Consider the following 251,844-nt stretch of genomic DNA (forward strand, 5'->3'; position numbering starts at 1 on the left):
GGGTCATTTTGAAGAGATCTGACCACACTTGTTCCTACTTCCCGTGAAAAAGTCAAGGTCCCCCCAGCCTGGGGTCGTAGGTGCCGGGGACATCTACTGGATCATTTTCCTCCTCTACTACAAACGCTACTCGTGGCTCCCCGTCGCCGGCAACGCATCATTTTCCCAATATGTAAACTGAACTAGATATTTTCTGAGACTCTTCCAATACTAACATTCAGGGTTCTCTATTCTAAGTCCCCCTCAGCTCTGAAATAAAAAGATGAGTTAATAATGATAACAAATGAATGATGGTGATAATGGTAACAGATTCTGGCTGTGGAGCAGGCACTGTGCTAAGTGCCGGTGGTGGAGATACAAATACCAGCAAACATGACAGTCCCTATCCTGAGGGATCTTAAGTTTAATTGGGGAAAACAAATTTGGGGATCACAAAAAAGGGGAAGTGAAAAGAGGGGGGTAGAGGGTGCCAGGTATTAAATGTTCTAAAGATCTTTCCAGCTTTATCATTCTATGTTGTATATCCTAAGGGCATTTTCAATCCTACAATCATAAATTACTTTATTCCTCTAAGGACCAACCCAAACATCTCAGCCTAGCACCTGCCAGTTTCACCTGAAATCTACTTTTCCATCCCTTTCTCCTGTGACTCCCTAACAGGCTCTCTACTAGCTCTAGCCAGATGAGTATTAACAATGACAGTAATAAAGGTTGACATATCTCTCGCACTTTTTCTCCTCATTGTCACCACAGTCTGGGGAAGTAGGTATTTTTCCTAGTTTATGGGTATGGAAATTGAGACTCAAAGAGCCAAGTGACTTGTCCAAGGTCTCCTATCCAGGGCCCTGTTTTTGGGGAAGGGCAACCAACAAAGTGGAATGAGTGCTGATTCTGGAGTCAGAGGTCCTGAAATCAAAGCCTCTCTCTGATGTTTACTGGGCAAGTCATTTAAATGCCCTGGGCCTCAGTTACCTTATCTGTAGACTAAGGTCATGTCTGGTCCTCTATTATTTGTTATTTCTTCTGGTCTATGTCCAGGACTCTTTTTTCCCCCATTTTATCAAGGCTAAACTCTTCTCTGTGATCCCCTGCATACACACACACTATACTTTTGCCTTCCTCCTCATCACTCGACTCTCCTTGGTGATGCCCTCCCAACACCCCCCCCCCCCCATACTTCCTAATCTTTTCTCTGTCAATCCCAACCCTATTTATCTTTCAAAGCCCAGCTGAGAGAGATGGGAGGAGATGAGGAGAGGAGAAGAGATGAGAGGAGTGGAGAGAGAGAGAAGGGAGGAAAGAGAAGAGGAGAGAGAGAGACACAGAGAGAGAGAGACAGAGAGAGAGAGAGAGAGAGAGAGAGAGAGAGAGAGAGAGAGATGGATCAGGAGATGCAGGAGGGAAGGTAGTAAAATCTCTGAAGGATTAGTTCTTCAGCTGAAGGCCCACTGTCTCTAGGAAGCCTTCCCTGACCATGGTAGCCCTACAAGAATCCTTCCCTCTTCTGAGCAATTCTAGAACTTGGGTTGGAAGGAAGAACTAGAGGCAGAGAAAAGGGTCACAAGAAGGATACAAACAAAGTTCTTTGGGGGTTCACACTGTAAATCCCTTGAAGGCATAGACTGGTTTATATACTTCTCTGCTTATGCCTTGGACTCCATCCCCTCCAATTAATCCTTCAGAGATTTTGTTACCTTCCCTCCTGCATCTATTGATCCATCTCTTTCTCTGTCTCTATCTCTGTCTCTGTCTCTCTCTCTCCCTGCCTCCTGCCTCCCTCCTCTCCTTTCCCTTTCCTCCTCCCCTCCTCCTCCTCCTTCCCCTTCCCCTTCCCCTTCTTCTTCTTCTTCTTCTTCTTCTTCTTCTTCTTCTTCTTCTTCTTCTTCTTCTTCTTCTCTCTCTCTCTCCTCCCTTCTCTTCTCTCTCTCTCCCTCCCTCCCACCAAGATTTTTAAATGATTAACCTAAAACTATTGTCCTCACATTCATACTACTAATTCTCCCTCTTCAATGACTCCTCACTCTAATTTTGCATGTTAGCAAGAAGCAAAGTAGTGCAGTAGATAGAGTGCTGGACTTGGAGACAGGAAGACCTGTATTCAAATCTTGCCTTAAGTATTAACTAGCTATGTGACTGTGAGCAACTCACTTAACCAGACTCAGTTTCCCCATCAGTAAAATGGGAATAATAATAACCATCACCCCCCCCCAGGGATATTATAAAGATAAAATGAGATAATAGTTATTCACAAACCTACAGTGCACCACCTAGCTAGCTAGCTGCCTGCCAATTTTCCCTATTTCTTTTGATGGCACCACCATCCTCCCAGGCATACAGGCTGAAAAAGATCATCTTTGATTCTTTCTTTCCCCTCCCCAAGGGAGCTCCATCTCTAAGTCCTTTCACAGAATTGCAAAATTTGAGAGTTGAAAGGATCCTCAGCAGCCAGTCATTTAGCCCACCCCATGAGCAAAAGGAATTCCATTTGTACCCAACAGGTGGTCTCTCCAATCTCTGCCTGAATACCTCCATGAAGGAATGCCCACTCAGCAGCTCTGTAAGGTGTCCCATGATACTTTGGGGTAGCTCTGCTTGTTACAATGGAAGTTCAACAACCATCCTAGCTCTATTTTCAAAACACACCCCTGCTCCCAACTCTGCCCCCGGGACCAAAAGCTACTTCTGCTGATCAGTCATGTCCAACTCTCTGTGAAACCATTTGAGGTTTTCTTGGCAGAGATGCTGGAATGGTTGGCCATTTCCTTCTCCAGTTCGTTTTACAGATGAGGAAACTGAGGCAAACAGGTAATTGATAGTAATTGTCTGAGGTCAGATTTGGACTCAGGAAGATAAGTATTCCTAACTCCAGGCTCAGTCCTCTGTGCATTAGGGCGCCCCCTAGGCTCTAGGGTAATCCCTCTCCCACACCACAGTGCTTTGGGTATTTATTTGAAGATAACTGTTAAGTCTGTTCTGAAGCTTCCCTTCCCCAGGCTAACCCCATGGGCTGGACACAAGGCCCATTACCATCCCACCATCCTCCTTGTACCCTCTCCAGCTTCTCCATGATGCCCTTGGTCATTTCTTCTGCCTCTTGTCTCTGTTTCCTTCACTACTTATCCTGCTACCACTAAAGTTCAACTTCTTATCACTTTTCTACTGTACTATTCATTCAGCAAATATTGACCAAGCACCTGCAAAATGTCACTGGCATCATGTCAGTGTGGTTAAATGCTGGAGATACACAAACAAAACAGAAACAATCCCTTGCCTTCAGGGAGTGTACATTACACTTCAGTACAAGTAAGTAAACATATCATGGCTCACTCCTCTTCTCTCCCCATCCTTCCTCTGACACCAGACAGCAGAGTCACCTTCCCAAAGCCCAGTTCTAATCCTGCCCCTCCCCTGCTCAAGCACCTTCAAAGGCTGCTAATTGCCTATAGGGTGTCCAAGTTGCTTAGCCTGGCCTTAAGAAGCCATCCGATGTCTCCCTTGAATCTTCTCTCTCATAACTTCCCTCTCTGACTTCTCTGTTCCAGGTCACCCAGGCTACTAAGCATCTCCCAAACCAATCTGGTGCTTTCTTTCTTGCCAAACTTTGTTTCTGTTGGGTCTTGGTTCAAATTCTGATTCGGCCAATTATTACCTACCACCAGGAAATGTACTACGAGTGCCTACAAGGCAAGTCTCAACTTGAGCCTTAGCTTTCTCAACTATAAATGAGGAGATTGACCTCAAAGGTTCTTTTCAGCTCTGAATCTATGACCCCATATCCCCTGCTCCTTGAATGCTTTCTATTAATTGAAACCATCATCACAGGACATCTCCAGTGGTCTTGACTTTTTGTCCTGCTGCTGGACTTCAAGGACTCTGGAGGGGAGAGTGAGGCTGCTGACTTTGTGCAGCTCTGCCAGTTCATGAGTAAGTTGAGAAATCTTCCTTGTGATGTTATTGGTCTTCTTCAACATTATAGGAAAAGTCCAACTCAAATGCCATTTCCTCTGGGAAGCCTTCCCGGATTCCCCTTCCCCACCCAGTGCTTCTCCCTTCTTTCTGATCTCTCCCTGGCGAATTCCTTTTTAATCTTTTTTTGAGGCAATTGAAGCTAAATGACTTGCCCAGGGTCACACAGTTAATAAGTGTCTGAGGTTACATTTGAACTCGTCTGCCTGACTCCAGGGCAGGTACTCTATCCATGGCACCACCTAGCTGCCTCCCTCCTGAATTCTTAACTGAGAGTATTTCCTATCCATACCATTCATTCTGTTCCAAGTCCATCCTGTCTCGGGTCCAAAATGCATGGGGCTATGCTTTGTCCTCTTTTTAGAGCATCAGCTCTTTGAAGGGAGAGTGCATCCCAGACAGTTGTTCCCTCCCCCCACCCCAATACAGATCTGGACACATTGGGATGCTTGGTAAATGAATGGGATCAAGTCCATGATCTCATGAGTGAGGGCACCCTGCCAGGACACAGTCCCTTCTCCATTCTACCTTCTTATCCTGTATGATGCCTGTCCTCTCTGGCATCTGGCACAGAAGAAGGGAACAAAAAGTTATTAAGCACCTACTATGTGCCAAGTGCTTTTCAAAAATAATCTCATTTGATCTTTACAGCAATCCTGGGAGGCAGATGCTATTATGATCCCCATTTTACACTTGCAGAAACTGAGGTTAAGAGGCAGGGTCACCCAGCTGGTGTCAGAGGCTGGATATGGGTCCAGAGAGCAGTCCACTGTGCCGCCTAGGGTCTCCCCAACATGCTGGAGTCCTTCCTCCAGTTCTTTCAATATTCTGTCTATAACAGAGGAGCAATAACACAATCCATCTGTTTTTCCTCCCTCTAGCTGTGTGCCTAGCACACCTCCTTTACCCATTTGGATGTATCATGGGCCATATCTTCAACACCATTTCTTGCAAGCAAAGCTCATGCTACAGCCATCGTGCACCTGCTGCATGTCTCTCCATGGCCCTCCCTCGGTCAGTCTTTGGAAGTCTTGGTGTTCCATGATCTGGAACCACAGAGAATCACCCAGAGACTTTATCTATTTCTTTCTTTATTCAGCCTGGACTTAGGAGGGAACTCCTCCTTTGGCAAGTCCCTCCAGTGATACAGATTAGCTACTGTAGCTTCTCCTGTTAGATGGCAGCCTGAGGGCACCCAGAGGTTAAGAGTTTGCCTAGTTAGTTTGTGTCAGAGGCTAGGCTTGAACCCACTTCTCCGAGACTCCTCAGGCTAAAGTCTCCGAGATTTTAGTTGCTGCTTCTCACTCAGGGATGAGTGGTTTCAAAAAAGGGTTCTTTGGAAGCAGTGAGCAGGCAAGAGGCTGGAACACACTTTTTCTCTAACTCAAAAAACTGTAAGAATGGCTTACATTTATTCCAAAAAATTGGTTACAAGAAGTGGGGAGTGAGGAAGGGGAGGAGAGAAAGAGAGAAATCCCAGTACAGGGGATAGAGAATGCGCTTCAAAGATCAGGGGTCAGGTAGAGTCTCCTGGAGAACTTTGTACACAGCAAAAACCACCTTGTTCAAGGAATTTTTCTGGTAGACTTAGTACTTCATTGCAATGCAAGGACTTAAAAAATTCCCAGTGGACTCTTGAGGCAAAATGCCTTCCACATCCAGAGAAAGAACTATGGAATTCAGTTGCAGAATGCAGCAGATCATTTTCTTTTGTATTATGTTTTGTTTTGTTTTATGATTTCTCTCATTCATTTTAATTCTTCTATGCAGCATGACTAAGGTGAAAATGTATTTAATAGGAATGTATGTGTAGAACCTATATAAAATTGTATGCCATCTCAGGGAAGGAGTGGGGAGGGAGGGGGGAAGGAGGAAGAGGAAGGGAAAAAAGTCTAAGATACATGGAAATGATTGTAGAACACTGAAAACAAATAAAATAATTTAATTAAAAGAAAAAGAGTAGAGTCTCCTGGGCTGGGTGACCCAGGTCAAGAATCTTGCCTTTCAATGCTCTCAAGTAGCAGAAGACTGAAGATCTGTTTTGATGGAGGGAGTTTTCTCTCTGGGACTTCCTTCTGAATGAAATCACAGGCCTAGGCCAAAGGAAGTAAACTTCCCATCCCTGGAAGTCTTTAAATGTAGGCTGGATGGGCATACCGGTGAATGTGTGCGTTCCTTTGACCAATTTAGAGAACAGCGAGGGTGAAGAGATGCCCACTCACCCCCAAACCCTTCTTTATTTGTGTAGACTTTTACTTGTGCCCTCCATCATATGAGATAAGTCCCCCTCACTCTTCCCCCTCCTCATTTTCTCCACATTATATCCTTCCCCCTGCCCACCTCCCTCCTTTTCCTTTCTTCCTTCAAGGTCATCAGAATATAACAAAATCATGCCTAGAACCTCCATCTTACTTTACTCTAGGACCCCTAATGATAGGAGGGACCTGAAGGGACCCTTGTATCATCCCCTTTCCCCTTCCCTCATGAGAATGTAAACACTCCTCATAAAGTACTTCCCCTTGTTCATGTGTATTGTTTTGTCAGTCAGTTTTGTCTGACTCTTCCTGACCCTGTTTGGAGTTTTCTTGACAAAGATACTAAAGTGCCTTGTCATTTTCTTCTCCAGCTCATTTTAAAAAAGAGAAAACTGAAGCAACAGGGTAAAGTGACTTGTCCAGGGTCACACAGTTAGGAAGTATCTGAAGTCACATTTGAACTCAGTTCCTCCTGACTCCAGGCCCAGTGCACTATTGCACCACCTAGCTGCATCTTAGCATTTTTTTAGGTTTCCCTTGTCAAAGGATGAACATTTGTAAGGACCTCTGGGATCTTCCTTGGGAGATCCTATGATGATTAATAACAATAATCTATAGCCTTTATATCCAGGGGTGAGGAACCTGCAGCCTCGAGGCCACATGTGGCCCTCTAGGTCCTCAAGTGTGGCCCTTTGACTGAATCCAACCTTCACAGAACAAATCCCCTTAATTAATTTGTTCCTGAAAACTTAACCCTTTAAGGTTTACCAAGAACTTAAAATATATGACCACAGTTGAACCTCACCATGACCCTGTGAGGAAGGGGCTACTGAATACTTTCTACAGATGTAGAAACAGACTGGGAGAGGGCAGAGGCTTTGGCCACCGCTCTCTAGTGTCTAAGGCAAAATTTGAATGTAGCTCTTCCTGATTCCAAGTATTTCACTCCATCCACTACACTACCTAGCTGCCTTTAGCACATTGAGCTTCACAACATGTATACTCCAATTAATGTGCAGCTGGGTAACGCAGTGGATAGAGCACCTGGAGTCCAGAAGACCTGAATTCAAATCTAACCTCAGACACTTAGGAGCTGTGTGAGCCTGGGCAAGTCACTTAGCCCTGTTTGTCTCAATTCCTCATATGCAAAATGAGTTGGAGAAGGAAATGGCAAACCAGTCCAGTATCTCTGCCAAGAAAACCTCACATAGGGTCTGTTTGAGTCAGACATGACTGAACAACAATTAGTGTGTGAGTTCCCTGAGATCAAGGAATATCTTTCTTTTTCCATTTGGATCCCTAGAATCTAGCACAACACAATCTGTACATATTAATTTTTCCCCCTCACTGAGGGATATGTGGTAGATGACATGTCAGACCTGGGCTCAGGAAGACAGCAGTTTAAATCTGACCTCAGATACTTACTAACTGTTTGAGTCTGGGTAAGTCACTTAACTTCTAATTCAGTTTCCTTATCTGTAAAGTGGGGATAATAACAGCACTTTCCTTCCAGAGTGGATGTTGACTTCAAATGAGATAATATTTGCAAAGTACTTTTGTAAATCTTAAAAGTGCTCCATAAGTGCTGGTAATTATTAGTATTATTCATTCATAGTAGGCTGATTGTCCCCACTTTACAGATGAAAAACTGTGGCTCAGATAGGGTAAGAGGCTTGCTTGAGGCCACATTGCTGGTAAAGGGCAGAGTTGTATGAAGGTGGGATGGGGAAGAGATTCATATATTTTTTCCCACTTAACAGTATTTTATTTTTTCCTATTACATGTAAAGATAGTTTTCAACATTCACTTTTAAAAGATTTTGAGTTTCAAATCTTTTTCTCCTTCTCTCTCTCTCTCTCTCTCTCTCTCTCTCTCTCTCTCTCTCTCTCTCTCTCTCTCTCTCCTTCTCCTCTCTCCTCCCCAAGACAGCAAGAAATCTGATATAAGCTCCACATGTACAATCATATCAAACATTTCCACATTAGTCATGTTGTGAGAGAAGACTCAGAACAAAATGAAAAAGCCGTGAGAAAGAAAAGAAGAGAGAAGATCATATGCTTCCATCAGCTTTCAGACTCCATAGCAGGATGTGAATAGCATGTTCCATCATGAGTCTTTTAGAATTGTGGAAGAGATCCATATAATGAAGCTCTAAACTTGGTGCTTGGCCCCAGGGAGCTCGCAGTTTATATGGCAAGTACATTGTGGACTTCATGGGACAGGGGCTGTATCTTATACTTACTTCTCCATATCTCTCACATAGCCTAGCATAAAACCTCTAACAATCAATATTGGATAATGGTTCTATTAATTGGTGGCCAACCAACCTAAACAGTTGCCACATTGGAGAATATGCTAAGGGTCATGGAAAGAAGAATGGTAGGTGGTCTTTTGCCAGTGAGAGTTAGCCATGAGAAGAGGTATGAAGGACGTGCATTCCAGGAATAGGGACAGCTAGAGGAAAGGCACAAAGATTGACATTGTTAAAGCTAGCAAGAAGGCCAGTTTGGGTGGACTATGGGATGCAGGGAGGAGAGTAATGTATATTAAGGCAAGTAAGGTAGATTGGAGTCAAATTATGAAGGACTTTAAATGCCAGAAGGATTTAGATTTGATTCTAGAGTCAGTCAGGAACCACTGGAATTTACTGAGTAGGGAGGTGATAGAGTAAGAGTTATGCTTTAGGAAATTCACTTTGGTATCCTGGGAGAAGGATGGAGCCTAGGTAAATGATGAGGAGAGACTTGAGGCAGGGAGCCCAAATTAGGAGGCAATTGTAATTGTTTAGGCAAGAAGTGACGGAGACCCAGACTGTGGTGGTAGCTATGTGAGTAGAGAGAAGGGAATGGAGGAGAGTGTGATAGAGAGAGAAAAATGACAAGATTTGGCAACTGATATGATTTATGGGATGAGGGAGAATAGACTGGGAAACTAGGTAGTTGGGAGTATGGGTGTAGAGTCTTTAACAGGAAATGGAAATGTTTGCAAGAAGAATGTGTTTGGGGGGAGGGGAAGATAATGAGTTCAGCTTTGGACATGCTGAATTTAATATGGAGGTACAGTGACTAAAGTATCAGTCCTGGAGTCTGGAAGACGAGTTCAAACCTGGCCTCAGACACTCACTACCTATGGGACCCTGGGAAATTAACCCTTTTTACCTCAGTTTCCTCATCATAAAATGAGCTGGAGAAAGAAATGGCAGACCACCCCAGTATCTTTGCCACGAAAACTTCCAAATGGGATCATGAAGAGACAGAAACGACTTAAAAATAACTGAGCAATAACAATGAGACATGCATGTCAGACCATGTGGTGGCCAATGGGAAATGTAGAACTGGTACTCAGGAGAGAGACGATAACCGGATATATGTATATGTGGCACCCTCTAGTGGCACTCCTCTTGAGGGGCATTCAAATCATGCATATAGATGTCCCCTCACCCAGGCTTGGCGTGCCAGCAGATTTTCTCTGCCTGTCTATAGAGGAGTGTGTAGAAACTTGAGCATGGCAGAGATTTCCTCTGCCTGCTCCTGGCTATGTATGATTCATCCCTGAGTTGGGTAGCCCCATTGGTTGCTGAGCTAAAAGAACTGATGACACAGGGTGCCACACCCAGCAAGCAGGAGATGAGGCAGCTTCTGGCTGGCCAGAAAACACATTGTGACTTCAATCAAGAGGTGAGAGAAGGAATGGTCCTTCTCTACCCCAACATAATGGCACCTGCTCCCTACAGAGAGTATGGACTCAACTAACCAAGCTTGTCCTGGAGACCTCTGACAACATCCATTTGATCTACCATGCTTACAAAGCAGAAGCAAGACCAGGCTTGCTACAAGGAAAGTGTTGGCATCAGAGATGGAGATCTCCAGAAAAGATCTGGCTTAGATCCCACTTGGCTTCGGGACAGACAATGGCAACAAAGGTGAAATGGATAATAAGCAGTCAAGCAAACACTTTGTTCCAATGAGGTTGAAATATTAGGCTCCTGAATGATTGTACTGTTAATTACTAGATTCTCTTCTAATCACTCAATTATTCTTTATTGCTTAGCATTCCCTTTTCTGTGTGGGAATAAACCATCTGTTCTATATCTGATTCATATTTGTACCTTGGTTACCTTTTCCCTCCTTTTTTCTCCTTTCCTGGTTCAGTGGAAAGGGAGATGATCTTGGAGTCAGGAAGATTCATCTCCCATCAAATCCCACCTCTGACATCAACTGACCATGTACCCCAGGGCAAGTTGCTCCATTCAACTCTCTAAGGCTTAAAACTGAAAAGCAGGTGCTAATCTGCTATAGTAAAAGGATTTCCTGACTAGGAGTTTCTTAGACTAATTAAATCAAAGATGGAGGAATAAATCATTGGTCAGGCATCATGGCCCAAGCTGCTTGTAATTCCAGTTACTAAGGAGGCTGATAGATGTCTTTAGTGACTTCTGAGTTGTAGTTGGCTCAGCATCGATAATGGGAGCCCTGGGGAGCCTCAGGGAGGGACAATTTGGCCCCAGTGGGAAATAAAGCAGGTCAACACCCCCATACTGATCAGTCATGAGATCAGGCCCATGAGTATCCCCTGTACTTCTAGTCTTGTTGAGATAGAGAAACCTGGTCCTCACCCCACTCCCCAATTTGGTAACTTTGGAGAGACATTTCAAAGGACTCATGAGATCAGAAGCCAGGTTACAAGGCCTTAGGATGAGAGTAAGAAGAAAGAAAATGGAGGTAACAAATGTAAACAGCTATTTCTTGCAGTCTGGTTGGGAAAGGGAGTTTTGACTTAAAACAACTGGGAAAAATGGTAAAGTCTAATGAAGGCTTTGTTTTGATTTGGTTTTTTAAGGGAGAAATTTGGACATATCTGTAGGCAGCAGGGAAGGAGATAATAAAGACTAAAGATTAGAGGAAGGGTGGGTGACTGGGGTGATTGTGGAGGCAATGGAGTAAAATAAGAAAATAGAATCAAGAGCCCATGTCAAGGGAACAGTTGACCTTAGTGAGGAGAAGAGCTACTTTATGAGAGGTCAGAGACATGGGAACATTGGAAAGGTTATTGAGAGGAACAGATCATAGAATCACCAGATCATAAAATCTGAGAGTTGGAAAGGACCTCGCTGGTCCCCCTGAGACACAAAAGGAGTCTTCACTATAATATACCTGACAAGTGACCATGCAGTCTCTGGGCAAAGACCTCCAAGGAGGGGGAGCCCCCCCACACACACCCCTCTTGAAGTAGCTCATGCCATTTTGGGACAGATCTCACTTCTATTCCATTTTTCTTGACATCAAGTTTCAACTGATTCCTTGGCACCTTCTACACAGCATAAACTTACCAGGTCTTCCATCTGATCCTTATAAGACATGGACTCCAGTCCTTTTTCCCTACTGGACACTTTCCACTTTATCAGCGTCCTTTAGGCATCCAGAATTGAACCAGAATTACTGTAGGTAAAGTCTGATGAGGACAGAGGACAATAATGGGCAGCCCAAGATGGTGCTAGATGTTGGTCTCTTCTCTTTGATGCGCTCTTCTCTCTAGGTTTTTCAGAACACCACCCTCGCTGGCTCTCCTCCTACCATTCCCTCTCTGTCTCTTTTGCTGGACCACCATCCAAGTCATGCCATTCCCACTGTAGGTATCCCACAGTGTTCTGTCCTAGACTCTCTTCACGCTCCATACTAGGTGATTTCATCTGCTTCCATGTATTTGACATATCTATGCTAGTGATTCTCAAATCTGCTTGTCCTGCTTTCAATTCTCTCCTCCAATTTCATATTTCTAACTGCCTTTCAGACGTCTTGTTCTGGAGGACCAGGAGACATCTTAAACCCCACATGTCTAAAACTGAACTCATTATCTTTCCCCCTAAACCCTCCCTACCCTTATCTTCCCTGTTACTGTCAAAGGCAGCACCATCCTCCCAGTTTCTCAGGTTGACAACCTAGATCCCAGTCCTGACTCCTCTCTATCTCTCACCCCCAATCCCCCCATATCCAGTTTGTTGCCAGGGTCTGTTGATTTCACCTTTGTACCATCTTTCAAATAGGCCCCCTTTCCAGGACCTCATCACCTCATGCCTGGACTACTGAAACAGCATACTAGTGGATCTGCCTGCCTCAAGTCTCTCCCCATGCAGCCATACTCCAACAGGCATCAAAGTGATTTTTCCTAAAGCATAGGCTCGGAACACATCACCCCCTACTCAATAAACTCCACTGGGCTCCCTATTACCCTTAAGGATCAAATACACAATCTTGTGTGGCATTAGAAGCCCTTCACAGCCTACCCCTACACACACCTATTAGGCAACACTGATCTAGTGACACAGGTCTCTTTGCTATCCTTCCAACAATACTCAATAAATATTTATTAAGCCCCTCCTATGTTCCAGGCACTGGGCTAACCGCTAGGGATACAAATAAGAAAAAGAAAGAGAACCCCAGCCCTCAAGACTCTTGTTGTCTAATGAGGGAAGGCAATACATTAAAGAAAGCTGAAAAGGCACCAGAGGGTACCCAGGTGATGGTGAGGGTGAGAGGAGATGATATTACATGTCCAAATAAAGCAAAGCAGCTGCTAGAAAAGTTGGTTGGAGACTGTGAGCCCTTTATAAAGGGAGAGCTCAAAGTCTGGGAGGAGTTTTTTTTGCTCCACTCTCCAGCCCTCCAATCAGAAGGGAGAGGCAAGTGAGGGCATGAGCCAAAGTTGCAGTAATCTCTGGGATGATGAGATTTCTAGTGGCGAGCTTCTCCTGGAGGAAATATGATGTTCCAGAGATGGGAAACCACGTAGAGAGCAATGGGCTGGAAATGAAGGGACTGACACTTTGTCTCTCGGCTCCAGACGGTTTCTCTGGCTGTCCCTCATACCTGGAATGCTCTATCTCATCTCCACCTACACTTCTTCTGTAGTTCCATCTTCTATAGAAAGCCCCTCCTAAGCCCTCTTCATTCTACTGCCTTCTCTCTTTTCATTATTTCCTATTTATCCTGTATGTAACTTGTTTGTATATATTCACTTGTCATCTCCCCCATTAGATTGTAAACTCCTTGGAGAAATGGGCTGTCTTTTGCTTTTTAATTTTTTGTATCCCTGTTATTTAGTACAGTGCCTGACTCGTTGTTGGCATTTAATGAATGCTTTTTGACTGACTGCTATCGCATTGCTGACTCAGCTAGCTCTAACAGCCCACTCAATCCCCAGGTCTTTTTTTCAGATAAACTGTGATCTAATCATGCCTCCTCATATCATACTTGTGAAGTTTGTGTTATTGTTTTGTTTAACCCAAGTGCAACTGCATCTCTTATATATCTTATTAGATTCAGCCTCAGGCTCTTGCCTGTCAAGATCCTTTTAGACCTGACTCTCTCATTCAGTGTGTTAGATATCTCTCCCAGTTTTGAATCATTAGCCAATTTGATGAGTATACTACCTGTGCCTTTTATGTAAGTCAATGATAAAATATTAAACAACATAGATCCCTGGGGTATTCCACTGGAGACCTCCTACCATGTTGACCCTGAAGAATTAACAACTTCTCTTTGAGAGTGGCCATCCTACCAGTTCTGGGCCTAATTATATTTCTGACTGAGCTATATCTCTCCATCTTTTCTGCAAATACATTATGAGATACTTTATCAAAAGCTTTGATGAAAATCTAGGTAAACTGTGTCTATTATAGCATCCCCCTCATTTCCTGGCTTAGTCATCCAAAGGGCAGGCAAAGCAACCTAGCTGAAGCAGCAAGGCAGCCTGAGAGATAAACATGTGCCAGGCAAGTTAAATCACCACCATCACCACCACCTTGACCGTCATTTTACCACTGGAGACAGCCCAGGATATGAACCCAAAGAGCTTTAGGACAGACAGATCCCAACCCAAACTATCAGATATGCCTGCAGCCCAGCCCCTAGCACCATCAGTGAGGGAAAAAATAATTCTAGCACTTAGCACAGTGCATGGCACATAGTACGCACTTACTAAATATTGATTGACCGGCTAGGGAGAAGAGGCCCACCCTTATTTTAACCCTACACAATAACTGTGACCAACCATCACTAATAGCCAGAATGGCACAGAAGCCCTGAGAATGGTAGCGCCCTGTCCCCCTGAAAAACTGGACCTGCCTCTAGACCACTATTCAAAACTCTCATTGAGAGAAGCAGCTCCCGTGGAAAAGTGACCAACTATTGCCTTCACAGAGCAGGCAAGTCAATCATCCTGAAATAACAGGAGACCCTGAAGAAGACATAGGAGGCAGCAGGTGCCAGGGAAGTCAAACCACCACTGCCACCTTAGCTACTCACCAGACAAAGAAAGTCCAGGACTCTGAGCCCAAGAGTCTTAGGAATCGTAATGCTTACACCTATGCCTGTGTGTGTGTGTGTGTGTGTGTGTGTGTGTCTGTGTCTGTGTCTGTGTCTGTGTATGTGTGCGTATGTGTGTGTGTGCGTATGTGTGTCTGTATGAGAGAGAGAGACTAAGAGACAGAAACAGAGGCAGAAACAGAGAGACAGAGTGGCAGAGATAGAAAGCATGAAAGATACTCAGAGAGAGCACGAGAGAGTTGGAGAGAGAAAGAGGAGCAAGAGAAGGAAAGGAGGGAGGGGGGAGAGAAGGAGACAGACAGAGAGACAAAGATAGAAAGTAGGAGAGACACTCAGAAAGAGCATGAGAGAGATGGAGAGAGGGGAAGGGAGGAAAGAAAGAGGGAGAGAGATGGAGGGGATAAGAGAGGGTGGGAGAGAGAGACTTTCTACCCACTCCACCCCCCACCCCCAAATGGTTCTTCTGTCTTGGGACCTCAGACTTTTCTCCTTTTACCAAGTGATCTCACCTGGCAGCCTCTGTGGGTCTATTATATCATTCTTAGGAAGACAAGCAGCTTCTTCCTCTCCAAATCATCTAGCTTTCTCTTCTTCAGGAAGAGTCTCCAATCCATTTTTAAGTTCTATCAGCATAGCTGCCTTTTCCTTCCTTTTCTCCTCTGCATCACCCTCTTCCATTCTTGATAATCCTTTCACTATACCACCAAGATTTGAAGTTTCATGTCTTTTTCCTTTAGGAATATTGTATCCTCCCCAACAACCTGGGCATTCTTTGGGACTCTTCTCCTTCTCCTCCAGGAGGAAGATCAGCCTATAGTTAGAAAGTTATGGAAGAAATGACATCTACAATCATTGCACAGTTTCCTCTAATCTCCGTAGCGGTTGAGATTTCTAGTCTTGTTTTTGAAAAGTATTTGTGAGTGTTTGTTTACAACTCAATCATAAGCACCAGGTAAAACTTTTACAGCCAATTATCCCTTCCTAATAACTTGACAGCACTGCTGAAATTCTTTTTCTTGGTCCCACCACCTCCATGGACATAGACACACCCACCTCCCCTTCAGTCTCAAACTCCTCTCCGGTCTGTGGCATTGTCTGCCTACCAATCTCCTCCATCAATTTGCTTCATGCTCTCTTGTCCTACTTTTCTTATTTCATTTGCCTTGTCTTGCCAACTACCTTCTCCTTCCCCTTCTTGTATCTACTTCTTCTGGTTCTCCTCTCACATCCTCCTTAATCTTTTTTATATCATCCTTAACTTGAACCTTCTTATTTTTAAACCCAAAATTAGAATCCAGGGTTACTTTGTACACAAACAAGTTGTCTGGTTTCTCAACAGCTTTGTATGGATTGGTTTTTCATTAGTCTGCTAGCAAAGTTTCTCAACAGAACTTTTGTCTCTGTACAGTAGAAGGGAGCATGTGCCGTCACTGTTTTCTCCTTCAGGTGGGAGTTGTACTGGTCACATTTCTATCATTTCCATCCCTCTGAGATTATACCCAGTTTATCCTGTCTATATCTTATTTGTGTGTATTTGTTTGAATGTTGTCTCCCCTAAAAGACTAAGCTCCTGGAGGGCAGGGACTATCTTTTGCCTTTCTTTGTGCTCTCAGAGATTACCACAGTGACCCACAGTAAAGGCTTAATAAATGCTTGTTGTCTGACTAATTGACTGATTCTGAGACTCCAAATCACAAATCACACTTTTTTTAAGTGTAATTCTTATTCAAGAATGAGCAAATATGAAAGAAATGCCTGGGGCATTTCTGGTAGAATTGTACAGGCTAGTGCTAGAAAGGCCATATCTTGACACCATACCCCCTCCCCCAGCTTTTGGTTCTAGTCTCAGGGTTCCTACCACTAACAAAAAGGTATAATCCAAACACTCAGGCTAAGGAAGAGGGAGTAGCTAGGTGGTGCAGTGGACGGAGTACTGGGCCTGGAGTCAGAAAGCCCTGCGTTCAAATCCATTTCCATCTAGCTGTGTGAACCTAGGCAAGTCACTTAATTTCTGTTTGCTTCAGTTTCTTCAACTGTAAAATGGGGTGATAACAGCACCTACCTCTCAGGATTATTATGAGTATTAAATGAGATAATATATGTAAAGTACCTAGCACAGTGCTTGGCACACAGTAGGGGCTATATAAATGTTTATTCCTTCCCCCTTTTCCTGCAGATGAGATTAAGGGGCATCGTTCTAGACTTCTTGATATCTTTCAAACTAACATTTCCTTGGGTCACTTGCTCTTAAAGTCTCTTCCTGGTCAGAATCGATCCTAACAGCGAATCCATGCACTGAAAAATATTTCTACTATACTTTAGTAATTATGGATGCTTTTTGTTATGTCAGTCATTGCATCTTTAAGTGCTATGTTCCAGGCACTGTGTTAAACCCTGAGAATATAAACATAAGTAGAAAGAAAAACAATCCCTGTCCTCAAGGGATGACAATACATAAAAGGAAGTGGAAAAGATGGGGGGAGCAGGAGAGGAGGGAAACAAAGGTATTTAGCATGAGGGTGTGGTAGAGAAAGTCTTGGATTCCTGGCTGACCTAGGATCCCTCCTGTTGTCTAGTCTATGTAAATAATACTAAATAGTAACTGTTTCTCTTTTACCCGGGAACGCTGAGGGTCTTCCTCTCCCAGTTGGACTTTTTTTTTTTTATTAAAGGGACCATTCCTTGAGTAACTACTTAAAGAAACCTATTTATTGAATGGGCATATCTCACTCTAAGTGAGAATGTGGTAAGACCTTAGCCTAAAAGGGCCAGGGTCTCCCATTGCATCCTGGGCCATTTCCAGTCATCCTGATGAATATCTGGTCACTGGACCCAAATGGCTCAGGAGGAGAAAGTGAGGTTGGTGACACTGCACAGCCCTCCCTCACTCAAAGTCAAGAGAAAAGTCATGTCATCATCTTGACAAACACAATAACAATAACAACAAACATCCCTCCTAAAAGGGAGGTTCTGGGAGGAGCCATCCAATTTAAAGAAGATGCTACAAAGGTAAAGGGCACTTCTAATATGTGAATTCCAGGGAGGGAGTGAACTTCCAGGATGAAGATTTTTCTGGGTTATGGGGAGGACGCTTTTAGGATGGTAAAAGGAAGTTTGGAGCAATTCAGAGAGGAATGAGAGTCTGGCTTCTGGTTGGATATGCCTGCACATATTTGGTTAAACGAACAGTCACCGCTAACATGTAATGTTTAAAATTTAAATTAAATTTTCTCTTTTCGATAAACAGAAATCTATTTTCTCTCTTTCCCACCTCACTGGAAAAAAAAGGAAAAAACAAATTCCTTGTAACAAATAAGCTAAATTCCTTCATTGACCCATGTTCCAAAAACGGGTCTCTGTCTCAGATTCACCCTGAATCCATTTCATTCTTTAATCTCTGCCAGAGATCAAAAGTCAATGTAAACAAGTTCCAAAGGCTTGCTAGTGCTTCTGTGCCCCAAATCTGCAGCATGAAGAGGCCCCAAATTTCTTTACACACACACACGCATGCACAAATGCCCATACACATGCACACACGCACACACACACACATTTCACACTTCTTAGTGGTACCTACTGCAATCTCAGACCATTCACTTCCATTACATACTAGCACTGGGATCCTCTCTTGACCCATGTGTCAAAAGTCATCATGTAGTGCTTTCAGGGCTAGAGAGGAATATGCTCTGGTGCTCCATTTATGGGACCAATCATAGTTCAGTGCTGCCCTCCATCAAATTTCCACCATTGTTTCAACAGTAAAGTGCCTTCAAGTCCTTTGTGGTTGTTGAGTTGTTTGAATTATGCCTGTCTCTTCAAGACCCCATTTTGGTGTCTTCTTGGCAAAGATACTGGATTGGTTTGCTATTTCCTTCTTCTGCTCATTTTGCAGATGAGGAAACTGAGGCAAGTGGGGTGAAGTGACTTGCCCAGAGTCACATAGCTAGTAAGGGTCTGAGACCAGATTTGTACTCATGAAGATGTGATTCCAAGTCCAGTGCTCTATCCACTGCACCCCCTAACTGCCCCTTGAGTTCTTTAGCATGGCAATTATTCGCTTCTTGGCTTGTAATGCTGAGGGACCAGTCCCTAATCAACTATCACCTCTTATTCTCAGGCATCTACAGATTAGATGGCAAATAAAGTTTAGTTTCATGAAACAAGGTTCATGTCCCCTGCTGACATGCCACCTGATGGAAATCCCAAACACTCCATGGCGCTTCCACTTGGCAGTGACCTTCTGCTTAAGGATCACATTTAGCTTTGACACTTTCTTTCAATATCACTGTAGCTTTGTTATGGGTTTTAGCATAGGGCGTCTTCTCCAACCTGTAGTTGTATATGGTGAATTCATAACTGGCTAATTCTGGAATGCAACCTCCAACTTGGAAATGGCCAGAATATGTCAGTAGAATTATTGTCAGCCTTCCCTTGATATTGGGCACCATACAAGTAGATTTTGAACTTTTCTGTGTTGGCAATCCACTTCCAAGCTAAGTACTCCTTTTACAGATGAGGAAATTGAGGCAAACAGAGTTAAGTGACTTGCCCAGAGTCACAGGGCTAGTAAGTGTTTGAGGTTGGATTTGAACTCATGAAGATGAGTGTTCTTGATTCCAAACCCCAGTGTTCTATCCACTGTGCCACCTAGCTGCCCATTCCTAATATTAGGAGACTTCTATGGTTTTTAGTATTGACAATGTGAAAGTACATTGAATTCTCTTTAGCCTGCATCTTTTAAAGAGATTTTCCCATGTTTAATGTATTCAAATCAACCAGTAATGCTAACTTAAGCAGTAAACATGCCAAATAATATCACCATTGCACAATAAGCCAGGTTATAGTTCATTAATATGTGGTGCATAAGCAAATGTACAAATTGATATCAATGTAACAGAAGTAAACTCAGGCTCACAAAAATAGCATCAACAAATTTCTTTCATGTGCCAACATATAGCTATTAAACGTGCAAACATCCTGAGGTCAATCAGAACCCTTACTCATCACGCTCAAAGTCATGTGAGCTGGATGCCTTATTAGCACACAATGTCAATAAAACATTTGCTAATTAGCATTTTCATGATGGATAGATTACAGAAGACAGAATTGTCCCTAGAGGAGCTGAGAACAACACCCAACAAAATGGAAAATAAAGTAGAAGTAAAGGACTTTCTGAAAATCAGAAGTCTAAAAATTATAGTTCACAAAAAAAATCACACTTCTATAAAAGGAGATATATATATATATATATACATGCATCCAAAAATGAAAACAAAATGGAAAATGTATTCATAAAGAATTGGCGGGATAACTGGCTCAAAGCAGAGAAAAGACTAAGTGAAATAAAGTTTCCAGAGTGGGGAGGTAAAAATTCCATTGGAGGCCAAACAAAGCAAAACGAAACATAAAGCAAGACAAAGATTAAAATTGGATTTAATGGAAAAAAATCAATGAATAAGCACAAAGATATTTGAAAATTAAACAATGGACACATAAAAGTACAAAAAAAAAGTTAACAAGGCAAAATTTCCTTTAGCCAACATCAACAAAAGCTCAAAACTCAAAACCACCACTAAAATCCCAATCTCAAGAGAGGCTGAAAATAACTCTACAAAAAGGCTAAAATGTAAATTTCACTAGCAGAGGAGAAAGCAGTAGAAAAAAGGAGAAAATAACATTTCAGAAATTAATTCCCAAGGATGAAATCTCCACATGTAGCATGACTACAGATAGTAAAGCATGGGGTGCCCCACCTCTTAGGGGTGTGAGGGGTGACCTCAGTGGAATACAATCACCCGGCAGGATTGGTTCTTTTTGGGTTCAACTTGGGTGTGCCTTAAGAGCTTACCTTGATTAGGTCTGGGGTACAAACATATTCTATGGCTCTGTGCTTATCACTTCTGTTTATTGGAAACTTGCACTATGTCTAGGTGCATGATCTTAATTCATCTCTCTTGTTTTGGGGACTTCCCTAAGGGCTCTGTGTCCACTCTGCCCTCCTCAGCTCAGGCTGAAGCAGGGCTGTGTCTACTGTGTGGTCCTTGGACAACCTGTTTCTGTACTGCTCAGAAGCAAAGAATGATTGTGACAAACTTTATTTAAAAATGTAAAAATCATTCTTAGCTCTTGGATTGAACAAAAATAGGCAGTAGGTCATTTGCCCCTCCCCTAGCCCTACTCAGGAGGTAGTTTGCCAGGCTCTAGAAAAACCTCCTAGGTTTCTACCCGTGGTACCATTAATTGCACCCAATGAGGATTTTCATGGCCGCTGGATTTTCTTTGTTGATAAGGCACAGGACACACATGACCATTGTGGGGTGGGGGGAGGAAGGGCAAGGTGGGCACAGAACAAGATGGGAGAGCAAACATCATGAGTGAAGCTGTAGATGGAGGGGCCATATTTCTGTCCTTTTCTAAGAAAATAGGGTGGGCTTGGTGATGTGTGTTTTGTGATTCTAAGGGTAACTTTCTTCCTGTGACTTGCCACATCCTGATGGAACCCTGAAGTTGGGGGCTGGAGGTGGGGGTGGTAGAGCTGGTATCTAGAAATCAGTCTTGGCTCAATCCTACCAGTAGCTTTTCCTCCCACATTGGACAAGAGAGATAATCGAGCTCCCTTTCCCCAGAAGCCTTCCCAAAAGGTGTCACAAGACACCAGTAAATAATTCTGGGGACTTCCCATATCTATAGCAATGCTATTTGAGCCAGGGACCCAGGTTTGTCTCATTTGAGCCTCAAAACATGATGTGAGGAAAATACTGCAGAGATGACTACTCATTTTGCAGATGAGAAACTGAGATTTAGTAGGTAGAACTGTGTCAGATGCAGGATTCAAATCCTCGTCTCTTTGGTTTTAAGTTCAACACTCTTCTGCTAAGTCAGGTTGCTGAGGATATTAAATGTCAGGTCAAGGAATTTGCATTTTATCCTAGAGGCAATGGGGAGCCAGTGTAGGTTTCAGAGAAGGGAAGGGAAGTCAGGCCTTTGCCTCAAAAAGATGATTTTGGGTAATGAACTGAAGGCATGGGAGACTGAAAGCAAGCAGACTAGGGAGCTCTTACAGCAGTCCTAATGAGAGAGGATGACAGCTTGAGTTAGGGAGGTAGCCATGAAGGAGCTGGGGGATTGTGCTAAGTGTTTTATAAATATTATCTCCTTGGATCATTTCATGAGAGTGAAAACTCAGAAGTGCTAACACAACTTTTAAAAAAAACTAGAGTTCTTACAAACCCAGTATCCATACTATACAATGTTCTCAGTACATACCTGGTTCTGCTTCTGAGGGTATGGTAGGAAAGGAGAAAGTCTACTATTTCTACTACTACTACTTTTATTTCTATTACTATTACTATCACTACTGTTCTGTTGTTTTTCTTTCATTTTAGAAGAGGACCAATGACATCACAGGGTAATGTCTTGACTTGCTCATGAATTAGATTCAAGTAAGACAGAGTTTCACAAAGTCATCAGCCTCACTCTCTGTTCCAGTCATCAAAGTCCAGTGGCAGGACAAAAGTCAAGATGACTGTCGATGGTCCAGTATGGAGATATCTTACCAAACTCTAACACTCCACAGTGCCTGCTTTAGCCGTCTTCATGGCTATTAGAACAAATTGTTCTCATCCACTCATTCCACAAGAAGAAATCCTCACATGCTTGAGGTAGACATTCCCCTAACTCACCAATGGGCTTGAGGCCTGTTGATTATTCTCAACCTGGTTTAGCCTGTCTGCTAAGACAATTTAATGGGGTGTGCTGATGTGCAAACACCAAATGTAGATGGGCAGCTCTGAAAAGGGCTCAATGAGCCCTTATATCAGAAGTGCTAGTCCTTTTTAAATACTCTATACACCCTACTACTACTACTACTACTACTACTACTACTACTACTACCACCACCACCACCACCACCACCATCCAAGAACTCAGGTCTTCTTGATTGGCACTCTATCCATTGTGCCACCTAACTACTAAGGCAGATAGAAGTTAAGTGACCTGCCCAGGATCACAAAGCTGGTGTCTGAGGTCAAATTTGACCTCAGGTCTTCCTGACTCCAGATTCAGCTGTCTATCCAATACTGTCAGGTCTAATTTGTCTATCTTTTTTACTGAGGAGATGAGGAAACAAACTGGATTTGAATACTTGGGGTCTAATCCTAGCCTTTTGGCATATGACTGCTACCTGGAAGGTAGTTATCTTTCTTGTGCTAAAGAGAAGAGGTAACATTTGAACTAATATAGTTACTTTTCCTTCCTTCCTTCCTTCCTTCCTTCCTTCCTTCCTTCCTCCCTTCCTTCCTTCCTTTCTTCCTTCTTTTCTTCCTTCCTCCCTCCTTCTCTGACCCTCTGTCTGTCTCTTTCTTTCTTCATATTTCTCTTTAATTTTTTAATATCAAACATAACAAACATCAAATAAAATGTGCATTTCCATAGAAACCTTTATCATGTTCAGCTTGTTTTTCTTTTAAAATGTATGTTATCATATGATATAATATTATAGTATATTATTTCTATTATTATATTATTAATAGGATATATAATCAGTTAAATAAGTAATTTAACAATGAATTATTATATAATTTAACATGTAACATTCAAAGCTGCCCTGCTTGTTTAGAATTCTTTCTGGCCTTTCTACTGTTTTCTTCTGTGCATTAAAAAAAAAAAACTCTTCAGTAATCCTTTTTTCTTTTTCTTTTGACAACCCTATCAGTAATTCCTTTCTTTCCTAATTTCTCTCTCCCTGCAAGATCAAAGAAACAAACAAATTGTAACAAATATGCAGAATTGAGAAAATCAAATTCTCACATTACCTTTTTCCCAAAATGTATGTCTTATTCTACATTAGTGGATTCCCATAATTTTTACCTTTGTCTCTGCATAATAATTAAATTCAACAAGCATTTAAATGCTTACTAGGTGCCAGGCCCTGGGTTGCCCTCAGTTAGCTTCCATTCTATTGAGGTGAAATAATAGGTATTCAGATAAAAGAAATACAAAATAAATAGATATGAAATATACAAATATGAATTTTTGAAATATGAAGTAAATAAAAACTCATTTGGGAAGGGCACTAAGAACTAGGGAATCAGGAAAGGTCTCTGGTAGGAAAAGAAGCTAGAGCTGAGCCATGAAGGAAGTGTGCAGTCCCAGAAGGCAGGGGCCAGGCTAGAGAGCATTTCTTAGTGTGTGTGTATATTAGATGTATGGATATATTTTATATGTAATATACATTGTAAAAGAAGGCTACAGTTATCCATTATGTATGCACTCTGCTCTAGACATGATTTGCTATTGGTGCCGGTTGGATAATGAAGTAGCACAAACTCCAGTGCCAACAGAATATCTGAACATGTCTGTGGAAGTGAGTATTCAAATATGGAAGTGGGTATTCAAATCATTCTTGAGCTATTAACAGCTACCAGTGAATTCCTCTTGTTTTTCCCCTCGCCTTCTGCTTGGGAGTATTTGTAAAGATGACATCATAATTCAAGGTTATTTGCTTTCTGACCTCTAAAAATCCTTTTAAGAATAATCTGATTGCTCTTGAGGATCTCATTGATGGAAAACATGAAAAGGGAAGAAATGGTCGAATTTTGCCCCCTGTATTCTATAGCTTACTCTATCGCTAGGAATGACTGAAACACACGATCTCACTGTGTTGTCTACAGTAAAACATTGTAAGGCAACCCCTAAACAGACTCTTTGAAATATTATAGGATTGCCTGACATAATGATGATACTAGTATCTCTTTTGCCCTCTTCCTGGGCTGTCCTGAGGATTACATATGGATATAAAATAGAATTGTGTGCTTGTACACAAAGGCTTAGAACCTATGTTGGTCCATTTAAAGCAGGGTTTCTTAAACTTTTTTCACTGGAGGCCCACAGCATTTTATCTCAAAGTGTGGTCTTTGAAGAGAGCAAGCCTAAGGTCAGGAGGCCAACTCAGACCCAGGATGGGTCAGACCACAGGCACAAACATGCTGCTGGATTTGTATCTTGTTCTTTAGAGTTCATTTTGTTTTTAGTTGAATTTACTTTTTTCTGGTCACTTAAATAGACTATAGCTTTGATTTCTTCTTTTGAAGATTGCCTTTTCATATCTTTTGACCATTTATCAATTGGGGAATGGCTTATTATAAATTTTACTCAATTTCCTATATGTTTGAGAAATAAGGCCTTTATCATAGAAACTTGCTGTAAAAATTGCCTCCACTTTCCTGCTTTCCTTCTAGTTTGGGCTACATTAGTTTTGTATATGCAAAACCTTTTTAACATCATGCAATCAAAATTATCCATTACATATCTCATGATCCTCCCTATCCCTTGTTTGGTCATAAATTCTTCCCTTCTTCATAGATCTGATAGCTTTCCTTTCCTTTCCTTTCCTTTCCTCTCCCAAAATCTTCAACCTACTGAACTCTGAAGCTCATACATTGGAGGACGCTAGGCCCCTGCCTAAAGGCTGGCTTTTGAACCCTCCTGGCTGAAGAGTGATTATCAGTAGTAACTGTTGCTGTTTCCCTCCTATCCTGATGTCGGTTTTTTTTTCTATGCCTCACTAAAGGGGCCATCCCCTGGCTAGTTCTTAAAGAAGCCTATTCACTGAATGGGCATTACCTCTCCCTGTGAGTTCCTGAATAGATCTTGGCCTAGAGAGGCCAAGGTCTCCCAGTGCATCCTGGGTCATCTCCAGTCATCCTGATGAATATCTGGTCACTGGATTCAGATGGTTCTGGAGGAGAAGTGAGGCTGGTGACCTTGTACAGCCCTCCCTCACTCAAAACAAAGTGCAAGTCATGTCATCATTTCTGCGATGGCATAGTCTTCTTCAGCAATGAAGGACAAACACAATGTATATCCATATGTAAATGTATATATACATATATACTTTGTTGTATATACAGATGTATATATGTATATATACATATAGTATCTTTGTGTACATTTTATATATAATTGGTATATACATGTATATAGTAAAAATAAAAAGTGACCTGAGAGAGAAGGCATTATTAGTGGCAGAAGTCTAGGAAAGGACTTCTACAGAAGGTGGATTTGCACTGTCTTGAAAGAAGACAGGGAATCCAGGAAGCAGAGCATTCCAGCCATGGAGGAAGGTCAATGCAAATGAACAAAGGTGAGGGAGATGGAGTGTTCCATGTGAGGAGCAGCAATGAGGCCAGCATAGCTGGATCAGAGTAAGAAGTCATGAAAGGTAGGAAGAGGTCAGGTTATGAAAGGCTTTAGATGCTAAACAGAGCATTTCACATTTGATATTGGAAGTATGAGAGAGCCGCTGGTATTTACTAAATAGTGGGGTGGCATGATCAGATCTGTACTTTAGTAAAAATCACTTTGGCAGCTGAGTGGAGGCTGAATTGGATTGGGCAGAAACTTGAAGTGGGGATGCCAACCAGATAACTATTGCAAAGTCCAGGTGTAAGGTGATGAAGACCTGTACCAGGGTGATGGCTATTTGAGTAAAGAGAACAGGAAATATACAAGAGATACTGTGAAAATAGAAATAAGATTTGACAACATATTAAATGTGTGTGGTCAATGTGTGAGTAATCAATAATGATGCTGACATTATAAACCTTTGATGATGCTCTCAACAATAAGAGAAAAGGGAAGGGTTTAGGGAAAAGATAATGAGTTCTATTTCATGTTGAATTTGAAATACCAATTGGACATCCAGTTTGGGATTTCCAAAAAGCAACTGGATATGTAAGACTGGAGCTCAGGAGAGAGATTAAGGCTGGACATATAACTGGACATGATAATCTGCATAGAACCTGAGGGGGATAATGAGATCACTAAGTGAGAGCATAGAAAGACAAGAGGACTTGGGATAGACCCTTGGGAGGACCCATGGGAAGTGGGCAAGACCAGAATGAAGATCCAGTCAAGGAGACTGAGAAAGAGCAGTCAGGCAGGTAGGAGGAGAACCAGGAAAGAGCAACTTCTCAAAACCTAGAGAGGACAGAGATTCACAGCGTTCAGGACTTCCGAGAAGGTAAGAAGGAGGAGGACTGAGAAAAGATCAATGGATTTGGCATTTAAGAGATCACTGGAGAATCTGAAAAAAAACCCCAACAACTAGTTTAAGTTGCATGATGCAGGTGGAAACCAGATTACAGAGGATTTCTAATACAGCAAGACAAGAGGAAGTAGAGACAACTGATATGGATGGTTTTCTCAAGTTTAGCCTCTAAGGGAGAGAGAGATATGTAGAATGATAGTTAACAGGTATAATCAGAGCAAGGGAAGGTTTTGGGTTTGGTTTGGTTTTTTAGGGATAGAGGATAAACGCTCAGCAGAGTTTGTAGGTGGTTGATAAGGAGACAGTAAATTGGGAGAAACTGATGATTAGTGAAACTAGAGATGAAAGTGGGGAAAATCTGCTGGAGAAGATGGGAGATGATGCAGTTCATAGGGTTTGTTTGGACAAGGAGAAAAGCTCTCTCTTCATGCGAGATATGGGCAAAGGAGGAGATACTGGGACATGGTGTCAGAGGAACGTGAGATGAGGAGGAGAGAAGAGGGAGTTCTTGGCAAATGGACTCAGTTTTTTTCTTTTTGGAAGTATGAGGCAAGGTCCTCCTCTGAGAGGGTGGTTGGAGGGGGTGCCATAGGAGGCTTGAAGAGACATAAGACTGTTTGGAACAGCTGTTGTGGTGATCAGGATAGCTAATTGATTAGGGTGGTGTAAAAGGATTTCCTCGCTGCAGTGAGGGCCCAGTGGAGATTATATAATAAATTTGGGGTATGCCCAGTCAGAACAATTTTGTGATTTTCCCCAACTCTATTCATTCAGCATGTGAATTGGAATGAATATGGTGAGATGGTGGGAGTAACCCCAGGGTGGGTTAGGCAAGGAATGATTTGTGGCAGGACAAGGGAACAGAGGATTAAAGTGCAGAAAATTGTGTAAAATTGATCTGATTCACCAAGGTGTGAAAGACAGGGAAGGGAAGAGAGTACAGCTGGTGCAGGGGTGATGATCTATAAATTAACAGAAAGTGGGTGGGACTGGAGATCATCATGTGGATGAGAAACAGGGTTAAGGGACCATAAGGCAGATGGAAAGATGCAGTGAGAAACGATTGTGATCATAGAGAGGAATTTCAGAGTTCATGACTACAGAGATGGAACACATGTGGGTAATAGTTGAGATCAAAGATGAGACCACCTCTCTGTGTATTGAGGTGGAGTGGAGGACTAGGTCATGGGAACTGGGGAAGCTGAAAAACAGGGAAGCTACCAGTAGCTGAGAGAGGATTAATGGATACTTTGAAGGCAGGTATTGAGATGGAGAGAAAGATTGTATGTTCTCTTTATAGAAAAGACTAAGGTCACTGTATTTTGGGTTTTTTAAAGTTCTACTAAATTCATTCTGCATCTGTTTATGGGATAAGGGACTAGACTAAGGTATTATAAGTAAGAGGAAGAGCCAGGATGTTAGCCCTGGTTTTCGGTTCTCTTAGCGCTGCTTCAGCTGAAGGATAGGGCTTTGTAAAGGGTTACTTAGAGGACAGTTGTTATTATTTTTGTTAATAATGGCTATTTGAGGACCTTCTCCCCAATCCTGGTTTGCTAGAAATCGGAGTTGGGGCAGAGAGGAAAAGTGACTGGGAGAGAGGAGGCTGAGAAAGGAATGTGGTAGCAGTGGTGAGAATTGGGAGAGAATTAGACTGTCATTACCTAATCTTCCCTGGCTATTGGGTTTTCTGATCAGGCTGGCAGGGACCTGATCCATTGGATGCTCACTGCTTTCCTAGATCCAGTTTTCTCCTCTCAGTTCTCCTCCCTTTCTATCAGAAGTATGGAATTAGACCTTGGCATCCTGAGCCCCTGTGACTACTTGTCTTCATCATTCTAGTCTTGAAATTCCCACACTCAGGGAGTCCCAACCTCTTAATTCCCATCAGGAGGTTGGTGGGGCTTTGGAGCCCCCTCCTCAAGCTTGGTCTGAGGCTGGGTAGGGCTTGCCAGGGCAGCCCCCTTCCCCCACCATGGCTGGTGCTGCATTTCTCCTTGGTGAGCTCAGCCTCTCTAGGGATCCTGGGCCTAGAGCCAGGACATGAAGCAGCTGCTGTAGTTGAGAACCCTGACCCAGGAACCTGAGAATGGTCTCACTTTACCCCCTTCCTTTGCCTCCCCACAACAAAACAAAAACATAAAATTTGGGAAGGAAGTGAGGCCTATCCAAGGAGAATAGCCCATAAGCCAAGGTTCAGAAGAAGATAGGATTGTCTTGCCTCCTCTGTTCCCACCATGTAGCTAGCTAGTGGCTATAACAGCTGTGCTGAGAACCCTGGATTCTGGTCCTAGAGTGCTAGAGAAACCCTGGGAATCATCCTGCCTGGATTTGGTTCCCTAGGCCAGGGGTGGGGTTGAGGTGGCAAAACTCAGATAGTCAGCTGTGGGTTGAAATGCAGCCAGGCCAGGGCTGAGACTTGGTGACCAGCCACCTCCTGTGATCCTGAGTCCAAGAAACCGCCTGAGTAAGGAGAGAATAGGGAAGACATTTCTGCCTATGATCTTAAAGAGAAACAGGGATGTTTAGCTTGGAGGGCAGAAAACTTACGATATTTATTTTCAAGTCTTCAAAGGGTCATTATATGGAAAGCAGAATTAGTGTCCAGAGCGGCAGGGAGGGGAGGTGGCACAGATGCAACTTGTGGGGAAAATTGCCCCACAGCGAGAGCTGCTGTCTAAAAGTGGATCAAGTTTTCTTTTCTTTTCTATCTTTTTTTGGGGGGAGGGAAAGAAGGCAATTAGGATTATGTGACTTGCCCAAGATCACACAGCAAGTGTCTGAGACAAGTGAGTTTTCTTCAAAGACTGATTAATAGAACCAGGGAAACAATTCATATTACAATTACATAAAGAAAAGCAATTTTGAAAGTGAAGAACTATTGTCCAATTGTGATTCCAGAAGACGGATGATCTACCACTTGGTAGAGGGGTGATGATGTACATTTTTAGGCACTTTCAATGTGTGAATTTGTTTTGCTTGACTAGGTTTGTTACAAGAGAGGGCTTCTATTCAGTAGTGGTGGTGGATAGTGATAGTGAAGTAAAAAGGGAAAGAAAGAAAATGTCAGTAAGAAATTTAATTTTTTTTCTCGGTTACATGTAAACAAAAAACTTTTCACATTCATCTTTTAAAATTTGGAGTTCCAAATTCTCTCCCTCGATCTCTTCTCTACATCTTCTTGAGAAGGTAAGCAATTTGATATAGATCATACATATGCAGTCATGCAAAGCATTTTCATATTAGCCATCTTATCAAAGAAAACAAACAGAAAACAACCCCAAAAATAATAAAGAAAGCTGCTGCTGTGGTGGTCTGCATTGCAGTCCAGGTTCCACCACCAAACAGGTAAGGCAGGTAAGATTCCTGTCAACTTCCTAAGCTGTCTTGGGCTGGAAAATTGTTTCACCCAAACTTTTGTTGGTTCTATCATTCCAAAATTTGATTTGAGGTGTTATTTTAGAGTTGTTTGAAAGGGAATTTGAGAGAGCTCAGCTAAGTGCTTCTCTGCCATCTTGGTTTCAGTGAAACATTAAAAAAAAAAAATACAATGAGATGGATGAGTATTTTAAAAAATACAAATTGCCCAGATTAACAGAAGAGGAAGTTGAATACTTAAAACAACTCCATCTCAGAAAAAGAAATTGAACAAGCCATCAATGAACTCCTTAGGAAAAAATCTCCAGGGCCAGATGGATTTACAAGTGAATTCTATCAAACATTTAAAAAACAGTTAATTCCAATACTACATAGACTATTTTTGAAAATTGGAGAAGTCCTCTCAAATTCTTTTTATAATACAAATATGGTTTTGATACCTAAACCAGGAAGAGACAAAACAGAGAAAGAAAATTATAGACAAATTTCTCTAATGAATACAGATGCAAAAATTTTAAATAAGATTTTGGCAAAACGAATATAGCAACTTATCACAAGAATACTACATTATGATCAGGTAGGAATGCAGGGCTGGTTCAATATTAGGAAAACTATTAGCATTATCAACCACATCAACAACAAAACTAACAGAAATCACATGACTATCTCAATAGACACAGAAAAAGCTTTTGACAAAATACAACACCCATTCCTATTAAAAACATTGGAGAGCATGGGAATAAAGGGAACTTTCCACAAAATAATAAGCAGTATTTACCTAAAACCTTTTGCAAGCATTATATGCAATGGTGATAAGCTAGATGCATTTCCAATAAGATCAGGGGTGAAACAAGGATGTCCATTATCACCACTATTATTCAATATGGTACTAGAAATGTTAACTATAACAACTGGACAAGATAAATAAATTGAAAGAATTAGAATAGGCAAAGAAGAAACTAAGTTATCATCTTTGCAGATGATACGATCATATACTTAGAAAATCCCAGAGATTCAAGTAAAAAACTACTTGAAACAATAAACAACTTTGGTAAAGTTGCAGGTTACAAAATAAACCCACACAAATCTTCTGCATTTCTATATATTAGGAACAAGACCCAACAGCAAAAGATAGAAAAAGAAATCCCATTTAAAGCTAGGGTAGACACTATAAAATATTTGGGAGTTTACCTGCCAAAACAAACCCAGGGACTATGTGAACACAACTACAAGACACTTTTCACACAAATAAAGTCACATCTAAGTAAGTGGAAAAATATCAGTTGCTCATGGGTAGGCTGAGCCAATATAATAAAAATGACAATTCTATCTAAATTAATTTACTTATTTAGTGCCATACCAATTAAACTATCAGATAATTATTTTCTAGAGCTGGAAAAAATAGTATCAAAATTCACCTGGATGAACAAAAGGTCCAGAATATGAAGGGGACTAATGAAAAGAAATGCTAGAGAAAGTGGCCCAGCACTACCAGATCTCAAATTGTATTATAAAGCAGCAATTATCAAAACCACTTGGTACTGGCTAAGAAACAGAAGAGTAGACAAGTGGAATATGCTAGGTACTCAAGACACAGTAGACAATAAATATAGCAATCTACTGTTTGATAAGCCCAAGGACCCCAGCTTCTGGGATAAGAACTCACTGTTCAACAAAAATTGCTGGGAAAACTGGATAAAAGTGTGGTGGAAACTAGGCATAGACCAATGCCTGACACCGTACACAAGAATAAAATCCAAATGGGTACACGATCTAGGTATAAAGATGTATGCTATGGACAAATTGGCGAGGAATAGTGTATTTATCAGATTTATGGAGAAGGGAAGAATTTTTGACTGAAGAAGAGATAGAAAGCATTATGAAGTGCAAGATGGATAATTTTAATTACGTTAAACTGAAAAGTTTTTGCTCAACCAAATCCAATGCAACCAAAATTTGGAGGGATGTAGAAAACTGGGAATTTTTACAGCTAATCTTGGGGATAAAGGCCTCATTTCTAGAATATATAGAGAACCGAGTCAAATGTGCAAAAATACAAGTCATTCCCCAATTGATAAGTGGTCAAAGGATATGAACAGGCAATTTTCAGAGGAAGAAATTAAAGATATCTATAGTCATATGAAAAAATGCTCTAAATCACTTTTGATTAGAGAGATGTAAATCAAAACAACTCTGAGGTACCACATCACACCTATCAGACTGGCAAACATGACAGAACAGGAAGATGATAAGTGTTGGAGAGGATGTGGGAGAGTTGGAACACTAATACATTGTAGGTGGAACTGTGAGCTGATCTAACCATTCTAGAGAGCAATTTGGAACTATGCCCAAAGGGCTACAAAAATATGCATACCCTTTGACCCAGCAATATCGCTTCTTGGACTGTATCCCCAAGAGATCATAAAAATGGGAAAGGGTCCCACATGTACACAAATATTTATAGCAGCACTCTTTGTGGTGGCCAAAAACTGGAAATCAAGGGGATGCCCATTAATTGGGGAATGGCTGAATAAATTATGGTATATGAATGTAATGGAATACTATTGTGCTATAAGAAATGATGAACAGGAAGACTTCAGAGAGGCCTGGAAAGACTTATGTGATCTGATGCTGAGTGAACCAGGAGAACCAGGAGAACTTTGTGCATAGCAACGACCACAGTGTGCGAGAGTTTTTTTTGGTAGACTTGAAACTTCATTGCAATGCAAGTACTTAAAAAAAAAAAAATCCCAATGAACTTCTAAGGCAAAATGCCTTCCACATCCAGAGAAAGAACTACGTAATTCAATCACAGATTATAGCAGATCATTTGTGTGTGTGTGTGTGTGTGTGTGTGTGTGTGTGTATTGCATTTTGGTTTGTTAGATGATTTCTCCCACTCATTTTAATTCTTCAACACTGCATGACTATGGTGAAAATGTATTTAAGAGGAATGAATGTGTAGAACCTATACAAAATTGTATGCCGTCTCAAGGAGGAAGGGGAAAATAATAATCTAAGTTATATGGTAGCTATCGTAGAACACTGAAAATAAATAAAATTAATTAATAAAAAAAATACACAAATAAAACACACAGAAAACACAAGGCAGTCTAGAAAGGGACAGAGACAAGCAAAATAATTTTATTATTACTCTGATACATTTAGTATACACTTTAAAAAGCCCTAAACTAGGTACCAGAAGTTAATTGTTTCTCATACAATCATGTTTCTGTTCTTTGTATATTGAAATGCCCTTGTTTGATAAAATGTCAGCACTCTCTGGGTTGGTGATGAGTACCTTGCTAAATCTTACCTCCTAGTATCTTAATAGTGATACTCTAAATAAACATTTTGGTTTTGCCTTTGAGGAAGAGAGTTTATTATATTTTGTGAATCTACCCTGGAAATATGTATGCATATTTATAACAGCTGATATGGGATTCACATTGGCGTGAAATTTGGTGATGAGGATGGAATCAAAAAATGTAAAACCTCTACTTGGAGACAGGAAGGCTCTAGAGAAGGAAATGAGTATTGCATTGGTATTATAGTAAGTGGTCACCCAGCCTCTGCTTGAAGACCTCCAGTGAAGGTGAGGTAGACCACTTGTTCTGAAGCAACACACTATACTTTTGGATAGTTCTAACTGCTAGGAAGAAAGGCAGTGAGATGCAGTGGATAAAGTCTTGAGAGCCAGAATGCATGTAGGTCCAAGTCTTGCCTCTAATACATACTAGCTGTGTGACCATGGACAAGTCACTTAACCTCTCAATGCCCAAGCAACTTTTAAAAATTTTTTATTTTATTATTCTGAACTTAACAAACATGAAATAAAATGAGCAGTTACATAATACAGAGTAGAACGTAAAAAGAGGGTTATACATAAAATTGAAAGTTTCTGTGACATACAACTTTAAAATATGCAATAAATGAAACATTAACATTCAAAGTTGTCCTGCTTTTCTGTGTTTTCTTCTGTCCTTCCTTTTGTTCTCTTTTGTGCTTTATGAAAAATACAGTGTATTACAAAAGTCTTGGTGCCATCTTAAGCTATTAAAGCTTTTAGGACATCCTTCAATATTCCTCTTTTTAATTTTTTTGACAACCTGTCCTATTTCCCCTCTCCCTTTCCCACCTCACATACTAGTGACCTAAAGAAAAGGAAGGAAGACAAAATCCTTATAACAGATATACACACATACATAATTAAGCAAAACAAATCCTTACATTGGTTGTGTCCAAAAATGTATGTCTTATCCTGTACCTTGAGTCTCTCAGCTCTGTCAGGAACCGGGTGGCTTGTTTCATCAGCAGTCCTGTTGAATCGTGAGTCATTGCACTCATCAAGGTTCTGAAGTCTTCAAAATTGTTTTTATTCATAGCGTTATTGGCAGTTTATAATGGTTCTGCTCGCTTCCCTCTGCATTAGTTTGAGTCTTCAGTTTTTTTGATTCCTCATATTTGTCATTTCTTTTTTGTAAGCATTTTATTCATTTTAAACAAATACAAAATGAAAAAAGAAAAAAGGATATTTCTATGTACACAGCAGAACATGAGAGGTTTCTATCCAAAGCAATACATTTTCATTAAAAAAACTTACACAATAAATGCTATAATTAAAAATATATACACACTTAGATATCTATAAACACACATATATATGTAAAATCACATGCATATTTCTACATGTCATCTCTTTCTCTAGAGGTGGATAGAATCTTCCTTCATAGCTCCAAGTCTTTCCAGGTTTTTCTAAATCAACTAGCTCATCATTTCCTACACCACAGCAGTATTCCAACACAATCACATCCTATCTGAGAGATTGTCTATGAAAGTTTCCCCCATTTTCTGCATTCCTTCTGTTCTTGGCTACATCTGGGTTTTTTATATAAGAAAAATTTTAATTTTAAATAATTAAAATTATCCATTTTATAATTCTACAGTGCTCTTGCTTTATAATATAGTTTATGGTCTGATACTGCTGAATCTTCTGCCTTAACATCTTTTCTCCCTAGTTTCTTTGAAATTCCTGACTTTTTGTTTTTCCAAATGAACTTTTAAAATCACTTTTTCTAACTTCATAAAATATTTTTTAGTCGCTTAATTGGGATGGCATTGAATAAATTTGTTAGGTAAATTGTCATTTCCCCCCCATATTGGCTTTACCTGCCCACAAACAATGGATATTATTCCAATTATTTAAATGACTTTATTTGTATAAAAATGTTTCATGTTCATATAGTTCCTATATCTGTTTCTGGCAAGTATACTCCCAGGTACTTTATACTCTGTAATTATTTTAAATGGTCCAAAACAATATTGAATAATATTGGTGACACATAGTGTAGTTTCCCTATTTTTCTCTTTTAATTAAGTCCATTTTAACTTTAACTTTGATATCATTACTACCACTCCTTTTTCTACATAATAAATTATGCTCCAGGCCTCTATTTTATCTTTGTGTGTATCTATAATTTTTATTGTTTCTTGAAAGCAACATAATGAATTCAGATTTTTAATCTACTGTTTCCATTTTATGGATAAATTCGTCCCATTCACATTCTAAGCTATAATTACTTGTGTATTTCTGTTTCTAATTTTTCCTAGTCTTGTTTGCCTTATCCCTCCCTCATTTCTCTAATTTTACTCAATACTTTGCCGTCCTATTCCTTAACCTACCCACCCCTTGAAGAGTCCCTCCCATATCTTCTCCCTCTACCCTATACCTATACCCTCTTATTTCTTTCTAAATCTAGAAAATTTTATATCCTTCTAGATATATATGTTGTTCCTTCTTTAACCCATTCCTTCTGAGAGCAAGGTTTCAGCACTATTCCCCTTCCCTCCCTCTATCTGTGCTTCTTTTGTATCAGTTGTTCCTTTCATGCCTCATTTGTATGAGATAATTACTCCTTTTTATCTCTCCCAGGTTTTTTTTACTCTCACTCCATCGTACAAAGCTCACCCAAGCCTTTTTTTCAAACTATCCAAATAATGATGACAATCATAATCATACTGATAATATTTTCACATGTAAGAAGTAAACAATTTGTCCTGAGTCCCTTATAACTGGCCTATGTTTACCTTATATTTCTCCTAGATCTTATGTCAAATTTTCCATTAAGTTCTGCTGTTTTTGTCACAAATACCTGCAAGTCTTTCAGTTCGTTAAATGTTCAATTCCCTGCCCGCCAACCCCATCCAGGATTATGCTTAATTTTGTTGGGTAAATTACCCTTCGTCATAACCACAGATTTTTTCTCTATGAAATGCAGTGTTCCAAGACCTATGATCCTTCAAAGTAGTAGCTACTAGGTCTTGTTTAATCTTCATTGTAGCTCCATTTGTTTTTTTCTTGGTGTTTTCAATATTTTCTCTTTAACCTGAGAGCTTTGAAACTTGCCTATGATATTCCTGCAAGTTCCTCCTAGTATCTCTTATAGGTGGTGATTAGTGGATTTTTTTCTGTGTTTTCTATTTCTGCCTTGCCTTCTTGTTCTAGAACTGAAGGGTATTTTTCCTTGATAATTTCCTTGGAATAATATATCAAAATTGTTTTTTTTGATTGTATCTATCAGGTAGTCCAACTATTCTTATAGTCTCTTCTTGGTCTACTCTCCAGATTAGTTGTTTTTCTGATGTTTCAAATTCTCTATTTTTTCATTCTTTTTATTTTCAGTGTCTTATGTCATTACCTTCCTCTTGCACAATTCTAGATTTAAAGAATTATTTTCTCCCTTGTCTTTTATTCTTTATTTCTAGTTGGTTAACTTTATTATCATAATTTTCTTGATTTTCTTAGACTGCTCGTTTTTTTTCTAATTTTTCTTCAATTTTTCTTATTTTTTAGAATTCTTTTTCTTGGGACCATTTGACCTTTCTCACTGAAAAAGGAGTGGCTTTTTTACTCCACTATCTTCCTTTGAATATGAACCCAGATCTTCCCTATGTCCATAATAGCTGTCTATGGTTGGGTTTTTTTCTCCTTTGCTTACTCTTTTTTATTTTGTTTTTAGCAGCTATTATTATAATCAAGTTCTGATCATGAGATGTGGAGAATGATGCCACAAGCCTCAGGTCCTTCTTACTGTTATTTTCTGAGCTGTGTCCCAGGGTCCAACTTTAGGTGCTCCTCTCCACCTCTAAGCCATGGCTAGGACCCCCAGCCATGCTGCCCAGTAAAAGCTGTTACTCCATGTGGTCCTTCTAGTGGCTGCAAACTTTCAATTGTCCTCTCTGACCTGGAACTGAAGCCAGGGACCTGCTCTCTTACAAGGGCCCAAGGTCAGCAGGGTCCCTACCTATTGCACTTGCCAGGTGTATGGTAGTTCCTTCCCCCCCACAACTGAAACCAGGACCGAATCAGGTCAGCACAGCTGTGCTTGCATCCCTCAACAATGCAAAGTCCTTCAATTTTCTCCTACTTAACTTTCTGACACTCACACTGGCCTTGAGGTGAAAGTTCCTGAAGCTGAGGCTGCCTCCCAATCAAGCTGCCCTCAGGGATTGTTCATTAATTCTGCAGTCAGCCAGGTGTTTACACTTCACTCAGGCCAAACCTTCATCCCTGAAGGTTGAGTCTTTCATAGGATCTTCTCAAGTTGTTTAGGAGGACAACTGTTAACCTTGACTCTTGTTTATTTTTGCTGTTCTAAGTTCACTCTGAGGTGTTTTTGTGGAGGAAAATTGGAGAGCCAAGTTTTTTACCTACTCCCCCATGTCCCAGAATCCTCTCTCCATACTTGTTGTTTCTTATGGCACATTAACATTCCATTACATTCATGCGGGCAGCTAGGTGGTGCAGTGGATACACAGCACCAGTGCAGGAGTCAGGAGGACCTGAGTTCAAATCTCACCTCACACACTTGACACTCACTAGCTGTGGGACCTTGGGCAAGTCACTTAACCCCACTTGCCTCATCCTGGGTCATCTCCAGTCATCCTGATGAATATCTGGTCACTGGATTCAGATGGCTCTGGAGGAGAAGTGAGGCTGGTGACCCGCACAGCCCTCCCTCACTCAAAACAAAGTCAAGTGCAAGTCATATCATTATTTCTCTGATGGTATGATCTTCTTCGGCAACAAAGGACTGACACACACATGTTACAATTCATATACCACAATTTGTCCAGTCATAATCAATAAGTATTCACTGTTTTGAGGATTTTTTTTTTATTGCTGCCAAAAAATGTTACCGTTATGTGATCTCCTTGGTTATATACTCAGTGGTGGGACTGCTGGGTCAAAGAGTATGACCTTTACTGTATCATTCCAAACTGTTTTCCAGAAAAGGACAATTCACAGCTCTATCAATATTGTGCATTAGTATGCTTCCCTTTCCACAACCTCTCCAACATTCACATTTTCACCTTTTAGAATATTTGCCAAGTTTTCAGGAATGAAGTGAAAGTTATTTTAATTCATTTAAGGCTAGTGACTGGGAGCATTTTTTCAGATTTTTTTTGATCCTTTGCATTTTTTCCTTTGAAAACTTGAGGCATTCTGGTGGAATAGAAAGAATGCTGGCTTTGGGATCAGGCAACTGAAGTTCAAATCCTAGCTCCATTTATCTGTTTGACAAATCATTTAACCTGGGTAGGTTAAGTCATATAACAATAACAAGAATAATAATAGCAAGCATTTTATATAGTTCTTTTAAGGTTTGCAAAGCACTTTCCACTTATTATCTGGTTTGATCCTCACAACAATACTAAGAGGTAGCACTATTATTATTCCCACTTGACAGATGAGGAAACTGAGGCTTAGAGAAGTTGTGACTTGACTGGAAGTGCTCAACTATTTATCATTTAAGTATATTTAAGCAACATTTAAACTGAGGTCTTCCTGATTCTAGGATTAGCTCTCTTTACACTGTGCCACCTAGCTGTCTACAGTTGACACAATATTCAATATCTGTAGTCTACCATCTCTCTATAATGAGGGAAGAGTGCTTAATTATCAGGTTTCTGAAATCAAAATTAGTCATTAGTCATCAATTAGTCTGAGTTCAGCTACCATTTAGTGCTGCTTTTACTTACATCCTCTATTTTTTGTGGGCCATCCGAAATCCTTTTATAGGGTGCAAGTGGTGCACAGTCCATACGTTGTGCAGGTCTGAATTATATTACTGCGTGTACTGTTCTAGTTCTGTCCTTGCTCTGCATCATAAAAATCTTTGAATGTTTATATGGTCTTTGTTTCTTATGGCACAATAATATTCTATTAATCTATGACATGTTCAGCTCTTTCCCAAAACGTAGGCACCCATTGTTTTCAGGTTTGTTTTCTTTTACATCACAAAAGTGCTGTTAGGAATATTCTGGTACATATGGGACCTTTTTTTAAAAAAAAATCTCATTGGGGTATACATCCAATAGATTATTACTGGGCACTTTTCACTTATTTCCAAAGTGTCTTCCTGAACCACTGGATCAGTTCACAGTACTGGTAAAAAGTGTATCTCCTACAATCTCTCCAACATTGACTATAAGTATCTTTTATTATCTTGGACAACGATATGGGTTTGAGGTGCTAAGTATTTTTTTCATTTATGATTATTTAATTTACTATTAGTAATTCTGAGCATTTTTCATAAGGTTGTTGATTGGTTTAATTAAAGAAAAAATTCCCAGCTTTAATCATTTGTGTACTAGGGGCCAATATCAGTGAGTCAATAAGCTTTATTAAGCACCCACTATGTGTCAAGCACTGTGCTAAACTCTAGATACAAAAAGACACAAGATAGTCCTTGCCTTCAAGGAGCTCATAATCTAATAGCTTACAAAGTCACATCATAAATTGACTCATTTTGAGCCTGTAATCCAGATCCCTACCTACCCCATCTTTTTTTTTCCACATGAATTGTCATGTAACCATGCTACCATAATCTCATACTAAGAATTTGGCTATTTGAATCCAATTTTGTTTCTTATTTTATTCAGTTTATCATTTTAGCTTTTTTTTTTAAACTAGGATAGGTAGCTAACAAGAGTTATTCGTAAATTCATGAGACCTTTTTCTTTAAAATTGTTTTAATCAACAAAATCACCTTTTTTTCTATTCTTTCCCTTTCCTGCCATTGAAAAAGAACAAAACCCATTAACAGTCAAGCAAAACAAATGTCAATACCACTCATGTTCCTCCTCACCAAAAAATTATATCTCATTTTATATATATCACATTTTATGTCTTTCAACCTCTCTATTAGGAAGTTCATAGCATGTTTTCTTATTAGTTCTCTGGAATCATTGCCAGTCATTACACTCATCGGAGTTCCTAAGACTTTCCAAGTTGTTGGTGTTTACAATATTGTTGTCACTGTGAAAACTGTTCTCCTGGTTCTATTCACTTTTTTTTTTTTTGCATTATACATTTTGCATTCAAACAGTCCTTTCCAGGTTTCTCTAAAACCATCCCTTTATCATTTCTTATAGCACAAAAGTTTTCTATCATACTTACATACCATAACTTCTTCAGTCATTCCCCAAATGGTAGGTATCCCATATAATCTCACTCTTTGTCACATCAAAAAGAGCTATATTTTTGTATATTCTTCAACTTCGTTTTGTTTTGGTCTAGTCCCTCCCTTAATTTATTCTCCCTCTAATTCTTCCTCCCCACCTCATATCCCTAGTGAGTGAAACATATTTCTGTACCCCTCTTTGTATACACATGTGTATTTTTCCCTCCTTTGACCAATTCAAATGAGATTCAGCTGCTCTACTTACACTTTCTTCTCATTTATGATTGTGTTTCCTTAATCTTTTTTTCCCTTTCTACCCTCGTGTATTCCTCCTCCCCTTCCTTTCCAAACAGAAGTAAATGACTTTATTAGACAGCAAGAAATATTAAAACAAAGTTGAAAGACTAAAAAGAAAAAAAAAACAGAAGAAAACTTAAGCTCAAGACATAATAGAACCACTCCCAGGTCTTCTAATTAGACAGTGATCCCTAGTGATGAGTTCAAAAGGGACACGTTATCACTCCCCACATTAAAATGTCAGATGCTGGAGATGTGGAAAAATCAACACACTAATACTGTTGGTGGAATTGGAAACTGATCCATCCATTTTGGAGTCAAGTTAGAATCATGCCCAGAATTATAAAACAGTGTCTACCCTTTGACTCAGCAATACTGCAATTAGGTCTGTTTCCCAAAGTGATCAGGAAAAAAGGAAAAGAACCCATGTTCTAAAATGTTTATAGCAGTTCTTTGTGGTGGCAAAGAATTGGAAATTGAGAGGATGCTTATCATTTGAGGAATGGCTGAACAAGTTGTGGTATATGACTCTGATGAAATACTACCGTGCTGTAAGAAATGACAAGCAGCTTGGTTTTAGAAAAATATGGAAAGACTTGGATGAAATATTAAGTGTAACAAGCAGAACCAAGAGAACGTTGTATATAGTAACAGCAATATTGTTCAAAGAACCGTGAATGACTAAACTGTTTTGAGTAATATGATCATTCAAATCATCTATGAAGAACTTATAAATGCTATCCACCTCCAGAGAAAGAACTGATATAGGAAGCATGTATTGTATGGTTCCACATATCTCTATCAAATGCTGGCCTTCTCTAATGAACTTTGGGAGGGAGACTTAGAACTCAAAATGTAACCAAAATATTAAAGAAATAAAGGAAAAAGAAATCAGTGGACTACCTAAAAGCATTTTAGTATTCTTGACTTTTTTATTCTTCCAAATCAATTTTATTATTTTTCTAGTCAATAAAATAATTTTTGGTAGTTTAACTGGGATAGTACTGAATAATTAGTTTAGATAGGACTGGTATTTCTATTATATTGGCATATATATATACACGCATCCAATTATTCAAATCAGATTTTGTCATGGCAGATACTTATATTGCCTACAGTTGTTTTAAATATCATTTTATCTATCTCTTCTTGCAGAGCTTTGTTGGTATTACATAGAAATCCTTGTAATTTATGTGGGTTTATTTTATGCCCTGCTACACTTCTAGGTCAATTATTTGTTCAGTGAGATTTCATATTCTCTTCTATTTTTTCATTTTCTTGATTTATTATTTCTTAATGTCTTATCTTCCCCTTGTCCAATTCTAATTTTTAAGGAATCATTTTCTTCAGTAAGTTTTTGGACCTCTTTTCCCAACAAATTGACTTTCTTTTCATGATTTACTTGCAAATACTCTCTTTTAAATTTTTCCTCTATATTTCTTATTTGATTTTTAAGTTCTTTTTAAGCTCTTTCAAGAATTCTTTTTGGGCTTGTGGCTGTTTTGACTTCATTGTCTTCTAAGTTAGAACTGTGATAGCTCATCATCATATTAACTATCTGTGGTCAGGTTATTTTTCTATTGTTTTCTCATCTTTTCAAACAGTCTATTTCTTGACTGTTAACTTTCTGATTGAATCAGGTTCTGCTCTTGTGGTGTGGGATATATCTCAGGCTTAAGGTTTTTTGCATTGTTGTTTTCCGAAATCTATCTTGAATCTTTGACTTTTTTATTCTTCCATGGTGCTATGATTCAAATCCAGGGATGCTCACTGCTCTTTTGACTTCTGCCTTGGTCTATCAGTGACTTCAAGTACTCCTCTCTTCACTCCTAAGTCACAACTAGGGCTCCACATCACTGCCACCACAACTGTTCTTGCTTCCTGTAGTTTGCAAATGCTGCACCACCAACCTTGTTTCTTCTAGCTGCAAGTTTCAGTTCACCTCTCTGCCTTGAAACCAAAACCAGGGGCTCTGCTCTCCTGCAGGTGTCCACAATCAGTCTTTTCCATTCTGGAACTGTGAACAAGGGGTCTTACCCTTCTGTGACCACACTTGCTTCTCCCTGTAACCACAGCCTGGGACCACATCCTGTTCAGGTCCAGCATCTAGTGCCAGTGGAATGCTCTACAATCTTCCCCTGGACAGCCCACCCCCAATTTGTGGGGTCAAAGTCCCTTAAGCAATAGCCAACACAGATGTCCCCAAGACTTGTTGTTGGTTGATGGGGTGGTATCTGCATTTCATTTCCATTCAGATCACCACCCCAATAACTCAGATCTTTCCTAACACCTTCCTAAGTTGTCTTAGGCTGGACACTGCTTTACCTCAACTTTTTATTATTTTTGCTGCTCAAAAACTCAATTCCAGGCATTTTAATTTGGAGGGATTTGAGAGAGCCAGGTAATTTCTTGCCTTATTCTGCCATCCTCTTAACTAGTCCAATGATTCTTAAATTGTCTCTTCTCCAGGTCAGTTCTTCTTGTTATACCCTTTTTCTTTCTTTTTAATTTTTGCTGTCTCAAAAAATCATTAGCTTATTTTTGGTCCATTTTTATTTTCAAGGAGTTTGGCCAATGTGTTTCGTGTTTGTTTTTTTTTAATCCCTTGTGTCAAACTGTTATTTCCCTTTACAATTCTTTCTTCCATAGCTGATTCCTTTAAAAACAAATCCCCCCAAACTCTCATTTCATTTATAAAAAAACATTTTACACTCTTTAAAAAGAACTGTTGCTTCATCTCTTTCAGGAATTCTAGCTGAATTTGTGCCCAAGCTGTTTTCCTTTGAGGCTTTGCTTGTAAGATGTTTTAGAGTCATTTTCTTCAAGGGTTGTGTTATGTCCCATAATAGGGTGGTGGTGTTTGTTTTTTTTTTAAACAAAAAGATCAGTCTACTTTCTGACTTTCAGATTTGATGTTAGGGCCAGACTTTACACATTTCTGGAGGAAATTCAAGGCTGGTCATACTGTCAAGTCTGAAGGGGTATTGAGCATTGTGTTCCAAGATCTCAAGGAAAGCTCAGGCCAGGGATTTGGAAGCTTTCGATGTTCTCAAACTGGTCTGATCCAGGGGCAAAGTATGATTACTGTTGTCCTGGACTGAGATCTACAAGGTCCTCATTTCAGCTTAGGTCTGAACAATAGGTGAGTGAACTTGCTCCATTTAGAATTTAGTAGACTATTGCTGAACTCAACCACTATCAGTTAGCTGGGAAACTTTTCTGGTTGAGTGATTGAATTGTAGGATTCCTTCCCTGGTTATTTCTCTGTATACTTCAGACTGGGTTGGAACTTGGAATAGAGACATGCCCTCCAATCCCAAGTTATATAACTGCTGCCTGTTTCTGAACTTGTTTCTTGCTCAGTACAGAGACCTGGGTCCACAACTGCCCCATACCCTGGAATGCCACCCCTAGGTGCAACTCCCCTTCTCACACTACCCTAGATCTATGACCAAAAACCAGGTAGTGATCAAAAAAAGCTGCTAATTGGCACTGTTCCAGCATCCTACAGAAGTCCAGGCTTCCAGCTATATTGCTTCTGGGATTTTGACCTGGTGTTCAGCCTCTCCCTGCTCTGCAGTGTGCTCCTGGCTGTGCCCTATTTCCAGTGTCTGCAGAACCATCTCCTTATGCCAACCTAGGTGAGAAATGTTATTTAATTTCCTAATCTGGATTCAAGCTTGTGTTTTCCAGCCCTGGAGTTTTTTTTTTTAAATGAGGTGAGGGTTGTAAGATTCTTGCTTTATACTTTCTGCTGCTCTGCCATCTTGGATCCACTCTTTTCCTGGTATTTAACTGTGTACATGTTGCATTGTCAATTCATTCCCAACAGCAAGGTCCCAGCAAGTAGGGAAAGTTTCACATCACGCATCATCACCACATTTGTACTGGAAAAAATAAGTGGATTTTGTTGTGCCCCAAATCAGTATGAATTATTTAAAATACTGAACAATTTTTCTGAAGTAACAGTCTCTTCATTTAATTTTGAGGCCAACTAATTGTCTTTCTGTAGTGCTTATCTCAGAATCATTTCTAATGTGCTAATCAAAGGATTGACAATCCAAAATGAATGCCCTTCTCTGAACAATAGGTATTTTGACATCAGTAAGAAGATCACTGTATCTTCAAGGCAGTCGGATTGTTTTTGTTAAATGGAAAATGCAAATCCTTTATGCTTCATTTTTCAGGCAATTGTTTACTGTGCAAAGATGTGGTTTGTTGTAGAAAATCATTTACAAACATCTGTCTGCCTCCTCAAATTTATATATTTATAAATTATCATAAAATTGTTATTAGTACAAAAAAAGTCAGCATACAGGTTGGAGAGCTTCTGATCATTTTGCATCTCCATTTATTTATCTTATTTGGATATCAATATCATGAACAACTTTTCCCATACTTTCTTCCCCCTTCCTGGAGGTATCTTATGAAAATGTGTTTCAGTGCTTTCAAGACTGCTTATTTCAGCACAGATTTCTTTGGTGCATACTTAATGGAGTTCAGCTGCTGATTGTGATTTCATTGTCTTAAGTGCTACTTTAACAAACATTCAATTTCCAATGAACTTGAGGACTGACATCTTAGGGTCTAGGTGCAGTGGTTCAGTTGTCTGATGATGAAAACAGGTTATTATAGAAATGGTGACATACCTAAAATAGCTTAAAAATTTTTTTTGGTTGTCTATCATTCATTACAAACCACAGTTCTTTCTAGGGGTTTTCAGCTACTTACAGGTCTGGGCCACTTTTTTTTTTTTTTAATTCAACCTCAGTTACTTGTCCTTGCTTCGATTTTGTGTCTCCTAAAAAATCCAAGTTGGTCAATGAGCTCTGTGGAGTCACATATTCTTTTTACAATGCTTAGCATAGTGCCTTGCACATTACAAGGACTTAATGCTTTTTTCATTCATTTATTCAAATAAAGTTTCTTTTACAGTCCCTCAGTTTCTTTTTCCTCATCAAGAATTCTTTGTCATCACAATTTCCTACCTCAAGCTAAATTCCTTTTTAGAATTTAAGGACATTGGCTCCTATCTTTCCTTTTTCTGAAAACTCACCCTCCATATCATAAACTACAAGATGTTTACTTGCTTCCTCAAGGTCCATTTCCACTTCCAAAAACCTATTCCTTCTTGTTGGCCAGAATTAGCTCTGGAAAAGCAGTTTCTACTTCCTCCACCTTTTCAAGAATTAAATTATCACTATTAAAGCAAGTCAAGAATGTATAACATTCTGCTTTTGGCAGAGAGCTTCAGCAGATGTCCAGACTTGAGGTCTCATATTACTTCATCAGGCTTTACTGCTAGGCTTATGTTTCAAAAACTTTTTCCTTTTGGCCAGGTGGTTTATAATATACTCCCACAATATCAATTTTTCTTTCACTGATTTCCACCCAAATGCATTCCAGTATGATTTACCAACTTGGGTTCCTAGATTCCTTTAAACATATATTCTTAATATTTAATACTATTACTGTTCTGTTGTGCTACATTTTATAAATATTAGTATACCTTTCTAGAGTCACATACTAGTCATGACTCATCAATTCTTAGAGATTGTTATGAAATTAAACTTACCTCTCCCTTCACCCTATGATTTATCTATGCTTTTTACATTTATATAGTCATCAAGGGCCATGGGTCTCATGGCTGCCTTGACATATGCATGAAGTAAATTTTCTTCCTCTTATCTGTTTTTAGTTTAAAGCTATGTTGATGAGATTCACAATACCTTGGCCAAAAATATTTCCTATTAATGTTAGGTGTACTCCCATTGCTGGTGAGTAGACTGGATATCCTTCCTATAGTTTAAGCCATGATCAAGGAATTAAAATTCCATTCTCAGATTTTATTTTTTTTAGTTAACCGTATGCCCCCCTTGGATAAGACTCTTCAGAAGCCCTACACCTTCACTTGGCAATTAAAAACTTTAAAATGCATAGCTGGTTCCTTTCTTCTTGATGGCATCCTTGAACTGACATAGATTAGTTTGCTTTTGAGGGGTGGACACTCAGGGGCCCAGAAGATGAACACCAGGGCCTCTTTTTTACCTTCCTTGGTCTCACAGATGTTATAAAGTACATAATGATAGGTCTTGTTTGGCAGAATCTTGACAAAAGTGGGATTAGTGCAGTTTGACTCACATTAATTACCTACAAGGGTCTTTTGACCCTTCTCCAGCAAAATATTGTTGTCTTCCTTGCATTTTTTTTTTTTTACTTTCTCTGGCATGAGACTCGTGTATCCTCATGTCACTGAACACCTTAATCACTCCATCCGAGACAGTGACAGTGGAATCCATTATTCTGAAAGCAAGCAAGGGATGGTGGAACTCACTTCCAGGTTGCAAGAGACAAGGGAATACCACTGCTACTTTAATACTGATCCCTTGGCAATTGTGATGAAGATACCTGTGCCCCTTCCTGTATGGAACTACATAATATTTAGAAATGCCTTTTAGGTTCACTGTTAAAGCATCATTTATTCCCACATGAACTGCCAGGAGTGGGTACTGGCCATCAGAGCTGCCACATCTCAGAACACTCCTAAATCCATAACCTACGAAGACTATAGACTTCTCTGTTTATGTAAAGAGGACAAATAGTTGCCTTACCCCTCCAAGAAGATATTCATCAGGCACAAGTACTAGAAAATCTTTCTCCAGATGGTATCAATCACCTGGAGCACAAGAAATGGCTTCCTCCTGAGATGGTCCAGCTGTCCCCTCTATGGGAAGGGGTACCAATCAGCACTGTGACCCTTATTCTCTTCTATTGTTCCTCCACCTTGAAACTTCTTGAGGATCATTGGTATTCCTTTGTTTCTTGGAAGTATTTCTTTCATTCTTTCAAGGAAGAATTCATTCTTCGTGAAACTTGAAGAATGGAGATGCTTTCCTCTAGCCTTTTCATCTTCTCTAGGACACAGAAGAACAATTCATATTTTGTGGAAACATCTTCCATACTGGCTTGAAGCAAGGTCTTCAAGTCCTCTGTCACTTCTGCTGGCAGTCTTCAAAGTGCTAATGGCAAACATTCACCACACCTGTTTCCTGTACAACGGTGCCGAAGTGAGGCTAAATTGTGGTAGACTCATTATATGATTTTCACAATGAGAATCTCAGCTGCCCTTCACTGTAAAATAGCATTTTTCTGTCAAGACCTAATAGAAACAAGAGCTGCTCCAAACTCTTTTCTGGGTCAAGTTCTCAAGCAGGAATTTCAGACAACTTAGAAACCTCCCCACTTGATATTTCTTCCCATTGAAGCTCATTTCATTACCTTTTAATCCTGTTCTGTCACCTAATCATCGTTTCAGTGCTCCTCTTTCAGGTGTCTCAGATATCCCCTTTAACTTCTTCCCTCCAATTGGCCCTTGTCATTTCCTAGCCAGAAGAGGGTTGATTTGGGGAAACTCAAATGAGCTCAGTTTTGAACTTTTAAATTGCATGGTATAGGAAATAATCAAGTTGACTAAGGGTCCCAAGGGTTTTCAATTCACTGCTATCTCTGATACTAATTCATCCTTTTCTCTACCCCACTCCATAGTCCCCTCTTCCACATATGGTTTCCTATTATCATTCCAGCTACTTCTGTGGGAAGGGGGAGTTCTTAAAGGCCCTTTCTTCCAATACTCCTGGCCCCTGGTCTGCTTTTCTTGCCCTGCTGAAAAGTAAAAATCCTAAGAAATAGTGACAGGGAAAGGTACTGGGCAGGCCCAGGCAGAATAAAACCTAAGCACCTAGGACAATGGGTACCCCAAAGAAGCTCCAGATATAAACAGGTTTCTGCCTCAAAGAGCAAGGTAGAGGCACTGAAGAGAGCCCCTGCCCCTGATCCCAAACTGTCCTTAAGCTGAGGCCCCAGACAGAAGGAAAAAGGCACAGCAGGGCAGGGAATGGGAGATTTATTTCTGTGCAAACATCACAGCCACAGTGGTCCCATTCTTTCCACAGGGTATCTTTTCTCTGTAGCAGTGAGAAAAGAGCTTCCAGAATTTAATTGGGGCTCAACTAGGGCCAGCCAGGAATTAAGGGACAGAGAGGAAAGGTCAATGTAAATATTGGGGATGGGATGATTAGGTTAGGCATCTCTGGGGAAATGTGAAAAGGAGTATAAATCATAGGAATTAAGAGAAGGAGGATGCTTCCACATTCCAGTCAAAAACTGGCTTGTTTCAAGTATTGCTCCATTTCTTCCCTCGTCCTGAGTGGGCCTTGATGGGAGCAGAAAACCAGAATGTTCATATCTGAAGGATGAGTCATGACTCCACCTTGAACCTCTTTAAAAAGGCCCACATGTACTGGTGCATCTGCTCTGGTTGTGCCTGGGGGATCCAGTGGCCAGCATCAGGCAGGATGCAGGACACCAGGCGGCCTGGCACAAAGTATCTGCTAATACTTTCCACAAGTCCACTCTCCAGGTATGGGTCTTTCTCCCCCCATAACAACAATGTTGGTGTTGTCAGCTCCTGATGCTCTAGCGGAAAGTGACTGTAAGGCAAAGGGATGTATGACATTCATTAGGGTCAATGGCTTCCTCAATCCCTTCTTGGTCCTAAATGTGGCTCTGTCCCTTCTTCTACTCTTTCAAATTTCCCCCTCACTCCATTCTCTTTAAAATCATTCCATCATTCTTCCTACAATCAATCTCTCCTTTTTCTAGTTGCCCCTACTCCTCAAAGACATCACCTGAAAAGATGGCGGTAGTAGTTGAGGGGACCAACGAGGCCATGGTTCTGGGTGAAGCTGAACAGGAAGGCTTCTAGCTCATCATTTGTAAGGCCATGGATTCCAGTCATAGGATGGGTGAAGGTGCTCTTCAGGATCTGCACACATGCATCCCTCTTCATTACAAATACCCTCCAGACACCTCTGAGAATCAGTCTTCCCATCTCAGTACATCCTCTCTCTCCCCACTTCCACAACATCATTACTCTCCCTCTCCCACAACTCCCCACTAGCTTTTGCCCCCTTCCACTAATCAGAAAGAGATGGGACCTGAAAGTCAGAGGCAGAAAGCAGCTTCTCAGGCAACCAGGATAGCTGAAACAGGAACACATAACTGGAGCGAAAAAGCTGGCTGGGATGGTGCAGGGCATACTCTGGGAAGGGGAAAAAGAAAAAGTAAGGGAACCACCCATATCAAAGCCCTTGTAGGGGGTAACATCCCAGTCTCAGAACTCAGTACCCCTTCCCTACCTGTTAAGACTGGCCAATCCACCATTCCTCTAAATGACCTCCCATCTTAGCACCTACCTTGGTAAACAAACATAGGGGGGGCGCTCACCACCACCATCCGCTCTACCAAACTCGGGTAGTAGACAGAGAAATTCCAGGCCAAGATTCCACCCCAGTCGTGAGCCACCAGGACACATTTGGAGTAACCTGTCAATGAGTGGTGTAGGGAATTGGGGTATGAGTAAGGTGGGGAAGGATAGATGTAAAATTAGGAGATGTAATAAAAATGGCACTAGAGTTGGGAAGGGTAAAGAAAAGCAATAACTTGGCACCTCCCTAACCATTAGTGAAAACTCTTACTTTAAGGACCCTGACAAGTAACAGACGCTCAGCCACTAATAATAAATCAACAACTCTATAACCCTCCATTACTACACCAAGCCAAGGTGGGAAAATCGACCATGTTGGAAGGATTAGAGAATAAACAAAGACTCAGGCCTCCATACGAATCAAGTATCTAGACATCCTGGAGGAAAACTCTTAGATTAATTGTCAATAATTAATTGATTAACTTCTTAATTAATTAAAAAACTCCATCAAGGGGCTGAAAATGGAGAGCTCCATTTAGGACTGAGACTATGGGCCTGGGCTAGGGCCATGTCACCTCCAGTATGTCAGCACAGCTGTGACAGTGGGGAAGCAGAGCTGGGGAGAAGAAAGGCCAGTCTGTTCCTGTGCTCCCTCTCAGGCACCCACCCCCATGCTCTGCCTAGACTTTAGTACCTAGGGCCTCAATAGCATCTTTGATGTCTGTGGTCAGGGCATCGATGGTGTAGCAGTTCACGTGGGTAGGTGCATCTGAGCTCCCGTAGCCCCTCAAGTCCAGCGCTACTACATGGAAATCATGGCAGAACTCCATAAGCTGGTGTCGCCAGGAAAACCTGTGGGGCCAGTAAGGGGATGGCCATGATGGCTGAGTCACCTCCCTCTCTACTCCTCCCCCACAACCATTCCGGTGGGACTGGCTCAACGAGAGCAGGACAGGTGGTTTCCATCGAGGATGCCATCTGTTCCTTGGGGCTACGTGGGCCGCAGACATGTAATGAGCACCGGGCGGGGGAGAGGGCGGCTGCTGCTCTGGGCCCTCTTGCTTCTCCCTACCTTGCCACCTACCAGATCTCAGGGAAGCCATGGAGGAGAAGCATCAGCGGCCCTTGGCCCTTGGAGACGCAATGCAGCCGCAGGCCGGAGGTCTGGGAGGAAAGAGGCCGTTGTCAGGACCCGTCTCTCAGCTGGGTTGGCTGGCACAGTCTCTAAGGCGGCAGGGTTGCCCCCCCGTAATTTCTGAGGCCCCACTAGGCGTCACATGTCGGCCCCTGCTCCGGGCCTTCGGGCTCCCCCTCCGCCTCCCCGGGGTGGCGCTCACCTTGAGATGAAGGAAGTGGTGCTGCCCGAAGCAGGGGTCTTGAAGGCACGAAGGGGCCTGGCGTCGGGGCCGGCCGCAGCAGCCTCGCCCCGGGTGCAGCAGCACGTGGCCCAGGGCCTTCCCCAAATACGCGAGGGCAGTCAGGCACGCGCCCCAGTACACCAGAGTCCACATGAAGAAGCGGACCAGCTTCAGCGTGGCCCGGGAGGGCGCCAGCAGCACCGACACCAGGAAGTCGGGCATGGCCGCCCCGCCGGGGTCCGCGGGCTTTGTCTCCCCGGGGAACGGTGTTCGGCTGGGCTCCGGGCCGGGGCAGGGCTAGGCGCCGGAGGCCCGGAAGCGCTGCTCAGCTGCTCAGCTGCTCAGCCTCTGGAGGCTCCAGCGCGTTAGCGGGGCTGGGTGCTCTGCCTCGGGCCGCAGGAGCAAGCCAGGGAGTAAGCGCGGCTGGGCGGCTCGTTCCACAGCCCCGCCTTCCCAGGCCTTTCGTGAAGGCGGGGCAGTCACACTAGTCCTCGCTTAGGCTCCCAAGCTTTTGCTCCCTCCAGATTCCCAGTCCCGCCCTTCGCCTCCCTTCTTGGCTCTGATTGGGTAGTGGAGGCCTGAAAGGTCACATCAAAGGAATGAAAATGGCTTGGGATCGGCTCCAGCAGCCAATCAAACGCCCGCGATCATCGCGGAAGGCGGAGTCTCGGGAAATGCCAGAGTCCAGCGGGAAGCTGCCGGGTGGCCACGCCAGGGGCGCCCCCGCGCAGTGCCAAACGTCCCGGGCCAAGTCCCCCTCCTCCCCTTCTCATCTCCCTAGGGGCGATGGCTTTCTTGGGGGGGGAGGTGTTGGGGGAAGGGCTGGCCTCGCAGTGGGCAAGATGGCAAAGCAATCCCTACAAATTTGGTTTAAAAACAAAGGGAAGCGACCGCCCTCACAGCCAGAGCCCCGGCGGCGTCCTCCTCCCTCCTGGTTTTCGGCTCCTCCACCATCTTCCATGAACCCCTCAAACACGGTTCTCTTCATCCCCCCAAAAAAGCCGCCTCAAGGGTCACTTGATATTCAGTACAAATGTTTATTTTGCAATGAGAACTGCACAAAAAACCTTTAGTATATAAGTGAAAATTCTATTAATTCCCTTCTACAAACGTCTAAAGAGTTTAATACAAGCCTCCAATTCACTGACATAATTATTGGCCAAGCGATCCATCCGTGCATCGAGTACAGTGGGAGGTTGTACCCGGCTCTCTCTCATCCTCCTGTACGTGACTCAGAAGGGGGAAGAACCAGAAGGACATCTGGGGGACTAAATCTCTAGAGGAAGGAAGAGAATCCATACTTTGGGCAGGGTAGGGTGAGGAGAAAAAATTTTAGTAATGGCTCCACCCTGATTGCAACCCAATTATAAGCACACAAGCGAGTCAAACGGAAAGCACTTCCTGGATAGCAATACCTTTGGCAGAACATACAATCATTACTCCAGCACTGTCTGGCCTAGGAAATGCTCCAACAAAACAGAAGAAAAAATGAGAGGAAAATAAGAGATAAAGAAAAAAATAAATCAAAGAGCAAAGATACAGGTCAGTTGAACATGGGAACCTAAATGCCTTCGAAATCATAACCCCTGGAGAGAGATGTGCACCCTGGGCTCAGGGATGATCATGGCCTGCTCCCTAGCTAGAAGCAATTATCCCCAGGCTTTCAGCCTGCACCATTTGGCAAATTGTGAATTCAAGAGAAAAGTTTAAAAGCAGGTTCATTTTTAATTTTGATTGTTAAAAAATAAAACAGGGAAGACTAAACATCACTACTACTAATACATTTGTTTCTTTGCATACATATAAATTATAATATTTGTATTTTACATCCTGGGGCCACTCTCAGTTGGGATTCCCAGCTGGGTGTGCATGTGTATGTGTGTGCAAGCTCCTAAATCAGTGGGGGGCAGGGATGTGGTGGCTTTTATATACAATCTGGAGAAGGGAGATGAAGATCCAGTGTGCTCTGTGTGTGTGTGTGTGTGTGTGTGTGTGTGTCTGTCTGTCTGTCTGTGTGTCTGTCTCAGTCTTTCAGGTTATGTACATTTAAGAGTACCTGGTAAACCCTGAGCTTAAAATTAAAGGAAGGGGGTAGGGGTTGAGGAAAAGGGAGGGAGAAATGTCCAAAGTGCTTTCACAAAAGGGGGCAGGAGAGAGAGAGACGGAATACTGTGTGAAGGTCAGGCCTCCATGGTGCTAAGAAAAGGAAGCGGAGTATAGGGCTCCATGGGGCTTGGGGGAACGAAGAACCCTCCTCCCTACAGCTTTGTCTGGGGACAGCAGAGCCTTTGTTTCTACTTGCTTTGAGGTCCAGAGCCAAGCTGACCTGCAGCTAATCCTCTGGCTAATACCTTGTGACTTGAGCACCCTCTAACAGTCTAGGGAGTCACACTGCCTCATGCAGTGGGGGAAGAAAGCTCCTCCCCACACTATCCCAGAAATGTCAACTTCAAAAGGAGAGCAACTTTTTTGCCTAGTGTCCCACTTGTTCCTGCTGCTTCAGCTGGATCTGAGAGCCATGGCCACCCAGATGAACTCTATGTTTAAGTGGGCTTTGGGTGCTTTGACCCTTTTGCCTCATTCCAGATCACTTCTGCCTGGACTTCCGATACAGTGTTGACTACCTGGGAGTCAGTGGTTTGGGAGGCTGTCCCAGCATTCAAGGAAAGCAGGACTGGTGGAAGGTTGGAGACATCGGTTGGAGAAGCAAGGACCTGGCTGACTGAAGTGTTTCTCTCACCTGCATGGCCATTACCCTAGTGTTCCAGGCCCAGGTCTATCACAAGGAGAGAATTCAAAAGAAATATCAGTAAGACGTCAGCTTTTAAAAAAAAAGAGATGCGTTTATTCCATGATCAGTACAGACCAAATGCATATTCACCGTATTAAAGTCAAACCAGTTAATTACTCCAGAGTTTGGCCAACACTGAGGCACCAGTATTGTACTGTATAGTGGGTACTCATGGCACGTAACCTTGTGAACAGTTCAAATTATAAAATTAAAAAAAGAAAGAAGAAAGAGAAAAACACGCTGGGTCATGGGTGGGGAGTAAGGGTAGGGGCGGGACCACTGATGGTGGAGGGGGGTGCCCACCATCTCTGCTGTGCCACGCAGCCCAGCCCTGGGTCCACTCCCTTCCTGGTATAAAACAACTTGAAACAGATATGACATTTAAAAAAAAAACAAAAACAAAAACACACACCAAAAAAAAAAATTTAAAAAAAAAAAGAGATGCAGCTTTCTGGTTTTACAATTAAAAATATAGACTAATAAAGTTTGAAATCGAGTAAAATATAAGCAGTTTTTTTGTGTTTTGTATTTTGTTTGTTTTTTTGTGTTTGTTTTTTTTACACCAAGTTTGGTGGAGTCACCAACAAACCTCAAACAAATATATGCCAACTCTATTCACTATACAATACAGCCACGGTCACACACTACCCACAGTGCGGCGCCCCCTCCCCCCACCCCCACTGCCACCACTCACAGGAGAGACGATAACACCCATTCCAAGTTAAGCAGTGCCTTTGTGTCTGAAGGAAAATTAAAAAATAAAACTTAAAAAGAACAGAAAGGAAGGAAGGCAGAAAGAAAAAAAAAGGCGGAAAGGAACTGACTTTGGTTGGTAGTCTCGCTCCCAGGCGAGGCCTCCACACACGCGTGCTACGACGACCACCTCACTCCAAATGGCCATGGACACTCACACACCTCCACTGGACTATTCCCTTTTTCACAAGCGAACACTTACAGAGAACGGCTCTCAGTTAAAGGCTCGAAGGGGATGAGGGCAGGGTGGGATTCTGTTCAAGGCAAAGCCAGCGACTAGGGACTTCAGGCAGCTGGGGGCTGGTCCCAACTGTCATTCTCCCTCCTCACCCCACCCCCCCAATCCCAACAACATGGGTGGGCTCCTGCTCTCCATGGGCTACCCTGCAACCCCTGGTCTTACAGTGTGGGGTAGATAGTGATAGGTGATATCAGGGAGGGAGACAGGGCCTCTGATAGGGCTCCTCTCATGGTTAAAAAACTGGTAAAGAACGTGACATCCTGGATATACTGTGAATACGTCTGGCATAGAGGAGGACCTCATTTATGCCTAAGAAACCACCTGGTCCAGCGCTTGCTTGAGGTTGGGTCTGACTTCAGTGTGTGCAGGGGGTGGGGAAGTCCAACGGTAAGGCAGACTCTGCTGATCCTTGGCTGACAGACCCACGACGGGTGGAACATGCACAAGGGCTGGGCCCAAGGGACACCCCCTCCCAGCCGCCAGTAACACTAGGCAGAGTCAGTTTTGCCAGAAAATCAGAGTCAGAAGAAACCCAGGCGCTATCAGAAAAGATTCTCTTCAAATATTGCCAAAAGATCACTCTGAAAATTCATGTCAATGGTAGCTGCCATCTAGAGAGACAGAAAGAGAGAGAGAAAGAGGAGAAAAGGAGAATTAGAAGCCACGTTCTAGCAGCTAGCTACCTCCTCTTCTTGTACCTAAGCTGCTCCCTTAGCCAGGCTGGCATCTCACACCTTTGCTCAACCCAAACACTTCATGAAAAGCTCCTTGACTCTAAACTTTGCTCTTTCAAGGTACAGCAGAAACCCTGCTGCCTCTGACAAACTTCTCTCCCCCACACCACACTGATCTCTATCTCTATTCTCAGAGATGCTTCAGTATGTCACTGTATACACTTGTCCTGTTCTCCAGTTCTGTTCATGGCTTGTCTCCTACTTCCACCCATGGCTCCCAAGTTATCAGCTCAATCATGAATACCATCAGAGAGGTTTTAAAAAGACATAGGGCAACAGTTCTCATTTTAAGGCACTACTATCTGTGAGGACAGACGGCCTAGTAACTAGGACACAGTACTAGAACTACAACACCGTTCTCTAGAACGTATTCCAACTCACCGCCTCCCTGCGCCTTCGCTCTTGTTCCCGTTTCCTGGCCAATTCCCGCTGCTGATCCAGCATGGATTGGGAGGCCTGGGGCTGAGAGCTTTGTGCTTGGGGAGCTGAGGAGGCTGCAGCCACCGGTGGCTGCTGCTGCTCTGATCGCTGCTGCTGCTGCTCCTGACGCCTCCGAACCTCTTCATGAGCCCGCCGAGCCTGCTCCAGGGCATCCTCCTCCTCCCTGCTCCTGCTAGTAACAAAGGACCCTAATGAGATGGAGGGAGGACTTCTCTGGAAAACCCATTCTCTCTCTGGGACAAGAATGGGAGATATTCAAACTCCCCCCCCCCCAACTTTCATTTCTGAGTTAAAATCTAATCTCAGACACTTAGTAGCCATGTGACTTTGGGAAAAGTCACTTAATTTATGCTTGCCTTGGTTTCCTTAACTGTACAAAAAACACCTAACTCACAGGATTGTTCTAAGGACCAAATGAGATAATATTTGCAAAGCATTTAGCACAGTGCCTGGCATATAGCAAGTATTATGTAAATACTGTTTTCCTTCTTCCCTCTCCTTACCTCATTCTCTCCTGTTCCCGTCTTAGCCGCTCTTTTTCCTTCTCAGCATGCTCAGCCTGGGCTTTGAGGGCCTTTTCACGCTCCTCCTTCTCTCGGGCAGCTCGGCGGAACTGTTCGAAGCTGTCACTAGATGACTTGGCTGTGGAGGACGGAGTGGTGGGGTGTTTCTGGACTAGGCTGGCCCAGGAGCCCATGTTTTTGATCTTGAGATCCTAGTCAAATAAGAAGAAGTCTGGTTAGAGACAGGCAGAATAACTTATTTCATATCATCAAACACAGGGCCTGTGAAGTTCCTTCTTTATAATGTTTTGTACAAATGACAGCAACGTAGACATACTACTCAAATGATTTCAATGGTGGCAGTGGTTTAATTCATTCATGAAACCATGAAATATTAAGAGTAGAAACTTAGGAAGTGAACTAGGCTGTAGGCTCTTCTTAGTTCAGATTAAGCAATTCACTACCCCCTATACCTAGGTATCCATTGAGAAGCCACTCCCAATGGTTTGTTCAGGACTAGAAGAAAAAATATGCAAGCTAAGGTTTCATGATTCTTAGGGAGCTTTACCTTTTTGGGAGCAACTGGGGTTTTGGGCTCTTGCTTCTGCTTGTCCTTGTCTTGCCCCACGGGCTGGGGTGCACTCTGTTCAGGAGGTCGAATCACAGGTCTGCCAACATCTAACGGCTTTATTTCAGGCCCTGAGACACAGAGGGGAAGGCTGAAGGGCCAGCATTTAGGATGTGACACTAAACCTGAGTTTCCTTAGAGGGAAGGGGCAGGAAAGAAGTAGCAAACAAACTCACGTTGAGGGATGTGGACAGGGGCCTTGATGTTCTCAGGATGCTTGGGGGGATCCTGTCGAAGGGAGGGGCCAAAGGGCTCATTTCGGATGATAGGTGAGTGGATCTTCTCCTCCTTCACCACCACCAGGGGTTGGGACTGCACTACTGAAGCTGCTCTAAGCTCCTGAAACAGCATTGCCATTTGGAAGATAAGGAACTGTTGCCCCCAACATCAGCTCCCAACGTTGGGCTCTTGACTAGCAACCTGTTACCCACCTGTTTCTTGGGTTGGACGTTTTGCTGTGGCGGAGACTGGTGAGGTAGCCCCTGGAACGGTGGCATTTGAGGAGAAGGCATCATGAGTGGGGAGGGAGCTTCTCGTAGATGGCCTGTAGTAGGGATGCACATCAAAATCAGTAAAGGTAAGCACAGAAATATGACAGTCATGCTGACAGTAGAGGTCAGGACCACATGCTCAAAAGCAACAACTCCCTAAGACAGTCACTTTTTATAGGGAAGCAGAGAAACTAGGAATGGTTAGGCATTAGCTGAATGGCCTAAGCCTGCACTGGTTTGTTCCAGGAGCCACATTTCCCAATAAAATAGACTACTGGGCAGATTGTTGAGCTATCATTTCTGAATTGAACTCTGGGTACAAAACAAGCTCCAATCCCTTGGCAAGGAAAGCTGTTAGGACTGCACATCTGAAAGGATCTGGAGACTACTCAGGGCAGGGAGAAATGAAGATGTGACATACAATTTAAGGAGTCAGTAAAAGTTAAGCTAACTCACATAATGGAGTTTATTAGCCTGCTGCTGAGCTGGTTGGTCATGTGTTATGAGACTGGAAGGACAGACCCAAAGACCTTGATAGCCTCACTGATCCACAAATAGCTGCTACCTCAACTTAAATGTGTCCTTCCTTTGCCCTCATTCACTGTTGTTTCATATGAATTTTATATATATATATATTAGACCCTGCCCCAGAGCTAGATGTCTGTAAGCTCCTTGAAAGGACTGTGCTGATTTTCATTTTGTGTCCTCAGTGCTAAGCACTTACACATGGTAAGTAGACACTTAATAATGCTTGTTAACTAAATGAGTCAAAATCATCCCAGATGAGTCAAAACAGCTGGTCCATCTACTCAATCTGTGTGCTGTTAGAAGGGGTCTAACTTGTTATATGATCTGATGCAGAGCGAAAGGAGCAGAACCAGAACTTTGTGCATAGCAATGACTACAGTGTGACAGAGAGTTTTTTCCGGTAGACTTGGAACTTCATTGCAATGTAAGGACTTATTCCCAATGGTCTTCTAAGGCAAAATGCCTTCCACATCCAGAGAAAGATCTATGGAATTTAATCGTAGAATGTAGCAGATCATTTTTTTGTGTATGTGTGTTGCGTTTTGGTTTGTTAGATGATTTCTTCCATTCATTTTAATTCTCCTACACAGCATGACGATAGTGAAAATGTATTTAATAGGAATGTATGTTTAGAACCTATATAAAATTGTATGCCGTCTCGGGGAGGGAGGGAAAAATAATAATCTAAGTTATATGGTACTGATTGCAGAACAATGAAAGCAAATAAATTAAAAAAAAAAAAAAAGAAGAAGAAGTCTAAGTTCCAGAACAGATGCTTTGTTTCCATTTTTCTTGGGAGATGCTAACAACAAAAAGAGGCTTTTTCAAATAAAGCCACAGAAGAGTTCTAAGGCCTCCCACTCAAAGATTCAATAGGTACATGTCAGAAAAGGCCCAGCATCCTGGTGACGACTGTGGTACCACTGGTCATCAAAACTGGAAGTGGGGCTTTGTGTGTATGACAGTGAAGAGTGCTCCCTGAAGTGCTTGATTTGGGAAGACCTCTTCACTCATGGAGGTAGGGCCAACAATACAATTTGTGGTACATAGCCTTTGGATTTCACACCAATCCTGCCAGACTTGGGTTAAAGGACACAGCATCTTACCACTTCCTACTACTGTTGTGTAGCATTTCTCTATAGAAGCACTGTTGACAATTCATCTCTCATTTTCATTGCATGCAACATCTTGTAGAACCAGTCCTGGAAAATTTACTTGCCATCCCCTGAAACACACCCAGGACTGATTCCAGAGGCCTGATGGGAGGTGATACAGTGTTTATCTCATTCTCTAGTAGTTTCACTGCTAAATGCCTTGCTGCTTCCTATGCTGTTTGACATGTGAGAACTGGAAGTGTAAAAGGCAATGGAGAATGCACATAGGTGGGCCTGCGTTAAAACACCATATCCCCTGAAGGGATAGTGTCATACATGATGAGATACAGAACTGAAATATTTTTGGAAAGTTCTGTTCAAACCCTTATTTTAAAGGCAGGCAAACACGCCCAAAGAGGTTATGCAGTTTGTCCAGGGTCAAACAAATGGTAGAGAGAAGCAGGCTTTACAAGAACCTACGAAGTCTAACTCTGAGATTCACTATTCTGATCATGGTGCCCGTCTCATGTATTAGGGTTAAGCTCACATCTCATTTTTACTAACGTTTTACTAACAAGAGACTAAATGGTCAACAATAAACTAGTGGTGTGCAGGTCATGTGGTGTACTTCCCTAATCCCAGGAGGTTTAACTTTGTCTGTCAGCATCACCCTCCTACAGGGTTAGCTGTTATTTTTCAGTACTAATCAGAAATCCAAAGAGAACAGCGAATGAATAAATGATGGGGTCAATAACAAGTTCTGAATGAGACTAAGAGTTTAGTCAGGTGGTTCCCTAGGTCCTGGGCTACGGCAGTCAGCAGTTTTATCCACGGTGTGACCAATAAAGGCAAAGACGATTTGAATATTTATTGTATTTACAGATGACAGAATGCAGAGATATAGCTAACACACTGGATAACAGAATCTTAAAAAATTACAGCTATCTAGAATATCAGACTAAATCCAATTAATAGACAAATATAATGTTTGACATTAGCTCAACTAATTAACTTCATATGTATAAGACAGGAGAGTAATGGCTAGACAAAAAACAGGATGATCAAATGATATAACATGGTTTCTGGCTGGGTTAGGAAGAGGTTGATATCTAGGCTTCTGCTAGTGTCAGACACTACTTGGAGGATTGTGTTCAAATACTATAGTTATCTTTTTAGAAGATGACTGACAACTAGGATGTCACCCAGGATGTGGTTTCCCAACTATACCACATGAAGACTGAAAGAAGCACTAGGATTGTTTAGGTTAAAAATAATCTTAAGGGGGATAAATTTTCAAAATATTTGGAGGACTGTCATGGGGAAGAAGGACCAGATTTGTCTGGCTTGTATCCACAGAGGGCCAAATTAAAACAAGAATGGTAACTGAAAACTTCCTAGTTTTCAGTGCTATACAAAAGTGGAATGGGCTGCTCCTAGAGACAATGTGGTTTCTTCAAGCCAAGGCTAGAAAGACTGTATGACTATTTGACAGGCATATTTAGTTAAAAGCGGGAGGAGAGGCCACTTCAATCTCTGATACTCTGGGTAGGTCCAGTAACAGAGGCTTTAAGAGAACTCTGTTACAGTGGCCCATTCCAGTAACATGAGTTTCTGCTAGCACCTATCCAGGAGGGAAAAAACAAACAAAACATCTAAGCTGCAACAGTCTACTATGCCTAGAATTCTCAGGAATACTTCTCCCCTCATATCCAGTTACCAAAAGCCAAGAGTTGGTACTATTTACTGTTGGCTATTACTCTGTCTTTTTGAGAGGTGGTTCATTGGCTGTGCTTTGCATCGTCCCCCCACTCCCCTTTCTTGATCTGGTTGATCATGTTTGATCAACCAGACTGGTATATTCTTGTTCTCTTCCTTTCCCCTAATGATAGAATGAATTTCTTCAGGTCCTGGCTAATAGAAACTGATAATACAAGAAGACATAAGCAGGCTCAGTGTACTCAGTGTACCGATCACTTTGTAGACTTGTTTGAAGGTAAAAAGTTAAAATGATTAAGCCATGTAAGGTAGTTGTTCTTAAAGAAGAGATGGCTCTCCCAAAAAGAATAGAGTGTGTTCTTTTGGTGTGAGTCCTTTATATGGCAAAGTAAAGATTCGTTTGGAACTGAGAAACCAAGTGAAGATCTGACCAGCTGCCCTGTGGTCCAGGACAGTTTTACTTGGGGACAACTAACAGGTTTCATACTACACAGACCTTGTGTGAGGTATCAATTATCCACTTTGTGTAAGGAAGCTAAAACTTTATCTTGGTTTTTGTACCATATTGATAAAATCAACCACAGAATCATAAAATCTCTCTCCTTTCAACACACCAACTGATGTCTATTATCATCTTGCCTCTTTGCGGTTTTTTAAGCCATTCAAAGCCCAGCTCTCAAAGGCAGGCAAACTAGATATCTAGACTCCTTTCCATTCCACATTGTACCTTGTATATTTACATATCCATTTAAATTCAGACTTATGATTTTAATGGTGCGGGGGAACTACTGGTGCTGAAATTCCTTCACCAATGTGGATCAGAAACTCACTTGTAATTTACAGTCTTAGACATACCGTTGCCAATTAGACTGGCAAAGGTGACAAAATATGGGAATAGTTAATATGGCAGGAGTTGTGGGAAGACAGCCAAATTAATACATTAGTGATGGAACTATAAAAAAGTCCAAGCATTCTGAAAAACAATTTGGAAATATGTAAACAAAGTGACTAAAATGCAATCCAGAGACTGTATTGCTAGACATATATTTCAAGGAGTTAATCAACAAAGAAATGGAAAAAGAGCACCTACCTATTGACTAGGTTATGGTTACACAAACTGTGATACATGGAATATATAATATTACATGAAATACAGAGGAGCATGAGCAGACTTATATGAACCAATGTAAAGTAAATCAAGCAGAACCAGGAAAACAATATACAATGATTGGAAAAAATAACAAAATATTGGAAATCAAGTGCTTTTAAATCATAATACTAAGCTTGGACCCAAAGAAGACATTTGACAGGATATATCCCTGACTTTTTTAGAGAGGTTGGGAACTAAAGATTTAGCACTCTGTACATGCAAACTTGTTCAATATGTTGTTTAGTTTTGCTAAACTGCCTTATCTCCCCACTTCCCCTTATTCTTTGTTTATAAGAGATGGCTCTCTGGGAGTAGACAGTAGTTGAGATATATTAAGAAATATGTGGTGTACATACAAAAATATTCTCCCAATTAAAAAAAAACAAAACAAAATAACTTATAAGTATTAGAGACTTCCTTGATATTAAGAGGGTACCTTGAATTTGGATTTGACACCAAGGCCACTATAATATCCTGCCTCTCTCATATTCTCTCTCTCACACGCAGACAGGCAATGTCAAGGAGGCAGGAGTATTCATACCAGGCACTGTGCTAGGTGTTCAGCTGGGTTACAAACACAAAAATGAAGACACACTTGCCTTCAAGGACATTACTTTCTACTGGATAAGGCAGTGTCTACGTATGTAAATGTATACTGAATACATACGAAAGAAATGCAAGGTAGCTCAAGAAGAAAGGACATTAGCCATTCAGAATGGCTTCATAAAGAAGATAATATTTGGGCTAAGTCTTCTTAAATAAAATAAATAATTTTTTATTGATATACTTTGATTTTTTACTTTATTGACACAAAATTTTCCCTCATATCCCTTCTCTTCCCCATGCTCTTCTGAAAGAGTCATTCATGACATCTTAAAGAAAAGAGGGAAAGAGGGGAGGGAACAAAAGCAAAATTGATCATTATATTGAAAAAAATCTGAAAGCATATGTAATGTTCTGCACTTCTGCACTAATTCATTTCTGCAAAAAAGTGGGGGAGGGAGGCATCTTCTCCTTATCTCTTCTTTGTCTATGTTTGGGTTTTTGCAATGTTAATTCTCAATTTTTTTTTTTGCCAGTTTGTAGTTTCCATTTACGTTGTTGTCATTTTATATGTTGTTTTCTTGGCAATGCTTCCTTCACTTTGAATCAACTCATCTAAATCTTTCCATGCTTCTTTGTATTCATCATTTCTTATAGTACATGAAGACTGATTGTAATTCAGGTACCACTAATGGGTAACTACTTTGTTTCTAGTTAGCTAATTTTTGTTTCTAGTACAAAAAAAATTATTGCTAGAAATGTTTCAGTGTAAATGGGGATTTTCACTTGTGCTCAGTTTTAAAAAGAAAATAAAAGATTCTGTAAGGTAAAGGAAAAGAAGGTGAGTACTCCAGTCAAAGCTTAGGAGACAAGCAGTACAAAAGTGCAGAGACTGGAGGAGTGCAAGGGACAGTAAACAGACTAATATGGCTAGATGCTGAAAAGTTAGTTAGGGATCAGATGTTTCAGAGCTAGGAGCTTATATTGGATTCTTGAGACAATAAAGAAACCAGGAAATTTACTGAATAAAGGAAGTGAGTCAGATGTGCACTTTAGGCAAATCATTTTAGCAGCAGTGAGATAGACTGGGGAGGGGCAGATGAGGCAAGAGATCCAATAGTTACCAATAAGTTAGCATTCATAACAAAAATCTTGGTGAAAGGTGAAGGAGAAAAGTGAGTACAGAGAAGGGGATAGAGACAGTGGAGAGTGAGGATTTGAAAATGACACAAGAGGCTTGTGAACGTTGGTGATGGAAAAGGTAGAAATGGAAATAGAAAGAAGGGAAGAGAGGAGTAGGGGGAGGAATAGAAGATGAATGTGAGGTTTCTATGGGAATGGTGATAAGGAACTAGAATTTGGGAGAGAGACTAGGGCCAGATATATTGATTTTGGTGTTTTCTGCATAGAAGAAAATTGCATGGAAGCTGATGAGGACACCAAATGCAAGGATAGGAAGAGGGTCTAGGATAGAGGTTTGGCGAATACCCACAGTTAAGGGGTGAGATACAGCTGATGACTAAGCAAAGGGAACCGAGAAGAAATTGTAGGAGAACTAAGGACGCTACCATGAAAAACCAGAGATGAAATATTATCTAGGAAAAGAGGGTGGTCAACAGTATCAAATACTATACTGAAGTTAAGAATGATGGGACTCAAAGAAGTTTTCACATGCAGATTTGGTGTAAGTCTTGACTCTGACATACACTGGTTGTGTGACTCTGAGCCAATTCCTTATCATCTGAGTGTCCTATGGCGACTGTGAGTTAAATTGTAGGGCAGGTGACTAAATTATTAGTAAACATTCCACAAAGTAAGGCTCCAGTCCAACTGAGGTAGAATTACCAGAGATGGAAGAGATTCCAAAGGTTATCTAATCTAACCTATACTTAATAGAGAATCCCCTCTACAAAATCTGAAGACAGGAAGAACTGCGATAAATTACAAAGCTGACAATACAGCCAACTACTCTTAACTTGAAGCTGACCCACGAAAAGCCTCTGAACTTCCCAAAATATATTTTGGTAGCTGAGGGTCCATTCGTAAGAGCTTCTTAAGTTTCAACAGATGTATTTTATTTTGCTGATAAACCAGGAGATTTAACTGAAGTACTGACATAAGCTTAATTTTGCTTTTTTGAAACTGCTGAATATTACCTACAGATTATATGAGGTCAGTAGTACCAAGTGGTCAAATGCACCAATTTTCCCCAGGTGGTTCAATACCTCCTTATGGATTTTACTTTTTTGGGTTGGAATGAGTAGTTGTGTTCATCTAATAAGCCTGAGCTAGCATAAAGCAGCTCACCTTTGGGCCTGGATTTATCAGACATCAGTTAAAAGTTTTGCTTTTCCATGAAGAATACAAAAACCGTAAAGTCAATATACAAAGTTATGCTGCCTAGTAATCATCTCATAGTTCGTATGCCATTAACAAGAATGACCTTTTGGGCCAATTAAAACATTTGGACATACCGCCACACACAAATCTGCTTACAAAAAATAAGAGACTGGGAGGAACTTCTCTCTGCTCATACAGCCACCATACCACCTCATCACCCTTGGCTGGAATATTGCCGTAGCAGACTAATTAGTTTTCCTGTCTTAAAACACAATTCATCCTCCAATTAGCTGACAAAATAATTTTCCTATAAAGTGCAGGTCTAGCAATGTTGGCTTCCTACTCAATAAAATCGAGTGGCTCTCTATTACCCCCACAATCAAATATAAAATGGACTCTTTTGGCATTTAAAACCCTTCCCCCTTCTAACCCCTTCCTATTTTTCTAGTCTTTCTTTCCATATACTGTACATGTACAATTCTAACTTGCTGCTCCTCACAGGAAGAAACCTAACAGGTCCAACAGATGAGCCTGGTAATCCATTTATAACCTGGCATTCAAAGTTCTCCACATTTTGATCTCAATTTAAATTTTTTTTATCCTCATTACTCTTTAATTAGCCATAGAAACCCTATATTTTAACCAAATTTCAAGGCTACTTACTTAAACTGTTTTTGTATTTCCCAACTTGGATAACCTATGCTTACTTTTTTTCACAGAAAAAAATTTTCTACTTTTTCTTCCTGAAATGATTCCCTTCAGATCCAGTCCAAAAAGAGCAGGGACCCAGGATATAAGTCAAACATGAGTCAACAAGCATTTCCCAAGTGCCCATCACATGCAAAGCACTGGGTCTGGAGAACAAAGGTAAGACACTGTCCTTACTCTCATGGATATTATTAAGAGCACATGTACAAATGTTCTAGAATTACTTTTCTAATAAGTAAGACACATGACAGTGTCACAGGGAAAACCCAAATGGAGCTCTGAGAGAAGCCCTTACTCCAAAGAGTCACTGCATATCTCTCACAATGCTTACTCCCCGCAACTTGCCACTTACTGGTTGTATAGGGATCAGACTTATGGTGCCGTGGTGAAGGATGGTGTTGGATGACTTGCTGAGGCTTGGCTGGCTGTGGTGGTGGTGGCTGTTGCCCTGGAGGTGGGTGGGTTGGTTGCTGGGGAGGGGGGGGTGGCTGCTGAATATGAGGAGGAAATTGCATGGGCTGCATGTGCATGGGCCGTGGTGGGGGTTGGTGCTGCTGCTGCTGCAACTGTTGCTGCACAGAAGGATGGGCTGGAGGAGGTAGGGGAGGAGGAGGCTGGGATTGCACCTTCACAGAAGGGAGGAGGGGTGTGGATGGCTGCACCTTCTGTAGCTGTTGTAAGTATATCTGCATCTGCATGGGAGTAAGAGGTGGGGTAGGTGGCTCTTCATCCTCTAACAGGACTTGGGGTGGCTGAGGCATGGGTGGCTGAGGGAGAAGGGGCTGCTGAGAGAGTGCAGGTGACACAGCTGGGGGGCGGGCTGGTTTGGGGGGCAGGGCAGCAGCTCGATTGCTAGGCCTTGATGGCTGCTGGGGCAGAGCATTGTGCAAAGCTGGAAGAAAGAAGGAAAAATTCAATTTCAGACAACACATATCCACTAACATCTCCCATTTTCTACCCTGCTGGTTAACAAACTTTACAGAGGAGTAAGCTGGTTCTATGGGTTGCACCATTATGATAAGACCCCTTGGAAATCTTATTTCATCCTCTCCACACTCATAATCTGCTCCACTGCTTACCTGGAGGAGATACTACTGCATGCTGGTTGAGATGAGGTGGAGTGCTGTGCTCAGGTGGCTGGGGGAGGTGGGGAGGCAGCTCAGTTTGGGAGAGATGTATGATTGGTTGGGCGAAGTGGGTGATGGGATCAAAGACACTCCCTGGGAGTGAGTGCTCAAGGACCGGCACCTGGGCAGGGATGAAGGGAGGTGGGGAGGACTTTATTGGTGGGGCTGTCTGCTGAGGGATTGAGGGAGGGGCTGGGGGTGGTAAAGGTTGCTGCTGTGGTGGTGGCGGCTGCTGAGCTGGAGGCTGCTGTTGTGGCAGCTGGTTCGTTGGTGGGGGAGGCTGCTGCTGGGATGCCTGCTGATGGTGGTGATGGTGGTGCTGAAAAAGATATAATAGGTAAAGAGTTAAAGAAAGAACAGCTTAACTCAACCCAGTCAAGAATGGATTATAAGACCTATCCTTCCTTAAAGGGAAGGAAGCATAACAGCTCTCCTTCCAGAAATCAGAGAAAGGGTTTCTTGTCCACACAGCTGGGCCACCTCCAGTTACTTACCTTCTTTGGTTCCCGCCCAGGATGCCCTTTCTTTTTGGATTTTGGTGCCATCTCTGCAGAGAAGAAAAGAAGGTAAGGCTCTGGCTGAGGTAAAATCTTCCATTATTGGCTGGTGGATGGGGAGGGGCATGTAACTTTAAGATACTAGCCAAAGCATTCAGTAAAAACGTTGGGTCATTGGATGTACTTGAGAGAAAAAACTGTAGGGAAGAGTAAGGCTAAGGGCTTGGACACAGAAGGGACAAGGACCAGTCATTATCCTTACTAGGCCACCTGGAAGAGGGATAGGGTTTGGATCACAGCTTCCAGAAAATCAGATGAGGATTTAACACTGCTGCTACCGATGGGGAAAAAAAAAAAAAAAGGCTCCTCTCCCTTTCCCCACCCTCCTTCAGTTCATGCTCCTCTTTTATTGTTCTTTTTTCTTTCTTCCATTCATTTCAACAAAGGCCCAGTAATCTGCCAAAGTGGGACACAAAGAGAACTAAGAGACTCCCATCTTCTTTGCTCAGGCCCCATTCTTGGGCATAGCCCAGTAATCTCCATACAGTATCTTCAGCCAATGCCTTCTTCCTCACCCCTATCCCTAGTTTCTCTTTTATTTTCTGAAGACTAAAAATCCACGGGGAAGGAAGCCTGTGCAGGATGTGTTAAACCCAATAAAAAGGCCTCCAACTACCTGCCACTGTCATCCAGTTCCTTAGTCATGGAAGTTAGATAACCACTTCTGAGAGAGCCTCATAAATCTAAGTCTGGCAAAGGCAGGAAAGAAGCTGACAAACAGGAATGCTATAAGGCCTCCAAGTAAAAGTAGCCAGTTTCCCAGACCAATAGAGAGAGAGAGATGTGTGAGAGAATGGGGCAGCTGCTGAAACTGGGTAATCATGGGATTTAAAAAAAAAAAAAAAATCTTTGTGAAAGAACATCCTTACCCTCAATCCCAGTCACTGCTTTAGCCTACAGATCAGTTGATCTCAGTGTGCCCAAACTTACACTCTATTTTCTTCAAACCCATCTTCCTTATAAATGTTGGTGACAATCCTAAAAAGCCTACTGATGAGAAGTCTCTTGGCCTACATTAGTAGGCTCAAACTCAAAGAGAAATAAATGGATCCATGTGAGCTGCATATTGACTATGTTATATTACATTTTCATTCATTTTTTAAATGTTTCTCAGTTCTAGTTTAATCAGGTTCACTGGCACTCTAGGCAGGGTATGACACCTCTGGCCTACACTATGAGCAAACTGGTTGGGTCCAGAGGACTCTTGAGTCAGCTTAGCAATCCAGAGAGTCTTCTCTACTCCACACTAGACATGCTGCTGATAGCCAGGAGGTGGGCCTAAGCAATGTTCACTGAATGTACCATGTGTGACATGAGAGGGAAAAGTGATAAAGAACAAAAAAGGAGTAGAACAAGAATGGAAATGATTACACAATTCAGAGAACTCTTAAAATAAAACCTTTCATTTTATGGATGGGGGACCTAAAGCTACCTAAAAGGCTAAGAATACCTTCAGGGCTCGATCTCAAACTATTAAAAGGGCAGCTGTGTGATTCAGTCAGGTTGAAATATCCAGCGAACTAAAGTCAATTTGACAATCCCAGTCAAAGAGACTTAGTTTAACTAGTTTTAAAAAATAAGATGCATTGGAATTCTCATACAACTAAAATAAGTTTATTTTAGCTGACTGACACCACACATTTTAAGTGGTACTATGATTTAGTTTTTAAATGCAAGAGATGCTCATAAAAGTCACTGGGAAGTAACCTTTCTCAAATCCAATAGCTATGCTGTGCATATTCCTACCATATTACATATTAAGTACAGAGCTCAAACAAATAATTTTTGGTTCTCTAGCCAAAGTGTGAAAATGGTGCATTCCTTATTAATATCCATACAGTAAAGGCCTAGAGCTTTTACTGTAACACAACAAAATGAAATATATATAGGATTTAGTTTCTGATATTACAAAAAGTAATATTAAATGTTATCTTGCTGCAGTCAGTATTGCTAGCCTACCTTGCCTACTCCTAGCCCTGGAGCTAACCAAGACACCAGAAATCATGGTCCAATTCTATACTTACACATTTAAATTATTTTAACATATCACAAAGTTAATGTAGTTTTGACATTACTTCAAAATAATAAAACTAATATTTTTATTATTTTGTAATAAATTTTAGGTATAAATATTAAAAGTGATTTTTAAAAATAAGTAAACTACTCCAAACTACCATAAATAACTTGGAAATGGGGTTGAAGGAAGATAGTCAGCCCAGAATGGACTGGTGGTCCTAAAGGATAAAGCATTCTTTCTACTTCTTGGGTTGCCAGTTTGTCAGTCCAGTATTTCAGGGACATGAATACCTTCTCCACCAAAGTATAAAAATCAGTCCTTATGAGTTGCTGTGGCTAAAAAACATTTATCAGCTAGTAGCCAGCAAACTTTCTGTTGTTGGCTATTAAAAAGTCTTTCTTAGCTGGGAAAGGCATGGCATGGCTTTTGCTCTTCTGGCATGGGTTTGGAGAACCCAGGTCACTTGTATGCCAAAGTAAGGCATGGAGGACTTTTATGGAAGATCCCATTACCATCTGAAATTCAGTGCTTCAAATGACACCCACAAAGTCCCAGGGCCAAACCAATAGAAAAGGTCATTCTTATCCTTTCAGTTATTTATACTTATATTTATTTAGGGCCCACTATGGGTAGAACATATGTGCTAGGTATTGAGGATAAAACATGATTGAGTCTAGTAGGGAATAAGACACCAAAAAAAAAAAAAAGGATATAAGACACATTATCTTACAACAAAAAAATCATAAAGTTTGTCTGGGAACTTTATTAATATCTAAGAAAGTCATGGAAGGGTTTGTGGAGCAGGAGGATGTCAGCTGGGCTTCAAAGGATGGGTAAGGATTTAAATGGTAAAACAGAGGGAAAAGGAGCCTCTTAAGTCTAAGGCAAGCCCAGTGTGTTGAACCTTCATCCATACTGAGTGGAGTTGGAAAAGAAAAGAAGTGCCAGGCAGAGAACTAGGCTAGGAACAGAGAGGTAAAAGCAAAATAGAAGAAGTTCTCTGGTCTTTGAAGAGCTTGATGTCTCATTGGATAAGGGTAGTGATACAAAACAAGAAAAACAAAGATAAAGAAGGATGTAACTATGGGGCAAGAGGATAGGTTCAGACCACAGAAACTTCAGAAAAGGGAGACACTAATGATAAGATAGAGCTAAGGTGAGAAAGGCTTCATGAAGGAGGACACGGACACGGACACACACACACACACGTACACATAGCAGACACTGGGGACAAGCATATAAAGAGATGGGAGTATCACGTATGACAGGTAGCTAGACCACAAAATATAGAGTCTTGGGTAGGGAAAAAAAAATCCAAAATATCTTCACAAGTATAAAATGGGACAACCACTCCCAAAAAGAATTAAAGATTTATGTCTTCCCCTTTTCTGAATTCTAGGGTTGTCTGAACTTCTCATCCCTTTGCCCCACAGTGACATCCTGTTTTACTTATATTTATTTTTCTTGTTCTGTGTCACTGCTCTACCCCTCCAATGAGACATTAAGTTCTTAAAGACCAAAGAAATTCTTAATCTAATGTGTTTATCTCCCACAGTTACCAACCCAGTGCTCTGCACAGCCTAGAACTTCCTTTCTTTTCCAACCTTTTCCTCAATTTCCACCCAATCACCAGTCAAAATGGATGGTGATCCAACACTTGGCTTTCATCTAAAATGCTCTTTTTCCTCTTGTCCAACATTTAAAGTCCTACCCATCCTTTGAATGCCACCTGTTCCACAAACCCTTCCATTTTCTCAGGTATTAGTAAGGTTTCCAGGCAGACCTCATGAGGTCAAGTAGAGAGAAGCAAGGAGAAGGAAAGGGACAGAGATGTTGTGGAGGTAGAAATGATGAGATCTGGCAAATGAATGGATACTGAGGGATTTAGAAGAGCATATGGATTAACTGTGGGAATTGAGTGAGAGTCACACTGATTCTATCTTGTTACTCAATTCTGGAGCTAGCTCGGTTTCCTTTCTATTCAATGATGGGTCTTAGCCCAATTTCTGGCTTGTGAGAAAACTTTATTGCATGTTTGAACTGGCTGTGCCTGGTTGGGAAGTTGTACCACCTCTTAAGTGCTGCGTAGACTGACCAAAAACCCAGTTAGTTCCAAAAACTAACGTAAGGAAATTTTCTTACAATTACATTCATCTCAAGCAGCCCATATGTCTTATCTGATAATTGGTCCTGTACTAGTCAATCAGTTTTTGTTTCCTTGTTCCTTGCATTGTATACAGACACTTGGGTGAAGTAGGAAACTCTTTTTTTGATTTCAGGGAACTGCACCTGTTCACTCTCTCCCTCCCAACTTGGAAAGTCCCTAGTCTTTCCTCCAATTAGAAATCAGATTTCTTAATTTTGTTTCCTGGTTAAATAATTGGTCTTATTTGAGTAATTGTTTTTAACGTATAAAAGTATGTCTCTCTCTCTCTGTATTTGAGGGACAGTGCCTAATATGAAGAAGGCCTAGAACCTGTTATGCCATTGGCATGCATTGCTTCATAAACTAAATAAGCTTGGAAGTCCAAACCTTTGATTCTTCAGTCATTTCATCTTTTACCTACCATAACATATGCAGTGTGAGAGAATAATGGTTAAGGATAATGACTAAGTTTCCTAAATGATGGGTGACTAGAAGGAGAGCGATGACCCTGAAAGAAATAGGGTGGGTTTGTGGGAAAACGTTACAGAATTATAGAATGTGAATTGATCAGTGATCAATCATCTAGTTTAAGAGTTCTTAACCTAGGGTTTATGAACTTAAGAAGAAATGTTTTGGGGTTACAATTGTATTTCAAAATAGCTGACTTCCTTTATAATTCTATACATTTGAGGAGACAACAGGTTTTAGACTAACAAAGGGATCAAGAACACAAAAAATGTTAGAACCACTGATCTGGTCCAATCCCCACGTGAAAGAGATCCTAGCAAATGCCTACTTTGTGCCAGGCAACATGCTAAACACTGAGGACACAAAAAAGGCAAAAGTCAGTTCCTGCTCTAAATCAGCTCACAGTCTAACAAGGGAAGAGAGTAGGATGGAAGTGGAGGGAGATAACATGTAAACAAGGTCTATACAGGATAAATGGGGGGGAGGGTAAATTTCAGAGCAAAGGCACTAAGTTTAAGGAGAATTGGGAAAGGTTTCTTACAAAAGATGGGATCCAATAAGTGGCTGTCCAGCATACACTTGAATATGACTACTCCACGTTTGGACAGCTCTTAATTGTTACAAACCTCTTGCTGACATCAAGTCTAAATTGTTCTCTTTGCTATTTCCACCCACCAAACAAATTTAATCTCTCTAAGATAACATTCCTCCAAAGATTTGAGAACAAATTTCATGCTCCTGCTGAGCCTGTTTTTTCTAAGCCAGTCTTGCCCAGTTACTTTAACCTAACATCAAATGTTATGGTCACTCCAAATTATCAATATCCTTCTTCAATCATGATGCCTAGAATTGAATAATACTCCAGATGAGGTTTGACCAGAGCACAGTGGGACTTCCTACTTCTGGGAGTTATGCCCCTTCTAATGAAGCCCAGGACTGAAATAGCTTTTTTGGCTACTACAACCGGCTACTAAGTAATATTAAGCTTGTGGTCATTAAAACCTCCAGGTCTTTTTTAGAATGGCTTTCTCATTTTGTATTTGTCATCCTGTTTATCTTATTAGATTTAGCCCTATACTTTAAGTCAAGACCCTTTTGGATAACGACTCTGTTACCTGTCAGTTTTATATCATCTGAAAATCTGATGTATACATTTTACCCCCATCTTTATCCAAATCAAGCAGAGTCCCTGAGGGAACTCCATTGAAGATTTCCTGTCACAAGAACATTAAACAATTTACAACCACTCTTTGGAGTACAGCTACCCAACAATTCTGAATCTGTCTAAGCAATACTTTTCCATCTTTGCCACAAGAATGGTTTTAGATACTTTACCTAAAGTTTGGCTAAAACCTAGGTACACTATATCCAAGGTACTCCCTTCATCTATTAGTTTAGTAATCCTGTCAAAAAAGAAAATGAGGTTATTCTGTGGTATGACCTGTGATTGAAGAAGTTATGTTGATTAACTGTAATTACTACTTTCATTTCTAGTTACTCACTAACTACCACCTCTTTAATGACTTAAATTTTTTTTCTAGGAATCTAGAGTTAAGTTCACTGGCTTATAGTTTGCAGATTGTTCTCTTCTCTCTTTAAAAACCAGGACTACATTTGCCCTTCTACAATCCTGTGGTACCACTAATGTTTTTCATGACCTTTCAGATAGTACCCACAGTAGTTCAGAAACCACATTTGCCAGTTTTTTCAGAACCTGTGCAGTTCACCTGGGCCAGCTGACCAGACTTCACTGAAGGCAAGTAGGTACTCTCCTATTTATCTGGGGTATCAGTTCCCTATTAGTCATTTTAATTTTTAAATTTCCAGTGTAAATATTATTCTTTTTGGGGGTGAGAAACAGAAACAAAACCACCTTAAGACAAAAACAATTTGTATGGTGTTTGGATATTTATGGAATATCCAATAGGTAGTTGGGGATGTGCAACTGGAGCTAAGCAAAAAAGGGAAGGTTGCACATATAGAAATGGAAATCATCTGCATAGAGATAATTAATCACAGAAGTTTATGAAGTTACCACTGTGAGTGAGTTTAGAGAGAAAACAGGGAACCCAGACAGAGCCTTGGGAGGGACCCACAGTGCGGGAGGTGTAATAATGTATGACACACTAATAAAAGAGCCTAAAGAACAACAGTCTTTCAGGGAAGAGAATTAGGATCAGGAGAGTTGTTTAATGAACACCCAAAGAGAAACTACCTTAGAAGAAGTTCATTAATAATGTCAAATGCTATGGAGTTCAAGAAGAATGAGAACTGAGAAAGAAAAGGACATAAAATTTGGCCACTGAGAAACAGTGAAGGCAATGGTGAAGACTTTCCCTTTTCTGTAAGCAAGGGCACACTTACCAAATCTGTAAACGAAAAAAAGTCAAGGGAATAAAAAAGCCAAGGGAATACATCCCTAATTCACAATCATTTCACTAGGCTGGAAAGATGGGCAGAAACCAACAAAATCATATTTAACCTAAATTTTGCACTTAGGTAAAAAACAAACCAAAAAAACACGAGCAGAGGGGAAATAACCCAATAACAAGGCACATGATAAAAGATTCATGGTTTTAGTTGAGCACAATGTGAATATAAACCAATAGGTTTATATAACCTAGGTACTTAAAAAAGATGCGGTACATTTAAGTAACATTAAGAGAACTAAACGATCTAGAAAAGGCAGTAGTCGAGTGCAAACCTGAAGTTAGTTGTAATGCTTACTTCTGGTTTAAAGAGAGAAAATGAATAAACAAGAACTTGCCCAGGCAAGAGTCACCAATGTCAGAGGAAGGAAGCTGAAGAATAACTGAAGGACAGACATAACAGCTATCATTAAACATATGAAGGGTTGTCATGTGGAATGGAAGAAGACTTTTTTTGTTTTACTCAGCTTTGAAGTTCTATGATTCTCTCCAATAGTCAACAGGGAGGCACCAGAGGTTTCTGGGCTAAAGAAAAAACATGAGGCTTTGCAAACCTGGCATATAAGGCTGTCTACAATCTGGTTCTAATTTACCCTTTTCTGTATCTATTGTTGTTCCCTTATTTAAACTCTTTAGTCTCACCAGTCTAATTTCCAATTTGGTAGGATAGATCAGATATGGAAGAAAAGGCTGTTAGGTTACTCCAGTAATTTAATCTTAAGAAAAGAATTTACTTAGGATACAGTGATGGCAATAGGAAAGGAAAGAACAGCTTAGATGTAAAAGACATTATGAGAGGCAATATAGAAGGATGAAAAGACTAGGGATTTATGACTGGCTTAGGTAGGGAATGCAGAATTGAAAATTACTGATAAGAAAACAAAATGAGTATAATAAATAGCCTATCATCTTTTTCTCCCCTTAAGAGAAGTTACTGAACAATATAATATAATGACTACAACAACACAAATGAGGCAAGATTTCTGTATAGAATATTTTTGCCTATCTTTTTCTGTGTCACAACACAAGGGAAGGCACAGTCTGGAGGGTGGTAGTACTGAGACAGGACTGACATAAAGAAAAAAGACACCATAAACATATTTTTAAAAATATACCAGCTTTTTTGTGATATCTTTTCCTTATTAGAAGGCAAAATGTTTATTCCACCTTAAAACTATTATTCCATGATAATATATTCTTAACTTTAACATTAAAACTTCAGATTACTTCAAAATTCAGGTCTCAACCAGAGTCAGAACAAAGTAGTACTCTGTGAGCTATAAAATTAAGTGGGTAAAAAGAGTACTGCAATGAGATTTAGAAAACATGAGTTCTAGTCTAACTGGACACTAATTAGGTCATTTTGTTAAAGGATGCAGTGTAAAGGGTTATATTATCAGACATGGGATGGTATATGTATAACCTGTGTAGCACCTTCCAATTCATATTATCCTCCAAGGATTTTAGTACTATCACTTTTTAAGTAAGGAGCTGAAGCATATGATTTGGAAAGGACTTATAAAGCTAAACATTTTATTTTTCTAATTATACAAAAATAAGAGGACAGGGCTTCTATTCTGTATCTTAATTTTCCATTTACTGAGATTAACACATATAAGTGATAAACTCTGATTTTAACCCTAATAAAAATAATAATCTCACATTTATATGATGCCTTATGGCATTAAAAATGTCTTTCAACTTGTCAACAGGTGATGACAATATAGGAAACAGAAGAAGCAAAAAAAGATAGTTATTTAAAGGTACCTAAAGCAAGGGTTCTTAACTTTTCTTTTGTGTCATAGAATCTTTTGGCAATCTGATAAAGCCCACTGACCCCTTTTCAGAATAATTTTTAAATATAAAAAATACAAAGGGTTATTAAGAAAAATCAATTAAACTGAAATCGGTTTATTAAACAGTTTATATATTCTAGAGTAAGAACCACTGGCCTATGACCTTACTTAGAATAGAAATCTTTCTGAGTTCTACTATGCATATGATTTATCAGATGAAATGGAGGGACTGAGTGAAATGTAGACTGGTAATGAGAAGGAGCCAATACCTGGGTTGGGATAAATGAGAGACAATTAATTTGATGGTGTTTCTTGCCAAAAAGGGTCAGTAACAGCTTTAGTAGCTACTCAACTGGAACCTGAGTCACAGTTCAGTATAATCTGACTTTATGGTTTATAATTCCTACTTTGCAATTATTCCTCACCCTACATTATTCTCACACAATAAATAGCCTGCCCTCTTTCAGTAATGTATTTCACAACAGCTCTAATTTTCTCTGAAATGTTACCACCTAAATGATGTGGTCACCCATTCTACTGGGCTTACCAGTTATTTGTCTGTACCACTTAACTACACACTGCTATTTAACTCATATTTGCATATCTTAAGTTCTAAAGTATATTGTAAGTTTCTGGAGAATAGGAACATATATTCATCTTCATTTCATGTAAGTACAATTAACATTTATTAAGTGTTTCTCATGTGTAAGACATTGTGCTGAGAGTAATAAAGGTAGCTTACAATACAAGTTCTATTCTGCAGAAACTTACAGTCTAGTGGAGGAGAATGTATGGAAACAACAACTATAATACAAGGGAGGATGGACTAAATGCAAAAGAGAAGCCATTGTCTCACTTTTCTGTGTCCCAGGGCTATGGAAGGCACTCAAATACTTGGTGAATGAATAAAGTCTAAGGTGGCACAAAGAGTACATTAGAAATTTCTCACCCAATAAACCCTTGGCAGAAAAGCTGGGCTTCCCAAATGGTGGGGGAGAGAGTGGAACGCAGATGTAGAACTAAGTTGGATGGGTAGATTATTAGACACTGCAAGAAATGGATGATAACATTTATGAAACAGTATTTCCTAAAAGAAAATGGAAACATAATGGTATTGAAAGTAAACAAATTCACTGGCTACTGTAGCTTCCTATTGCTAGTTCTATGGGAATCTTTAAGGCATAAAACAGAGTTGCAGTAGGAAAATATTCCACCCAGGCAAAAAGGCAAGCTGAAAATAGCCTATTTAGGTAGTTCCATGCTGGGGATAGATAACATAATACCTGAAAGTAGAAAAATTAGCACAAAATTCCTGGGAGAAGCAACATCAAAACCATCGCATTCAGGACATGGGATGAGAGGAGTCAAGTTCCTACTCAACAATCAGATCAGTTTGAGGGGATTCATTACATGCAACACAGGGGAAGAGAGGTTCTCCTACTAGAATTATCTGGGGCATTTACTACTAAGAAGATGAACAAATTCTCCGGTGTGCCATTACTTCAAAGGAAATGGCAGTTTTAATGAAGCACTGGCACTTTGAGAACTTGAAGAATGAGGAAGTGTAGAATGAGGCTTGATTGCAAAAAGATAGGTTACATAAACATGGATTTCTGTAGGGAAGTCTAGTGGATACACTTTGCAAAACAAAAAGAAAAAAAGCTAGGGGGCGGAGCCAAGATGGCGGAGTAGAAAGACGCACATACACATAGCTCCGAACCCACAACCCACAGAACGGCTACAGGGGAGTAATTCACGGCGAATTCTGCACCCAGAGGCCACGGAACATGGGAGCGAGGGAGATTTCTGTTCTGGAGGGACCTGCAAACCTCTCGCGGGGGGTCCTTCGCGCTGTGGACTGGGCGCCAGGACTGGGAGCTGAGTGCAGTCCTGCCACGGCGGCGGCACCGAGAGAAAAAGATCCGAGCGGGCTTCAGGGACGGGATCTCCAGCAGCCGCACAAGTTCCTCCGCCCACAGGTGACGGGGGTCGGTGAGAGAGTCTGTTTGGCGGGTGGAGAGGGGAGTGGGGTGCCCCCATGATTCGCCCTCCCCCCCCCCAGGTAGAAGCTGAGAGGCGGCTGCAGACAGGGGCTTCCCAAGCGGCGGGAGCCTGGATCCATTGTGGAAGGTCTGTGCATAAACCCCCTGAGGGAACTGAGCCCGTGAGGGGGCCCGACCTGAGCACCTAAATTTAATCTCACACTGAATAGCAGCCTTGTCCCCGCAAAAAAGCCCTGAGGCTGGAAGCAGCATTTGAATCTCAGACCCCAAACGCTGGCTGGGAGGATCAGGAGGTGAGGTGGGTGTCAGGAGAATATTCAGAGGTCAAGTCACTGGCTGGGAAAATGCCCAGAAAACGGAAAAGAAATAAAGACAATTGAAGGCTACTTTCTTGGAGAACAGGCAGGAATGGGCTCAGGCCATGGAAGAGCTCAAAAAGAATTTTGAAAATCAAGTTAGAGAGGTGGAGGAAAAACTGGGAAGAGAAATGAGAGAGATGAAAGAAAAGCATGAAAAGCAGATCAGCTCCCTGCTAAAGGAGACCCAAAAAAATGTTGAAGAAATTAACACCTTGAAAACTAGCCTAACTCAATTGGCAAAAGAGGTTCAAAAAGCCAATGAGGAGAAGAATGCTTTCAAAAGCAGAATTAGCCAAATGGAAAAGGAGATTCAAAAGCTCACTGAAGAAAATAGTTCTTTCAAAACTAGAATGGCACAGATAGAGGAGGCTAAGGACTTTGTGAGAAAGCATGATATCACAATACAAAACCAAAAGAATGGAAAAATGGAAGATAATGTGAAAAATCTCATTGGAAAAACAACTGGCCTGGAAAATAGATTCAGGAGAGACAATTTAAAAATTTTGGGACTACCTGAAAGCCATGATCAAAAGAAGAGCCTAGACATCATTTTTCATGAAATTATCAAGGAAAACTGCCATGAGATTCTAGAACCAGAGGGCAAAATAAATATTCAAGGAATCCACAGAACACTGCATGAAAGAGATCCAAAAAGAGAAACTCCTAGGAACATTGTGGCCAAATTCCAGAGTTCCCAGGTCAAGGAGAAAATATTGCAAGCAGCTAGAAAGAAACAATTCAAGTATTGTGGAAATACAATCAGGATAACACGAGATCTAGCAGCCTCTACATTAAGGGATCAAAGGGCATGGAATAGGATATTCCAGAAGTCAAAGGAACTAGGACTAAAACCAAGAATCACCTACCCAGCAAAACTGAGTATAATACTTCAGGGGAAAAAATGGTCTTTCAATGAAATAGAGGATTTTCAAGCATTCCTGATGAAAAGACCAGAGCTGAAAAGAAAATTTGACTTTCAAACACAAGAATGAAGAGAACCAGGAAAAGGTGAACAGCAAAGAGAAGTCATAAGGGACTTACTAAAGTTGAACTGTTTACATTCCTACATGGAAAGACAATATTTGTAACTCTTGAAACATTTCAGTATCTGGGTGCTGGGTGGGATTACACACACACACACATGCACACACGCACACATACATAGAGACAGAGTGCACAGAGTGAATTGAAGAGGATGGGATCATATCTTAAAAAAAAAAAATGAAATCAAGCAGTGAGAGAGAAATATATTGGGAGGAGAAAGGGAGAAATGGAATGGGGCAAATTATGTCTCATAAAAGAGGCAAGCAAAAGACTCATTAGTGGAGGGATAAAGAGGGGAAGTGAGAGAAAAACATGAAGTCTACTCTCATCATATTCCACTAAAGGAAAGAATAAAATGCACACTCATTTTGGTAGGAAAACCTATCTCACAATACAGGAAAGTGGGGGACAAGGGGACAAGCATGGTGGGGGGATGATAGAAGGGAGGGCATGGGGAGGAGAATGCAATCCGAGGTCGACACTCATGGGGAGGGATAGGATCAAAAGAGAATAGAAGTAATGGGGGACAGGATAGGATGGAGGGAAATATAGTTAGTCCTATACAACACAACTATTATGGAAGTCATTTGCAAAACTACACAGATTTGGCCTATATTGAATTGCTTGCCTTCCAAAGGGAAGGGGTGGAGAGGGAGGGAGGTAAAGAAGTTGGAACTCAAAGTGTTAGGATCAACTGTAATGTTCTTACCACTAGGAAATAAGAAACACAGGTAAAGGGGTATAGAAAGCTATCTGGCCCTACAGGACAAAAGAGAAGACGGAGACAAGGGCAGAGAGGGATGATAGAAGAGAGAGCAGATTGGTCACAGGGGCAATTAGAATGCTTGGTGTTTGGGGGGGAGGGGGGGGGGGAGGGGGATAAAAGGGGAGAAAATTTGTAACCCAAAATTTTGTGAAAATGAATGTTAAAAATTAAATTAAAAAAAAAAGAAAAAAAGCTGCTCTTGGCAAATGGGAGACAAGGCTGCATGACAGACCTTTACAGAAATATTTTGTCAGTGCCACTGGGAAATTAGCTTTTTTGATGCTAAAAGAAGGCAATGCTTTAAAATGATGGCAAACTCTAAAGTGCACAGGAAATGGGGCCAAAAACAGGATCCCAAGAGTACTGCAATGCATAATTTAATAACACACATACAAAAACAGACCCTTTCACATGAATGAGGCATTTAAAGTTTTCCCATCAGATGCTAGAGTCAAGACCATAAAAGGGTTGATATTTATTTTTAGAGTAAAAATGTCTTCTTGTGGACTCAAAAGTAGGAAGTACATCCCTTTGGTTGAAAGTGACAGCCTTTCTCCTAAAATAATTCATTTTTAGATGAGAACCAAGAAGAGGAAGTTATTATCCAAATAATTTATCATATTTCAAAGTAAATAAAAGCAACAATAAAATTTATCCATGAAAGTATAAGCATTACAGCATGGCATGAGAGGTGACAAAACATTGGTCTTATAAACTCCAAACATATAGGAGGTACAGGAAAAAAGAGCTATACTTTACCTATTATTTAAGGATTAAAGTTAATGTGGTATAGTAGCAATAAGCACTGAATGATGAGTCAGAAAGTCTGGTTTCTTGTTACCCAACATACCATATAACTTTGGACAAATTACAGATAGAAGAGACCTTAGAGATCATCTCATACAGTGTTAAAGGGAAAGAGCAATGGCTCTGAAGGTAGAAATCATGAGTTCAAATCCTGACTGTGACATTATTTTTGTGACCCTGGAGTAACTTAGCCTCCCTGAGTCTTGGTTTCTTCATCTGGATTCAATGTCTCAGAGATCACTTTCAGATTTATGTCTCATGATCTAGATCAACCCATTTCACTTCTGAAAATTGGCAGATGGAGTTCATAAAGATGAAATTACTTGTTCACAGCACTTGTTAGACACAGAGCTGGCATGCAACTAGTTCAGTATGTTTTCTATCACATACTACAAACAGCAAAGGAACCAGAGACAGTAAAGCTGGATTTGAATCCTCATTGTGACGCTGCAGCAGTTACATCTTCTGAGCCTGTTAAACTGAAAGAATTCTGCTCTAAATCCTCTGAGCCTCTGACTACACTAGACAAGTTACTTCCCTTCCCACAGCTGTGCTGTGCTTGTCTCCCAGGGTGATGGGGGATCCAATGAGAAAGTATCTATTTCATCAAATCCTAAGACTCCAGAAACTAGTCCTACATTGACCATATTCACACACTTGATCCCTGAACAAGAGTGTCTTCTACAACACTAATGCAGAACACTGTTCACAAGCACTGTACAGCTGCAGCTTTAAGATATCTAATAAAAAAGAAACCTGTCAAATGCCCTGAGGCAATCCATTTCACTTCCAAGTAGAGCTCTAATTGTCAGAAGGTCTTCCCTGGCATTGAGCCCAAATCTTTGTTAGGCAGCTTCTCTAGCCATTGCTCCCTAAGACTGTCACCTAGGGAGCAAAGTAAAACAAGTCTAATCTCTCATATAGCAGACCTAATACTTGAAGAAAGGTACTATTCTTAAAATTGTTTTATTTTTTTACACTGAGATTACTTCCCACTGATAATATTACCACCCTACCCTAAGAACCCTCCTTTGTATCAAAATACCACTAAATGAAATCAACAAACTGGCCATAATTCAGCTATTAAAAGTCTTTCCAAGTCTCTTTTCCTTCAACTGATGCTCACATGATCAAGACCAGCTTAATAGCCCTTTTCTTTATCAATGTTGCTCCTTAAAAGTTATATCCAGAACCATCCATGAGACCATCATGCTTCTAAATACCATGCTTCTTCTTTTTTCTGTTTTGTTTTTTAATAGCTTTTTACTAGCACAGTAACAAAGGCAGGCTGAAGTAGCCCACAACATTGAACCAATCCACTGACTCCTATTCCACGACTCACGCTTCAACAGCTTAAGGTATTTCACTACAGGTTTCTGTAAGTCCTGATTAAACCCTCTAATCTTTTACACTAAAGTAGACTGGCATATAAAATACATTAACTACTCCTTTCCTATATGGTGCCATATATCCACTTGTCCATATTATATATCAGGAGATGACAGTCTCTAAAAAACAATCGTTAAATATCAATGTTCCCTCTCATGGGGAAAAACCAACATCTTTTTACCAAAAAAAAAAAAAAGTAGTCTTGGAAGGACTTTCCATAAATGCCATGTGTACCTGTACAAAGTTAAGCTGTTTTTACTCTTTTTACATATTGCAAGCAAAGTGTACATCCTTTTCTGTACTAGATTTGAGCTAATATTGCAGAACAGTCTTAAAAGATGCTATTACCAATTCTAACTGTCTACTGTAACAAGATACCTTAAGTTACAACAACAAAATCTTAGGAAATAAAAGACTGAATAAAATCTGTTATAGAAATACTCTATTCTTTATCAGCTCCCACCCTTTCATAATCATAAGTAGCTCTTTCCATCACAGACAAATAATGTTAATTTGGTGAAAACCCAACTTATGTCACATATCTCCTGGTCCACTGCCTGGCCATTCTGTTGTGTTCTGCTCTGTTGGTCATGTACTGAGTGGCAATACTTCCCACTAAGGGGTCAGCAGGGTTGCAGTCCGTGAGCAAGGAGCAGATGGAAAGAAGTACTTTAGATATGCTGAGGGCCTGGGCTCCAGTTGTCCTTCAGAATATCCAAATAGATCACCCCTCAGCTATTGATGTTACAGAGATAACTTCTTGTCCAGAACATGACCTTTGGGGGCTTGAAGGGATATGCCAGTGTGAAAGTTATGTCAAGAAAGAAGAACACCCCCCCCAGCCCCATAAAATGATCCTGGAGGCCCCAGAATAGTTGATCTCCATTCATAGATGTTATCACCTTTGGGTCCAGCACTGCAGTTGGGAGATGGGTCTAATGTGATGTCCGCCAGTTTCTTCTGAATCCTGCAGACCAAGGAGTAGGTGGGCCATGGCAGGGATCCCCTACGTGGAGGTGGAGGGCTGGGTGTGGGCAACTGCAGAGCCAAGAGCCCCAGAGCCCTGGCCTCATCCAGGGGCAATGGCGGCAGGGCTTGCCAGACTGGCCACATTCACCTGGGCACATGCCCATGCTTCTTTTATAAACAGTCTAGGTAGATCATTATGAACTGAATCTTTTGCCTCCTGGGTAAGCACAGTTAGGTAGGTCAGTGGATAGAGTACTGGGCCTGCAGTCAGGAAGACTCATCTGCCTGAGTTCAAATCTGGCCTCAGACACTATCTGTGTGACTCAGGGCAGGTTATTTAACTCTGTTTACCTCAGTTTCCTATCTGTAAAATTAGCTGGAGAAGGAGATGACAAACCTTTCCAATATCTTTGCCAAGAAAACCCCAAACAGGGTCACTAAGAGTTGGACACAACTCAACAACAAGATTACATTAGCTTTTTTCCCACATTGTACATTTTTTAAAAAATGTACACTACTGACCTGTATTAAATATACAGTCCATTAAAACTCGCCAAATTTTTGTCAAATAAACTGCTACCTAGGACATGGCTTCCAAATCTCTCTCTTGTTTATTTTTTAAACTGCTTCATAAAATTTTATATTAAACATTAAGATAAGCAAATGAACTCGATTTGTATTCAAATGCCTAAAGATATAAATGTCAACCTTTCAGTGTGACCACCATTAAAACCATCAAAATTCTTTGCTCACTGCTAAACTTTTGAGATCTTTTCAGATTTCTTAACATACTTGATACCTGTCAAAGCACCAAAGACTGGAAGCTGGAAGGGACCTCAGAGGAAACTCAGGGCCTAAGGTGGTAAATACTTAAGGTGCACATCTAACTCTAAACTTTGGACACCAAATCTAGCGGGTGTGAGTCAATTTTAATTTGCTTATAATATGCTATTACATTAATGAATGACAAATTAATTATGACTATTTTCAGATACGTTAAAAGCAAAGATGTAAAGACGTAAATTTACATTTGGAAGGAAAAACTTCTTAATGATTAGAATGAGACAAAAGTGGATGGGCTGCCTCAAGAGTTAGTAAGGTCCCCCTCAAAACCAAGGTTAACACTGCAGAAAAGATCCTTGTTTACAAAATGATTAGGCTACCAAAAACTATTAAAGTATGCATATTCTTTGACCTAGCAATAATGCTACTAGATCTATACTCCAAAGAGATCAAAGAAAGAGGAAAAGGATCCATAGAGACAAAAGTACTCATAATAACTTTTCTTGTGGTGGCAAAGAACTGGAAACTGAGGGAATGCCCATCACAGGTGAATGGCTAAACAAGTTATGGTATTAAAATGTGACAGAATACCAATGTGCTATAAGAAATGATGAAAACTCAAGTAAGCAAAACTAGGAGAACAATTTATACAATAACAACAACACACTGGAAGGATAAACAACTTTGAAAGACACAGGAATGCTGATCAACACAATGATCAATCATTATTGCAAAGGACTCATGATGAAACAAACTATCCATCTCCAGGTAAAGAGCTGATAGATTGAAGATGGAAGCTTATTTTCTTGTCTGTCTTTCAGACATTGATAATGTGAAAATTTGTTTTGCATGACTATATATATTTGTAATAGTTCCCTCTCCCCGCTTCTCAATGAGCAAGGGAGAGGGAGAAGTCATAACTAAAAATAAAAGTAAATTAAAAACTAAGTATAAGGGTATAAATCACCTTTATAACTTTTACTGTATTTTGCCAAATTGCCTTCCAACAATATCTTACTAGTTTGCAATTCCATCGGTATTGACTAATGTAGTCTCCAGACTACAATGTAGTAATCTCTCCAGAGTAAATTTTAACAGGACAATGACTTGAAGCATCCCTAAGAATGGGAATCAAGAAGGCAAAGGTAATACAGGAATTTAAGAGATCAGAATTTCGCTGTCTTTTGCCTCCAATTGATGATATCACTGCAAAATATAGGGGGGAATGACTAGAATTCACAGTTTTCCATGCATGAAACTACCTGATCAAGAACCTCCACTGTGAATGTCTGAATATGGGAAGGTCAAATAAGGCCAATTCATCTTCGAATGAGAAAAGAGGTAGGGATAAGTGCTTTTTAAAAGGCACACATAAATCTACAAGCTCACTTCACATTGAAGAACAGGCAGTGAACCTATAATGAAAATTAAGCAAGAGAGAAATGGTATATAAAATTCCATAGGATTGAAAGAATTTCCAGTGCAGGTCAGATCCATGTGTTATATTTGAAAGAAGTAGCAAGTGATATGTAGAACATCAGAGTTACTAGTTGACCTATAAATCATAAGACGTGTGTTTTGATTTCTCCTTAGTAACTGGTCATGGATCCATTATATCATTTCAGTTTTGCTTGAGCATATTTACGTTTTCTGTTTATACAGTCTCAATGAGTTTTTAATGTTTAGCTCTCAATGAAGATACTTATACTTCTTTTTCCTGGTAGCTATCTCTTTTCTTCAACTCTCACCTACTTGATTTATTCCCAAGTTTCTATATCTTTAGCTCTAACCTTTCTCTTAGGATCCAGACTCACATTTCTAACTACTTATTCCTCTGCCAACTATATATTAGCTTAATAAAACATCTTTCTCCACCCCCAATTCCTGTTGCAACTAACCTCATACTGACCACTCTGGGGGATTATTGTCACCAGTATGTCCATGATATGACGGCTACCTTATTAACTTTCTAATAAAGAAAACAAACCACATCATTCCTTTATTCAAGAGACTTCAATTAGAGGCACTGTGGTATAGTGGAAAAGACCTGGGCTACACACCATCTGTGCGATCTTGTTCAAATCTTCATCACTTCTGGAGCTCAGTTTCTTTCTCCATTAAAGGAGAGGTCTTTTGTTCCCTAGACATGGAATATTCTCCCACCTACAAATGCAGTCAGTATGTGTCTGATGAAATCCAACTGATCCTTTGAGGCTCAATGCCATCTTTTCCATGATGGTGTCATCCATATCCTCAGTAAGCAGCGACCTATTCTCCCTTGAATTTTGCATATTAGTTCTCAAACTATCAGCAGAGGATAGTATATTTTATTCCATATCATTCTATGTATGTTTTCCCTATTTGTAAGCTCCATGGAGGCAAAGCACATATTTTAATTAACTTTTATTTCCATTAATATATACCACAGTGCTTTGCATTTAACAAATGGTGGTGAGGCTTTTGGGTCACGGGATCAACCAGATGGCAGATGAAATAGTTCCAGTCCTCATTAACTTTCACCTCCCACGCCTTGGCCACTACTCCTGGGAGAAATTATGGGCCAAATGTTGAGCAATTATAGATGAAGAGGGCAGGGGAGGGTAACAGAGAATGGGAGGGAATGAAGAGGAGAGAATAGATACAGACAGTCAAGAACAAACCATGATAAGGTAAAATCTTCATGAATTTACAATGCAAACTACAAATCCTAAAAGTGCTCATTAAGGATATCTTCCCATCCAGCCTTCCTGTTAATAACAGGAAATATTCCAATCCCTGTGTTCATGCCTGGGGCCTATACTGGACCCCTCTTCTGTTTCAGAGACTTTATCATCACACCCCATTCCCTAACACACCTCAAGTCACAAGCAGACAAATCAACAGAGAGGATGCTAAAATTAAAAGGATGAGTGTGTTAAACCCTGAAAGAGATTACAAAAATTATCAAAAATCTGTATGGCAAAGGAAAGAGAATCAATGACTGCAAAAGCAAAAAATCCTATGGAACCTCAAGATAGCATGGAAGAAGAAATTCCAGAATGGTTCAAAAGAGAAAGAAAATCCATAAAAGAAGAAATGTGTGTTGAAAGTTAAAGTTCTACTATGCCCCAAGACTATAAAATCATGTATACCCTTTGACCAATCAATACCACTACTAGGTCTGTCTTCCAAAGAGATTTAAAAAAAAAAAAGAAAAGAAAAGAAAGAAAAAGGACCTACAAAAATATTTACAGCAGATCTTTTAGTGGAGGCAAAGATTGAAAATTGAGAGCATGTCTACCAATTGGGGAATGGCTGTACAAATTGTTGTATATGATTGTGATGGAATACTATTGTAGGATGCTCTCAGAAAAACCTGGACTTACATGAACTGATGAAAACTGAAAAAAGCAGAACCAGGAGAATAATGTATAGAGTAATAGCAATATTGCAGCGGTGATGAACTGTGAATGATTTAGCTATTCTCAGCAATACAACGATCCCAGACAATTTTGAGGGACTTATGATGAAAAAGGCTACCACATCTCCAGAGAAAGAACTGATGGAGGCTGAATGCAAATTGAAGTATATCTTTTCTTTACTTTGACTTTGATGAGTGAAGGAGGGCTGTGCAAATGACCAACCTCACTTTCTCCTCCAGAGCCATCTGGGTTTAGTGGCCAGATATTCATCAGGACTACTGGAGATGGCCCAGGATGCAATGGGAGACCCTGGCCCTTTTAGGCTAAGGTCTTTTCAGGTTCTCACTTTGAGTGAGGTAACACCCATTCCGTGAATAGGCCTCTTAAAGAAGTGAATCAAAGGATGCCCCGCCTTTAATTAAAAAGATTAAAAAAAAAAATCAAACTGGGAGGGGAAGACCCTCAGGGGTTGCTGGTCAAAAGAGAAACAGTTACAACAGACATTCATTGAGCCAGGAGGGACCAAAATATAGCCATTAAGTGGTGCTTGGGCAGGGACCTACTGTGGTGCAATACATGAGCTATAGAATGAAATGGGTTTAAGGTTTGCTCTTTGAAAAAAAGAGACAGAAAGACAGGAAGAAAGAAAAGAAGGGAGGGAGAGAGGAAGGATCTAGCCAGTAAACCCCATGACTGCACATGTATAACCTATAAGTTGCTTGCCCTTAAAAAAGAGAAAATTTGGAACTCAAAAAAAAAATTTTCTAACATGAATGTTAAAAATTGCTTACACATGTAATTGGGGGTAAAATAAAAATATTAAATTCATTAAAAAAAATTCCCCCTCTTCAAAGTTAATAGTTCTCAATGCAGAAAAACACAAACCCCAAATACCTCAATAGCAGAGCAAGAAAAAAATGAATCCATGACAGAGAGTTTCTCCAAAGAAACAAAAGAAATAAACAGATTTGGAAAGCAAAAATACTGAAGTGAAGGGAAATCTGGCAGAAGACAATGATGTTAAAAAGAATACATGCTTGTTTTCACTCTTCTTTGTAACCTCAGTGCTTCCTACAATTCCTAAAACATACTAAACATTTAAATTCCTACTGAATGACTGGGGAAACAATACGTGCAGAAATAACTGCCCAGGAGAACAGGAGCTCAAGGCAGATTTAAATGTGAAAGATTTATGGGAGACAACCTTCTCTAAGAGAGTACTGTGCCTCCAAGGGCAATATTCTGTCCCAGGAAAGGAGATTTCTGAACTTCTAGGGCAGCAGATACTCAGAAGTTTAAGTATATCTGCAAAAGGGAATGAGGAGTAAGGAGGACAACAGGAATGGTTGATACAGATCCAAAAAGGAAAGTGTGAAATTAATGGGAAGAATAACGATTATGAGAAAAGTAGAACTGGATGGCACAATTTAGAAAAAGGGTATACCTTTGGTCATGAATTGAAAGTTTTTAGAATGTATAGCACAATAGTGAACAGTGACTATGAGGCAAGATCTACCCAGGGAACAACACATAAATGGGTTAGAAGGGGGAGCTCAAATCTATTACTTAAGAAGCTTTAAGTCCATGAAATAAACAAAGATAATAAAAGGGGAATAAACAAAAAATATAAAACTCCAAAATAGAAAGTAAAGAGAAACAAACAAAAAAGAACAAGGAAATTCTTGGGAAAAAAGAGCAGAAAAAAAAAAACACTACGAAAATGAGTGGCAGGAAAGAGAGGATGGGAGATTTTCAACCAACCAATTAACTGAGAAGAAAAAAGGGAGAATATACACAAAGAAAAATGAATAAATAATTTAGATGGCAAAGCACACCCCACCCCCGCACCCCACACCCACACACACGGTAAAGGACTAACAGAAAGCAGTGGGGAGGTAAAGGGAGAGTCTAAGGAACGAGACTACATCATAAAAGCTTGAGCAAAATAAATTTTCGGGACCAAGTACTGACTTTAAAGATGAAGAAGAAAAACTGGAAAATAAGAAATATTAGAGAAATAGAGGAACACATGAATTGAAATGTAAATGTGAGTGGATAACAAAACTCTGTAATTTGTTGCTTACAAGAAATATATGGGAAGAGTAAAGACATACAAGAATCAAAACTGAGAGGCTGGAATAAAATTTACAATAAATCTGGTCACTCTAAAAGAATAAAAAGTATAATCATGCTGTAAAAGAATTTACAATACCAATAAAGACAGACAGGCAAATTATATTATGTTTAAAGGTACCACTGACAATGAACCGATTTCAATATTAAACATATATGCACCAACAGATAGCATCTAAATTTAAAAAGGAAAGATTAATGGAGTTGAAAGAAGAAACAGAAAGTAATACTAAATAATAGGAGGTTTTAATATTCCTCTCTCAGATCTGGACAAATCTAACAAAAGGAAGGATTAAACAAAATGGAAACTACAGAACCAAAAGGTTGGAGGATTTATGGTGTTTTCTGAATGGGATCTACTAAATAACATACAATTTCCCAGCACCACAAGGCACTTCTTACAAAACTAAGACCTTGTATTAAGGAATAGAGAAATTGAAAATAAAAGTAAAAAACTAAAATTCCCAGCACATCTTTTATAGCCCACAGCAGGATAAAAAATATTAATTAAGGGAGCACAAGCAAAAGAAATAAGGCCTAAATGAAGACCTACTAATGACATCCTAAAGAATGTAACACGTCAAAGAGCAAATTATAGAAACAACAACTATGTGAAAGACAAGGATAATGACAAGACAACATACCAAAATTTTTGGGATGCAGCTAAAGCAGTCCTCAGAGGAAAAATTATATCCCTAAAAACATACATTAACAAAATAGAAAAAAGAGAGAATTAATGAATTGAATATTCAATTAAAAATTAGAAAGTAAACAAACCCAAAACAAGCACAAGAGAAAATTTTAAAAATTAAAGAGAAAAAGATAAATTGGAACTCAAAGACTACAGAATTGATAGAACTGAAAGTTTTTTTTCTTTTGACAAGACGGATAAACTTTTAACCAATTCAATTAAAAAGAACAGGGAAAAATGAAATTTAAAAAATAAAAATGGAAAGGGTAAAATCACAACATAATAGAAATAAAATTATTAGCACCTATTAGAACCTACTATATTCAATTATATACTGAAAATTTGAAAGAGGATTACATGGAAAAATAGAAAATACGTGAAATTGATACAATACCAAATGGAGATCTTAAATAATCCTGTTTCAGAAAAGGAACTTGAACTCGTTGTTAAGAACCATGGCAGGGAGAAAGGAATCCTAATCCTGGTGGATTTACAAAGGTTTCTATCAAACTTTTAAAGAATAATTTAGAAATTACTCTCAAAACTGAGGAACAAAACAACAAATATATTCCTAATTCCTCTATTCCAGAGCAAGTTAAAATAATGAAATATAAGGCTAATTTAATAAATGAATTAAAAAGTTTAAAGCAAAACCCTAGCAAAAAGATTGCAGAAACTTATTCAAAAAAGTATTTCCTATGATGAAACTGGATTTACACCAGATTGTAAGGGTGGTTCTGCACCTTATAAAGAAGTAAAAGAACACAATTTAATCATATCCTTAAAAAAAAGGTCTCCCAAACCATATAATCACATTAATAGATGCAGCAAAAACCTTTGACAAGCTGTAACACTCATTTATGGTTTAGAACAACAATAAAAAATCCTACAAAGTATCATGATAAAACTTTTTTTCCTAAAAATGAATGGGTAAAAATAGAAAACTGAAACTAAAAAATTAGCATTTTATGTAATGGGTATAAATACAGAAGTAAACCAAGGATGTCTCCCTTTTCCCACTGTTATTTAACATATTTTTAGAAAAGGCAGCAAAAGCAAAAAGAGTAAGATAATAAAGCAGAGGAAAAAAAACTATTTGTTGATGACATGATGGTTGTCCTAGAGAATGATAAGGAATCAGAAACCAACTGAGACAACTAATATTCAGTAAAGTTTCAGGCAACAAGCTAAGCATTCCTTCCCACCTCCTGAAATAAACTTCAAACAGTATTACTATACAACAAAATAGAGGAAGCAATCACAGAAATTGCTCTTCAGACTAACTACAAAATGCATTAATTATCCAAGAGTCAATCTATTCAGGTACATTTAATTCCTGTATAGACACAATTCCAAAATGCTCCTGAAGAGTACCTATAATTCTAAGAAAAAATTTTATGGTCATATTGGGTAATCCAAAATGCTAATATCATCTGTTAATTTATAGAGTCAATGCTAAATCAAACAACAAAATAACAGAAAAATTAATTTAGAAAAACAAAAATTCTAGAACCTTTAAGAAAAAATGAAAGAAAAGATAGGAATGAAAGGACACTAGAACTTTCCAATCTCAAACTATGTTATAAGAGTAAAGCAAATATATTTGGTACTGATTAAGAAATAGAAATGTATACAATGATAATAACAATAACTTATCAAAGGCTTTCAAAATACTTTGCATTTATCTCATTTGATCCTAACAACCCACTGAGGTAGGTGTTGCTATCTCCAGATCAACAGAAGAGACACTACAAGAATCAGAAATAAATGAATTCAATAACCTAACAGTCGACAAACCTGAAAACATAAAAATACCCAGGAAAGAACTTCCTATTTAACAAGGATTGCTGGGACAATAAGAAAGCAGTCAGGCAGAAATTAGGTTCAGATTTGAAATCTTATATTGTATACCAGAATAAATTTAAAATGACCTGAATATTAAATATCTTATCACATACACACACAAATTTAGAAGAGTAAAGGAGACCTTTCACAGGCTGTGGATGGGTGGTGAATTATTAACCAAACAAGGAATAAAAGAAATTACAAAAATAAATTTGATAACAGGAAAGAGAAAAATTTTTTCACAGTTATGTGATCAAAGGATATGAACAGTTCTCCAAAGAATTGGAAACTACTGACAACCAGGTAAAAGAATGCTTCAAATCACTGATAAGAGAAAAACAAATTAAACAACCCCAAGGTTTCATCTCATACCCAGGAAACTAGCAAAGATAACAAAATATGGGAATAGCTAATGTTGGACGAGAGGAGTTTGTGGAGAGATACTCTAATCATTTTGGTATGCAATTTGGAATTATGAGGCAAGTGTGACTAAAAATAGTATGACTAAAATGCCCATATCCTTTGGCACTGAGATTTCACTACTCGGAAGAAAGGCTCCATATGTTATCAAAATATTTACAGTAGCACTTTTTCTGGTAGCAAATAACAGGACACAAAAAGTAAATGACTTTTGAATGGGGAACGGTTAAACAAATGGTGGTATATGAATGTAATGAAACATTTTGTGCTGTTGCTAAGTGGTGAACAGGAGGAGTACTGAGAAGCATGGAAAGACTAATATGAAATGATGTGATGTAAGTAGATATAGGAAAAAAATACAATGACTACAATAATGCAAATGAAAAGAACAACAACAAAGCAACAGAAGGTGAATCTGAGAAATTACAAACAAGCTTGTAACTAACATCAAGGTTTTAGGGTTTTTTTGGATATGTTTGTTGTGTGGCTTTGCTGAATCTTTTAATTCCTTTATAGGATGGCTCTCTGAGAAATAGGAGGAAGGATGTACTGTGAAATGTAGGCAACATCAAATGAAAAGATCAACAAAAATCTACTTTATTTCACTTTAACTGATTCTTGGGGGGAAGAGGAGAGAGACTTGGGTCTTCCTATCTTGCCCAGGCTGGAAGAGTAGCAGTCACTCATAGGCCAAACCTCAACGCTAATTGGCCCTTTGACAGCTGTGTTTCCAGCCTGGGGTGATTTGGCCCTCCTTGTGCAACTGGTTAGCCCCCTATTCCTGTGGCTGACTACATATGTAGTGTGCTAAACTTAATGTGGACAACTTCTGGGATTTAGCACTCCTGCAGCTCAGAACTCCTATACTCAATAAATCTAGCAGTTTGGGCCTTAGAGGCAGGGACTACAGGTACATGCCACCACACCTAGCAATAAAAATGTATTTTAAAGTTAGCTGCTGCATGAAGGACTCTTCCATCTTCATAAAAACTGTTCCATGCCTATCATCTTGTAAGTCACTCTCTGCTCACAGAAACATGAGGAAAACTCCTTATCATGTCAGATTATACCAGCCTACTCATTCTCCAACAGTATTCTCTGTACCCTTTGGTCCCTTCTGATTGGAGAGCAGGAAGACAGAGAAAAGAACTCCTCCTAAAGCATCTATTTAAAGACGGTTCTGAGGCCAGTCGTTTTTATTTCCCACTGAGCAATATTCGCTTACATTGGATTAGTTTGTCCCACTAAGTGCTGACCTTTCCTTTCCCCATCCTCCCTTTTAGTTTCCTTTTGTGTGCTGTCTTCCCCATTAGATAGCAAGCTCCTTGAGGACAGGGACTATCTTTTATACATTTGTATACTCACTGCTTATTAGCACAGTGCCTGGCACATAGCACTTTCCTTTCTTTACTATGTTCTTCACATTAAAAATGAGATCAGAACTACATGTAGAAGATGCATCAAAAGAAAATGATGTTACTTAGAGCCACAAAAATCAACATCAATCAATCATTCTCTTGAACTTTCACAACTTCACATTCTCAGAATACTCTATTTTGTAACACAGTTATGCCCTTGTTGTATCCCCTAATTGGTAAGGTCCTTTGAAGTCGGAAACAATGGGAATAGTTATGTTTGTGCCATTCCTAGAGGCTAGCATAATACTCTCTACACATTGCAGATGTTTTAATATGTATTTACTAAGCAAATGCATAAATACACATATGCACTCTAAAAAGTCAGGTTCTGTGAATAGGGGCTAAAGATTGGAGGGGAAAATTGTAACAACTTCAAAATTTCATTTCTATTTGAAAGGAATATGAAACTGGAATAAATTCAGCATTTTGCTTAAAAAAAGTTAAGTAGTTTTAAAAAGCAACATTATATTTACTGTTAAAATAGAAACATTTGAAACGTACTATGTAAGTACACTTCGAGCAAGAGTTCTTAGACTAGGTGTGTGAATGTAAAAAAAAGTATTTGGACAACTGTATTTCAACGTCCTTAGTTTCTTTAGCAATCCTATGTAATTGCATTTAGAAGCATTATTCTGAAAAAGGAGTCCATCAGCTTCATCAGACTGCTAAAGGGGTTCTTCACATGAAAAAGTTTAAGAATCCCTATTCTAGAGCAGTGCTGTCAAACACTGGACCAATCCTCCTGAATGAGGCCTCAGCCAGATTAAAATATAATTGGGAAATACTTAACAAAATAAATAAAAATACAACAGAATATACATACTGTTAATATGTGGTTTTCTAAGTCAATATATTGCCCACAAAGATCCCTATGTATGGTTTATTGCTCCCCTCCTTCCCTTTTTATTTGAATCTGACACCACTGGTCCAGAAGATAAATACCAATTTTGGTCACTTTCTAATTCAGAAAAAATAACCTTGGAAAAGAATTCAAGTCACTAGTAGTTTATTATTTGTGACCAGAACTCTGAATAGTTTTCTATGACCATTCTCTATTATGTTATACTCCTTGGTCCTCAAATCTTAAGTAGTGCTTATCACTTTTTTGTCCTATTACTCTATGAGAATATGTAACTCAAGAAAATATTTTAACTTTAGACTTAAAAGCACTTCAAATTCATAAAAAGTCCTCCTTAAACAATACAATGAAGAAACACTATTTCTTGGTCATATTTAATTCCAAAATAATTTACCACTACTGAGATTACCATAGGAGGGCAACATTTTCCTAGGAGAAGATACAGCTCAGGAAAATCAAGCTCTGAAGACAATGTATAGGTATCCTGAGAGGTGAGGTAAATGAGATGATGAAAAAATAAAGGCTTTACAATTTGCTCTGGAAAGGGCTACAGCTCCTCTGGCTCTAAGGACAAAAAGCAACATCAGTCTGATGTAGTTCAGTGGGGGAGGGCCGACTGCCAAACCTCCCACCCCTCACTCTACTCCATGGGCCTCACTCTTTCCCCAAGGGGAAGGGCAAGAATGTTCAGCACAAGTGGGCAAACCTATGCACATGCACACATTGAGAGAGGGCTCAGGAGCAATAGAGGCTTTATAAATCCTTCAGACTGGTGGGGGATTTCAGATGGATTTTTAGTAAGAACCCACCATGTCTTCTTGCTGCACTTTTGGCTGAATCTTTTCAAAACATCAAGAATTCCATTTTTCCCTTGAGCTATTAAACAACCTCCTTTACCACCAGCCCCGCCCAAACCCCCCACTCATTCCCCAGCATTCCTCCCCCCGACTCGTGGGAAAAGGAAAGCAGAAGATGAAAATAGCTGGCCGATACTTGCATCCTACAAACATAATAAAATTCAGTACAAGAAATCAATGTCTCCTCCTCCTCCCTCCACTGCTGGTCAAATCACATCCTAGATGGTAAGACTGAAAAAGCATAGTAGTTTGGGGTAGGAATTCAATTGAGTAAGACAACTTTAGAAACAATTAGAAAAGAAGGTTTTGAATCAAAGGGCCACAGAAAGATTGGTCAAATTATACTTTTCTCCTTGTGTTTATAAAGTACTTTCATCACAATAGGTGGGTGGAATAAGCACTATTATCAACATTTTAAAGATTACTGGCTTTCCCCTCCCAAGGGAATTTTACCCATCTCTGCTAAAGTTTGAATTCAGTGCAGAATAAAAAGACAACTTCACTGAAAAAGTAAGAATATAAGCTCCATGGGGGAAAAAATAGCCCCCTTAGGATCCCCCGAAGAAAAAAAAGCAAATCCAAATTCACAACAGCTACATTTTGTTTCTCCAGCCTTGAATTTATTTAGATTAGGAATGGAATGCCAGGAACATAGATCATTAAGCTGTCAACCCCCTAACTTGACTCATTAAGCAGGAAGCCCCAGTCACCATAGGTTAAGTAACCTTGTCAGGTTGTTACACACCAGAACACCTCAAAGTGTCTAATGGGAAAGTGGAAGACATGGGATGGAATATGTATTTCTAACAACCTGGGCTTCACATCTAGCTGAAGGAACAATCACAACTAAGGTGAAAACTAGGCTCAGAAGGATGTGGTAGAGTTGGCCAATGGACATTTCATGCTGCTAGGAAAAGGAACTGGGATGGGAAAGAAACTGCCCACTGACTGTAGCCTCTGTGTGTGGCTTTCCAAATCACAGACTGAAACTTGGATAGAAATCTCATACTGCCCTGAGTAATCTGACTGCACTCATTCTTGTCTAAATTTGCCAAGAGACATTCAGCTTAGTTTGCCTCACACACCTCATTTTATGCCTCTGCTCCTTTTAATGTTAATGATCTGTCTTTTGGGGGCCTTGTCAGTTGAGCTGACCCATAGCCTAAGAGACAAATATTTGTTTTCAGGAATTTCAGCACCCATCCAGATAGAAACTCTTGAACAAAAAGAGAGCTGTAGAGGAAAAACAATCTAACTAGAACTCTTCATCAACTAGCCACAGATAGAGACAAATTTGCTAGAATTTTTATTCAGAAAGACTACGTATGGGTTTACAGGGAAGCTTAGTTAAAAAGAAGGGATTTTTATTCTTATTAAAGCATGCCATCTTGTGCTATGTGAGGTCCCTATCTGGCTAATATATGTACAATGAGAGTTCCTTTGGGATTAGCAAAGTTAGAAGCTGGGTAGCATAAGTCACATGCAAAGACTAATAGTCAACCAGACAAATAAAGAGATTTGTCACCAGTTTAAGAACTGTACAGATGCTAACAACCAGAATGCACATGTAACAGCCCTCCAAAGATAAGCTAAGTTGGACAAAAGCTACAAAAGCCAGGGAAAAACAAAATGGGAGCAGTATCCCAGGAAAAGGGAAAGAAAATGGGCCTTAAGGCAACCAGTGTGACAGAACTAAAGCTGTTGGAGTTTTAAAGATAACTCAAAGATCATAAATCTCATTCTCTTCCACTAGCCAGGACAGCTGTTCCCAGGATTCTCATATTACTTATTGCACAATCTTTTTTTTCTTTAAAAAAAAAATTGTGCTAACAGCCATAGAGCTCTGGATAAGCTGCCAAATCTCCTCCCCCCTCCCTGCCCTTGATGGAAAGCAAAGGTCTTCATTGGACGAGGAAGGTAGGAAAGATGCACTTGATGCCAACTATCACTGGAAAGGCAGCAGAGACAATTTCATTCCATGGGAAACACTATTTAAGGAGCTTATTAAGAAGCAGTTTGTTCTATAAGACTCTTCAGAGAATACTACAAAGGCAACATTCTAAGAAATGTAATTCAGATGTAACTTTATGACTTGGACAAGGTACCTGGTACAAGCCATTAATACCGACTATCCATAATCTTTAACAGATGCATTTTAGAAAAATGATCGGGTATACTGCTGATTACAAATTCGGGAGTTTTCAGTCATTTGCAGTCCTTCAAGAAGCAAGAAGGTGCCACATAATTCAGGAGTGTAAGACCATTCCTTTGTGTGAGTTACTAGAAACGATATGGGTGATAAAAATGAGAATAAAAGTTCATCTAAGATTTGGCTAGAAATGAGAGTAAAGAGCCAGGTACTACTAAGACTATTAACTGGACCAAAAAATGTAGCTCTTCAATCCCAAAATCTGACTTAAGTGTAGAGAATAATCACTGAGAAAAAAATCACAGCTTTTAAATAGTGAAAATCATTCCAATGCTTGGCAAGGACTCCATCTGCTGGTGAGCCTAGAAAGCCTTTAACTTGTCATGCATAGGGTTAGGTAAATTTAAGAAATAAGACCATAAGGGTATACCTTATGGAGATTAGTTTCACAGAGATAACAAAGAGGTACTCAGTATAGCGCCTGACCCATAAGAATTCAATAAATGCTTATATATGCACAAGCAATGCATTTCACTGAAATATCTAAGCAGAGGACAAGAATTCAGTGGAATCTGATTGGACAATCACAACCACAGAAACCTCTCATTTTTATTGAATGTATTTCTTGATCCATCATTAGGATCCTCAGATGTAAAATATACAACTCCATATGCTTGCCCCTTAGCAGAATGCAGGTACTGATAAATGCTTGTTGACCTGACTTAACGTACACAATTTCCACATTTACTAAAGAGTATTTTGGGACTGATTCCAAAATAATGGTGACATTAAGTATTAAGGATACTGAATTTGCTACCTACTGAGGATAACCCAGAGCTGAGAGATGCTTTTGGTCAGATGTTTATTACTGCTAGCACCAAGGCTGATTACAGTATCTAAATTAAGAAAATAATGATAGATTGATAGAAGAGAGAATGATAATAGATTTACGGAGAAAAAGGGAGGCTAGATGTCACCTATTACATTACTTTCATTTGAAAGATGAGGAAACTGAGGCCCAGAGAAGTTAAGTGATTTGTCCAAGCTGAAACAAGTAAAAGGTAGTAGAGATTTAAACCCAGGAGCCTTGGCTCCAAACCTAGTGTTCTGTCTGTTACCTATCAAGCTGTCTCTCAAGATTATAAACTGGTCACTTGGTTATAGTGTTTAACAATGTTATTGTAAAATGATGTTGGCTAGAGTGAATTTATAATAGAGGAACATCAAGATTTCAAAATAAATTTTAGGAATTAAAAAAAAAAAAAGATATAGGCATAAAAGGTACCTAGAACTAAAAGTCAAATATTAAGGACTGAAATGGTAGAGCTAAAACCTCTTTCTTCTAAAGATGAATAACTAAAGTCCAAAAATTTACAAGACTTGCCCAAGGTTGCACAGATAAATTGGTAGCAAAAAATATAACTCCAAATATAAGGTTGATTTTCTCCACTGTTACTCTCAGTGCCAAAAGATGTTCCCCATCTACACAAAGAGCCACCAGCAAATCCCATTTTTGTAATTAAATACAGTAAGCATTTATTAAGTACCTACTACATACAAGGAACTGTGCTAGGCACAGAAGAAACAAAAACAAAACAAAACAAAAAACAGTCTTTGCTCTCAAGAAACTTAAGGCACATATGACACATAGAAAAACAGGCACATAGAAAGATTTTTAAAAGTTGTTCAAATAAACACAAAGTAATTTCACAGTGGGCGCAAAGAACTCAGAGAACTAACTAGTGAGATCAATCAGGAAAAGCTTTCCTATAAGATACAGTACCTGGCTTGAATTTTAAAGGAAGCTTAGGAACTCTAATGGAAAGGAGATATGGATGAGAGCATTTTAGGAATGGGGAATAGTTTTTGCAAAGGCATGAAGAGAAGAGATGGAATGTCACGTATAGATAACAGTAAGACAACCATTTTGGCTGGAATGTGTGCATGAGGGGAAATAATGGGAAACTGATCTAGAAAGATAAGAGAGTCAGAATACAAAGGAAGAGGATGGAACAAACATTTATTAAGTGTGTATTATGCGCTGGATACTGTGGTACAAATACATCTGATCAGTGGAGATTACATTTTTTTCCCCAGAAAGGCAATAGGGAGCCACTGAAGATTCCTGAGCAGTAGAGCAATGCAATCAAATCTGTGCTTTAGGAGTATCAATCTGGCAGATGTGTAGAAGACGGACTGGAGAGTACTAGATTAATTAGAAGGCAGTTGTTTAGGGAGAAGTGTTGAGGACTTGAAATAAGGTGTACTAGTTGAGAGAAGTGGACAGAAGAAAGGGGAAAAACTGAAGATGACTCTGAAACTACAAGTCTGAATGAAGAATGAAGATTGGATGGCATCCTCAAAAGAAATCAGCAAGAAAAGGAAAGATATGGGTCAAGGTATTAAATTATTTTGGACATGTTGAACTTGAGAAAAGTACAGCACCTGCAGATTAAGATGATTCAATGATGATCAAATAAAGTGAACTAAGAAGTAATGGTTAAAACAGCAGAACCATCAGAAGAGGACACTACCATGAAAATTCATAAAGAGAAATCATCCAGAAGGAGGGGGTGGTCAAGAATGTCAAATGCTACAGAATAATGAAGACTGAGAAAAGACCAATGGATGTGGCAATTAAGAGATTGTGAATAATGTTAGAGAGACTAGTTTTAGTCAAGTGTTGGATCTGGAATCCAAATTACAAGAAGACTAAGAAAGAGGAAATTAAGGAAACAAAAGCAACAGTGAAATTAATTGCTTTTAGAAGTTTAAGTGTAAAATAAAGAGATAAAGAAAAAAAATCTGCCATATATTTTAACATTTTGGAGAAAAGTGCTAAAGATTACTAAAGGTACACTGGGTGAAAGTTCAGGGAAGAAGTCTACTCTCCTTAAAGAAAGAAATGGGCCTCTTACTTAAGAACTTCTTAATTTACTTAAGAGCAATACTCTTCCTGGAGGAGAATAAGAATTATGTTTAGGATGTGGCTATATGGAGCTGGTGAGAGTGAGTGTGAATGTGAGAGTGAATGAGATTGACCAGGTAATGTAAAAAAGAGCAAAGGATTGATGATAGAAACTTGAGAAATACCCATGTTCACGTATTAAGATGATTTGAAGCCAACAGAGATGTGGTGATACAAGAAGCAGGAGAATGTACATAAATGAGTAGAGGATAAGAAGGACTATAGACAAAGAACAAAAAGATGCAAGGGGTATAGAAGTGGAGTATGAGAGAAGTCTTCTCATGATGGCACCCAACAAAGGATCTAAGAGATGGAGATAATGTAGCGTGCAGGCATAGGATATGGCTTGTTCAAATGCAAGAGGTGGAGGATTGAATGTTAAGTTTGGCAACAGCTATCAATACAGTTTGGTTGCAAACAGAGTCTGAGGTGAATGACATGAAATAAGACTGAAAGGTCCTACTGTGAAGGGCCTTAAATGTGAGGCTAAGGAGTTTATATTTTATTTTCAAGAAGAGAAGGTTCTTGAGCAAAGCAATAAATGACATCATTAGAAGTGTGTCATAATTAGATCCATGAGGAGGAAAGAGGAACTCCTGAAAGCAGAGAGTTCCATGACAAGGTTACTGAAACAATCCTAATGATAGATGTTTTGACCTGTTGCTAGTCAGGTATGTGATTAGCTGCAGACAGAGGTCAAAGAGAATGGAGACTTGAAAAGGAAACAAGGGATATTGTCCGAGGGCAGCTTCAGTAGAATGGAAGGGTTAGATTAACACAGAATAGAAGAGGTTGAAAAGAAGGTGAATAATAAGAAATAGAGGCACCAGGTACAGAAGGTTTTGGAAAATCAATTTAGCAGATGGTAAGAAGCCAATGGGGGTAGAAGACACTAAAAATGAAAAAGAAAAAGGGAATAATTACCAGAAATCTTTATGAGAGTCAGAAAGGAACACATCAAAGGAATTAGAATTAGCCTCAGTGAATAGTAAGGATAGCCATGATTGGGGAATATGAAAGATATTTTGAGAAATGTTTGAGAAATGAAAGAATCCACATCTGCTGGCTTCAGCACTGGCAGTGAAGCAGGAAATTAGGTCATTAGTACAGGGAATTGATTAGAGTTGATGAAAATGTTTTGACATAATCTTATCTGAAATATAGAGGTACATGAGAAGGCTTGTCCAACAAGTAATGAGAGTCCCACTGAAGTTGTGTACCAATAATTTATAGCAGCATACTGAATTTATTCTATGTTTAAAAATAAAAGTAAGTTCTACATAAGAGATTCATAGTTTGATGTATAATCCTCTCCTATTCAACGCTAAATAGAAATCCTCTTTTTATATGGTATTTATAATAAAAAAGAAAATAACAGGATAAAAACACTACTAAAAATTAAAAATTTTATAGTAGTGATTACCCAGAATGAAAAATTCACAAGTTGGGGCAGCTATCCTCTTGCCCGAAGGCCACTAAGTTGATCTGCACGTCCAAAGTTAGGCTGAGGACTTCATAAAACACTAACACCTAGAGATAGTGGCAAGGTTTTCTTTTGATGGAGGCTACCTTTTCCCACTTGGCTACAGGCAAAAGTTGAGCTCAGTACAATGTCAGGGTCTGAAAACAACAAATGGGGACAGCTGCTGCCCTACCAAATGCCTAAGAGAATGAAGGCAGAGTTCATATCCAGTTGAATTATAGATTTCTATTTGATCAGAAGCCAGTAGCATGCTGGACCAGCTTGTGAGAGCTGATCTTTAAATTTTTAAGGTTTGATTTTTATTGTTTTGTTGAATGTCTAGACTTAATAAAATGATGGAGAAAATGTTAACCAAGATTAAATTTAAAAGTGTGTATACACATCACCCCTGTGCACCACCCACACCAGAGCTACTTATTAAACATTTCCTCGTATACATATCCTTACTGAAACTACTGACTTTCTCTTGGTCTTAAGTTTATCCACTATAAAATGGAAGGATAGAGGTAGGAGAAAGGATTCAAGGAGGTACAGACAATATTATCTGTAAAGGCCCTTCTAATTTTAAAAAGCATTTTATGATTAGAGTCTCTCCCTTCTCCCTCCTCAACCCAAAGTGCTAGATAGTACCAATGTTTTGTTCTACTTTCCCAGTCACAATGTCACCAAACTTGACAAAATCAGCAGGCATATTTTCATCAAATATGGATCTAATACTTTCAACTAATGATGATGATAATCTCATGTTTATATATAATGTATTGCTGACAAAAGAAATGTTATCATAATGATTCTGTGAGGTAGGCAGAACAGGTATTATTTCCCCCATTTATCTAAGACAGTAATATAGTAAGCTAAAAAAGAACCAGAATCTAGGAACTCTCTAATATGGAGAATGGCATAAACCATGGTGATTAATTGGTTTCTTATTTCTAGATAAAAAATAAAAAAAAAAATCAAAAACCAAAACAGTTGCCAGCTGGGAGAATTAATTTGTCAGGAGGCTGGAGGTTAGACCTCATGTTTCTATGTCCCTGTATAAGAAATAATATATAGGTGAACTGAAATACACAGAGAATTAACAGTTTACTTACTATCCCTGCTCTATTATCATCATCCTCTGAAAAGCAGTTATCAAGTTAGTACTGAAAACCTTTGTATAGAACATAAGCAGGGTTGAAAAGACTGGGAGCCTTTAGATAAGCTGGATCTAACCTGTTTCTGAGTCATCACTGTCCGAAGAGCTGGATTCACTCGTGCTCTCAGACTCTGAAGATGAAAAGCCCTTCATCTTAGAGGACCCCGCAATCATATCCACTTTCTCAGCTGCAACAAGACAATAAAGCAAAATAATGTCCAATGGGGTAGCGGCAATTCAATGTGTATTTATTTATGTGTACATATACTTTTCTAAATAAACTAGTAGGAAGGTGGCAAAGGGGCATATTTCAACCAAGTCATAGGCAACTACTCAGCAAAGAAGGAAGCATGATTCTTTAAAAAATAAACCGTAAGCCCAAAGGCACTATTGCCTTGGAAAAGCCTACAGAACTAAAATTAGGAGCTACTGAAATTTCAGCTAAGGTTATGGTTACTGAATTCATTTGTTACAGTTTGGATTATGATGATTGTTGTTGGGCCCAAGTAGGTAAGTAATATTTCCCCTAATTTTCCAAACTACTTCTCTCTTCATTGAGGATTCAGGAATTTTAAGAGGTTACTGTATAGACAGAGTTTAGTTTTTTGTTTTAGTGATCTCCTACCATCAAATATTTCTGAAAGAGTAGAAGGTGGCTGATTCTATATTGAAAAAAAGTCAGGTATTTTCAAGGGCTGGGAATACCAATGTACTGCTTTCAACAGAGGAAAAATCAGCAAAGACCTTCTCCCTCCCACCCCACCTAATTTAACTGAGTAGATAGAAGGTAAGATTTTGAGAACCATTTTCATTCTTGGGATGTTAATGATACAGATTCTACGTAATGTCAACTTAGAAATCACTGAGCAGGGCCCACAGCTGCTAAGTCAAGTGAGGACATGGCTCTTTATTTGTAAAGAAAATCTAACTTCTCAAATCCAGTCTTTGTGAGTCTTTACCATCATATGAATTTGAACTTTGGAACAAGCTGAAGGTTTCTAGCAAGACACTAAAGGTTATTACAAAGATAATTTGTGTATAATAAACTCAAATCTGAGTCTAAAGAATTTGGGGGGAAAGGGGGAGAAGGTTCATTCTGTTGGCCTTTATTAAAATAAGATCTGAGCTAAGGCAATAAGATATTTACAACAAAATGCTAAAATTTAACATTAAAAACTCAAATAATAACAAAGAACTCCCTTAAGAAATATTTTAAAAGCTTATCACAGCACACTGCTCCTATCTGCCTGGTAACACTTGTTTGTACACAATTTGCTGTGAGTTCTGAGTGCAAGGAATGGCTTTTTTGGGGGGAGTTTTCCTTTGTATCCCCCAGGGCTTAGCACTGTGGCTGCTATATAACGCTGCTGAGTTGTTTTTTGAGTTGTCTGATTCTTTGGTGAACCCATTTGAGGTTTTCTTGGTAAAAATACTTCAGCTCATTTTACAGATGAGGAACTGAGGCAAACAGAGCCCAGGGTCACACAGAAGAGCCTGCAGCCAAATTTGAACTCAGGAAGATGAGTCTTTCTGACTTCAAGTCCAGTGCTTATCCATGTACCACGTACCAGCCTCTAGGTGGCATACGGAAGGCACTTAATAAATGCTTGTTGAAATGACTGGTGCAATATGGGTACAGGATATCAAAACTGCTCATTTACTACTACTTCTACAGTGAGGACAACTTGCATAGGGTGTAGCTCCAATATCATATATTGCCCATCTGCCCACAATACCTGTCCTGGTGCAAGGTATTTTGCAGAACACTTAAAGAAGAAAGGATTATCAGATTACTCAGACCAAAATGAAGCTATAATAATAAGTTCAAACAGAAACTTATTAAGTCCCAGGGAAGTAAACCAACATAGATATGGTTCATAAGGTAGGGCTTGTTTTATAGCTGAATGGTTATCAGATGACTATTTCTTGTGAAAGACATTTATAGCCCAGAAATCAGTGTGAATTTTAAAAATTCTGGGTAGAGGAGAAGAGGTATATTGAAAAAATTAAGTAAGGCTAGCCAACTGATACCCAAATGGCAGAGAATTCTAAAGAGGCTGGAAAGGAAAGAACCACTTGGGAAGGAGACCCCAAAAGAGCAAAAGAAGGAGATGGACATCAAAAAAATGGCATTAGGTTAACCAACAAGATGACATGAAAGTATTATTTTCACCAGTGAACCATCTTTTGGCTGGTAGAGGTAATAAAATTCCAGTTTGTGACCCCACTTATTCTATATCCCTGTTAGCCCAGATAGGAATAGCTGCAGGACTGGAAAAGATACCTTGAGGTTTCCTCTTTTTCCGCAAACATGAGGTGACATAGCGCTCTAGTTCTCGTAAGGTAGAAGGTTTTAACGTCTCAAAGTCGATTTCAATTTCATCTGGGTTGGAGTTCTTCAGAGAGGGCTCTCGGGACTGGATGATATGGACAACTCGGCCTAGCTTCTCACCAGGAAGCTTGTTAATGTCCAAACTCAGTTGTCTTTTCTCTTCATAGGACATTGGCTTACACTTGTCCTCTTCTTCTGACTCATAGGTGGGAGGGGGCTTGTTCTTAACAGGCACAGGTTCCTTCTTGCTACTGAAGAACAAAAAGACACATTGTCAGAGGAAGGTATGGAAGAGAAAAAAGCAGCAGACTCTCTTTAATACAAACTGTTTTCTCACATGCACCATCCAAGAAGGTTTAATCTTAAACTGTCATAGACTTTACGCTGACAACTGACAGGAGGCTTTTGCTTGTTTATCCACCCAGTCAAGTGTACCCTAACCTCTAACTTCTTTCCTTGACTCAAGAGAGGAAGATAGCCCAACTAAAAGCTATTCAGGAGCAGCCTCTTCAAGAGATTAGAAGGACTAGTTAATGAGACCTCCACCTCACTGGTTCAGTTTGTGAACACTGGTTTTTCTGTCCCTCAATTACTATTTCTTAAAAACTATTTTCTCTACTTTTTTTATTATAAAGACAAATAGGAGTGCAAATGAAAAATGCTCAAGTTACAGAATCCTCTCCATATGTAGTAATCATAGAATCAGAGTTGGAAGGAACCTCATAAGACACCTAGTTCAACCAAGACCTTTAAACAAATATTACCCCTAAATGGTCACTCAAACTCATGACTTCCTCTACCTCAAGTCATGGAATAGCTTCTAATTCTCTCTGGATTTCAGAGTTAGAAGGTATTCATAGAGAGAAGGCAGTCAATAGTTAATGAGCTGGTGGGGATTTCCTTAACTATTAACCTTGGTAAGGTTGAATTAGGCCAAGAGACAACTAATAAACTCGCTAAACTTGTCAAAACTAAAAAGAGAGCCTGTAAAATCAACCACCCAGTGTGAGCAATGGCTCTCCTAGTTTGAGGCAGGCCCCTTCTTGCTCCTGCCAGTGGCCCGAGTCACTGACCTGGCATTGTTGTTGCTGCTGTTACTTTTCTTTGCCTTTTTGGGAGGTGGTTCTTTTGCTTTGCCTTTCTTGTTTTCTTCCACTTCCTCCTTCTTTTTGTGCTTTTCTTTCTTCTTCTCTTTCTTGTCTTTCTCTTTTTTCTTTGGTTTGTTCTGCTGAGGTTGGGAGAGGGCAGCAAGTTGCTCATGCACTGCTTTGAGCTAAGAGACAGACAAGAGGCTTATTATAAATATTGTCCTGATATGCTCTTCTCTCTGCCCTGGTCTTGTACATAATCAGTTGGGGAAAAGTCTAGAAATATAAGTGACCATGTTCAACGGCAAGAAATAAGGAATATATGCATGCAAAATGAATAAGACCAAAGGCAATAACTGAGGTTAGTGGCCTATTTAGGAGCTCAATATGCTGTATGTAGTCAAGTGGTAAAAGCCAAAGAGGACAGTGACACTCCCAAGTAGAACTGGCCTGAGGAATGGAGTCTAGGGATCACCACGTTCATTCCCTTCAAGAGAATGGGGCTTTGTTCTAGCAAATCCTCAAAGAGGTCTAAGCTGGTTCACTCTCTCTAGATGGACCACACAGTCAGAGAAAGTTAAGAACATATATATAGATAGGTAATAAAAGGTCAGATGAGTCTCCAATACACAGCCAATGTTGGTGTCAGGCATGACAATTCTCTTAGGCCTCAGCGCTAAAAAGTCTCTACATGCAGAGCACAGTAGATGCAGAGATGGTGTAGCAGGTCAGTCATAGCTTTAAAGGATTAGAAGGTATAAGGGGAGACATGGGTCTTTGCTGCAATAACAGAAATGCCACAGGTAACCAGGGTAAAATGCTTCTTGGTCTTCACTGTACTAGAAATGCTATTATCACTAGAAGTTGTACCCTAAGAGTTCTACTTGAATGCTGCACAACTTGTGAGGAAAAGGTTTTACTTAGGGTATGGCTAAGAAGCACTTATACCTAGTACTAAGGACACTTCTCCATTGATCTCATTTTAATCTTAGAAGGGCTCTCCTAACTTGATCTCAGGGTCGGAATCTACAAAGTACACAAAAGATACAGTGTATGGTAAGACAGAAAAGAAACATTATGGTTACAGTTTCACAGAATAAAAAACTCCCTCTATTTAAAAGGGGCTCACTCTGGTGTCATCCCTACTCAGTGAATTAATCCCAGTTTCAACTAGCAGTTGAATCTTCAGCTGGAACACCAGTACCTGTTCCTGAAGCTCTGCCAACCGCTGAGCTCTCTCCTCCTCAGAGTCATCAGTTGAGCTGTCACTGTCCGAGGAGCTGTCGCTGCTGCTGTCACTAGATGAAGGTGGAGCTACCACCTTGGTGGGCGGTGGTGCCACAGGGGAGGACACAGCAACCACTGGCTCTTCGGGCTCATCAGGCATCTTTGCAAAGCGCATCTCAAACACATCCTGAGTAGAAGAAAAATAGTTATATTAATGGGTTGAGTTTACAGACTCAAGAGCAACAAACTACGAGTACAAATAGCTAGCTACGGTTAGCCCTGCTCTTATCACAAGTACCCACAGAAGAACAAGAAAACTTATGAAATCCTTTTTTAAAATGAAAGGCAAGGCTGAAGACCTGGACAAGAGTAGAATAGATAACAATCACCTGGGAATAGTTTTTTGAAATTCCTCACACCAAAACAAGGATATTAAATAAGAAATGGCTGTAGCCCACAGGCAATCTTTTCTTGTGCTTAATTTTTGTCTTGTATTTCATTCTGGCCTCACTTAAACAAAATGTGCTAATATGCTCTCCTGATATACATGAGGTTACTTACCAGCACTGTATTTGTTTATACCCATCTGTATCAATTAATGAAAACTAAGGAGGATACACTGAACATAACACACAGCAAACTGAATTTTTTCTTTCCTGACAACATGTTCCTATATATCCTGGAACTGCCTCAATTCTTTAAACGTTGGCCCCTATTTCCCACATAGGTGTCCCTGGGTAATGGAAACAAGGAAGAACTGTCAAAAATGTGTGGTAGGAGCTAGTGGGGTATATTGAAAAAGAGCACCAGACCGGGTCAGAACACCTGTGGTTCTAGTTCTAGCTCTGGGGGTAGATCAATGAGGGATCTTGGTTGACACTCCCAGAGTCTCAATGTATTCCTTAGTAAAATGAATCAACAAGCATTTGCCAAGAACTGTGCTAGAAATACAAAGACAAAAATCAAACAGTCCCTCCCCTGAAAGAACTTACATTCACTCAGGGGAGAGAATATATACATATCTAAGTATACACAAAACTACTGAATAGCAGACACACAGTCATCATCAGGTACATACTTAACAGTCCCTCATCATTTAGTAGCATCTGCTATACCATATATACCACTGGGAATGCAGGGTCCAGTGCTGACATTTTACAATAATGATAACAATGGATTATATTATAAAGCAGCAGATTTGAGCTTAATATAAGGAAGCTAGTAGTTAGCAGTTCCCATATCTACAAAGTCTTCATTTAAAAAAAAAAAAATCAACTTATAGTAGTAATTTTATACCCCCACCCCCCACAATATACTATAATGACCACACAAGATAATATATAAAATATTCTATCAGAAGAGTTCTCTTCCTTTAGAGAGATGGTTATATTTTATTACTGGTTCTCAATGAACAATAATGATTTTTACAAGTATTCATCATTCAGCGTCCTTTACAGGAATTTTTATTTACACTGTTGCAGCAACTGTGTACACATACATTATTTTTGTTCATTCTGCTTATTTTACTTTCATCATTTAACTTCCTGAATTTTATGAATTCCACTGCACAATAATATTGTATTATAGCAATGTAACATAGTTTTTATGACTATAATCAAAGAGCAATTACTTTATTTCATTTTCTGGATAATATTTAAGCAACACTGCTTTGAATATTTTGGTAAATGAACCTTTGTATCTTTGAACTCCTGGGGGTGTAAGTCCAGCAGTAGGACCACTGTGTCAAAGGGCACAGAAAATTTAGTAGCTCTTCTTATATAATTCAGCACCTATCAACAACAGGTGATACACTCCTCAGCTGCACCATCTTGTCTTTGCTTAGTTGCACCAACAGTGACAGGTCCTACTTTTTTTCTTGTCTTGTATGACAATCTGCATGGTGTGACATGAAACTGGGAAGTTGTCTTAATTTGTGAGATGGAGTATAATTTCATGAAGACATTTAGAGTTTGCATTTGAAATCTCTTCATCCCCTTGCCCACATATCTACGGGAAATGGTTCATTTATATATGTCAAAAGTCCCTAACAATATAATTTTGATATCAGACTTTTATTATCAATATTTTCTTCATTCTATCACTTCTCATCTAAATTTGACTTCACTGAAATGATGCATGCTAACACTTTATGCAATCAAAATAATTTTTAATAGTAAAATTTAAAATTCTTTAAAATCAATTTAAAATCACTATAATAAGATGCTGATTTAAATCTAATTTCTGCCAAAGGGCTTTTCAAGTGTTCCCAGCAGTTGTTTAAAAAAAATTTTTTTCTAGTAATCTGAAGTTTGTCAAATACTAGGCAACTGTTTTCAGTTTCTTGTTCAGTTAATTGTTTCTTGTTCATCTGGTCTATCCCACTGACCAATGTTCTGTTTTTATTTTTAAAATTAAAGCAGTATTAGTTTTGAAGACTAATTTACATTATAAAGTTTGAAGTCTGGAAATAATATGCCCTCTCCAATCTCATTCATATGTATTAAATTACTCTGTTACTCACATCTTTCCTTTATTCCTATAAAGTATTTTGTAGTTGGTTGTTTTTATATAAATCAAGTATATATCTTTGTATATTAACTACTGCATTTTTTACTTCTTTTGAAGCTAATTTTCTTCTCAATTCTTTCCTAGTTTTTGCTTGTAATGTACAAAAATGTTAAAGAATTTTATGGACCAATAATTTTTTCTCTGGCAAACTTGCTGAAGCTATTTATCACTTCAGTTAGTGATTTTCTAGGGTTTTGTAAATACTCAACGAGCCATGGCCAAACAGAGACAACTGTCTCCCCTTGGTTGCAGTTTATACCTTCAAATTTTGTGTCTTGACTTATAATGCTTTAACATTTTACAAAGTAATTTGCTCACAATGACTCCTTGAGTACAGGCAGTAATCACCATTTGACACAAGGAATCTAGGATTAGGAGAAGTTAGTTATTAACAAGTGTTAGAAATGGAATTTGAACCCAACTGTCCTCCAGGTTCCAAGTCTAGTGCCCTATGTTGTCAAAAATAGAATGGGATGCCTAAAAAGAGAGTGGATTCCCTGCCATTCAGGTATTCAAGCAGATGTTGAATAATAATCATCTATTGGACATTAATGGAAAGTTAAACGAGAAGATTTAACCCTTGCAACTCTGAGATTCTAAGACAAAAATCATACCCGAAAACCCATGTAGATGGTATCTTTAGGTTCTGTATTATTCCTGCTCATTCATATACTCTTAAAAAAAAAAAAATCATACAACACACCTGGAAACTGGAGAGTCAATACCTGAACTGCTAACACTGCTGGGAGCTGAAGAATCCAGCTGTGGTCTGTGCTTACCTCATCCCAGCAATAACAGCTCTGCAAATGGAACCAAGCTGACTTGGCTGATATAAGAGGTAGGCCATAATTCCATCTCTGTAGGGGAACTCTCATAAATCCAGTAAATGACTCAGATAAAGAGTGCAGAGAGGTTGAGAGAAAGGGGTTGATTTTCTGGTCACACTGTCATTTTAGAAGAAGGGCATATCCCCCACTGTAGTCTCAGAATGGGGAGCTGAAAAGCGCATAATGGCAATGGATGGTGACATAGCAAAGGAATGGGATGGCCATACTTTTTATTGAATCAAAGACTCTCAGCTGCTCTCCTGACCAATTCATGAAGCCTGGATCTCCCCAAATAGTGATTGCAAGCCTTCAACGATGGAAAAAACATTATCTGAAACAGTGCACTTCATTTCTAAATGATAATTGATAGGAAGTTCTCAAAATCTGTTTTCCTTGTAACATCTACCTATTGGTCCTAGTTTTTTCCTCTGGAGCTGTGCAGAATAAGTTTAATTCTTCTTCCAAGTGAGAGCCAAACTTGAATGAAGCACAAACTCCATCATCAAAGGTCTGACCTCGATTGTTTGGTTCCTTTTCAGAATAAGTGCCTGTCAGGCCACTCAATTCAGAGAGGTCCTAGTTGCTCCCTATTCAGTCTTGTATGAAAGCATCCAGAAACAGCAATTCTTCTCAGCTTTCTTGCTTGGTTTTCTGCCTGAAATTTTTTTTAAGGAAGCAAAAACATTCATATAAAACTCCAAATGGGTAATGACATTCAGGTGTATTCAGAAAGAGTATGTATAAGAATAAGAAAGAATAATCACATGAAGAATAGTCAAATAGTGTCAATTACTAACCACAAAGAAACATGCAAGTGGTACACTGAAAATTAACAACTTCAAATGAAACGGTATAGATCATATTTATGGGTGTTATCTATTGTTACAAGACTCTATTGTTACAAGAACACCTATCTGAGAATTCCAGCCAAGTCAACTCTGTCTTGGAGAGAGCAAATAATTTTTGCTGGTTCATCTTCCAAGCCTATGAAAGGCAGATAACAGCAGTGGTATCTTTTACAGCTCAAAAGGGGCCAATAACTAACTGGTTGGAGTCAGTCAAGACTACTTAAGACTTTTAGGCTATCAAAGGATGTGAGCATGCTCAACTAGAAGTGCTGCCAGTTCCACAGATGAAAAGGGCTACTAACAAGACAAGACTCTAGTATAAGATGGAAAGCATGTTTTGAGAAAAAGTCAACAGTTTACTTGATTACAGCAGTGAGTGCTGCGACAATCAGCAGTGGAAGAGACAAATAACAAGAATATGAATGCTGAGCCAAAGCAATTACATACTTTGAGAAAAGGCTATTTTCAGGTAAATTTTCCAATCTGATCTTGAATTTGTACAATTATGAATGCTTCTATTCCCTTCCCTTTCTCCAAAAACAGTCAACAAACACCAAGCTGTGCCCAGCAATGGGAATACAAAGACAAATATTAGTTTCTGCCTTCAAGAAGCTCATACTCTCAAGAACAACAACATGTGCATAAACAAATCTCTACCATACTGCGTAGAATCTTTGTGACAAACCTACTGAAGGGGCCTGGACAAAAAGTAGGGGATACCCATATCGATCAAATCACATATCCATTGGTATACAAGCAACTAACTTGTGTGGTCCTTTGTGTGAGCAAGTTTTAATGAAATTGAAATCATTTTAACAAAGTTATCTGCATTCACCTTCATTAAAGCACTATTCTGATGGCTCATAATTTGGCTCTTAAAGATTATGACTAGGGAGCACAATTTCTGGCAAATCTAAAAGGACTTCTGGGCAAAATGGCTTCTTGAACTGAGATCCGATCGGCCAAGCTCTACATATATACCTTCTAGGAAAACCCTGAGTTTGCACTAGATTGAATAGTAACTAAGAAATCCAACAACAACAACAACAAAAACTACATTAAGTGACTTCTACCCCAGAACCACATAAGAAGTCAGAGAGAAGCCTGAGAGTAGTAGGAAAGAAAGGCTATTAGCAAAGCTTTGTGTTCAGAGGCAAAAAGAGCAAAGATGGCCCATGAAAAGGCCCCAGGATGGGGACCTTAGAAGTTCCAGAGAATTGGTGAAAATAGTGGCCAGATCAGGATAGTACAGGTCTAAGGGCTCTGAAATCTCTAACATTCTGTCCTAAGATACCTAACAGGATCTAAAGATCCAGGGGGAGCCTAACCCTAGAAGGTAGAGGTCAGTACAGGAACCTATCAGACCCAGGGCAGAGTTAAACTGAACAGTTCACACAGAAGCACAGCAGGCAATAGGGACAAGCCCTGATACAAGGCTCCAATTTAGCAACTAAAGTTGGAGAAATGAGTAAATCAAAGGTAACACTAATATGAAAAATTATAGCAAATCTATAGATTTAAAAAAAAAGGGGGGGGGGGGGGGATGCCAAGTAATTCTCCAAGAGATGTCAACTAAGTAGTGCAGTCGATAGAACACCAGGACTAGAATCAAAAAGACCTGAATTCGAATCTGACTTCACATACTTACTAGCTGCATGACCCTAGGGGTGGGGTGGTGGTGTCACTTAACCCAGTTTACCTCAGTTTTCTCATCTGTAAAATGAGCTGGAGAAGGAAATGGCAAATCATTCCAGTACCTTTGCCAAGGAAACTCCAAATGAGATCCCAAAGATTCGGACATGACTGAAATGACTGAACAACAATAAAACCCTCCAACAACTGCAAGGAGGCTAAACAGAAAAACAACAACTGGATTTTCAATAAGAACTACATGAATGCCTAGCAGAAATGAAGGGAGAGATTAAAAAAAAGAAAGAAATACAAGTTCTAGAGTAAAGAAATAGGAGAATAAATAGCTTGGAAGAGAAAGTGGTAAACTTTATCCGAGAAGTGGACACCCTGAAAAGTAGAACAGACAAAATAGAATCAAAAGAATGAGGGAAAAAAGCCAACTGCTTTGAAAAACAAAACACGCACACACACCACCACCATCACCACCCCACCCCCAAAAAGCAGATCTGGAAAACAGATCACAGAGAGAATTGTTTTGAAAAAGGCTAAGGGGGAGAAGGAGAGCAGAAAACTGTCCAGATGTTATTAGAACAAGACAGTAAAGATAGGATCACATTGTGAAAGGAAACTCAAAAGGAAAAGTCCCAGGGATATCAGACAAAATTCCGAGTTACCACAAAGAGAAAATACTGAAAAGGAGGAGGAAAAGGGTAGGATGAAGTGGAAAGGAAGAAAAAAGACAAGTTCAAATACAAAAACAAAAACAAAATAAAAATGATACATACACACATACACCCCAACAATAACAACAAAACCCCATAAAGTTAGGGCCACACAAGAACTAGTAATATCTACTATAAACGAGAGGAAATCTTGGAAAACAATATCCCAATAGGCCAAACCAAGAATAACATTCTGAAAAACTGGGTATAATCCTATGGGAGTGGAAGGAAGGGGAGAAGAAATGGATCTTTAAAGGAATTTTCAAACCATTCTAATGAAAAGTTTGAAACAGACAAAAAACTTGGAAATACAAGAGTCTGGAGAAATCTAAAAACAGGTCACGTGGGGCAGATTGGTTCTATTCTGAAGGTTGAAAGGATACAATAAATAGAAAAAGTAGGAAGAAGGGAGTAAAGCTCCCTACTTTTCAAAATTTGGGTGAGAGGAGTATATAAACATGGAAGAAGGTAGGTATCAGATAAACTTCATTTTTATATAAACTGGTCCAAGGTGGATTGAAAACATACACACACACCCCAAGCACCATCAGCACCACCCCCTCGCCCAATAATACTCTACAGGGGACAGACATAAGTATAACAGAATTCCAGTTCCTGACAAGGGGAAAGAAAAGCAAAGACCTAATCTAAGGGAGTATTTCAGACTGTTACACAACTGGGGAATCAATGACCAAAATACGGGATACAAATGTAATAAAAGTGTTATTGTACCATGTATAATAAAAACATTTTAAAGAGAATGCAGGAAAGTACAAACTGAAGCAATTTCAAGTGAGCAGAACAAGGAGAAGATTTTGCAAAAAGACAACTTACTTTAGAAACGAAAGTAAAATAAAAGACTGTAGGAAGACTGATCAATGTACTGACCAACCATGTCTCCAGAAAACCTATAATAAAGCCTATTATTCACACAAGGTACAGAAAGAAATAAACATTTTTGGATGTGGTTACTGTGTGGATTTATTTTGCTTGATTACATTATCTGTAACAAAAGGGTTCTTTTTATTTAATTAGAGAGAATACTGATACCCAAAAAAGGTGGTGCTGTTGCATAATATTTTTGAAAATGCAAAGAGAACAGAAGGAAGCATAGAAAAGCATGACAGCTTGAAAGCAAATCATAGAAATTTCACTTATAATCAAAAACAGGCAATATGAAATGGAGATTCATGGTGTCATAAAGAATTCTCTTCCTGTGGTCTGCTGTGTAAATAAAGTTTAGAACAATAAAGCACATTAAAAAAGGTTCCAAACACACAGACACAACATTGGAATGTATGGATGTCACTAGAGAAACATGTTAAGTTTAGAGATGCTGCTCATTACAGATTGCCCTCTTAGGCTACCAGATGACAATTTTTTTTGATCATACCAACTCTCAACAATTCTCTACTAAAAAGTTGTGATCTCCATTAGTGAAGGGAGTTCCATTCCAAAAGATCATGGGCTCTTGCAACTTGTCCTTAATATTGAGAACTTTCCAGTTAATAATAATAAAGATAGTAAAAATAAATAAAAATATCGATGAGGTGATAACAACTAGCAGTGATATGGCACTTTAACATTTATCCTAACAATAACATGTACCTTATATCATAGGCTAAGAAACATACATTTTTTAGCAGCTGTATCCAGTTAGATCCCATTAAGTACAATTAAATTTCTGGATTGTTCAGGGCAAACTGTTATGTATCCAAGTGTCTCCAATCTTGCACTTGTGAACTTGACTTTGGTTTAAAATTTTACATTTACTTTAATATCATCTTAGATCTAATTCATAATGTAGCCTGTTGGATGCAGACATTCTCATTCAACGTATCAACTATTCACCATAGCTTTTTGAATCGCACATCACTGATTACAAGTTACTGATAAAAATGGTGAAAATCACAAGATTAAGAATAGACTGCCCAGAGCTCTTCAATATAGATTACTTTACAAATATACAACAAATCATCAATAACTATTCTTTGGGTCCTATTACTCAATCATTTATGAACCTACCCAATTATACTATTATCTAGCATATTTTTCCTATTCTACAGAGGTAACATGAAAAATTTGTTAAAAACTTTGCTAAAGTTTATCAAGGCTAAATTTCTCAAACTTATAAGTAACTGAGCCAACATAAAAACAAGAGCTATTCTCTAATTGATAAATGGTCAGTGGATATGAACAGGCAGTTGTCAAGAAGACTAAATCAAAGTTATCAATATTCACATGAAAAGCTGCTGTATTTCACTACTGAATAGAGGAATGCAAATGCAAACAACTCTTAAGTACCATCTCAGTACTATCAGATTAGCTAACATGACAAAATAGGCAAATGACAAATGCAGGGGGGGTGAGGGGTTGGGGCACAGGGGCTGCCAAGCACATGTAAGAGAACATGGAAAAATAGGAATACTAACGGACTATTGGTGGAATTGTAAACTGGCCCAACCATTCTGGAGAACAATTTGGAACTGTGCCTAAAAGGCTATAAATCTGTGGATACCCTTTGATATAGCAATATCACTACTAGGTCTGTATCCCAGAGAGACAAAGTGAAAAGGACCAAAATAATGATATCAAAATACCAGAAATACATTGATAGCAGCTCTTTATGTGGTAGCAATGAATTTGGTAATGGTTTAAAAAAGTTGTGGCATGTGATTGTAATGCAATACTATTGTGCTGTAAGATATGAGCAGGATGGTTTCAGAAAAACCTGGGAAGACTTATATGAACTGATGCTAAGTGAAATGAACAGAATCAGCAGAACAGTATTCACAGTAACAGCAATATTATAGTGATGTTAAACTGTGAAAAACGTAGCTACTCTCATCAATACAACAATCCAAGACAATTTTGAAGGACTCAAAGTGAAAAATGCTATCCACCTCCAAAGAGAACTGATGAATTCCCAAGTGCAGAATGAAGCATATTTTATTTTCACTTTCTTTATTTTGCAATTTGGCTAATATGGAAATGTTGTGCATGGCTTCAGATGTAAAATGAGTAGCATACTGCTTGTCTTACCAATGGGCAGGGGAAGGACTACAAGGAGGAAGAATATTTGGAACACGAAAAATTTTAACGAAGTTTTAATGGCCTTTTTCAAAAAAACAAATCTAAAAAATCTTAAAAATCTAGGAAGACTCTCTATACAGAATTCCACTGATCATCATTCTAATAACACGGTCCAGAATAAAAGGGACATGAAGATAGTCAAGGATGACCAGTTCTTACTTAATCATGATAGTTTTTTGTGATGAGTTTCCTTTTCTAGATGTTCCATTATAGAATTCTGCCAAGAACTCAAGTCAAGCTTCTTTCTCTCATTCTCTCTATTTCAAAGATGACTGACAACAACCGAGTAATCAGACATGTCAGTTCCTTAAATTTTTGGAATTCAATTTATCTGGGCCTACCAAGTGAACTGAATTCATCAAGGGTGGCTAGGTGCTTGCATTTTACTGTATCTATCTTGAATTTCAACTCCCCATTAGTCATCTTTGTTGTCTTTTCAAGCCTAAAGGTCATTGTCCCTTGCAAAAAATTTAAAAAATTAAAGTAAAAGATTTTAGTTGGTCTGCCTTTTCTCTATCTTGCATTATGATGATCTCATTTACAACCTGAATAATGACCTTTTTCAAAATTTCCCCAATACCCCAAGATAACTTAAAAAAAAAAAATCACATAGATCTGTGACTAGCACTGTGGCTATTCCTTCCAACAATGAAGATTATAAGAAGTACTGGTTTTCCAATCAGAGTACCTGCATGTAGTGCCAGATCCTCCTATTTATGTTCTGATGACCCCAAGGACATCACTTCAGCTTTCTGGATTTAGTTATACCACAGGAAGTTGTTGCTCAGCTTCATGGCCTTGTCTGGGTTACCTTTCTCCACACCTGACCTCCAGAATCTAGGACCCCAGGGCCAGAAGACAGTCAATCCCATTACCTTTGGAGCTCCTGCTCTGATGCCTTGATATCTTGACTGGTGATTGAGTGAATGCAAATGAAGCCACTAGCTTTCTCTCATCTAAATGGCTCCAACCTTGTGTGACACTCCACCCCATCCAGCCAGGTCTTCTTGCCACCAGTTTGTCACTAAATACAGATCTTGCCTTCCCTTCTATTGCCCCTCCCCTGCGCTTTCCACATTTTACTTTGGACATGAATAATCAAACTAACAGTACACCACTGCTTCTGGAAAGGGCACCTCAGTTTACTGTCCTATGACTCCACTCACTGTAACTAATTCCTAAGAAGCAAATTCCCTCTGCCATATCACTCTTCTAAATGTGTTGCTTTCCCTAATTAAAAGGTAAGCTTGTTGAGAGTTGGGCCTATCTTTTTTGTTAGTTTTACTCCCAGTGCTTAGTGCAACACCATGCACATAACATGTTAAACTTTTAGTGAAAATGGCATTAATATCCAAAGAAGATCAGGAAAGGCTTCACACAGAAGATGGCATCTATGAAGAGTTTTGAACACAAACAAAAACACTACCCAGACTTTTGGCTGTTTCCAATTTCACAGGGTTATGAGGAAAGTGCTTTCTACATCTTAAAGATGTTCTCATATGTGTGTGTGTATATATGCATATATATCTATATATATGCATACATACACACATACATATATACAGTGAATTACTCTTATAATTTGGGGAAAATTTAAAGAGTAAACTGTGGCCATGGAACTTAGACCCAAAAAGTTAAAATGACATAGTATGCAAGCACTTGTATGCACTGTATCCTCAGATTCCCTGTATCTATCCAAAGAAAATATGTAAAAAGGCTCTTAGAAAATTCTCTTTGTGGAGACATGTCATTGCTCAAAAGCAGGCTTCTTTACCATCACAGCTTTTATACAGTGTAACACATGCTCCTGGAACTACAACAATGATTAAAGAAATTTAGGAATTCTTAGACCCTGTGATCAGCGTGTCTAATCACTTACTAGCCATGTGATCTTGGGCAAGTCACTTAACCTCTTTGTCTCAGTTTCCTCAATTATAAAATGGGGATAATAACAAGGTTGTTGTGTGAATCAAATACCTGTAAACATTTAACAAATACTAATTCATTCCTTCAAAGATCTTTAATAAAAGCCACACGTAGTTCTTCAAAGTCTGCTCACTTCCTAACCCTCATGAGTTTACTGATAATGCTAGAAGTCTTTACTTATGGTAAAGTCTCTGAAAAAAGGTTTGGTCACAGAAGCAGAATAAAGACAAAAGAGTGAAAATACTTTCTATATTTTCTACCCTGGTAACCCACTGGGAGTATAACCAAAATCAGTCCCAAATTAGTTCGTAATTAGTGACCTTTTGCTGATTTTTATGGAGACTTCTGCTTGACGCTAGGAAAAACAATGCTGTGTTTAATAAAAGCACAGAACCTTTTAAAGTGAAGAAATAATTTCCTAATGTATGTATAGAACCTATATAAAATTGTATGCCATCTCGGGGAGGGGGAGTGGGAGGGGAGAGGTAGGGGGAAAAAAAATCTAAGTTATATGGTAGTGAATGTAGAACACTGAAAATAAATAAAATTAATTAAAAAAAGAAATAATTTCCTAATATAAACTGTCAGGCAAATTCAATTTCTTAGAAGGTAGTCTAATTGTAAGCTGCTTAAGACATGAGACTTGATTAATGCTATCATAGACTCTTTTTCATAAATCTACTTAATAAAGGTTGAAGACTTGATAGATCAGATGAAACAATTTTTGTTACTTCTTAGTTTTGAAATAAATTAGGGATTACAACAGTCAGAGGTAAGGAAGTAAAGCATCCCAGGCTTGAGGGACTGCCAGTGCAAAGGCTCTTACATGAAGAGTCTCATATAATAGCAAGTAATCCAGTAAATGTCGTTGAAATAGGAAACAAATCATTTCTATTTTATCATTAAAATATCCTTTATTTTGGGAAATGATAGTTTGAAATGCAGAATAAAATTTATCCCTTTCTTCCTCCAAGGATGAGACTGGACTAAGGTAAAGTGCAATAATACAATGTCATAAGAAGAGAGCAATGGGCTAGGAAATCATAAAATATGGATTCTAGAGCTGCCCTGGTAGCTACATGACCAGTGACATATAAACTAATCTCTAAGGCCTTAAGAAAATTCATTTGAAAAGAGAAGGAGCAGGTTCTGGATTATTATCTGAAAGGTCAGAGGATTTAGAGTTAGAAGGTCCTTTAGAAATCAGACCACAATGAAAAAAAATCTTTCTATAAAAGAAGAGCTAATAAAAACTGGACTAAAACTGTAAGTAGTGTAGGTTTAAAATAAGTCATCTGCAATTGTTGGCAAAGAGAAATCATCTAAGAACTCTGCTAATTGTAAGCTACTATATATAGATTTAAGAAATTTTCAAAAAGCAAGGGGGAAGGGAAATTCTTAATTCCTGGTAAAGCAAACAAAAAAAAGTGGCTAAGTCCTCTGATGAAATAAAGGAGCTAGGTAGGGAATAGGATGGATGATACTGGTCTAAGAAAATAAAAGGTAGATACTGGTTTGTATAGCGAAATTTGGACAAATAAGAAAAGAGATAAGACACTTGGATGCTGAGAGTTTTCCAAACTGTGGGGAGAAGGAATGAAGAAACGTTAAAATTATTTACTATTTTCAAGTATAATTCCTGAATATACCTAATATAAAAGAAATTTAAATCAAAGTCAATAAAAGTAAAACAGCAAAATCAGTGCAACTGGAAAGGCACGAAAGAAAGGAAGCCAGACACGGCTAAATACTTCTCTTCCTTCCCTTATATGCCCAGAGAGGCTTCCTCAGGCTTCTAGGAGAGGGGATGGGGCCAGGAGTAGCTGGGAATATGGTCATACTACTACTAGTACTCCCCGGGTGGTAGAAGGTTCTCAGAACAAGCTAGAAGATAAGGGTAGAGGCAAAAACCTAAAGCCTTTCTCCCACTGGTCCTAGGTACTCAGTGCATTGCTAGGATGGGGTTTCTTGAGGCAGATGACTACCTAGTTCTGTTATACTGTTTTAGAATCAGAAGACCTGGATTTAAACGCTGGTTGTTATGAGCAAATTATTTAACCTCTCTGGGCTCTCCTCACCTGTAAAATGAGTGTATGAACTAGGTGATCTAGAAAGAGCTACTACCTTAAGGAAATTTACCATGGACTCTAAGGATCTGAAACATCCAGGGTGTGTCATTTTTTGCTTTAAAGAGTAAAGAGAGGAGGAATATAAACGATCAATGTAAAAAGTACTAAAGTCTGAGAAAAAATATATAAGTCACAGGAATTCTACCTATAAAAAACAGCCTCAAAGCCTTACTTCCTTTATGTCAACTTCCTCTGAGATAAAGTTCTCTTTTATATGATTAGAACTAGAAGGGACCTTAGAAGACCACTAGGACAATGCCTTATCTAGCACCTTAGAAGAACTGGGATTCCAAATATTCTCTCCATTACACCACACTATCTCTCTGTGTTGTTATAACTAAGCAGGAAATGGTCTGGGGTAGGCTACAGTCAAGAAACTGACATCACTGAAAAGGGTGTATGACATACATGAACTCACTCAACTATAATGAAAAGAGACTGAAAATCAGTGCTTTAAGAATAAAAAGAAATTAAATTACTTTTTTTTTTAAAAAAAATAAAATGGGAAAGGGGTAAAACACTATAATATAGTAGAACTTTTAACGACAGGTAGAAGTTAATTTTTCATTCCTAGTAATTTAAAACATTGAGTATAAATGGCTATAAAGTTTCTCTGCTAAAGACACATTCATACATACATACTCAATTCTTGATTTACATAAGTGGAAGGGAGGGAGGGAGATAGGCAAGAAGGGGTCTGTGGGCCCATGGAGGAGGGATGGAACTGGCACACAGTTCAAGGACTATGGAGGGTAGGGAAAGAGAAATGAGAACAGGAAGAGAATATGTGGGGGCTGGGGCCAGACATGGACAGTGACAAGAAAGGACTAGTGACACGTGGGGGCTGGACATGTAGGCAAATTGGTGGAGAAGGTCAAAAGTATCCTCTCCTGGTGCCAGAGGCCTCAAGCCAAGTCTCCAATCTATCTGTTTTTCTACTTTCACTTTTTTTGGAACTGAGTTGAGGTACAAGTGCAGAGAGAGAGCACAGTATTGTACTTTTAATAAAATTTGGGGGGAAGGGATGGTTTTCTTTCAGAAATCTTTACATAAAGTTGAATTTCTGTAATGTGAATTTACATAAAAGCAAGAACTGTATCTATGTATGTAATATAAAATGCTTTATGATGGCACAAAGTTAACTAAGTCTAAATCAATCTAAGCTTTGGCTGACTGTACTGAGGTACAACAGCTTCTAGGAAAGGCCCAGCAAGACTAGACAGACCAGTGATGTCAAACACACACTGTGACCCAGAACACTTCCCAGACTGCGGCTTATCAAGTGAAAAATGTAACAGTAAATAAAAATTTTAAATAAAATTTTTAAAAAATAAAAAATACAACAGAACATGGATAATATTAATATACAGTTTTCTAAGCCAATATGAGGACCTCTTAGCTCCTCATATGGGACCTGAGTTTTAGGTATACTTTGGTGGCCCATTTCTATTTGAATGTGACACCACTGGAATAGATAATGTCTTAAAGAAGCAATTTAATGAAATGCTAAAGTTCAACACCAAACAGAAGGTTAAGTGCACATGTACCCAAGTGGCAAATCAACCTGGATTCATTTGAGGACTTTAAGAGTGGTTCTCTTTTTTGGTACTTGGGAAGATTTACGTCTAAAGGAAATATGACTATAAGGAAACACTTCACTCAATGTGGAATAGTACTGCTTAGTCTTAGTAAAAATTTCAAATATTCCAGTGCTTCAGCAGGTCCCTCTTCTAGATATTATCCTGAATTGAACATGAACAGAAAAGTCAATAGACAGAAGATAGATATCCAAACTTAAGATAGGATGGACCACTCTTACTTTGTCTTTTTAAAGATCCAATTTGAAGAGATAATTCAATTCTGATTCAAAGTAACAAGTAAACTGTAACAAAGTAACAAATGTACTTCAATCCCACTCTCTCACCCACAAACCCATTAAATACAAGGGAGATCAAGTCTCTTAACAGTTTTGTTAAAATTGTAGCACATACCCATTTGTAGCACATACCCATTTCATAGAATCATGATTTTAAAGAAGGGACCTCAGCGGCCATCCAGCACAACTCTCACAATTAACAAATAGAGAAACACAGGTCCAGAAAAGGTGAAGTGTTCTGTTCAAGATCACACAAGTGTTCAGCAGCTGGGCTTAGATTTGAACCCATGTCCTCAAATTCAATCTCTTTTCCACTACATCATGCTGCCTCTCATTCTCTCTATTCTAAATCAATATGACTAAGAAGAAACATCACTCAAACTCACACGAAGTCTTCTTGATTATGAAAACAGTGATTAAAATTCAGCCTCCAAGTTGTTTAGCTGTTTATTTAAACTAATAGGGAAAATCATGAATGTGGCAATCCCTAAAATCCTCACCTGTAGTTTACGTGCCATGGCTACTACCTCGTGGTCAGGAGGGTTGTATTTGTAACAATTGGAAAACATCAGTCGAACATCTGCAGCAAATTCCTGAGCATCTCTGTATTCCCGGGTCTCCAGTTTAGACTAGAAGGAAATGTTACAATTAATAGTATGCAAACATGCCCAGACAGACAGACATACATGCGCTGCTGAGACCTACTGAGAAGGACAACTGTGAGGGAGTTCCTAATACATATTTAACGTGGATATTAGTAGTCTGCTTTTGCATTTCCACTAGTAAGAGGAAGCATCAACTAAAGAAGACAACTGGATGGGCAACAACCTGCCATACATTTGCTTTGAAATACTGCTCTGAGCTGCTGTTCTGAGTAATGTTTTTGGTTAATTATTTCCTGAACTATGGATGAGAGGAGAGCACCCCACAAGGACAAATGGGTTACAAATCAGGAAATTTGAGTTTTAAGTCTTGGATTGGCTGTTACATAGCGTCCAACTAGAGGCAAGTCTCTTTATCTTGGTGTGCCTGCTTCTCCACCCATAAAATGGAAATAACATTGTTCATTGCAACAAAACCTCCCAGCAAGGATTTAGGAGCATGGGCAAAGTCAAATAAGCCAAAGTATGTGGAAAGGAAATGTACTTTGAAGAGGTTAACACAGTGGAAAGATTCCTAGACTTGGAGTTGCAAGGGACTTGAGTCTGAATCCTGGCTCTGATGCTGAATACTTGCGTGATACAGGGCAAATTAAAATATCTGTTTCCTTAACTGTAAAATGGACATGGCAATAAATATGCAAGGCCAGTTTACTCGGCTTTTTTGAAGAAAGCTCCTTACATGTCTTATAAGTATTAAAGAAATGTGAGCTATCTTATCTGTGACATATTCCTGAAGCATTACCAAAGTCAGTTCATCTCATCAAGAGATGAGAATAAAGAACTGTACCTTTCTCAACATCCAGTGTTCAAAAAAGAGAGGAAAAACCTGACCAAAATATTAACTGATAAATCAGCAAAATAGGGACAATTTATTTTGTCACAGAGGTCAGCTATTTCCAATACCCAGCAGGGGGAGCTGGCAGTTATAATAGTAAAATATAAATGAAACCGGGCCAAACATGATACAAATGTCAAGATGGAAAATTTCATCAACTTTACGCATAAAACTATCCAGGGATTAGAAAATGTCAAGGGTGAACGTTAGTCCCACATTATTGAACTAGGCCAATTTAGAAGGGCTCCTGAGAACAAAATGGTTAAGTAATAGTTAGTAGCAGAAACCATCAAAGGTAAGCATACCTTTAAGTAACAGATCAACATTATTTGTATAACAGCAGCTCTACTAAGAAATAATTCTCAACAGGTAAAAAACTTAATTCTGAAATGCCCTAGCTCCAAGTTCCTAGTTCTCCCCACTCAAATAGTCTACACACTTCAGTAACCTAAAACAATTACTCACTTTGATTGTGCTCAGATCCATTGGGTGCTTGATGATATCACAATAATCATGCAGGCCTAAGGCTTCCACGTCCACAGGTTTATAGAAAGGCCAAGCATAGGCTGCATGTTTCTTGGCAAACATCTCCTTGATGATGCCAGTGCAGTATTTTAATTGCTCTGACACTTTATTACTCTTCTCCACTGCATGCTGCTGGGAATCTGGGACGTCCTTCTTTGGAGGCTTTACTGGGCGGCTACTTTCCCGACGGGGGCCCAGCTTTGTAGATTTGGGTTCCGTGGGCAGTGAAGGTGACTCATGAATGGGGTCAATGGTGGTGGGTGTGGTGGTATCTGCTTTCCTCTTCACCCCTTTTTTTGTCTGTACACAAATGACAATGTTAGAAATTGAGTCAATCCTACCCTAAAGTTAAAAACTCCTTTGCCTCCTAGGTGCTTTCCCATTTCTCTCTCCTACCATATTAAAATATCCTTGATATGCATGAATCCAGATCCTAGCATCTATGGAAAATACAGCAGTCACAGGAAAAAAGGTGGCAATTTACTAATAAAAGGGATGTCTAGAAAACTGGGAACCTAGCCACTTGACAACAGCACTATTTGGTATGATACGTCTCTCGGCATGGTTCTTTCAATGTTAAGATATGAGATTCAGTATATGGGGCATAAAATCAGTTAAATCCCTAATATATACGTGATTTATAAACAAAGCACTGAGTTCAGCTACCTTATAACCTTTCATTTGAAAGTTTTTTAAAAGTGCATCTTTCAAAAAACAAGTTTACAAATTCTTTGGAATTTATAGCAGATTGGGTCTCTCTCTACTAGATTTAGATATCATCTGTAAATTTTCTGAATTATAAAACTTTTAGTAGATAATGTTATCTACTAAATTTGTCCTTATAAACTTCAAGATGGGACTCTGATGGTAAGAGCACAATCTCTAAATTTCCCAATTTCACTTTCCAGTAATCTGAATTTACATTTACCTTCACAGGCTGTGGGGCAGTTGCAATGATGGGTGGGTGTGTCTGAATGGGCTGAGGAGCCTGGGGTGGAGGTGGTGGGGGAGGGGGTGGGGGTGCTGGAGTTTGAAGTGTCTGGGCAGGCACCACGGTCATTCCTGGAGTCTGGATGATAAGATCAGGGGTTACAGCAGGAAAGGAATGAGTCGTTTGTACAGGCGGAAGATTCTGCTGAGGGGTCTGTGTTTGGGGTGGGGTTGATGCTTGAGTTGTGTTTGGTACCACTGAGGCTCCAGGTTTTGACGTTACTGTCAAAGATAAAAGAAAAGAACGGTCATATGCAACTGACAGGACAGATAATTCTGGATCATAGGTGTGGAAATAAGGATAAACAAACAACATACTAAATATAAGCAATACTCAACATGATGTTACTATACAAAAATCACTGAAATGCAGCCCTAAACCTCTAGCTTTTTGAGTATACCCAACACAGCAGCAAAATGTATCATACATGATTTTACAAAAGTTCTTAAACAAGTCTGTGACTGATCCTCAAGGACATTCACTACTTCCCAATGATCTTAAGAAGCTTCCCTACAGTTGTTTCATAGAATTATCCTGTCATGTACTTGAGGTTTAGACTTCAAGAGCAGAGCATACAACCTGCCCAAGAATGTCTGGTTTGTACATAAAGAAATACCCTTCATACTTTCACATAAAGTAGATATTTCAAAAAGCACTCCTGAATCATTAATACGAGGAAAGAGTCCCAAGCAAAAAAGAATCCGTAGCTTTTGCAGGAATTTCTGCAGTCACAATTTTGTAAACCCTGTGCTTCTCTAAAATCTATGGTAAAAAGAATATTTTGGGAGGAATGAATCAACAACCATTTATTAAGTGCTTATTACATGTTTGGCACTGGGCTAATCACAGAGTATAGAAGACAAAAACCAAACAATTCTTGATTTCAAAGACTTAACATTCTAACAGGGGTGACAACCTATATATATATATATGTACGTAAAAAAAAAAATACAAGGTTTGGTTTTTTGTTGGGGGGGGGGGGGAACAGATGGACTTGCAGAGAGGAAAGAAGAGCTGTTCAAACAACTGGGGGGACCAAGAAGGGCATCATATTGGTGGTAACACCTGAGCTATACTTTGAAGGAAATTAGATATGCTAAGGAGAGGTAGAAAGGAAAATTGGTGACTGAAGGTAGTGGCTCTTTTTACTGAGGTTGTTTTGGACAACCTTTCCTTTTTCAATGCTTTTCTATGGTTTAATGTTTTCTGTTCCTCTTCAACGCTGCTCTTGGGTAAGCCTGGGAGTTTTACACTCCCAATTCTGTCTGGCAGAAATGTATTCTTGTAAACCGTACAGGTAAATTCAAAGTTCATTTCAGCTTAGTCTGACAGTTATAACAAAAGAACCCTATTAAGAATAGAGTTTCCTCTGGCAATTTAACTACATAGTTTTCATTATTAAAACTTAATTTGGAGACAGAATACTAACTGGCTTTGTCTATTTGCCAATCTGTACTTATACTTGTCTTTCCTGGTAGGCAGAAGTAAGGTTGATGGTAAGTACTGTTTGTATTTTGTTATATTCAGTACCTTCTACACAATAATTTCCTAATTAAGTTTGTTGAATTCAAAACTTTTAAAGGTAATGTCTCCTTTACTTCCCTAAAAGCTTTTAATTAAGAGCTTTACCTGGGTAAAATGAAAGGAAATGAGTAATATTCACATTTCTATATTAAAGATTTATATCCTAATTTATCTAAACTAGTTCCATAGGTAGACATATGGGAGAAAAAACAACCCATAACTCTCCACCAGTCATTCTAGGGAGAGAAAGCCATCTCTAAAACTCCTGGAAAATCATGGAATGTTTAGTTTATGCTACCCTAGTTTTAGAATTGTACGGTATAGAATCATATGTATAAAAAAGTCAACATACAACACAAAAAGATCCTATTTTTGTCATTCCTGTAAGTTGTTGTTTTTTGATGTTCTAGTTGTAAAAACCATCAGACAGTTCATTCCAAAGAGAAAGAGTTGAATTTAAAAGGGAGAAAAATCTTCAAGTCTTGTTAAATGTACTGTTAAATAAAATACATTCCAACTGCATTTAAAATGTCAAAAATGCTACTTTTTATTGGTTGGGGCTGCTAGTAGGTATAGAAAAGCAACAATTTTAAAAACAATTTTCACATGCAATCAAGAACTGCAATTAACAATTTTAAAATGCTCTTTTCCCTCAGGTCAACTTTCGAGTTTTGAGGTAAGCCAATATGGAAGACTTAAGCAAACAGGGAACAAGGTTAATAAATATAAGTATATTCACATTTCCAAATTAAAAAACAAACAAACATAAAACAAAGCCTAATAAATGAGGGAGTTCCGATCTTATTTTGATCTGCAGCCCATTATCTGGTTTTAGGAGATTCCATCAGTCTATCTGCTTTGGTCAAAAATATCATAATACCAACCAAGGATTAATAAGTACACTAAATGCTAAAAAGTGGAAAGTGCCATAAATTTAGTCAATCTCTCTCAATTTAACACTAATATATTCTGTGAAAAACCTTTGTAGGTGCAATGAGAGAGCACCCCAACCACTGCTCTGTCCCATGGGTTTAAAACGACAGAAAATCTCAAGGGTAATAATTATATGTTTATTTTTGGGTAACAAATTTCCTTTAACTTTTTGGCGTTAAAAATAACACTTCAGAACTCTCTCAAAGAATCCCTCCAATCCCCCAATTTAATTCTGTGTAAAGCACAATAGCAAAAAAAAAAAAAAAAAAGATAAAGAGGAAACAGATAGGCTATTTCTCAAATTTTTATGACTGAAATGGGTCACATTGCCAAAAGCACTAGACTTTCCAGTTTCCCATATAGAACAAGGGGAATTGTTGGAATGACTGTTAGATGTGTAATGTGGGGTCGTTCCTGGAGCAAAGAAGGGAGTGTCTGAGGTGGTCAGCACCAGTTACTCTACCTGCTTCTTTCCTCCCACGTCCTCTTCCTTTTGCCTGGACTATTACGATTTCAGTTTCTTCTGGGGGCAATTCAGAGATTTTCTGCAAGAAGAGCTTCTCTAGAGCTTCTGCCATTAAGACTATGTCATCTCCTGGCTGGATTAACGAGACACATATGGTGAGTGAGTCAGGCAGCACTGTCCACACCATAGCAAACCAAGTGACAGCTCCGTACCCAGCACTCCAATGTGTACAGCCCCAAGATCCAGCACCCTACACTGCTGCTTTTCTAAACACTGTGCAGTAACATTTTTAAAATAGGAACCCCAAGTTAAGAGACTTTTCCTGTTCTTAATTTTCCTAGTAAGGGTACTTACTAAGGCCATCAGCCTTTCATTGCAGTTTATGTCTGTGCCCTTTAACTGTGATTCTGATAAGTAGTTCTAGATGAGAAGATGTTACTAGCTTGGTATAAGTGAACAATGAACTTGGAGCTTCAAGACCTAGGTTCAAGTTCTGCTACTAACATTTACTAGCTGTAGAATCTTGGGAAAGTTACTTCCCTTTTTAGAAGCCTCAGGTTCCTCACCTGTATAATAAGGGATTAGACTAGACAGGCTTTAATATCTCTCAGTTTCAGTAATGAGTGCAAAATAGTAATGTTTCTTTGGTATACATTTACTAGCTTCACACAGATACAAAACTCTATGGTTCTCAATCTGGCTATTCTTTTGCAATTACATAACTTCAAATCAGTATAAGCAGTCCTGAAAAAACTAAGAGGCACTTACTTTACATCTCATACAGTTTTAAAATAATACCTGGGGAGGCAACTATTTATCAATGTAGAGAAAGATTTTCAGCGTGGACTACTTTCAAATATAGTAGATCAAACAAATCCCCCTTCCCATCTCTTCTTGAAAGGAAGACAACCAAAAGTAGAATGCAGGAGTTTTCCCCACTAAACCCTTCAGTGAAATGAAATTTATATGGACAATTTCATTTCTCAGGCAGGAAAGACCTGAGGTTCCTGCTTAGACTACAGTGAATGAAGTTAATTGTTAAAAAGTGGTCAGTTCTGCAGGAACTGTAGGAATCTGTCAGAAAGATTCATCACAGAGATTACTAGAAATCCTGTCCCACTGTACCTGCTCTTCTCTGTTAAGGCAGTCATTGGAAAGAAAGCATTTTAAAGAGCAATTCTTGATACGTTACGTTGTCTGAATGAAATGAATCGCAAGAACATTGGATAGGAAGTCAGAAGGTCTATTCCAATCCTCTCCATGCTATTTACAAGCCTGTGTGACCTTGGGCAAGTCTTCACTTTTCTGAGCCGTATTTTATTAACTTGTTAAATGAAGAACTTGAACTAGGGCATCTCTAAGCTTCCTTCCAGCTCTGAATCTTAAGACTCTATCTTTTTAAGTTTTACCAATGTTACTCTTAGCACCAGTCTAACTGTAAGAGCATGGGGCAGAATCAGAATTGAAAGGGCATCAGAACATAAACACAGACTGTATGTAAAACATCACCAAATCATCAAATAAAACTTATCCTGGAGAACACCTGAAATCAAAGAGCCACATTAAAATTTATTTTAAATACTAAATATCTTTTTGCCTATTGTTCTAAGTAGAACTATTTGAATAATCGTCTGTGAGATCTTAGTAATCCTATCTCTTGATTTAATAAAGAAAATGAACTCACAAAGAAATTTAAGGAACAAATCTGTCTACAGAATGAAATGAAATGACAATGGACCCAGAGGACCCCCATCAGAAAACAGTCATGGAGAACCTACCTTATTGTAGATGTAACAATTTGTAAACATCGTGTTAAAGTCCTGGATACATTCGTGAGCGTTCCAGTAGTAGTTATTCTCCAGGCGCTTCTTGATTGTTCCCATGTCCATAGGTGTTTTAATAATTTTATAATAATCCTGATAAATAAAAAGAGGCCTAAATGTTAATGCAACATAAAGTACAGGTTACTTTGATTATACTTCCCAATCTATAAATGCACACTGTGAGTGGCCTATGCTCAAGTCCCTAGGGAAAGTAGAAAATGCAGGGCCAATACTTAAATGTTTATTTTTGTAACATTTCAGCACATTCAAGAATGGAGAACACATAGATTGTGTTTCTGATAACTTGCTACAGCTACTTTGCAGGTAGTTTAGATTTTTACTGACTCCACTTTGAAAATAATGGCATTACATAATGCTGACTTTCCATAATCATTTTATTCGTCCTAAAGGAACCCTTTAATTATTACGCATGACTCTGGAGGAAAACACATACACCACTCCAAATCAACAGTCAAGTGGAATGAGAAGAGTATGATACCTGAATTCAAAGAGAAACCTAAGTTTGAATTTCACCTTTTTGTGTAACTATGTATGTTAACTTTTTATATGTATACAAAAGTCACTTGAAATCCTAGTTTCCTTATCTATAAAATGAATATAAGGTTTTGCTGAGGCTCCTATGAAATAATGTACACAAAGTGCATTTTCAATCCTAAAACTGGCTATTACATCACCAAGTAACTATTTGATTACTTTGTACTAATTTGTACATATTTTGTACATATATGTGTACACACACACAAATGTACATATTTTCTCATATATATATATATATATATATATATATATATATAATGTTTTCCTTGACAGAATGTAAACTTGAGGACAGGTACTACTTTATGTCATTTTATGCCCGGAAACGGACACTGTACCTGGTACATAACAGATATTTTTTTGAACCCACCCATGTGGAGTCTTCCTGGCAATGACATTGGAGTGATTTGCCATTTCCTACTCCAGATCATTTTACAGATGAAGAAACTGAGGCAAACAGAGTTAAATGACTTCCCCAGGGTCACAGCTCATAAGTGTCTGAGGCCACATTTGAACTCCGGTCTTCCTGACTCTATCCACTGCACCACCTAGCTGCAGACCTGTGTTAATTTGTTTTGCTTGACTATACTTATTACTAGAGACTGGAGAAATGCTCAAAGTTGAAAGTCATTTTTTAATGAAAGTATGAATAAATTTTTTTTTTAAAAAACTGCATACAGAGTATGGTTACACACAGAGATATTTGGAGATAAAAGGGGACAGGAATTTCAAGTAAGGAGATGCAAGGAGTACGCATTTGTAGGATGGTGAGAAACTCTGCTTGATTAAAGCTTATTCTACGTATTAGGTAGCAACAGAAAAGGTTGGATAGGTAATAAAGATTATAGAAAACTATGAAAGTCGGGCTTTATTTCTAATTTGGTTAAGAAAGGAAAGCTAGAGAATGTAACTAATTCCATTAAAATGTCAGTACTCTCCTACTTCTAGAATATATGAAGAACTAGAGCTCAACAATAATTTACTCAGAATGCTTTCTAGAATCTGGCAGAGATCAAAAAGGGAATGGCCACAGAGAACTGAAGATAAACAATTAGAAAAACTGAGTTCTGCCAAAGGCTCACTCAAGGGTGGGGAATCTGAGGCCCTCTAGGTCCTCAAGTGACACTTTAACTGAATCCAAACTTCACAGAACAAAATCCCCTTAATAAAAGGATTTGTTCTGTAATATTTAGACTCAGTCAAAAGGCCAAACCTGACCCCTGAAAGCTCTGCCACTTACTTGCTGAGAGAATTGGAATGCTGCAGGAAGGTTATTCAAATATGGTTTGGAAGTCAACAAGTTCAGTTCTCTAATTTTATTTATATGAAACTGGTGTCCAAAAGAGTAAGACTTCCTCAAGGTATTAAGTAGCAAAGGCAGGATTGAAATCCAAGTCTTCTGATTCCAAAACTAGTGCTCTTTCCATTATATTGTACAGTTTCATGTGTCTATTTTTTCTCACAGAAACCATAAAGTAGGTAGTATGAGCACCATAACATCTTATGGATAATATAACTGAGGCTTAAAGATTGCGAAAGAATGCATGGTTTTAACATGGGTAAAGCTAGAAATGAAAGGAAGGTCTGAGAGTCTAAGACCCCACAATTTCTTAATTCTTTTGGTTTTAGTTTCTGAATCATTTGTCACAGGAATTTTAGTTCTAGCATTCTATGATGATACACGTATGTATATATAAGCACACATACAAATACACATACTTACTTAACATGGATTATATTAGAACCTCACTCCAACAGAATTCCGTTCATAACAGAATTTGGTTAGATCAGATGTCCTATACATTCATTTATTTGGGGAATTTGCCAAGGGATCTCATTTGTGCAAGATGGCATCTGAGTTCCCTTCTAACTAAGAACTAATTCAATTGAAATTAGAGCCTGATCTACAATATGAGAAAGGGAGGGAGGGAGAATAGACAAATAAAATGTGCATATATGAGAAAGGGGAGAAGAGAGGTTAGATAAGGTGGACTAAATAGTAAAGACTGTAACTGTTAAAAAAAATGTGAGAAGCAGAAAGTATTTAACTTTCATAGCCATAGAGAAGGGGAAGGATTCTTAACCCAATAAGGGATAGAGCTAACTATGAAAGATAATTTAATGAAATTCAAGAGCTTTTGTACAACCAAAATGAGCAACTAGGATAAGAAGAAATGAGGTGAAGCAGGAAAAAATTATTTGCATCAAATATCTGTGGTCTAGCATTGAAGATTTAGAATTATATATAAATTATATATTACATATAAACAGAAATATAAAGTCAAAAGCCATTCCCCCAATAGACATGACAAGGATATAAATAATCAGCAAAAGAAGGAGTACATTCTATAATCAGCCATAGGATAGAACACTCCAAAAATCATTAACAATAAGTGAAATACAAATCAAAACAATCCTAAGGTTTCGCCTCATACTTATCTAACTGGTATATAAGCAGTTGGTGCTACAAGGAAATATGAGAAGACAGGCATTTTAGTGGCTGTAAACCGGTACAACTATTCTGGAAAACATTTGTAATTAGAAGTACTTTTTGTGGTAGCAAAGAACTGGAAATAAAAGTTCAACACCCATGTACAAAGCACAGATAGCAATGCTATGGATAATTAAAGTTTTAGTCCCTCCCCCCATCCCAATTCCCCAAAGAAGATATGAAATGTCAAAGTCAGAATTGTTATGTAGATCACTGTTGGTCAATAATAGCTATAGTTCCAATAAAAAGATGGTAGATTAGATAAGTGAAGAAATGTTTAAGATGGTATCTGAAAACTGGTTTTGGATTTCTGGACCATGACTCAAAACACTGGAGAGAGATATGTGGTGTGGAACAGCCCACCTAACTGAAGCCTTACAAATCTAATTAAAAGAGCTTTAAATTGAAAAGGAAGAAGGGAAACTGAAGTATAAGAAATAAAGAAGAGAAAAAGTCTAAATAAAATCCATGGTCTTATACTGTACACAAATGTACATAGTTAGCTATAAAAAATAAGGTGAAATAAATCTTATTACAAAGAGTAGAATTTAATTCCACTGGGTGCTGCTAAAATTTTATGGGATGAGACCCATGAATGCATTTGGCTTTCGAAGGACACACCAAATTTCAAATGGATAGGAAAAAAAAAAAAAGGGGGGGGGGGGGGGGGCGGACCGGAATTGAGGTGGGAAGGGGGAGAGGGAATCATGAGTAGCAGTATATACTAAAGAGCTATGCTCATTTCAGTAAATCCAGAAACAAGAATAGGGAAGCATGACAGAAAACACCAGGGGTGAGACGCAGATGCGGAATGGATGCAGAAACAAATGTTACTGTCTAAACTAGAGATCACACAGACAGAAAAGAGATATAGGAGTTCAGAAAACAGATTACAAACCTGGCATGGAGGCATGTTATAGTAGCGATTATCAAGACATCTGCTGGAACTCTCTATGCCAAAATCAAGGCAGCTACTATTTATTAATATGCCTTAATATCTTGGATCAGATTCTGACCAACAATGAAATGGTTGCTAGGAAGGAAATAATGGGATCCTTGGGGATGAATTACTGACAATTCAATCTTGAAATTTATGATAAGGAGAAAAGTTCTGTAATCTGATATGTACCCTAGATTTTGGGACAGGTTTCACAGAAGACAGCACAAGTAATATCTAATGGTCTAAAATTCAATAATTCTACAGGGAAAGTCGGCCAAGGACAAAATTTTGAAAGATGAAATGATATCTGAAGTCACAAAGAGAAACAATGATGAATCAGGGAAAAAGGGGAAGATGTTGTTGGAGGTACAAAGGGTCAATCTGATGTACAGGGAATTCACTAACCAATTCAGATTTTTAAAAGATAAGTAATGTGAGGTAACTGATTCCAATCCAGCCTCAGACATTTACTAACTATATGACCCTGGGCAAATTATATAGCTTATCAATTAAAATGGGGATAATAACCTACTTACCAGGGTTGTTGTGGTGATAAAATGAGATAATATTTACACTTAGCCTAGTGCTTGGCACAAACTAGGCACTTAATAATTGCTTGTATGTTCATCCCTGCTCTCCAAACTGGATATTTAAACCCTGATATCCCCCCCATGGTGTCTCAAATTCAATATATCAAAAGCGAAATCTTTATATTTCTACCAATATAAATCCATCTTCCAAAATCTGCTCTTTTGGTAAAGGACCACCATCTTTCATTTGCTCTAGTTCCACAACCTTTATGTTATCCTCAGTTCTTCATTCCTACTCACCAGGCATATTTAATTGATTGCTATATTGTTATATTCTACCTCTATTCCCCCTCCCCATCTATTCTTTTTGCTAGTCATGGGGCCGGCACCCTAGTTCAAGCTTTATCACCTCTCAACTAAGTTGAAGAAGGAAAAGATTTAAAACAATAATGTGAAGCTCTTTTGCGTCTTCAATCCATCTTTAGTACAGCTTCCAAAAGTAATTTTATCAAGGCCCAAGTCTGCCCCCACACAAAAACTCCAACACCTCCCTATTATCTTTAGATCCAAATATAAGCTCCAGCCCCAACTCAACTCTTTATATTACTTATCTTCCTATGCTCTTACAGTCTAGCCAAACTGACTTTTTTGCCGTTCCTCACCTGCAATATACTCCATCCCCTCTCCCCATGCCATGCTCCCATGTCTGGAATTTCCCCCCTCATTTTAGAATTCCTTGTTTCTTTCAAAATTCTGCTGAAGAAATACCTTTCCCAGAAGGCCCCAGTTCCTAGTACTATCCTTGCCATATATTTTCCTCGAATTTCTTTCTTTTAAAATGTAATCATCAACAATCACAAACATCTCAGGACATGAAGAACAAGGAAGAACATACAACGATCAGTGAACTTCTTATGAAATAAAGATTTGGGTTGGGGTTCTTTGGGGGGGAGAATGGAGGTTTTATATACAGTTGATTCTCATAATCTTCATTAGTTATACTCTAAAGTCACTGTGAACACTTAATTAGTGAATACTGAACTATTGCTCCTAGGGGAAATAAAGGTTAGGTTCCTGCAAGCCTCTGGTCACCTGTACTTTAGCACACATGTCCTCATGTGTAGATCAATGGATTTCCTCTTCCTTTCTCTGTATGTACTGTTGATTCATTAACAATGAACTCAGAGCCAACAGCACTGTAAGTCATGCCCGAATGAAACTTATCTACCATATGTATTTTATCCATAAGGCACATCACAGCTTGTTTTCAGGAACACTAGAGAACATTTCAGCATTATTCCTAGGGACCATTTTAGACAGTGAAATCACCAACAAACAAAAGGCTTAAAAATGTGGAAAATGTGAAAAAAGACACTTGCTTGCAATATGAAAGAGCTGAAACAAGAAGGTAGAGTGTCATCTTATTTGATCTCAACTAGGAATATGTGTTCACAGTTGAGTTGAATTTTTCCCTGCTCTGTGCATGTCCATTAATGGCCCAAAAATGACATGACTATTTAATTAGGACTGTATATAAAATTTATGCCTATACACATAGTAAGAAATATGCTATTTTTAACCCTTTCTGCAGCTACTTCCCCACTGTGAAACTTTTAAAATGCTTTTATTTTATTCCCCCTACCTATCACTGTTTAATAATCCACTTTCCAAGTAGAAACCATCTCTCCTAAGAAAGAATATTTGTTCTGTATAAAAGAAAAAAATGAACCAATATATTTGGATATATATGATAGTGGTTCTGCATCTGTGTCTGCACTTGACTTTGTCAAGGTGGATGGCATGCTTTATTATTATATTTGCTGAAGTCACACTAGATCTGTGCTGCTCTAGGTCATGAGACCTTTTAGTTGTTCCCTTTATATTATTCTGGTCATCATGGGACATAATCTCCTGCTCTAGTTAATTCACTCTATCAGTTCATATAAATCTGCATATTTCTCTGAATCTATCATAGTCCTCATTTCTCATGGCACTAGAATATATGCTATTAATACATCACAATTTAATTCAGTCATCTACCAATCAATAAGCACCTAATCTGTTTCTAGTTATTCAGGTTAACAAAAAGAGTTGTAAATTTCCTCACCTCTGATCTATTTGGGATATCAAATAGTAAACAAGTCAGATTAACAAGTACCTCCCGTGTGCCTAAATACTAGGGATAAAAAGAAAGGCAAAAAAATAGATTGTACCTTCTAATCATAATGTAAATGAAGGAGGTAACATATAAACAACCATATATAAACAAGATACATAAAGGAAAGTTGGAAATAATAAACAAGAGGGAAGACTATCACAGAACTGCTTATGGATCCCACAGTTAAGAGACATTTCTAATAGGGAAAACTCTTATGCAAAGGATTTAAAGAAATAATAGACCAACAACATGAAAGTCAATGAAAAAACAAATTCCTATACGGAGTGGGAAAAATCCTTTTATCCACTAATGGTTAAAAATACACTCACAATTATTGTCCCACTAGATTTCTCCCAAAGTCATACGTCATATATGCCATATCTTCTTTTACTTAAAGTTTGCCCCCAAAAAGCAATTTCCATCAACTTCTTCTTTCTCCCTTTATACTATCTGATTATTTTCGCTTTTCCTCCTCAATACGAATGGCTCTCAGGGTGAGAAGAGAGATATATTCTTATAGACTTTATGGTGTTATACATTGATACTAGTCAAACCATTCCATAAAATATGGAATTAGGCAAAAAAAAGTGATTAAACTCTTCATACCTTTTAATCAAAGAATCCTACTGCTGGTTATATACTTTGAAGATGTCCATTACAAAAAGTCATTCGTGTGTGTCTGTGTGTCTATGTGCACATGTATGTATGTATGTATGTGTCCGTGCATGTGTTTATGTATAAGCACATTGTGAAATAAATAAGTAGGTGCTTACCAACTGGAGAATGGCAAAACATACTGTAATATATGAATGATGCAATATGCTATAAAAATAAAGAACTCAGAGGAATATATTAAGATTAGTATTCAGTAAGCAGAGCATATTTGCAGTTACTACAACAATATGAAGGAAAATAACTGAATATTGTGTACTATTAATGACCCTGACTTCGAAGAAAAGATGAAGACAGAGTGAAAAGTATTCAGCAATGACTTATATTAAACTAAAAGATTTCAAGACAACCAAAAAAACATTTCTCTCCTCTCTGGGTCCTTAGAGTTGCTTACAGAACATAGGCTTTTATGATCCTGCTTATCTATATCCTGAAAAACCATATCACACAACAACTAGGAAGGAAAAACACCTTGACCTAATTCTCAAAGAAAAGTTTTCCCAGACTTTTTTTTTTTTGCTTCTACTTATCATTGCATGGACATAAATAAGGAAAATATAGTAAAATCATAAGAGTTCTCAGGAAACCACAAAATTTAAACGAAGGCAATAATCACAGCAAAACATAAAAAAGATTATTTATAATTCTAATAAGGCACTGTCTCATTTCTTTTGCTTTTCTATTTTCATCTTCATGACTCAGTGCTATTGATGATAATATTCTCAAACTTTCACTCTCATATTCACCCACTGTCTCCAAGAGACTGGAACCTTAATCTACCCCTTTCCCATATTCCAGTTCTTTTTCTACTACCTTTCAAATATGTCCATAGCTTCTCTACCCTTAAAAACTTTCATTAGATCACAGCATCATATTACATCTCTCCTCCCTTTCTTACCCCTAGAAAAAGCTATCTATAGTTGCTGCTTCCAACTCCCCTCCTTTGAATCCTTACCTCTGAAATTTGGTTTCTGAGCTCAACACTCAACTGAAAATGCTCTCTCTAAAATTACCAATGAGATACCAAATAGCAAAATCTGATAAGTCTTTTCTCAGGCCTCATCATTTTCAATTTATTTGTTTCATGTGATATTGCTGACCACATCTCTTAGATATGACCACTATCTCCTCTATAGGTATACAAGAAAATACTTTTTTCCGTATTCTCCTGTCTACTCCTTCTCTATCCCTTTTTTGGCTCATGTATATATGCCCAGTTGAGGATACTTGCCAAGATTCTGTCCTAAGTTCTCGTCTCTTACTCCTCTATTCTCTCCTTCAGTATACTCATGAGTTTCCATTTAACTATAATCATTATAGAGATGATTCAGAGACCTCAACAGCCAGTTCAAGTCTCTCCTCAAGAATGTCAGTCCTGGACTAACAATTGTCTGTTAGACATTTCAGGATAGATACGTTCAAATGACAAAGAAAATAAAACATGTCCAAAATGGAACTCATTAACTTTCCCAGTAGAGCTTCTCCTTTTCAAAATTTCCCCATTTCTGTCAAAGGCAACACACAATCACTATTCCAATATCCCAGGTTCATAAGCATGGAATCATCTTTGTCTTCTCACCCACCTTCACCTCACATAACTAATTAGTTGATAAATCTTGCTATTTCTACCAACATCTCCTCACATCCATCCCCTTCTCTCAACTCACATAATCACTACTTTAGTTCATATTCTAATCACCTTTTACCCAGATTACTACAGGTCTCCTAATTGTTTTCCTTGTCTTTTGCAATTCTACATATTGCTGCAAAAGTAATTGTTATTGCACACCAACGTGATCAGGTCCACCAACTCTAGTAGCTCCTCCACTGCTTCTACAACAAACTATAAACTCCTTTGTTTATCTGTTAATGCCTTTCATAACCCTGTTTCAACCATCCTTCTAGGTTCACTGAGCATTGGTTGTGTACTCTGTAATCCAGTCAACTGGCCTTCTCACTGTTCCTCACTCACTCAATCTCCCATCTGTGTATTTACACTGGCTGTTACCTATTCCAGGTATGAACTCCCTCTTAACCTGCATTTCATAGAATCCTTCTTTTCATCCAAGATATAGCTCAAATGACAGCTTCTACATGAACTCCTACAATGCTAGTACATTCCCTCCCAAACCTAACTCTTCATTACTTTGTATTTTACTCTGTAAGTACATATACTTTTTGATTCTCCCATTATAATGGAAGTACCTTGTAAGAATAGAATTTAGGTTTCTGTTTCATATCCTCAATACCTATAACAATGTCTGACAAACAGTAAGTAGTAATAAAGGTGTGTTGATTGATATAGCATCACAGAAAAGCCACCCTAAAACCACTCAGATTAATAGAACAGCCAAACCTTTAAACTCCTAGAAAATATCAACTGTTTCTCTGGGAAAGGCCAGAGAAATAAATACAAGAAAAACCATTCCAGTTGTTTTAACTGGCCAAAATGTGGCAAGGCGAAAGCGTTCAGGTCAGGGTACTTACAGGGAGGTTCAGCTTGACTGCATCCACAGGCTGTTGGAAAGGCCACGCAAACTGATGTTTCCATAACGTCTTAAGCACCACTTTGAGCAGATATTGCAGTTGGTTGGTTTGTCTCTTGGGTTTGTTAGGGTTGGAAGTCTCTGGAGGTGGGGGATTACTGCCTGCAGTGCTGCCTTGCTGAGGTTGGGCCTGGGCCTGCGTTGTAGACATTTGTGTAGTTTCTAGTCCATCCCCCATTACTGGTAAATTTCTCAGTCTTGTCCCAGGGCCGCTCTCCACAGACATGCTATTGATCCCATTGCATTCTTCACCAGGAACTCTGTAAAAGAAAGAAGACTTATCACCACATGTAAGCAGCTCCCGATTTTACAACTCTAGTAATTAAAGTTTCACTTGAGTCAGAAGGGACCTGAGAGGTAGGTCCATCTACATTAAGCAGTAATTTTATCATATAGACTGAACAACCCTAAAATCTATAGGACTATTTCAGCCAAGTCCCTAGTGTAATTAGTTTATGGTCTGTGGTCTAGTTTCTTCACATTTAAAATAATGAATGAAGCAAAACAAACAAACAAAAAAAAAAAAACCAAAACCAGAGATGTTCAAGGATTTCTTTTGTGACAGCACTTAACACTTACTGCAGATAGGCAATGAACTAAGAGTAGAAATAACTAGGGCAATAGGCTGAATTACATGTGTGCTGTGCTTTACAGGGAAAGATGTTATATGACTCTACACACCATGACAGCTGAGCAAATTGTAGGTAGCATATAAATGTAATTGTGTGTATTGTGTCATAAAAATGACAACTATGAAGAATGCAGAAAAAATCCAGGACTTTTATGAACTGAGTCACAGAGAAGTAAACACAACGTGGAGAACAAGTTACAAAATATTCACAGTAACAAAGAAAAATGAACAAAGTTCTAAATGCCTTTAGAACACTGATGAATGAAATAACTGATCATAGCTTCAGAAGCTAAACCTTGACCACCACTAGACCTCTTATACAATAAAGAGATCCAAAAAAAGAAGAAAAGTTCCATATATATAACATTTTTTTATAGCAGTGGCTCTTTTTCTTACTGTCAAAAACTGGAAGCTAAAAGGGTATCCACATGTCTGAGGAGTGGCTATACAAATTAGGGTGAATAATTCTAACAGATAACATAATGATATTGAGCAGTAGGAAATTATGATAAAGACAATTTCAGAAAAACCTGGGAAGTTCTATGAACACAGAGATGTGAGCAAAACCCAATCAACAATTTATATAGTAACAACATTTTAAAGAAAGAAAATTTGAAGGAGTTTAGTGCAATGACCAGAGGATTGATAAGGAAACATTCTACCTTCTTTCTGATATAGAGAAAATGAACTCACGGTACAAAATGAGATGTATATTTTTAAATACAGCCAATGTGATGACAAATGAAAAATGCTGCAGTGGTATATAACAAATACTTAAAATAAGAAGAAGAATAAACCTTCCAGTGTGTTGGGAGATCTTTCATGGAGGATTAAGGGAAGCACAAGGATGAGAATCACATAGGATGAGCAGAGGCTGCTCAGTTATAATTTATATGAATGGAAGAAATGTTGACATTGACTCATTATAAATGTGTCATCCATAAAAAAGCCTCATCCACACGTTTTTGTTTTTGTTTTTTTAAAGAATATCTCTAATTCATTTTCTCTTATCAAAAAAATTGGGGAAAAAGTGAGGGGAAGGGGCAGGATAAGGAGAGGGGACATGTATCATTTAAGGAAATATACTAAGTCAGTAAGAGGACAAGTAGCAGAGAATTCTGTGAAAGCTATCAACACTTACTACTGATTATACTTGACTCTTTGGGTCGTATATTCATGCTTCTAGTCTTTATAGTTGTGTGGGGCCAAATCACTATATCACTATTATCTCCTTGTCTTTTGCTCCTTCAAAACAGAAATGTCATATTTAATTCCATATTATTTACTTCAAATCAGTTTAGGATTGAAAGGTATTATACAACCATTTTGTAGATTTTATACCCTTTCAATAGCCCTTCTGAGATACGTTCTGAGATTTTAATTATCCCTTAGAAAAGAAATATAATGCAGTAGGCTATATATCATTAGGGTAAAGTTAAGAGGAATCTTAATTTATTCATATTCTATTATTTAAAATGAATATCTACTGAACACCTTTCCATGGAAGTCACTTTGAGGAATACAAAGATGACCAAGAATTTCTTGGCCTTCTAGAGCATAAATAATCTGTAGGAAAGTTAAAGCATTGTTCTATAAAACAGAATTGTAAAAATAAATGTCAAATGAGGAGGTACTCAGAAGCAGAATAAGATTTATGTATAATTGTATGGTGGTTTATTAACTCATTTGATCCTCACAAATATACCCATGAGATGCCATAGGATATAGCATTATTCTCATTTTACAGATTAGGAAATAGACTCTCAGTGAAGTTGTGACTCACTCAAGCTAATAATTCTGGTATGTGATAGTAATCAAAATACAAAATTAGATCTCATCACTAAGACCAGGGGTGTCCTCCTTTTATCTCCAACTGGCTACCTCTTTGCTCAGAGATAAGTGAGACAACACATAAAATGAGGTTCAACTGTTAAGGTCTAGTAGTTCTCCATCACCTGGGTTCCTCCTTTTGGCAGGTAAATATGTTTTTATAAGAGACTACCTACATATGAAAGGATGAGCTGAACAGGAAGCTGTCTTTCAATTTTTGTATTTGAAAACTAAATATATTTGGAGATATTACATCCACTTAAGGGGGGGAGGCAACAAACAATGAACAGAGCTTACTCCCAGTTCATTATATCACATGGTTAAGTACTTCACTGAAATAGACTCCTTTTTTATTTGTGCTGTTAAAGCTCTAAAACAGGAGATGTCAAAACAGGGGGGCCTGCAAATGCAGAATCAAGATTAAAATGTAACTGGGAAATATATATTCAAACTAATATGACTGAAAGGATTACTGTGAAGAAAGTATTTAGAAAAGTTATACTATGTCATATGTGTATACGTAAATACACACACACATTTTGAACCGTTATTACAGTCAGGACACTCTGAGTAGCAAAAAAATGAGTCAGGAATGTGAATCCAGGCTCTGATGATTTCCATGATGTTCTATGGTATATCCTAAACAGTACCAACTCATTAGCTATATTGGTTTCCAAACTTACCCCACAACAAATTTCTCTATTTTTGCTAAGGACACCACAATCCTATAGTCTCCAAGATTCAAAACTCTGAAGTCATTCTTGACTCTTTTCTCATTCCTCTGTATCAAACCGATTGCCAAATTCTGAAAACATATGCATCACCATGTCACTACCCTATTCAAAAATATTGAACAGTACTACTGTGCCTATCGCTTCTGGGATAGAAAACAAATATATCAGCCTGGCATAGCAAGGCTTTTACAATTTGGCTGCCACCTATCCCATTTCAGTCCAATTATAAATTACTCCCATTTCCACATTCTCTCTTTTAGGCAAAATTGTCTATTACAAGCTACTCCTACCAAGGGCATTTCATCTCCTGCCAATATACTTCTGTAAGAGGGGAGGGGGGGAGCCCCCTGAAATGTACTCTTTCTTTTTTTACAATTACATATATGTTCCACAAATTATTCTTTAAAAATTCCACAAATTATTCTAAAAAATTTAGAAAACACGCTGCTTAACTGCCTTTATGACGCTGAATATAGTTCCAATATTTAAAAAAGGGAAGGATAAAGCAAAGAAAAAGAACTACATAGCAAATAGTTAGTGGAAACAAATTAAATAATGTAAAATAAAATCTTAGTTAAAAGACTATAGAAATGTATTTAAAAAACAATTCACAATAATCACGTTGATTTTTACAAAGGATGAGAGGATAGTTCAATATTAGGGATACATACAACTAATTAAAACATATTAAAGCAAGAGTATTCAAAACCATATGTTTTACACAGTAAGGGCAACATTTTAACAATGATCAATTGTGAAAGACTTAGGTATACTCCAAGATAATTCCAAAGGACTCAGGATAAAAAATGCTATCTACCTCTCTCTAGAGAGAGAATGATGAATTCTGAGTGTAAAACGTAGTGTAATTTTTTTCATTTTATTTTTCTGACTTATTTTTTTGCAACATGGCTAATATGGAAATATGTTTTGCATGATTTCACATGTATAATTGACATCTTATTTCTTGCCTTCTCATTGGGTGGGGATGGGCTGGAGGAAGAAGGAGAAAATTTGGAACTCAAAAAAATTTTTAAAGGATTGTTAAAAATAAGTAACTAATAAAAGTAGAAAAGTGAATGATGTATCAATAAATCAAGAAAAGGCCTTTAACAATGTGCAACATTTATTTATGTTAAAAATTTTTATAAAGCACAGGCAGAAGATCTTTGCCTGTTAATTTGACCTCTTACATAAGGCCACTTTTCTCTCATCTGACAATGCCATAACTCTAATGTAGGGCCCTCATACCTCACACCAGGTCTACTGCATTTGCCAGTGACTGCCAGTCTGCCTCAAGTCTCTCCTGACTCCAATCTATCCTCCATGTAGCCACTAACATGATTTTCCTGTCACACACACCCACACCTCCCTCCACCTCAACCTCTAACTCCCAACCACCCTCAATAAATTCCAGTGGCAACCTGTTCCCTCCAGGGGCAAATAGAAATTCTGTTTGGCATTCAAATCTTTTTGTAATCAAGACCCCACTTCCCTTACACATATTTTTTTCTAGTCTTCTTACACCTCATTTCCCCATCAGGTACTCTTCAAACTAATGACACTGACTATTCCACAAACAAGACAATTCATCTCTCTTGTGCACTTCTCTGGCTATACCCTATGCCTGAAATACTTTCCATCCTCCATTCTGCCTGCTGACTTCCCTGGCTTCCTACAAGTCCAAACTAAATCCTAACTTTTATAGGAAGGCTTTTTAAACTAAATCCCTCTTAATTCTAGTGCCTTCCCTGTGTTGCTATATCCTGTATATACTTGTCAGCACATTGTCTCCCCCATTAGATTGTAAGCTCATTGAGAGGTAGAGACTATAATTTTTAACCATTTTTTTCTTTGGTATCCCTGGAGCTTTAATGCAGTGTCTAGCACCTAGTAGGCACTTAGTAAATATCTACTGATTGTCACCCTCTAATTTTACCTAGGTTAGTCCTAAGAAACATGCAATAAGTCATCATCCTGTAGGTAGAATCTTCCAGAGCCTCTCGGTTATGAATCAGTTAGTTAATAGGCATTTATTAAACACATGTAACATGTGGCAGGCACTAAGAAATGTGCAAAAGAGAGGCCTGATCAAATTCACATCCTGACAGAGAGAAGACATGCAAACTATACACAAATAAAATATACAGGAGTAACTGGAGATAATCAGAGAGCCATGTACAGGAATTAGAGGGGATTGGTAAAGGCTTCTTGAATTAGGTGAGACTTTGGCTAAGATCTTAAAAAGCCAGGAAAGCCAGGAAGCAAAGATGAGATGGGACAGAATTCTAGGTATAAGTCTAGTAGAAATGCCCATCGTGGAGAGAGGAGTGTAATATGAACTAGTGTCACTGCATCACAGAGTACACACAAAGGGGGAGAGGAAGGTGGAAAAAAGCAGGAAAAAGTAGGAATTGGCAAGATTATGAAGGACTTTAAAAGTGAAACCAGATTTTGCATTTGATCCTGGAATCCTAGGGATCTGTTGGAGTTTACTGACAGGAGAAATGGGATTGGTGATATGATCAGACCTTTATTTTAGGAAGGTCAATTTGATAGCCAAGTGAAGGGTGGACAAGAAAGAGACTTGAGGCAAGGAGACCAAAAATAGCCTAGAATTGAGGTGAGGAGGTTCTGCAGAGTTGATGGTAGTCTTAGAGAAGACAAATACAAAAGATGTTATGAGGAAAAAAGATTGACTTTACCACTAATTTTCTATGTGGGATGAGAATAAGGATTTGATGATGACACCCAGTTTTCAAGTCTGTGACTAGAAGGATAGTAGTACCCTCCCTTGATAGTAACAGTACAATTTCAAAGAGGGAGGATTTGAGGGAAAATATATTAAGTTCAGTTTTCAACATAGTGAGTTTAAGATATCTAAGTGACATCTAGCTTGAGATGTCCACTAGGGAGGAAGAGATGCAGGACAAAGGTCAGAAGAGAGGTTAGGGCTGGATAAATAGTTCTGAGAAGTATTTGCATAGAGACAGATGATAATGAAATCTATGAGAGTTGATATCAAGGGAAAGAACGGGGTCAGCAAATGTTTTCTGTAAAAAAAAAAAGTCATTATTTTAGGTTTTGTGGATCACAAGGCAAAAATCAAGGATATTATGTTGACATCTAAATAAAGAGAGAAAACAAATTCCCACAAATCTTTAACAATACAGGTCTACTAATGAGAATGGAATTCTTTTTGTGGGTTACATTTTGCTTAACTGGAATTAAAAATTAGTGTTCCCTATCATCTAAACTGATCATAAACCATAGTAGGAAGGATAGGTGAAAGCACCTCAATTATAGTTAAATGGATTTTGAAATATGAAAATTTCTTTTGCACTTTGCATCAAGGTTAAAAATACACTGCTGGAATTGTAGTTTGAATTGAGAAAAATATTCCTGTAAATTTATGTGGGAATGGAAACTGACTTCTTGTTTTAACTTCTGATGGCACAACAAGTGTATACAGCATTCATATTGTAATTCAAAGAATAGTTGCCGTGGAACTGAGTTTACCACAGTATAAATTTTACATACAAGTGCTATTTTACATTGTAATTTTAAATGTAATAGAAGCTAATTTCCAAAGGCATTCATGTTGGTAATAGTGGGATGATTCTACTCTATTAGAAAATTTTCAATCTTGGCCCTGAGTTAAAAAACTAGTAATAAAAATGTCACATCTTCTATGTTGATATAATGGGAATGTAATTTTAAAAATGTAATTAAAAAAATATCAAACATTGCAGAATAGCAATTCATTTAACTCTGTCAAGTTTTATCTGTATCAGTGAAATCTGCAGTGTAACAAGCTAGTAGTATGTAGAGATGCCAGTGTCACATTCAGTTTCTGTCTCACATAATCAATTCTGACACTGTACTGCAATGGCAGCCATGGAAGTATGTAAATGAAAGAATGTGGCTGTGAAGAGTGTGAATAAAACTTTATTTATGCATATTGAAATTTATATTTCATACAGCATTCACATGTCATGAAATAGTATTTTTGAATTTTTTTCCAACTGTTAAAGATGTAAAAAATACTTGTTTCTTGTGAACTGTACAAAAACAGGCAGCAGGTTAGATTGCTGTTCCCTGGTACAGGAGATGAATTGGACTTATGTTTCCACAGAAAATATGTAATATCTGTAATACCACTGATAATCACTTAATAATGTATCATTTTTAGACCTTAATAACGGCCAGAGCCTAAATTAATCAATCAGAAGAAGAGCCTGGACCTGACAAGGTTTTCGTTCTCAGAGTAAACTCAGAGAACACCTCTTCCTACGTCAACAAGGCCAGATGCGGCAGACTTAAGAGCATTCTTTATGAGACCCTTAACCCAAGACCCTATTTTGAATAACAAGACTTTTTCTTAATATTTTATGGACACAGACTTATGCTATGGCATGTTAATGGTGTGGAAAACACAGATATCCTGGATTGTAATTTCAATCGACATTTTGTCAACTCTCTTAACATACTGTATTTATCATCTGTTCAGTTAAAGTATCACTTAGCCTGTTTATCTCTTTAACCAAACTTTCAGTTCGACACCAGAAAGACTGTACATCACTTAAGGGAATTCCTTAAAAAAAAAAAATTTTATATCATGTCATTCTATAAAGAAAATGAGGAATGTGGCACACATAGGGTGAGGTGAACCCTACAATTCTGGCCAAAGGAGAGCAAGGTGGGAATTTCAAATTGGGCATAACATAAAAAGGCTTGCATTGGTCTGAACAAATGTAGCAGTGAATTAGGAACTATTCTTTCATTCAGGGGGAATGAACGTAAAAATTAATCAAAGCTTTCCTGATTTCACAAGTATTGTTCTGTGTTTAAAGTGAGTATGTTTCTAACACAGGGGAAGAGGAGAATAGGGCCCAGCAAAAAAGCATTGGGGGTAGATAACCAGTCTCAAGTGGCTCTAGCCAAAGAGAATCAAGATAGCAAGAAAAATCAGGGAAGAGCAATCAATAATAGGTAACAATATAGTAGGCATTCAAACATTTGTAGAAAGAAGTCATGTAGTATGCATACACTTTCATTTCCAGATTTTTAATTTACAGAAACAAGGCTAAAACAGTGCAGTTACAATCGAAATGTTTATATGAATGGGGAGGGAGTATTCAAAGCAAGTACAGATCTTTAAAACATCAAAGTAGTGCCTATTGTGACTGTGTGAACTAGGTGATAGGTGGAATGAGAGGCAGCATGACTTACAGAAATAGTCTACAAAGTTAGGTGCCAGGCCTGTTCCCAAAGGATATGCATATTATATGATCAACCAATCACAGTGTGGGGTAAGATGTGTCAAATCCCACCTTCCCTGCAATAGATCGGTTGTAAGGTTTGTCTTCAACACAACCATGTCCTAAACACTCTCATATAACCATCCCCTCCCTCCTTCAGCTGTGTGTATTTCCAGCTCCTGAGTCTGGCTAACAGCACATCAGGTAGGTTGTAACCTACAAGAGCAACAATGTAGGTGCCAATGAGAAAACATATTTCCCTCTCTCACCACTTAATGAGCTGCTAATTCTACTATAGAGCAATGATTTACTATTAAGTTAGAGCTCATCTATATCCTTTTTCATTTAGGGTAACCCAAAGTAACTCACAAAGCTTCGAAGAGAAGGCATGGATGGATCAGAGAATCATAAATTTAGAGGTAAAAGGGTTCTAAGAGACCAGTCCAAAGCTCTCATTTTACAAATGATCAAAGAGGTTCATAGAAGTTAAGGGACATCCCCAGAGTCAAACAGCTTATAAATGTCTAAAGCACAATTCAAACCAAGGTCTCTTGTACATTAAGTCCAACACTAAGACTACTGTACTACAGATCTTGTACCCAGACTCATCTCATTTTCAAACTTTTTGACTGCTGTTGAGGGAATCACCATCCTTCCAGGCACCCAGATTCACCACCTCAGTGTTCTTTTTCATTACTTTCTTCACCACACATATCCAACCATTTGCCAAATCTTGTCATATCTAATTCAACATCACTCTCACATCTGCACTCTTCTTTCTACTCATATAGGCTCCAATGTAATTTTAACCTCATCACTCGTTTGTTACATGAACCATTCCTAAAATCTCCCTGCCTTAAGTCTCTGTCCAATACATCCCTGCCTTTGATTTTTGTAAAGCATAGGTCTGTCATAAACTTATTATTCAACAAACTCTAGAGGTTCCTTATTAACTTTAAGATTGAACAGTTTTTTAATTTTTCTCATTCATATTAACTTCTACTTTAGTATTTTATATTATATATAGTTATGAGCTGCCAGGCATATAATTTATAAATATATACATAGTGAGGCTGCATGCTCAAATATTTTTTGGTAATAGGAGTGTGATCAAAAGTTTGAAGGCCACTCACTGGCTTAAAGGATAGTGTGCTAGAAAATCATAGAGACCTTATTTCTCTGAAATACTGAAATCATCCTACTTACCTCCTTCACCAATAACTAGGAGAACACAGCATAAGGTTGTAATGATAATCAACTGTAAAACTTATGAACTGAGTGCAGAATGAAACATCTTGGCAGGTGTTACATGGTGAATATAGAAATATATTATGCATGACTTGCATGAACATCTTATTTCTCGCCTTCTCAACAAATGGGCGAGGGGGTGGAGAGAGAGAATTAGGAACTAAAAAATAAAAATAAAATTGAATTTTTAAAAAGAATAAGAAAACATAAGGAATTTTATCTTTCCAAATGGAGAAAACAACTCGTTTCAAATTACTTTTATGCAGTCCCTTACTGTAAAGGCATGTGATTACTATGACTCATTGACACCAAAGGTCTGACTCACTCCGTAAAGAAAACCAGCTCTGGGGACTACCCAATGAATAACATGAAACCAACTTAAGAGATCATCTTTTATGCTCAAATGGCTTTTCTCTACAATGATTCAGATCAAAACAAATTTGTACCTGTCCATTCTGTATATGATTTTTGCATCATTTGAAAGCAAACTTACAAGTTTGCCCTAAAGGACCCACCCCACATGATGGGAATATGTTCCTCAAGTTCTCCTGACATTCTGAAACACAAAGTATTCCAATATATGACTAGGCTGTCAATTAGCCCTATTCTACTTCAATATTTACATATCTTGTATATTAGACCTTCACATGCATATGGTGGAATTTTTCTCCCGTTGACACTTTCCCTTCTCATCCTGGTCACACTGACTTTGTTTGTAGAAAAGCACTTTTTGTCTTTAACTCCAAACAAATTCCCCTAGTCTGAACTTCCCTATACTGTTAAAGGGCATGACTGTCATCATAGTCATCCAGTTTTAGTGGCACCCTCAAGTCATCGCTCATCCCACATATCAAATCATGTTCATTTTTTATCTCCACAACATCTCTTGTCTATGTCCGCTTATCTTCAGTAGCATAGTCATCACCCAAGTTCAATTACTCAGCACCTTTCACCTGGACTACTCTAACACCCTTCTAATTGATCTCCTATTCTTTTCTCATCTCAGTCCATCCTTCACGGGCAGCTACAGGTGGTGCAGTGGATAGAGCACCAGTGCAGGAGTCAGGAGGACCTGACTTCAAGTGTCACCTCAGACACTTGACATTCACTAGCTGTGTGACCTTGGGCAAGTCATTTAACCCCACCTCCCTCATCCTGGGTCATCTCCAGTCAGCCTGATGAATATTTGGTCACTGGATTCAGAAGGCTCTGGAGAAGTGAGGCTGGTGACCTGCATAGCCTTCTCTCACTCAAAAGTGACTCAAAGTCAAGTGCAAGCCATGTCATTATTTCTCTGATGACATGGTCTTCTTCGGCAAATGAAGGATAAACACACACACCCCATTCTTCACACAACAAAATGATTTTGCCTGACCACCTGACCCCCACCCATTAAATTCCAGTAGTTCTTCATAACCTGAATTCCTATTTTTTCCAGTTTCTTATACATTACTCAACATCCCTATAATCTATTTAGTCTTCATCACATTACATGCTACATCTCCTATCTGTTCCTTTGAATGCTTATCCTCCACATTCTTACATTTCTTCAAAAATTAAGTTCAAACTTTCAAAGATTTGGGAAATCTAATCAATACGCTAACTAAACACCATTCCTGAGGGTTAATGATTCTGAGAGTTCAGCGTGCAGACAGAGAAATATTTTTGGACATAGTTGTGGGAATGTCTGTATACTATACATATTTATAATGGTTTTATTTTTCTTTTTTATCAACTAGAGGAGAAGGGGAAATAGGAGGGTGAGAAGGTATCTTCATCTGAGGATAAAATTTAACCTAAAAAGAAAAAAAACAACTTTGAAAGACATTCAGAATTCTGATCACTGCAAAGATAAATCATAATATGCTAGAGATGCTACCTACCTTCTGCCAGAGAATTGTTAAGACCTAAAATGCAGAACGAGACATAAATTTTTGCATGTGATGAATGTAGGAATTTGTTTTGCTGAACTATGCAGAGTTGTTGAATGTTTTATTATTCAAATGGATAACATGTTACATATAACACACACACACATGCTATAATAATAACAGAAATAAAGACTAAGCTCAAACACCATCTTCTGGAGGGAAGGATGGAAGGAAAAAGCATTCATCAAGTGCACACATGATGAATATATGCCAGGTGCTTCCATTGTAACTTCCCAAGCAAAGGGTCATGCAGACTCTACTTGAATACCTCCAAGGAGAGGGAATATTCCATGATTAGAGACAGCTCATTTCTTTTCAACAATTGCTTGGAAATTTTTCCTAATAACAAGCTTAAAATGTCCTCATTGCAACTTCTACTGGGTTCTACCTTCTAGGTCTAAACAGAACCAAGTCTAACCTATTTTCCACATAACATCCCTACAAATGTTTGAACACAGATATCATGCCTCCTTTCCCTCTCCTACCCCATCCTCCACCCCCAGGTTTTATGTTCTTCAAGCTAAATGTGCTGAGTCTCATGTCATGAAAAGGGCCTACGTTTTCCACACCTTGTTGTACTCCCTTCTGGACACTACAGTTTATCGATGTTCTTCATGCAACACTAAACAAAACACTGCAAATGAGATCTGATGAAAGCGAAAAACTGTGGAATTAACACCTTCTTCTTCCTGAAAGTTTTGTCTAGAAATGTCATTAGCTATTTGGGCAAAATATATATTATACTGCTGAGTACTGAGCCCATTTTTCCCCCTGAACTACTGACTAGCTGTGCCTCTCTCCAATTATATTTGGAGTTGTTATTTTGTATTCAAGCACAGAATTTACATTTAATCCCATTTCATCTTACCAGATTCAGTTCAATGTCTAGCCTGACTTTTGGGTCCTTACAGTACCAATGAAACAATGGTCTAGCCTCTCTTCCACCTAGTCTTTACACTAAAGGTACCAACTATAAACGTACATGCTAGTTTTATTTAAAGAATGCCACAGGATTGCCATACATCTTTATTAGCTACAAAAGACTGCAGATACAAAAGGTGAAATTATTTTCATGGTGTATCAATAAATACCCCGAAAAACATGGGGAGGAGGAGGAGCCTGTTATCACAGGTTCTTAGATCTGCATTCATAAAAGGCAAAAACTTTTGAGGGGTTAATAATTACTTTAATCAAGCACATGTATCATTTATTTAATTAAGAACATATATCATTCACCTAGTTCAGGGGAGTCAGAACCATGAATTTCAAAGAAAATACAGAGAAATCAAAGATCAACAGACATGGTCCCCTCTGTCTAATCATAATCAATACATAAATCAACAGACAGGTTCAACTATCTGACCATAGTTACCATAGAGGGAAGCACCTACATCTAGGTTTTCAAAGAGGGAAGATGAGGGAGATTTCCCAGAGTGTCTCAGCTGGCACACCAACCTTCTTCCAAAAACTAAGCCCCAAAGTTAAACCACACCTCAGAGTCTTTATACACTTTTTAGAATCAGAGTGATCACATCCCTTGAGAACCAGTTGTTGTTGTGTTTGTCCTTTGTTCTCCAAGAGGACCATGACATCAAGATAATGACATGACTTGCAGCTGACTTTGATTTGAGTGAGGGAGGGCTGTGCAAGATCTTCTTTCTTCTCCAGAACCACCTGGGTCCAGTGGCCTAATATTCATCAGGACGACTGGAGATGGTTCAGGATGCAATGTGAGACCCTGGCCCTTTCAGGCTATTCAACAATATTTTCTGGTTGCCTTTGGATGCAGGAAAAAAAAATCAAACCCTTTTAAATGTTTTGTTTACATCTTCTAAGAGGGCATGTACAAAATTCTTCACTTTTGTTGCAACTTTCTTTTAATTCCATTTACAATGGAAAGCCAAGACTGATATCATTCATTCAGTTACAGGTTTTAACCTTTGGCAGTTTGGTAAAAACTATGGACCTCTTCTCAGGATGTTTTATGAAATAAACACAAATAAAAGAAAACAAAGCCAAAATTATACTATAAGCTATTATAAGCTACTTATAATGAATTAAAACCTAAAGTTGAAGGAAATTTGTATATTATTATGTAATTATTAGAAAAAATAGGTCACTTAGTCAATTATCATTGATTAAGCAGTTAATGTGTGTCAGATAGCGCATTAAACACTGGGAACACAAAGAAAAGCAAGAGGCAGTCCATGCTCTCAAGTACTTACAGTCTAACGACAGACATACAACTAGCAAATGAAAAACAAACAAAATATAAATGGGAGACAATCAGCAGAGAGAAGGCACTAGCATTAAGGAGCACTCCTGCAGAAGCCTTTAGGTGAGACATGAACGAAGTCAGAAAAGGTCAGAGGCAGCGAGGAGGAGGGAGAGAACCCCAGGAATGAAAATGCCCAGAGCAGAAAGATGGAATGACTCATGTGAGGAAGAGGGCCAGAGTCTTGTCTGAGAAACAGCAAGGAGGCCTGTGTCATTGGATTAGCAGTGTATGTGGAGTACTGAGGGGTTAAGAAGGTCAGAATTCGTTTCAGGAAGATCAGTTTCACAGCTAAGGAAAGAATGGGCTGGAGTGGGGATACACCAGGAGACCAAGTAAAGGGCTACTGCAATAGTAGTCCAAACACAAGGTAAATGAGTATTAGCTAAAGAACAGGCTAAATGTGAAAGAAATATGGCAACACAAGATCTGGTAACTGAGGAGGGAAAGAAAGGGAAGAGGGTAATGGAGGGAGAGAAGAGGGAAAGACAGCCAACACCCTATCCACTGAACCATCCAGTGGCAATTTTCTAAACAAACACTTTAATCACTTAGAGACAGTAAATACTGAGTGGGATAGACTTAGTGAAGACTCCTCAGATTGTAATTTTTCTCCCAGGGGTGAGGTAAGGCCTAAAGGCTCAAGGTTACAATATTTTTAGAATAGAATAGTTCCATATAAGGATATAAAACTGTGTAGTGTATTAGGGTCTCAATGATTGGACAAAACTTACATAATTCCTCGATGTCTTCATTTCAAAAGGGATTGGTTAGATTTCGTGTCTAGAATGTAAGACCATATTCTCAGCTAATGAGGATAATGGTCAGTGGGGGGAGGAGGGGCTTGCGTTAGGGTTTGTATAAATCACTGTCCTGTTCTTTGTCTTCGGCTTTCCTACTCCTACAGGTAAGCCCCGCTTCTCGAGAATCGAATAAATCACTTTTCTGTCATCAATTGAGAGGCCTCTGAGTAATTGATTTATGTAGGGACCTGAGCCATCCCACACAATACTAAATAAAAACAGAATGTTATATGAAATGAGAAGTTTGAATAATACTTTTAGGTTGAGACTTAACCTGTACATGCACACAGTTCATGATAAAATTTCAAAGAGACAAATAGTGACTCACAATTCTAATCATGAAGTAATCTAACAAGTCCCTTGCATTCTATAAGTTTATGTTTATCAGATTTCCAATCATGCTGTATTTATGAAACCATGCAGGTTATATAAAATTATATTATCAAGGCTTCTTGGCCATTAATGAAAACAGTCCATATCTAACACAATTTTAAGACTGAATGTAAATACTGCATACAATAATACCATTTAATTCTGTTCTCAAGAAGACAATAAATGAAATTGTTAATGAAGAGTCCGCAGAAATTCTAGTCTCAGTTTTATACAAATTGGCTATGTGACCTTGTTAAGTCTCATTGTCTTACTCTTTAAAATGAGGACAATTAATACTTGGCCTCTTACTAGTTGTGTGACCTTGGGCAAGTCAGGAAGAGTTAGACAGCTAAAAAATGACTAAACAAAAACAAATAATACTTGTGCTATCTCACTTAGTTGTAAGGAAAGCTCTTTCAAAACCAAAAACACTGCATAAACATTAGCTATTATAGTTTGTTGTCATTCAGTCGTTTCAGTCATACTGAACTCTCTGTGACCCCATCAGGGGTTTTCCTGGCAAAGATACTGGAGTAGTTTGCCATCTCCTTCTCCAGTTCATTTTATACATGAGGGAACTAAGACAAAATAGGGTTAAGTGACTTGCCTAGGGTCACACAGTTAATAAGTATCTGAGTCCAGATTTTTACTCAGGAAGATGAGTGTTCCTGACTCCAGGCCCAGTACTCTATCCATCATGCCACCTAACTGCCCTACACCATGTAGCTACTGTAATTATGGCAGGTCAAACTGTCACAATGAAAAAAGAGAGGAAGCCAAAATTGGGAGTCTGGATTCTATTCTATCAACAGCTACCCAAGAATTTTACAATTTCACAATATAACTTTTTGTAAAGAGTTATCCATTCTTTGGGAACTTTAAAGTTTCCAAAAGGAAGTAGCCTTTAGTTCTTGCATATTATATTCAGAGAAACAAAATTTTTGCATAATACATGTACCTATTTGGTTTACTTCATTTAAACAATAAGCTCTAAAATTATACCTTGTAAAATATTTTGGGACAAACAAAACTGAAAGAAAACCAACTATGATAGAACACACTGATCTGATCAGAAAGACTTAACCTGTTAGATTGGAATAGGACTTACACAATCCTAAACTTCCAACCTGAGGCTTAACACACTGTGATATGGGCCTTACTGGTCCCATTTTGCGGATGAGAAAACAAATGTAGCACAGACTTTAGTAAAGCAAAGCATATAATATATGAAACCCAAGTCTACTGAGTCCAAGTTTAAGGGAACTTTCCACTACACTCTACCATACATACATGCATACACACACACACATGCCTATGTCCATGTGTGGGGGTGGGGTGTATAGGTTTCTTCCTACAAGAAAGGTTAGGATCCCCTGGCTCTAGGATTACAAGCTGGTGATTCTTCAATGGCACTGCTACATTGTCAACATGCTTGTTGAAATGCTCAATGCATTGCTTATGATGCCAATTATCCCGAACTATTCTACCCATAGAGTTCAACCAAGCAGGAGCACAAAAACAAACAGCTAATTCATATTCTTAGCAGATCTTCCCTACTTTAATTGTGCAGTCTGTGTCAATAGAGAAGTACAAACAGGATTACTTTTCCATCTGACCGCTTTAGGCAGCTGGTAAGAAAAGTATTCATGTCATCATCCAGACTGCATTGTCTGGATCCAATCCAAAGATCATAATGCAAGATTCTCGAATTAGAACCCTTAATCCTTATTCATGAAGATTGTACATGTTCTGACCTCTACTTTCTCTATTTCCTCTTTTCATAAGAGAGACATGCAAAAGTCACTTCAGTTTTCAGCCAATGATAAAGGTTATACTATTAAGTATTTTCCATAATAGAACTCTAAAAGCAAGTAAGTTTTTTTTTCAGTCAGTTTCATCATACAATGAAGTGCCCCATTTCTCTGGTTTAAATTTGCCATTAAAAAGCATTTTCAACATCTCTTTTGGAGATCTCTAAATACCTAAAATGGTGAGCTTGAAATATCCAGCAGAAATCTGAACTTGATGTTCTTAAATACAACAAACAGAAAGGTCATTATGAAAATATACCTCTAGAACACATCAGACACTTCGAAATAACTGTTACTAAGGTTTCTTTTTTAAAATATTCAACCTACATCTGTCTCTACAAAATCTGAGTCTTACACTCTGGGGCCAAGTTAAATAAGTCTAGTCTCCCTCATCTATAAAATAGCACTTCAAAAGCAACTTCATACCATTCAATCAGTGTATCCCACCCCACTACCAAGTCTTCTTTTCCTGAATCTAAACATCCCCAAATTCCTTCATAGTATTCTCACATGAATTCATGGTCCTGTTCCATCCAAACTATCCTTGATACACTCTCCCAGATTATAGATACTCCTTCTTAAACTGTATTGCCTAGAACTGAACATAATGTTACATGGGGCATGACAAGGACAAAGTACAGTAGGACTAATATCTCCCTACTTCTGAACTAGGTGTCAAGGTAATTTTAGATTGCATTAGTTTTCATGGATGCCATAGCACATTGTTGACTCATCCTGAGTTTATAATCCTCTAAAACCAGATGAACAGTCTATGTATATGTATTTTATATATATATGTATATATATATATATAAATTCAAGCTTAAGACTTTATGCTTATGCTTATTTAATTTCATCTTATTAGATTTGTTCTAACATTCTAGGCTGCCAAGATCTTTTTGGAATTTCTTAACAGCCAAAGTTAATTAATTATCCTTCCCAAAGTAGGGTCCAGCACCTGTTTTATAGGGAAAAATACAACAACAAAAAAACAACAACAAAAACCCAGCACAGGGGGAAGTTCAGATCCCAGGGGTATATCCTTACAAACTGAAACATTAATTATAACTTTGTATGTGGCCATTTAACCACCTTCAATTTCATCTAACTATACTATTATCAAGCCAATAAATTTTACATATGAACAGCATATGCAAAATTTATTGGTTAAATAACAGAATAGTATATGAACAGCGTAAGAGACTATAAAAAAACTTAGCTAAACTAAGCAAATTATTTCTATAGAAATATTGCCTTTTCATTGGTTGTGGAGTTGTGAATTGATCTACTGATTCCAGAGAGCAATGTGTAATTATGCCCAAAGGGCTATAAGACTGAATACCCTTTGACTCAGCACTACCACTTCCAGGTCTGCATCCCAAAGAGATCATAAAAATGGGAAAAGGACCCACATGTACAAAAATATTTATAGCAGCTCTTTTTATATAAACCGATGATGAGTGAAGTGAGAACAACCAGGAGCACACTGTACGCAGTAACAATCACATTGTACAATGACTGACTTTGATAAGACTTTTCTTCTTCTCAGCAATGCAAGGATCTAACACAACTTTGGAAGACTCACAATGGAAAATGCTATCAATATCCAGAGAAAAAACTTGAATTCTGAATATGGATGGAAGCATACTATTAGCTCTCCTCTTCTTGTGTTGTTTTGTTTCTTCTTTCTCATGGTTCCTCTCATTAGTTCAAATTCTTCTTTACATCATTACTAATCAAAAAATGTTTAATATGAAAGCATAAGTAGAGCCTACATCAGATTGAACACGATTGTGGGGAGGGGGAAAGAGAAAATTTGAAACACAGACAAAATCTTATGAAGTGAATGTTGAAAACTAAAAAAAAAAATTTAGTTTTTTAAAAATTAAAAAAATAAAAAGGAAATATTGCGTTTTCTATTTTCACAGAAGCAGCTAGGTGGTGCAGTAGGTATGAGTGTTTTGCATGGAGTCAGGAAGACATGAGTTCAAAGTACACTTACTAGCTGTATACCCTGGACAAGTCATTTAACTTCATCTGCCAAGTTTCCTCATCTGTAAAATAGGAACAATATGAGCATCTACCTCTTAGTAGATTACGACAATCAAATGAGATACTTTTTGTAACAATTTGCAAAGCAAAACTTTGTAAGTATTACAGTGCTACATAAATGGTAGCTACTAGTGCAATAATTTATAACATTCTGGTAGGTTACCAGTGTCATTATCCTATTAAGAATGACATGAGCTTAATTTGGCATGACTTGTTTATGATGAAGGGTATAAATATGATGGAGAGGGAAAAGCAGTGGGTATGTACAAGTGCAGAGGTACGGTTTAGATATGGCTGGGAAATGGCATGGTTGCAGTGAAGTAAGGTAAAAAGGATACCTATCAGTACACAGGGGATAGAGTCCAAATTCCCATAGGTTAAGGATAAGGATGGCTAGAATAGAGGCCCTATAAGTTGGGAATCTGTCTTACAAAACTGTGCTCCAAGGCCAGCACCATGACCTGATTCTTGAACTCATCTATTTTCTGATCCAACTGGAACAAACATGGACAATACTGCTTCCATTTCTGCCTCATCCAAGTCTTCTCCTACTCAGCATCCTAACTTCTGGTTCTGACATTTCTTCTTACTATATGCTAGCATGCACTCCCATTCTTTCACCTGTTTCCTTCTGAACATAATCTCTTTAGAGTAACATTTCTTTTAGGGATGGCATCTTATTTCAATAACAACAGGCATGAGTTTACATTTAACTTCTTCTATTAGGCTCTGTAGTTCACCTTACTTTTCTTCCTTATTTTGTCTATTTTTTTGTTCAGTTGTTTCAGTCATGTCCAACTCTTCATAATTCCATTTGGAGTTTTGTTGGCAAACTGGGGCGCAGGGATTTGAAAGCAGGAGTCAGTGTGGCATTGAAATATTAACAATATTCTAATATTGGGAAGGTAAGAAAGTGAAGTCAGGGTGGAGATGAGAAAGTGTCTGAGAAAGTACTGAAAAGGGGGACTGTAACAGCAAGCAAAGTAGGATCCTTTGCTCTTTTTCTGGATTGAGTTTTAGCCAATCAGATACATACAAGTGGGCTCTGAACAATCAGATGCTAAGTAGAACTGTATATAAAGAGAGCCAGTGTTGAGAAAGCAAATATTAAGAGAGCCAGAGTTGAAGGGGCAAGCCAGCGTTGAGAAGAAGAGAATGCAGAAGGAAGACCTCTGAGAACTGAGAGGAGACCTCTGATGGCAGAGACTTGCTGAAGAAGCCTCTGAACTTCTAAAGTGTAGAGCTGTAGGACAGAAACCTGCCCATGGGAAGGAGGCTTAGCTTAAGGCCCTGTTTAGAACTGTGAAAGTGAACTAAGTTGTTATCACAGAGCCTCTAGACTTTGGAGGTGAACTGAGATGACGGTGTTGGAAGTATTCACCAGTATTGTTGCACTGTTGAGATTTGTTTTCCCAGAGGCATAAGCTGCAAGCAGGAGCTTGGAAGTGGAGCTGAAAAACGGAGCAGGGGAGCTGCCTACGTGTCAATCCAGGGGAGAGTCAGGAGTGGTCAGCCCCCAGAGGAAGAGCCATGGAACTTGGAAGTCAAGCTCTAATTAAGATGAAAGAGGACTTTTCTTGGATACTTGATATTGATGAAGGAGATTGTTCTTACTGTGATCTAGGGGTTGATGGTGTGGTATTTTCTGCTACCTCTTAAGGATGTATCGTTCTAGGGAAGACCCTAGCCTGAGACCCCTGACTGTGTAAACAAGTATTGTGGAGAATGCTACTGACTGCAGTGATATATGCTATGTGCCATGACATACTAAGTGTTATGAGATATGCTTAAGGATGTTGATATGAATGTTATGCTTTACTTTATTGAACAATGTTTAGTTTATTGCTCAATAAACAGAAAGTTCATTATACTATGCGATTAGACTCTAAAGCTTATTCACAGCAGCAATCCTCAAATGTGCTGCTGTGATTGGTGTTACAGGGACTGACAATCTCCATGAAGGTAATGTAAAAGGAGAGACGGGTTTCTGTGGTCAAATAGAGAAATGTCAGTTTCTAATTAAGGAAGTGGAATTAACTGTGGGTAATGATGAGATGTAGTTTGTATAGCTAAAGAGAAGTGAAAGAGTAGGTCATAGATAGGATACAAGGTGATAAATTGGGAGGTCAGTAAATATATGCATTATATTATAAATGTTACACACACACACACACACACACACACACACACACACTTTATATTAAATAGATTTTCTACTGAAAAGAGTACTGGACTAAATGGAAAACTGAGTTCGAAAACCTAGCTCTGACACTTCTTAGGTATGTAACTGCCTTAAAAAGAATAAAGGAAAATAATTTATTCACATCAAATATGGAGGTGAACTTTTTGTTTCTGCTCCTGTAGTCATGTTAACGATAAAGTGGAGCTTTAATTTAGAGAACGTTGCTAGTACAAAAGTAACAAGTTGAAAATGGCTTGGTCAAAACTCAATTTTATCCTTCACTGACAATAATTTATGAAGTAGCAGGTTCTTTAACAAGGGCAATCTGCCCTACACATCTAATAAGGTAAGTCCATGGAAAAATTAAGAGAAACAATACAATACTCACTTCCAAACATGATTTTTGGTAAAATCAAAACTTCAGTTTGGTATAAAAAGTTTAAGATTTGAGAGGCTCCCCGACCCACCTTAATGAAGAACTGACCTTATTTATTTATTTAGTGCTTTTCTTTATTAGTGTGACCCTTGGACCTTAATTTTGAAGCTTTTTTTTTTTTTTAAGAGAATGAGGGAGGCACCTCTGGGGAAGAGGAGTGCATGAAAGTATTCAGACTTCTAAAAAGAACAAAAGTGTGAAGTTAGATTATCTTTCTGGTTTCTACATCAAGCACTTAAATGCAACTTACAACGGAGTTCTTTTGATTTAATATTTACAATTAAACCTTCATTAAGACCCATAAGAAAGCAGAATATGGAATGTTAGACATAAATTAAGTAAAGGTTTAAAATCAAATGAGAAATGCACATGCAGCTTTCATAAAATTTATTCCTTATGGACTTAAAATGTTTGGGTGCTTTGTCCCAGACAAGTTCTAGGAGAGCAAAAGGGGGACAAGGAGTGGGGCATTTCAGATAAAAACAAAAGGGTTTGTTATTGTTGTTGTTAAACTTGGCATCACACTGGTATTAAAGAACAAAGTGAGGCGCAGAGATTAAATGACTTGCCCTGGTTCACACAGCAACGTGGCACAGCCAAAATTTGAACCCAGTTTTTTTATTCCAAAATTTCATTCTCTTGACCTAATTTTAGTAGACAAAAAACCAATTTGGATAGATAGTATATGATGACCAAAAGAACACAGGGTCTATGCAGTCAAAGGACCAAGGTTCTTGACTCCTGGCTAAGCTACTTATTTCCTGAGTATTTGGGACAGGTCACAACCACAATGAGTCTCAGCTTCCTCAACTTTAAAATAGCGGGGTTGACAAGATGACATTAACGGACCCCATTAGTTCTAAAACCTATTATCTTATAAAGTGATGCCATATTGGAGACAACCTTATAATCAATAACCCTTGGTCTTCTGGTATACAGGTTCTTAACCCTTTTTTTGTGTTATGAACACTTTTGGCAAGCTAGTCAAGTTATTGGACCCTTCTCTGAAAAATGTTTTTAAATGCATGAAATAAAAAAACAGAATTGAAAAAGAATGGTTTTTCCAATGAGAATAGTTTTAAGAAAGTTTTTAAAGTTTGATATCTCTACCTTAAGAACCCATGCATTAGAAGATGTGTTCTTCTATCCCAGGGACTATTTTGTATTTGTATGCGTATTCCCTTGGGGCAGCTAGGTGGTACAGTGGATAGAGCACCAGTGCAGGAGTCAGGAGGACCTGAGTTCAAATCTCACCTCACACACTTGACACTCACTAGCTGTGTGACCTTGGGCAAGTCACTTAACCCCACTTGCCTCGTCCTGGGTCATCTCCAGTCATCCTGATGAATATCTGGTCACTGGATTCAGATGGCTCTGGAGGAGAAGTGAGGCTGGTGACCTGCAGAGCCCTCACTCACTCAAAACAAAGTCAAATGCAAGTCATGTCATTATTTCTCTGATGGCATGATCTTTGGTAACAAAGGACGAACACACATGCATATTCCCAGTTTTATCTTCTAAATAAAAGAAACTTAATAAAATCCAAGACTGTTGAATTGAATCTGATACTAATCAGAATAAACTAGGACTGATTTAACTAAAACTACAGACGACCTACTTTACTGCCCACTCCCACACTCAATAATTTATATACCCTGGCCAAGTTCCAATTTATAACAGGCATAAGAAGTCACTAATACAGAGTGGGAAGGGATGTAAGGAGAATATTAGGAGATTAATCAGTCCAAAAATTAATGTTCCTTCCACTAATTTTTTCTTAATTAGCTGTTCCTTCTTTGCTTCAATTATTAAGTTGAGATTAATCTTCCAGTTTTTGGTTTAAACATTGAAAAATAAAATTGGGGTTACTTATTTTGCAAAGATTTTTAAAATGTACATCATATTCATTCAGATAGTGGGGAAAATAAGCTTGATAAATAACTGCTAATTGGTGACTACAGAAAAATTGAAGACTTTGTTAACTCCAGGAAAACTTTTTATGCTGTTCCAAGTAAGAAGTGTTTGTTAAGTAGAAAAATGAACAGAGTTTTCAAATTTGGAAATTTCTTTTCTTATAAAATTGACTTATAGGAAATGGGAATTCTCTAAATTAACTGAGGAGCTAAAGAAGACAGTTTTAGAGCAGGAAAGTTTAGATGCACAGCTAACTAGAATTCAAAAGGCAGGGTGCAGTGGAATGAGTTTCAGAGAATATAATTCTAGTTTCTGTTTTATTAGTAATTAAAAGCAATTATGGATAAGTTATTTTCCCTTATTGTGTCTTCATAATCTATAAAGTAAGGAGTTTGATGCAGATCTCATTATTGTCTCTCATAGCAAATGGTTTAATACTTCTATACTCTAAATCTTATCATTGAACAGATAAGAAAAATGAAACAGCATGGTGAGTGGAAGAAAACTGGCACCTGGGCTCAAATCCTAGCTCTACTACTTATGAGGTTACTGGGTATGTGACTTTGCATAAGTCATTTAACCCGTGAGCTTCAGTTTATTATAAAATTCAGTTACTTATAAAATAAGGTAAACTAAGCCTATGGGGCCCTTTCTCAGAATATTACTTTTTAATGCAGAAATACACAGGTTCGCAAAGGAAACCACTTCTATTAAAATAGTTTACTGAAACATTTTTTTAAAAAACCCAAGTTCATGGACCCTTAAATGAGCTAATTTCAAAGCTCCCCTTCAAACTCTAAATCTGATTAATACCAAAAAGTCCAAAAACGAACACATAAAGTCTAGAGAGGTAAAATGATGTGACCAGCATCACATAATTAAGTTTATTAACGGAAGCAGAGCTAGAACTGGGTTAGAGTGAATGTCTTTTTTTTCAGATGAAGGCACAGCATATCTTTTATTTGGCATAACTCCTAATACACAAAATTAAATAGCTCCAGACAGGATGAAAATGTACTTCTGTTGTCTTAGTGAAAATAGAAACATTTTTGTAGACAAGAGATTTCAACAGAAAATAATGACAGCTAACATGCATTTATATAGTGCTTACTATATGCCAGTAACTGTGGTTAAGTGCTTTATATTATCTCATTTGATCTTTACAACAAACCTAGGGAGGTAGGTGTTACTATTTCCATTTTACAGAGGAGGACAGTGAGGCATTAGTGACTTCCCCAGGCACACAGCCAGCTAGTTAAGTGTATGACAGCAGATTTGAACAAGTCATCCTGACTCCAAACCTAGTGAAAATGATTTTCCTTTCACCAGACAATAGACTACTAATTCACATCATGATGAGCGGGGAGGGTGCTGGGCTGCAGCTGAGTTGAAAGAGAATACTTGGTACTGGGAAAAAAAGTAAAAATATTTTGAAGAATATATCTGAACAATCCTTTTTTGGTAATTTTAGTTTACAACAACATTAGGAACAAGATAATGGAGTAAGGCTAATGTATTATATAAAACTAAACTAAACTCCTAATTAAGCAATGTTTTCTCCTTCAAGAATAATCTATAGATCAAAAAAAAAAGCTAAAAAAAAGAAACGAAATCCAAGATAAACGAACACCTAGTTTCCCTGTTTGAGCTTAAATCAACTACATATTTGATAAACTATAGTAAATAATATCAGAGGAATTATCCAAAACAGAAGAGGTACTGTATAAATTAAGTTTGGCAAAATCATCCAATTTTCAAAAGAGGAAAGAAAGGATTAAATAAAGTATAGATCACTGAACTTGAATGCAGAATAACAGAAGGAATTGCTAACTGTATTCCAAACAAGTCAGATAGCAATTAGAAAAAGATTCTGGTTTAAGGAATAACACTTTTAAGAGGACACTGCCAAACTGGAATACTATATATCCAGGTGAGAGAAGGGTTTCAAAACTACAGAAGAAAATAGATTAGGAGGTTCTAACAACTGTCTTTCATCATTTGAAGGGCTGTTATATGCATAAAAGAGATTAGACTTTTTTCTGCTAAGTGGCAAAGGGGAAGTTCTAAGGAGGCAGATTTAGGCTATGTGGTTTATTAAGTAGTTGTCTTAAAATGGAACAATCTACCTTGTAAGGTAGTGAATTCTGTCATAGGACATATTCAAGCAGGAATTGGAAGGCATTCATCTATATGGCAGTGAGCTCTCCCAGATGAATTCTAATGTCTCTTCTAGCAGCAGAATTGTGATTATAATCCTGGTTCTACATCTAGTATAATTCACAATGGAAGGAAAGGAACGGAGTAGGGTTGAATTGGCAGAGGTATTTATACGGAAGTGATAGGAAATGCTAAAGGAAACAATTCCTTGGCTAAAAGACATGCAAAGATCATTTTCAAAGTCCCATCATTTAACTAAACTCAATCACAGAGGTTTACTAATTTAACAAGATCACGCCAAATGGTCAAAATACCTCAATTTTCCACAGTATTCTCTTTTGTCCTTTCCTGGTTAACAAGCCAAAAATCTAAAATGGGCTACTTGGTTACCTCTAACATGCAGAGGCTTCTGTTCATCTATTTTTGATATCTGAAAAAGTTAACTAAAGGTATAATGAACATAATCAAGAAGGGCTTATGAGAATTCTTATTAAGATGGAAAAGGGCAGAGCTCTCAGAGTGAATGAATAGTACCCTTGATTTAGAAAAGGGAAAAATGAAATAGTACCATCTGCTGGGGGGAAAGAAAGATCCAGGGAACTAACATTAATTCCATAGATTCTCCTTTCAGAGGACCAGAAAACAATTTCCCTCTTAAGTTAGGACAAAGTAGTTTCAATGAAATTAACCACATGCAGAAGTAGAAACAAACCAAATTTTTAAAAGGGACTGAAATACAATTATTATGCTTCTGTAACCAGAAATCCAAAAATAAAAAAATGCTTAATTTCAACTATACCTTTAATTATTTGTTCTCTTTTAACCTAGTGATATGTGGGATAGAAGTCCAAATAAGAATTCTGAGCTGAATAGATAAGGGAAAGATCAATGTCAGATAATTTGAGATAGGTAAGAGCTGGCTCAGCAGAGATGAAAAGAAAGGGCATTCTACTCTCAAAAGCAATGAGCACCCATACAAGTCCAAGGTGTATCTGGTGGTGACAAAAACCAATCTTGCCAATAATAGAAAAATTCCTATAGGGGAGAAGGGGAGATAGATTAGATAGATAGATAGATAGATAGATAATAGTTCTGACTTCTAGCTATACCTAAATGTGCCTAAGTAAAATATACTCTTTTTAAAAATCTGCAGGGCCTGAAAACTAGGTATTGTATTTAGGCTGTGCATAGAAATTGAAAATATGTATATAAAAAAGTATATTAGAGAATAAGTAACAGAATTCCTGACCTGTACAATGTGAAATCTCCTCACCAGTATAAGTAATGACTTACTGAATTTCCTATATTCCTCCACCAATCTTGTTACCAAAGAGAGTCACATGAATATAGGATTTTGGTCTCCCCAGAGTTCACTGGTTGTCATAGAAATGATTGTTATATCAAAACGATTTGCATTTTCAGGTGAGAAATGAATAGATGCTGAAAACAAACAAAAGCCATTATGTCACATATCCAACAAAGATTCAAATATTAAACAAAAAAGAGGATACAGATATTCATTACAACAAGAAAACAGACATGGCTTGTGCCCTAAAACGAATGCCACAAAATAGAGTACAATAAACATCAGAGTAAGCAACGGAACTAACGTACAAGCTTTAGAGGAACACAAAATTTGTTTTCTGTGTTAAAAGAAAAAAAAAATCTCAGCAGAAGACTGGTTTGTGGCTCCTACAATTTTCACTTGGCTATAGGCACTGATTGGACTTCAGTAAACATTAGATCAGCCCGCACATACTGAATCACCTAAATTCCTATAGTCATGTGAATGATGTGCCAACTATGGGGAGCTGGTCTTCAAGATATTTCCATTTTCCATGGGGACTTAAAAGTAAACATTCAGCATTGACATATACTAATTCGCAAATTTTTTTTTTCCTGTTAATTCTGCACAAGGCAATTTTATGTGAAATGTCATTTGCACATAGATGAACAGATAATTATATTGCTTCCTTGGGGCTAACTCTGGATGTTAGGAGGTAACCAAGAAATTCATTATATTTTCTTAGTTTGCTGACCAGGAAAAGACGAGAAAACTGCTGAATACTCAAACATTTTGACTATCCAGAGTCTAAATTCTCTGATGGCATATTTTAATCTTCCTTTTTTTTGGAATCATCTAAACATGCATAGCACATTATGTTCTAGTTTCATTCTGTATGTATTTATTTTTTAGATCTGTTTCTTGTACGCAGCATATTATTGTTTTTTTCTTACTCATTTGGCAATTAACTTGCTTTATTGAACTGCTTGATTAATTCACATTTAAGGGTGCTATTACTGGGTTCCCTAACTTCTTCATTTCCCTATTTTAAAAAATAATCTTAATCTAAAAATGCTTGATATCACCCCCCCCTTCCATTCTCTGGTAATGAGATGGCCCAACTACTTATAAGAGCCAATCTCTCTACAAGCATCCATGATCCACCTCCTCTCCTCCCAGTTTCTCCAGCCGATTGTACCCTTAAATCATTCCCCATCTTATCTCCAACTTTTCACTACCTACAGGTTCTGTCCCTACAGCCCTTAAAGATGCCCTAATTCTTCAGAAAAACAAAAACCAAATGACAAAAGTTTTTTTACACCCTGGTGTCCTGTTAGACCCTACTATTCCATCAAGCTACTATTCTATATCTCAGTTTAATGGGGGGGAGACTTCACCACTCCCTCTCCTCTTACATACTCCTTAAGTGTTTCGCAGTATGGATTCCAACCTGGACTGAAGCTTATTCTCTTTTAAAATTACAATTTAAACTGAACACGTAAAAACTGATGATGACATTCATCCCCAAAGAAGAGATATGAAATAAGTCTCACTTCTTTAAAGAAGTAGTAAATTATGGGTATGAAACAGTGATATCAAATTCAAACAGAAATGGATCCCACAGGCACATGTTGACTTAGAAAATCACAAAGTAACAATCTGTGTTGTACTGTTTTATTTATTTATTGTTAAACATTTGTCAATTATATTTTACTCTGGTTCTGTTGGTTTTACAGGCCAAGTCTGACACTTCCAGTGCAGAACGCTGCATATATTCCAGTGCAGAACGCTGCATATATTCCAGTGCAGAACACTGCATATATTGTCAGACTTTTTTTACTTGATTAGTTTTGTTGAACTGCCTTTTCCCTCTTTTATGCAGGGAATTGTTCTCTTAGAGTTGAATAAAGAGAGAAATACTGGGAAATGTAAATAATTTTATCTTAAGAACTGAATTCCAGGCAACTACAGGCTATGTAAATGTGTTCAACTAATTGTTCTCCTACAGTCTGCATGGTTACTACTAAAACTGGTCTAAGATCATTTTCATGCTGCATGTTATCTCTTCAACTAGCCTATAAACTCCTGAAGGCCAGAAGAACCCTGTCATCTATTTCTTCCACAGAAGTCCACTACAGAGAATGGTATAGTGTTCTACACGTGGAAGATGCTAACAACCTCCTTGCTGACTGAAAAGTAAGGCAGAGATGCACTATGATAGCTTTTAGATAATAGTGACTATCAGTTGTAGTTTTAAAGCACTTTTTTTGGCAAGTGGTAGGGAACCGGAACTATAATTTCAGCCATTTAAGTAATTTCCTGGTGTGAAAATGTCAATGTGCTAAGACAGATCAATTTGTAACTGATACATTTAGAGAGCTGCCTAGAAGCACTGAAGGGCTATAAATTTATCAGAGATAGAGGGTTGGTGTGAGGGAAGCCTACAGCTAACTTTTGTCATTAAGGTATTCCACTAAACTAGAGCCAGAAGTTCTTAGCCTTTTTTGTGTCATGGTTCCATTTGGCAAGGTGTTAAAGCCTACAGATCATCTCCTAGAATAATGTTTTTAAAGAACAGCTAAGTGAAAAGAAAAATGTAATTTTTTTCCCATCAAAGTTTATAGATACCCTGAAATACATTCAGAGATCACAGGTTAAGAATCCCTCTATTAGACAGAAAAATTTGGTCTTACCTCCAAATAATAAAAGATCCACCAATTCACCAAATGTTCATATTCCCAGAAAGCAGTTTTCAAAACAGCCTACCAATAGCTACTCTGGTAAAGCTCCAAACCTAAAATTTGTGAATCAGGATACAGGAGAACTGTATAATGGATATGGGTAAAGGAAAGTGTGATGTCTAATAATATGTCCTCTGCACTGACTTCCTAGGTTTTATGTGGTTTGGATAATAGAGATAGTCAGAAAAGAGTAATCTTGGATAAGGATACTACATTCAGGAGTCTCAGTATAACATCACTCAAATCTCATGCTTTAGAAATGTCTCATATATGAGATTACTTGGTAAATAAAGTGGTTTTGGACAATATGTGGAGTATACATGTTAAGAGAAGACAAAGCACAAATGATTACGTATAACATAAATAGGAAATAATCTGAGAAAAGGCATTAGTGCTTTGAGGGGAACAGAATGATACCTTCTGAATAACATGGTATCTGAGCTGAGATGGTTAAGTTTTCCTTCATTAAGGATGCCAAAAAAGGCAGGAAGTAAACAGGGCAGAAATGAAGAGGAAGAGCATTCCAGACACAGCTAACACAAAGGCATCAGAGACTGGAGATGGAATGTCCTGTGTGAAGAACTGAAAGTAAGCAAGCCAGTGCAGCTGGAATGCAGAATATGCAGAGGGGAATAGGAAAGGTAGGGAGGAGTACATACATATGTATGTATGCATGTATGTCGAAGGAAGGGAGAGACATGGTCAGATCTGTTTTATGAGATCACTTTAGCAGCTGAGTAGAGAGGATGAATTGGAATGGAGATACCTGAAGTAGGGGGAGACAAGACAGCAGAGCAGGCTCCTGCAGGAGTGTGGACATGAGATAAGGGTCTGCACAAAAGGTTGGTGGCAGAGTCAGAGGGGAGAATTGCAATATATAAAAAGAGGTTACAATGGGAGAAGCAACAACACTTATTGGGATAAGTTTGAGTGAAGACTAGAGGATGACAAACTAGGTGATTTAGAAGATGGTGGTACCCACAACAGTAATAGCAAAATTTAAATGAGGGCACAATTTGAGGAAAAAGTTCTATTTTGGACATTTTGGGTTTCATGTTTGGTTGTCCACATAAATTCATCAGTATTGTACATCAATTTCATGATGGCATGTTGGCCCAAGTTCTGGACAGTGGACAACGCTCTCATGCCTTCCCAGTCATCAATGGAATGAAACATGGCTGTGTGCTTGCCCCCATGCATGAAGTTTTTAGCCATGTTGTCAAATGCTTTCAACGAGGATGAACACAGCACCAAGGTCAACTACTGTACTGATGGTAAGTTCTTCAATTTGAAAAGGTTACAAGCCAAGATCAAAGTGGAAGGAGTGTTGGTACATCATTTTCTGTTTGCAGATGACTCTGCACTCAATGCAGCCTCTGAAGGTGAGATGCAATAAAGTATGGATCTCTGCTGCCTGTGCTAATTTTGGCCTAATAATTAACACCAAGAAAACACAGGTGCTCCATTACCGGTGCCACCACCACATCATCCATATATGGAACCATCAGTTACAACAAATGGAGAAGTTCTGAATGCTGTGAATAAGTTCACTTTCCTTGGTAGTGTACTTTCCAGGGATGTACACATTGATAATCAGGTTGACGCACACGCTGCCAGAGCTAGCTCAGTGTTTGGGAGGCTCCAAAGGAAAGTGTCGGAGAGAAGAGATATTGGACTGACTACCAAACTGAAGGTCTACAGAGCCACTGTACTGACCTCATTGTTCTACACCTGTGAAACATTGACAGTCTACCAGCACCATGCCAGGAAACTGAATTGCTTCCATTTGAACTGTCTTAGGAAGATTCTGAGATCCTCAGAAGGCAAGATAAGGTACCAGATACTGAAGCCCTTGCTTGAGCTGAACTATGCTTCAGAGAGCACAACTCCAATGGGCTGGCCACTCTCAAGGTCTCTCTCAAGAAGACTGGATTTGATTATGGGACATGGGAGACACTGGCACAGGACTGCTCAGCATTCCATGCTCAGCATTCCAGAAAGGGTGCTGTGCTCCATGAGCAAAGTAGAATTGAGACAGCACAAAGGAAATGTAGGATGCACAAATTTGGAGCATCCACCCCAAATGTTCACACATTGTCTGTGCCCAATCTGTGGTAGAGCATTCTGAGCTCATGTTAGTCTGATCAACCACAGTCGGACACACTGAAACTTCACTTTATCATGGTGATGTCATTTTGGTCCTCTTAGAGAATGAAGGACAACGACCAGCCTATGGGAAAATCTATTTTGAGATGTCTAAAAAGCAACTGATGATGCTAGATGGAGTTCAGGAGAAAGAACAAGGTTAAAAATGTAAACTGGGAATCATAGATGATGATAACTGAACCCAAGAGAGTTCCAGACATCATCAAATGAGACAGTATAGAGGGATAAGGGGATCACTCCTCCCAAGATGGCTTCTAGGAGTCATACAGGGTCACTAATGGAAATGACTTGGACAAAGTGCCAGAAAAAGAAAATGAAAAGAAAGTCAGACAGGTAGAAGAAAAAGAATATCCAGGAGGGGAGGAAAGGGTGAATGATAAGGTCTGAGGCTGCAGGAAAGTCAAGGATGAGGACTCAGTTAAGGGTAAGTAGATTTAGTAAAGATCATCAACAACTTTGGATGGAGTGATTTCATTTGAATGGTAGGGTTTGAAGCCAGACTGTAAAGTATTTAGAAGTGAGAAATACACAAAGGAGATAGTGGGAGATGATGGAAATAGTTGTGAAAGATGTTTGAAGGATATGAGATGGTAAATGGTATGAATGTTTTTGGCAAAGCATGAGGTTAGATGCTCAGCTGAGAGCTGGAGGGGTTGGGGGTGGAGGGGAAGGGGGAAAGGGGGGAAGGGAGGTGCTGTGGGAGGCTGGAGGAATGATAAAAATGTGTGCAACAGCTGCTGGGGAGAGGGAGATAGAAAATGGCTTAGTGAGATGTAAAAGGTATATGTGATGCAGTGAGGACACAGCTGTTTTGTGATTTTTTTTCCAGCTCTTCTCAGCATCATGTAAATAAGAGTGAAGAAGGAAGACTCTAAACAGGGTAGTTAAAGGGAACAAAGTAGGTTCGGGAAATGGGAAGTTAAGGTATTTGAGGGAGCATCAATATATACACTGAAATCCTCTAGTATGAGTCCAAGAATCTGGTGGAAAAGATGTTTCAGATACTGAACTCTGCAAAGAAGAGAATGTCCTCAGAGGTGGGGGTGGATTGATAGATAATGGCCAACAGGAACTGGTTTGGAAATAAATTTGAATAGTGTGGACTCAAAGTAGGAGAGGTTTTGTTTCCTGATGGTGGTATAATAAGAGTGTGGAAGTGGCCGCCACCACTAATGCCAGTGAGTCAAAAGGTACAATGGGGCATCTCAGTAAAGTAAGTCAGTTTGGTCTGTGGCCTTCACAGCAATGGAGAAGGTCCTGGGCTGAAGAGAGACTCGGGACTTCCTGAGGAAGCCTTCGAGGTAAAGACAGAAGCAGGTGGTTCAATCAGCTAACAGGTCAAGGAAGAACCTGGGGCAGAGCCAGAGTGAACTGGATGAGGAACTGAGAGGTAGATAGTTGAGGAAGTTTAACCATGGCCATAGGACTCAGCTGAATCGTAAAGAACAAGCACAACCTGAAAGACTGCTTCTGTTCACAACACTGGGTTGGGAGGTAGGGACACTTAATGGGAGCTCCAAGTGTTACAGCTATCCTATGCTATTTAATGAACTTCGTAAGTTGTGTGGTACTGCCATCTTATCTTGTTGATTCAGCATTACTTACTCTATATCTACCATATAATTGGTGTTTTTTTAAATCAACTTTTGGGGTTGAGGAGTCTGTAGAAAACCACAATGCTTCTCATGCCTAGCATGTTTTTCCTCCTCATCTCTACCTCCAGGCTTCCCTGGCTCCATCTTGACTCCTTGTATTTTAACTGGCTATCTCCCATGCCAGAAATTGTCACCTTACCCCTGCCCTTCTTCAAGTCCCACATAAAAGCTCATCTTCTCCTATACTTTCACAATCCTTCTTAATTCTAAAGCTCTTCATTTCCCACCTGATTAAGACACCCCCGGACTTCATCATGTCCCCAAGGAAGCGCATTATCCTGCAAGATCATCTCGGCCTTGGTATTCACCTCTCATTTGTACCTTTTACTCCTGGAATCCCTCTAAATGGATGGTAGAAGGAAGAGCTCTTCCCCAAACCTCCATTTTAAGGAGGGCTTCTAAGCTAGTAATCTCTATTTCCCACCAGTTTCACTCCCTTGGCCATTTTCATCATGCACCTGCACCAGGCACATAGCACAATAGTAAGAGTTATCTTATTAAATATTTGCTAATTATCTCTGCCAAAAAGTAGAAAAACCTCTAAGCTAACAAACAGTGATCACTAAATAGTCTTCTAAAATGTAGGTATGGTTATACAGCACAGGTAGCCTTAGTTACAATAACTTTGTTATTAGACGAAGTCTGCCCCTATATCACACACTTTCAGACTTATATTTGTCAAAAAGTTAAAATAACCAAAATTTATCTGTTCTAGTCCTTTAGGAAAATGGATTATTTACAGATTAAGGGCCAAAAGAAATAAAGTTTTTCAAACCATTAGAGCCTTTGGCTCTAAATACAGGGGAGGTAGGAGAGCAAAAAACTACAAACATTTCCCACTAGTTCCAAGTTCTGTTTGTTTTTGGGTGTCAAAGGCCAATGATTTCATTCCAATACATTTCTTTATTTAGTTTATAAGTAAAAGTGACCTTTGTACCATCCTGTCTGATGTTTTTGTGACTTCATCTGGGGTTTTCTTGGCAAAGATGCTGGAATGGTTTTCCATTTCCTTCTCCAGCTCACTTCATAGCTGAAAAAACTGAGGCAAGCAGGGTTAAGTGACTTGTTAGGGTCACAAACCTAGTAAGTGTCTGAGACCACATTTGAACTCAGGAAAAGGACTGTTTCTGACTCCAGGCCAGTACTCTATTCACTGTGCCACCTACCTGCCCTAAAGTGGTCTTAGCCTTATATACATTATTACCACACCTAAAAGAGTTCTAATAACGTTTAACAATTCATTTGGTTTTCAATGGTTCCAAAATGTTTGGTGGTAGTAGTGTTTTTTGCACCAAATCAACCATTTCATTAAACTTCTTCAATTACGTGCAGGACATTGTGCTAATGGTTGAGAAACTAAAGAAAGGCAAAATGCAGACCAGAACAATGGGGGAAAACACTCTAACAACTATGTACAAACAAGACATATATTGAAACTTGAAGGAAACAAGTAAGTCAGGAGGAAAAGATGAGGAGAGAGAATTCCAGACCTGAGGACAGGTAATGAAAATGGGACAGAATTTGGAGATGGGATGTCTGAAAATAGCAATCAGCCATTACCAAGAGTACATGGAAAGAAGTAAGGTATAAGAATACTAGTGAAAGGTGGGAGAGGACCAAGAGAACCATTGGATGGTCTTTGATGAAGGGCTTTGGATGCTAAAGAGAGGATTTTATATTTGATTCTAGAGATGATGAGGAACCACTATAGTTTAACGATAAAAGGTAAGAAGTAACACAGACCAAAACTTTAAGATCAATTTGACAGCTGAATGGAGGATGAGCTGGAAGTGAGGAAAGACTTCAAACAGAGGGACCCAACTATTGGAATAATCCAGATGTGAGACAATGAGGGCCTACAACAGTTAAGCGGGAGTATCAGAAGTCAGAAGGAGATATATACAGGAGATGTTAGGAAGGAAAAATTGTTGTCCTATGCAAAAGACTGAGTATGGGGGTTGAGAGTTATGAGAGTATACACCAGTCAGTCAATACATATTAATGCACTTACCATGTCATGATAACTTATTAAACTAAAAAGGACATATATAGGTTGGCTCCTAAATTACGCTATTTTCTTAGAACAGGAATATATATATATGGAAGTTTCCAGTCACTCAAGTTGATGTTAACAATTAACAAATGGGAATGGAAGTATTTCCTATATTACTGCATAAAAAAATATATATCATGGAATGCAGTAACAATCAATGAGGGCAGGCCATGGACGGATAAAGGAACTTGCAATTATTTAGCCTACCTAAAAGAAGGGGACATTCTTTATGTAGAAGAAGGACTAACTAGACTTCCACACAAAATAGATTTCTTGACGCCAGGGAGTAGATTTAGCCTTAATAATAAGAAATGTGTTCTTAACAATTCAACATATCTAAAAGCTGAAACAGGATATTTTGGAAATTACTGGATTCTCCTGCACACTGACACTTCAAGCAGGGCTCAAGTACCACTTGCCAACATTGTAGATTGGTAGTGTAGAGATACTCTCATTACAATTTTACTCCAGTAAAAAACATTTTAACTGGGGAGTGCGATTATACTCACACAGTCTACCATTCCACCCACCATTCTCAACCACCCAGCATTTCTTCAATCTCATTTTTCAGACTGAAAGAAAATTCATTTCTAAGAAAATTCATTTACAGCCAGTGTAAGTTGCCTAAGCTTGCCTAAACAAAGCAGCATGTGTGAATCACCACCAGCCGTTAAAGTACAACCTTAAACAGGAAAACGATGATCAGAAAGGAATTTTTATTATTCCCAAGTAGATATCACCAGTTTATAGTCAATCTGACTGACTAAATAGATGCGATCAGTTTAGAGAGTGTACAACATATAAACTTACCACAAAGTATTGGGAAATTAAGGAGATTAAGTGGAACTTCTCATGTGCACTGTTGTTCAGCCATTTTTTGGTCATGTCTGATTCTTCCTGCCCCACTAGGGGTTTTCTTGGCAAAGATATTTAAGTGGTTTGCCATTTCCTTCTCTAGTTCATTAAAAAAAAACAAAACCAGATTAGGAAACTGACATACCCAGGGTCACAAAGTTAAGTGTCTGAGGTGGCAAAGAATTGGACATTGATGATTAAACAAGTTGTGGTATATGAATGTACTGGGAAACTACTGTGCTGTAAGAAATAATGAGCTGGTGATTTTAGAAAAACCTGGACTTACATGTCCTGATGTTGAGTAAAGTGTGCAGAACAAGGAGAACGCTGTAAACAGTAATAAGCAACAATGTACAATGATGAACAAGACTTAGCTCTTCTCAGCAATACAATAATCCAAGACAATTCCAAAAAGTGGAAAATGATATCCATATCCAGAGAGAACTACGGATTCTGTATGCAATTTGTTTTCACGTTTCTTTTTCCTTTTACTGTTTCTTTGTTCACAGCATGAACAATAATGTTAAAAGATTAATATGATTGCACATGTACATACCTATACCAGATTGCCTGCTGTATTGGGGAGGGTAAAAGAGAAAAAACTGAAACTCAAGATCTTATTAAAAAAAAAATGCTGAAAACTATCTTAACATGTAATTGGAATAAAATAATGTTTACCAAAAAAAAAATGGAAAAACCATATGCAAAAAGTACAATAGACTCCTGTGCACAGAAATATGGTAGAATTTTGGTTATGTCACTATCATTTCCTCAAAGCAGGCATATCAGAAAATACTTGAAATTGAACTCATTCCTAGCAAAAAGAATCAAAATACTGATATTGGATTGACCAAGAAAATAAGAGGAAGGTATATTAGGGTAGAGTGTTAAATTGGTTGGTTATGTGTCATTTTCTTAGTATTCTAAGGCTTTGCATGATTGGGCAAATAACAGGACCATTTGTATTTGTAGTGGGAAGGGAAGAAAAAGGAGAGAGGGAGAAAAGAAAGGAGAAAGAAGAGGAAGAGGAAGGAAGAAAGAAGGGGGGGAGGGTACCAGTCACTAATTAAAGGAAAAGAGGAAACTGTACATGAAAGGAAGGAAGGAGTGCATCCCAGGCACTGAAGGTCAGTACAAAAGGCATAAACACGAAGAAGGTAAAGCCATGCATGAAAAACAGAGATATGGTCACTCTGGCTGGATCAGAGCAAAGGATGAGAAGTTATATTCATTGAGCTGGAAACATGGATTAGACTGGATTATAAAGACAAATAACTTTGAAAGACATAACAACTCTGATCAATGCAAAGACCAAACATGATTCCAGAGGACTGATGAACTGATTACCCACTTTCTCACAGAGGTGATGGGTTCAAGATACAGAATGAGATTTTTTTGAGGGGAACAGTATGGAAATCTGTTTGGCTTGACCAGGTATACAAGAGCTTTTTCCCCCAGCAGAAGGGAAAGAAAGAAATACAGGATCGGGCTGGAGTAGGACACACCTTATTTTTTTTTTATTATGTGCTTGATAAACTCAACAGAAACATCTGTATTTTATCCTAGAGGCAATAAGATGTCTAATTAAGGTAGTCACATGATTAGATTTAATTATTTTGGCATCAGTACGTGGAATGGACTGGAGTAGGAAAAGATTTGAGGAGACTAATTAGCAGGCTAGACAATAAATGAAAAAGTATTTATCAAAAAAATATTAATCAAACTCCTACTATGTACTGGTCTCTTACAGTAAGCTAAGTGAGAGGCTGTAAGGGCCTAAACCAGGAAAATGCCATGGTTATGAACATGCCTTTGTTTAATGTAACTACTATTCCAAGTATCATGTTCATAATGATAAATAAGTTAGATTGGAAGCTTAGGAAGAAATATCAACTCACTCATTATTAGTTTCCCAATTGGCAGAGCTATAAATGGGTACATTTCTGGGGCTAAATTCGGTCAGCATCCAGGGGAGCTTTATTATTTTAGCATACGGATAAGAATACCTAATTAAACACTCATTCAAATTTTTATTGGTACCTTGTAGAGAATGCTTGAGAAGTGAGGAGGCAGGAGGCATAAAATATTTCATGTTCAAATAGCTCAATATGTATTTTGTTATGTATTAGAGAAAATACAAAAACTATAAATATAAATTATAATGTGATTATGATATAGAAGCAGAGAGTGCTACTAATTCCAGAAGAGATCAGAGAAGACTACAAGAAGTTATAGGTTCATTTAAAACACAGAAATCAGAGCTCAGAACTTTATATAATACCTTAGAGATCCATCCACCCATTCCAGAGATTCTTGTCCTGAGGTTGGTGGATAGATATCTCCACAAAGGAATCCATTAGCTTCAAGAAGGAAAAGAAGATTCTTTTTTTTTTTTCCTGTAAAACTAAACTCTAACTGAAATTTAGCATTTTCTTCAATTATTTAAAAACATTATTCTGAAAACAAGTGGTCCAAGGGTTTCCCCAGATTGCCAGAAAGGTCTGTGACAAAGATTCAGAAGCCCTAGCCCAACCCTAAGAGACACAACTTGATTAATAAGATTTGGAAGGTGAAGTTTTTTAATCTGAACTCCCATGGATTCAATCATCACCTCTCTGCAGATGATTCTCAAAATTAGGCCTAATTCTCTTGACCCTCATCTCCAACAGCCTACTGGACATCTGAAATTGAATGTCTTGTAATTATCCTAAGTTCAAAACTAGATTCACTAGCTATTAAAAGCAACACCATCCTTCTAGTCACCTATGTTCCCAATAACAAGTGTCATAATCAATATATCATTCTCTTTCACCCCTCCTTATCTCTTTTACAGGTGCTCCCTCTTCTAACACTGTCACCACTCTTAGTACAGACTTTCAATGCCTCACGCCTGGACTAATGCAATAGCCTGCTGATTTAGTCTCTACTCCAGTCCATCCTCCACTCATCACACTGATCTTCCTAAAGCTCAGATCTGATCACATCCCATCCTTTTTCTCCTCTCTTCCCCCCAACCAAATAATGTGGCTTCTTGCTTCCAGGATGAAACACAGAATCTAACTTTAGCCCTATGCAACATGTCTCTAAGCCCCTTTCTACATTTCCAATCCTCCTTGAACTCTAGAAGCCAGGAATACTGAGCCTCCTTGCAAAATTTAATCATCCATACCTGGAAAGTCATCCCCCTCTACTCTCCTGCCTTCTGGTTTCCTTCAAGTCTCAGCTAAAATAGCACCTTCTGGGGGGTGGAGCCAAGATGGTGGACTAAAAAGACACTTACGCAGGGTCCTCCCCACAGCCCATAAAATACCTGTAGAGAGGGACTCTCAGCAAATTTTGGAGCAGCAGAAGTGGAGAACAACAGAGCGGAGATTTCCAGCCCACGGTGACCTGAAAGGCCCACGGAAATGTAGGAGAGGAGCCCAGCCCAGCCTTGGCCAAGCAGCGTGGCACGACGAGACTCTGGGAGGAGAACACCTCAGGGGTGGAATCTCCAGTCACAGTAGCGGGTCCTCAGATCATTAGGCCCATAGGTACCAAAGGTCAGTGACGGGGTTTTATCACCTGGCCAGGAAGGGAAAAGGGCCTTCCCACAGCTCTGGCAGCAGGCAGCAGCCACAGAGGGTGCACAGCACCCCAAAACCGCTAGGGGCATTGAAAAGCTGAGTCTTACCTCAGCCCTGGATGGAGGCCCTGGCTGAGCTGGTCTTTGTCTCACACTGAAGGGCGGCCCTGCCCATCCTGCTTATCTGAAAATCAGCTCCCAGTTCAGACTTTATCGGAACTGGAAGCCAAGTGGCTGTGGAGAGGTATCTGCTAAGATTCTGGGCACAAAAATCCCTCTCTGCATCCAGACCAGTACACATTTGATTGTGCCACCTTGGAGGAACTGAGATCTCACAGATTCCCAGAGTATACCCTACTCTTGACAAAGGACCCAAAAGTTAAGTAACTGGTTGGGAAAATGCCCAAAAAAGGGAAAAAAAATAAGACCACAGAAGGTTACTTTCTTGGTGAACAGATATCTCCTCCCTTCCTTTTGGATGAGGAAGAACAATGCTTACCATCAGGGAAAGACATGAGTCAAGGCTTCTGTATCCCAAACATCCATAATAAATATTCAATGGGCTCAGGCCATGGAAGAGCTCAAAAAGGATTTTGAAAATCAAATAACAGAGATGGAGGAAAAACTGGGAAGAGAAATGAGAGAGATGCAAGAAAAGCATGAAAAGTGGGTCAACACCTTGCTAAAGGAGACCCAAAAAACTGCTGAAGAAAATAACACCTTGAAAAATAGGCTAACTCAATTGGCAAAAGAGGTTCAAAAAGCCAAAGAGGAGAAGAATGCTTTCAAAAGCAGAATTAGCCAAATGGAAAAGGAGGTCCAAAAGCTCACTGAAGAAAATAGTTCTTTCAAAATTAGAATGGAACAGAGGGAGGCTAATGACTTTATGAGAAACCAAGAAATCACATAACAAAACCAAAAGAATGAAAAAATGGAAAATAATGGGAAATATCTCATTGGAAAAACAACTGACCTGGAAAATAGATCCAGGAGAGACAATTTAAAAATTATGGGACTACCTAAAAGCCACGATCAAAAAAAGAGCCTGGATATCACCTTTCATGAAATTATCAAGGAAAACTGCCCTGAGATTCTAGAACCAGGAGGCAAAATAAATATTGAAAGAAACCACCGATCACCTCCTGAAAGAGATCCAAAAAGAGAAACTCCTAGGAACACTGTGGCCAAATTCCAGAGGTCCCCTGGTCAAGGAGAAAATATTGCAAGCAGCTAGAAAGAAACAATTCAAGTACTGGGGAAATACAATCAGGATAACACAACATCTAGCAGCTTCTACATTAATGGATAGAAGGGCATGGAATAGGATATTCCAGAAGTCAAAGGAACTAGGACTAAAACCAAGAATCACCTATCCAGCAAAACTGAGTATAATACTTCAGGGTAAAAAATGGTCTTTCAATGAAATAGAGGACTTTCAGGCATTCTTGATGAAAACACCAGAGCTGAAAAGAAAATCTGACCTTGAAACACAAGAATCAAGAGAAGCATGAAAAGGTAAACAGCAAAGAGAAGTCAGAAGGGACTTACTAAAGTCGAACTGTTTACATTCCTACATGGAAAGGCAATATTTGTAACTCTTGAAACTTTTCAGTATCTGGGTAGTTGGTGGGATTATACACATACACATACACATACACACACACACACACACACACACAGCACAGTGAATTGAATAGGATGGGATCATATCTTAAAAAAATGAAATTAAGCGGTGAGAAAGAAATATATTGGGAGGAGAAAGGGAGAAATGGAATGGGGCAAGTTATCTCTCATAAAAGAGGCAAGCAAAAGACTTTTCAGTGGAGGGAAAAAGAGGGGAGGTGAGAGAAAAACATGAAGCTTACTCTCATCACATTCCACTAAAGGAAGGAATAAAATGCACACTCATTTTGGTATGAAAACCTATCTTACAATACAGGAAAGTGGGGGATAAGGGGATAAGCAGGGTGGGGGGGATGATGGAAGGGAGGGCATGGGGAGGAGGGAGCAATTTGAAGTCAACACTCTTGGGAAGGGATAGGATCCAAAGAGAGAACAGAAGCAATGGGGGGAAGGATAGGATGGAGGGAAATATGAGTTAGTCTTACACAACACGACTCTTATGGAAGTCATTTGCAAAACTACACAGATATGGCCTATATTGAATTGCTTGCTTCCCAAAGGGAATGGGTAGGGAGGGAGGGATGAAGAGAAGTTGGAAGTCAAAGTTTTAGGAACAACTGTCAAGTATTGTTCTTACTACTAGGAAATAAGAAATACAGGTAATGGGGTATAGAAAGTTATCTGGCCCTAGAGGACAAAAGAGAAGATGGGGACAAGGGAAGGGAGGGATGTTAGAAGACAGAGCAGATTAGTGAAAGGGGCAATTAGAATGCTTGGCGTTTTGGGGTGGGGGGAGGGGAGAAATGGGGAGAAAATTTGGAACCCAAAATTTTGTGAAAATGAATGTTAAAAGTTAAATAAATTAATTTTAAAAAAAAGAAAAAAGAAAGGAAAATAGCACCTTCTGCAAGAAGCCCCATGCTAATAGCTTGCCCTGAAATTACCTCCAACTTACTTTGTATATATGTATATGCATATGTGTGTACACAGTTGTTTGTATGTTGTCTCCCTTTATTAGACTACATGCTCTTTGTGAGCAAAGCTGTTATTTTCCTTTGTATCTCCAGCACTTAGCAAGTGTCCGGCACACAAAAAGTACTTAATAAATGCTTGCTGGTAATATAATATGGTTGTAAAAACATTGTACAAATACCAAAATAAATGAAGACATAAATAACTTTTTTAAAAAGAATTTTGAATCTTCTGGATGAAATGAAAGTACGGCTAGAGAACTAATAAGCGCTAACGAACCAATGGAGAAGCTTCAAAAGCTCCTAGGAATACACTAACAGAGAAGAGTTCCTAATTCTTGGCACAATTTCATTGTAAATTTAACCACTTTTAAGGACAATTTGGAGGTGCAAAATTATCTTTGGAGTCATTTAATTCAACTTCCTCAACTTAAAAATAAAGAAGCAGGCCTAGAAAAGTTAAGTACGTACTCAGACCATATAGGTAACAAATGGCAGAATAGAGATAGTAACTTAAAAGTCCTAACTCCAAATCTAGCATTCCACTATATCAAACTGAATGTAAAAAACACACAAACACAAACATACCCGCCTACCAGAAATGCACACAGAATCATACTTAATTACCAAATGTCCTGCCCTCTCTAGCCAGTCAAATCCATTCTCAGCTTGGGTATTTAAAAGGGCTTTTACATTTGAAAAGTTTCATTGTATTTAAAAATGTAAAAAAACTAATTCTTAGCTCACAGGTGTACGAAAGACAGGGTGCAGGCTGGATTTGGACCTCACAGGCCATAATAGTTTGCCTAGGCCTGTGATTTCCTCGCTAAAACTGTCATTTAAAGTGCTGGGATGACTTCCACTTATACACTATTAGGCAGATTACTTTTACATATTTATATGATCTCTAAGTAGTACATATAAGGTATTATTCTTCCAAGGGAATTAAGTGATATGTCACTATAACTATATTTAGTTTTGCTTGCTGTTTAGGGTAAGACAAAATAATGAGAAATGAACTAAACTGAATTCAACAATCTGTTGATGACTCTCAGATCTGCCTGTTCAGCTTTAACCTCTCTTCTGACCTCCAGTCTCTCAACTTTAATTCCCTATGGGACACCTTGGCCAGACAACTTAAAGTCAACTGAATTCATTATTTCTCCTCCTAAGGCCTCCCCGCTTCTTCCTTCAGAACATCACTACCTTCCCAAACACCTAGGCTCATAACCTTGGTAACATCCTAGACACCTTTTACATATCCAGTCAGTTTCCTATTGTTTCTACTTTCATACTTTTAATATTATACTTCCTACTCTTCTCTGGAAGTGTCACTACCTCAGTCCAAAGTACCTGTCACTACACACCTGGATTACTGCAATAACTGGCCCCCTTTGATGTTCCTGATACATAACACTCCATCCCCAGACTCCTGGCATTTTCACCGTCTCCATGACTGAAGTGCTCTCCCTCCTCATCTCTACCTTTTGGTTTCAAGACCCAGAGAAAATCTTACCTTTTATGAGAAGCCCTTCCGAATTCTCCTTAATAGTCATCCCTCTGCAACGATCTCCAATTTATCCTGTAAATATCTTTTGTATGTTGTCTGCATGTTGTGTCCCCCATTAAACTGTAGACTTCCTGAGAGGAGGAATTGGTTTTTTTTCTCTATCCCTAGGGTTTAACATAATGCAGGAAGGCACTTAATAAATTTCTGCTAACTACTCTTGGTATGGATTACCCCTTAATTTCTTTCTTTCCCTTTGTTGACTATTGTAAATTTATCCTGTATATATCCTGTTTATATGTAACAATGATTCTATTACACTGTGGACTCCTTGAAAGTCTTAATTATTTTTGCCCTTCTTGTACTCTGCATCGTGTCTGGCACATAGAAAGAACTTAAATATTAATTGACTTATCTGGGAATCAAAACTTTGATTCAAGGACAAAGACCTGAAAAGTATTATAACAACAGTAAATCAAGGTTGCGTTAATGAACATTTTATAGTAGTTTTCCTACAAGAAGCTTTTCCTGATCCTCCTTAGTGCCAGTACCTTTGCTCTGTTCATTATATCAAATTTATCCTCTGCTCATTTATATCAAACTTGTTTGCACAAAGTTATTTATATGTTGTCTTTTCTATTAAGCTGTAACTTCCTTGGGCTCTTTGATTTTTTTTAATTTGTCTGGTATCCACATTAATAGGCACTTACTGTCTACTGACTTCAACTGTGAATTAAGACACCTCTCATCTATGGAAAAAAGCAAAAAAAAAAAAAAAAAAAAAAACCACCCCAGAAAAATCATTAATAATCTTAACCATCAACCTAAGATTAATGTTATATTAATGAACCAATATTTTGTTGGTAATGATAAATAGTTAAAGTACTCATAAGCACAAAATTATTTCAAGTCTTTTTTTGAGGCAATACCAAAAACTAAGAGGATGACCATCAATTAAAGAACGGCTGAACAAATTATCGTATATAAAAGAAAAGAAGTCTATTGTGTGCACCAGAAAAAAAGGATTTGAGAAATTATTTCAGAGAATCCTGGGAAGACTTGTAGAAACTGATGCAGAGGTGAATAAAATAAAGAACATAATTTATGTAGTAACAACACTGTAAAGACATACAACTTTGAAAAGCTTAAAATCTTTGATCAATGCATTAATTACATGATTACAGAGGAACCCAATTACAATACAAGAGGTCTGATGATCCACGCTACCAACCTCCTGATAAGACAAATGATGAATTCAAGATGCAGAATGAAATATAGATTATTGGACATGGAAAGTACAGGAATGTTTTGTTTGACACAGTATAATTTTACAAGGGTTTTTTTTTTTTAATTAGGAATAGGGTAGAAAAGAAAGAAAATAGATGCTTGCTAAGTGAAAATTTAAAAAAAAAAAAAATCAATGGAAGGCAAATTGAAGTATCATTAAAATAAGAACAGTGTAAAAAATGTAGCCTGTATGAAAATTCTGACTACAAAACTGCTGAATACCACACTACCCAGAAAATCTCAATGAGAAGATTTTACATACCCACATACTCCAGTTTATTTAAGAAAAAGGAGAGAACCAGATTCCATCATCTCTAGATTTTGTGTCTTTTCACTGGCCATTTCCATATCCGGAATGCTCTCCCTACTCTTCTCTCTCTTGGTTTTCTTGGCTTCAAGACTCAGCTCAAATTCTACCCTCTGTAGGTTAGTACGAAAAATCAAAACCAAAAAACACAGGTAAAAATTCCTTCCATCTGCTTATGACACCAAGATATGACTTTCAACGACTGGAAGATTGGTGGTGGATAGTTTAGAAGAAAGCTATTCAGAGGGAAAGATAATGAATTTGTGTTGGACATCTTGAGTTTAAGGTCTCCTAAACATTCATTTTGAAATGTTTTATAGGTACCTGATAATGTAATACTGAAACTCAAGGGAGAGAGCTCAGTCATTGGCTAGAGATGATAATTAAAACCAAGGGAGCTGATTTAAGTCACAGAAATCTTAGAGAAAGGATCCAGGATACAAGGTTTAGGAACCTCAGTAAAGGACCTGATAAGGATCATGATGCATCAATGGAGATTGAGAAGGAACAAATATAAGAATCAGGAGAGAGAAGTGTCAAGAAAACCTGAAAGTGGAAGATGAGGGAACAGCAACAGATGCAATAGAGGAATCAAAAAGGATGAGGACAGAGAAAAAGTTTGGAAAGTTGGTAGACTTTAAAGAGAAGATAATGAGTTATTTGGAACCTATTCAGTACGACACAGGTGGAAGGGATCTTAACTACCTTCTCCTTGTACAAATGAGGAAACTGAAACATCCAAGAGTTTCAATGAATGTTTCAAGGTCAGTATCCTTACAATCCTAGGGTACCTAGTAATAGTCCCACTTCACCTTAGAATTCATAATCCCTTCAAAGGTTCTGCTCAACTGTCACCTTCTCCCAAAGTCTTTCCTGATACTGCTGCTAATGCAGTTTCTTAATTTACCTTGCATTAATTTATGTTTACATATCCTAATTCCTCACAGTTATAAAGTGAGCTTCTAGAAAAGAGACTATTTCCTTCTTGTTTTTTTATTTCTAGTGCTTTGAACATTGTAGGCTCTTAATAAGAGCTTGTTGAATGAACCACATTACTCTCCTTCCCCCCCAAAAAATAAGTTCATTCCATTGGGGAAAAAAAAAGGCTGGTGTAGCATAAAAGTTGCTTAGTGTGGGAGTCCTGAGAAGCAGGTTAGAATCCAGTTCAATTAACTGGGACCATGGCCCACTCAGCCTTTCCGCACTTGAGTTACCTTACTGGTAAAAGGTTTTGATACTTGTTTCAATAATAGACGTCATAATATAAGGAATGAAAGTCAACCTCCAAGTCAGGAAAACCTGGATCCAAGTCCTGTCTGACACCCACGGACAAGTGACTCTCTATACGACACTTAAGTCCTTTGGGCAACATTCTAACACTCTTTTACAGAAATCTGCACTGGAAGAGGGCGCTTCCTTATTAAGCAGGAGAGGAGTTTCAAATACAAATGAAATCACATCTACCTGACAAGATTACTCCTTCCATATTTGTGCAGATAAAATGCAATAAAAATACATTATGTATTTTGTAAATCAATGTCAATTATTATTCCAGAGGCAAGAGTTTCTCATAAGATTTCTACCAAAGGTCATTAAAAAATTGTTTTGGACTTCTTATATGCCACACTTCATTTCCTAATGATAGTCAATTAAGGAGATGTTACTGTATCTTTCCTTCCTTCAGAAGATACTTTTACCATCTATCTTATTTTTCTCTTTTCACTTTACTTCAGGCTGTCATTCTCAGACCACCCTGATTTCATCCCAAGTCTGATTCACATTAAAAATATTAATTGTGCATTACAATCACAAAAGGGGATAATGCAAAAGATTATACTCTTTAGTGACCTATTAATGAATATTTGATTCTATGTTTTTTTATTTGGTAGTCTGGGAGACATTTTTATGACTTAAAGTGGAATTTGGGAAAATTTAATTTACTGCGTAAGCTTTACAGGAAAACTACTTGAAAATTTTAAGAGTGAAGGGAAATCAACTGAAATTTCAAAACTTCATGTAGTGATACTTCCCTCCCCACTTTTTTTAATAAAAACTGTCATAGCCCACTATTTTTATTTAAAAAATTAAAAATGCAAATAATTTATTTAGCTCATCTTTTATTCAAATAAAATTATGGATTTATTTCAGCTTAACAAAACTTAGACAAAATGACATACAGGTATTTATAGGAAAAATTCTTTACATAAAAAACTGACACTAATTTTAATTGATTATACCATTTGAGATACTTACATTTTAAAATATTGCAATTTTCATACTGTACTAACCAAAATCAATGATGTTAAGAAATGGGCCATTTTTAACATCCACACAAATACTGCTAAACTTAACAGATTTTACACACTTCAAATTAAAATGCAGCAGAGAATGTGAAAATACAACTTGTCAGTAGCTAGTGCACATTAAGATAACAAATGCTGACTCAAATGTACCTTATTTGCATATTTCATATTAAACAATTGCTGCTTTCACTGGCATTCATTGTCAGCTGGAGAAAATTTACCTTATTAGTCTTTCAGATAATGACTTTAATCTGAGCTTTGACTTCATTAAAAAAATAAAAGTAGATTTATGCAGGTTGTAATTGTGGCCATTGCTTTGCACCCTTTTTCCCCTTTGCTCCATGATCTCCTTCCCTCATCATCCTTACTGTTATCCCCAAATTCACAGGGATTAATCAACTTTCTCCTTGGTGCTAGTATTTTTCTCTCTCCAACCCATTTTATATAGTTATCAAATATAGCCCAGGTATGACTATATTATTTACTCCCCTGCTCAATAAAATTCCAGTAGCTCCATATACTGAAAGGAACAAATACAAATTTTTATTTGGCATTCAAATCCATTTAGAATGTGATTATGACCTATCTTTTGAGCATTATTATGCATTATTCTCATCAATAGGGACTAATAATTAGAGCTCAGTAAATTAATCATTTGTTTATTAACTCTTCAGTTGAGTCAAATTGGCTTTCTGGTTGGTTGTTCCTCTATATAACATTCTATATCTTATGTCTCAGGACCTTTGCACAAGCAAGTTACTTCCCTGGCTAAACTCCCAATTTCATACATAGAAAGCATTCATTTCTAACCTTCACACCTCTCTTTTCATCACCTAGTACAAGATCCTGATCATGCCAGCTGTTGCTGCTCCCACCAAAAATTACCTGGTATTTGTTTTATATATTTTAAAGTGTGTATGTTTTGTTCTATTACAAAATATAAGTGCTTTGTTGGGAGAGACTGCTTTATTTCTTTGTCCCCAAGGAAAGTGCCAGGCACATGTAGATACTTAATCAATTCTTGTTTGTGGATTTAAGTACGTTGCTTATACCACTCAGATCCACTTACAGTCTTATTCCATATTATCACAATTAAATTACTTCCTCTCTCCCAGGGCATAACAGAATACTCAAATACCAAAGAGACTTCACTGACTATAAACAGGCTTTACCCAGTTCCTCACCATGTTGCCCTTTCATTCTTCCTCTCAGTCTTTCCTTTCTTAACTACTAGACTATATTAACAAAGATAATGCTGCCAAGATATGAACCAACAATTTAATGAATCAATAAGCATTTATACAAAGAGAAAAGCAAAAGTAGTCCCTACCTTCAAAGAAGTTCAATTTAATCATAAGCTGGTGGAGTGCAGTGGGGAGAATATGCAAACAACTATCTACAAACATGATATACACAGGTTAAAACCAGGATAATCATAGAAGAAGATACCAGGATTAAAAAAGGTTTGTGAAAGGCTATTTTTAGAGAAGGTGTAAAATTTTAGCTTGAGACTAGATGAAGTCAAAAATGAAGAGAGGAACAGTTCTAGGCATGGATGGCAGCCACTGAAAATGCAATATGGAGTGTGTCTTTTTCAATGAAAAGCAGGGAGGATAGTGTCATTAAATCAATAAAGGAAGGGAGTGTAACATCTAAGAAGGCTGGAAAGCTAAGAAGAACTCAGGGAATGCAAAGCATTAATGACCAAACAGGATTTTATGTTGAGCCTAAAAGCAATAGGAAGTCACTGGAGTTATTTAAATAGGGAGCATAATGAGCAGACACATGCTGTAGAAAGATCACTTTAATAGCCAAGTAGAGGATGGACTACAGTAAGCAAAGACTTGAAACAAAGAAGCCAACCAACAAGCTGTTGCAATATAGGCCAGGCGTTTGGTGATGAGGACCTGCACCAGGGTGGTGTGTTTGTCCTTCATTCTCGAAGAGGACCATGACATCAACATGATGACATGACTTGCAGTTGACTTTAATTTCAGTGAGGGAGGGCTGTGCAAGGTTACCAACCTCACTTTCTTCTCCAGAGTCATCTGGGTCCAGTAGCCTGATATACTCATCAGGATGTTTGGAGATGACCCAGAATGCAATGTGAGACCTTGGCCCTTTCAGGCTAAGGTCTTGCCACATTCTCACTTTGAGTGAGATCACCCATTCAATGAATAGACTTCTTTAAGTAGTTATTCAAGGGATGGCCCATTTAAATAAAATAAAATAAAAAAATCAAACTAGAAGGGGAATACTCTCAGGGGGTTCCTGGGTAAAAAAGAAACAGTTAATATTTATTATTTACATTCACTCTGTGCTAGGTGGGTGGGATTCTGTTGTCCAGTCTAGGAACTCCAGAGTGAATGGGGTTTACGGCTTGGTCTTTGAGTAAGAAATCTGGCCAGTAAGCCCAAGGGAAAAAAGGCAGTTTTTAGCCATGGAAGTTCCCCTGGGAAGAGGAAGAGCAAGAGGGGAGGACAGGACACTATAGGACAGAACATGAGAAGAGAGTGGAAGAGAGGAAAAGAGCTGATACTCACTCACAGGTTGTGTTTGTCCTTCATTCCGGAAGAGGACCATGACATCAAGATGATGACATGACTTGCAGTTGCGTTTGATTTGAGTGAGGGAAGGCTCAGTAGATGACAGTGTCAAAGAGAGATGCTTAACAGATAGTTAAGAGTTTCTAATTAAGGTGCTAGAAGACACTGAAGAAATAGCTCTAAAAACTGGTGTAGCTTGCTTTAAATTCCCTCTACGGGAAAAGCAAAACAAAAAGTGTTTAGCTTGTTTGTTGTTAACTCGACTTGTAAAAAGGCTAAGGGTTTGCAGTAGAATTTTATTCCCTGGTTTCTGTATGCTCATCTGACATTTTTGCTTTAATACAGTTAAAATGTAATACACACAACCCCTCAACCAAGTACAGTTCCTGAATGATAATACTTATTCAAAAACACCTGAGCACTCTACAATTATCTCACATCTCACGTGATTCTCACAACAACCTAGGGATGTAAGCTATTATAGGCAAAGAGGTTAAGTCTACTTGCCCAGGGTCACACATCTTGTGTCTGAGGTCAAATTTGAACTCAGGTCTTCCTTACAACCACTTTATCTGCTGTGCCACCTATGCATAATGTATGATAATGCACAGGATGATCCGTTTCCTGATCAAGTTCTAATAAAAGAGCATTTTCTCCATGAAAGCAAGAAGGGTCAATATTTAGAACTAACTACGGGAAGAATTTAGGTGTATCCTTTACTTTTGGTGTTGGGCTTTCTTTAGAAAGTACCTAAAATACCTGACAGAAACAGTGGAATTTAAATGGAGTTAAAGAATGTGATATGATACAGAAGAAAAATTCCTGTGGAATGGGTATTCTTAAGGGAAATAGTAAGTTAGTCTATAGATCCATAAACTCTTGAGGTTTTATGACCTAAAACTCTCAAAATATTTTATTTTTAAAGGAATTACAATTTTATTGACCTATGAAGACTATTAACCCCTCTAAGATTTACAAGAGGGCCTTTAATAGTGCTATAGCTAAAAAATTAATCATCTTGTAGTTCATGTTATGAGTGGGGGAAACAAGGAAGAAGTTGTTTCCACAATTTTGGGTAATCAGATTATTGACCTAGCACAGTCAGGTTAAAGGTTAAAAACTTGTGCACAGGCTTGGTGAGGTATTCGAGGGAAAGCCTATCAGAGAGAAGAACATAAAGTCACATGGTAATGGACGGGTGGGGTGGGAGGTCCAATATTCAGAACAGTATAAGAAGCTTTCATTATTCTGAACACATTGTAGTCTTCCTATAACCTTACTGGGGAGGCTACCCGTCCATTCAGGGGGAATAGATGTAAAGATTAAAGAAGTTTTTCTGATTTCACAACAGGTATTGTTTTTTAAGATGAGCATGTTTCTCAGTTGGGGGCTTGTTAGTTGGGCTCATTTCTCACAATACTGGGGGCTTGTCTGGGATCTTTAGCATTACAAAGGAAGCGTGCTTGTGGATGGGAGCGTGCCCATAGCTTTTCAAAGGCCCAAACACCGAAAGGCAAGTTTCCCCTCTTCTAACTGCTGACTTCTCCAGGACTGTTTGGAATTGTTGTTGATAATGTTTAATATAAAATTTTGGAATAATCTCTTTGTTCTCTCTGAAGCAAACTCAGAGAGTGCCTCTTCCTATGTCAGCAAAAGCCAGCCAAGGCTGACTCTACATTCCTTAAGGAGACCTTTAACCTAAGACACTATCTTGAATAATGGGACGTTTTCCATATCTTAATATTTGTAGACCTACACTATGTTATGGCATGTTAATGGTAAAGAAAACACAGACATCTTAGGTCGTAATTTCTATTGAACTTTGTTTACCCTTTCCTATGTCAGTTATCTGTTTAGGGCAGGAAGCCTACCACTTACTAGTGGTGGGATTTCTGAGACATATGTTTACCCAGCTTGGAATCCCAAGGCCTGACCAATATTGCTTTGTTAATTGTCCTTGTCTTACTAAATTTATGATTTGTTCAACTAGGAGAGTTCCTTTCTCACGGCAAAATGTATATAAGCCAGAAGATTTCTGCACTGGGTAGCCAGAACATTTCTGGCTCCATAATGCATTATGTTAACGTTGTCTTTAACAGGGAATTGATTAATTAATTAAATCATAAAATGTATGCATTTAGCCTGCTGCCTTTTCTTAACAAAGTTCTTGGTCAACATTGTGAATCCAGAACTGCAACTAAAACAATAGACTGAATGGCCAAAGGCAGTGTAAGTCAGGGACCTGAGTAACTGCTATTGGTGGCTAAGGTACTGCTTGATCTTAGGCAAGACCAGTTCTTCGGGAACTTCAGAGCATAAGTCCTAAAATACAAAGTGAGCCTTCTTAAGATAATGGTATCAGGAAGGAGATAAATAATCCTGAATATTCCTTCTGAAGCCCAGTTGAAGAAATGCTGGTTATATTCCTTCTCCCATATGGGGTGGCGGGAGGAATTCAAATTCTGGGAAGGATCCTTTTAAAATTGGCTAGAAATCAAACTGAATTTTTTGACTGCTATAATGTTTTGTTAAATGTCTTGTCTATGTGTTTGTGAAGTGTTTCATTAAATTGTAAGTGCAACCAGCAAGACTTCCCCATTAGCTTCCCCTTCTCCAACCCCCCCAACCCCACCCCCATACCCTAGAGCAGATGCAGGAGGAGTGAGTGGGGTGGGAAAGAGAGAAAAAAAATTAGTTTGCTGTTTGGTTTGCTCTGGTTGCAGAAATGATGTTGAGCGGAGAGTTTAAAAAAAAGACTTTCTTTCTGCATTCTAAACTTTGGCCAAGTTTTCAAATGTGAAAAGAAAGATGAAGGAAGAGGAAACCTTTTTCCCTCAAAAATACTCTTTGCACAGTATTCAACTTAAAAAGTGGCTCTCTTAATTCTAGGGTGATTTTTTTTTTAGGAACAAACAAGCTGGAAGACATTGATGAATATTTGTTTATTTGAAATATAAAAGAAGGGGAAATATGGGTGGAACAGCAGAGTACACATGTGCTCAGACTATGTGCACAAGGGGAAGTTACTCCCTCCCCCCATCTGATTGAAAACTTCTTTTTTATAGAACTGGGGAGGTCTTTTCCCCTCAGGGGTGGGGCAGGCCATTCCCTACCTCACCAAAAAGAGAATCTCATTTGTAATGGAAATTAGCAGAGTAAAAGAAAGTCCAGAGTGAAAGGTTGAGTTTTTATTTAATGAGATCTCAAAGCTAAAATCTGTACTTTATGTTTAAAATAAGTCAACATATCCAACACCATACAATGTGTTTAAAATTACAAATTCACTTTAGAATTTCAGTGATTTACTTTAGAAGCATTAACTCTCTCCAGAGTCTGAAAGATTAGACAAAGAGAGTGAGTACTTAGGCAATCAACTGTTTGATCTTTTGGGGCTATGGAAGCTTCAGCCTGTCAGCTTCCGTAGGTCTTCTGCCTGGATCAAAAGCCGCATCTTAGAATATTTTAAGCTAACCTGAGAACAGGTGCGATTTCAAACTTTTTGTAGAACTTTATTTGCCTTTCCTAGTACATAGCCTGAAATTCCCAAGGGGAATGAATGGGAAACTGGAATGCTAAGGAAAACTGTTTATACGATGGATGTTTTCTTTTAAGTACTAAGAGTATTTGACTTTAAAAAAAGAGGGTTATGTTTGTCATTAGTGATTATAAATCCAGATTTGATATGATTCGAGTCAAAATCTGTCCTGAAGGAATAAAGAGCAGCCATGTGAGAGTGCTCTTTCTATAAGGATTAAGCAGAAATACCTTTATTGTTATTTGGCATGTATAATTGTAAGATGGGTATACAACATAATGTTATACATTAATCTAATGTAACTGCCACAATTTTAAATTTGGATTTTGTTATATATAGACTAGGGTTTTAAAAGGATGTGACACTGTCAGAGAAAGAACTATGGATTTCATTCGCAGAATGTAACAGATCATGTTTGTGTGTGTATTGTGTTTTGAATTGTTATATGATTTCTTCCATTTATTTTAGTTCATCTACACAGCATGACTATAGTGAAAACGTTTTCAACAGGAAAGTGTATGTAGATCCTATAGAGAATTGTGTGCCGTCTTGGGGAGGGAGAGGGGTGGGGAGGGTAGGTGGGGGGGAATCTAAGTTTTATGGTAGTGATTGTAGAGGAAGGATGGAAGGAAGGAAGGAAAGAAGGAAGGAAGGAAAAGGATGTGACAGAAATTTGATAATTTGAAACTTATATTTGGTTGTGAAACAAGGACATAAATCCATCAGCCTTAAATCTCTCTGCTTTAAGCTGAAATAGTATTCCAGGACAGAAGGTTAAAAAGTAATAACTTATGAGCTGTCTTATTTTATCATTAACTTGATTTAATAGTTAATAGTTCAATCAAATCTGAGATAATTATCCAAGCCAATTATTTATTTCCTATTTAAGACTTTATGGGACTACAATTTACAGTGTCCCTCTTTTTCTTTTATAGCAAATTTCTATAATCAGAAAGTTATATTAAATGATTATCAGGAGATAGAGTGGGTCCATGTGGTGGTAAGGAAAAGAATTTCTGTGCAAGGTGATGTGGAAATGCATTCACCTGAATGGATAATGGGGTGCTTTAAGTTTTAAATATGTAATGAGAGATATTGTTGAAAAAGTAATTTATCTAAATGTTGTTATATCAGGAATTGCACCGTTAAATTATTGATGAATTGGTTAAAAAGCTGTTATGAATTCTGTGTAAGAATTTCTTTGTTGCAGAATTCCTACTGAGAAAATGAGAATACTTGAAGGAATATATATCATACATATATATATATATATATATATATATATATATATATATATATGGGTGTGATTTTCAAGCCTGTTTCATCTAAGGATGTATTAAGTAAGCTAGAAAGTTTATTTTTGCTACTAAAATTGTTCTGGCTATGAATAAAGCATTTACAAAAGTGTGTCTGTGAAAGGAAACTTGGTAAATGTGCAAAGGTCTTGGTTTTAGATCTTTTGTAATTTTTGTCAATTAGATTCAAGAGAATTCTGTGATAAATTGTAAACTGTTTTTAAGAGAGGAAAATATTTGTTGTATGAAGAAATATTTTGTAAAATCTTTAGTATGACTTTCAGTAGGTCTACCAAATTTATATTTGTAAGCTAATTTGTTATAATAACTTGAGGTTTTATGGGGGTTGGAAGATGAGACCAGGAATTTTAAGGCTTCAGGAAGCTCTGTGATAAAATTTAAGACAGCCTCAAGGCGGTCTCTTCATTCACCTTCAAAGTTCAGTCACTATTGCAGAAGGACTTCTTAAGATCTATCTGAACTTGGAGCTGCTCAGAGAAAAGGTGTTAACTCTTTCCTATTGTCTATTGGCGTCAGCCCCACTCTGGGCCTCTAAGGCTGAAAATGCCTGAAAGCATCACACAAGAGGCTATAGCATCTGAGGGCAGCAATCAGTGATGCCTCAGACTTGTGTAAACTTGTTTTGTTAAAGTTGTAGTCTTGATGTGAGGTGTATTAAATTGATTTTAACTGTTTTTATATGGAGTTCCTAAACAAAGAATTTGTTTTGGTGATAAATGATCCCTAGTGATTGGCTTTGGGGACAAATTAAAATTTAATATGTAAGTCCTTGTAAAATTGTTGATTAGCGAAACCTGCCATCTGATGTGAAAGCCTCTGGGACCATTACAAACTGTGTTGTGCTACTCAGAGAAGAATGTGACTGTTATAGGCAAAAATTTGCATCAGGGGACAGTTCTGTCCTCAGCCTGTGATGGGATCCTTCTGGCTCAGTTTTGCCATTGTGTTCCTCTGAAAAGGAATGTTTTCTCACTTGACTATTTCTGAGTCTGGCTAAAAGGTGAAGATGATACCTAATTAGGTCCTTATTTTTCATCTTCATGGCATGTCTCTGTAATCAAAGCAGATAAGTTTAAGATGTAAACACAATGCAAATAGTGGAATCTTGCGGTTTTCAATTAATTGGGTAAATGGGTACTCTGGTATAGTCTTGTGAAACATAAAATCCATGAAATAGAACATTCTTTCTGAATGTTATGGGAATAATTAGATAAAGGAAAAGAAACAAAAAACTATGTAAATGTGATGTTGAATCATTGTTCCATCGAACAAGACTGGGATTTAAAGTTAACTGTAATTGTATGGAATTGTTCAAGTTAGGGGTGCTTGGGACCGAAAAATAGCAACACACTGGATCCTGCTCAAATGAATTCAACCCAAGTCTTCTCTCAACTAAAGAAGGTCAAAGTTTGTTAAGGTTTCTCAATATTGGGAGAACGTATAGGGAATCTGAGCATTTATAATGCTAATGTAAGCGGGCAAGATGGAGTTGAGCACTTTCATGGAGACAAGAAGTATCTCATCTACAGAGGGACTGGGGAAGGAGTTCGAGGGTAACCCCAGGTGGTCTGGAGGTTCCAGGGATGGTCTTGTTGGGAGTGGCCAGCAACCAGGAGATTTGGATTGATAGGATCAAGGGTGGGCAATAAAACAGAGATTTGGGCACAAAGACAGGGAAAAGCTTATGGGCGGGCCTCAAGAGAGCCAATTCAAGTGGGGAGGTTCAGGGAACTTTCAGGGTGGACCTTTTGGATAAATGGGACTAAGGGCTCCTTTGGGGTAAGGGACAAAGGTCCCAACTTGGAAGAAGGTCTTTACATGTCACAAAGTAATGTATTAATACAACAGACTGAATTAGTTACTGAGACTAAATCAGAGACATCCTCAATTTGGGGAAAAGAATTTCAGTGTAGTTTCTTAGAGGAGGGTAACCTTTGGAAATATTTTGCATTGATGTTAGTTAAATGTTTCTGTTTTGATTTGAATTCATCTCATGAATATAAGTTGAAGTTAGTGTTTGAACTTATCATATGTGGAGCTCATTCTTTTAGACTGAGCAGGGTTAGAAAGGTACAGAGAAGCTTGGGAAGCAGATGTGACTATTAGAGCAATAACATGATTTTAATGGTAAATTTGATTTTATGATTGTTATTTAATCAAAAACTAGAACATGTATAGAAAGGTATGCAAGCTACTTCAGACTTGCTTCAAAGATGTTCCCTAGCCAATATGAAATTATAGTCATTTCTAAACTGATTATTGGAGCTTGTTATTTTAGTATTTTATGGGGCTACTGACTATTCCTCTGAGTCTAACTCCAGGTTTGCATAGTAAGAAAGGCTGAGTCACTGATCAATGATGCCAATGAACCTGTGAGACACTGGCATGAACTGCAAAACGGTTCTTATGGTAAGGTTGGGAGAACTAGTGTTCTGCCTGAGTGGAGGTAGGATTCTCCTGATTCAATTTCACCACTGACACCTGGCAGACTTCAAGCCTGGCTAAATGCTAATTGACAATCTACTCCTGCCTGGAACTGACATGAAGTTAGGGGGCTGTTGTTTCCCTGAAAGTCCCTACTCTTAATGGCAATTTCCTATAATCAAAAGTTTTGTAAACATAATACCACATCTATTAAATATTAGATTGTTGGTAGGGGAACATCTGAGGTTAAGTCTAAAATTAAGTTATTAGGGTTAGGACTTTAGACCAACAACAAGTTAAGGTCCTTTAAGTCTTAGCAATAGCATGGAAATAGATTGAGGGCCTGAGAAATTAGCATACATAGCTAATATTACTTTTGTCTCAGTTGATTAACGTTAAAAGAATGGTTTGAGGTCTACCTTGTAAATGCTTTAAAAGAAGCATCACATGACCAGAAACTGAAATGGTTTATGATGTGATTTATTTATGTACTGGAGTCTGTTATTAATTCCTTACTGAAATATCAACCTGCTGGGGGAAATGAACTGTGAATTAATGTAAAATGCAAAAGCTGGGTTCTAATGTGAATTTTTTAAACATGACAATTGGCCAAAGTTCCAATTTTGATTTTGTAAGTGATAAGATTATAAAGATTAGGAATGGTAATCTAAAATTGTATTGAGGTCAGTTTTGTAGGAGAGGGGATATCTGGATTTCTACAAGAAATGTGAATTAGTGGAAAGACTTTAGTGAATGGATTTAAGAGTTAGGCATCTGAAATGGGATCCCAAAGTCTGGTTCTTACTAGTTGTGTGGCCACGGACAAATAATTTAAACATTCCTGACTTGTTTTTAAAAAGGGAGAGAGGAGCAACTCGAGGAGGAAGAGGAGTTGTGTAGGGAAATTAATATACTTATCAGTGTACTTGCAGTACTTATCTTATAGGGTTTGCTGTCAAGAAAGGGCTTTATTAAAACCAGAAAAGCACTATGAAGAAATGTGGGTTGCTATTGTTGGAAGCTAAGATCTGTACTTTGCATTTCAAATTGTTGCAGTAATGAAAATCAAATATCAATTATTTCTCCACCAGAGATAAAAGGAGAACCAATTAGCATCCTTAATCCAGGTCTGTATGAATAGTAAGATTCTTTCAAAGTGTCTAAGGAAAAATAAATGTTTACAAGACAAAACTTCCCCTATTTTATCTTCAGGAGCAGCAAAGTTAGTGCTCTAAATATGCCTTTCAAATTCTTGAAGAACTGGTTCACCTTAATGGAAAAAAAAAGGCCTGTTTAAGATGATCCAGTAAAAGAATGACCAAGAAAGAAGAATGGTACCAAGAAACTCCACAATCTAAAATCAGAGCAAGACTTCAAGTCAATCAATTAGTTAACATTTATCAAGCACCTACTACTGTGTGCCAAGCACTCTGCTAAGGGCTGGAGATTCAAAAGAAGGCAATAGTGTCTGCCTTCAAGAAGCTCAAAAGCTAATGGGGAGAGACAACATGCAAACAAGCTATATAAAGGATAAACAGAAAATAATTTAAAGAGGAAAGACACTAGAATTAAGAGGCTGGGAAAGTCTTCCTGTAGAAGATAGGATTTTAGTCGGGGCTTAAAGGATATAAGGAGGTGGAGATGAGAAAGGAAAGCATTCCAAGAATGAGGTACAAGAGAAGAAAATATCCAGAGCTGAGAGACAGAGTAACTTGTTTGTGGAACAGCCAGGAGGCCAATGTCACTGGAACACCACGTACAATGATGGACAGTAAGGTGTAAGAATATTAGAAGACAGGAGAAATGTTGTGTTAGGCCATTCAAGAAAGTGTCCTCTCTGCCAAACATATCACATAACCAACATTTAGAGGGGAAAAAAATTTTGAAAAGAAATGGGACTTTTTCATTTGCAACTGAAGTAAGCCAACCAGAGAACATCCATCATGAAATATTTAAAATGTTGTTCCAAAGTATCAATTCCATTAACTTACAACCTCAAATGAGTCTTCTTTGTTGCTGTAACTCAGAATTAACACCCAAGTATGATCACACAAAACACTCATCTGAATAGTTAGAAAACACTTCAGAGGTTCTCTAATCCAACTCGTCACAAAAGCCCATTTAAAACATCAGATTTTACTATGTTTATGGCAGTCCTCAATTGCCTAGTTGTAAAAGATAAGCAATATGAAATGACTTTTAGCAATCATTTTCCTGTGCTTAAAAACTGTTATTTTAATAATCAGTCCAAGAGTTTAATAAGAAATAGCTATTAAGCTCCTGGATCCATTTCTAAGGAAGCTTTCTTCTCCTTTCTATATATTACCTCCTTCCTTAAGGGACTAAATGAGTGAAATTTAAAATATTTATGAGACGCTTACTGTTTGCCAAGCCCTGTAATAAGCAGAAATAGAAAAAACATGAAAAGATAGTCTCAACTATCAAGGAAGTAACATGATAGGAAGATAACACACAAATTAGAGGGAATGGTGGGTTACCCTCTTCGTGGTTCTTTTATTTCTCATAGATCAGCAAAGTATATCTTCAAGTTGTTTCAATGCCCAGATATGTAGTTTGAGTGGACCAAGTGACTTAATCATTACAAAGAACTAAGTGGCTCTTTTGCCATCTACTTATCTTTGTTTTCAATTTCTCATTAATCATTTCTGTCATATCCCTCTCAAGCTGAAGATCATTCTCTTAGGTAAACAAAATAAAAATGTGTTGAGTAGTTATGCCTTTTTCCTGTCATCACTCAAGACCCCAATCACTAGCAGTTGTCCTCTACCTTCCTCTTGCCCTAACCACAGTGCCACATCCCCAAGTCTTTTGAAAGGACAGATCTTTTTAAATCAAAACTTCAGCTAATACTAGGCTTTAGGCTTTCTGATAAGATGTCAGATAGGAGCATGTCATTCCTAGTCTGCTCAGTTGATTTTCTCCTGCTTCCACTTCTTGTACATATTCTTTATCTCTTAATTGGCAGATGACTACTCCAAAGAACTAATATTACCTTCAGATATATTAAATATACTGCATCACTAGAATTTCATTACTATGAGTTTCCATCCCATCTTGAGCTGATTCTATCCCTCAAAACTTCAACGTCAATAATTACGCACAGATAATTAAAAGGATATATATATACGTATATAAAGGCGCTATATATATATATATATATATATATATATATATATATATATGTATGTATGTATGTATGTATGTATGTATAAACACACTTTGTAATAGAAAAAAATACCTTTCTGTCCAGCAGGTTTAGAATGTCTAAATAAATTGTGACACAATAATAGAATGGAAGCAAAATGATTTTTCTGAAGCCTGAAGTAAATCACTCCCCTAAATAATAAACTTTAGTGGCCCTCTCTGTCGCTAGGATCAAATATAAATTAAGCTGGCATTTAAAGTCCTTTACAGTCTGGTAAAAACCTAACTTTCTGGCAGGTTCCTCTTTAACCCATTCTGCAATAAAGACACACTAGCCTCTCCAGAGTTTCTACAGCATTTCAAAGACTGTTGCCCTCATGCCTGAAATGGATTCACTCTCTCATCTTAACCTCCACCTCTCATAATATTTTGGTTCCTTCCAAGTTCAACTAAAGGGCCACATTTACTATGAAGACTTTTTCTCTTCACCAGCTTAGTGAATTCCCTTCCCCAAAATATCTTGTGTTTTGTACATACTGAAATATATTCAGACTGTCTTTCCAACACAATGCAAGTTCCAAAAGGGTAAATACTGTCATTTAATAATTGCTTGTTGTCATAAAATATTAAATGAAGCATTCTGATGGAGTTAATTCAGAACCTTGAGCCCAAAAGCCTTAGAAAAAGTACCACATCTCCTTTCCCTGAAACATCTGTTTTCAGATCCAACTAAAGACAGACATCATTGAAAGGAAATCCACTTTCTCCATTACCACCAGCAACAATTACTTACCAACTACCTGAACAGGCAGGTAGGCACAGCGCCCTGGGAGAGGCAGCACCTACAACACCAGTCCTGCTTCCACCAGTCCAGACCTCACAGCGATCACCTGGAAAAGCAACTCCTGTGGAGAAGGGCCCAACCATCTCCACTAACTGACACACACAGGGTAGGAAATTAGTCTACTTCAGAAGTTCCCAAAGTGGGCAATGCTGATTGGGGGCCCAAGGGGGTTGAGTGGGGTGACAGCGGAAGGAGGTATGCACTGGGACAATGTGGGGAAGCAGGGGCTGGTAGTGGCCTAGTGCAATTGGGGGGCACTGAATAAAAATAAGCAGGCCGAGGAAACATAAGGAAAGAGAAGAAAATTTTGAAAAACCCATTCATGTATGTTTCATCTGTGTTTAACAACGTTAAACAGAGTGATTAACTGATTTTCCAAATAAACACACAAAATGCAAGTTATAACTCATCAGTGGTCAAGCATGCCAACAGGTCTTGACAAACAAGCGTTGGTAGGCCAGCTTGCCTGGCACTGTCAGGAAGTGCAGAATGCATCGGCAGAAATGCGTGGGTATAATGACTTGTTTACAATATGATACTATATGGTTACATGAAGCAATATTATGTCATCAAAATTTCAATGCAGGAAAAAATAACAAATTTATAGTAAATTGTTCAATTTAGATGCATTTTTTTCCTAAATTGTATTCTTTAAATGATGCAAATTTTAAAAAACATTAAAGGGTTAAAGATTTCCAGGAGGGCCCTGAGTAATTATTTTTTTAAAAGGGGGACAGTAGGCCAAGTAAGTCTGGCCTACCCTAAGCAAGATATCCTGGGAGAGAGACAGAAGGAAGCATGTGCCAGGCAAGTCAAACCATCACGGCTACCACACCCTGACCACCATTTCCCCTCAGAACCTGAGGGAGAGGGCTGATGAACCCTGAGTTCAATAATTTTGGGAATAGTTATACCCCTAAGTCACTGAACCTGCTTCCAGCCCAACCCCAACAACCATCACTGAAGGAAGAAATCTATGAAGATGGGGGCCTGCTTTCCTAATCACCACCAGGTACTGACTGACCAAGAGTCAGAAACAGAAGCCCTGGGAGTGGCACCACCTCCCAGAACACCAGTCCTGTTTCTAGCCCAAGCACTGCTACTATCATCTGGAGAGGCAGCTCTTGTGGAGATGCCACCTCTACAAAGTGCCAACCAGCTGCTACACATGGTACAGGAAGGCAGCCCTAAACCCAAGATCCTTGGGAGCAGTGGTGCCCTCCCCCACTCCAACCACCAGAAAGACTTGCTTCCAGCCTAGCCCTTTTAAACCATCACTGAAAGGAGAAATAAACTGTTGCAAGTCCAGTGGCAGCTACTGACCAACTTCTACCAAGAAGATGCAGGTGCCCTAGGAATAGAAGCGCCTCGACCAGGGGTTGGGAACCTTCAGCCTAGAGGCTACATGTGGACCCTCTAGGGCAGCCTTTTGACTGGGTTCAAGTTTAACAGAACAAACCTTTTTATTAAGACTACTGGTCTTCTTGCTTCCACAGTCTAATCCATAGATGGCCTGGAAGGTAACTTTTGTAGAGAAAGCCAAGGTAGATGAAGCTAGAGGGAGGAAAAGGAGGCAACATGTACCAGGCAAGTCAAGTTGCCCCCATCTAAGACACCATCTCCTCCTCTCAGATCCCAATGGAGACAACCCAGGCCTCCGAACCTAATAGCTTTGGTAGTACCAGTGCTTCCAGCACAGTGCCCTCATTCATTACCCAGAGAAGCAACTGTCTGGCATCTGCCCCTGCAGGTGCTCCAGTTACTGAAAAAAAAAAAATTGTTGCCATCAACACTTCTAAATGATTGGCACTTTTAAGTGATTCAACATAAAAAACTATGAACATTTTTAATATTTTAAATTAACATTAAAGTAGTATTAACAGCTGCTTCACTCCTCTACTCTATGGACAATGAGATTCTTCTATCTGACTTGGAGCTGAAACCTTCCATATATGTCATCTTCCCCATTAAAATGTGAATTTCTTAAGACCAGGGATTGTTATGATTTTCTATTTGTATCTAAGTGATTAGCACAGTGCTTTGCACAAGTACATTCTTAATAAATCCCTCCACATCCTTCCTTCCTACCTACCTACCTAGCAAGAAATATGGAAAAGACTAGAAATGATGCAAATCAAAATAAGCAGAAGCAGAACCAGAACCATATATTGACTACAATATTTAAAAAACAACATGACAGACACACCAAGAAAAACCAAAGCAAGAGAGAGCAAATCTTAAAGTCAAATCCAGAACATGACACAAGTAAATCAAAAGAGGAATGTTTGTTAATTCATTTGGTTTTGCTTTGTTAAGGATGTGAATACTCTTTTGTGAAGATTTCATTATGATAATAAAGGTTAAAAAAATTAAAATATGCAGTTGGATGGACAACATACATATTTTCTCTTGGGCAGAGATTAAGACGCAATAATACTGACTCGAAATAAAAGCTGGGGAGAATGGGGTTTTTAAGTTTTCAAAGTGAGAACACATTTTCTCTGAAACAAAGGCCTATTTTTGTATACTTAGTCATACAAGTGTGAATTAGATAATATTATAGACCCCAAAGAACTGAGCTAAAGATCATCAAATTTATCAAAAAAAAAAAAAAAACAACAACACTGAAAAAGTAGACTGGTCATATCATAAAGATGAGGGAATTCTCATGGTCTGACTAGAAGGTCCATTAGCAACCTCTTAAGGTTAAGAGATATGGAAGAAACAATATTGTGCAGTTCTAGTCTATCACTCTAATGCCAAGAAGCAGGAAGGCATGATTCATCAATCTTATGGAATTGTGATTGATCAGTGCATTTACTGATCATCTTTCCTAGTCTTTCAAAGCCGTTGTTTTCTTGGTCCCATTCACTTTACATTGTCAATATCTGGATTTGTTTTGTTTAACTATACTTGATACAAAGGAAAGCTAGGTTGGTTTTATTTTTTTTGGCAGCAGCACTTGGGGATAGTGACAGTGGTACCCTCCCTCCAGCCCCAAAGGAATAAAAATGTGTCAATGAAACAATATACATATGAGAGCTAAACAGGAGAAGAGAAATTCAAAAGGAGACAAAATCAAAAAGGCAAAGTTAATACTCTTTATTATCTTTGTCATATATTTTTAAAATATTCTAGATGTATATAAAAGATTCATAGGTACATATTCAATCTTATTTTTGTTATTCTTTATATACAGAAATATTCCTGTTTATGTCTGTAAAGTTCAAAAATTGTTTTAGAAAAATCAAAGAAGCTCACCAGCACTTTGTAACAAGTGACTAAATTTATACGAGGAGCATAGCCTTATTATTGCATAGAGTAGAAAGGTAGGAATCCTTTAAGATCTGCATCCTTAGAAGGAACATCCATACAGATGAATCGCAAATAACAGATTCTTTAAGCCTTTGCTAAAAACTGCACTAAGACTCTTAGGCCACTATGTACAATTATAACATAAAATTAAATACATTTCCTAGCACTACTACCCACTTTCTTATTTCCCCAAGTCACAGAAGAATTAACTCATCATGAAAATTAACTATACCATCCCATGAACTGTAATGTTTCTCTTTATTCTCAAAATCCTATTTCTCCCTCAAATTACTGACAGTGATACAGAAAGACAGGATCCCAAAACAACCCAGGAAAAAGTGATCATGAGTTCCCTAGGTTAGTTTAGAAAATGGATGTCCATTAATTAAGAAACATCATAGAAGGAATGTATACTATATGATCTCTAAGTTACACCAATGAAATAGTAATATGTAAAGAGCTTTGCAAACATCAAGCTTTACATAAAGATGATGGTTGAATTAAGTTTTGGAAATGGGAGTCAGGAAAACCTAGGTTTGAATCCTGCCTCAAAGACTTACTAGGTAAATGACTCTGGTCAAGTCCACTTAATCTCTCAACCTCAGTTTCCTGATCTGTTAAAATTAGAATAATACCTTACCTCACAGGGTGGTTTTAAGGATCAAATGCAGAAACCTTTTTTTGTTTTGCAAACTTTAAAGTCCTTAAATAAATGCTAGCGAGCATTCATTTTTAAAGTTTGATCTTTTAAATGAAAGCATTAGTATTTTCAGTTTACTGTCATTGCTAGATTGGAAAAGATAATTTATGTCCCAATCCTAAAGAAAGGTAGTGCCAAAGAATGTTCAAATTACCAAACAACTGAGTTCATTTCTGAAGCCAGCAAGGTTATGCTTAAGATTCTGTAAACTAGGCTTCAGAAATATGTGAACCAGAATTACCCAAAGAGCAGGCTGGTTTTTGAAGAGGCAGAGGAACTAGAGACCAAGTTGCCAACATTAGCTGGATTATGAAGAAAGCATGGGAGTTCCAGAAAAACATCTATTTCTGCTTTACTGACTACATTAAAGCCTTTGACTGTTTGGATCACAACAAAACATAGTAAGTCCTCAAAGAGATGGGAGTACCAGATTATCTTATTTATCTCTGAAGGAATCTGTATGCAAGTCAAGAAGCAACAAGTACAACCAAATATAAAACAAATGATTGGTTTAAGATTGGGAAAGGAGTACAACAAGGCTGCACACTATCGACTTATTTATTTAACTTATATGCAGAATACATCAGGCTGGATGAATCAAAAGCTGGAATTAAGTTTGCAAGGAAAAATATCAACAATGTCAAATATGCAAGATGATAGCACCACTCTGATGGCAAACCAAACAAGAATTAAGAAGCCTTTTGATGAGGGTGAAAAAGGATATTGCAAAAAGCTGGTTTGAAGCTTAACCTCAAAAAACAAAAACAAAACCCAAGATCATGACAATTGTTCCCAATACTTTCTAGCAAATAGGAGAAAAAATGGAAGCAATGTCAGATTTTATATTTTTGGACTCAAAGATCACTGCAGATGGTGACTACAGCCATGAAATTAAACGACATTTGGCTCGCTGGAAGGAAAGCTACGGCAAATCTGGATAGCATACTAAAAAGGAGAGATGTCACTCTGCCAACAAAGGTCCAGATCTATGGTTTTTTCCCCCAATAGCAACGTATGGCTGTGAGAGTTGACCTATAAGGAAAAATGAGGAGTGCAGAATCAACACTCTTCAATTGTGGTGCTAGAGAAGACTTCTGAGAGTCTTTTGGATGGCAAGATCACATCAGTCAATACTTGAAGAAAATAATTCATTGGAAGGACCAATAAGTGAAGCTGAAGCTTATTTGACCACCTAATGAGAAGACAGGACTCACTGGAAAAGACACTGATGTGGAAAACGGAGGGCAAAAGGAGAAATGATAGAGCAGGAGATGAACAGATAGTGTCAAGGAAGCAACGAATATGAACTTGGGACAGACTTTAAGAAACAGTGAAGGATAAAAGGTCCTGGACTGCTACAGTCCTTAAGGTCACAAGTCTGACGAAACTGAATAACAACATCACAGAACTTTTATCTTCTATGAGGCAGGAGAAAAAAAACTTCATTAGTATTGCAAGCTCAATCAAGTCAATGTAATAAACATAAAGGGCAAGGGGAAAACAATCTATCATTTTGAGGTTATAATATGTCATAGTTTTAAATACTATAAAAATAGGAGACAACTATAAAAATAGGAGCCAACTTAAGAGGAAAGAAACAATTATAAAGATGGAAAAACTTTAAGCAAAACGTTTTGGATAATCTTCAGTTCAAGAATTTGAATTTAAAAAATAACAATTTCTGCAAATAGCTGCTGAGACTACAAAACAAAGCCATCTATTTTTTCTTCAGTCTGCATACCATGATACTAATATTCACCAGTAATATAATAGAGGGATAAATATTAGTGACAAGCTTTCAAATGATAGTGATTTGGGATTCCAAGTAGCCCAAATAGATTTATAATTTAATTTAAGCATGCTACTGAATACAATAGGAAGAATTACAGAATTATTAGAGCTGGAGAAATTAGGGAATTAGAGAAAACAGAACATTAGAGAATGATTCTTATTTAACCACCTCATTTCTTTTTTAAAAAAAAATAAACACAAAGGGTTAAGTGACTTTAAAGAGGAATGTATATACAAAAACCTACCTTAAAAGACATAGAAGGTGTTCAACAAATGTTTATTGACTTACTCTGACTCTATCCCTCAATGGAAACTTCTTGTCATTTTGTACTTTAGCCCACTCATTAGCTCTTGGTTCTGAGTAGTTCCATATACAAATTGAAGATTAAACAGAGTGACACCTGTTATTTACGTGGTATTTTAACATTTGCAAAGCACTTTCACATAATTATTTAACCATCTGATTCTCTTAACAATCTTATAAGTAGATGCTTATTACAAGTAATATCTCCATTTTACAGATTAGGAAATATACTCAGATTAAATTTGTCTTCCTAGATACATGAGCATAGCCAAATGTCTGAGGTTAGATTTCCCAATCTAAATCTCTTGATTTGAAGTTCAGCACTCACTCTACTGTATCATATTACTGAGTGGGATGGGTTTAGTGAAGACTTCTCAGATTGTAATTCTTCTCCCAGGGGTGAGGTAAGACCTAGAGGCTCAAGGTTACAATATTTTTTGAATAGAATACTTCCATATAAGGATATAAAACTGTGTAGTGTATTAGGGTCTCAATGATTGGATAAAACTTACATAATTCCTCGATGTCTTCATTTCAAAGGGGATTGGTTAGATTTCGTGTCCAGAATGTAAGATCATATTCTCAGCTAATGAGGATAATGGTCAGTGGGGGGAGCAGGGACTTGCGTTAGGGTCTATATAAATCACTGCCCTTTTCTTTGTCTTTGGCTTTCCTACTCCTACAGGATAGCCCTGCTTCTCGAGAATCGAATAAATCACTTTTCTGTCATCACTTTGAGAGGCCTCTGAATAATTTATTTATGTAGGGACCTGAGCCATCCCACACAGTTTGGGGGCTCGTCTGGGATCTGTGACCTTTCTGAGAGACAGCTGACAGCTCAGTTCAAAGACAGGCGCGCCTGTGGGGGAGGCCTTCCCCCCCCCCCCCCCGCCCCAGTCCTTGAAAAGGGTTGCCGGGCCTCCCTCTCTGCAAGGTAACGACCTGAAGCAGAGGAACTCAGTGAGGACAGAAAAGAATAGAGATAAGGACTCCAAAGACTCCAAAGCTACGAAGTGTGTAAAAATGCCAACCAGTTGGTGTTGAAGTTTGCAGTCAGGCAACTTGTACGTGTATACGACCCAGCGGTAGGTGTGGGGGGGGACCTGGGGGTCAATTCGTTGAGTCTTAGGTAGACTCGCGGAGAAGGTGACGACTCCCAACCAAATTAGTGGACTGCGGGACCCCAGGGTGAAGGGCCCCCCAAAAATGTTTGCTGGGTGACTGCTGGTGGGGGGCAACCCCCACTTGAGAGCTGGAAAGAGAGCCAGCAAGGGGGCTAGCAGGAGAGCTAGCAAGCAAGCTAGCAGGAGAACCAGCAAGAGAGCTAGCAGGGGAGCTAATATAATTCATTGAGTCTTAGACTTGGAGGTGTTGGTGACAACCCTCGTCCAAAATGAGACAGAAGCAGTCCAAGAATCGAGCTTTGGAGTACAGTCAGGAAGAAATACCGGTAAATAGTCCCTTGGGAAACCGATTACAAAATTGGCATGAATTACCAAATTATAGAGAAAAGAACGTAGAAGAAGATGATTTAAGTATTGTTGTTTCATATGGGGTGAAAAGACATGGGAGGAGGAGGCACAATTTGGCCCAAATATGGTTCCTCCGAGGACTGGGTTTGCCAAAAATTTAAACCTATACGTACTATTCTATTCTGTTAAATGTTTTGTCTGTATATGTTGTGTTGGTATTTCTGTGTGAATGAAAGTCTGCATGTCTCTGTTTTTATCTGATAAGGTTGTAAATTTAGCCAGCCAGCCAGCAGGAGCAGAAAGGCTGAGCTGAACTGTCCTTGAAATTCCTGTTACTCCCTTTCTTTAACCCCTCCAGATTAGTTTCAGAGGGGCGGAGGGACAAGGAGGGAGAGAAAGGCAAAAAAAAATAATATTATTTTGCTGTTCAGTTTATATTGTTGGTAACAGCAAGTAAAAGAATGTAGGAGAAGTGTCAGGTTAGGAGTAGAAAGAAATAAGTTATGTGCAATTTCAAAGTGGCTTGAGGGAAAGGCAAGAGAATTTAAGCAGGTAGAGATGATGAGAGGAGCACGGGTACTGTGTAATCAGAAGACTTGAAAAAAGTACAAAAGGGAGGGAATTTATCTTTGTCACTCAGACCAAAGAGGCATGCTAGCAAGCATTTAACCATTTCCTGTCTTACCCAAAAGAAGAAATTTTAGTGTAATGGGAAATAACAGAAAGTTAATTGAATTCATTCTGGTCGTATTTGGAATTGCGAATAGGTGAAATGTGTCATTCTTAATTTAATGTTTAAGATAGGTTAGAATTTACTAAAGTTTGGTGGAAGTAAACAGAAGATTAGAAAGTAAAAAAAAAAAACTCAAGTAAGCTACTTAAAGCTGAGAGTTTTGAATTTAGGTTTAATTAGATCAATATATATTTAATGCCTGACAATGTATTTAAAGTAAAAAAATATATAAGTTTAGGTTTTTCTTTTTCTTTGCAGAGTGGGAGGGCCAGAAAGGAGTGGCCTTGGGAATCCTGGCACAAATAAGAGGAGGGCAGAGACACCCAGTGGCATTTCTGCCAAAAATGTTAGATCCAGTAACAAAAGGATAGGTATTTGTTAGATGCAACATTAATCTAATGTAACTGTTACACAATTTTAAATTTTGTAATTTATTACATGTAGATTGGGGTTTTAAAAAGATGTGACAGAAATTTGATAATCTAAAACTTATATTTGTTATATAAAAAAAGGAGTTGAATAGGTTAATGGCTTATTTTAAGTTTTAAGTAAACTTAAATAAGTTTAAATTTTTAGGTAATTCATCTAAATATTGTATTAGAAATTGCATTGTTAAGTTGATTAATGAATTGGTTAAAAAGGGCTGTTATGAATTTTTTTTTAAGAGTTTCCTTCTTGTAGCATTCTTATTAAGAAAATGAGAATGCTTAAAAAATGTACATATATATACACACACACATATAGGTGTGATTTTCAAGCCTGTTCCATCTGAGGATGTATTATGTTAAAAGTTTATTTCTGCTGTTGAAAAGGAAATTTTAGCTAAAATTGTTTTTGCCATGAATCAAGCATTTACTCTAAAGTTATGTTTGTAAAAGAAAGTTTATGGGCAAATGTGAAAAGGCTTTGGGTTTAGGTCTTTTCTTGTGATTTCTGTCAATTAGTTTCAAGGGGATTGTGATAAATTGTAAACTGTTCATAAGAGAGGAAATATTTGTGGTATTAAGAAATACTTTGTAAAATCTCTTTATGGGTTTTTGGAAGGCCTACCTATCCAATTTGTATTTGTAAGTTACAAAAGTGGGAAGAATTTAGTTTCTCTAATAGGATATGAAAATGCAATTGATGTCATCTGAAATTTATTGTTCAGGTTCATAGCTAAAACAATTTGTTATCACTTGTGAAAATTATGTTTGCCATTTGTAATTCTAATGCTAAAACCTAAAGCTGGTACACTGTGTGTATATGTGGGGGAAAGAAGCAGTCCTCAGGCTAGTCACAAGTACAGCCCCAGCAGCTAAGGAGATTGTATATAGAACTTGCTTGGTGAGAATTTGAAAATGTATAAGAAATGATCTTCAGTGATTGGCTTTTTAGGGCAAATTTAAGATCTAAGAGGTAAATAAAATCCCTGGGAACATTCTTTCTAAATCTAATGGGAATAAATAGATGTTGTATCATTGTTCCATAGAACAAGATTGGGATTTAAAGTTAACTGTAATTGTATTTTATTTACAGAAGGATTCAGGGAAAGGAATCCCTTACAAAAAAAAAAAAAAAGTGGTGGCCCCAGGTGGTCTGGGAGCTCCAGGAATGGTCTTGATGGGAGTGGCCAGTAAACTAGAGATTTGGACTGATAGAATTAAGAGTGGAAGTAGAATAGACTTGGGCATAGTGATAGAGTGGACCTTAGGAGAACCAGTTCACATGGAAAAAACCAAGGAGTTTTCAAGGTGAGGTTTTTCAGGGTCTTTAGACAAATGGGACTAAAACTCTTTTGGGGTAATGGGCAAAGGTCCCAACTTGGAATGAGATCTTTACAGGTTACAAAATGATGTAAAAGCAATTAGTATTAAAACAATTGACTGAATTAATTACTGAGACTAAATCAGAGACATCCTCAGTTTGGGAAAAAGAATTTCAGTCTAATTTTCTTAGAGGTAGGTAGTCTCTGGTAATATTTGGCATTGAAAGTTAAATGATTGTTTTGATTTGAATTCATTACATGAACATAAAAATTCAAGTTAGTGTTTGAACTTATCACATGTGTAGCTCATTCTTTTAGATTGAGCAGGGTGAGAAAGGGATAAAGTAGTTTGGGAAACAGATATAAATCTATTAAAGCAATGACTTATGATTGTTATTCAATCAGGAGCTAGAACATGTATAGAAAGGCATGTAAGCTACTTAAGACTTGCTTCTAAAGATATTCCTTGGCCAATGTGAAATTAGTCATGTTTGAAACTGATTATAAGAGCTTGTTATTTTAAGATTTTTTGTGGGACTATTAACTGACTGTTCTTCTGAGTCTAACTCCAGGTGTGGATAGCAAGAGAGATGGTCTGAGCCACTGATCCATGATGCCAGTAAGCCTGTGAGATGCTGGTATGAACTGCAAAAAGGTGATCTCATGGGAAGGTCGGGAGAGCAGCTGTTCAGCCGGGCCGAGGTAGGATTCTCCTGACTCAATTTCCCCACTGACACCTGGCAGACTTGAAGCCTGGCTGAATGCCAGTTGACAATCTACTCCTGCCTGGAACTGATATGATGTAAGGGAGATGTTGTTTCCCTGCAATGTCCCTACTCTTAGTGGCAAATTCCTAAAATCATAAGTTTTGTAAGTAATAATACCAGATCTGTTGAATAATAGATTGTTGGTAGGGTAACTTCTGAGGTTAAGTCTAAAATTAAGCTAATAGGTTTAGGACTTTAGACCAACAGTAATAAGTTAGGGTCCTTTAATTCTTAGTATTAGTGTGGAGATGATTAGGTCAAGGGCTTGTGAGACTAGCATGCATAGTTATTATTTTGTCTCAGTTGGTTAATGTTAAATGAAAAATGGTTTGTGGACTATATTGTAAATGCTTTAAAAGAAGCATCACATGATCAGAAGTTGGAATTGTTTTATGATGTGATATGCACTGTGTTAAAAATGATTATTTATTGTATTTATATAAGTAATGGAGCCTGGTATTGACTCCTTAGTGAAATCTCATTTTCCTAATGAGGGAATGAATAATGACTCACTGTGTAATGTAGAAGCTGCATTTTAATGTGAATTTTCTTTTCTTAAAAAAAAAAAAGAAAAGAAAATGACAATTTGTCAAAGTTTCAATTTTGATTTTTGTAAGAATGACAGGAATGGTAATCTAAGACGGTATTAAGTTCAGTTCTGTAGGAGAGTGGACATCTGGATTTCTACAAGAAGATAAAGAAAAGAAGATGCTGAGATGCTGTGCTGACAACTGTTTGAAGGAGCATCCAGATCAGAAAATTAAATGAGAGGATATTTCTCCCCAGACTGCTGTATGAGATGGAACCTCTAAATGGACAGTTCATTAATTTAAATCTCTGTATCTGTACTTATAACAAGGGGACTGCCCCCTGCTAATGTGTCAGTCAACTTTGCTTCCTTCCCATATTCATATAAAAGGGAGATAGATGAAGAGAAGGATTAATAAGGGAAAGAATGTGAAGAGGTATTTATTGATTGGATTTAAGTGCGGAAACAGGAATAAATAAGGAGGGGAGGAATATGGGTAAGACTGAACCTTGAACTATCTATTCCCCCATCCCAATTCAGAAAATGTTTAGCATGATTGGGAAGCCAGTAGACAAAGTTATGGAAGGTTATTGCATTTAAAAATTTTAAAGTTGTTTACTGTCATTTATAATTATTACTATTAGTTATTAAACTCCCAAGCCTCATACTTGGGAGACACACTTTGTCAGTATTAAAAGCTCCGTTTGAAGCATGTGTGAGAACACACAGAATTTGGAAAGGGATAGCCAATGAGGTGTATATACATATATATATATAAATTCATTATAAGTTTTGTTATTTGGGGAACTATACTAGGATTATTATTGTTTGTTCTTAACAGGATTCTCTGTTCAGCAATTGTCCTAAGCCATTTATCACAATATCTAAACAGGACTCTTCTATTAAGATTGTGTGGACTTGACAAACCTTGGGAACAATGCAACCAAAATGTAATACATTGGGAATGTCCCTTTTAGGCATGATCCTGCTCCCACTGCTGGGACACCAGGCCCCAGTTATCAACCCACCCCTCTTGAAAATAGTTTCCTGGACCTAATTCAGACCATTGTGGATACCTTTGATGTATCCGATTATTGGATTTGTGGGGGACCTCAGTGGTTAAGTCAATGGCCATGGGTAGCAGTACCGCTGAGTTCAGTTTGGATTTTAAGTAATAGATCTGTAGTACATGACGGAACAAGATTCTGGACAACCCAAGAGAAACACCAACGGTCTTTGTCTGAATCAGTTCCAGGTGAACATTGTTTAAATTAAACAGGACCCGAATTGCAGGAGACGTGGTTGGGAGAAAGTAATTTTAAGTGGACAGACAGCTTATACTCACCTTCGGCTAAACTGGAGAGGTGTTTGTTACATTGGATTGGTAAGACCTAAATTCTTTTTCTTGCCTGAATCAGGGAAACAGAATCTAGGGGTCCCTCTATATGATGATCTAGCCAAAAGGAAGAGGAACATTGACACCTCCCTCACTCAGACTGGAAATGCAAATGGGTGGGGTGACACTTGGCCTCCTGAGAGGATAATTAGAGAGTATGGGCCTGCAACTTGGGCTCAAGATGAGAGTTGGGGTTATAGAATCCCTATATATCTATTAAATAGACTAATCAGACTCCAAGCAGTAGTTGAAATTATAACCAATCAAACAGCAAAGGCTTTGGACTTATTGGCCAATCAAGCCACACAAACTAGGGAAGCAGTACTGCAACATAGGTTGATCTTAGATTATTTACTTGCAGAGAAGGGGGAGTTTGTGGAAAGCTCAATTTATCCACATGTTGCTTGAAAACTTGATGATAATGGAAGAATAGTGAAAGAGATCACCAAAAATATCAGGAAGGTTGCTCATGTTCCTGTACAAACTTGGAACTCCCTTTTCAATACGTCTTGGTGGTCCTGTTTTGAAGGGAGCTGTTGGAAGAGATTACTGTGGTTTGGCATCATAGCAATTAGTGGTATCATATTACTTCCTATTTGTTTACCTTGTTTGATTTCACTTATTACTAAAAGAGTTAGAAATTCTCTACTAAAACTTGCTAGAGTAGAAGAGGGGACCAAAGGAGCCATTCGGTTGATGATACTAAAGAAGGAAGGATGGGCACCTGTGGAGAGAAAAGACAGGAATGATCCTGATTGGGATGAGGACATTAATAGACAGTGTGAGATCATGTTACAGAACTGTGGTTGAAATATCCATGAGAAGTCTTCAGGTTAATAAATAAGAGGAAGGATTGAGTAGGAGAGGTTTAGTGAAGACTTCTCAGATTGTAATTCTTCTCCCAGGGGTGAGGTAAGACCTAGAGGCTCAAGGTTACAATATTTTTTGAATAGAATACTTCCATATAAGGATATAAAACTGTGTAGTGTATTAGGGTCTCAATGATTGGATAAAACTTACATAATTCCTCGATGTCTTCATTTCAAAGGGGATTGGTTAGATTTCGTGTCCAGAATGTAAGATCATATTCTCAGCTAATGAGGATAATGGTCAGTGGGGGGAGCAGGGACTTGCGTTAGGGTCTATATAAATCACTGCCCTTTTCTTTGTCTTTGGCTTTCCTACTCCTACAGGATAGCCCTGCTTCTCGAGAATCGAATAAATCACTTTTCTGTCATCACTTTGAGAGGCCTCTGAGTAATTTATTTATGTAGGGACCTGAGCCATCCCACACATTACCTATCTCTCTCGAGTCAATGTATTTTAGCTAACATCTCCTAGTATTAAGGGAGTACACTAAAAAGTAGCTTTCTACAAAAAACTGTCTTTAAAACACAGAAAATTATTATCAACCCAGAGAGGACATCACTCCACCCCACACCCCCCTCAAAGTAGCCTTGGAAGTGGAACTATGTCTTTTTTCCTTTAAAAAAATATTCTTTGGAAAAAATATATTCTTTGTCACATCGAGATAGTTCTGTGGGAGAGGGGAAGAATACAAGAAAAAAATTAAGTGATGAAATTACAGTAATAGATGAAAAAATTTGGTTCCCTTTACAGCCCCTAAATAACTGGAATCATTAGCCACATTACTCTGCAGACTAAAGAATCAGTTTTTATGGGGGGGAAAAAAAAATCAACTGAAAATTGTCCTTTCCTTCCCAAATTTCTAGACCTCTTCTTTGCAATAATATTTCGTTTTCATAATTTTTTTTTTCCTGTAGCTGTCTTGTCTGCTTTTTAGTCCCTTTTAGGGCAAAGGTTATGTGCTATTTACCTGTGTATCTTTAATACCTATTACCTTTTATATAGCAAGTACGTAAAAGATTTAACGTGGGGGAGGGGGGAGAAGATTCTAAGGAATGGTCTGAACAAAGATATGAACTAGCATGAAGGACTGTCTTAATCTAGTTTGGAATCACTGAACCAAGAGGAGAGTATGATATACACATGGAAGTCATCTAGTTCAAATGCTTCATTTCACAGAGGTGATTTTAGTACTTGCCCAAGGTCACAAAGGTAGTAAAAGGCAAGAGTCAAACAATTTTGAAAGAAATCAGAGTAAATATTGGAAGGAATTTGAACTTTATCCTGTAGACAATAAAGGAAACACGGAAAGGTTCTGAGCTGAAGTAATAAGTCACACTTGTGATAAGGATTCTGACATACATGCTGTGCTATTGGACAGCACTGCCTCAAGTCAAATGTCTTTTTTTTATCCACAAATGCACAAGTATACAAGGATTTACTATTCCTACTATTTCTCCCTGAGTTTTCATATAGTATGTTAGGTGAAAGCTGACTCAAGTACCAAAAAAAGGCTTTGCTCACAGCTAACTAGTGGTATTCTCTGAGGCTTCTAGATTAGAGAAACGTTGTGGCATAGTGGAAAAAGTAATGGATTACGTGATCTTAGGCAAGTAACTTGATCTCAGTTTTTTCATCTATAAAATTAAGGAGTTAGTAGATGATCTCTAATATCTCTTCCAGTTCTAAATCTATGATCCCATCATATCGAACTGTTGAAATTTTCCTTAGTTTAAAAACAAAATAATAGGATATTGGACTGGAGACTTACTAAGTAAGACAATGATGTTTCACGAATGACTCAAGATGCACAGACTAATTCTACTTTCCAATTGACTGTAACTTACATTTCTTCCCACGTAACATGCAAAATGTCTCCCCTGCAGTTGACAGGCAAGACAACCTACCCAGATGAATAATGATCATTGTAGTATTTCTCCCAAATAATACATTTGCTAGTTAGTGATATGCCTACCATTCCAGAGCTTGGAACACAACTGATACATATTTTCTGCTTCTATTGAAAATTCCTTTCTGGCTCCTTCAGGTGACTAATTCTCAGTTTTCTCCCCATGCAAAATATTTGAATTTTTCACTATTATTTCATCAGCTCAGTCTGATTTCCTGCTATAGCTTTTTGTAACTTTCACATTAGGCCTTTCTGTTTTCAACTGTATTCTTCATATCACTTCATTTTTCATCTTCAGTGATTCACTTATTCTGGGTAGAATTTTAGCTTTCTGATGACACTTATCTCCGTAAACTCCTTTCTGTGTTTTCAAGCTGAGTATCCTTCTGGCCCCAGTGCTTCTTTTTGCATGACATAAACTTCTGAGCAGTGTCCCTTTATGCTTTTCCTAGTTGATTTATTTCATAATGTCTAATTACTACTAATTTGTTTTCATCTTACATATTAGAAGTTTAAGGCCCAGGGACGTAAAGTTACTGGCTGAGCACCACATAGCAAGGCAATTGCAACATGTTTTTTTCATTATATTGCATTGCCTTTCAGTGACATACAGTATTGATGTAGGGTTATGCTTGTAAATATGTCGTCTCAAAATGCACTGCATCTACTTTTACCAGAGATATTAAAAGAAACGAAGACAAGCCTCTAATACACTGTGTATCCATTATGGAGGATTTACTGGAAGGCATGTACAAAAACTACACAGGATAAGAAGTCATGGGGGGATGGTCAAAACAGATCAATCATACATCTTAAGCCTGCTTTTCATGGATTTTCTGTAGCCTCATCTTTTATTGCCATCAGAGAGAGAGAGAAAGAATATCCTCAGCAGGTATTGGTTCTTCTTTTCCCATTCTTACTTGCTACTCCTAGCCTGCTGGGAACTTAAAAAATAGAAAAGCAAACTTGCTAGAAATATGTGCAAAATAAGTACTTATGTGCCATGAATAGAAAGCCACAAATGCTGAACTGATGAGTTTCAACAAATGAAAAACTATTTACAGACCTTTTTTCTCTTAGTTCTTAGTTATGTTAGGAGTAAGTTGAAGTTGCTCAATAAGGGAGGTCCAGAAAACGAAGATATAACAATTCCCTCAAATTCTCTCCTTTCAAAACATCTCAGTTTATTTGTATATGTGTCTATCTGTCTAGCTGTGTATCTTTCTTTGTATCAGGATTAATTACTTTTTCCTTTTCTGTTAACTGTTTATTTTTTCAGAATGACTACTAATACAGAAGTTTAAAGTTTTTAAATTGTAATGACATTCTTATAGTGGTAATAACAAAATACTGTTATACAATATTCCATTTAAGATTTGTTGTAAACTCATAGTATGTAACATGTAATGTTTTCAATTAAGACATAAAAGGATAACTTTTCACCAATAGATACACCATCATCTTTACTGTGAGTGGAAAAGATCTTACATCTACTATGCTGTCAATCACAGAATCTTAGAAAGGACTATAGAAGTCATCTAGTCTAAAACCCCTAGTCCAGAGGTGGGGAACTTGTGGCCTTCTATGTCCTTGGGCATGGCCTTTTGACTGAGTCCAAATTTTACAGAACAAATCCTTTTATTAGGGGGATTTGTTTGATGAAGTTTGGATTAAAAGGGCTGCACTTCAGGATCCCAGAGAGTCAGGTGTGTGGCCTCAAAGCCACAGGTTCCCCACCCCTGCCCCAGTCAATTGTTATCCAGTCTGAACCTTACTTATTTTAAAACTAGCTTCAGCTAAATTCTATTGCTCCCTGGTCCACTACTCTACTAGCTGAGTTAACTCACATCTACCTCCACAAACAAAATCAAATCGCTCCAGCTAAGATAAAAGGTGAATTCTCCCACAATCTCCTCTGGAACAGTGGGTCATATTAGCAACATAACCTGTAAAATGACTGCCTATTACAAATTACATTATGTCAAATAATTAATCAAACACTTATTAAATATGTACTATGGGTCAAACAACATTCAATGTGTTAGGAACCTGGTATACAAAAACGAGTCTTTGTCCACAAGGAATTTGCATTCTATCAGAGGAAAAAATTCAGACCCATCAGTACATATAAAACTGTAGTTGCAAATATGCACACCTACACACAAAGTAAATATAAGATAATGGAGATAAGGGGCACTAGCAGTTGAGACTATAAGGAAAAGATATCTTGTAAGAGATCGAAACTTGAACTGAACTTTGAAGGAGGGGTAGCGGTTATAAGAAGCATAGGGGAAGAAAGAGTTTATTCCCGCACAGAAAATAAGCTTTGAAAAGACACTAAGGTATGAGATGAAACTTCCTGTGAGAGTGACAAGGTAGCCAAATTAGGCTGAAACACAAGATTGCATGAAGGGGAGTACTGTGTATTAAGTCTAAAGGTTGGATAGGGTCATATGACTAGAGACTAAAAAGAGGAGTTAATATTTGATCTTAAAGACAATGAAGAAATAAACTACAGGCAGGAAGATCAAAATTGAGTTACTACAAAAATCTAGGCAAAAGACAATGAATTCCTTCTAAATTCTTGATGAAAAGTTGTCAAATTTTAATAATTAACTTAAATTTACAACTAGTTGGGAGCAATATATATTTCCAAAATAATCCATCGAAACTTGTCTAGTTTGACTACATGGCGTGACTATAGCGAAAATGTTCTCAATAGGAAAGAATATGTAGACCCTATACAGAATTGTATGCGGTCTTGGGGGGGAGGGGGGTATTGGGGAGCAGGTGAGGGGGGGATAAAATCTTAATTTTATGGCAGCGATTGTAAACCATTAAAAATAATTTAAAAAAAAAAAAAAGAAACTTGTCTTGGCTTCTGGTCTTTTCAAGATAATAATTTACCATCAGTACAGTAGCTGCCCCTGAAGCCATTTTCATTCTCATTGAAGACATCTGATAACATTGTTGAAGATATAATGCTAAAAAGCATGGGAGCAAGCACACAGCTTTCTTTACTCTTTTAGTGACAGGGAAAGCATGAGAGCATGTTACATTCATTATCCAGGGCCCATGCAACCATGCCATCATGAAAACTGGTGTACGATACTGATGAATTTCTCTGAGCAAATAAATTTTGCCATGGTCTTCCACAAATCCTCACAATGGTCAACAAATGTGTACAGACCTCTGCTGTGCTCCTGGCATTTCTGTTAGAGTTGCTGGGCAGCAAACACCATGTCAACTGCTCCTCAGTCCTTCCTAAAGCCACACTGGCTTTCAGGCATTTGACTATCTTCCCGAGGAGGGAACAGCTGATTAAGGAGGATTCCAGCAAGTACCTTGCTAGCAATGAGACACAAATGTATCATTCCCACCCCACCTCCATCCTCCTCTTCTGATTGTCACAGGATAACCTGTTACCTTTTTCCTTTATGGAGATGGATAAAGGAAGTATCCTTGATCTCCTAGAGGATGACCTCTTTTTGATATATACCCTGTAAGATTTCAGCCAGCTTCTATGAGCAGTAGGCCCCCTGCCTTGTAGAGCTCTCTGCTAGGATGGAATCAGTACCCTGCACTTTGCCACATGAGAGGAGCCTAATGGCATTCAATACTTCTATTTCCATGGACAGTTTAGCTAGAAAGGGACCAACTTCAACCTGATGTATGTGGTCAATGGTTTCAGCCCTGATGATGGTCCGCTGAGAACATTATGCAAGTATTCTGTTCATCTCTCTAGAATCATGTCCTTATCACTGATCATGTGACTCCATGTAATGGTAATTTGAATTGGAAAACCTTTCCTATTCACTAATAGGCCCATTAAGTCACAAGCAAACTGTGGTGGGAGGAGTTTGTTGAATGGGTAGACCAGAAGAAGGCAGAGCTATAGCAGAGCTGAGAGGAAGCTAGTCTTGAGAGCAGCTAGGAAGGATGAAGGCTCTTGGGTAGCAGGTGAGTGACCTTATGATTGTTTGTGATTCTGTTTAAGAGAGCCTGCTTGTGATGAGTGTAATGGACCTGGTTTGTGGGAAACCTGGTTTGTGGGAAGCCTAGTAGGGGGAAGGCTTGGGGATGGTGTTGTTCTGCATTGTTATTGTGTATAGATTTTCACTTCTATGATGGATTTGGGTCTGAATAAATATTTTGTTTCTGACTTCCACAGGGAGATTCTTTGGTATTTGGGGATTCTAAATTGCACCATAATATTCATAGCTGCTGTGGGCACTGTGAATATTGCATTGGCACTACATTTCATCAAAGGCAATCAGTTTAGGTGCACCAGAGGTCTTTGGGTACATAAAGTCTGAATCTCATCTGCCTTCTTTCTGTGCCAACAATCTTGAATCTCTTGCCTTCTTAAGAGATCGACGAACTGTCCTGTTGGTAAACCCCGTGGAGTTCTTATTTTTTGTTTAGCAGCTTCTGAATTTCCACATCATTTTCAACAAACCAATCTGGAGGTTTCTGAGTATTCTGGCACAGATGAGCAAAGGTGGTGCTGCACACCAAGCTGCCCACTCCTTTTCTGCTCTGCTGTTGCTATATGCTGACTCACGTTTCCCCTCTAGACAGCAATAAACTGTTCACATACAAAGTGCTCTAATATGCTGAAGTTGTCAACTGCCTTACCTTAGGGCTGCCCCTTTTGGTAAATGCTAATGTTTAGCTTGGAGAAAATAAGACTTGAGATGGGGTGTCTTGTTTAAGTAACAGTAAGGAGAACAATGCAAACAAAGTATATGGGGAAGGGAGTAAAAGTGGGGGTATTAGAATGTAAGAAGACTGCAAAGGTAGGAAGGAGACATGGTAGGGCTCTAAAATCCTAACAGAGTTAATGAACTGACACAAGGAGAGACTTGAGACAAGGAGACCAAGGAAGATGTTGTAATAGTCCAAGCATGAGATGACAAGGGCTGCACCAGGGTAAACAGCAGTGTTGGAGGAGAAAGGGGGGGTGTACAGAAATGGTCTAAGATAGAACAGACAGGACTTGACAACGAAAGAGTACTGGGGGGAGGGAGGGGCAAATGATGTGCTGACGATGATGCCTTTGGTTGTTATTGGCAACTTTAGAAGATTAGGATGCCCTAGTAATACAGAAGTAAGGAGGGGAGGTTTTTCTGGGGGAGGGAGGGGGGAAGATGGGGAGGTGGGAATTTAACTCAAAGTTTTGGATATGTTAAGATTAAGATATTTAGGAGACATCTAGTTAGAGGTGTCCAAAAGGCAGTTGGATATGTTAGGCTTGATGTCAGAAGAGAGGTTAGGACTGGACAGATAATTCTGAGAATCATCTGTATAGAAATGGCAGTTAAATTCATAGAAGGAAATGAGATCAGAAATAGTTATAAAGTACTTTATTTAATACCAAGTCTGAAACATGGGAGATACTAGCACAGGTCTGCCCAGCATGAGGTTCCTACATCAAAGAAGACATGTGCTCTACTAGTAAAGCAGAATCACAGCAGCACAAAGGAAATATGAGATGTGCATATTTAGAGACACCTCCACTCCACATGTTTAAATGAACTATTTGTTCCCTCCTGTCAGAAGAGCTTTCTGAGCTTTGTATTGGATTAATCAGCCACAGCTGAACCTAATTTTGACTTCAACATCATGCAGCAGCAGCAGAGAAAAAGTACAGAGGGAGAAAAGAAATAAAAGTCTTGGAAAGAAAGATCAGGAGGAGAACCGGGACAAAGCAGTTTCAACCTAGAGGAGAATCTTTGACATCGTCAAAGAGAGGCTCTAGAAGGTGAAGAGGGATGAGGAATGAGAAAGTCTATCAATTTGGTGATTAAGATATCACTGGTTATTTTGGAGAGAGAAGTTTCAATTGAGACAGATGAGGATAGAAAAAGGAAGTATCACCTTCAAGTAACTTAGAGAAGGAAGAAGAGACATAGAACTGACAGTTAGCAAGCATGGATGAATGAAGGGTTTGTGGAGGAGGAGGAGGAGACATAAGTGTATTTGTAGGCATCAGAAAGTATCTTTATCTTGACTGCTGTGGACTTTGAGTGGCCAGAGAGAGAGAGCACCTAAGACTGCCCTTGAAAGCCAGGAAGCCCCCCAGGGCAGGTGCAAGGGCAAGCCTACTGCTGTGTAGCTGACTGTCAAATGGGTATTACAGTAGTGCAGGTAAGAAGTGAGGGGCGGACCTGGATTAGAGTGATGGTCATGTAAATGAAAGGAGAGGGATTGATGTGAAAAATGATATAAAGGTAAAAATTACAAGTTTTGGAAACTTAATGAATATGTAAAGTTTGGAAAGTGAAGAACCATGGATAACACAGGAGTATGGAAACCTGGGATACTAGAAAGATGGTAGTGCACTTGACAGAAACAGGAAACTTCAGTAAAAGAGTGGATTTGGGGAAAAGATAATGAGTTTGGTTTTGGACATGTTAGATTTGACAGATATCTCTAGAACACCTTGTTTGAAATGTTCAATAGGTGTGTATACCTGGAGCTCAGGAGAAAGAGCTGGGTATGTAACATTCAAGGTCCTCTGCACAAAGATAATTAAACCCATGAAAGCTGAAAAAGTCACCAAATGAAATGATATGCAGAAAAAAAAGATCCATAAGAGAGCTTTGGGATATGTTCAAAATTAGGGGGCATGATATAGATGACGATCAGCAAATTAGTCTGTGAATACACAGAGAGAAGGAAAACCATGAGACACTAGCTGAAACAACTAGGTATATACAGTCTACCAAAGACTCAGAGAAGATATGACGGCTATTTTCCAGCACCTGAAGTTCTGCTTGACTTCACATGACAAAATCAGGAATGATTACTGAAATTTACAAAAGTGTAATGTATGGAAAAAAATTTCCTTAATAATTAAAGAGATTATTTGTCTGGCACATTATAATGGGAATTCCTTTCTGGTATAGATTGGATTAGAAATGAACTTGACTAAGGATTCCTTCAAATTCTCTAATTCTGTGATCCATCAAAATACTATCTAGGGTTTCTCCCATTCATTTTAATTCTTATATGCAACATGCATTTAATAGGAATGTACGTGTAGAATCTATATAAGATTGTATGCCGTCTCAGGGAGGGAGGGGGGAATGAGAAGAAGGGAGGGAGGAGTGAGGAGCTGGGAGGGGGGAATTAGGAGGAGGGAGTGGGAAAAAAATCTAAAATACATGGAAGTGATCGTCGAATACTGAAAACAAATAAAATAATTCAATTAAAAAGAAGAAGAAAAAACCAAAATACTATCTAAACCTCAAAGGGGGTTATATCTGCTCAGCAACTGGAGAATGCCTGAAATTAGGATGTATGAACACAATGGAATATTACTATGTCATTAAGAAATGATGAAAAGAAGTTTCAGAGAAACCATGGAAGACTGTATAAATTATGAGAGTGAAGTTGAGAAGAACCAGAACTATACAATAATTTCACTGCAAAGACAAACAGTTTTCAAATACTTGAGAATACTGACCTCAATTCTAGAAGGTCAATGATGAACAGGGGCAGTTAAGTGGCACAAAGGATAGGACAGAGTGCCAGGCCTAGAATCAGGAAGATTCATCTTCCTCAGTTCAAATTTGACTTCAGACACTTAATAGCTGTGTGACCCTGGGAAAGTCACTCAACCCAGTTTGCCTCAGTTTCCTCATCTGAAAAATGAGTTGGAGAAGGAAATGGTAAGCTACTGCAGTATCTTTGGCAAGAAAATCCCAAATCCCAAAGAGTCAGACACGAGTGAAAAACTGAACACACAATGATAAAGTACTCACCTCTTGACAGAGGGGGTAATGGACTCAAAGTGCAAAATGACTTTTTTTGGACTTGACCAACATGAAAATCTGTTTTGCTTTATTTGTTACAAAAATTTCTTCTTCTTTTTCAATGAGGAGGGAGAAGCAAAGATTTTTTGAATTAAAAAAAATGTTAATTTTTAAAAATACAACCTAAAGATGCTCCAAATCACTAACAGCAAAGTAAGAGAAATGCAAATCAAAATAACTCACACCATGCAAACTGGCAAAGATGGGAACTGTTAGTGTTGGAAGGGCTGAAAGCAATGGAACAATGACGTAAAGTTGTGAAGTTGTCCAACTGTTCTAGATTTGAATTTGGAATCATTCATGAAAAGACAACTTTCTAAACCTTTTGATTCCAGTAATTTCACTCTTGAGCATACATCTCAAAGAAGTCAAAGATCCAAAGGTTCATTAAATAGCAACATTCTCTATAGTAGAAAACAAGCAGAAACACAAGTGTATGTATATTGACTGGAAAAGTGCTAAAACAAAAACAAATGAAAAAAACTTTTTTAAAAAGCCTAAAATGTCATATTAGATCCAAGTTCTTTAGAAATGCTAATTCTTGTTTCTGGCAGCTGTTTAAGACAAGAATAACTGCTAATGACAAGAAAGGGAATTTTTTCAACAAAATTTCAAGTTAAACTCCACCCCATTACTTTCTTCATGGTGTTAAAGAAGCAAGATACATGTATCTGTGACAATTACGTTATGTGTGTGGGTCCTATATAGAGAGAAATAAATAATTTTGCATTAAGAGAGGGATCTCATTCCATAATTCCCAGAACCAAATATGGCGGGATGGAAAGGCTAAGAAAGACTTTAAGAAAGCAGAATTATTTAAAAGGACTTCACAAATTATTTGATAGAAGTGAGGAAAGAAACAAAGAGAACACCTTGAATTTCAATTGTCCATGGGATATTAAAGTGGAAATGTCTTTAAAGGGTTGTTCTTTGTGTCATGGACTACTTCAGCAGTCTGGTGAAGGCTGTGAATCCATATTCAGAATTTTTAAAAATGCAAATAATAAAATGCACAGGATGACAAAGGAAACCAACCAAACTGAAATACTTATCAAAAGAACTAAAAAAGAGAAGGTCATATACATGTCTTATAGATGTTTGGAAACGCAGATCAAGAATTCCCAAGTCAGGGGTCAAGCACAGATGTCTGGAAACAAGGGGTAAGTTTTTATTTTCTGGAATAGAAAAGATGATGAATTCAGGTTTGAGTATTTCACCCTAACATATGGTAAGAAATCAGGTATACTTATCAAGCAAGCAATATCTAAGAATGCTTATCAAGCTTTCACTATGGGAAAGATATTAGCAGTTGCAAATGAAGATTTGGAGCCTAGGAAAGAAATTCATGGTTAGAATTATAAATTCTGGAGCCATCTGCCATAGATAAAGCTGTCAAGTGATACAAAGAGATGGGGGAGGAAGGGAGGGAAAGATGGAATATTTAGAAGGTGGTAATAACTTAATAAAGAGGCCATTAGTGGAATCAACTCCTCTCAAGTAGCCTAGTAGTAGCATACATCTGCTTACAGACACATGCCACAACATAAAGAAAATCCACTCAAAATTTAGTAAACTTTCAAAATGAATTCTCATTCAGAATTTGAAAAAGTATGTCTTAACCATTTTGCTTCGGTGAAAAACATTAGTTTCAACATAGGGTATATTCTATTTCTGACTTTAAAAAATCCAGCAATTTTTCTTCTTTAAATGATTTGCAACCAATTTAATTTCAGATACAATGCAGAAATCCAGAAACTGTGCTAAAATAAGCAAACATAATCTGGGATAAAAGCTACAAGTGCCCTTTAAAATGAAGAAAGGAGGGGCATACACAAAATCCTCTTGCCAAAAGAGCCAAACACCACTACTCTCAAGACACACCAAAAAATGGAAATAAAATCCTTAAATTGGAAATACTTTTTGTTTTTGGAATACTAAATAAATTTTTATTTTGTTCTGAAATCCCATATGGCCTCCCATACAAACATCTCTAACTTTACTCTGAAAAGCTGGTGAGAAAATAGTGGGTTCAACAATGCCCTTAGGCTAAAAGTTCAGTTTGAGTCACAAAACCAACAAAATTATTCTACCATTCTATTTTGATGATCTCCATTTAAATGTTTTTAAAAATGGAAAAACCTTCAATGTGTTTTAATCACTTCACTTTTATAGTCTGAGTCTCTCCCCCCAAAAATTGAATGTTCCACAAATTATCTTAATATGGTAATGCTGCACTAAGCTTTGGAAAGTTCCAATTCCAGAAGAAGGTAGAAGTTAACTCAAACACCAACTAGCAACTAACACAAGTGAAAAACACGCAAGTGACACCGTGACAAAGACAAAAATGCAAATCTAAACAGTCATAGAAGTGAGTGGAACTTTTTCGGGACAAACAGTGGTCCTTAACAGATAATCCAAACTAGGCTACAGAATTTGGTGAAGAGAAACATTTTAAACAAATGGAATTACAGGTGCCAAGGTTTTTATTCTAAAGGCCTAATAATCCAATTAATTACCATTCTCAAATGGATTAATGAAGGAAGCAAATTTAATTCCCATTGCAATACATTTTTGCTGTATTTTGTCCCTTTCTCCCGATTTGGGTAATTTGTTCACCTAATTAGTCCTTTTATCCCTTTCAGGCTTCACGTTTTACATAGAGTTCACTAGGAGGATAAGACACAAAAAAAAGCGGACAGGAGGGTATAGCTCAAGATATCTGTCTAGAAGGCACCAACTTAAATTCTTGAAGTGCCCTCAAAGTGCTGTTCCCCTCTTTAATTTCACTGTATACCTTTTTGAGCTTATAAATCTTGATCAAATTCATTTCAATACTTACTATACACAAGGCAACCCAAAAAAAGAAACAGTTCTTTGCTCTCATGGAACTCACCATTCTGCTAGGGGAGACAACTTACAGTAAAGGCAATCTGAGGATGTGGGTGATATCAACAGAATAAATGACTAGGACGGGAGGAGGTAATGCTTACTTGCCTAAACACTTTAAAATGAAAGCACACCTCATCATCAACACTGATTTTTAAAATTCATATCCAAGTTATCTGCAAGGACAGATATGAACTGTAAAAAGCTTGATATAGTCCAATAAAAAGTATCAAGAGCTAAAAGCTCAGAATGCTAACAAAAAGGGATGAATGTTTTATTTAGTTCACGTTAGGGAAGAGGGGCATCACAGAATCCATTGGGCCAGAAGGGTAAGAAAGATGACAGTGGAAAGGTAGAATTAACTCAATTCTTTAATTTTTCAGCTTATTTTCTCTATCAAGGGGGTGATATTTGGACTAGGAAAGACAAAACAAATGACTCGAATTAAGCTCAAAGGTAACTAAAGATTACACTACTTAGCTATTTTTGTTGAGTTCAAGAAGTCACCTGCTCCTAGACATTCTAAAGTACTGGAAGAGCTGGTAGATGGGATTAATGTTGAAACCTAAAGATACTCATGCCCAAGTATTCTTAGAGCAGCACTACTATTGTTCACTTTCTTAAATATTAATAGATCTTTCAAACATTGTGTCCACACTGACATTGTTCCCCTTTTGTTAAATATAAAACTATCACTGAAAATCTTATACTTTGTCCTTTTCTTTGACTATTCCTTGTTTTTCGCAACACAATTACTATAAAAGTTAGTTGGAAATCGTTCTAAGCAGAGATCCCTCGGGTGACAGAAGAAGCTCTGTAGGTCAATGTCTCTAAAATAGCCTTTAACCTGAATAAAGCTGCCTCACTAAGAAGGACTTCAGTCAAAACTTAAAGGGAAGCTTAATTTTTTTCATATGGAGCCATTTAATGAAATTTGAAAGAACGCAAAAGGAACATTAGAAATGAAGGACTGGAAAAGAGAAAATCTCCCAATTTGGGAGAAAAGCATAAGCCAACAAGTTTCAACTAAAGTCCTAGAGAAATTCACAGAAACTATTATTTAAAGGGATGGTCTGTGAACATCCAGAAAAGGAAGCAATGATCACTAAAAGTCAACTTGGCTTCATCAAAAACAGTGCATGTCACTCCCATTTCCCTTTTGGACAATTATTAGACTTATAAAGATGGAGAATGCTATAAACATAATTTCTGAAGATTTCAGTCAAGCATCTGAAAAAGTCCTTAATGTTATCCTTTGAACAAGATGAACAGATAAGTGTTAGACATTAGCAAAACTGGAAGAGACAATTAGCTTAGGTATGGAACACTGCGTATACTGCCACACTTTTTCAATATTCTTATTCATTTGCTTAAATTACTTTTCCCCTTCTTTTTTATTCCTTATTATAAGGGATGGCTCTTTAGGAGAGATACATTAGGAAATGTAAGAGGTGTAAAACCAACAGGTATTAATAATATCTCTTTTTTTTTAAAAAAAAAAAGAACAGATTCAATACCACAGACCCCAAGAATTTTGATGTCACAGGTAATGGGGTATAGAAATCTATCTTGCCCTACAAGAAAAGAGAGAAGATGGGGATAAGGAAAGGGTGGAGTGTGACAGAAGGGAGGGCACACTGAGGGAAGGGGTAATCAGAATGCAAGGTGATATGGGGTGGGGGGAGGGGAGAGATGGGGAGAAAAACTGGAACTCAAAGTTTTGGGGAAACGAATGCCGTAAACTAAAAATAAATAAATAAAAAGAAGAATTTTGATGTCAATAGGATAGGTCTCCAGTATTCCCTTAGGATCCCAGTTCCAGGGATATGTACTCCATGACCCTCTCCAATCTAACCTTTCAATGAATGCCTGGGATACAGATATAGATAATAAACTTATCAAATGCAAAGAAGAGTTAACATACCATTTTAAAGGATCAAAAAACAGGCTACAATGGACAGATGAAACTTAATGAGCACAAATTTAATAGAAGTGAGAAATGATAAAGATGACTAAATTTAACTGAGGTAAATATAAACTCTCCTCACTTCAGTCCAAAACAAAATTATCAATTTCAAATGTACAACATGAGGGAGAGTAAATGGCAGTTTATCTGCTACTTACATGCCCCCATCCCTGTCCACTAAAACTTCATCTGTAAAAAATGTCAATTAGTCAATAGTGTCTTGTGGGAGACAAAAAATGCTCATGAAATCTCAGGTTGTATTTAAGGAAGGACACAGATAAAGTGGAATGTGACCAGCAAAGAGGACCCTGAGGCTAATGCCAAAGGAGAATCAATTGAAAGAACTAGAGATGTCTAGACTTAATACTTTAAAAAGAACATGATAGCTGTCTACAAGCATCTGAGGGCTGTCATGTGGAAAAGTAATTAAAACTGTTCTTTTTAAACCCAGAAGGCAGTACTAGGAAAAACAGGGAGAAGCTGCTGGGATGTAGAATTTGAATCAATGTCAGGAATGCTTCCAAATCAGAGTTCCTAGAGCTGATTTTTGTTCAGGCATAGATTGGAGCTGATGGGCTTTAAGGTCCCTTCTAACTTAGAAAGATTCTATGAACTGAGAATGATATAAAATTGCAAAGGCTATCAAGTATAATAGTTGACAAAACTGAGATACAAAAAAGATGAACCAGACCTAACGAAATGAAAAACCTAAAGTTCCATACCCGGGTTCAAAAATATTAACTGAACCAATATGTGGATGAGTCAACAGTATAAAGTGGTTTGCTGGTTGGTTGTTGTCCTCTGTTCACGAAGAGGACCAAAATGACATCACCATGATAAAGTGAAGTTTTAGTGTGTCCGACTGTGGCTGATCAGACCAACACGGGCTCGGCATGCTCTACCACAGGTTGGGGCACAGATACTCCGTATGAATTTTTGAGGTGGATACTCCAAATTTGCGCATCCTACACTTCCTCTGTGCTGTCTCAATTCTACTTTGCTCACAGTGCACATCACCCTTTCTGAGGTGGGCACAGCATGCTGAGCGGTCCTGTGCCAGTGTCTCCCATGATGCACAGGTAGCTACAATAATTAAGAGGATGTCATCAAATCCAGTCTAAATCTAAGAAGAAAATCCTATACATGGCCATGCAATATTCCTCTGAAGAGTTTCCAACTTCAGGAAACTACATTTTCTTGACTTACCCTCTCTACTTTTGGACAATTCTAATTCTCAAAATGTTTTACCTCATACTGAGACAAAACTTGCATTTCTGTAAGGTCCTAGGGTTTCTGTCTTCCTGAGCCCAAACAAATCTAATTTGTATTCTACATGACTAGCTCTTTGATCTTATCTTTGTCATTTGCTAGTTTTATTTATATCTTTCCTTTTTTCTATCTCTGTCCCTCCAACTTAGGGTTTATATTTTCTGGTTATTAAAAAAAAAAAACAACACATTTTTTTAAAGGAAGAGCTTAAATGAATGATTGGTCACTTTTATGACTACTTATTCTTGTTCACCCTCAACATCTTATCCATAGCATATAAACAACAAATATTTATGATCTGATAAGACAGGAGAAAACAGACAGCAGTGCTCCTCCAAAGCCCCTAGAGAAACTAAATCCCTAAAAGGCTTAGTCCTAAATTTTGACCCATGATTTCAAGTATGTAATTCTTGGACCACTCTTGTGATTTGCCACCATTGTTTTTTAATTTGCCACCCCATGATAATTTATCAATAAAAGACCAGATTTTACAATGACAAGAGGCACCTGGGTGGTACAGTGTATCCAGTGCTTCCTTGAGTTAGGAAGACTTGAGTTCAAATTTGGCTTCAGAAGCTTACCAGCTAGGCAAATTATACAATCTATTTGCCTCAGTTTCCTCAACTTTTAAATGGGGATAATATCACAGCACCTACCTACCAAAGTTATTGTGAGGATTAAATTAAGTATGTGTTTTAAAAAAAAAAGTGCTTATTAGCACAGTGGTGCCTGGCACATGTTAAGCCATATATGTTGAATGCTTATTTCCTTCCCTTAACATTCAGTCACAGCAAGGACCTCCAATCAATCACATCTATTGTTCCAGAACAGAATGACAATTTGTTTTATGAAAGAAAGTAATGCATGGAAAAGTGTTTAACAACTCTAAAGTACTATGCAAACACATGGTATTAGTCTGTTTCCCACCAGTACAGGTGTACTTGTGAATTGTTTACTCACACTCATGAAAATCTAGAGTAGTAACAAAGTTCAGAATGAATTAAAACAAGTTAACCCACATTTCATGTTTTAAGGTTTAATAGTAACATTTATATGAGGAGGAAATAAGAAAACAACGTACAGCATTCAAAATCATAAAACCCTGTATAAATGTCAGCTATTATTACTCTAATTCAATTAAAACATTTATTAAATGCCTATTACCTGCAGGGCAAGGTGGTGAATAATGAGGACACAAACACAAAAATAATAGCATACCTTTCCTCAAGGACCTCCATTAAAAGGGGCATATAAAACATACACAGATAAATACAAAGTACATACAGAGTAACTTCAGCACTAACAACTGTGAGGAGATCAGGCGAGGTCTTGTTAATACACTGATTCTGAGCTATGCTTTGAAGGTGGGAATTTTAAAAGTTAAAGGAAGAAACTGTATGGAGGCCAAATTCGGCTATCTTTTCTCAGTCTTCAGTTTTCCTGACCCCTCTTGCTTTGGACATCCTTCCAGGATTTTTGTGATACTGCCTTCCCAGTTGTCCTCCCACCTGACTCAAACTCCTAGGGCCAAATTATCACACTCCAAGGTGCCCACAGACAAAGCTCTACCACCATTTTCTAAGACTATACGTCTTTCCAAAGCTCTCCCAACAGCTAGTGCTCTCCCTCAATTACACTTTGTATTTTAGCAACCTTATCTTTCATATTTATTCTTCACATACTTATAATGAATGTCTCTCACAAAAGACTGTAAACTACTTAAGCTCGTAGATTGTTCCATTTTTTTGTCTTTGCATAACTTCAGTAGTTAGGAGAGTGGATGGCACATAGGCAATGAATAGATGCTTGTTGATTAACTGGAAGGCGATACCACAATAGGATTAGCATGACAGGGAATATGAAATACGACTGGAAAGGTTAAGTGTGAGCCAAACTGTAGCAAGCTTTAAATGTCAGATTGAGGTAGCTATATTTTATCCTAGAGGCAACTGGGAATAATTGAAGACTGAGTACAAGAGATAGTCCAACTTGCGTTCTAAGAAACATCCTGTGGGGATGAAAGACTTGGGGTAACATTGCAAGCAGAGGTCAAATAAGTTGTTACAGTAATTCATTTAAGCAGTGAAGAATATCTAAATTACAAAGGCTGGGGTTAGTGCTAAGGTGCAAGAAATATTGTGGAGTGGGATTCTTAACCTGGAGTCTGTGAACTTGTTTTATATTTAAAATATTCCAATGTACTTCACCACCTCTGTAATATTTTAAGTATCTGATACATTTAAAAGTATTATTTTGAGAAGAGGTCTACAGTTTCATCAAAATGCTAAAGAGTTTCATGACACAAAATAATGAATACAGGAAAGGAGTGGAAAGGAAAACTCTAAGGCTGTAAACCTGGAGGACTGGAAGGATAATAGTAACCTTAAGCTTTCATTAGACTGTAAACTTCTTGAGGGCAGGGACTATTTTTTGCCTCTTTTTGAATCTCCTGTATCTCCAGTGCTTAACACAGTACCTGGTACACAGCAGATAATAAATGTTTATTGACTGACATTTCAAGAGTATTTTAATATACTTTCTGTTTTGACCTCTACCACTATTAGATAATAGAGATGAGCATTATTTACCCCCTTTATAGATGAAACTGAGGCTAAAAAACCTTACTTGCCAATTATCAGAGGTAAGTAAGATTTGGGACCATTTCTTCCTGACTCCAGGTTTAGCATTCATTCTATACATTTTACCACATTACCCTTCTATTTTCTTCACAATTCTGCAACGTAAATAGTATAAGACTGATCAAGTTAATTTTGACAGCGGCTGGAACTAAGGCTCACTCAGCAAAGCTAGGGGGACGTGCTTTGTGAGGTAGTAATTGGGGCCTTTGGTATATTACTTCTAAATTGAAGTCCACAACTTTTTGTCCTATCCCAGGCAATCTCTCTGGGTTCCTGCCTGCATGAAACTTAAAGACAGCTGTCTGAACTGTCCATCAAATAAGAAAAACATTTTAGATTACTCAATCTATACCTACTTACTATCCATTTATCTTTTGAAAAATTCCTTTTTCTATACAAGTAAAAACAAGTTCCAAATCCACTTTGCAACACTCAAATTCCTAAAATGGAAAACGTATGGTAAAAATCAAACTGAAAAATGTGAAATATAATTCAGGTCAGACAACCTCAAAAACATCTTGGTCACAACTTATGGGAGTTCCATGCTGTGCTGAATGACCAACATTGGAATTTTATTCCTAAACTGAATTCTTTACAAGTAGAATAACTGCCACTATACACCTGCATTTTACTTTATTTTGCATTATAATTTCTGAATGTGTCTTATCTTCCCAACCCACTGCTCTTCACTTAGGAAATATATAAGGAATGAATGTATCTCTAGATGATAAACAAAGGATGACAGGTAGCGCTAGAAAGGGTCATCTAGTCTAGCCCTTTAATGATGAAGAAATACTTTGCCCAAGGTCATATAGGCAGGAAAAGATACTTTCTTCTATTCAAACCCAAGTAGTCTGATTCCACATCCAGCACTCCTTCCATTACTGTCAAAGTATGTATTTTTGGTACATAAAGAATGGCTATCCACATCTTACTCCTTCAACACAGGGATAATGTCATTGTTTTCTTGGTATCTCCAAACCAGTGTCTGACACACTAGGAACTTATTAAATGTTTACTGAATTCAAGCCAAGAAAACTGGAATTCCTAAGGGTTAGTAATAACATTTCCCATTTCCTATCAATCAAATGGCCTAAATGAAAAACAAGATTTGAAGGGATACATACTCCTAATGAAATATTTCCAACTGAATTCTCTAGTATTTTCTAAAGACTAAAATATCATACAGACTTATGAAACATTGGAAAGAGTATCCATTTGTGAAGTTGTTAGGCATAATGTGATAAGATGGAGCTGCTTATTTCAAATTTTAAAAATCAAAATATTTTCGTCTTAATTATGAGAGATAATTACATCTTAAAATATGGAACAATCAGGAACAGACATGATAGACCTACAAGTTTCATTTCTTTAAAATACAAACTAATTTTTGCTTCGTTATTTATAACATTGTGGCCAAAATTTGTGTAACTTATTCTTGCAATTGATTCAATAGCCAAAACTTTCATAACTTAATAAGTTAATACTATATTTTTTTCTCCTACAGTAAAAACACAATTTGGTCAAAAATCACTACTGCCAGTACATTAGGGGCCCTAGAAATAAGTTGTTTTTCCTTAAATACTGGTTGTTGTTTTTTAATACCCTAAGGTAATTCAGTAATAACATCTTCCTTATTTAATTTCTATTAAGTACAATTACAATTCTTAACTAATTCCTACACCCAACTATAAGCTTGAAAGGAAGCATTATCAATGACAGAAATATTCTAAAGATACTTTAACGTACAGAGGCTGTCACAATTTAAACTTCTCCCAAAAAAGAGACTATCCCAAAAAGACAGCTTAACTGACAGAACCTCAGAGACAAAATAAGGTTTGTTTCCACCCAAAAAAAACCATTTTATGCTTATTTTCCACTAAAATTCCATTCAAAGTCTATAGAATTTAGTATTCTGCTTCTCCTTCACACATTTTTCAACATATCAATCTGTCCATAAAGTTATCTTTCCATGAAACATTCAGGCAACTCTCAGTCTTAACGAGTTCATTTCATAATATTCTGAAAAGCACAAAAAGGAAGCAACGATAGATTTTCTAAACTGTCAGTCAAAAATTAGTGTTTTAAGTATAAAGTTATTCGAGTTTTCAGAGACATTAAGAAACATCCTCACAGCTATTGCTGACCCACCACAGCAGTATTCAATACATGAGAGAACAATTAGTATATCAAAACCATGGCCTTGCCAAGAATTTTTTACACTAAATTTTACCAAATCCAAGGAAAAGAAGCTCCAATTTTAAAGACGGCAAACACTACTGAAATCGGATATATTTTAATTAACATAAACATAAAGCAAAACATACGCAGTCTAATCCTAAACCCTTCATAAATCCTAAAAAGAATGAGCAGGCTGCACGAAAAAGATTCACTTTAAAAACATCCATCGTAAGAAATCATGGTTATAAGCTAACAGGAGGTCAGTTAGTCACAGAACCACTTAGGAAAGACAGATGACTCATTCGCTGGCCTTAAAGTAAGTATTTACTCCGTCTTCGAGATCAAAAAGATAATTTCTCCGTTCACAAGAGGCTGGATTCCATTTTAAGAAAAAGCAATTTCTTAAAAGTCTTTTTCTTTTGATGATTCATAAAAATACAGCCACAATCTAAGTGTAGAAACACAAGCAATTCCAACTGCAAAACAAAATCAAGTGCCTTGCAACAAGGAAAAGAACTGAGGCTGTCACGGGTCCCAAAACATCGCCCCGCTCCCCCGTTCCAATGACTCTCATCTTCAGAAACACATTCTTCCCACCCTGCCGGTCCTGCAAAGCCCACAGGCCCCTCTCGGAAACACAAGCATTCCAAAAGGCTCGGCGGAAACAGAGATTCAGGGAAGGCGCAACACAACAGGGATGCGAGGTCGAGCTGACTTGGCATCGGAGCCCGGCCACCTCCCGACCTAGGTGCACGTCTCCACCCCGGGAAGGGCATCACGGAACCCTAGGCCCACGTGAGGGATCTGCAGAGATGGGAAAGAACCTCGGGCCCAGGGGATGAGAAAAGCAAGGCCGAGGCCCTGCCCAGGGAGGGCTGGGCCTCAAGCAGATGTCGCTGGGAGGAGAGTGTGGGGAGGGGGGCCAAGCCGGGCCATGATCCCTCCCCGCCCCGGCCCCGTCACCGCCGCTCACCAGGGCAGCAGGCGGAGGCGGCTCCGGGCTGGGTGCCTCTCGCCGCAGCACAGCCACAGCTGCTGCTGCCGCTGCTGTTGCTGCTGCTGCTGCTGCTGCTGCTGCTGCCGCTGCCGCTGCCGCCGCCGCCGCTTCCTCCTGCTCACTTTACAAAATGGCGGCGACAGGAAGTGCCATCAATCTCAGCCCGCCCCCTGTCCCCCTCCCTCTCCAGAACTTGGGCCCGGCGTTCTCCGCGCCCCCAGACCGGCCCCCGAGCTTCCAGCACAGACACGCACCCTCCCCCGTCCTACGCGGCCGGCGCAGCCCCGGGCGGAGGTCCCCCCTCACGTGCGCCAACGGCGGCGAGCAGAGCAGGAGGGAGTGAGCGAAGGGGAGGAGACGGCGCTTACGCCAACGGCGCAGCGACGAGCGGGGAGACCTCCCCTTACGCCAACGGCGCAGCGCCCGTCCCGTGCGGTTGTGCGCAGGCGGCGCAGAGTAACCCCCGAGCCCGACCCGCTGCGCAGAGGACATAGCGGGCTCCAGGCACCCCCGTTAGGGAGGCGCACCGGGAGGCAGCCGAGAAGCTAGAGTGAACGGCGCTGAAGGAAAGGGTCTCCCCGTCCTCCCCCCTGCCCGTGCGCCGCCCCAGGCTTCCCCCATCTCCCCCCCGCCCGCGTCCCCCCGCCCCTCGGCGGCGCTGCGCAGATGGCGTAGGTGTGTTTGGCGCACTAGCCCTATTACGCAATGCAGGTTACGTTGGCAGGAGGCGTAAGTAAATGTCTAGAATCCGACAGCTTCCCCCCCACTCACCCGGGACCGCTTCCTGGCCGGACCCTGCTGAGCTTGGCGGTCAGGTCCCAGCTCCCCGCCAGCCCGCCTGCTTCCCGCGCTCCGTCCCTCAGTCGTCGGTCCGTGCCGCCCTCCCTGAAGGACAGAAACACTGGCCTCACCTGAGACTAGGCCGCACAGTGCCGCCGCCTCTGCCGCCGCCGCCTCCGGGCTGCACGGCGCCGGGGCCCAGCCCCGCGGCCGAGGAGCGCGGTGCCCGGGAGCCGCCGCCGCCGCCGCCTCTACCTGCACACACAGGGCCCGGGCCCAGGCCCGGTCCCCAACGCCACGGGGACCACCGGGAGCCGCTGTTTGAGCTCTCGGGAGCAGGAGCCCAGAACAAACAGCTCCGCCGCCGCCGCCGCCGCCAGCGCTCTGCCGTCACGACGCACGCACTCGCGTGCGCGCACGCGACCGCTCCACTCGGACACGCCCCTCCCAACCCGCGAGAGCGCGCTTGGCGCTGCCCTCGCGCAACTGTTCTCTATCGCGTCCGCCGGTCGGCTGATTGCGCATCAGCTCCTGATTCCGCGCGCGGAGGGAGGGAATGAAGGTGGGAGGGAAGGTAGGGCGATAGGGCCGCCTCACTGGGGCGCGACAGGCTGCCCTGCGGGGAGCGGACAAGTGAGGATCCAAAAAACCAGGGGGCGGGTTGTGGGGGTGGGGGGATCAAACCAGCAGAGAGAATGGAAAGGGAAGTGGGTGGAGGGGCAGAAGGGAAGAGGGGACGAAGGAAACAGGAGAAAGAAGAGGAGAAGGAAAAGAATCGAGAGAAGAACAGGAAGGAAAAAAGAATAGAAGAGGGGGAGGAGGGATGGGGTAGGGAGAGGAAGGAAAGAGAAGAGCAGGGGAAGGAAGGAGGAGGAGGAACGATGGAGGGAACAGGACGGGAAAGGGCAGGAAGGGAGAAGGAGAGGAGGATGAAAGAGCTAGGGGAGGAGGGAAGAGACATCCTGGGAGAGGTGAAATGAAAGAAGACAAAAAGAGAAGTGAGGAGAGGGAAAAGAGAAAGGAATGAGTTGAAGATAAAGAGAAGAGATAGAGGGGGAGCGAAGTAGTTGAGAGGATACGTGGGGGGAGGCGGAAGGGCAGAGACACTGGGAGCGTAGAGGAGCAGAGGGAGGGGAATAGAGTGGGGAAGGGGACTAGGAAAGATTGGAAGCTTAAGTGGAATTTTAATTTTTTTACTTTAATTTGTTTAATTTTAAGGCATTTTTCTTAATCTCGGTTTCAAATACGTTACTTGACACATAGAAGTTCACTAAATCCTTTTTTAAAAGACTGATGGAGGGGGAGGAGGAAAAGGGGTGAAAGGGGTAGTGAGGGGAAGAAATGAAGGAGAGAAGGATGAAAGATGGAGAAGGGCAGAGGGGAAGGGGAGAGACAGAGGTGGTATTAGCTACTGGGATTCTTCTGAGTCCTGTATCTGAAACATTGCTTACTGAATTCAGAAAAGATTTTTGCTTACATTTTTGTGGATAGAAATAAAAGAGTAGGGGAAGTGGTATTTTATACCTATGTGGGCACATGTGAGGAAACCTATGAATGAAAGGGTGGAGGAGGAATGGTGAAACATTTATTTGAGTTAAGATCAATGGAGACAAAAACAGGAGTATTATAAATGTGCTGCTTGACACCCAGACAGAAAATAAGATCTAGATCAAGCCCTGGCATGAAAGCCACAATGTGCAAGGACTGACTTTGATAGACTTAGCTCTAATTAGCAATGCAAGAATCCAACACAACCCCAAAGGACTCATGATGAAAAATGCTGTCCACATCCAAAAAAAGAACTATGGAATCTGAATGCAGATTGAAGCATATTATTTACTTTTGCCCCCTTTTTTTTGTTTCTTTCTTGTGGTTTCTTCCATTGGTTCTAATTCTTTTTTACAACATGACTAATGTGAAAATAGTTTCAATATGAATGTATATCAAATTACAGTCTTGGGGTGGGGGAGGAAGGGAGAGATGGGGAGAAAATTTGTAACTCAAAGTCTTATGGAAGAGAATATAAAAACTAAAAATAATTTTTTTAAAAAAAAAAGAACCAATGAATGAAAAGAACTACTATTTTGGATCAGATTTTTCAGCCATCAGAGAAACTACTTGAAATTAGATCAGATCAAGTATGAAATGCCTGCTATATGTCAGGCACTGTGCTAAATGCTAGGGATACAAAGAAATACAAAAGCAACCCCTGCCCTCAAGAACCTCACAATCTTATAGGTAGAGACAGGATGCAATATCCTGACAACATGTATGTCTAGTAGACATCTTAAACTCATCAAAACTGAACTTATCTTTCCCCCCAAAACTTCCCTCCAGCCCCACCTTCCCTATTGCTGTAGAGAGCAACACTATCTTTCTAGTTCCCCTGTACACAACCCAGGAGTCATCCTGGATTCATCACTCTCTCTTTACCTCCCCTATCATATATTTGTTGCCAGGACCCATCAATTTTACCTTAGTAGTATCTCTGGAATGCACCTGCTTCTGTTCTCCAATTCTGGTACCACTCTAGTGCAGATTCTCATCATTTCATGTCTGGACTATTACAACAGCCTGCTGGTACATTAGCCTGCCTCAAACTTCTCCCCACTCCAATCCATCCTGCATTCAGCCACCAAAGTGATTTTTCTACAGTGTAGGTCTGTCTGACCATGTCACTGCTTCAGGATCAAATACGATATTCTCTGTTAGACATTCAAATCCATTCATAACCCAGTCCCCTCCTACCTTTACAGTATTCTTGCAGCTTACTTCCTCCTCAGTGTGCTCTGTGATCCAGTGATCTTAGCCTCTTTACGGCTCCACGACAAAGACATTCTGTGTCTTGGGAATTTTCTCTGGCTATTCCCCATTTTAGGAATGCTTTTTAAGTCCCAGCTAAAATGCCATCTTCTACAGGAAGTCTTTCCCATCCTCTTCTAATTCTAGTGCCTGCCCTCCTAATTTCCTGTTTATCCTGTGTATAGCTTGTTTATACATATTTGTTTGCTTGTTATTACCCTCATTAGATTATTAATTCCTTGGAAGCAGGGACAGTCTTTACTGCACTGTGCCTGGTAGTAAGTGCTTCATAAATGTTTATTGACTGACTGTAAACCACCTTTACAAGCAGAATATATGCAAAATAAATTGGAGGTATTTTCAGAAGGCATTAACTAGCATTAAAGGGAGATCAAGAAGGACTTCTTGCAGAAGGTATGATTTAAACTGAGACTTGAAGCTACAAAGTAGAGGTGAGGAGAGAAAATTCCAAGTATGGGGGGGACAGCCAGTGGAGTCAAGTGCCAGAAGAGGTATAGACTGGTCAGCCTTTGCACCTAAGGTCTTGTTCAATGAGTGAAAATCCTGTATCAAGGCAACTCATTCCACTTTTGGATAGCTCTAACTGTTAGCAAGTTTTTCTTTATATCAAACCAAAATTCACATCTGCAACTTCTGCCCTTTACTTCTGGTTCTGCTCTCTGGAACTAAATAAATTCAATCCCTCTTCCACATTATATTTAAAATATTTGTAGTTATGTCTTCCCTTAGTACTCCAGGCTAAACATCTAAAGTTCTTCAAGTGATCTTTGTATACAGCATAGATTTTAGGCCCTTCTCCAAGCTGGTTATCCTCCTCTTAATTCTCTAAAGCTTGTCAGTGTCTTTCTTAAATTTTGATGTCCAGAACTAAATGGCATATGAAAGAAATTTTGAAGACAAAAAAATAGGGATCTTGCCCATCAGCTTAGGCTTGCTAAATAACAAAAGATGGAGGCAAAAGCAGGCTACTAAGAAATATAGAATTATGGCAGGATCCTGAAAGAGGAGTACCACTTGTCCTAAGGACAGTCAAAGACAGGATAGAGCTGATATTTATAATTGGTAAGATGACTGGGTTATGGAGAAGAGGTAGGAGCTATTCAACTTTTCCTTTACTTCTACTTTATCTGTCAAATAGAATGATCTTTCATGTAGCATGAACCAGACAAAAACAAATAATAGAGAGCTGCTACCTAAGATGAGTTTTGAGAACTGGCAGATGTAATTATTGAGTCACTATCAGTGATAGGCTCCCATTTTTTTTTAAAGGGAAGTTAATATAATTCTGCAAATCATAGGTCAATTGGTTTGACTTTGATTCCTGGTAACATTTCTAAGCACATTGTTAAAGAGAAAGTTTATGAATATCTTAAGAAAGTTGTGATCACAAATATTCAAAGTAAGTTAACCAATAGGTCACAAAACTTTTTATCCTCTCTTTTCATTATGAGTTCTTTCTTGTTTTTAAATTATTAAGAACTGCTAAGAAAACTGGAAATGAGTCTGGTGAAAAAAAGGTAATATCTTATGCTACATACTTCCCTTGATTCCACATACTACAATTCTAAATGGATAAAAAAAAATCTTAAGCATTAAAAAATTACATTGGAGAAAAAGTAAGAAAGCATAAAAGACAAAGCCATCTTGCTCACATAAAATATAAGAACTTTAGGACAAATTAAAATAATCCATCGAGAGTCAGAAGAATACATAAAAATTGGGAGGGAAATCTTTGTATTAAGTATTTACTTAAAGTTGCTGACTCTAGAGACAATTGACACTAATCTGTGAGATTGAACTATTCCACAAACAGAAAGGAAATGTACCAAGGAATTGGATATAAAAACTATGGTATATAAATAAGAAGAACTATTATTGCACTATAGGGATTGATACATATAAAGCATAGTGAAATGTAGATTTGTTTGAAGTGATTCAATATATTGTCTACAACAATGTGAAAACAACATTGAGAACAAAAAGTTCAAATACAATAATCAGTGTTAGTATACTATTATTGTTAAAATCTACTCTACCTTTTTAAGTGATATTTTAGGAAATGTTTTTTGCGTGTGTCTGGTAGAGGTCATTTGGATATATTTTTGTGAAGTATGTTGTGTCAGACAACAAAATCAGTTTAAAAAATTTTAAGATTCAGGCATGGGAGACTAACCTGCCTTCCTTTTTTAACAGGATTATTGAGTTAGTAGTACGAGTTCAGTTCAATTTTGGCTCAGCATTTGAAAATGTCTTGATATTCTTCTGGAAAGGATGGAGATAAGTGGGCAACTATACTAGATCATCGCATGATTAGGTAGGATTGGAAACCACTGGAAGCTTCCTGCCAACCTGCCATTAGAGCATTAACTCTTTCAGTTTGGCCATTTTGTAACATATCTAATGCTATAAGGTGGCACACATCTCTTTTTCTTTTCCACAAGAATATTGTGATATACTTTATTGTACTCTTTGCAAAAACCTATGTAAACTGTATCTATGGCATTCCTCCGATCTACTAGTTTAGTATCATGTTCAGAAAAGCAAATAAAGTTTACATTATCTCTCACAAAACCATAGTGGCTCTTTGTGATGACCTCTTTCCATTGAAGTCATTAGCACTGTCAAATGGCTTGGCATCAGAAATTATTAAAATTTTATTGGTGGAAATGATATTCAAGAGATTTTACTACGTGCTTTGTTGGTGCACCCTAAAGGTCATGGGATGTTTCTTGCAGCAGAAACCTGTGTGTGTTGTCTCCCCTACTAGAACGTGAATTCCCTACTTCCAGGGAGTAGGGAATATCTGTTGTTTGTATCCCCAACACTTAGCACACAGTGCTTTTTGCACATACTAAATACTTAATACTTTTTCATCCATTCAGTAAAAAAAAGTTTGAATTAGGTGGATGTATTCAGTTTTTGGTATATGATAGTTGAAGTAATCTTAATACACAGAATTTGGAAGAGAACATGTATACCCATGTTTTAAAGGGCAGCCTAGAGAGGTGGAGACAAGATGGTGGAGAAAAGGCCAGGACTTGCCTGAGATCTTCACCCAAACCTCTCCAAATACCTTTAAAAAAAGATTCTAAACAAATTCTAGAGCAGCAGAACTCACAAAAAGATGGAGTAAAACAAATTTCTAGTCCGAGACAAAAGGCTGGCAGGAAAATTCTCTTGAACCTGGGTGGGAGAGGAATAGAATCCAGCATAGGCCTTGCCAGCACAGATAAGGCCCCATCAAACTACAAGCAGGTCTTGGGAGTCACTGAGTCAGCAGCCATGGCTACTTCTGGAGTTCTCTCAGCTCATAAACTGTAAGGGGGTTGAACAACTGGTCAGAAGTAAATTACAGGGGTCTTTTTGCTAGCTCTGAAGCAGGACTCTGGTGCTTTGCCCATACTTGGATCCAGGTCTCAGTCCTGGGTGCTAGTCCTAGAGTGGAGGAGGAACACTTGCATAGCAGAGCTTGTCACCACAGTGGAGGGGGGACCCTCCTCACAGTTGCAGGGCAAAAAAAGGGTACTTGTGGTCATTCACAGACCACAGCACAGGCCAAGAGAGTAATGAACACCTCAACTTGGATCATACCACCTTCTTCTGAGGTAGAAAACTTACAGGGCCCTAGAAGTATCTCTGAAAACAGCTGCACAAAACCCTCCCTCCACCCTGGAAGCAGAGACCTACTTTAACAAAGACTCAAAACTCAAGTTATAGGCTGGGAAAATGAGCAAACAACAGGGAAAAAACCCTCTAATTATAGAAAGTTATGGTGACAAGGAAGATCAAAACACTTAGAAGAAGGCAACAAAGTCAAAGCTCTATCATCCAAAGCCTCCAAGAAAAATATGAATTGGTCTCAGGCTATGGAAGAACTCAAAAAGAATTTTGAAAATCAAGTAAAAGAAGTAATGGGAAAATTGGGAAAACAAAAGAGTGATGCAAGGAAATCATGAAAAATGAGTCAACTGCTTGGTAAAGGTGACACACACACAAAAATACTGAAGAAAATAACACCCTATAAAACATACCAGGGCAAATGGTGAAAGAGGTACAAAAAGCCACTGAGGAGAAGAATGCCTTAAAAAGCAGAATTGGTCAAATGGAAAAAGCGGTACAAAAGCTAACTGAAGAAAATAATTCCTTAAAAATTAGAATGAAGCAAATGGAAACTAATGACTTTATGAGAAATCAAGATAAAATCACATAAATCCAAATCACATAAAACCAAAAGAATGAAAAAATAGCATTGTGAAATATCTCATTGGAAAAACAACTAACCTGGAAAATAGATCCAGGAGAGATCATTTTAAAGTTATTGAATTACCTGAAAGACATGATCAAAAAAAGTGTAGACATCATCTTTCAATAAGTTATCAAGGAAAAGTGACCTGATATTCTGGAACCAGAGGATAAAATAGAAATTGAAAGAATCTGCTGATCATATCCTGAAAGAGATCCAAAAATGAAAACTCCCAGGAATATTATAGCCAAATTTCAGAGTTCCTAGGTCAAGGAGAAAATAATGCAAGCAGTCAGAAAAAAACAATGCAAGTGTCATGGAGCCAGGATTTAGCAGCTTCTACATGGCTTGGAATATGAAATTCCAGAGGATAAAGGAGCTACTATTAACAAAAAGAATCACCCAGCAAAATTGATATAATCCTTCAGGAAAAAATGGACATTCAAAGATATAGAGGACTTTCAAGGATTCTTGATGAAAAGACCAGAGTGGAATAGAAAATCTGACTTTTAGATACAAGATTCAAGAGAAACATAAAAAGGGAAATAGAAAAGGGAAATCATAAGAGACTTAATAAGGTTAAACTGTTTACATTCCTACATTGGAAAATGATATTTGTAAGTCATAAGACCTTTCTTATTATCGGGGTAGTTTTATATATATATATATATATATATATATATATATATATGTATGTATGTATGTATGTATGTATAATGAGGGAAAAGGTGTGGGTTGAATTTGAAGGGATGACACCTAAAAAATAAAATTAAGGTGTGAGAGAAATGTACTTTCAAGAAAGAGAAAGGGAGAGGTAGAATGAGGGTAAATTATCTCACATAAAAGGGGTAAGAAAAAGCTTTAATAGTGGAGGGGCAGAAGAGGGAGTTTGGCAGAGGGGGAACTTGAGGGGGAGTGAGTGATCCTTGCTTTCATCAGAATTGACTCAAAGAGGGAATAACATACACACTCAATTGGGTATAGAAATCTATCTTACCCTACAGGAAAGTAGGAAGGGAAGGGAATAAGAGAAGGGGGTTTGTGATAGAAGGAAGAGCAGATTGCAGGAGAGGGTAGTCAGAAACAAAACTCTTTTGAAGAGGAACAGGGTGAAAGGAGAGAGACAGAATAAAATAAATGGAGGGGAATAGGACAGAGGGAAATACAGTTAGCACTAGTAACTGTGGGAAAAAATTTGAAGCAAGTTTCTCTGATATAAGGCCTCATTTCTCAAACAAATTGAGAACTGAGTCAAATTTATAAAATTAGGAGTCACTTCACAATTGATAAATGATCAAAAGATATGATTAGTTTTCAGATGAAGTAATCAAAGTTATCCATAGCCACATGAAACTATAACTCCCTATTGAATAAAGAAATGCAAGTTAAAACAATTTTGAATTACTACCTACCATCTATTAGATTGGCTAATTGGACAGTAAAGGCAAATGACAAATATTGGAAGGGATATGGGAAAAAATGAGACAATAATGCATTGTTGATGATGTTCTTATTCTGTAGAGCAAATTGGGGCTATGCCCAAAGGGCTATAAAACCATGCATACCACTACTGTACCCCCAAAAGAGATAAAAAAACAAAAAAGAACGTTGTATTAGGTACAAAAATGTAGCAGTTCTTTCCCAGGAGCAAAGAATTGGAAACTGGCTGAAAAAATTGTGGTATGTGATTATGATGAAATACTATTGTGCTGTGGGCATTGATGAATAGGATGATCTCCAAAAAACCTGGAAAGAGCTACATGAGTTGATAATGTACTGTGTACAAAGTAACAGCAATATTGTAAGATGATCAGCTGTGAATTACTTAGCTATTCTTAGCAATGCAGTGATCCAAGACAACTCTGAAAGACTTGTGATGAAAAATGCTGTCCATCCCCAAACAAACAAACAAACAAAACCTGATGGTGTCTGAATACAGATTGAAGCATATTTTTTTTTTTTGCTTTACTTTTTTGAGCTTTTTTTTGTCTTTCTTTTTCCCCTAACATGACTGTTCTGGAAATATTTTTCATGACTACATATGTATAACCTATATCAAATTGCCTTCTCAATTTGGAGTGGGGGTGGGGAGGGAGAGAATTTAGAACTCAAAGTTTTAAAAATGAATATTAAAAATTGACTTTAGACGTATTTGGGGAAAAGTACTAAATAAATTGAAAAAAATTATTTTAAAAAAAGGGCTGCCTTGAAATTAAGTTTCAAGTGAGAGTTTAAAAGGTTCAAAGACAATAGAGGATTGATTTTCTCATCTTGATACCTGCTGTATCCCAGAATAACTGAAGGCCAGCTGCTTTGGGTCATACTTTTCCCTTGTTGAAAAATTTAACCCCTACTCTACTACTCATTTATGCCATCCTTAATCTGTAAAATTTATGTACATAGATCAGATAGCATTTGGGGGGATATTATTGTAAAAACAGTACTACACTGGGAAGCAATTCTAACTCTCACTAGCTAGCAATGTAATCTTTGACAATTAACCAACTGACCTATTTCCTCATTTGTAAGATGAATGTGTGAAATGAATTATTTTGAAAGTCTGAAATTCTGTGTAAGTCTACTATTCCAGTGTTCCTATTAAAACAAGAGAATTAGTTGTACATCCCCCTACTAAGCCACTATCTACCTGAGGTTAAAAGGAGAGATAGCTACAAACTCCATTAAGTAAGGCATAAAGTTATTAGCTTCTCATTTAAGTGCTTTTTATAGCATCAGTCAGAGAAGTAGGCCTTTATCTACCTCTTAACTTTTCAGTTTTTAACACCATTACTAAAATGTTCAAGAACTGATGGCTGTACCAGCACAATGAAATAACCTGCATTTGCATAAGCCATCCCAAGAATCTGGGAATACACTCCCTTTCATCTTCACCTTCTGAATCCTCCTCTGTTAAGACCAAAATCTAGTTGGTACCTTCCCCAAATCTCCAGTTGAAATACCTCACCCTCAGTCACCCCCTACTTTATTTTCGTGAGTGTATTTCCCTCAAGAAATATATATTCTTCCTGAGAGCAGTAACTGTCATTTTTAATTATACTTATCCCTCAGTGTATAGTTAAGTATTTTATACATGTTTCTGAACTGACTCAAAATTATGTGAATAATTACTCTTACAATACACTACAAAGATTACTTAGTAGACAAGTATAGCATAGATAAAGCGTTTCCTGAGAATGGACTATGTGTCAGGAACTGTACTAAGTGCTGGAGCAACAAACAAGACAGTCCCTACCCTGTTGCCAGAGAATTTTATTGTGGAAAAATAAAGGGGTGCTGGAGATGGGATATAGGCGGATGGCGTGGAAAGGGCCAGGAAGTGGCATGGAGGTCTGGATCTGAACAAGCTTAGGTACTCATTCACTCTCAGAGCCTGGTGTTCCAGAGGCCAAGGTCGGGGTTCTGCCCTTCCAATATCAGCCTCCTCTATTTACTATTTTAACTGAACTTCACTATGGCAGAACTGCTAGTGAGATCGGCAGCCAAGGTAAAATGAGTAGTTAATACTAGGGATGATATGTACTTGGTTATAATTCTGCCTTTGTTGCATTTGGTCTTCAATTCCTTCACTTTCAAGGTCTAGTCAGAGAAAGCCCATACCTATAGCATCTTTATAGAAAGATTATAAATAAGGCAGTTGTTCCTATCTGGAGAGTCTCCCAGGTTTATTAGTAAAATCACAGTGGATGAAGCCTATCAGTTGCTTGAGGGCTTCAGAAGGGTTTTTCCCTGTTATCATCCAGACCTTTAAAACACATTTTTGGGCAGTCCCATTCAGGCAGTCCTTACATTTGTAGTATCTGTGTATAATCCCACCAGGAAGTTATGCAGTAATGTAGACATGCTTTTCAAACAGATTTGGCCACTGTATACTTCTAGGTTTGAAATATAGTGATGGAGTCTATAAATATTAGGCTAAGAATATGGAATGCCTTTGGGATGAAATGCCAGGGGGGGGCAAGGGAAATCTTATAGCATAATATAATAATTCATACTAAAAAAATTGCTGATGCATATCTTCATTTTTAATATTTTGAGTATTAAGATATCACCAGCATGAAAAAATTCTCACAGAACTCTTCTAATGTAGAACATCAGTGCTACCTGAAGCACTTGGGAAATGTTGCCCTAAAGGGAATGGTACTGTCTAGTATCAGTAGTAATAATTTACATTTATAGAGCTTTTCAGATTTCACTCCTTCTAGTGACATGGGCAGTTCTTAGTGTTACTACCCCTACTTTATAGAGGAAAAAGCAGACTAAGGTTAATTAACTTGACCTCTGTCACAGCGTTAGCAAGTACCAGAGGCAAGATTTGAATCCAGACGACCTGACTTAAGCCTAATGCCTTTTCCGTTACGCTAGACCACCTCCCCTAACCATAGAGGTCCCTAATTTTCAAGCAATGTCAGAGAAACAACTGGCCTCCAAAAGGTTAAAAGGCAGTTTACGGCTGCTAAGGAAACCATTGTTACAGAATATTTTTATGTATTACTCTTTTTCACAGTACAACTCTGGGATTTGTTTTTGTATTGTGGGGGATCCAAATGTTTTTCTTGATATAAACCATGGGGACTAATCATTTCTTATGGTGTAAAACCTTAAGGAAAAGTTAATAGAAATCTAGTATTTCTACTTCTTTCTTTCTGAATAATGATTTCATTTGTTTTATATTTTTTAACTTATCACTTGTTTCTTCTTCCGATTAGGTGACAAACTACATGAGTACAAGCACCACTTCTGATTCTTTGTATCCTACACAGTGATTTGCATGTACATTTCAATAGGCATTGCAATCAATCATTTCCTTCTTTTACGATTTAGAAATTTGGTTGTTATTAGTGATATTTCCAATAAGCGAAACAATTCTAGATCTCAGTTAGTTCAAAATTACTTAAGACCAATACTTCTTGTTTGATTCCCAGATTTGGTCAAAAGGATGAGTATGACAAC

The 251,844-nt window shown here is 38.5% G+C and overlaps 2 protein-coding genes and 1 pseudogene across 2 annotated transcripts; all 3 read right to left on the reverse strand.

Annotated features, from left to right (window-relative positions):
- Window positions 1–48,619: 48,619 nt before the first annotated feature.
- On the reverse strand, window positions 48,620–51,860 carry EPHX3 (epoxide hydrolase 3). The gene is made up of 7 exons (XM_072601167.1): window positions 51,335–51,860; window positions 51,082–51,161; window positions 50,692–50,849; window positions 49,987–50,115; window positions 49,729–49,832; window positions 49,420–49,556; window positions 48,620–49,221 (listed from the first exon to the last, which is right to left on the reverse strand). Exons 1-7 carry the CDS (start codon window positions 51,575–51,577, stop codon window positions 48,990–48,992), a joined length of 1,083 nt encoding a protein of 360 aa, XP_072457268.1. The 5' UTR covers window positions 51,578–51,860; the 3' UTR covers window positions 48,620–48,989.
- Window positions 51,861–54,177: 2,317 nt separating this feature from the next.
- On the reverse strand, window positions 54,178–240,037 carry BRD4 (bromodomain containing 4). The gene is given in 20 exon segments (XM_072601166.1): window positions 54,178–55,751; window positions 56,256–56,484; window positions 56,819–57,030; window positions 57,387–57,517; window positions 57,623–57,805; window positions 57,808–57,990; window positions 66,369–66,908; window positions 67,096–67,462; window positions 67,638–67,690; window positions 104,116–104,226; window positions 106,323–106,618; window positions 107,444–107,643; window positions 108,663–108,872; window positions 124,807–124,935; window positions 126,269–126,628; window positions 127,257–127,540; window positions 130,240–130,375; window positions 132,021–132,158; window positions 141,899–142,217; window positions 239,939–240,037. Coding segments are annotated over 19 exon segments (4,116 nt in total). The 5' UTR covers window positions 142,184–142,217; window positions 239,939–240,037; the 3' UTR covers window positions 54,178–55,682.
- LOC140499571 (ubiquitin-conjugating enzyme E2 E1 pseudogene) lies at window positions 83,354–84,127 on the reverse strand (annotated as a pseudogene).
- Window positions 240,038–251,844: the final 11,807 nt, after the last annotated feature.

Source organism: Notamacropus eugenii, chromosome 4 (genome assembly GCF_028372415.1).
Source record: "Notamacropus eugenii isolate mMacEug1 chromosome 4, mMacEug1.pri_v2, whole genome shotgun sequence".
In the NCBI taxonomy this organism is placed as follows: Eukaryota; Metazoa; Chordata; class Mammalia; order Diprotodontia; family Macropodidae; genus Notamacropus; species Notamacropus eugenii.

What these genes read in the sequence shown, in the direction of transcription:
- EPHX3 (XM_072601167.1), bottom strand. Translation starts at nt 51,577, where the DNA reads ATGCCCGACTTCCTGGTGTCGGTGCTGCTGGCGCCCTCCCGGGCCACG. An exon ending in ACCACTTCCTTCATCTCAAG is followed by an intron (nt 51,162 to 51,334) that starts GTGAGCGCCACC and finishes CTTTCCTCCCAG; the next exon opens with ACCTCCGGCCTGCGGCTGCA. An exon ending in TTTCTGCCTCTGACTTTCAG is followed by an intron (nt 49,557 to 49,728) that starts GTCCCATCTCTT and finishes GCATGTGTGCAG; the next exon opens with ATCCTGAAGAGCACCTTCAC.